This window comes from Mus caroli, unplaced genomic scaffold (assembly GCF_978045245.1).
Source record: "Mus caroli unplaced genomic scaffold, Mus_caroli_1 scaffold_2, whole genome shotgun sequence".
Taxonomy (NCBI): Eukaryota; Metazoa; Chordata; class Mammalia; order Rodentia; family Muridae; genus Mus; species Mus caroli.
This window is the reverse complement of record NW_028227257.1, coordinates 12818727-13107084: the sequence shown is the minus strand read 5'-3', so window position 1 is coordinate 13107084 and position 288358 is coordinate 12818727. Positions and strand designations below refer to the sequence as shown.

Sequence of the window (288358 nt, the reverse complement as noted above, 5' to 3'; positions counted from 1 at the left end):
CTCTAACTGTGCACTGTGATGTATCTGCCATTCTATAACTGTGTGCAGTGTGATGTATACTTTACTGCAGTCCTTTAGACAGTAGGAGGAGACAGGTAAGAAGAGCATCCTACAGTGGAGTGTGGACTGGACACTCATTGCCAACCACGGCTTCAGAGAGGGAGGGAACCTCCCACTGCTTTTGTTGACCCAGCATCATAGTTGGCTTCGGTTTTCAACTGAACACAAACTCGAGACACATGGGAAGAGGAAATCTCAATAGAGGAACACCCAGCACATTGCTCTATGGACATATCTGTAGGACATATTCTTGACTTCGAATTAATATAAAATGGCCCAGCCCACTGTGGGCAGCACCATCCCTAGGCAAGGTGGGCCTAGGCTGTATAAGAAAGGTTCCTGAACATGCCTACCTTGAGTTCCTGCCTTGGCTTCTCTCCATGATGTACTGTGTAGCTGTAAGCCAAATAAGTGATTTCCTCCTCAAGCTTTCGGCCAAGGTATTTTATCACAGCGACAGAGAAGCAAGCTGGGACATGCAATGAGTGAGCTATGAGGAGATGTCAGAGGCTGCAAAGTTATAGAAACAAAGCTGAAATAAAATAAAATTAAAAGCAAACACGCAGCCAAGCTGACAATGCCTTCAACCTTCCATTTTACTCAATATGACAGCGAATAATCTTCCCACCATGTTTTATGGCTCTGGGCTCCATCTACCTGTATCCAAGAACATAGCTTTGACCTTCAGCTCCAGTGTGAGGGTTGGGCTTTGGTCAGAAGCCTACTCCATTTTCCCAGCCTCTGCAACGGGTTCTGAATAACAGGTACAGCCTACAAAGCTCTATGAGAAACAGCCACAGCAAGTGGGAGAGGATGGCTCAGTGAGTAAAGTGCTTGTCACGGGAGCATAAAGACCTATCTCTGAATCACCAGGACACCCACAAGAAGCCGGGCAGAGTGACAGTTGCCTGTCATTCCAGCACTGGGGAGGCAGAGGCAAGAAGACCCTATGGCTGGTTAATCAGCCCGTCTAGCCAAATCAGTGAACTCCAGTTTCAGTGTGTCAAAAAAAAAATTAATAAAATAAAGGCAGAAAGTAATAGAAAAAGAAACTCTGCATCCATGCATGTGTGTGTGTGTGTGTGCATGCGTGCACACACATGCATGAGCACATGTGCACAAGCACACACACACATGCACACACACGCACACACACACACACAGACGCGTCCCAGTACTCAGTGAATTAAGGAAAGACAAACAAACATTGTTTTCTCTTGGGAGTGAGCAGGTCAACCGTGCCCCCTGTTTTAGAGATCAGGCAATCTCCTGATTCAGATCGGGCTTGGAGCATGCTCAAACCCTGCCCTCCTCTTGCTCAGGGTAAAAAGGCAAGAGCCCAGGTGCCCACCAAGCATGTTAGCCACCTCCCGTCATGTCACACCTGCTAGCATCCCATTGACCTAAGGAAGTGATGCCATCAGGGTTCTTCAGAATGAGAACATCGCTCCATCCATCCACTCTTCAGGAAGCTGAGAGCAGTTGTCAGGACTGGGAACAATACCCAGTCTGCTGGACCATAGGGGCACTCTGAGGTCCCCTCACATGGCCAGTGTCCTCTCTTTGTTGTTTGGCTTTCAGATCATTTGCAGTGTTGGGGCACTGGCTGCTACACAGAGAGCTTCCCAGCCCCTGGCCACACTTGCACACCAGCTCCACTCTCTTTGAGAAGCATCTCGAAAGCCTTTAAGCTGTGCTGGCCCTATGAGTCAGTGGGTAGGGGCACTTGTGATATAAGCCTGACAGCTTGAGTTCAACCCCCAGTACCCACATAAAGGTGGAAGAAGAAAACCGACTGGACAAAGTTGTCCTCTGACCTCCATACACACACCATGGCACAATCCCCCAACCCAACCCACCCCCGCCACCCACAACAACAATAAATAAAATCTTTTTTTTTTTTATTATGGGCAAATCACACCAGAAAAGTTCCATCTCGGGTCAAGGCCACTTTGAATTAAAGAAGTGGCTGAACCAACTGCTAATGATTTACAAAATGAGCTTTGGTCCCCTTCAGATGTTGCTGTCCCCAGCATCCAGTCCTGCTGTCCCCTTGCAGCCACTGTGAATCCATTGTCATGTGAATTTATACATCAGACAGCTGAGCCTTGCCTACAAACGGGGGGTGGGGGGTCCTGAACCTGTTACTGCCCATCTCCTTTCACTTAAGGATAGGACTGTTGAGGGGTATCCAGCTGAAGTGAGAGGGAATCTGTGGGTGGCTATGATATACGATCAATGAGTCCATGAATGAACTGTCAAAAAATAAAGAAAAAAATTACTTAAAAATTTTTAATGGAGTTGAATGCTGTTGATACCTGTCACCCAAGCTCCTCCAGGGACAGCACAGGGACTAAGGAGCACTGAGAAGCTGGGCCAGCTGGTCTGGCACCCGGTCTTTGTCTTCCATGTTGTGAGCTCATGGGCAGGTGTCTGCGCCTCTCTGAACCCAAACAAGCCTTAAGAAACCTCACATCTGTCTCCCTTAATGTAAACGTTGTGTGTCTGTCTGTCCTCTTTCCAGCTGTCCCCCTCCCCCCAAGTAGCAGAGGTAACAGATATTTCTGCTCTGTTCTCATTTGCATGGAAGACATCAAGTTCCCACGTTGTCATTTCCATTTCTCCGTGCTAACAGATCCTCCAGGAAGTCGCTAACTAGAGCGCGCTCATCCCAGAAGCCTTCTGGACCATCAAATTTTTGAATAAATATCTTTTTATTTGTTGCTCCCGCTGAGAAGCCTATAAGCATCTGTGTTACACCAGGAAGGTTTCATTATTTTCCTAAGATTGATGCCAGTCAGCCCTGAGATCACCTTGAAGTGCCTGCATTTGTAAGAAGCCCTGCAGCCTCGCACAGTCAGACTCTTAGACTCATTAGAATTGAGATTTGCATCTGCAGTCGGGCAAAGGTGATATGGTGAGACACACGGGAGCCTTGTTCAGTCCTAAAGGGATGTATTCTAGAACACTCTGGGGAGTGGTCTTACGTGCACACACACACGTGTGTCCATGCCTGTGAAGATCGGAGGTCGGCATCTGGTCTTTCCCCAATTGTTTTCACCATATTTGTGAAACAAGGTCTCTCATTTGACACGGAGCTTGCCAGTTTAGCGAGGCTGTTTTGCCAGTGCTCTCCTAGGATTTGCCTGTCTCTGCCCTCCCCCCTCCCCTGTAGCCACGGGCAACCACATCCGGCTTTTTGAGTGGGTGCTGCAGAGCTGAATTCAGTTCCTCGTTCTTGTAAAGCAAGTATTTTATTGAATGAGCCACCTCCTCGGCCATCCTATTGATAAAGGTGCTAGGAGGTCACAAAGAACCTCACAGCATACATCTTCTGCATCACTGACCCACATCTACAGCTTATGCACACATGGACAGTCTATTGCTCAAACTGGGCCACCTGCTTAGCACGTGGGAAAGTTAGGATTCCATCCCTGGAAACACACACACACACACACACACACACACACACACACAAAGGTAAGCCTAGTGGTTAGGGAGGCAAGCTGACACTGACACGCCTAGTCCAGATGAGAGTGCGCCCTCGCCCTGCAGTCTGAGGGCCAAACCGGTGAAGTGTGCTCCAGCATGTTCAGGGAGCTGGGGTCTTAGTACGAAATACAAATACCAAGATGTACGATGGCAGCACAAGATGCTAAAAGACCCAAGGATGGAGCTACCTGCCTCTTTGAATAGAGACCTCGTATTGACCTTGCCCTCACTCAGTAAAAAGACAGTGATGTCCAAACGCTGGGCAGAGGTGTGAGCTTGACCTCCTTGGTCCCCGCAGCAGACCGGAGACTCTCAGGGCTGCGTGTGCTCCTGGCTGTCATTATTCAGTGCTTGTGTTGCTGTCTCTCTCCTATTAGATCAGTTTTCCAGCTCAGAGATGAAAGTGCATCTTCTATGGACCCAGTCACAGAAAGCAGCCGAGGACAGAAAGATGGAGCACAGAGGAGGCTCCCCTCCCCTCTATCCTTCCCACCATCTCCATTCCAGCTCAGATCTGCTGGTGCCGGCTCAGTGGCTGGCTCAGCTCAGCAGCCATCTTTCTGAAACAGAGCCGTGAACCAGCCATTATCTCTGGGGTCTCGGTGAAGCACAGCGGGATCTAAGCCGGCCAGCTCTTGCCTCCCCAAGGCTGCCTGGATAGTGTTCTGAATCCAATCAAGAGGTCAGCAGCAGGCATCACCAGGGGCTAAGGGTGGTCACTGTGTCCTTTGTATCCTGATTGGCAAAACCCCAAGGCCTTCCCCCAGCACTGACCTCCACAGACTTCAAATACTGTTTGACCCTAACATGACTCAACTTGAAAGAGACAGTTGGTTACAAAGTGTTTGCTTGGCAAGCCATTCAGACAGCTTAACGCTCAGCGAGAGCTCAGTTGGTAGAGTGCTTGCGTGCTGAGCAGTGCAGGGCATGAACAAACACTGTGCATGGGACGTCCCAACACTGTACAAACTGTGAGCAGGGACACTCACTTGTAGTTCCTATAGTTGGGAAGTGGAGGCAGGAGGATGAGAGGAATCTGAGGTCATCCTCTATTATGTAGCGAGTTTGCAAACAGTCTGAGCTACACTGGACTGAGGCAAAGCAAAACAAAACAAAAACACAAAGGCAGGGATATAAAAATGAGACGTTTGGTGCTGGAGAGAGCACTCACTGCTCCTGCAGAGGACTAAAGTTCAGTTCCCAGCGCCCACAGCAGGAGACTCACAACCACTGCAACTCCAGCTCCAGGGGTCCCCAGCTCCAGGGGTCCCCAGCTCCAGGGGTCCAATGCTCCTTTCAGGCATGTGCAGGCACCCAAATTCGGGTGTGCATACACACAGATAGAAAACAAATAAATCTTTATTAAAGAGATAGAATAAAAAGACAACTGAACAGGCTACTCTGACCCCAGCACTCTGCTGCCCCCTATAGGTCACTTTCTTAGTTTTCCAGTGTATCCCTCTTTACCTTCTCCTGCGAATACAAACAGAACGGGCAGCATCACTTTCACCTTGCTATAAGCCGTAACTTCACCTACATCCAACGAAAACACGATGAGAGGCTTCCCATCTTGATGTCACGTGGCACTTTGCTTACATGCAACAATAATAGAACCACCTCCTATCTGTACTTTACCCATCTCAGGCTCCCTCAGGATGCCCATACCCCACTGTCTTTATTTGGTTCCGGCTTTATTTTTAATCAGCCACCCGCAGAGGGATGCTCATATTGTTTCTGTCGATGGTTCCCACCAACAAAACTGTGATGTATGAACTCGGTCGTCAGTATCTAGATTCGGGGACCCACAGGAGAAAGACACAGGCGCCGGAGTGCTGGCACAGAGACCAAGAGCGTTTGTCACTTCACAGGGATGGCCGCTGATGGTGTAGCACAATTTGGCTTCCAGAGGCAATTGTCGGGAATGTATAGTCCCTCATGGTCCTATCAGCATAGAATAATCACCCATGTTTTTAATTTTTCCCCTTAACGAAAGTGAAAGCTTTATCTCTTGTATGTTACTGGGGCATACCATAGAGATGGCTCCATGGATAGGCGCTGGCCACACAAGCGTGAAGGCTAGAATTTGGGTCCTAAAAAACCTACCCAAAACCTGAGTAGACGTGGCAGCTGCCTGTTATCCAAACACATACAGGACCAAGAGAGGAGATTCCTGGAATGGGCTGGCAGGCCAGACTAGCAGAATCAGAGAACTCCCAACTCAGTGAGCAGCCCTGCTTATGATTGAGAGTTGTGGAGGATACCTAATGCATGTGCACACATGTGCACATGGACCTGAACATACGTGTGCCCATGCTCATGAGAACATGCATATATACACACATTTACACCACACATGTGCACATGCCAAGAGAAAAAAAAACATATTTTGATCAAAACCATGTATATTTAAAAGATAACTAGGATCCCATATATTAAATGGTCCCACCAGTAACCCTTGATGGAAGAGTGACAGTAATGTGGTTTGAACATGAGATGTCCTCTAAAAGCCATCTTGTTGTCATCTTGGTCCCTAGTATAGTGCTCAGAGATAGGGCTTTGGGCAAGCAATTGGATCATAAGGGCTCTGATCCAATCAGTGGGAGGATGTATTGATGTCGTCCGACCTGATGAACTACTGTGCTAACCCTAACCCTAACCCTAACCCTAACCCTAACCCTAACCCTAAACCCTAAACTCTAAACCATAAACCCTAGACCCTAAACCCTAACCCTAACCCCTAATCCCCTAACCCTAACCCCTAATCCCCTAACCCTAATCCTAACCCTAACCCTAACCGGAAGGTAGGACTGATTGAAGAAAGCAGGCCACTGAGGGAGTCATGGCTGAGAAGGGCATGTCTCTTGTTGTCTGCTGCAGCATAAGCATCCTCCACTACGTCAGACCCGTAACTATGGAACTAGCCATAGACTGAAACAGGCTAGAGAGACCCTTCTCCTTCTGAACCACTCCTCTCAGACTGTGTCACAGGGGTGACAAGTTTGACTAGCACAGGTGCCACGCCCATTCTGCCATGCAGGTGCCTTCAGGCACTCTGGATAAAATATTTCCAACATGATAAGTGTGACCCAACCCTCGGCCAGGGCCATGTAGCTGTAGAGTCAGCATAGCTCTTTAGAACTGTATGAACTGAAGTTCCCAGAAATAAGCCACAGCCACACTGGCCATTCTGCAAGGCTGATTGACAGGTTAGAATGTAGTAACTGTGGTGAGGTTGGAATGTTGCAGATCCAGAAGCCAAGTTATCTTGGACTATCTTAGGCCTCAGTAGCCATTGCTTGTCTGCCTCCGCGTGTGACCTAACACCCTTGTAACTATTAGGTAAGTTATTTTGAAATGTATCACCGGACTCCTAACTAACTCTCACCAACCCAAAATGCTAGGAATGTCAGTAGACAGCGTTTGAGGCCTATTGCAGTGATATTTCTACTTTGTTGGAAACCACCTATCTGATGTTTCTGGGGGCACATCTAAAAGTGTTCTGATCTATGACTTTCTTTGTTCTGATGTTATAAGAACTTCATACAATTGAATTTTATGAGAACTTGGAATTTTGGGGTACTCAAATCCGTGTCCCCAACCCATGGCTACTCAGGTCTGGCTCCAAAATAAGCCACTGTTCATTGCCCTTGAGGTATGAGATGATTTTCCCACTGACAGTCTTGGAGCAGGGAGGGGACACTTTTTGCAAATATAGGTCATTGGGCTGCTCACACATCCTTTACTATATGACACACAGTCTCTAGACCAGAACCCCCGCGCTGCCTCCACAGCCTGCCAAAGTGGAGGTGGCCTCAGGCACATCAGTGGCAGCTTGATGAACTGTGGCATGCCTGGCCAGCTGACAGCTAGTGGTCTCAGATTGGATTCCGCAGCGAGCTCGTCGGCCAGAGAAAGGCTCGTGGCTAACAGCTAATGTCCTCTGAACACGTGTTTGTGCTCACGGTCTGCACCTTTATTGCTCAACCAGACGCCACAATTCTTTCTGCTGGGCAGCAATCTGACGAGGCGCATCTGTCTCACATGTAATTCAAGGCGAGGCCCATTAGGCGAGGCAATTCCTGGCCTGTTTGTGTGCTTTTCAAAAGCCGTTGCAGCCAATTCTCCAGCACTGTGTGGCTTTAAAAGAAAATAACGGAAAGGATTCTGATAATATTTAAGGAGATTTTGTCTTCTCTATTATGCTGTTTCAGTGAACAGTGACAATTTGGAACCCCAGGGACAGGGCATCCATATGGCATAATGGATTGCTTTTTAAAATGTATTTTATTCATGCTTTATATGTATGACTGTGCATGGTGTGTGTGTGTGTGTGTGTGTGTGTGTTTACATGGTCGTGTGTGAGGATACACCCATGCATAGTGAATGTGTAGGGATCAGGGGACAGCCTTGATCCCAGTCCCTGCCTCACGCCCTGTTTAGACAGTATCTCTTGTTTCCGCTGCACCGTGTACACCTCAAGCTCCTGGGACATCCTTTTGTCTCTTCCTCCCATCTCACTGCAGGAATGCTGAGAATACCATTGAGCACCACAGTGCCCACTGCCTACATGGGTTCTGGGGACCTGAACTCAGATGGGCAGGATTGAATGGAGAAATGCTTTTAGCCTGAGCCATATCTGTGCCCACCCCTTTAAGACTGCGAAGCTGAAGATGATGTCTGTCTCTACGTCCTAAAACATAAAACTTATTCTTTTAAAAGTCTGTCTACATCTCTGCCTGAAATCTCAACTTTCGGGAGGTTGAAGCAGGATTGGGAGTTGAAGGCTAGCCTGGGGTACATGTCCCATTTCAACAACAGTAACAAGACCTGTGTCATTCAGGATAAATGTCTGCCAGGCTCTTGGAGATCACGGTCAAGTTACTCAGACCAGCAACCTAAGCACTTTTAAGTGGGTCGTCTGACTGTTTATGCACAATGCCTGGTTGGAAAAGGGATTGGTGCTGCCTTAAAAATACCATGAGCCAGCCGGGCGGTGGTGGCACACGCCTTTAATCCCAGCACTTGGGCGGCAGAGGCAGGAAGATTTCTGAGTTTGAGGCCAGCCTGGTCTACAAAGTGAGTTCCAGGACAGCCAGGGCTATACAGAAAAACCCTGTCTCGAAAAACCAAACCAACCAACCAACCAAACAAACAAACAAAAAACCCATGAGCCTTGCTGGCAATGTGGGTCACCCAGCGGCGGCGTTTATGGGCAAGCATGGGGCCTGCTCACAAGGTGGAAGAGGAGACGCAATTCCTTTGAGTTACTTCCTGACCTCTACATGGGTGGCATGGTGCATGCACACACGAGAAATACATAAATACAAACACTATGAAAAACATTTATATGTAAACCATACATGCATGCATGCACGCATGTGCACACATACATGCATACACACACACACATACATATATACATATATGTTGCTCCCATCACAATGGTCCCAGCTGCTGTTCATCACTGTCTCCACTTGTCTCCTGGGCTCTACATCAGTCTCCAGCTTAGCCCCTCTCCCCAGTCTATCCTTAACAGCATAACATGAGTGGTCCTTTTACAGATAAATTAGATCTCGTCATACCTTCTGCTTCCCACACAGAAAGCTCAGAGCATCTGCAGGGTCTAGCCTTCCCACTTCTCAATCCCTCTCGCTATGGATCTAGCCTTCCTACCTCTCCATCCTCTCCACCCTTGTCTCCCCACTGTGCTATGACTTCCACCAACAGCCCAAAAGACCTACCACAGGGCCTTTGCACTGCTGTTTGCTGTGTACAACATTTCCCAAGAGCCCCCTACCTTCCCATCTCTCAGGGTTCACACCAGTCTCTTCTGAGGAAGCCCCTTTGGCCCAGGTCAGCCATTCCCAGCTTTACTGTCTCGCTCAGCATTCTGTCACTTCCCGACCCCTTTTGTCTGATGATTGCCTGGGGCCAGAATTGGAACCTAGGGGAAAGCCTGCGCAGCGGACACTCTGTACCCCACAGAGTGAATCACTGGGGAGTTTGGTTGTGATAGTAAACACAGCAGCTTTCCTGGAGTCCTCAAGAGCAAAGCAAACACAAACAACAGACCTCTCTCAGTCCAATACAGAAACGCTCAACTGTTTTTTTTTTTTAACGTCCATTTAGGACCTCACAGTTGCCTTGATTTTTTAAGACAGCAATTAAGCCGAGAGAGAGTTCCAGCCTCTGAGTTTTTAATCTGCATTCTTTGCCTGTTCCACAGCCATGCAGCTTTCGGGGGCCCATCCTGTCACTCGTATTTTGGAGAAGACCGGGCTTGACAAGGGAAGCCACTGGCCCTGTCAGTCAGGACTGAGCCCCACAGCACCAAGTGTCAGTAGAGATGAGGTCCTGTGCTGGCTGCTGCTCGGTCAGGACGTTTTGTGTAATTGAAAGGCGAAGTTAACAGCAGTAAAGAAAATTAACTCGGATGCCCAACGGTTGGTGAAGCAGAGCGTGGAAAACAAATGGAGCAGAGGCGACCAGTGAGCTCAGCCTGTCCCTTTATAAAGTAACAGAGGAACCTGCCTGGGGAGGATGCCTGTGTGGTTAAATCAGGGCTGTGGCTGGGACCAGGACACAGGTTGGAATCAGCTGCCCCCTCTCCAGCTGTGCCCTGCACAAGGCTGCGTTAGGAAGAAGCTCTGCAGTCTGAGAGTCCACAGCACACAGGCACCCAGGGACCTGGCGCTACCAGACACACTGGTGGGGCTTTGATCCCTCCATGCTCTGTGGAAGCATCTCGTGGAAGCCGCTCCACAGTCCCAGGGGTGACAGCAGGGTCTGTCACTCTCCTACTTCCTGTATGTCACACTGGGGCAGAAGAGCAAGCACTAAGCTGTGTGTGAGCGCCCTGCCTGTGCTCCTGTAGGAACAGGAAGAAAGCCACTCTCCATCTATGTCCCAGAGTAGGGACAGGGAGAGACCCTCTTCCTATGGAAGCCCCGTTTGTTCCTGCAGCCTGACCCAGCCTGCTCTTTTCTTATTTGCTTTTTGTTCTAACCAGCCCATCCAGGGCTCAGAGAGGAGATGAAGAAGAAGTGTCTTTCTTGGAGACCACTGGGATGTCTGGTGATGGAGCTGTATAGCAGTGGTGTGTTTTCTGTCCCCGTGACTTCCACTTTCCCAGTGAAGTAAACAGCGCCATGATAAATCTCTCTGCTGCCCCTTCATGTGGGCCACACTGGTCAGTGGTAGGTTTTTAAAAAACCTTAGTCAACAAAATTCAACTTTCTGTTTTTAAGTTAAGAAAACGTTTCTGCTCGGAGAGACGTTTACACTCGGTGAGATTACACTGGGTTGTGTGAGCTACCCTGTGTGTCTAATCCACGATCCTTCCTTTGCTATAAGGATCCAGATTAAGTTCCACCTGATAGTGTGAACCGTCCCTTGGGTTCCCGGGCTTGATCACCTAGTGTCCTGACAGTGGCTCTGTTTGGGGGATTTTAGAATCCTTCTGATAGTTGGAGGAAGTGAGTCACTTGTGACTGGGCCTTTCTTAGCTCCACCCCTGGTATAGCAGGCCTGGCTGTTTCCTGAGCCTCTAGTCCAGTGGTTCTCAACCTTCCTAATACAGTGACCCTTTGATACACTTCCTCATGTTGTGGTGACCTCCAACCACAAAATTATTTGTTGCTACTTCATAACTGTAATTTGTTGCTGTCATGAATCATAACGTATGTATCTGATACACAGGATCTGATATGTGATTCCCAAAGGGATCACAACCCATAGACTGAAAACCAGTGCTCTAGGATCTAAGCAAACAGTGGGCGATTCCTGCAGCCACAGCGGGGAGTCACAGGGGACTCTGCCATGAAAGCCTTTCCCACCATGAGAAAGGGCACTTTGTCACCATGTGAACCCAGAGGAAGCCTTGGTCCCTTAAGGTGTATCTTCCGTGAATGTCACTCAGATGTGTAACTACCTGTGATTGCCACCCTTTGCCCTTGTTAAACTAGGTGGTCATGGCCTGTGGCTGGCCTGGCAGCTTTAATCTTTGGGTTCTTTGCCCACAGGAGCCCAGATGCTCTTCATCTGAAGAGTGAAATTCAACCTTATGTCTACTTCTCATCCATATTTATTTGCCCTGAGCTTAAGCACACACCCGCTGCTGCCTAAGGTTTGGAAGACCCCCCCCCAACTTCCAGAACCCCCTTCACTTCCTGTCCTTCCCCATCTTTCCCACAAGAAGAGGGCTACAGGAGAGCCACAGACTCCAGAAGCAACACATGACCATTGGCCTCCCCAGGACTTCCTGGGGTTTGCCTCACACCCTGCTTTCATGCTCTAGACTCCTTTCTTTCTCTGGTGATATTTCCTCCCAATAACCCTGAGCCAGAGCAGCCCCGAGTTGGAGCATCCCTGTGCTGGAGCAGCCCTGTGCTGGAGGGACCCTGAGCTGGAGCAGCCCTGTGCTGGAGGGACCCTGAGCTGGAGCAGCCCTGTGCTGGAGGGACCCTGAGCTGGAGCAGCCCTGTGCTGGAGGGACCCTGAGCTGGAGCAGCCCAGAGCTGGAACAGTCCCGAGCTGGAGGATTCTCCCAGGTGCCTCTCTTGTTAGGAGTGAGCTGGTTTATCTGTGGGTCACGGAGGTGTACTGAGCTCCATCTGCAGATCAGTTAATCGCTAACAAATGTGGGCGAGTTTTCACCCAGCACAGACCACAGGCCGTGTCTCAGACGCTTTGCCAAGCCATTTTGGAGCTGTAAGCAACTGGCCTGCTTCCAAGCTGAATCTGTTCTGGCACATGAGGCCATGAATCTGTGAAGCTCTGACTCTGGCACTGGGAATGGGTTCGTGGGGAATCGTGAGCCGTGAGATGACCTCCAGTCAGTCGGCACGGCAGGAAGGGACTAGGACTCAGGATTAGGGACCGAGTCATCACTGACCTTCACAGCGACCTCTGTACTGCCAGAGGTGGGAAGTGGGGTTTTCAGAACGCCTGCTTCAGTTGCTGGGCACTCTGCTTGGTTAGAGGGATGGTGGTAAGTTTGTCTGCCTCCATTTCCAAGTGGGCTGTCACAGGCATGACGGGGTCGGAGATACCAACAGACCAAATAAGAAAAGCAACAGCTTGGTTATCGCTAAGCCTTTCCATGGCTCACTGATGAGGACGTGAGAAGTTGGTAACCCACGCCCCACAGTGACAGGGACTCCCTTTCGGACACTGCCATGAGTTGTCACAACACCAGCAGTGGTGACTCTGACACCGTGTCGTCACCTCCTGGTGTCCCACACACTGGCTGCCCTCACTCCCCTCCCCCTGCCTGCTCGTGGGATGCAGGCTGAGCCACGTGACCTCAAAGCAAATCAGGTGGGCAGATGGCAGGAGTCGGTTCAAGAGGGTGACCACGACCCTGGAGCTGGAGGGGCAGGAACAATATCCTGGGGCAGGCATGGCTGGATGTCCCTTAGCTGAGGGACAGTTTCCTGTTTCCTGTCCTTTACGGTGAGCTCCTCCCAGGCAGTGGAAGCAGATGAGCTTCTGCTGAGGTGTGAGAAGAAGCTCTGGAAGATGAGAGGTATGCCTAGCCAAAGGCTGCCATGTGCCCTGTGCTCCCGGCATGCTGCCATGTGTCCTGGGATACTGTCATGTGTCCTGTGTTCTCAGATGTCATATTGCCTGTGCTCCCTGGATGTGCCAAGCTCATGAGTGACAGTTATTTTTTATAAGCCAGAAAACCCCTCAGAGTGTGACCTTTAAGTTACTAAATCATTATTCAAGCCTTCAGACTGACTCCCTGTGGATACAGTTTCATAATCGCACTGCTTTTTGACAAGATTTGTTAGCTACACTTAGCCTCATAAACAGAGCCACTGGGAACCTTGCAGCCACCCCACTGAGTGACACTCTCATAGTGACGAGCAGAGCCCAGACAGTGTCCTGGTAGCATTGTGAATGTCCCTAAATCCTCCTGCCCACGAATGCTCATCTCTGGCTTGTTCAGTCCCATTATTTGACAGGAGGTTAACATGGGACAAACCAACCAATAGACACCCCCCCCCAAAAAACAGGTATAGGTAGCAGTGGCCTCTCTAGAAGGGCCAACTGAGAGACCCCCCCAAACCAAGATATAAAGAACAGAGGTGGCGGTGATCAACTCCAGCTGGGTCCAGCTTTGGGGACTTTCCTCCCCAGGGAGCATCCACTGAGAGCTGTTACCTTCCCCCTACTGAAATGTGCAGGTTCAGGGGTTCTTGGTCCCTATACATATTCTTGCATTTGACGTACTTACTTCAACGACTGAATTCTGGGTTAAATGGAGTTCCCTGTCCTGGAAGTGCCCACCCTGAGGGAGGCACAGGCGGGGGACAGAAGGGAGAGGAGAAACGAAAGCCCAGTGTCTGCCAGGATCAGAGTACTGCTGCTGTTGCCGGGCACTCTTTAGAAATGTCTAAGCCGTTCTTGCTTCCTGGCTTGCTCTAATTGGGCTTTTGACTGCTTGCTTTACCTCTGTGTCCCATCTGAATTCTCTTTCAAAAGTAGAAGAATGGAGACAGCTGATGGGGTCGAGACCAGAGGAAACCAGAGACCTCCCCCATAACACACAGCCTGGTATGCCACCTTCCCATGGTCCTGTTGGGGGTGGATTTCTTTCTAACATCAAAACCTCTAACTTCTGCCTGACAGAGGACAACGCCCACGAGGAGAAGGTAGAACTGCCCAGTCCCACCCTAACAAGGGAGGGATGCAATAGTTTGCAAGGCAACAAGAAAAAAGACCTATCCATCGATAGAAAACTGGATAAAGGGTATGAATGGGTAGCCTACAAATAAGAAATGCAAACAACCAATACGCATAAGAAAAGATGAAAATGTGCTTTTTAATTAGACAAGTGAAAATGGCTATTAGACGCGCTTATCAGATTGGCAAGGCAAAGCGCGCCAGGCTGAGAGTAAACAGACATTCCCGGGGGTCCTAGCTAAACAGGTACAGACGTTCTGACAGGCACTTGGCAGGAGCTACCAAACTGTAGCGAGAACGTTCTGCCTTTCTCGTAAACCAGCATCCAGGCAGAAAAAATGAAAACTGTTCTCATACGACAAAGAAAGAGACCAACCAAGTCCACCATGACAGAAGGGCAGGGGCCAAGAGCAGGTATTGAGGTAAGTCATGGCAGAGGGCTGGCCCCAGCGGCTCTGGAGACAACTAAAGAAAGTGAGGAAGGTGTAGGGTTTCTGGGGCTTTAGGTTTGTCTGCCTTTCCTGGGTGACCTCAGCAGTCAAGGAAAAGGACAAAGACAGCATCCCGATGTCCCCATCCAAAAAGATGATGCAGACTCACATTCTCTACCTGTGCTATAAATGCAGAGTGGTCAATTATTCTGAGTGATCCATTATTCTGGTTGTGAGGGATTATTTAGAGTAGGTTAACTGAGATAGGACAACCCACCTTATCTGTGGCAGGGACCATCCCGTCTGCCATCTGCGGTTCCTGACTGAGTAGGCGGCGACATGGAGCTAGGCACCAGCATTCATTGACCTCTGCTCCCTGACCATCTGCCTCACACTCCTGCCACTGTGACTCCCCCATCGTGACAGACGGCACCCTCAGACCATAGGACAATATACTTTTCATTCTTTTGGGGTAGGGGGCAGGTGTCAACTCAAGGTTTCTCTGTGTTGTCCTGGCCGTTCTGGAACTCTCTCTGTAGACCAGGCTAGACTCAGATTCAGAGATCCACCCACCTCTGCCTCCCAGTGCTGGGATTAAGGATGTGTGTCACCACTGCCCGACTGAACCTCTGTTTCTGAGGTTGCTTTTGCCAGGGTACTTGTCACAACAACAAGAATACTAGGTCATACGAGCTAAGCTCCCTGAAAATGGGGCCTTGTGGGCAAGGGCAGAACAAGACTCAGAAAGTGAAGAGAAGAAAGCATAGTGCTGAGCTTTCTGGTAGGAGCCCAGAGACGAGCGAGGCCTGAAGCTTACAGTCAAACGCACAGAGGCCATGGTCTGCCTACCCACTTCAACAGAGCCCAAGGAAGGAACCGGGACTCCCATCTCTACCCTGTGGCATCAAAGATCTGAGACAACACCAGGGTGGTGGCAGGGAGGTCAAATGAGGACCCAGGACAGATGACCCTGGCTGTGCTGTCAGCAGAGGCCAGGAATGGAGTCCCGAGGAGACAGGCCTGATCCTCCAGCCATGAGCTATACGCAGAGACTCAGTAAAAGTTGAGCTTCCAGCCCTGATCCACAGCGCTCAATGACGCCTGCCACTCAGTGGGGCCACAGAGAGACCAGGACTTTAATTTTATCCACACAATGGCTGGAACATACATGACATGGAAGGAGGGCCAATGATACCAAGTCCCTAAGACCCAGTCCCCACCAGACCCCAGCACAACATCCAACACATACAGGATTCCATGAAAAATTGTTCATCTTTCCAAGAAAACAGTAACATGAACAGGAAACAACCACCAAAAGAAGTTGTCACCGAACAACACAGGTGTCACATGGTCTCACAGGCCTCCAGGGAGCAATTGCCACTGGAATCAAATGACAGCAGTCCCAGCGAGGGAATTGGAAATTCAGCAAGAAATAGAAAGCACAGCACTGCGGAGATGGCTTAGAGGATAAGGTACCTGTATCCAAGCATGAGGACTGGGGCAGATCCCATCGCCCACGGAAAAGCCAGATGTGGTGATGAAGACCTGTGACCCCAGCATTGGAGAAGATAGAGACACATGAGTCCCTGAAGCTGGCCAGTCCTGCTCAGCTGGTGAACTCTGGGTTCCGGGCGAGACCCCATGTGGTGGTTTGAATGAAAATGGTCCCCAAAGGATCACAGACAGTGGCATTATTGGCAGTGTGGCCTTGTTGGAGTGGGTGTGGTTTTGTTGGAAGGAGTGTGACACCAGGGGCCGGCTTTGAGGTTTCAGAAGCTCAAGCCAAGTCCAGTGCCATCTCTTTCTTCCTGCTGCCTGCCGATCCAGATGTAGAACTCTTAGCTACCTCTCCAGCACCATGTCTGCCTTCGTGCCACCATCTTTCCCCCCCATGACAAAGGACTAAACCTCTGAACCTGTAGCCATCCCCAATTAAATGCTTTCTACATAAGAGTTGCTGTGGTCGTGGCATCACTTCACAGCAATGGAAGAATGACTAAGACACCCTGCCGCAAAAAGTAAGGTTCTAAGTGACAGAGGAAGATGCTGGATGTTGACCTCTGACCTCCACAGGCACATTCAACCACACACACACACACATGAACACTCATATACACCAAACACATGCATACACACACACACGAAAATAAAATGGAGAATCTAACTAGACATTTTAGAACAACAACCGCAAAAATACAATCACTAAAATTGGACAAATCCTGGGTTGGCTCAAATGTAGAATTGAAGGAACAAAGGAAAGCGCCTTTCATGCCAATGCCTGCTCACAAGACAGGAGAAATGACCTGTTCCAAACAAGGGGCAGATATCACTGTAACAGAAACTACAGAGCCCGGCACCCCCCATCTGAGGCAGCCCTCTTGCATGAGATTGTGCCACTACTACAGTTCTCTGTCCCCCGACTTGTGTGATACCGTGACAATTCTCAAACCAGAAGTGCTCATGCTGCCACTGAATCCTCACCCTGGTAAAACTGCATAGACTCCAGGCTATGCTCATGTAACTTGGTAAACAGTGCTCCCTAGTATCCCAGGAAGGATGGAGAGTGCTCCCAATCGCCCAGGAGGGGTAGAGAATGCTCCCAATGGCCCAGGAGGGGTAGAGAGTGCTCCCAATGGCCCAGGAGGGGTAGAGAGTGCTCCCAATGGCCCAGGAGGGGTAGAGAGTGCTCCCAATGGCCCAGGAGGGGTAGAGAGTGCTCCTGAGCATCCCAGGTGGGGTAGACATCTGCCTTGCTTCTGCAGCTTCCGTATTTCTGCTTGAATGGTTTCCTCTGCTCCCATCCCTGAGTTCTCTCCCTGCCTGCGACCCATTTCTCAACACATCCACTCAGATAAAGCATGGCTTTCTGTCTTCCTTAGCAACACCCTGGTCAAGGAAGAAGGGCTGCTCCCACCTCTGCTTCAGAGCTGGACCTAGAGATCTCCCTCCATGTAGGGGACTCTGTGTCCTGAGTCTGGGTTCCCACAGCGTCCTCTTCTCTGTCCCCCTTGTCCTCCCATGGCTTACTGAGAAAGCCTCTGCCACTCTTCCAGTCTGCAGTGACCTTGCCCCGACCTCACCCTTGACCTCTAGCAGGATCTGCAGGCTCCTGAGAAGTGTGAGCCCTGCTTACTTCCGGCTTCCAGCTTGTGCTCTCAGCCCTGCTCCTGCTCAGCTCCTTCCCTCTGGAGGCGACAGCGTCCCCAGTTCCCCGTCTTCCTGAGATCATGACAGTGTTCCCAGTGCTGTGTCTTTCCATTTTAATTTGTGGAAGGATTGTGGGGGCCTGGAAAGTACATCCCTCTGTGAGTGATGCCATGAAACTTAGCTTCAAATTCCAAAAATGTCAGGCAGAAAAAGCGAGACTCCTGTTATTCGGTTTCTTTTATCAGTCAATTGGAGTAAAGTTACTATGGCAAGTTCGTCTTCCCCAGTGCTGCCCTGGATGGGACTCCAGACCCGAGGCCACTGTGCTGAGCTCTCTATGCTCCTCCAACCCAGGCAGGCTCTCAGGAGGCACTCAGACCCCTGGGCCTGTCACCTGCACAGTGTAAGGCAGGTCAGGCCATCGCTCCCCAGGCAGAAGGCCTTCGCCTAAGGTGACCTCATTAGAGCATCCCTGGGGCTCTAGAAGCAGAGCCAACCACTCAGCTGTGCCCTGGCACCCTTTTCCTTGGAAACCTCCCTGTTTTCCCTTCACTTGAAGGGAGGGAGCCCTCCAGCAGTCTGGAGCCAGGACCAACACACTACTGCCATCTCTGAAACCACAGGCTCCCTTGAACAGACCACCATGTGCCTTCTGTGCCCAGCAAGCATTGGCCTTGGCCCCAGCAGGGCCCCGGGGGCCAGGCATCCAGGGTGAGCTGGAGCCTTCAGATCCACAGGCAGCATTGGCTCCTTCTCCCGCTGCCTCAGCCCTGAGCTTTCTTTGCTTGAGCTGCAGAACTGAATAAACACAGGGTGTGAGGATGGATCCTGCCTGGCTGTGCATCCCTGACTCCAGCTGTTCTGAGTCCCGGTTGCCAAGATCTACAGCGTTAAGATGCAAAAAAGACAACCAGGACCTTTATCAGGATGGCTGGAGAGGGCAGAGGTCACTCACTGAAGACATTTGTTTTTACAGTTTCTTACATTACATTAACCACCTAATTGTTAGCTCTGAGTGCCATAAGAACTAACCCACATCGCTTTTAATTTCTGGTTCACGCCCTTCGCACTCAGTGTGATAGGCTATTGTCTCTCAAAGACAGGTCTGGGGCTTCTTAAAATTCAGATTCTCAGGCTGGTGGACAGCAGCTCTGTGGGGATCAAGCTCCAGCACCTGAGTTTGGTCCCCAACATCCACACAAAAGCCAGGTACAGTGGTCATGCCTATAATCCCACCACCGAGAAGGTGGAAGCAGGAAGACTCAGGGCCTTTCTGCTGAGATGGTCTAGTCAATCAGTGAGCTCTGGTTTTGATAAGAGACCCTGTCTCAAAAACTAAGGATGAGAGAGTTTGGAAAAGATACTAGATGTCAATCGATGGCCTGCCAACACACACACATGCATACACACACATACATGCATACACACTCACATACATGCACTCACACACATGCACACATACACACATGCATGCACATACACACACACACACAATTTCTATTCATTTGTCATGTGTCTTCTCACTGACAGCCATTTTTTTAATTCTGCCAAAAAGCTCCATTTACTGTTTATTTATGCAAATATCCTGGCTATGAATGATCTAGTTTTGCTTATATGAAAGCATTTCTTTTTATTCACTCTCAAATGAGACTGGAGGGGAGCTGTGAGTGTGTAGGCTTTGGAGCCCAGAGGTCAATCATGGGTGTCATTCTTCAGAGCATTTCCAGATGTTTGGAGTCCTGGTCAGCAAGTGCTGGGAGCCTAAGTCACTCTCTACTGCTTTCAAATGAGGTCCCTTCTCCCCTAGTCCCAACATGGATATAACTATTCCATCAGTCTTCCTTGGAGATCTTGCATAGCCAACAAGCACTAAGCCCCTTCTTTGGAGTCTCCTGGATGTACCCAATGGGAACCTCCCGGGAAGCAAAGACTAGACCTCGGTTGAGCTTCCAGGATTTCAGCATGCAAGCTGTATGTTTGCATAAGTGTTTAAAAATTCGAAAGAAGGCAGAGTTTTGGTCAGATGACAGAATGCTTACCTATCACGCACAAGGTCCTGCGTTTGTTCCCCAGTGCCACAAAACAAACAAACAGTTCATGTTAAGCCACATCATAAGTTTGCAGCCAGTCTAGGCTAGAGACTTTGTCTCAAAAAGGGAACGGGGGATGGAAGGAAGGAAAGAAGGGAGAAAAGAGAGAGAACAAAATAAAATGGAATTATTAAGGAACGTAGCATAGAGGTTAAAGCATACATTCTGAATCGGACATGGTGAATTCAAATCTTGCCTTTGCTCCCACCCAGCAGGCAGCCCCTTGTAGGTTATTTAGCACGCCTTGGTCATACTTTCTCCATCCATAAAGCAGAGTTGTCATAAAGATGAGCTGTCTCATGGGATAAGTGGAAAATCTGACAGGTATGTATCATGAAACACATAGATCCTGCTGTCACATGCATAGAAAATCAGTTCTTAAACATAAACCAGCTTGCAACACAGGATCCTTCTTTAACCTGATTCAGCCTACAGTCACCATGTCTGAATGGCCATCTGGTCAACCTGCCTTATGCTACTACATGTGAGGTGCAGAAGCAGGCAGGGTCTGCTCAAACACATAGGCAGACTGGTTGATGGGAAGTGGGTGAACAACTGGACTTCTCTTGTGTGCCCTGTAGCCAAGCAACTTCTCTCTGCTGCAGGTAGAAGATGCAACCTCCCTCCGACCACAGAGAACACTGTAGTTGGCTCCCAGCCCTGCTTCCCTTGCGGTCACATGCTCTGACTGTGACAGGAGAGGGCGGTCCCTACATACCATCGATCATCTAAATGTTTAATAACATCCTCCACTCGCCAGGTAACTGAACCCAAACCATCGGATCTCAAAGCCACAGACTAACAAGGCCATGAAAGGGAAGATGTTTCTGTAATGAAAATTTCATCAATGCAGATTTCACATTGAATATCAAGGTCTCAGTGTGAAGACAGCATCAGAGTGGACACTGCTGTGGCGCTGACCTTCATCCTTGGAGACAAGAGCAGAGTCAGGCAGCTTCAGTCTTCTGTGACAACATAGCTGCAGGGAAGGAGGCTCCGGGGTGGGGGTGGGGGTCAGCAAGGCCCCACCCCATTCCCTCTGATGGGGGTCTCGGCGGGTTGGGTCTTGGCAATTCCCCCTGCCCTTTCTGCTCCTCCTGGGTGTCCTCAGCCTCCATGAAGAGACCAGGTCCTTGCAGCTGTTCAGATCTCTAGGCATTCTCCCTGTTTTGCTCACATTCTTCTTCCTAACTGAATTAATTATTTCTCTCATTGCTGTGACGAAATACCTGAGGAGAAGCAGCTTAAGAACGAAGAAGGGGCCGGGCGTGGTAGCGCATGCCTTTAATCCCAGCACTCGGGAGGCAGAGGCAGGCAGATTTCTGAGTTTGGGGCCAGCCTGGTCTACAGAGTGAGTTCCAGGACAGCTAGGGCTACACAGAGAAACCCTACCTCAAAAAACTGAAAAACAAAAAACAAAACAAAACAGGAAGGTTTTGTTTTGGCAGTTGGAAGGATCTGTTGGGGAAGACACAGCAGGGGAAGTGTGAAGCCGCTGGTCCCATTATGTCTACCCAGTCCCTATGTTGGGGCTTTCCCTTCCACTCTCTTAGAAAGGGTGCCAACCTCTTCTCACACCTAAGGCCCCCGCCCCTTCCCCAGTGAAGAGTGTAATGCTTGTAGCTTGTCCCTTTCCTGTGATCTGCAGGCTCAGGGACTGATCTGTTCCTTCAAGGAGAAAAAAACAAAAAAACAAAACTGGAGACAGGCCTGTCATTTCTATATTTCAAGGTCATTGGGGGAAGGAGAGATGAGCAGTTTTTCTTTTTAAACATACATTTAGTGCCGCTATAACTGTGGAGCAGAAGGAAAGTCGCCGCCTTTATGAAGTATGTAAACAATAAGACCGAGCACGGAGAGTGTGTTTGTGGACTCTGAATCTCGCCAGCTGGAAACAACACTGAAGGAATGTTCTCAAGGGTCTCCGAAACCTTGAAGTGTCTCGTTTCGCCTGACTCGAGATGAGGGACCCCATGGGATTAAAGCCAGTCTTTAAGGAGGGGGCGGGGGAAGCTGGACTATACTTAACTTTGTGTAAGAGAGAAGAGATGTTTCAGAGGATTATTGGCATGTTTGTTTGCTTGCTTGTTTTTAAGATCACAGCTGACCATGGCAGTGGTCATCTGTCTGTCTGCCCAGTCCCGGAGAGCCTGAAGCAGGAGGATCGGGAGATCAAGGCCAGACTGGGTTAGAAATGGAGTCTTTGTCTCAAAAAAAGCCAAACAACAGAGTCTAGACAAAACAATATCCACACTGAAGATACAAACAATGAAGATTTTTGTTCTATGTGTCTTTTGCCAAATATTAATAACTAACACATAATATGTATCACATGCATGTTATATTAATAGCCCTATGCATAATATTTACTTTTTTGTCTTCTAGAACAAGATGAAGGAGAATGAGACTAATAGCTTCCAGGTGTGGCCTGGCTTCTGGGGTCTCCATGTTCATATTGGGGCATTAATAAGCTTCTGCATCGAGAGTGGTCTAGCTCAGCATAGTCCAGACTGTAGTCCACAGATGTGAGAGGCACCAAGACAAGAGGCCTTCAGCTCCAGTTATGGGACTGTGCTTTGTTATGAGCAGAGCAGACGCTGTCTGTGGGGACCCTAGTTCTGGACTCACTCTCATCAGGAAGTTAGCATCAGTGAACACATCTCAGACCTTTCCTGAGGTAGTCACCGTTTTAATCAGTCAGTCGTGATTACAATGGACAGACTCAAAATAAAAATTAAGAAAGTATGATAGGAAAAGCTGATAGCTTGTGCCCTTAAAGGTATCAACTTCAGGCATGGCTGTATCCAGGCACTCGAATGGCAGGATCGGGGAAACAATCCCTCCATCTCTCCCACCCACCATCTTGGTTCTCAATGGTTTCTCCCCTCTCAGGCTAGTTCTGTTCTTGTACTTGTTTCCATTTTCAGGAGCCCTAGGAGAAAGGCATTTGTTTTTTTCTATCCCATAATTTAAACCTAAGTCCAAAATATGAGTCTTACATATCTGTCTCTAACCCAGTCTCTGAAGCCAAGGGCCCGGCATCCACCGATGGCTCAAAGCCTCTACTGTTGTAGACAGAAACCCCAAATTCAAACTTTTGCAACACACAGTCTAGAAGGAGGAAGGAGGAGAGTCAGCTAGTCAGGTTCCATGAGCCCCTTGAGACAAGCTGGAAGGTGACATGGGCCACACAGAATTAAGGGAAGATGACACATGCCCCTTTTGTGGGAGACTGTCTAAAGCCATTCACTAACAGCACAGTCCGTGGTGGTCGGCTCAAAGCAGATCATGAGGGCCCCCTCTATCTGCTCCCTTTCATGCTGGATTTGTTTCGGTCCATGATCCTGGCAGGGAAGGCACAGTGGAACCTGCCTGTGGTGAGACCCATCCTCGAGGCTCCTCACACACAGCTGGTTAGGATGTGGATGAGCGCTGGCCGAGCCTGCTTCTACCGTGTGATTGGAAAAGAAAAGGGGACTCACACAGGGCAAGTTCTGAGACACATACACACATACACACACACGTACACACAAATACACTCGAATGCATGCACACACATACACACACATACACTTTCACACACATGCACACTCATGCACACACACGCATGCATGCATGTACACCCACATACACTCACATGCACACACATGTGCACATACACACACAAATACACTCGTATACACATGCATGCACACACGTACACACACTTACACAAACACACACATACACAAATAAACACACACGCGTGCTCTCGCTCTTCCCAGGGCTGCTTCCTCTCCCATCATAGATTGCTCCCTGCCTTTAGGGGCTGCAGCCTCCTCTGCTTCCTGCACCATTTGGAAGGGCTTTTTAATTACTTTTAATTCTCTCTCAATTTTCTGATCCATCGGCGTGCATGAAAGAGAGATGAAAATGGCTCCCTCCTTTTACTTGGCTTGGTCATCCTCTCATTCTCAGGCGCCGGCTCTGGTTTCACTCAAACCCTCCTGCATCTGAGGCTGCAGGAACAGGAAGTCCCCCGGGAGGCTGGACTGGCTGTCTGGGTTGTAAGTCACTCTATCCTTACCCACCTCAACCATGGGACATTCGCAGCACTGGAGGTCAAATGGCAGGCTGGTTTATTTCAAAGTATTGGCAGGTGACAGGGGTCATTCTGAGGCCCTGGTTTTTCTCTCTCTTCTGAAAGCTTCACTCAGCGATGATTTTTACCCTCAGGGACGTTGAGCACACTTGAAATCTCCGCTGACTTAGAAATGACTTTTAAAAAACACCCTCTGGTGGATTTAGCATGTCTTATTCAGGAAAAACAATTTTTAACTTGAAAGCTATTCTTCATAAGTTAATGATGCTGCTATCACCAGCCCACCCCACCCCTATCACAAAGACCCCAAGTCGACCACTAAGGCACAGACATAAGGTCGCCATGGTAGATAGATTATCACACAGCCTCCTGTCCATGTGAAGGGAAACAAGGGAAATGTCTCTTCTAGGTCCAGAGATGCTCTGGGTGCATCCCACGTCTTTACTCCATTTAGCCCTCCTAATTTCCTCCAAGGAAGGTCCTGTTCTCATCCATTTCCAGCACCAACAGGGAAACTGAGTCCCAGAAACCTCGTGTCACTAGCCAGAGTGTAATTCCACCCTGAGCTCCAGCTAAGCAACTCAGAACAGCCCTGGACTGAAGGAAGTGGAGAACACTGGCCAGTCAACAGCAGCCATCTGTCTACTTCTAGAGTACAGATGCTTTGTGACCAGCCGTCTCACACTCCTGCCGCCCTGTGCTTCCCACCCCCAGCCCACGCCATGTGCTCCCCATCGTGATGGACTGTACCCCCGAACCCTTCCTTCCTCCAGTTGCTTCTGGTGAGATGATTCTTTTCCATAACAATGAGAACATTAACTAACATGATATATGTCTGACATGGTTACCCTGAAACCAAGCACAGCCAAGGACGGAGGCCCAGCTTGGAACGCATAGGAACTTCTGGGAGGACAATGGTGACCATGGTTCTGTGAGGAAGGAGGCTGTGGACACTCAGTCTGTGCCACGTTTCCTCAGAGGTCAGGAGGGAGCATCAGAAGCTACTTCAAAACTTTGGCCTTTTGTCTGCTGGTTTACTTAAAATTTCCTTTGACTTTTTTGTTTAAAACATAAACAAAGGTATTAGAACAGAAAACTTGAATCACATCTGTGTAAGTCAAAGCTAATATGTCACACTGGATGGGCAATGCGCTCCAGAGAATGTTGATTTAAAAAAGATGTTAGGTAAAGGGGCCCATGCTAATGGATATAAAATATGCCTTCTCCATTTTAATGTCATCTGGTTATAATTTTAACTTCTGAGTTATTTTTAAATACAGTCTTGATGCTGGGGATAGCTCCAGGACCTTAGATACTACTAAGCAAGATCCCCTAAGCTATACCCCTACCCTTAAGGGTTTTAGTTTCTTGAGACAAAGACTCACTATGTAGCCCAGGCTGACCCCAAACTCGTGGTTCCTGTGCCCTCTATCTCCCAATCACTGGTAGGGCAAGCATGTACCAACATGTTCATCTGCCTAACATTTTAATTTAAGGAACTTAACTAGATGGAAACAACCAACACAGCAGCCCTGACAAACCAATATGGTGCTTGCATCTCTGTAGAGTTCTCATTGGCAGGTGCCTCAGGCACGGTACCCACAGAATGTCTCAGAGATCATTCTGCTTTCTGGGCTGTCACCACAGGTGTGACTCAATTATGACTGTATTTGGAGAAATCGTGTTCCTGTTGAAGGCACACATGGGACTGGGGATCTGGGGTCTTTCAGGCCATTGATACTGATCTTGCATTCTGGGATACATTTGTAGGCAGACTCCTTTTGCCTATAACCCTCGGGTCCTCCGCAGGGCACAGTGGACATCCTGCCAATTCGCTTTGAGGTTGCTTTAAAGACAGAGCAGAGCATCTATAGCACAATATACCTGTGATCAGGGCTGCATGTATTTGCATCTTGGCTCCTGCAACGCTTCCAGACAGAACCTCAGCACAGCTCACAATGAGAACCACAGTGAGGCCACCCCTTAGCTAGAGCTGAGCCCAGCTGCTCTACACTGAGTCATAGCTGACCAGACAAAGTCAGCCTGGATCTGCTGGCCCATAGCGTACACTGAAGGACCTTGAGGGCGAAAATAAGTGTTTGCTGTTCTAGTCATTTGAGGCTGGTCTGTGAGATCTCACCATAGAGACAAAACCAAATATAAAATCCCTTCTCAGAAACCCACCCTTTTCTTGTCTGTCCTAATGGAAGACTGGCTCCCAGGAACCCATCTCAGGCCATGAGCAGACAAGTGCTGACTGAGCCAGGGGCATGTGGCAATGATTTCCTCTGGCCATCAAAAGGAGAAGGCAGGAGCCAGAGAGATGGCTCACTGGGTGAAAGGGCTTGCAGGTAAATCTGTTGACCCAAGTTCAAGCCCCCAGAACACACACAGTAGGAGAGAACTGACTCCCAAAGCTGTTCTCTAACCTTCACTCACATGCTATGACACTCACACACTAATGCACACACACATATACACATACACAGACATACATATACATACACACATAAATACATGTACATACACACATAAACACACGTACATATACACACATAAACACACATACATATACATTCACACATATATTCACACACACATGCACACATTCACACACACATACATACGCATACATACACATATTACACACATACATATACACATATACACACACATACATACACACACGTATATACATACACACACATACATTAAAAAGTGTGGGAATTAGGAGAAAATAAATACCAAAAATATTAAAAAAAAAAAACACTTCCTCCAGCTATGCTTAGCCTCTTGAAAGTTCCAAGGTCTCCCAAAACAGTGGCCCCAACTGGTGACCAAATGTTCCCAAGTACAAGCCACAGCAACAAGCCTTTCTGGTTTTCTTATTTGGGCCTACACCAAAGCTGGTCACTCGAGTTCACAGATCGCGTCCCTTACAGCAGCTAGTGCCCAGCCGCCTGCTCCTGGGTGGACAGTCCACATCAGAGAGGGTGAATGCAGGCTTCTCCCGCTTGCTCCTTCCATCTTTCTGCTCTTAGATTTCAGAATAAATAACTCATGAACACTTTCATCTGGGTTGCCCGAGACAAGGCAGAGGGGAAGGTGGAAAAGAAAATATTGATCAGACAGCGGTAGTCAGTACTGCGTCTCTTCTACGGGAGGCTGCAATGAGGGCCATGACCATAACATCAGTGGAAGGGTACATGCCGGTGCATCCTCCGGCATCAGAACGATTTCCCAAATAACCCCAAAGGAAGAAATGGATCTTGGAAGACACGGTTTCTAATTGGCAGCTCCTACCTCCAGTTTCCACCTAATTTCCATTCTAGAATTTTCTCTCTCTCTCTTTTCCTTCCCTGTGGCAAGGTGTGCTGTTCACTGTTCTCACACACACACACACACACACACACACACACACACACACACACACACACACTGAACTGTTTCTTTTGCATTCAGCAGTTTAAAGCGGGAATCCATGACTTCTCAATTCTGAGCCATGGCAGTCAGAACAGCCATGTTTTCAGCCTAACAGGGACCGAGATTGGCGGCCTGTAACTGGGAGAAAGGCCTGCTCAGCACACCCCTGAGAGGCTGACAACCCACAGCCTGGCGGTTCCAGTGGGCTTGAGTCATCTTTCTTCTGTAGCTTTTTCTGAGAACAGAGACTGGAGCACTTCTGACCACCTTTCAAAATCCAGAGGAGCCAAGAAACACTTAACACATGTCCTGGAGACATTCCGGGGCTTTTGAAAGAAACACAAGGAGAAATCTCTCTCCTCAGGGCGCTTGTGTGATTTAGACACAGACAAGATTTTGAAACATGGGTGAAGGATGTGGCATCGTGAGCCAGATGAACATGTTGAAGTTTCGGATTCCTCCCTAAGAGCTCCGATCATAAATTATGTGTCTTAACGAAGCATCTTAGCTTCCCCACAGAGGCCATGAATCCACTCTGATCTACGACAGTCTCCACAGCAACTGCTGATTGGGATGAGAGACCTGGGGTATTTCTAATTGACAACTTCATGACTCTAAGAAGCCTGAGAAAAATGGGGGAGAATTGGAGGAAAACGAGGCTGGAGAGATGTCTCAGAGTTAAGAACACTTGTTGGTATTGCAGAGGACCTGGGTTCAGTTCCCAGCATCCATTTAGAATTCCAGTCCCCAGTGCATCTGGAGTTTTCTGACCTCCTCAGACCCCAGGTATGTATGTATGTACATACATACAAACATAGATGCAGGCATACATGCAGGCATGCATACATACACTCACATACATACACTCATCTACATATAAACATACATGCATACATAATACATACACACATACATACACTCACATACATAAAATGATGAGATTAATCTTTGCTCTGTGGAAACCATGACATGCCACCCGCAATGCCACACTGAACAGCATCCAGAAGACCAGTGACTCTTCCTTAAAGTGTTTTCTAAAGTCTGAAAGAGAGTGAGGGCAGGGAGGATGTATTGAAACAAACGGCAACGATCCGCTCCCAGAGAGGGGAGCCTGGCTCTCAAGCTTAAGCCTTCTAATACTCTTTGAAGGGAAAGGACTTTGTCCTGTGGGGATGGTCAAGGGAGAGGATCTGTCTTCCCTCTCTGTAAGGATGTAGTGGAAGCTTATTGGTCTTCACATCAGCCTCACGTGTCGGTCAGCCATAGCACTTGGTGATGAAGCTGAGCTCTGGATGAAATGGAAGCTTGGACCCAGTTGTGTGTTCTTTGTTTTAAGGCTTCCCCCACGCAAAGGCCAGGTTTCCTCAGACACCAATGTTGTGCTCCATGAGCCACCGAGCAAAAATGTGATAAATGTCTGGGGCCAAAACCAAGAGTGGGGTGAATCTAAAGCAGAGTTCAGCTTTCAGTCTGCCCCTGGCCATGTGGAGCTGCCTGGTGATGCCCAGCACCTCATCATCTGAAATGATTTGTGACCCCACAGAGGGAAGCTGTAGGGACACTTTAATGCTGATCTTTGGATGTGCCCACAGGCTCCCGGACATTCTCCACCCTGAATACATTCAAGTAGAAATCTGTATCACAATGTGGAGACAAATAAACAAATCCTCTGAGGCTGGTAACACACTCGCCCCAGGCATTTGGCACCAAATGGAACTGAAAATGAGAGCAGACCCCCATCCCCCCACCCAAATCTAGATTTAAAATTAAGAATATTAAAAAGCGTAGCCTAGGTTCAGTTCACTCACACTGCAGGGGACCAGCGCAATGTCCCTAAGTCACAGCATCCCTCACCCATTTCCCAGCTCACAACCCCCCAAACACCGTGCCTCCTCTCCCCTAGCCCCCTCCCCTGGCACTTTCTCCCCATACTCCTAAAGCTTGGTCCTGACATGGAAGAAAGGCTGTTCTCTCTGTGGGCACAAGGTTGAGGAAGGAGGCACAGGAGCAGTCAGGGGTCATTCTCCATTGCCACCAAGGTTCCATCTCTACTGGTCTCTATTCAGGACTTGGCCCTGATGCCTGACTCCTGGCCTCCAGTCAGGCAGACTCAGCAGGAGGTCAGGGAAGAAAGAGAGAGAGATTGCTGGGATGCCTCTACCCTTACTCTGCTGTGCACTCTGGCCACAGTCCTCAATTTGCACTCTGGAAGCACTGGGCTCTCCCAAAGCTCCCTCCTCACACCTCGCCCTGAGGCTGGCAGCCTCTTCCCACTCTTGCTGGTCCCCACAACGCTGCCATCGTTTTTGTTCCTTACCTTTGAGCCCCTTGGACCTTGCTTCTGCCTCCTGCTAGGGCTGCATCTCGCACACCGTGCTCAGTTCTAAGGACCAGAAACAGTTTACAGATTATGAGGAGCAAAAACCAGGGGATTTTTTTTTTAAAAAACTCACACTTCTGCAAGGAAAGCAACAAAAAATTTTAAAATTATCCCTCCAGGGAGGGTGTGATTGCTAAAGAGATTAGTGTCCTCTAAAAGAAGCCAAGAGCTTTGCACGGGGACAATGGGCAAGAAGGCTCGAAGGCACTTCAGGAATTGGCCAACTCAGTCTTCACAGGCTCGGGGGCATGAAATCATAAATCCCTCTCAAAGACTGATTTGGGACGAGATCCAGGATGCCCTGCTGCCTCAGGGATCATTTCTCTAGTGTTCATTTGACTGTGTTCAACCACCCAGGCACGCAAAGGTCATGTAGTCATCAGCCAAGCACATCTGACTACTGCTGCTCTGTTGGGTACCTCGGCGACACCCATGCACTGCCTGGCTCTGTGGGATGGAGTACGCTAGGAGTCCTGGAGCCATGGAGGCTTCCACCAAAATCCCCAAGGTGGTTAGGCATTTTGTGATGGAGCCAAGATCCCTCTGGGCAGTCCTGGAGAAGGTGATGGGTCAAAGCTGTGAGGGTGGCATCTAAGCTGATGGCAGGAAAGAGAGAGGCAAGGAGAACCATCCAAGGGAGGCCCGTGTGGACCACAGCCATCAGGACACATCCGACACGGCCACCATAAGACCCAGATGCTAAACACGGAGCTGTAAAACTTAATACCTGCCCGTTGGGTCTTGGTCTTGCTTTCTAAACTCTTCTGTTTGAATGAAAACATCTGCCCTGTGTCTGTCTGTCTGTCTAACCAGGAAGGATGATGGAGTGTGGGACTTGGTTCTTTATTCTATCATGGCTAAGGGCTACTTTGGCTCCCCGAGGAGATGTAGAGTTGGACTTTCATAATGCAGAACCATTAAGAGAGGGCTCACAGTGATGGGAGAATGAATGCATTTGTATGATGAGCTGTGCACTGGGGTGGTGGTAGGGGAGAATATTATGACCTGGACATGAACTGTTTCCCCAAAGATATGCACTGAAGCTCAGTCCCCGAAGCAGAATGGGGCGGGGGGGGGGGTATGAGGATCTTCATAGTCACTGGATCTTAGGGGTGATAACCTCATTAAAGGATCAATCCATTGATGAGTTCATAGCTAAATGGGTTATTGGAAAACAGAGAGAGAGAGAGAGAGAGAGGCAGTGTTTCCTGTGGGTTTGTCATGCTATTGAGTTAGGAAAAGTCTTACAAGCATGTAGGCTAGAAGCATTTCCTTTTCAAGATGCAGGCAGCTTCTCGAATGCCCTCTCTTTGACCTCACTAGGAAGAAAGAGGATATTGCTTAGAATACTCAGGGTTGCCAAGAGCAACACAAAAGTCAAGCTGAACTAAACAGTGAAGGGGGTGCATTGGCTTTCGTATCTGGGTAGGAGGACTTCAGGCGTGTTCAGGAAGCAGTGTACTTTATACTCCTTTGTTGCCCTTCTGTCCCGACACTAGACCCTCACATTCGTGTTGACTTTCCTTGTGGTCTCATAATGGTCACTGCTGTCCCAGAATGTTGTCTGCAACCCCCACTCTCCTAAAGAGAGAAGGCATTTCTGCTCCCCAACTGTATTAGTGAAGGTTCTCTAAAGCAACAGAGTTTACAGAATGAAGAGATAGATAGGCAGACTGACAGATGCAGGGAGGAGGGATGCAGGGATGGATGGATGCATGGAGGGATGGAGGGATGGATGGAGGAAGGGATGGATGGATAGATGCATGGAGGGATGGATGGATAGATGCATGGAGGGATAGAGGGATGGTTGGATACAGACATGGATACGAATACAGAGTCAGATAAAGGAGGATTTAATCCAGTAGTTGCTCAGTCCACAAGGCTGGATGTCTCCATTGGTCTTCAGCATGTGCTGAAATCCCAAAGAAGTAGGCTCTAATGCCAGTGAAGGAATGCACTTGCCAGCAAGGTGAGGGCAAGCAGGCAGAAGAGAGAGCATCCTTCCTCCATGCCATATAGGCTTCCAGCAGAAGGTGTGGCCCAGGTTAGAGGTGGGTTTTCCCAGCTCAAATGATCTGGATTAAAAAGTGTGGGTTTTCCCAACTCAATATCCAGATTAAAGGCGTGTCTTCCTACTGCAAGGATCTGGGTGGGAAGGAGAGCTTCCTACTTCAAATTAAGCAACAATTCCTCACAAGTGTGGCCTCCACTTGGGGGTTTTAGTTCATTCCAGATGTGGTCAAGTCAACAACTAATAATAGCCATCCTGCCTACCAAGTGTTTCCTGTGACCAGCACCCTCGGGTCCGATGGAGAGTAAGAAGTAAGCTACAGTCCACCTCAATGGCCCACACCATTGCAGCTTCCTCCCCTGACCCAAGAAGGATGCAAGACTCTGAAGGATGCACTGAGACCCGAGTCTCACTCCCACAGGGGAGACTGAGTCACACTGGAGAGATTCGGAGTTTTGGGCACCTGCAAAGGGCAGACATGCCTGAGCATCCAGCAAGTTATGCATCACCTGGAAAAGGTGGCATCCTATGGGAATGAGCTAGGCACTGCCCCCAAGGACAGGACCCTCGGGACAAAGCCAGCTGTGCCTCTTACTTTCTGGAAATGAACACATTCTATGCCTCTCTTTCCCTGAGTTATATAAATAACAAACACATAATGTCAGACTCTCTTCCTGCCTCTCTGTCTCTCTCCCAGAGATCAAGCCACACACCCCATTGCTCTCTCTCTCTCTCTCTCTCTCTCTCAGTGATAAGAAAGCCTGCCATGCCGTGGCCTTGCGGCTCTCTCCCTCCCCTTGGCAGCTACAGGATAAGTTTGTGGTTCTGCCTAGCACCTACCTCCATGATCCTTGGCATACAGGCTGAGCCATGCTCAGTCACATGCTATGGAACCCACCCACTGAAAGCCTCTAAGACCCTGAACGCCACACTGTCCTACAGAACTGAAGGCTGTGCTCTCTCTTTGGAACCCCATCACACCGCCACCTCTGTAACCAGCAGCCATCAAGCACATGAGGATCTGAACACAACCAAGATCTGTGGAGCAAGCATTCCTGCCGCAGGCCTCCCCGGCAGGGAGGAAAAACTCTGAGCATGCTCCCTGGCAGCACAAACGGCTTAAGCAAGAGCTGTTACCAACCTCGAGCTTGGACCAGGCGAGACATCAAATGGTGCCTGATTAGATGTGCTAGGACTGGCCTCTTTTGGAACTATGTAATGAGGTGGCTGTCAGGGATTGGCTGAAAGTCAGCTCAGTGTTACAAAAACCACACTCCTGAGTTAGGCTTCAGTTTATTTACTGCATTAGGCTGTGGGTTGTTGCTTAGCAGCTATGGGGCAAGACATCTAATCCCATCCTATCCTAGGGATGTTGGCTTGGCAGACAGAGCTACAAAGTCAGAGCCTCACAGCTCAAGTGTGAGGTCTTGTGGCTTCTCTGTTCTGCGAAGGACACTTGACGTGGGATGGAGTCAACACGGCCACTCTTGAAGCTGGTTCCTATCAGTCTGTGACAGGGGAGCAATGTCAAAATAAGCAGGAATGAAAAATCAACAGCTTTTTGATGTGGCTACGTTGCTATGGCAATACACAGTGATGATATCGGTACAAAAGAAGAGGGGCCCTCAACCTGACGCTTTTCTTTTTAACCTAGGGGACACTGGTTATTGTCTTTGGACACTCAGGTTGTCTCAGCCAGAGGTGAGTGTCCCCGATATTAATTGAGGGAAAAAACTGAAAAGGCAGTGAGCATCCAGCAAAGCCTATCTGCTCCTCTCCCAGCATGCACCTCTGAAGCATCTCCCATAACAAAGGAAGAAGTGGCAAGGGCAGGATACTGGTGCTCATAGGAAGGCAGGTGAAAAGTATTTCAGCTCAGTTTGGAAGGAGATTTTAATTTGGGTTGAAGAAACAGGGTAGACACTTTGTGGTATGTAAGCAGCCTGATTCTCAACCTTCAAGGCTCAGAGGTTTCCTTCCGGTGTGTGATGGCTATTTTGGTTGCCAACTTGACTGTATCTGGAATTCACTAAAAGCCCAAGTTAATGATATTATCTGTGAGAAACTTTTGATTCACTAGATCATTTGAGGTAGGAAGACCTATCCTACATCTGGGCCAGGCCTTCTCATGGCAGCCTAAAGGACACGGAAAAGAGATTTTCCTCTTTGCCTGACTGCCCTAGTTCTCAATTCCTTAGCATTACAGCCTACTCCTGGATTCCTACAGATACTGAAGACCAACTGAGACATCCAGCTTCGTAGACCGAACTGGACTCTTAGATTCTCTGTTGGGAAACAGCCATTGTTCGACTAGATGGACCACAGCTTGTAAGCTATTCTAGTAAATCCCATATACATGTGTGTGTAGTGTGTGTGCGCATCTGTGCGTGCGTGTGTGTGTGTGTGTGTGTGTGTGTGTGTGTGTGCGCGCGCGCGCGCGCGCGCACACACACGCGCGCGTGCACGTGCATGTGTGTATAACTGATATATATTGTTGTAGCTTGTCAGAAGACCCTCACTCACACAAAGAGCACAGAGACCACCATCGTTGCAAAACACATGAGGATTTTACTTATCCAACATGTTGGGGAACCCCCTCTCAGCACGCAGGCCGGAGGAGAGACCCAGAACAAAGAAAGAACACACTTTTTATACCTTTGTAAAGGCCAGATATAGGCACCAGGGTAGTTTGGCTTATTGGTGTAGCTAATAACCTTTTTAGACATTGGTTGGTTTGTATAGGGTGACTCTTATTTTGCCTGTCCTTGAGGTTTTTAGTGTGAGGCAGGGCGGGGGGATTTCTCTGGGAGCTGCTATCTTGTTATGGTTATTTCTCTGGGAACAGCTAATATTGTTTTGGCAGCTTGTAGGCTCAGTCATTTTGACCGCTAAAACTATGTTTTTACGTTTGTTTAGTCAGCCAGCTTTCTTATCTGGCTCTGCACTTTGCCTGCTAGGACAGTTTGGAAGTCCTTTTTGAAGGGGGAAGGTGCTGAGTGGTCTTGAATTCATTTTGGATATTACAATATCAGATATATGAGAATGGTGACAATGACAACGGCAATGATAAAATGTTGATGGCAATACATACATATATATATATATATATATATATATATATATATATATATATATATCAGTTCTTTTCCTATAAAGAACCCTAATATACTGCTCTGCCATATTCTTAACCTCCTGATGCAACACTAGACCCCAATGGAAATCTCTCCCAAATGAAAGCTCTTTTGTTGCTCTTTTGTTTTAGTTGACAAGTACAGTAGACCAATCTAGTAACATGATGAGCAGACAAAACTCTGGGCTTCCAGACCCATGCACCCAGCAGCAACAACCAGAGGATGGCTGGGAAGTGATCCCCAAAGCTATCAATGCTTAGGAGTCCCTAAGCTCTCCAGTCTTCAGCTCACTCAAGGTCCAGGAGGCAGCTGAAGAGTTCCAGAGAGTAGCCAAGAGCAAGAACTGTGAAGGACCACAGCAGGCGACTCTCTGGAAGCTGCATCCCCAGCTCTGCTAAGACTTTGAAGATTATCATAGTTTCTTGATGTCCATATCTTCTGCCACTCACTGACAAATGCAGGTTCCTTGACTTCTAATAAACTGGGAAGATTTCTGTTCACCCCCAAAGATGTATGTGATCAATGAGAATGGTGACAATGACAACGTCAATGATAAAATGTTGATGGCAATGATGACAATCATAATGTTAATTGTGATGTTGATGCTGATAATGTTAATTATGCTGCTGTTGCTGCTGCTGCTGCTGATAATGATGGCGATGGAGACTCCCTGGTGATAAACCCCACAGCACAGTCACTGGCAGAGGGCACAGCTGAATGATCTCCAGCAAAGGTGCTGTGAACAAGACCAGATTGCTCCCCTTTTTTGGCTTAATTTGGCAAATAGAAAAAGGAAGACTAGAAAATGGAGAGCAAGCCAAGATGCCAACACCCAATGGGCTTTCTCTATACCAGAGGCCACAGTGGGGTCTAATGACAGAAAAACAAAATTAAACACATAGAAACTCTAGCCATGCACCACAGTGAAGCCCCTGAGTCCAAGCCAGAGGCTCCTGGCCTAAACCCAGGGGAACCCGTGCCCAAGGGAACCGTTGCCAGGGAGAACAAGTGAGGTGTGGGAACAGAGTTCTGATGAGCTAAGCACTTGTTCTCCGGAAGAGAAAACAGGAAACCCTCTCTGGCCCTGCTTAACTAATCTGGAGGCTTTTGTGTGTTGTTTTTGCCTGATTCTACCAAGCAAACTTTGGTGCTAAAATCCCACCCTTGGAGCCAGTGACTCGGCCTCTCTGGTCAGTGCTCCCCAGTCTGGGGGGAGCTGGCTGTGTAGCAGTCTGCTTAGTGATTGGCAACATTGTGTGTGAGGGTAGGTTTGACAGGGGACAGGCACAACAGGGCTGAAATGAACTCTTAACGTCAGCTGCAGCCCGTGTTGTGACTCTGGCCATGTCTTGGCCAATCAGTTGTCAGCACAGCATCTATGAGCATTGTCTCAGGACGTGAGATCACTCAGCTGATGCTGGGTGAGAACAGTTGGAGGAGCAGAGAACCTGGTGACTGCTTAGTCCAGAAGCTAGAACCCGAGGCACCCACAGGCCCGTTGGAGAGTCCGTGGTGTAAGTCTGTGTTCAAGGCAGAAGGAGAAGAAGGAGAGGGAGAGGGAGAGGGAGAGGGAGAGGGAGAGGGAGAGGGAGAGGGAGAGGGAGAGGGAGAGGGAGAAGGTGAAGGTAAAGGAAGGGGAAGAGGAGGAAGAAGAGGAGAGGAAGAGGAAGAGGAAGGAGAAGAGGAAGAGAAGGAGGAACAAGAGGAAGAGGAGGAGGAGGACAAGAGGAAGAAGAAGAGAAAGAAGGAGAGGGGAAGGAAGAGGAGGAGGAGGAGAAGGAGAAGGAGAAGGAGAAGGTGAAGGTAAAGGAAGGGGAAGAGGAGGAAGAAGAGGAGAGGAAGAGGAAGGAGAAGAGGAAGAGAAGGAGGAACAAGAGGAAGAGGAGGAGGACAAGAGGAAGAAGAAGAGAAAGAAGGAGAGGGGAAGGAAGAGGGAGAGGGAGAGGGAGAGGGGGGAGGGGGAGAGGGAGAGGGGGGAGATGGTGACAATGACACAGGAGTCTGATGTCCCCAGGCAGCGAGAGCAGAGGTAGATGCAATGACCCAGGAAGGACAGGAAATACCCATGTGCTCTGAGCAATTTAGTTCTCCCCAGCGTCCAGTCTATCCGGTGGTGCCTGCCCACACCCAGCATGAGCCATTCCCCTCAGTCACTGTCCCACATGTCAGTTTTCCTGGGAAACTCCTCCGCAGACACACTCACTCTAAACATTTCTCAGTCAGGTTGGGTTGATCATCAAGCCCACAAGGTGCTCATTCTTCTCATGTCAACCTTCAGATCTGCCCAGGCCAAAGTTGGCTTTATGCCCACTCCGTGTGACCTCAGAGCCTCCAAGACTTGGCTTCTTCATCTGGAACATGGGGAACGTGACCACAAGGGTCTCTGGTGCCCATCAAAGTCTCATGAGCCATCCGAGGGAGATCGATTAAACACAGAGGAGCCCCAGTCAGAGCTTCGATGACACCACTTCAGTCACTCCAGGGAGGAGACTCTACTAACTCTCAGCAGAGAGGAAAACAGCAGGGCACACTAGTGCAGAAGGAACTAAGACAGGTCCATGGGTAGACAGGGTCTGTCTCTCAACAGAGCCAGGAATGTGACCCCTGCAGCCCTGGACCTTACAAATGCCCTCTTCTCCCTCTCCTATCACACATCACTCCGAGGCTGAGTCCCCAGGACACATGTAGCCTACACACAGACTAACACTAGAAGAGGTCATTATGCATTGAAGCAGAGTCTGTAGGAGAGACCTAACCACTCAGCAGGAAAAAACACCAAATTTAAAACAGACAAATAAAACAATCTAGATTTGGTAACGTGTCAGATGGACACCCGGTTCCTGAGGTTTTAAAGCCAGTTTCTAAGGTGTAGCCACCTGATAAATGTTCCTTCCTTGTCTCTCTCGTAAATGACTGTAGTTGTCCCAAGCCATCTCCCAATTCACACACAGGGCACAGGCATACCCTGGAAGCCCCACATGGTCCTCTGATTATTCCAGTGTCATGAATGAGCTGTGACAGAAACACAGATGGGCATACACCTTTCCATGGTGTCCAAGTTAGATTGAAAACCAGTAAATCCAGAAATTGTGTCAATTCGTTGTCTGCAGTTCACCAAGCCTCCCACCTACACTTGCCAGACCTGGCCTTGCCAGCCTCAGTGACTGTACTAACTCTTAGCTCACCCACTGGCATCTACATGCGTTACCCAATGGCTGCAAGGGGCTTAGCAAGGTCACAGAGTTCAGGATGCTGCCCTGCAGACAGAGGCAGGGAGCTGAAACAGAACAAAACGTCTTCAGTGATACCCTGTGAAGTCCTAGCATGGGTTCAGAGCTCTCAGACTCATAGTTGTCAACTGCAGACATAGACAAGCCATCCCAAGTGTCATTTTGAGGTAGGCTGCATGTCACCAGCATGAAAAACTATACCTGGTCCAGAGCCTGGGGACCAGTGTGAGGTCCTCTCCTGAGACAATTTTCCTGGACTAAGAGTAGCCAAATGATGGGTTGATGTCCATCCTATGTCCCAGGATTGGGGTGTTCCAAGTGTTGAGGGCTTATTTACATCGAATGCTACCGAGCTCAGAGGCCTGGTGTTTCTGATATGGTTTCAGTATGCCCATGTGTTTGTGTGTTCCTGTTGACTTGGTAAGCTCACAGGTGGTAAAAATTTATCTATGTAAATAAATCATGTGTCATTTGGTACTTCGTGGTTTGTACTGAACAGATGGTAGCTGTTGTTTTTAATTTTTTATATTATGTTTTTATTTATTGATTCAGTGGGGGGGCATGCATGTATCAATCAGAGGATAATTTAAGGGATCCCCAGAGTCAGTTCTCTCCCTCAGCACTGAGTCCTGGGGATCAAACTCAGGTCATCAGTGCCTTTACCCAAAGAGCCATTTTTCTGGCCCTGACGCCGGTTGCTGGATTATTATTCTGTCCTAGGACTTGCACTCAGAATGAAGCAACGTGATGCTTTGTAAAATGGATTCACTTGAGGCAGGGCTCAAACTGATCTCCACCAAGGACAATACCAGTTTGTCCTGCTCCTATTGAACGGTGACAGCGCTGTGTCAATATTTCCCATTGGGCACACTCAGAATGCCTGGGTGAGTTTCCTGACCCCTCTCAAACAGCACTCAGGAAGCCCTGGCCTGGCTCTGAAACCCACCCACCTCCACCTCAGTACTCAGCCATTACCTCAGGAACTGGTGGCTAGGATGGTTGCCACGGTTCTCCAGTCTTGAAGGAGTGATCCTGTGATCCAGGGGCCTGAGGCCTGCCTCTGATGGCCCAATGAGATCCTGACGCATCAGATCAGCACCATTAAGGAAGCTCCTGGCTGGACTGTGATGTTTGGTAAAGGGATCGTTAGCTGCTGGCAAACACCATGAGCTAAGGAAGGGCCTCGGGCTCTGACAAATAATAAATGAGAAAATTAAAGGCTTGGAGAAAATGTAAATATCATCCTTTGTAAGTCTGTCCCTCGGCAGGGAGAGAGAAGATGTTCCCTCGGAGCGCTGAGCCATTTCTTCTATTCTCTCCTCCAGCAGGGAAGACGCCACTGCTGTTTAACACTCACACACTGTGATCTGTCTTTCCCAATCCCAGCAACGCCTCCACACTACATGGAGAAAAAGGATGTCATTTCAACCAACTCCCTCCCATTCGGTGTCTCTCAGCCTTTACTTAAAGATCATCTCTAGGGGTCTCACCAGTCTGGACCCAGACTAGCCAGGGTCAAACCACACTGGGGTGCATATTTTAGCCAAGGTCAAGCTGGTCAAAAATTTTCAAAGCAGTCCAAAAGCCTTGCAGGCTACTCTTGTGCAGAGGAGACATGTCCAGGAAGAGAGTGGGTGGTCTCAGCTGCAGAGGCTGCCTTGGCTGAGACCTGGAGGCCAGGCTTGCTGTAGTTACTCCTGGGACCTCATTCTTACCTAGAGATACCCTGGTTCCAGGAGCAATGGTGCCCAGGCTCCAATTCCCTGTACAGGTGTCCTCAGAACTCTCCACAGCTGCCCCACCCTCACCCCCTCCATAGCAACAGGGCCTTAGTCACAGCATAGTGTCTCCTGGCACAGGTTAGAAGAGCAAGTGAGACACAGAGCACGTGGAATAGAACCCCAGACACACAGTGCAGGACTTACCATGTTGGCCCTGACCCCCGCCCCCCAACCCAGCCCCTGTGAAGAAGATGCGTGTCCCTCTATCAGCACACTCAAGACTCACCACTGGGGGCCTAGTGTCCTTCTCAGGGTAAACTTGGCCTAGCCCATCCCTGACAAAAACTGGACCTGATCTGATGTTTGTTAGTTTTGAACACTCCAGAGGAAGCAACCTAAAGTCAAATGTCCCTTTCTGGAGAGAATTTGTCAGCATCCAGGGATGTTTCAAATGTCCACCCCACATCCTCCACCCATGTCTGCAGTGAGGGACCCCTTACAACTGGGAATGCCAGAAAATCGGAATCTACCCAGATAGCCTGAGTCAGGGAGGGGCACAAACCACAGAGGATTCTCCCGAGAAATGCTGGCATGAGGGGAGGAGGCAGTTCCCGGTGCACAGACCTGTACAGAGCCTAGGCTCCACCTACATGTGCTACAAAGCACAGAAGGGTATGGCCATGTGCACACATACATGCACATTCAATGTAAGGCTAACACTCAAGACCATTCTGACACTCCTTAGATGTAGTCAACACACTTGTATACACCTGTAATGGTTTGTATATGCTCCGTCCAGGGAGTGGCACTATTTGCCCTGTTGAAGTAGGCATGGCCTTGTTGGAATGGGTGTGTCCCTGTGGGTGTGGCCTTTAAGACCCTCTTTCTAACTGCCTGGAAGCCAGTATTCTGCTAGCAGCCTTCAGATGAAGATGAAGGCATAGAACTTTCAGCTCCTCCTGCTGCACCATGCCTGCCTGGTTGCTGCCATGCTCTCTCTCACCTTGATGATAATGGACTGAACCTCTGAACCTGTAAGCCAGCCCCAATTAAATGCTGTCCTTTATAAGAGTTGCCTTGGTCATGGTGTCTGTTTACAGCAGTAACACCCTAAGACAACGTGTGACATGTGGTGCCTCTCCAACCTACTTGAACCTAGCGGGTGCTACATGCCAGCTGCTCTCTGACCCTTAGTATTCCTGTATGCCCTCAGCATCCACTGTCACACACATGCTGCCTGTCGACTGTGCCCTGGACATAAAGATTTCATCTCAGTCCTCAGTCCTGCTGTCCCTGCACGATGAGATCTCTTCCAGGTAGCCCCAGGACCACCTCCTCTGGCATGCCTTTCTAATGGATATTCTGCCCATGCACAGCCCCACCCCCACCCCCATGTCTTACCCTGCTCCGGATCACCCAGCCATGCTTCTGCCTCGTGGATGCTGAGCTCAGTACTCAGTAGGTACCTAGTGGACATCTGCTGAGGGAATCGGTGTTCATGTGTCTTGTCTGAGTTGCCACATAGACGACAAACAGCATAGGAAAAGCCCCAAGCGAGGTTGCTAGCTAGACAGCAGGGATGATGGGCTGGGAGCAGGTGACAGCCTCAGGAGGTGACTTGGGGATTTGAGCCCATCCTTTGGGTTCTGGTTTTGCTACAGAGGGATACACTTGTTATAATGAAAATTAATTTTAATTAAAAACTCAATTTCGTGCAATACTGGTTTCACAATATTGCGGGAGAATGTTTTCTTATGTTTAGTTGAGATATGGGACACCAGGTGCTCTGTTATCCTAAAACAATCTACTTTACTTTAATAACTTTTGGATTATTGAACCATCATAGCAATAACTGCACTGTCCCTCTGCCTACAGCTTGTGGCTCTCAGAGCACTGAACCTCCGGTATCCTCTGAACCACAGGACAGCACAGCAGAACTATGGGAAGTATAGCGATTCTTCCCATTTAGCCAGTTGACTTCCCGGCTATGGGCACCTGGTCCTTCTCCACCTCCTTACCCAGCATTCCCTGGGGCTGACCCCACCTCCAGTCCCAGGAGAAGGCTGTGATTGGCCTGATCCAGTGAGCACACCCCTTTTCCTACTGTTATTGGTTCCTAGAGTTGAGACGCCCTGAGATTCACGTCCCTACTCCACAGTAAACATCCAAATGGACAGAAAACCTACTCTGTTTTCTGCCATCGCAGCAGCAAAGCCTGATATGAATCCAACTCCAGTTTCTAATCACCTGGAGTTATTATGGCTTTTCTATGCTGAAGTTGAAATTTTTGAAAACTATTTATTTGGCCCCACCCCCTTCAAAGCCAGTTGTCTCACACACGGATCCGAATCCGTGACAGGAGCAGGCGCGGAGCAGAGCTCATTAACACACTTCTGACCTCTGACCCTCCCTTTGGCTGTCCCAACCCCCAGATTTCTGTTCTGGGTTCTCTCTCGTGATTTCTCTTCCCACCAAGACAAGGAGATGCAGGCTCCAAAGGCCGGCCATGTGAGGCGCATCCACGGTGGAATTTTTCAGTGTAGGGGTCTGTCCAAGGCTGAGCTGGCCTGGCTCAGGGTCCCCACATAGAGAAACAGTCCCATCTTCAGTGGCACCTGGTTGCCTCCCTTCCCAGGTGACAGCAAATACTGCGGGCCTGGGTTACTCTCTGGCAAAGGTTATGCTGGAACCAAGAAAATAGCTGCAGTCTGAGGCTGCTGTAAGTGCTTTCTGGTTTCTGCTGAGCTATTAGCTGTAAGAGCTCTCGTGATGGATGCTTGGCATCGACTCTTTCCACGGCCACAGCGGCAGCGACAGTCTCTCACTTCTGCTCAGTCGGGACAGGCTAACTAACACAAGCTGGGGTCCTTGGAGAAGAATTCATCTAAACCTAATTTTTCTTAATGAGACAGTGATGAAAAACGGCCTCCGAGGGAAACGGCTCAAAGGACCACCAGGCAGCTGTGGGTGCCGCAGAGGCCTTCAGCCTGGGAGCTTTCAAATCCAGAAGTCTCTGTTCAAATGTGGGTTCCTTTCAAGTGACCCCTGCGGGAGGCACTCCACCTGAGGACATCCCAAACTTGACGATGTCACACACCTGAAAGGTCAGTTAGAGGGCATTCACTCCACAGCATCCAGGGAATTCTCTTATCTGAGGGATCCCTTGGGAGGAGCAAAACATTACACAGACCTTACTTACCATTTCCTTCAACGGTGGAAGAACCTGGAACAACCCCTTCTAGAATGATCCCCCAAGGCAGCTGCAGGGGCTCCCAGGACAGCCACAGCCTCTACCTCAGAGGGGAGAGATGTGAATGGCATCAGCAGCCTGGAGCTGGCTGAGGGTGGGAATGACTGACAGCCTCCCCCTCCCCCCACCCCAACTATCGGGGTTCAGTCTCCATCCTGAGCAGACTTCCCTTGGGGTTCAAGAGTAGCTAAGAGAACCATTTCCTCTTGGGGCCATTCTCATGCCTCCTGAGACAGGAGGTTTTTTGAGATGGAAACATTCAGAACCCCCAGAGGTTCAGTAAAGAAAAGCATCGGGGAGTAGGCTCAGAGGTGCGGCAGAATGGCCAGACCACTGGATGGGGCTAAGAGGCATCCAAGGAAGGACAGGAGAGGCCTGACACCGGACCTGTTCCATCTTCCCAAGACGTCGTGAGCAAATCTACCTTTCTCAAGCCTTGTGTGTCCAGTCGTGAAGGAGACTCACGGCAAACTGAGGGGGTTGGAGGCTTTAATGAGCCTCAGCAGGAGTAGTGGGGAGCCAACATTCTGGGCATCATCCTTCTGGAAACAGACCAGTGGCTCTGACCTTCACAGCCCATGCCTGTGGCCCAGGGGGTCAGCAAGGCCACAACCACCACCCCTATATCACCTTACAGTGCCTGCAAAGTCACAGACCCTCCCCTCTACCTCTCTCCCTGCTGGGATGCCTTCACAATCATTACTTAGTGGTCAACTTTAAGCTCCAACTGGCGTCTTACCTAAGTCAGCCTGATGAGCTAACTGAAGAGACACAGCCTGGAATTTCAGTTTGCAGTAGAGGGTGAGGTAGCAGTGCTACTCAGTAGTGGCCCAGGACACCTCACAACATGCCCTGTCACCTGCCAGAGCCAATTTGAGGCACACCAGCATGCAGCTACTTTAATTGAAACTGTCCTTCCTTCCCAGGGTTGCTCAGTGCGCACCTGTCCTTCCAAGTAGAAGCAATTAGAAGGTGACAGACACCATGACGTAGCAGAGGAGTGGCTCCTGAATGTGACACTTTCCCGCAGAGGCATAATGTTGAGCGGCCCTTACCAAACTTCTGGAAAAGCAACCAGTAAAAGGCAGTTGGCAGCTGTCAGGGCATCAGGATCTTGCAGCCATGTCAGAAGACAAGGCCTGAGCTCTGGAATCTGTCTTCAAACAAGTCCTCAGAGACGAGGGAGAGAGCAGGGGAGTCAAGCCCAGTAACTGCTGAATTCAGTTTGTGGTGAATTTGAGTCGCCGTATTCGTCTGGTTGGAATAGCCATGTTGGTGTCTCACTGTGCTCAGCTTATTTTTTTGAGGCTGCATTTTACTTGAGGAAGCATTTCTGGACACTGTAACGCAGCATGGACTTACACAACCCGCCCCCCCCCCAACTGTCTGCATCGTAACCAGCAGGTCAGGGCGTTTCACCCGGACTGAACCCACAACTGTCAAAGGCGACATGCCTTGTGTGTCCAAGACTCTCCTGACACCTGGGCCAAGTCTTCAGGCAGGGCTACATCCATCCAAAGCTACAACTCACTCATTCTGTCATCGCTGGTTGATGTGTGCGTCTGAGCAAAGGTGGTAGGCCTGTCACCAGCCCTACTTCAAGAACCCAGGGCTGTTCTAGAGCAGCTGTGGCTCCTACAGAACAGTGACCTATTCCCAGGATGACTTCTAAACTGTTGGAGATGGTGGTGGGCTCCACAGCCAGCACAGGGCTTGTGGCATCTCAGCAAGTGTGCCTATGGTGGCTGCTGAGGTCCCACAGGTTGGGATGCCTGGAGTTGGGGCAATGGGAATGGGTACCCTAAGTGAGCTAACTTGGGTGTTGCTAGGAGGCTGTGTACAGACGATTTCGATTCTGGGGTTTCTGTTGCACCTGAGGGGTATGATGACTACTTGGGGTAACCTGAGCCCTGGTGGAATCTTCAGGCTGGGAGCTTGGGGTTAATGGCCTCTGTCACTCAGAAGCACAACTGTCTGGGGAGATGGGCACCATGGTCTTCTGTTAGGAACAGCTGTACATAGGCTTGTCAGACAGATCCTTGGACTGTGTCGGATACTGCCATGCTTTCTCATGTGCCCTTGTTCCCTACCAACAGGACCGTGACAGACATGTTCTGTGTGTGATGTCAGGGCTCCTGACCTACCGAGCCATGTGGCACAGTTCTAACCACTGGAGGAAGCCAGTGATCCAACCTCTTGTGATTGCAGATGACCCCTTCCTAGACCAAGGTCATGAACACTCTAGATGCCAAAGCTAGAGGGGGAGATTCAGACCGCAACACAGACTCTCAGGTCACCCAATACATGCTGGTCCCTCACCTGGAGCAGGGGTGGAAGATATAATTCAGAAGTCAAGTGGAATCAGGGAAGATTGGAGTTTTCAAGCAAGGATAGACAAAAGAACTCAGGTCCTATGGGTGAAGGAGACACAGAGGCCAAATCTACAACCATAAGCTGTGTGTCCCACGCCCCTTTGCCCCTTCTACCCATACCTAAAGCTGCAGTTCTGAGACACTGGGGAACAGGCCCTGCCTGTGGCCCCACCCTCCTGGAATGTCGACCTTAACCAACCCCACAGAGTCACTAGCAGAGTCACACTCCCATAGGTAGGAAGAGGACAGACGGAGGAACAGACTCATGTTGAAGGACACAATGTGGAACTCAGACCATCACTTCCCTTTTTACTGACCGGAACGCAGCCTTGTGAACACTTCAAGCCACGGCGCGTGTGAGAGCATCTTTACACTGAGAAATAGGAGGTTGTATTAATATAACAGCAGACCAGGGACACCAAGGGGCATCTAGAAAGTTCTACCCAGAAATATTTAGCAGGATAAGCATTACTGGGCTACCCAGGCCTTGCCAAGTGCAAGAGGACGTTTTAAAAAGTCATCTCTTGGAGGGCCCAGTGTTCCAGGACTGACCCCAGAGTGTTCAGTAGAAGCCTGCCCTTTAAGGCCAGCATCACTCCCGTTTCACAGATAGAGGGGTGCCTGCCTCCCCCAGTGCCAGCAGACAGCCGTGCCAAGGCTTCCTGCTCAGACCCTCTACTGGTCCTGATGTGGAGCCTCCCTTTCTTCGACTATTTGGTTGTTTTCTTCTCCAAGTGTAAGAAGAAAAGTGAAAAGACACCCATGATGCATAATTTGAACCCTGGGGTCTGTGCCTACTGTCTTCAGTCTCCATGTGGCTTCAGAATTCCTTATTTAATGGATCTTCTTCTGGAAAGGGCTGTCTGTGGCTTACAAGAACTAAAGGCGTCCTATCTGATCAATTCCTTATTTGCTGTGGGGTGTGTGTGTGTATGTGTGTGTATTGCCAGCCTGCCTGCCTGCCTGTCTGCCTTTCAGTCTGTCTATCTGTCTGTCTGTCCTGCCTCCATGTCCCATTTCCTGGGCTACCTTGACTTTGCATCCTCCCTGTGATGTCAGAGTAGCCATGAATCACAGTGACAGCTCTCCCAGTATCCAAGAGACCTCTCCTGGCTGCTAAGTCACCGTCCACCCCCCCTCCCCCACGGTCCCCTGTGAGAAGCAGTCAGTGTGCTGAGCATCAGCCGAAGCTTCCAGATTCCATGGGGAATGACCCCCATTGTGTGTGCTGAGGACCAGGCAGCCTCTGGCTAACTTCTTGCTTCTCGGTGTCCTGGGAACCGGTGCTGTTTGCTCCTGTCTGGAGCCTCTGTGGCTGAGCCGAGCACAGGCTGCCCTGGCCAGTGTTTCCATAGCTGCCTCCAGGCTCCAGGCCCCAGGCTCCAGGCTGCTGCAGACTGTGAATTAGGCCTCTCCTCTGCCCTCTGTGCTCTGTACCATCTGCATGACTAAGCTTCCTGCCCTGCTCCTTCGAGTTGATGTCTCTCTATCTCCTATGGAGGGACAAATTATTTGCTCACTGACAGTGGCCTAAATTTGGCAGCAGCCTCAGCAGCATCTGTAACTAACCCCGGAGCCAGGTTGCCACACTTGATGGGAACAATTCCAGGCATGTCTCGACAGCCCGAGGATGTAAGGATAAAAATTACACCAGCCTCCAGCCGTGGCCGTAAGAGGAGTCTTGGCAGTGGAGGACGAGCAACTAAGAAGAAAAGTAAGGCGCTCTTGCCATGAAAACCTGGCTCGATTTAGCAAGCACTCAAAAGCGCCTTCAAATGAGGTCACAGGCTCCCTGGGGAAAGAGCTACATCTAAGGAAGGGCAGCTCTCACCCCTAACAGTCCTGAAGCTACATTGTAGATACAATTTCAAAATTCATTTCCACTGTAGTCGAAACTTAAAATGAAAGTCACAGATAGTATAATCTATATAGTTTTTTTAAGATTTGCTTTATTATTTTATGTGCGTGTGTCTGCCAGTAGGGGGCATCAGATCTTTTCGCCATGCAGTTACAGACCTCTGTGAACCACCCAACATTGGCACTGGGAACCAGATTCCAGCCCCCACCCCTGATAGAGCAGCTAAGCGTTCTGAACCACTGAGTCATCCCTCTGGTCCCACACATGATCCTTTTGGTTTTGTCTTTTTAAATTTGATGTCCAGGCTATAACATAAGAAGAAATATAAGGGAAAATAGGATAGGCGAGGTAATTTCAATGTGACAATGTCTCTCTTCCCATATGCAAATGTCCAGGCACAAGTGCCCATGAAGAACAGGTCAGCTTCCTGACCAAGACCAGTGAGTGACTAGTGTGTTGAGTTGGTCTCTCAAATGCCAAGTGTCATGGCTGCTGTTGGCATTCCTTCTAAGCTCCGCCCAATAGTTACCTAGCAAAAGCCAGTAGGCCTGGCTACCTATAAAAGGGACAGTTGGGCCTCTCTGACTCTCTGAATCCTGATTCCCTTTGCCCTCCTTAACACCTTTCTCTCCCCCACCCCCACATGTTCTTGGCCTGGTCAACCTCTTCTCTTCTCTTCTCTTCTCTTCTCTTCTCTTCTCTTCTCTTCTCTTCTCTTCTCTTCTCTTCTCTTCTCTTCTCTCTCTCTCTCTCTCTCTCTCTCTCTCTCTCTCTCAATCCCCTCAACTCCCCTTCCCATGCCTCCAAATAAACTCTATTCTGTACTAGACCTATCATATGGCTGGTACCTAGGAAGGGAGGGGAGGGATGCCTCAGCATAGGCCGGCTAAGGTAGCCCCTCCCACCTCCCCACCTCACCATTCTGTGCTCCATAAAACATATCCTTTGTATAAAAGGACATCAGCTGCTGAGATCACCTTAGCAAGGTTTGGAGGAAATCCAGATGAAATGTCGCTTGACAGTGTCCATGAGAATTCCTGGGGAGCAGCGATGTCTGCAGAGACTGTGGCTGGTTAGCACTGTGGTGACTTGGAGAGGTTGGAACCAGGCAGGTTCCAGAGCCGATTACCTGACCTTGGGCTAGATCTAGCCATCTGTGACAGCCACTCCTTGCCCATCTCTGTGTGTGGACTAACCACTTGTGGCTAGTCGATAAAAAACTTGGGATCTACTAACTTAGCAGACCACTGGCTTCCACTAATCCAAACGCTAGCAATGCCATCAGACACATCTGAGACCTCTAGGACTGCTCCCCCCATCTCTCTGCAGCCATCTGTCTGATGTACCCACCAGTGCACCCTAGCCTTGATTTATGACTTTCTCTTTTCTGTAAAACCATAAAACCATCATGAAACTGCTTCTATCTTGGACCATGGAATCTGGAGTAGCTCAAATCTGTGTTCCCTAGCCACGCTCACTCAAAATGGCTACAGAATAAACTCTCTCACATTCCCCTTAGGTTCAGAATTGGTTTGTTTTATTTTGTTTTGTTTTGTTTTGTTTTGCATTGACAGTAAACACTAGAGTCACCATGGCCTCCTTCCTGGTCCCACTGTCATGTGAATGACCTCCACTCCACACCCCTGCTGCCACAGTCCAGCTGATCATCCTGCCCCTCCACTCCTGGTGCCTAGTCTGATGCGACAGACTGAACTTCCCTAGGACCGTGGGCCAGAGCAAATCTTTCTTCCCCCATCTTCTGCAGGACTGAGATGTCATCTGCTCACATCTTAGCTTCAGGGCTGGCAAAGGATGGAGATGCCTCGGGCTGTGATGTATCCCAGGAGCTTCATCTGTAGCCAAGAGGGGACCAGGCTGAACACAGAGGTTGACAGCAGTGGCTGCTAGGAGCACACACACACACACACACACACACATGGGCTCACATGACCAGTGGGTGGAGCTAATTGGGAAGGTTCCAGGAACATGAGAAGGTGGGATGCAGCTGGATGAAGTAGCCTACTCTGGGACAGTCCTGGGACAGTCCTTTGCTTCTTAGTCCTTTCCTTCTCTGTGGATGAAGATACCCTCGACTGCACACACCCAGTGCCACATTGCTCCCCTGGGTGTGTGGACCCAAGTGACCCTGGACTGACTTCCCCTAAGCCAGGAGACAAAGTAGCAACGTTTTAGTGGAGAGATGCTTAATGGAGGAACGATTTGTTTCAGCTCATGGCTTAAGACAGCCCAAGATAACTTTAGCTCTCAGTCAGCAAATTCCATCTTTCCACAGTCCGATGTTTTATTTAGCCGAGGTCAAATGGTCTGCAGGCTCCTCAGTATGGTTGTGACTTCTCGGGAGAACTTCAGTTCCAGGGCTCAGATCCTCGCAAGCGAGATTTACTAACAGCTGGAAGCAGCTGGCAGGCCTCTCAGAACTAGAGCAGGATGCAAGTCTGCCTGTGGCACACCTGTCCCGGGCACTGGTGCAAGGTCACCCAGCATCAGCAGACCCTCCCATTGACTGCCTTCGGCTCCCTGCTCCATCATTGCACCTCTGAAGAGGCAATACCCCGCTAGCTCCACACTGCCTACACGTGGCTGCCTAGTTCCACAGGCTGAGGCCTTCTGATGCCTGACTGCTGAGTTCCTCTTGCCCTGTGCCTTTCCCTGGATAGTTCTCCACCCTGACCAGGATGAGGCAGGAAACCTAGAACACAGAGGCTTCCGGGGGCCTCCTGCCCCACTCCCAGGTATAAAGAACAGAATCCTCATTCCCTGAATGAGCCAGACTCCTGAAGTCTGAAGGCTGCATACACACACATGCATATCACATACACATGCATGCATACCACACACCCACACTGATGCACACACACACATGCATACCATATACACACACACACATGCATACCATACACACACACACATGCATACCACACACCCACACTGATGCACACACACACTTCATACCACACACCCACACTGATGCACACACACATGCATACCACACACCCACACTGATGCACACACACATACACACACACATGTATACCACACATCCACACTGATGCACATACACATGTGCACAACAACACACACACATGCACACTGATGCACACACGGTGATGCACACATGCACCCACACTTGCACACATGCACACACACGTGTGTGAATGCACACATTGGGTGCTTCCTAATGGCTAGAAAACCTCCTTTCCCTCTCTATCCCTCTGTTGCAGAAACTCCCTCAGAGCTAACATGTCAGTCTCGAGGGGCTTGAGGCTCCCCACCAGAAGCTGCTTTCTGGGTATTTAACTGTGTCTGTGTGGGTCCCTGTGCACACGCTCACGTTCACAGGTATGTAAATGGCTCGCATGTTATCTGTTACTAAGATACATCAAGACAACAATATTAATCACGATTTTAAAAAGCCTGTCAGTCTAACCTCATCTCACCGGCTTGGTGCATTCTTATGTCCAGTCAAAGACACACACATGCGCCAGGGTGGTCCCTAAGGATAGCATCTCCCAGAGACACCACAGCATCAGCATCCTCCGTGCTAATGATAACACTGCCCCGTGGTGCTGCAGTGCTCCGAGATATTTTCAGATTCTATGATCAACTAGGATCAGCCACAATCAGCACTGGAATAAATATCTTTGAATATTTGTTATCCAAAGCATATGTATGCATACATATGCGCATATAGATGAGCCTCAGTTTCTATGGGACACTTTCCTAAAAATAGGGACTACTTGGGTGGAAGAATATGCATATGTTTAACTTAGAGGTCGGTGGCTTCTGCCTGCAGCAAGATAAGACAGGGTTGGGATGAAGGAGCCATCTAACATTGCATTGAAGGGATGCGGAGAGCCTGCTGGCTGAGGAAGGGTCCTGGGAGTGGCCTGCTGAGGGAACACGCTAGGCAGAGAACCTGCAAAGGTACAGCAGGAATAGGGTACCAACAGGGGACTCCAAGCACAGTAATAGCAGCAAGAGTAACAGCAGCTGAGACTGTGGAGCTGGCTCAGTCAGTAAAGCATTCGCCTTCAGACTGTGAGGACCTGGGTTCAAACCCTGAAACCAGACAAAAGAGTAAGAGCTGGGCACGGTGGTCTGCCTGCACTTGTGTCTCCAGAGCTGAGGAGGCAGAGGCAGGCAGGCCTTGCTTCGAGTCTGTGACAGATGGCAACATGCCAAGCAGCAGGGTGAAGGAAGGCTTGTGAAAGTGAGGCCAGCTGGTTGTTTCATTTTGAGGTTTACAATGGCCCAGCCCATCTGGAGAGCTCCAGACTGCTGTCTCAAAACAGCACAGTGGACAGCCTTTCAGAGGACAACCTCTGAGTTTGTCTCTGGTCCTATGTGTACATGTGTGCACATTTGAGCTTGTGCGCGCACATGCGCGCACGTGTACACACATACAGAGTAACCACCATGGTGCACTGCAACCCTCCCTGGCTCCAACGGGGTCCTAAGTATTTGAGCAAAGCAGAGCTCAGTAGCCTCGTGGGAGAAGCAGATGATTCTCCCTGTTTTCCTGAGGAGGAGGATAGGACATGGAAAGGCAACACACCCAGTGGCGGTCACTTAGTCTGGGCTTCCCCTTTACCCTTGATGAGAAGCCCCGTGGAAAGGAGGCTCACCTCCAAGTCACCCCAGGCCCCCACATGGAGCTGTGCCTGCAGGTCACACAGATCAGTATGTGTAGTATGATGCAGTATGACAGTGCAGTATGACAGTGACATGTCCAGTGCCAGCCCCAAGGCACGTCCCTTCTCAGAGCTTCATACAGACTCTTCCCAGCAGCCCTACAAGAAGCCAACCGATTGTCACCATGGGGCAGAAGAGGACCCAGATACCAAGGAGTTAGGTCATCAGTGAGGCTGTGGGTTAGTGAGCAGCTGAGCCTGACCTGGTCACCTGACCCCAGATCCCTGCTCTTCTGTAACATGCATGTGCTCAGCACTCACAGAGCGTCCCTGCTCATGTACGCCAACAAGTGTGCACACATACTAGCACGCATGTGCATTGGTCACTTACGTGCAGGCACTCGGATAAAGGAGGATATGGACCTAGTTGGCAGCTTTAGGCGGGACCACAGGGTAAGTCCGCTGTCAAGCTTCAAGTGGGAACACTTGGAGCAAGTGAGCACCGTGAGCCAAGTGTTAAAATTACAGAGCTCAGGATCCCGGGCTGCCCACAGCCACCGCTGGGTCTGTCCACAAAACTGTCTATGCCTGTGGGTCCCTCATCTGCAAATCCAGCCACAGCATGACCCTCTGCATGGCTCTGGAGGGCACAGTGAGGGGACACCCATGAAGCCCTGAGATCCACACCAGGCACACAGTGAGTGCTCAATACATACAGAATTAGTAAATTCCCACAAACACGAGGTTCCCCTGACTCCCAGCATCAGGCAGACACTGTGCACCTCGGCAAGCAGCCCTCCCCTGCCCCTTGTTTGAAAGTCTCATTGATCCGGGCATCCAATGAAATGTCACCGTCAGCTAGAAATCGCCTGCCTTTGTTATGTCCCCATGCTGGCTGATTCTATCTGAGCCTCACAATTATTTTCTTTGTCCCTCCTGTTCCTTCTCTGTGGGCATCAACACAGAACAACAGCTGCACCTGGCCCTGTGTTTTAATCACCTCAGGAATGCGCAGGAAACTGTGTGGGTTGGGGACGTGGCCCCAGAGGGGCAAGTGGTTGAGCCAGACGGGCTGAGAGGAAGGCCCAGGAACAGGAGTGAGATGCAACCAAGGCGGAGTGGGGTAGTGGGATCATTGGGAAAGCTCCCACAGTCCGGGAGAAGTTAAATGGGCGGGAGGGGGGGGCAGGCTTTCCAATGGGACATTTCCAGAGAGGGAGTGGGGGATGTCCCTTCCAGCAGCAAGTTGAAGCTGAGATGGAACCCATTGTGTCTAGAGTTAACTCTGCCCACCAGGGCCTTCCAGGCACCAGTCTGCAGCCCCGCCTTCCCTCCCCACGTGACTCCATTTCCCGACTTGTCACCTTGGCCTTAATGCTTCTAAAGCATTCCCACGCACTGGACCTCTTCTTACGAGCTACACACTGGCTGCTCTCTGCCCTGGCCTCCTCATCCTCTCTCCCCACACGCAGGTGTCTGTCCTCAATCTGGGGGGGTCAGACGGCTTTCTCCTGGGCCACTGTGACAGAGGGTCTGTGGCCATCTGTTTTCTCTGTGTGATTGTTAACCTCCCTCCCCAACTATACTGACTACAGTCACAAAACAGGCACGCTCAGTGCCATGTTTCCAGGAAGGTTTACCTGAGGGAAAGCCTTTCTCCGTCTCCTGAATGTGACTGGTCGCCATGCATCTTCCCACAGTGATGGACTACACCTCTTCTTCACTCTTAAATGAAAATAAATCCTTCTTTCCCTGAGTCTCTTCTGTCAGTTTTTTTCTGTCAGCAACAGGAAAAGCACCAGTAGAGAAATTGGTGCTGAGGCCTGGGGTCCTGCAGTCACTGCTGAGGCCTGGGGTCCTGCAGTCACTGCTGAGGCCTGGGCTCCTGTGGTTATTACTCTGGGAAAGGAGCCATCCTGCTTGTAGCCTTTGAGCCTGGTTTGTGATTTTCGAGCTGAAGAAGCCCTGGGGTGCAAGAAGCTAAACTGGGAGGGCATTTCCAGTGCAGCATGGAGGACCAGGGTTCTGAGGGGAATGGACAGTAAGCACTGGCTCACATGGTTTCACGGGGACAGGATGCCATCAGGAACTGGGCTAGGAGCCACACATGGCTTCCTGGAAATGTGAGTGAGGTTGAATTGGAAAGTAGTGGGCTGACCGGACAAGAATTTTCAAGGTGGTACAGTGTGCAGACTGTGGCGTGGTGGCTGCTCACCGCTCCTAGTCAGAATTCCTAGAGCGGCAGACAGCAGTGCAGACACAAGAGGATACGCCTGCAATGAGGAGAGGAAAGCAATGTGGTGGTCAACCAGCCGGTTCATCTTGAGGGATACAGGAGCAAAATGTATGGTTAATGAATGATATTTTAGAAAGGTCAAGGGTCACCAGAGCCTGGGACCCAGCAGTATGGCCGAGTCCCCAGAGAACCTTGCCACAGGCTTTCCACAATAAACCCAGCTCCAAACTTGCCAGCATCTTGCTTTGGGGAGCAGAAGGAGCCTTGTCATTTACAGGCCGCTACCAATGAAATGTGGCGTGTTTGGTTTTCCTTAGAGGGATATAAGGTCAGGGTGGAACCTAGTGAGAGAGAGCTGGTTGCAGCAGGAGCAGGCCAGGCTGGGTGTGGAAAGTGACTGACAGGGGCCTGGCTTTCATTATCTCAGCCTTTGCGTTCATGTACGTTTGAAGTTTTCCAAAAGACTGGACCCCAAGATCTAAGCACAAAATCAGAGCTGACCCCTATAAGCAGTGTCCACCATCCATGGGGCAGTGTCAGCCATGAGGCTGAACTGCTGAACAAGCCTACCTGGGTCCTGACAAAGACTGCTCCTGTGACGTGGAGCTGTGTGGCCTTAGGCAGGTTACTTACCCTCTCTGTGCCTCAGTTTCCTCCTTTGCTAATGGAAAAGTAACAATATCTATACAACTGGGGTGCTCATTTTCTAAGGCTGCCCTAATAGGTTGTTACAAACAATGGCTAAATAACACATGCTCATTATCACAGTCATGAAGAGACTTCAAAGGGTCCAAACTGCTCTCCTAGAGGAGGCAGAGCTCTGCCTTTCCAGGGTCCAGAGGCCAGCAGCTCCTGTTAACTCCACCTCCCCCATCTTCAAAGCCACAGTCTTGCCTGACCTCTGATCTCTGACCTCTGATCTCCTGCCTTCCTCACATGAGGACTCTTGGAATTGCAGTGAGCCCGCCAGGATAATCATGATATCTCCAACCAAGGGTCTTAGTCTAGTCCCCTCGGAGGCATAGCTTTTACCATGACAAGGTACACAGGTTAAAGAAACCAGATGTGGACGTCTTGGGGAACTTTTTTCAGTCCACTGTGAGGGGTCATTGTGGGGACTGACTGTGGGGAACACTCATGATTATACCTGGGTGGTGGCCATTTTCCCATTGCTATGACAAAATACCCAAGGAGAAGCAGTTTAAGGAATGAAGAATCTATTCTGCTCCATTCAAGGTGACAGACTGTGTCATAGGCGTGGTGGCAGAGGCAGGAAGTCTGCTGGTCACATTAGCTCTGCTGCCCGGAAGTGGGACTAAGCGGTGGAACCTCAAAGCCCTCCCCGAGTGGCCCACTTCCTTCAGCAAGGCTCCATCCCCTGAAGGCTCCAAGATCAGCTGGTGACCAAGCTTTGAGCAGTGAGCCTGTGAGAAGCATTTCACACTCAAACAGCAACAACCCGCACATAAGCAATCAGTAGGGACTACCTATTGTAATTATCTTTATCATCAAGAGTTAACCACGGCTTGAAACATTGAATACAGCAAAGCAAGTATGGTTTGAAATGAGAGTCATGGAAAGATAAACAAAAAACAACTGTGGTGCCCCTTTGAGCCAACTGGCTTCTTCTCTCCCTTGTCCTGCTGCTGGAGAGCAGGCGTCATGACAGGAGCTGGCACTACTATCTTGTTCCACAAGGTACCCAGAAAATAGCGGCCTCGAGGAGTCAGCACGAGGAAACGGATGGGCACATGCCCCCCTCAGCACCGGGCTCACAGGACACAGCACAGCTTTAGCTTCTGTCCTCTGAGCCCAGGTCACTCACACCAGGATGTACTCCTGACCCTTGAACTTTAATCTGTTTTTCATAAATCATAAGAGATGCCAAGTATGGAAAGAGGCCACCAGGCGAGAACGCAGCTGTGTCTGCAGTGCTTCGCTGTCTTTCTTCAGCTCCAGTGAGGCGGCCGACGCAGTCACCCAGCTAATCCAGATGGGGGGGGGGGTCCTCAGTTGATTTTTGCCTTTTAGCAAAAATTATCTTTTTAAATGTCACAATCTCTGTTGTGAGAAGATGAAAGTTGAGCTTCGGGGTCGTGTCGGGGAGGAGATAGCCAGTCTGGGTGAGAATGTCCTGTGGCCTCTTTGACCCCCACTCCCCTACCTCTGCCCTTCTTCTGTCCAGATGACAGCTCTCTAGCTGCCTTGCTCCCCTGAGAGGCCAGTCCTTCTCTATCCAAGGTTCCCTATTACGAGGTCAACGGCGGCAACGCCTGGGTGGACGCAGTAGTCTGTGGGGCTCCTCCTTCCACTCGGTCATGAGACAGGAAGTGCGTTCCGCGTGGTCCTTATGCTCCTGGCTGCAGTGATCTCCCACTCGGGCATGAGACAGGAAGTGCGTTCCACGTGGTCCTTATGCTCCTGGCATCAGTGACTGAGCTGGTGGTTGTCACCTGACCCGAGCTGGTCCAATCAAGATGACTTATTTTTCTTCCTTCCCTAAAGGGTTTTATCAACATCTATTAATTAATCACAGTGTTAATGAGTTCCTTCTGGTCTGGTCACGCATTTGCATGATGCGTTTCAGTTGTGTTCACCCCATTACCCTCTCTTGTTCCCTCCCACTCTCATTAATTAATTCCCTTCCTCTTCCCAACTCTCCCCTCCAACGTGTATGTGTGTGTGTGTGTGTACCCCAATGAGTTGTATTAGTGTCACTTACAGGACATAAATGACGGGTTATTTAGACTCTACAGGTGGCTATGCCCATCAACCACTCTCCTCAGGGAGGGTGAGACCCCACGAGCCCCTTCTTGTGCCACCACTTCATGGCTGGCAGCGAGCCTTTCTTGCTGCTCCCATCCGTCCTCTGACTCTTACCTGCTTTCCACCCCTCCTTTCGCAGTGTCCCCTGAGCCTTGGGGGAGGACAACAGGAAAGACTGAACAAGCCATTAAGGCCTGATGCAAGTGCAACGCTGGGATCCAAGTCGGCCTGAGGCCAATCCCTTCTCATTTCCAGACTTAAATATGTTAGAGTCCCTGTTCCTGACAAGCCAAAGGCTTTAACCCAGACCCCACACACACAAGGGTGTGATGAGACAGGGCCACTCGGGAGCTAATGCTAGGAGGCACCAGTGGAAAAATGAGGCACGAAAGGAATGGTGAGCACTTGGTAGGCAGGGCTGGAGCCTTGTGCTGAGCTGTGTCTACATGCACACACACACACACACACACACACACATGTCCTTTGCTGGTTAGTGGATGTATTCTGGTAGAAGTGCCTGGTGTTACCTCCCTGACCAATGCTGGGCAGATGCCAGCAGCCAGACTAAAGTCCTGGTCACCAGTCATGGACCTGGTAGAAGGGACCCAGGCATATAGGACCCAGGTATCTGAGGCCCAGGTCCAGGATGTTGGCCCTGCAGCTGCTTCTCAGAGAGTCTTGAGTTTTCCAAGTTGGTGTCATTTTATCCCTGTGTCCCCAGTATAACAGCTAGAAGATTGTCTGCAAGCACGTACCACAGAGGTCACAGTGGGACACAGTCCCTACGAGGTGCTTGACATCTGAGATGCCACTCATTAAGGGTTCTGGAACCATGAAATTGGCCTGACAGTTTGGGTGAGAAGGGAATTCTTAAAGCAGTTTTAGATTACAGAAAAATGAAAGAAAGAATCTGGGATTCCTCACACACTTCTGAACTGAAGATGGTTTTAGTTAGCCAAACTTTGGAAGTCTCCAAAAGTCTAGACTGTTTCTTTTAAATTCTTTCCTTTGTATATCTGTTAACACATCTAAACAGGAAATCTGTCCCAGCCAACAGGCTCTCACGGCAGAATGGGAACAAGGGGAAGATTATGTCTCCATGGCGACGTGTGCCAGAGGCCGAAGCAGGAGGATATCTTTGTCATGAGACCCTGTCTCAAAAACAATCAATCACAATCAATCAGTCAATCAACCAATGAGCAAACAAGTGTTCAGATTAAAGATATGGTATTGTACACCCTTAATCCCAGCAATTTAGGAAACACAGGCAAGTGGATGGCTGTGATTTTGAGGCTAGCCTGGTCTGCATAGTAAGACCCATGCCAGCCAGGGCTACACAGAGAAACCTATCTCAAAAAATAAAAATAAGAGAATAAGAGTTAGGCCTCAAAGAAAGTAAGAAGGAAGGAGGGAGGGAAAGAAGAAAGGAAGGAAAGATACTCTAAATATCCAATATCTAGCCTCCTAAAAGCCAATAAAAGAGAAAGAATAAGTTCCCAGGATAGCTCATTTCCAACTCTCTTAATCCAACCTCCAATCCATTCAGTTAAATATTTAATGAGCACCTACTGGACGCACAGAGATAGCTCCTTGTCATTAATAGCACAGAGGTGTACACCAGAGGCAATTGGCATGAATGGTACTGAGTCCCATTCCCGATACATCTTCAGAGCAGCCTGTCCACACTGCATGGAGTCCCTGTGGAATTCCGGCAGCTGCTCCACACACTCACCAGGTCATGGTGCTGCCCACTGCCCCACCTACAGCCGCCACCCCCTCCTCATCACAGGCTATCCAGGCTAGCTCAGGATACCCCTACTCCCCTGTATGCTGTTGTTTACTCTGGCAATCTGAGCTGCTCCAGGACAGGGCTGATCAAATGTGAGCCCAACTTCTTGTGATGCAGCCGAAAACAAGCCCTTTCTAAGCAGCATCTGTAGGTAATGTCCTTCCTGGCCAGCTGGAAGGGTCTGAAGGAGGTCCTGTGTCTCCTCCTGGAAGGGGACATAGAAGGTAACGAGGTAGAAGGCCCAGCCTAGAGTGTGAAAGATCTAGGGCCCATCCAGGGTAGCTGCTGCCCACCCATCACCCCAGTGCAGACACACAAGCCAACAAGACACACCACTAATGAAGTCATACGAACATGGCTCCAGAGGATGCAGACAGAGTGACAGGAACCCATCACTCACCATGGCAGGAACTGGGGACCAGGCAGTGGGGAGCAGGGGCCTAGAAGTGTTTCTCACCTCTGGTTCTTGCTCTGTGCTTACTCCTCTGCCAGTGTTCCCACAGCAGGCCATGTGTGTAGGGCTCCCAACACCTCACAATTCTCTGCGTGTCCCAGGAGAGCGATGATTCAATTCCCACGTGGGAGTAGTTTTTAACAGTCAAGATTGAGTTGGATTTTTAAATTTTTTTTATTACATTTGAATTTTTTCTTTTTTTCTGGTTTTGTGTTTTTATTGGATTTTTTTCTTCTTTAGTTTTTATTCATAATCATAAACTTAACTCTGCAATCCAGCTCAACTTGAAGGGGAATGAGGAAAATATGGAACCTAAAGAACTTCAGTGAGAGCAGAGATGACAGACAGGACAATGTGAGCAGATGGGGTAGGGGTGCTCTCCTGAGCTACAGAAGGAATGGCTTGATGGGTAAAATGCCAGCAAGTCAAAAGAAACTAGAGTTGTCCACAGTCAGAAATGGTGATCTTCTTGCTGGTCTTGCCATTCCTGGACCAAAACGCTCAATGGCCTCCACGATGTTCATGCCTTCTTTCCCCTTCCCAAAGACTACATGCTTGCCATCCAGCCATTCAATCTTGGCAGGGCAGATAGGAAATTGGGAACCATTTGTGTTTGGTCCGGCATTTGCCATGGACAAGATGCCAGGACCTGTATGCTTCAAGATGAAGTTCTCATTCCTCAAAATTCTCTCTGTAGATGGACCGGCCGCCAGTGCCATTATGGCGTGTAAAGTCCCCACCCTGGCACATGAATCCTGGAATAATTCTGTGAAAGGAGGAACCCTTACAGCCAAATCCTTTCTCTCCAGGGCTCAGATCACAGAAGTTTTCTGCTGTCTTTGGAACTTTGTCTGCAAACAGCTCGAAGGAGATGCGGCCCAAGGGTTCATCATTGGCCGTGATGTCGAAGAACACAGTGGGGCTGACCATGGCCGCCACAAGTGGCGAAAAGCAACAGTGGCGTCTGCAAAGCCTATATTTGAATTTTTATTTGTGGAACCACACATGCCAGTATGTGTATGTAGAGGTCAGAGGACAACTTCTGAGAGCCTGTTCTGTCCTTTCACCATGTGGCTTCAGGGGATTGAACTCAAGTCATGTGGCTTAGCAGCAAGCTCCTCTGAGCCATCTCATCAGCCCACGAGTTGGATTTTGACGAATAATCTCACTAGAAGTGAACTTTTAAAAGTACCACAGTGGGGCTGGAGAGATGACTCAGTGGTTAAGAGTTCTGACTGCTCTTCCAAAGGTCCTGAGTACAATTCCCAGCTCACAACCATCTGTAATGGGATCTGATGCCCTCTTCTAGTGTCTAAAGACAGCAACAGTGTACTCACATACATAAAATAAATAAATAATTTTTAGAAAGCAACTTGGCAAGGAAAGGGTTTATTTAAAATATATATATATATATCACAGGTGCCTTCCAAGATGAGACCCTCTAGAAGGTTCCAGCTGAGGCCTGTGCTTTTCCCAGCTCTGTGGGCGACCAGTTACGCACAAACTTCTTTCTGCTGAGAACATTTGGGGCTTTGAGTTCATTGAAAACTATGGTTCAGAGTACAAAAATATAGAGCAGAAGGAACAGCACTCCCACGGTCCCCTCTCCACTCCACCAAGAGTGACACGGTAGCCACTTCGGCTTCTCCGGTGACCCTGTCCTCTTCAGCATTGGCAACACCCGTGGCCCTCCAGCGTGAAGCAAAGGAAGCCATGTTCCCTGCAGCTCCCAGCCCCTCTGCTGTCTCTCCACACCTCTCCCTCCCCTGGCATCTCCACAGGCTAGAAGCAGCAGGGGGGTCTTACTGTGTCTTTAGATTTTCCCAGAAGTCTTTTCTGGCTAGCTAGGTTGTCGGTCTGTTTGGTTTTGGTTTTGGTTTTTTGAACCCAAATGGAGTACATGTTCATTGCATGTCTGTCAGTCCTTCTGTAGAGAGAATAGCTTGTGTCTGTGTGGATGTGGCACCTGCCAATCATAAATCTGATGGCCTATGGCTTAGGCAGAAAATGGGAGGTGGGACATCCAGAAGAAGAGAGAATTCTCGGATAGAACCAGGCAGGAGATTCTCCCAGGAAAATGGAAGAAGACACCTGGTACCTGAGCACAGGCACATGGCAGAATGTAGGTTAGAATAAGTGGGGTTTCTTAAGTGGGGGTTCTAGTCAGAGAAGAGCCCTGCTGTATGACCAAGGTATGTGTAAATATATTGTGTGTCTGAGTCTTATTTCTGGGAACATGGGGCCGGGAGGTAGAGCCAGACTTAACTTTTACACCCTTCCTTCTGCTGTCTTGCTCTTGTTCAAAGAGGGTCTGTGTGATTGGTTGGTTGGTTGTTGAATGGTTTGTTCTCTGCCAGGCCAGGGTTCGAACCCAGGGCCTCATGCACTCTAGGCGAGCAGTCTACCAACTGAGTTACAGCCACTATCATATTTTCACATCCCCATGGGTGTCTAGGAAGCTTCTGTGGTGAGTGGGAAGCCCTTCCAGACCCCTGCTGAGGCATGCTTACCAATCTTCCTCCTCCAAGGTCCCTCTGCCCTTCGGAAGGAAAAGTGCTGCAGGGCACAGGCAGGGCCTTTGGGGTGGGGCTAACTGAGCAGGAGAAACTGACAGGTGACTGACGTCACTCCTGAGATGGAAAGGAAATAGAATTTAAGAGTAAGAGTCACATGACTAATTATTTGGGGTGATCAACATCAGGCATGGAGCAGACAAACTGAAGTCATATCTTCAGGGATCCAGTGTTTTGGCGCCACCATCTTTCTCTGCTTGGTGGCTCCGTCTCACCTCTCTACCGTGGCAGGTCCCGCGCCTGATTGGGATCACGTGACTATCAGTGACCCACTGTGCCGTGCCAAGGAGAAGGGGGACCTGAAATACTGTGGGCGTAAGAGCCCGTATCCAGGCTATAATGCTAGATATCATAAGCTATCACGAGCCTAAGCCTAGACATGGGCGTTAGGGAGACAGTTCTTCCATGTGCACAGAATATGAACACAATAGGAAAGGCTCCTAAAAGTAATATCAAGACTGGGCTTCCCTGGAGCCTGTTGGCTACAACATGGCACTGATTAAAGGAGCCAGGAAAGAAGCCCACAGGTGTTTCTCACACCAAAGGGCATCAGGACACAGTCAGGGAGGAAGGCACGTGTGGAAAAACTGCTAATTAAGGTCGAAGTCCACCATTCACCCGCTAGCTTTGGGGGCTTGGCACGTAATGGGGGACTCCTTTCATTAACAGGTTTTCTCCTTCTCTGACCTTGTCCCTCCCACTCGCCTCTCCTTGAGGAATATCACGTAGCCTCAATTAGTTTATAGGACCCATTTCCATTCTCCTGACAAAACCTGTTCAGCCCTCACCTGAGAGCTCCAAAATGCTTCCCCATGCTCATGAGGCAGTCTAGACACCCTCAGACCCCAGCCAATGGCCCTTGCCCATCCTGGGTGTTCCTACCCTCAGCCCCCCAACTTGGTAAGCCTTCAGTCACCCTAAGTCATGCTGACCTGCCTCCTGACAAGCTGTCCCGGTGTGGTGATTCGCCGTTAGTACACACAGGGTTTCCAAATCATCCCGACACTCCATGAGAACAGGGAACCCCACAGACACATTTGTGAGAAAGTCAGCAGTGCTGATATTTCACTAGAAATCGTACCTCAGACTGAAGGCAGCCAGGCTTTACTGCCAAGGATCCTGCGTTCTATAGAGAAAACAGGCTTCATTTACCTGTTTTTAAATATTAAATTTGTAGCTCGATGACTTAATCTCTTAAAACATCATTTTTATTTAATGGGTATGGGTGATTTGCCTGCCTATATGTCTGTGCACCTCCAGAGCGCCTGCCGCCTGAGGGAGCCCGAAGAGGGTGTTGGATCACCTGGAACTGGGGTTACAGACAGTTGGAAGTGGTTATGTGCGTGCTGAAAACCAAAACCTGGTTCTTGGAAGAGCAGCCTTTGCTTTTAACCTCTGAGCTGTGATGGCTTGCCTCTTTATCCCAGAGAGAGAACACATGTTTTGTGTAACACGCATGACCAGCCACATTTCATCTAAAGCTCACACGCTCATTAAACCTTCCCTCCGATTCGGTGCTCGGCTGCTAACACTCCAATTGTCTGAAACTGGCCACTGAGGAAAAGACTCAACAAGAGTGGAGAGTGAAGAGAGGGGCGCCCTCCACTCTCCTGCTACAAATACGGCTTGTGCTGCACATCCATTCCTCACTGTGAACAACAGAGGAAATAAAAACTTCCAAGCACAGTATAAGCGGCTCCGCTGAGAGGCCAGTGTACAATACTGATCCTGTAAAAGCGTGAACACGGGTCTGAAATAGGAACCGACTGTTGTTATAATTTGTGAACTTGAAGCAGCCACACACGCCAATATACCTCAATCTAGCTGCCTTCTACGCCCGCCCCACCCCCCCACCCCCCACCCCCCACCCCCCCGGGAACAGGACAGGACAAGGACGGTAGAGTCTAAAACTCTCAGAGAGAGTTTAGACTCTGGCCTCCGGATTGCAACCAGCCTCCAGCCCTGAGGGGTCCTGCCATATCAGCTGCTGCCAGAAGTGAGCCTCGCCCACCACCACCACCACCACCAGCAGCAGCAAAAGCCTATGACATGGGGTCACCACCTGCATCTCTGCCATCAAAGCAACAGGGAGACTAGAGGGTCCATTAGACTGAAGATCAGATACTATCTAGGATCTGGGGTAGGGGTCTAGAAAAATAAGTCATGCTAGTTCGAGGAATGCAGAAGAACCCAGAGCCTGCCACTTGGTCCAGTTTGGTCACCCCATCACTGGGACTCTTGTGTGACCTCTGGTGTCTCCCCTCTGTATGGACACCAGCCTGACGTCTCCTTGCAAGGCAAAAAGCCAGGCTGATGTAATTCCTCCTGCTAATTCATACAGATCAGCTGCTTGCTCCCCACCCCCAACCCTGTGTGTGTGTGTGTGTCTGTGTCTGTGTGTCTGTGTGTGTGTTAGTATATATGCTTATATGCTTATGAGTGTAAGTATGTAAATGTTGTGTGCATGGATGTGTGTGAGTGTCTGTGTGTGTACACTGTTATGTGCACATATGTGACTGTGTTAGTGTCAGTGTATGTGTGAGTATATGTGAATGTGTCTGTGTGTATATTTACATGTGTGCTTACCACATCCCCCTCTCAACCCCAGACACACACAGCATGAATTAACATGAGAGATCAGGTTAGCTCAGGGCTTTTAAGCTAACAAGCAGGTATCAGACTAGTTGTCAAGGAAAAGTGTGGGACCACTCGGGACACCCATATAGGACCTAGGAGGCTCTGTAAGGAGGCCCAAGAGTAACAGGTATTTCAATGGTGGCTCATATGACTGCCCCTGAGGAAGGGTGAGTGTGTGTGTGTGTGTGTCTGTGTGTGTGTGTGTGTGTGTGTGAGAGAGAGAGAGAGAGAGAGAGGAATCACCCGGAGGACCTGGTGCTGGCCATGCCTTAGGGGGATTATCCTGGGGATTCTTTTAGGGGTGGGAAAGTCCTCCACAGTGGAAGGGCCCAAGGGACCAGACCAATATGGAGGTGGATGGCAGGTTAGGGGGTGAAGGCACATCGGGAGGGCAATGGGGAAACAAGAGAGAATGCTACACTCTTCCTGTAGCTGCAGGAGGCTGAGCAAGGCGTGAGGCTGCATGAGGCAGGGCTGGGGCCAGGGCCTGAATTACACACACGTGACTGGCGTTTATGAAGAATGTCGCCCAGCTTCCATCAGGCCTTTTAAAATACCCGCATCCTGCCTACAGCACGGCCTCATCAAAATGCATCTGAAACCAGTTACTTTAAGGGAAACTTGATGATCTTGTTCTGCAGATGAGAAAAAAAAAAATCAATGTTACTCGCCATAAATAGAAGCCTCTAAAACAAAGAAACCACAGAAGTCTCTTCAGCAGCAGGAGCCGCTGACCACCCAGGCTGAGGCCGTGCCCGCTCAGCCTTGTGAAGGGCAGGAAACCTAAGATGGGGGAAGTCAAGCCAGCCCGAAACAGTCTCTCTGCCCAGAGTTCAAGAGACAGAGACTTGTGAGGATCCATGTGGCTTCCTCCTGGCTCAGGAGCACCTCAAATCATCTCACATGGAGCACCTCACATTATCTCACATGGAACACCTCACATCATCTCACATGGAGCACCTCACATCATCTCACATGGAGCATCTCACATCATCTCACATGGAGCACCTCACATCATCTCACATGGAGCACCTCACATCATCTCACATGGAGCACCTCACATCATCTCACATGGAGCACCTCACATCATCTCACATGGAGCATCTCACATCATCTCACATGGAGCACCTCACATCATCTCACATGGAGCACCTCACATCATCTCACATGGAGCACCTCACATCATCTCACATGGAGCACCTCACATCATCTCACATGGAGCACCTCACATCATCTCACATGGAGCACCTCACATCATCTCACATGGAGCACCTCACATCATCTCACATGGAGCACCTCACATCACCTCACATGGAGCACCTCACATCACCTCACATGGAGCACCTCACATCATCTCACATGGAGCACCTCACATCATCTCACATGGAGCACCTTAAATCATCTCGCACTGCTTAGAAGCGCCCTAGCTACTCTCTTCAGTGCTCTCCACAACACATTTTCCCTTTGCTGTTCAAGGCGCAGAGGTCTCAGCACTGGGCAGTGAATGCTTCGTGTGCCTTGTTGCTTCAGAAGCAGGAGAGACGGTGTACATGAGTCGTTTCTCCACACCTGCTCAACAAATGGCTGTGCAGTAGAAGAAGAGAGGCAGGGCCATCTGTCAGGACCTCAGCACACAGGACGCTGAGGCAGGAGCATCAAAAGTTCTAAGACCAGGCTGGGTACAGACATGGTACATTTAAGTCCAGCCTGGGCTATACAGTGAGTTCCAATCTAACCTGGGTTGTGATACCTTGTCTCTAAAAATAATAACAACAACAATAATAATAACAAAAATTATGAGTGAAAGCACATCATGCCCGGCCTCATGTCCTCTCCTGATTATCTGCCCTCCTTATAATGTCTATTATGATGAGTGTTGCTGCCTGAGGTCACTGTAGAGAGAGGCAAGAGAGGGAGGAAGCTAAGGGACCAGTCACATCTATACTGTGGGCCACAGTAAAGGAAGAAACAGATAACGTGAGACTCAAAGGACCAGACCTGCTACCAGTCGAGAGTTCCCAGGGATGCCTCTTCCTTGATGCTGGAGTATAACTTTAATTTTTTCAAATCCTACTTTTAGTGATGGTTCTTAAATGCTTTAACCTCCCTTGTAGCCCACCACCCACCAGGGATAGTGGAAAAGAAAGGATACAGGGGAAGTGGACCTGTTTAGAAAGGTTCTTTGGAGCAACTCTCATCTCTGTTGTCTGGAAATTGGCAGTTCAGTTCACAAGTTAGCAGTGGCAGCTCCATCCACTAGCAAACACTTCACAGATACCCCAGCAGTCCAGTTCAGCAGAGTCAGGTTAGCAACAGCAGTGACATGACCTAGCAGAGATGGAGAGCATGACTTGAGCACTCCTCAGCCCAGGCTCAAGTCACCAGGAGTTCTCAGCTCCACTGTGCCTATCTCAAAGAAATGAAGATCAGCAAAGAAGTGAGACCCACAAGCGTTGCATAGCTAGCTGTACCAGCAAGCTAAGTTTTCTCTCCTCATCACCCTGTCAAGTCCTATTTACACCCTCCAAACATCCACGTGCCTTGCCTCAGCACAGATCTTGCACATGCGTCCAATCAATCCGAGTCAATGGAGTCCCGACAAATGCAATTCCATGTAAGGCCGACCAATACATACATGACACTAGCATTGAATCCTTTATCACATGTCCTTTCACAAGCTTGTTTTAGCAGAGCATCCTCTCTCCTGTGTCTGCTTCAGCTAAATGTTCCTTCACGAGTCTGCCTTAGTCTTTCACCTGTGTCCACTTCAAGAAAACACTCCTTCACATATCTGCCCCAGCAAAACACCACCCAACACAACTGACTCACCAAAGAACCGTTAAGTTTCCACTTCACTGGAGTCTCAGAACATCACCCACTTCTGTTTAGGACTCCATAAGACAGACATCAGAGGCCCAGCCTTTGGTCTGCTAAAGAGAACTTTAGAATTATTTAGATCCACTTGGTCGGTGTGGTCCAAATTGCTTTGTTCATCTTTCAAGACTCAGACCAGCTCTTTACTCATGCACAGACCCATCCATTCCTCCATACATACATGCACACCCACATACATGCATGTATCCAACCTTCCACCCACTTACCCACCATGCATCCATCATTGGCTCATTCATCCACGCATCCATCTATCTACCCATCCATTCAGTTACTCATGCTCCTGGGCTCCTTGGTAGGTGGGGCAGGTGCCTGTCGAGAGGATAGACGCTTTATTCTTACTGCACTGTACACTACATCACCACAGAGGGCATCCATGCTCACGGCCCAGCCTTCCCTCTACATCCCCATCGACCTTTAGAAAGACACTTCACGAGCCATTTGCTTGGATCTCTTTCTGCACTCCCAGTGTGATGCAATGCCCCGCATGGGTCACACATTTGAACAGCTGACCTCCAACAGCTAATGGTTCCGATTAAAAGGCTGTGGAACCTTTAAAAGGTGGAGCCTTGATGGAGACAATGGACCAATAGGAATCGGGCCTTAAGCTTATAGCCCAGCCCTCCTCTCGCTTCACTCTCTGCTTCCTGAGTATGAATGCAATGTCACCCTCCAGCCTCTGTCATGGTGGACCATCCTCAGGGACCATAAACTGGGACAGACTCTTTGTCCTTTCGCCTGCTTTTGTCACAGTATTTGTGGCCCTGATAGGAAAAGAAAGTAAGATGGAACCCAACCTCTGGGAGAGTCACACCCAAGTCACCTCTTCCCAGAGGAATTGGGAAGGCTATTAAAGCTGAGGGGAGAGAGGGAGTGATCTGGGGAGACAAGGAGGGGGGCAGGTGCTAGGCCATAGCACAGCTCTGGGACCACAGCCTGTAGTTACTCTGCTGGGAAGCTATCTCTCCCTCCTTTGCTAATGAAATTCCCATAGGAGACTTGTCATGACTTGGATATAAACCATTCCCCAGTGTGTTTGAATCCTTGATCCCCAGTTGGTGGCGGTGTTCTGTGACTCTATGGAAACTTTAGGAGTTTGGGGCACAGCTGGAGGCTGCTTGAGGTGGATCTTAAGGGTTCTGATCCTGTGGTGATTTGAATGAGAATGCCCCCCTCCCCCATAAGCTCATATGTTCCCAGTTAGTGGAAATGTTTGGGAAGGATTAGAAACAAGTGTTAGCCTTGCTGGAGACACTGCATCCTGGCTGGATTTCAAAAGCCACTCCATGCCCAGTTTGTTCCAGTCTGTTTTTCTCTACCTGCAACTTGCACATTGCATGAGCTCTCAGCTACTGCTCCAACACCAAGCCTGCCTGCTACCAAACTTCTTCCCTTTGTGATGATCCCAGTCTCACCCTCTGACACTATAAACAAGTCCCCAATTAAATGTTTTCCTTTTAAATTTTCCTTGGCCATGATATCTCCCTCTCCTCCCTCTCCTCCCTCTCCCTCTCTCTCAGGAGAAAGGTTCCTCCAGCATGCAGTCCCTCTAGGGACAGACAGACTACCTTGACAGCTCCTGTGCCCGCATAAATGCCTACCTTCAGCCAGCAGGAAGTGAGAAGGAAGTGGGGTGGGACTAAAAAGCCTCAAGGCTCCACCCTGCATCAAGGCTCCGCCTTTTAAAGGTTCCACGGCCTTCTCAAACAGCGCCACCAGCTGGAGACCTTCACACTCCAGCTACAGTTAGTCCAGGCTCACACTCTCTCTCTCTGCCCTGCTCCGTAAGGGATGAGTGCAGCCTTGGCCATCATACCGTGTCCCTCTGCAGTGATGGACTGCCCCTCTTAAACCGTGAGCCAGAATACAGCTTTCCTCGCCCAGACAAGAAAAACAACTCTACAGGACCCAGAGGACCGATTTCCTTTGAAGGCTTTGCCTTCAAACAGACCAGGGAAGCCCAGTGACAACCCCGTTCCTCGGAGCTGCCGGGTGCTCTCACTCTGAAGTGGCCGCAAAACTGGGTCGCGCGTTCTCACCTGACATTTTCTGAGCGCTCGGTAAACATCCCTTCGGCTCTGTCCTCTGGGGAACATAGGCTCAGGCACCACATGTTGTTTCTATCCTTCCTTAATATTTCTCCAGTAAAGGTTGCTCCAAAGCCCCTCACCTCTGGGTCATACCCAACTCTGTGACAGACTGAATTCATTTCCAGCTGCTGGCATTTCCTGTAGGAAACGGCCATTGACAGACTGAAGCTGTCCTCCAACCCCCATCCCCGCCCAACTCACGCATCTTTCTTTCTCTGATGTTGGTTTATGCTTATTTTAGGAGTCTGGGTAGGAGAAGAAATAAGACTAAGTCAGTATTTAGGCATCAAGAGCAGTTTTCATTTGGGGTGTGTGTGTGTGAGTACGGTGTGTGGTGTTTGTGAGTGTGTGGGGTGTGTGTGTGTGTGATGTGGTGTGTGTGATGTGGTGTGTGTGTATGTGGTGTGTGTGTGTGGTGTGGTGTGTGTGTATGTGGTGTGTGTGTGCATAATTGTGGTGTATGTGTATGTATGTTTGAGTGTGTATGGTGTGGTGTGTGTGTGGTGTATGGTGTATGGTGTGGTGTGTGTGAGTGGTGTGTGTGAGTGTGTGTGGTATGTGTGGTGTGTGTGTGCATATGTGTGATGTGTGTGTGTGTGATGAGTGTGTGGTGTGGGGGGGGGCGGTCCACAGGATACGTCCTGCATCTTTCTCAGCGCCTTATCACTTTAGTTTTTGAGATAGTATCTGTCATTAAGCTTCAGGCTCACTCATAGGCTGGATTGGCAGTTACTGAGCTTCAGGGATCTGCCTGTCTCTGCCACCATCACCCTCAACCACATGTTGTGGTTTCTGATATGGGCCACTGTGGCCAGCTCTGCCACAGGTTCTGACAATCCAAACTCAGGTCTTCCTGCTTCAAAGCGTCTCCTCAACTTCAACATTGTCGTCTGAGAGGGAGAAAGGTTGATTCCTGGCAAAGTTGTGTAGGAAAGGTGGACCAGTGACAGATTCCGAAAGGGGACAATGGTCTGGCTGTGTCTCCTACTAGGACATATCTGTCCTCTTATATCTGGATTCAGCTGCTGCACTGAGTTTCTGAACATGATCTCAGAGGAGCGGTCCTGCTCCTGCCGCCCCCCAGGCCTGGCTGCCGCTCTGTGACTAGGAAGCCTGGGGCTTCTGCTCCTGACCTCTGCCTCTGCTGCCTTTCCCTGCCTTAGGACTGATACTGTTACTGGCCACAATCCAAGCAACAACCCCCGAGACTTGTGACCTAGAAAGTACTGTGCCCTACGAGGGTTCTTATAGAACATGGTGGGATGAAAATGTGGCTCCAGAAACTGCAGGACATTAGGGGCTCCGGAAACATCAAGACTGTCATAAGGAGAACCCCTCAGGGCCCACAGTGTAGAGACCTGCAGGGACATGGAGCAGACTGAGGCTATGTTCAGGCCCTGCCACCTGGGTTCTTGGCTGAGATTCCACCTCGCAATGTCTCCTGCCAACAGTCAGGTCACCAGCTGCCCCCTCTTGTCCTGAGTCTCCTGCCCACTGTGACCTTGAGGGCTCATGGGCTCTGCCCTCCTGGAGCAGGGAGTGTTGGCAGTCGGGTTGATTTGCAAGGCCTCTGGGGCTGACAAATGGGCTGCAGAGAGCATCTCTCCTGGCCTGGGTCACACACACACACACACACATACACACACACACACACACACACACACGCACACACACAGCTCTGTCCCCAGGAAAAGCCATCTCTGAGGAGATTAGATTCCCACATCTGCAGGGTCATGTCACGCATCAGCTCTCTGAAATGAGACAGGGAGACTCAGGCCCCAGCCCACTGAGCAGCCACTAGGATCCCACTGTTGCCGGGGTGGGATGAAGGGGCTGTGATCAAAATGGTAAACTGCAGCTGACACAGGACCCAGCCTGATACCCATAGCTTAAGTCATTTAACACAGAAATGGGAACAGCTCTAATCGGCCTCCTGAGAGCCATGAAATAGGTTTGGGACACTTGGGACAACCATTGGGTAGGGCTGCAGAACCAGGGACGGGATGGAAACAAAGCAGGGTGGCCACAGACACAGTGCTGTTAACACGCCTGGGCTTGCAGCACCCCATACTTGGGAGGCTGCCAGGGTGAGTCTGGGATGCCTGGAAGCCACATGCTAGCCACCTGACACCTCAGACTCCATCCCAGAACTGCTGAGAGCCAAAGACCAATTTCTGAGTCCCAAGAAGGGCCATGCTTGGGTTTGGCCAAAAGCAGCTGCACCCCTGGGGCTGCCTGCCAAACCCTTTATTTTGAGGAGGTGAAGCAAAAGGCTACTCCCTGCAATGGGATGTACAAGGTGCTCACCGGTAGGATCCCAAGACCCAGTGTCTCCAAAAGTCACTTGGCAAATGACATGAATACACTTGCTGCCCAAAGCACAGGCTGAGCAATGTCTCACAATGAGCACAAAGGTGACAGCTTGCTCATTGCAGCGTGAATTGTGATTTGGACCAGCGGACTGTCCCTGGACAGGGTCCTATGAGGGAGGGTCATGAGATAAGAATATAAAAGAAGATAGGAAAGCTGGGATCAAGAGATCTTGCAAGAGCAGATGGTTTGTACCAAGCAAGTTTACTAAGAAGTGCGGTATATTATATACTATATATATGAGGGGGCGGGGATTGGGGAGACAGAGTCAAACTAATCAAACCCAGAATGTCTCCAAGGCATCACAGAGCGAGCACATAGCAGCCTTGAGACTAATAACCACAGACGCTACAGTGAAGACAGTACAGTTTCTCAGGATCCAAAGCCACAGCTCCCTCAAGGTCCTGGCTCCAGGCTTTGCCAAAAGAAGGAGCTGTATTGCTTCTCCATGAATCAGGGCCTCAGGGGAAGCCTCGGGTCAGGCTAGCCCTCAACAAGTTACAATGAAAAGACTTAGACACCTGCAGGCTGCATGTGTCCAGCCATGCAGGACCAAAGCGCCAGGCACAGATGACCCTATACATGACCCTATACATGACCATTGTCAACATCCCAGAAAATGCTGGTATTATAACAAGTGGACGAGTAATAAGGAATAACAGTAGGGGCAATTCACCCTCGCTGTAGATCACATAGTTGGGTGTGCTAGAGCAATATTCCAATAGGGCTGAGCTTAGTGGTGGACACTGGAATGCCACACGGGATGCTGAGGCAGATCAAGATAAGCCTAGCCTACACGGTGAGACTGTCAAAAACATCCAACAGCAGCCATACACAGGAGAGCAATCACAGGCAGTCATCATCTTCTTCCTTATAACTACTGGCATGTCTCCAGGTTTCATAAAAATACAATGGAGTCCTCCCAAGTCGGGAGGAGAGTTGCTCAAAGTTCCCAACAGCCGCCTGGATTGGCTGCCCTCGGTTGTCAACGTGACTTCTCTGGAGCTGACTGAAAGCCAAGCAGCTGGGTACATCTGTGAGGGCATTTGCTCTTGGCCTGCTTGCCCTCACTCTGGCTGGCAAGTCCATCCCTTCACTGGCACGAGAGCCTACTTCTTCCAGATTCCGGTGTATGCTTAAGACCAGATGGGATGTCCTGCTTCATGGACTGAACAACTACAGGATGCGTGGACCGCCCACTGGTGGTAGACAGTCATTGTTAGACCAGCTGGACCACACCTTAGCTGTTCTAATAGATCTTCTTCATATAATATATATACTAATAAATCATCTCCATACAGTATAATATTATACATAATATATATTATATGGAGGGTGTCATTCATTCTATCAGTTCTGTTCCCTCAGAGAACCCTGACTGACACACAGCCCCATGAGAAGCATAGTAGTCTCCAACAGTTTCTGTAAAGAGAAGGACATTCCATAAAAGAGATGGGCCCTTCCTTCAATAACGACTGTTTTATTTTCTTTACTCTGATGTTGGAGCTTATAAGACAATTTAAAGGAAGGAGCGCTTGAAGAACCCATTACCATATGAAATTCAAGCTGCGTGTTCTTAACTCTGCGTCTCCTTGCTTCATGACGCTTGGGAAGTTTCTCTGCTTTCTGTCCACCTTAAAAGTCATCGATTTCACCAATTTGAGAAATAGGTGTATCATTTTAAAAACATATCCTTTTTACAAAACAACACAAAACAAAACATAGCATTGAGAACTTTGCAATTGAAATCATCCTGTCCGTGAGATCCGAACCAAGTTTACTGTGAGTGCCACGGTTTGCCCTAATCTCTGTTACTAACACCCCCTCCCCATGACCTAGGAGGCCGTCACCTCCCCCACCATTGTGTTCTCGTTTGTTGTTATGATGTCAGGAGGTCACTGACCTGCACGAGAACCTCTGAGAGGATTAAAAGCAAACCACTTATCTCGCTGGGTATGGTGGCTCATGCCTGTAATCTGGGTACTTGGGAGATGGAGGTAGGAAGATGAGAAGTTCAAAGGTCATCCTCAGCTACAAAGTAAGTTCAAGGCCAGCCTGGACTACATGAGAACCTCTCTCAAAAATGAAAAAGAAAGATAGGAAGAGAGAAGAAGAAGAAAAGGAAGAGGAAGGGACAAAATATAAAACCAAAGCATTTTGGCGACACACACATCTATATTTCACCTCTTCTGTTTCCCTGACACTGGCACCTGGCACCGGTAAATGGAGATATTTTTCAGAGACACTGACTACTCATGCTAAGGTTTCTGACCTTTGAAAGGGATGTTAATCCTAACCACCAGGGCAGTCAGATGGTGGCGGTGATGGGGACCTCCAGTGAGTATCCCATGCTGTCCATCACGCACGCCAATCCAGCTCATCTCACACACGGCAGTAGTCACAGGACTCACTTCACTTACGAAGACGTTGAGACACGGAGAAGTGAACTGGCCACAGCCCGAGTTGCAAGCGGCAGGGCTGGGACCAGAGCCCACATGCTCTGATCCAGTGTGCACACCTCCGCAACCCAGGACCAACACTCACAGGGATGTTCATAGGTCACAGCTATGTGGGGTCAGCCCACCCCTAGGTGTTCTTTTGGTTTTTCAAAGAGACTAGGGGAGAGTAGCTCCCTAGCATACTTTTAAAATCCTCTCTTTTCTCGCCCATGGTAAGAAAAAAAAAGAGTCTGGGCTCGGAAAGGGGGGTCCGGGGGCTACTCTACTGGAGAAGACTCAAGCTAGCCCATTCTTAAACTCTGGGGAAGAGTTTTCCAGAGCCAGCCCCGCCCCCAGCAGCTGCATTGAGTCCTCCAGCACACAGGGGGCGCCAGAGAGCGATCCATCCTGAAAGTAAGTCAACAAGTCTAAGAGCAGAAACCATAGAGAGATAACTTATCCGCACCCACCTAGTCCCTGGGGGTGTGCAAGCTCCTGGAAGTAGCGATCCCTGAATTCCGATCGCCTTTGGACTCTTCAGTTAGACGAAGCTTTTGTAGTCTTCCCTGCTTGTTTTGTGTGTTCACCCAAGCCTATTGTAACTGGGCTCTTCCTTTAACCACCAAAACTCTGGCTAAGACAGGCAGAGAAACCCGTAGAATTTAACCGTGCAATTTCTCCATTTAAATCATGAATACCATCTCCAAACACTTCTTATGAGCTCAATAATCCACTGGGGGAGGGTGAGTCAGAGGCAGATGGCACCCTGGAGAGTGAGTGAGGGACAAAAAGATAACAGACGCCACTAGCAAATGTCCTCCCCACCCCACCCCCAATTTCCTTCTGAGAATTGACCCAAGGCATCACGTCCCCGCCTAGCCTAATGCAGATATGCGGGTTATCACGTGTCAAGCCACATGCCCGTGAGACAAGATCCAGCTTCCCTTCCTACCTCCCTTTCCTTCCTCTGTGACCCCAGCCTCTGCTGAGTTTGGGGGAGAAGACGGTCTGTTCCCTTCACATTAGTGACAGGTGTGGCTGGAAAGAAATGCTTGGGCCCCACACCCAGGCAGGTCCAGGGTTGGTCATCCCTGTCACCTGCTCCTGATGGAACCTTCTTTCTTTTCTTCTTTCTGTGGGATGGCTTTGTTGCTCTACCACCTGATGTCCTATCTATCCTCTCAGAACCATGAAGATAATGAAAATATAAGCTGCCCTCTCTTTGAGGTAGGATCTCACTCTGTAGACCAGGCTGGTCTGGAACTCACGGAGATCCTCCTGCCTCTGAGTCCCTAGTGCTGAAAGTAACCACACCCTGCAGCCCCCCACACCTCCTTACATGAGACCCAAAGCCACCCATTGAGAGCTTCCCATACCACATCTCATCGACTGGACCTGACTCATTTGCCCACAGGTAAGACACTCCCATGACAAATGAGAAAGCTGGGTTTGGCTTCAACCAGCCACTCTCTGTTTGCTGGTGGGAGACAGTTCTTCCAAAACCAGAACAAAGCTGGGGTCAGTTTGGAAAGCAGACGGCTGGAGTCTGTACCAGCCATTAACCATCTGACTGTGAGCCAGGGGTCCCCGTGAGTCTCAGCATAGATGGCCAATGTACTTGAAGATGACAAGGGAAAAACCAGCAGCCCTGCACCCTTTACCCAGGATTGCTTGCTGCTAACCGGAAGGCTCAGATCTCCCCAGAACCCCAATCAGACATCCTGGAATAAGGGCTTCCTCCAAGGACACCAGGTCTACCCTCCCTCTCCTTTATCTTGTACTAGGTGACACCAAGAGCTGTCACCAGGACTACCTACTTATCAGTGAGGAAACTGAGCCACCGAGAGAGTAGGGGTTAGCCCAGCATTTGGAATACATGGTACCTGGGCTCCAGGTTCTTGGTGATATCTCAGTCACCATTTTCACTGATGCTTATACAACCATTTACTGAGGGCAGAGTGGGTCATAAGGGACAGTCTGTAGGCTCTGCCTGGATGACTTTCATCTTCTGATAGAAGTCTCTGTCTGACCCAAATTCCCAGGTCCTTCACCCAGTTCTATTGGTCATTGCTGGTCTTGTGGGTCCCTGGGCAGCACTCACACTAGCAACACAGAATACGCTGTTGGGGAGGAGAGACCACACCATCTCCATGTTCTCCCTCCGTGGTGCTGATCTGACTACACAGGCTCTGTCACGTCACCCCACAGACTCCACAAAAGCTGAGGCAAGGTCAAAGGCAGGAGGAGGGGCAGGCCCTGATTGCCTGACACTCTTAAGTGGCTTCTTTTTCACAGGGACACAGATCAGGACCTGGCGCCCGCAGACAGGCTCATACATCACCTGGTCCTTTGCAAGCAGCGCCAAGCTCCCACGTTTCTGGTGGGCAATTGGTGCAGGAGGGAGAGGATTCTGTGAATCTGAAACTCTGCTGTTTACCTGTCAGGGACCTGAACCTTGAAAGTGTCCTTCCTCAAAGTGGGGCAGTGGGCCAGCAAGGCAGGAACACTGTCAAGTCACACACATGGGTGTCAAGAGAGCAAGCTGGGGCGGAGCAAGGGGCCATGCCAAGCTGAGAGGCCTTTCAGGGCTTCAGAGGCACCTAGAGAAGAAGTGTCAACAGTACAGCTCCAGAAGTGACAGAAAGAAAGGGCCACACCAGGGACAGAGGTCGTTAGCAGGAGCAACAGGCAAGCTCTAGACTCTGCCACAGGGACGCTCATCCTGTCAGTGAACAGTGTGCTTTATTCTTTCTCAGGAGCCATAATTTTCAGTTGATGCCTCAGGATGGATCCTTCGAGGAGGATGGATGACCTGAGGAGGCTCAGGTGACAGGTCTTCCTGGGGTGGGAGGGGGGGAGGCGGCAGGCGACAATCCAGCTCTTTTGAGCAGAAAAGTGTTGCTTGGAGACAATATCACTGAGTTTGTAAGAAGGGAGGCTGAGGAAAGAGATGCGGCTCGTCTTCTTCACAAATAAAATTTAATTAAGAGACTCTTCAGCAGGTCTTGCCCTGCAGCCCAGGGAAGGTGACAGGCTGAGGAATGAGCCTCCTTGAAATGCAGCCACCATGTGCTGCCCCTTAATTATTCATGGGCATCCTTGTGCAGCTACACTTACTTCTAGTTAACTCGTCACTTTTTTAAAAATATGTTCAACGAATGTGTCTATTTTGCTTTTACATTTTTAATGCTTGTGTGTGTGTGTGTGTGTGTGAGTGTACACACACACACACACTCACACACGTGAGACCATGCACTCATTCACATATAGAAGTCAGAGGACAGTCTTCAGAAGTCAAGTCTCTCTTTCCATCATACAGTCCCAGAATCAAACTCAAGTCACCAGGGTTGACAGTGAACGCCATTCCCCACTGGGCAATCTCCTCAGCCTTAGCGCATCCTCTCGCCTTCATGCGCTGCTTGAGTTACTGAATGATGTAGTTGACTGTGAGTTCTGTAATATACAAAGACCTCTTAGGAACTCACAAGAGAGGAAACTGAGGGCCCGAGATAGAGACCTCTCAGAAGAGCACACCCCAGCTTCCCATGCTGGATATCTCACACACACACACACTAGAAGTAAAAATGCAAAGATTCAGTGTAGAATTATTCCTAGTAGACCAGATCAAGAAGCAAAAGTCATTCCAACTCTTTCTTTCCTGAGACAGGGTACCATGCAGTCCAGGCTGGCCTTGAGCCCCCTACATTCATGCAAACACACACACACACACACACACACGCGTGCACGCGCATGCACAGATGTGCACACACACCCGTATAGACAGGTGTCCCAGATGAGTTACTGTGGTCCTCCAGAAAGGACACATGACTCTTACTGTGCTGCTCTGAACACATGGTGTCTTCGTCAGGGTTCCATGACCATGGCAACTCTTATAAAGGACAACATTTAATTGGAGCTGGCTTACAGTTTCAGAGGTTCAGTCCATTATCATCATGATCAGAAGTATGGCAGCATGCAGGCAGGCATGGCGCTAGAAGAGCCAAGAGTTCTACATCTTGATCCAAAGGCAGCCAGAGGAAACTATCTTCCAAGGGCAGCTAGGGGAGGCTCTCTTCCATGCCATGCCAGGCTGAGTCTAACCATTGGAGGAGACTTACAAGTCCACTCCCACAGTGACAAACTTCCTCCAACAAGGCTACACCTCCTAGTGATGCCACTCCGTACCAGCCAAGCAAGTCCAAACCACCACACATGGACTGGGAACTTGGGAAAACCAAACTGAAAATAGACCTGAACCATGCTGAAGGAAACAGCACTGTAGGCAGACCATGGGCTGACTCTGGGAGCCAGGCCTTTTGCCTAACCTGAGGAAACCCAGCCAGCTACTATAGCTAACAATGACTAAAGGAACTGATCTTTGGTTTATTGAATTTTCAAAACTCCAGGGGATAATATCTAGATGACCACGACGAACTAGGGTCTTGCTCTTACTCAAATAGAAATTATATATGAAAAAAGACGGGCAGGAGAGCTGGTCCTGAATTCTCAGAAACAATTTTGCTGACAAAGGATTTGCTTTGCCTTCTGGTTTCAGGGGTTTGTGCTCATCCATGGGAAGAGCATGATGAAAGACAGCAGCTAGAATCACGGTAGCTGGGGAGGAGAGGGGTGAAGAGAGGCAGAGAAGGGGGAGGGGGAAGGAGGAGGAGAGAAGGGGAGGAGAAAAGAGAAGGGGAAGAGAAAGGGGAAGAGGTAGTATAGATGGGGAGAGGGAGGGGAATGAGGGGGGAGGGGAGGAGGGAGGGAGAGAGGGAGAACAAGCCCCTGTTCACAGATTTCTCCCATCCTTTCTTTTCTTCTAACGGAGACCCCACCCTGGCCTATGAGATACTCCTGTCCACATCAAGTGTAGGTCTTCCTACTCCATTAAAGCTCTCTGGAAACGCCCTCGTAGACGCGCCTTTCTAGTATCCAAGGTTTTTTTTTAACATGATAAAAAACATATCTCTATAGAAATCAACAAAATAAGTTAGTTCAAGAAGAATGAAAGACAGGGTTTGAGAGGTTTCAATGCCAACAATCATGTCTAGAAAAACTGTCGCCTCATGCACACCTGCCGCCTGGCCTCTGCAGGACTTTGAGTCGGGACCTGGCTCCCTCTGACCTGGGGCAGCCTCCAACCCCCAGCCTCCCCCCTCTCCTTGCCCAAGCTCCCTGCAGCCAGAACAGGGCTCCTGTGGCCCCTCCATTCACAGAGCCGGCCAGCTCACATTTTCCAAATGACATCATCCCTGCGGGAGCCAAGTCTCTATTTGAAGCCATTTTCTTTGGTTCTTTGTTTTTCTTCTTCTTAGACCCAGGAAGCGATGTTTGCTTCCCACCATGTTAGCACCAAGCTGCCCCTTTCTGATGAGAGACGCGCGCGCTGCCTTAATTGCGTGGTTGCTATTGAAACACTGAGTGAGAGACAAAGCCCTTCATTTGGGAGGAAAATTAATTGTACACAAACAAGAACACATTTCATCGGGAATTAGATTCTTCAACACTCCCCTGGCGGAGAACTTTATGGCTGCTTCCTTTCTGTCTGACAGTCAGCTTTCTCCCCTTCTTCTCTGGAAGACTTTCTTGGCAAACCAGGAGTGGCAGTTCCCCCATGGTCCCTTTACAGCCCCTTCCCTTACACTGACTGAGGCTGCCATTGCTCCAGTCCACCTCGAGCTGTGACCCTGTCAGCAGACAGTCCCTTCTTCTCAGCCTCTGAGGAGTGACAGCCCCTCAGTCCCCGGGGCCTCTGCTCCTCCCCAGCCCCCAGATTCAAAGGTAAAGGAGAGATTAAGCGTGGTGAATCACAGGACGGGAGGTAACCTGGAGAAAGCGCTCGCCTCCACTGCCACTGCGAGATTTATTGCTGAGCGCCACGAGTAATGAAACCATCCATCTCCCACTGGCTGGAAAAGGAATCTAGCACAAGTCTGCAAAGGGCAGAGAGAAAATCGGACTTGTTAGAGTGGTGGCTAGGATGCTCTGTGATCTCACCACCCTGGGACTGCCCTGGGACTGCCCTGGGACTGCCCTGCAGAGTGGACATCCCTGACCTCTAGGATCTGCTAGAAGAACAAAGGGAGTCCCTGACATCCCAACCTGCTACCTGCAGAGACCCCTGGACTCTGGCCTCCAGCACATGGTGTGTGGGGGGGGTTCAGCTCCAGCTCCCCAGGGACACCCCCACTTACCTGTCACTCATCCCACTGTCCTCACATCTTGAAGACATCTCGGGAAACTCTCTCTAGAAATCACCAATAAGGCATGAAAACTCACCTGAAGATGACCAGGACCTAAAGCACCCTTCCAGAACTTTCCATCGTGGCTGGCAGCATCTCTCCTCACAGCTCCCATTCAGAAGAGCCTGGGAATTATAGGTTTCAGGTTTGGGCAGCCCAGGAAGCAGCAGAAATGAAATGCAGCCCCTCTGCCCACACACACTACCCTACAGTTCTGGGTAGACCCAGCTCATGAGCACACCACAGATCTCAGCCCCTGGTGTGTTCACATCGCTTGGCACCAGCACCTCTTCCATACTGCACTGAAATCCCACACTTCAGCAAAGTTCAAGGATGACAGCCATCCTTGTAGTCTGTCCCATAGACAATGGAATGGTGGCATCATAGGCCCCTGCAGATCCAGACTCTGCCCTCCTCAACCCTGCTTTGGGCCCTGACATTTTGATCTCAGTCGTGACCTCACAGGCTTCCTAGCCTCTTGCCTGCCTTCCCCAGGGAATCTGATTAAGGTTTGGGACGACACCCTGCTGTGGGATGAGGCTGGGATGTCAGTCTCCTGTCCTGTTGGTCCGCAGCTTTCAGAGCGGCTGCATCACCTCTGCCTGTTAAGTGTCCCCTCCGCTCAGGTTTTAGGAATGCCGTAGTGTCCTTGCCCCTCTGGCCACAGCACAGCTCCCAGGCACAGTTGACTCCTGTGATCCTGTCCTTCCTCCACTCATTGTCCCTTCGTTAAACTCTCTCCAGCCCTTCTTCCTGGCTAAGGTGCATGTTCCCTGCCATTTCTTCTGCCTGGTACACCAGACTGTGTTGATCTTCTTGCCCATGGCTTCCCTTTCCAGCTTTTTGTTGCCTACAGAAACCAGAGTCCGAATCTATATCATGGAAAATTCCAGAAAGAACTTGGTATCACTATAAGTGGTGTGAGGAAGCTGCATCCTATCCCTTGCTTAGGGTGTAGTTCGCCCTCTGTGCAGTGTATCCACTCGGTATACACTATCCTCCCCATGGAACCTGGTAGCCGTATGAATTATCAGATCCATCAACTGTCATGGTAACTACAACAGCTAATATCGATTAGAAGTTTGACAGGATTTAAAGCTGCCATGGGAACACACCTCCAGGGATGCCCAGAAGGACATTTTCAGAAATATTTCATTAAGGAGCAAAGGCCCACCCTGAATATGGGCTGAAATCCCAAACTGAACAGAGGAAGAAATCGGGCTGAGCCCCGACATTCACCCCTCTCTGCTTCCCAACAGTGTGTCAATGGGCCCCGCTGCTGCGGGGCCCTGCAGCTATGACACCCCCACTATGATGGACTGAACCCCCACTGTGATGGACTGAAGCCCAGAACTGGGAGCCAAGGTAGACACTTTCTTTAGACACTTTTGCTGAAGAGCTTGTCACAATGGTGGGAAAAGTACCTAACACAGTACCTCAGTGCTTAGGTTTCACGGGACCCTTGCTCTGCCTACTAACAACCCCACAATGATACACTGTCATAATTATTCATTATTGCAGGTCAGATCTGTGAAACAGACTTTTCTGTAGGTTGTCTGTGTGGGCAAAGGCATAGCATATTTAGGATTTGGCCTTAGAACCCATTAGAGATCCTGAAAAATGATCTACGGATGAGGGGAGCTGTATGTTTTTCTCCTCTTGACAACAGGCGTTACCGCCAGAGATGCCAGAGAATTTCATCAACTCCAAGTGCCATTGGCTACGACAAAGCCTCTCTAATTGCAACTGGAAACCTCCCCCTCTTTGGTCACAGATCTGAGCACATAGCCAGTGAGAACCCACGCATGTGTGGAGTCCTGCCAGCCTATGACTGTGCTGGCGGGTGTCTCCTCTTACACTGACTACACACGTGAACTTTGCACAGAGCTCATGCCATAGGACAGGAGCCAACGGTGCCTGAAGCAACTCTGCCCAGATCTGAGGCCACTCTGTGTTACAGATTGTGCTGTTTAACGTACAAAGCTTTGCTCTTACAGTAACATAATCGCTTAATTACCAAAAACCAAGGACTTTGATATTTTCCTACTAGCATTCCTCAGTATATAAGTATCAAATTAGTATATCTTAGGATTGGATTGTGGTAAACAGACAGGCATATCCATCTCCCTGGTATGTAAATTTCCCCACATCTTTATCAAATGAAGAAAACCACATGGATATCAAAGAATTGCCCTAAAATTAATTTCCTTATTATGTTATTAGAAGTAAAGGTTTTATCTGGGTTCCTATGAAAATACACATAAAAATTTGTGTACACATGGAAATCTCTGAAGAAGCCCCCAGCCTTAAGATCGGCTTCTCACCCATGCAAAGAACCGCACCGACATGGGCTCCAGCACATCACCATGGAGATACTTCAGATATTAGACTATGAAAACAAATTGTGGTCTGTTCTGAATCGTCTTTCTAAATCAACAGGCAATGTTATGAAAGTGTTCTCTGTGCCCACCCTGCCCCCGTCAGCTCCCTCCATAGCCTAGATTCTATTCTTCCCTGTTACTTCTAGACACTTGAAGAGCAAGAAGGGGTGACCTGCTGACCTGCAGACCTCCAGCCTCCATCAGCACTCCTGTTTATTGGGGTACATACACCGCCTTCCAAGCAAATCCACTCTCTCCCCAGCCTGAGCCCTAGGCAGGATGGAAGAGTTCTGCCCAATGTGTAATCCTCCTGTCTCTGCAGCCTGGGCCTGCCGCAGCCCAGTGTCCCAGCCAGGTGGCGTTCCTGCAGGGCCAAGAACTCAGGAAAACAGGTGAGGTGAACATCAGCATGTATGGATCTGGGATGAAGCCCAGGTGGCATGTGCTAGCCTAGCACACCTGAAGCCCTGGATTCAGTTCCCAGCACATGTAAACTGGACCTTATGGCACATGCCTACCATCTCAACACTCAAGAAGTGGAAGCAGGAGGTTCAAAAGTTCAAGGTCATCCTTGGTAGTTTGAAACTGCTCTGGGCTTTATGAGACCCTATTAGGCAGAAAGGATAGGAAAACCTGATGCTGGTGAGGGCCGCCCTTGCCATGACCTACTGGTGTGGAAATGTTTAGTTTCTTCCAGCTTGCTGCAAAAGGATTTTAACCCCCCTTCCTGGCATTCTATTTACAGGGAAGCTGAAGGTCTGGAGTAATCCTCATCTCCTGTCACACTTCATCGAGAGCCGGCACTCAAGAGATAACTTCCTCTCTTCCACAGTCACCTCGGTGAATTGAATGGCTGGCTCCATTTCGCCAGCTGTGCAGGAGTCGCCAGTCCTGCCAGCTCCCTGGGCCCCTTGGAAAACTCCAGTACCTGCTTCCAGAGAGCACGGTGACCATTGTCTCTTCTCGGTAGAAAATACAATCCTGGGTAAAAATAAAAGTTTTTCATTAGAATAGGAAAAAATAGGAAATGCCGACCAAGAGGAACAGACAGAATGGGAGCCAGGGCTGGGGATGGGGACTGGGAGTAGCTGATGGGGATTATGGGAATGAGTTTAGAGTACAGGCGAAGATAAGGAAGTCTAAATCTTCCAGCAGAATGAAGATGGAGCCAGAGGCACGCCACACATTTTTTTTTTAAAGAATGTAAGGAGTAAGATCATTAAACCAGTCACCAGGGCTTCCCATAGATAGTGGCAGTCATTTAATGAGAGGCCCAGTGTCGCACAAATCTAAATTAATTCTTTGCTTGGCTGTTCCCGGGAAAGGATGAGGAAATGTTTGCCAAAGTAAAAGAGAACCAAAATATTTTTTTTTTACAGAAGCAAAGCGTGTGTGCGCGCATGTGTGTGTGTGAGTGTGTGTGAGTGTGTGTGTGTGTATGTGTGTGTGTGAGTGTGTGTGAGTGTGTGTGTGCATGTGTGTGTGCGTGTGAGTGTGTGTGTGAGCGTGTGTGTGTGAGTGTGTGTGTGTGCGTGTGAGTATGTGTGTGTGTGTGTAGTATAAGCAGAACCTGAGAGAGTGCAGAGGAGTCATGGAGTGGGAGGAAGGGAAGACCGCTAAGGAAAGTTGACATGATCCACTGCTGTTTGTGGAGCTTGGATGGACTCTCGTGTAACTCAGGCTGGCCTCCAACTCCCTACGCTCCTGGATGGCACTGAACTCCTGGTCCTCCTGCCTCTGCCTCTGCAGTGCTGCGGTTACAGGTGTGTGCTAACTCACCCAGTTTGCTCTGGGAGCTGAGGCTTCTTGCATGCCAGGCAGGCCCCCTGCCCACTGAGCTACATTCCCAGCTGTGAGCCACTTCTTGACATCCTGTGCAGCTTCTCTGACAGACACTTTGTAGCCTCTGCAGCCAGCCTGAGGGTCCTGCTCACTCTCCATAGTCCTTCCTGCACCCCTGCTGGCAGTATGCCCCCCACCACGGATCCACAGTACAGTGTTTTTCCCACACCCCTCCCTGCTTGCTTTTCCCCTCTAAAGCTGAAATACCCGCTGGCTGAGGTGGGACCACAGGATGAACTGCGCTTGTACACTCTCCACTGATCCTTCCCTGCTTCTTTCAATGACATCTAAGAAAACATGCTAATTTAGTGCTAATATGGCTTTAGCAGCTCCTACGCCTAGTAGATCATCACTGTGAACAAAGAAAAGAGCAGGCTGGGCTGGAGGCGGGGTGCAGCCCTGTGTGCAGGCTCATTGGTTCTCAACATGTGGATTAGACCCCTTTGCAGTGGAATGACCCTTTCCCAGGGGTCACCTAAGGCCATCCCATATAGCAAATATTGACATTACTATTCATAACAGTGGCAAAATTACAGTTATAAAGTAGCAATGAGAATAATTTTAGGGTTGAGATCACCACAACACGAGGAACTGTATCAAAAGGCATTGGGAAAGTTGAGAACCACTGCTTTCAGATGACCTTCCTTCACAGCAGGAGATGGGGCTGTCTCCTCCCCTCCCACCTTCCCACATCCCCACCCCCTTCACCTTCCCACTCTCACATCCCCACTCCAGCTTGCTCTGAGAACAGGTTTCCTTTTGAATGAAAGTGGCTTGGTGTATGTTTATTTAAAGTAAATCAGGAGTATCGCTGTCAGCTTCCGCTGTCACCCTGATGGGAACCTAGAGCCACCTGGGAAGAGGGAACCTCAACTGAAAAATCACCCAGATCAGACCGACCTGTGAGTCATTTTCTTAACTGTTCATTGATGTAGGAGGACCCAGCCCGCTGTGGGCGGTGCCATCCCTAGGCAGTGGGGAGGGGGAGCTATATAAGAAGGGTAACTTAGTAAGTCAGTCAGTAGTGTTCCACCATGATCTCTGCTTCAATTCCTGCCTCCAGGTTCCTGCCCTGCTTGAGTTCCTATCCTGACTTCCCTCAGTGACAGTCTGTTACCTCAGCGTGTAAGATGAAGTCAACCCTTTCCTCCCCAAGTTGCTTTCAGTAACGGTGTTTATCACAACAGTAGAATCATCAGGGTTAGCAGTGGAGGGGAGCAGGGCCCAGTCATCTCACTGACCACCAAGTCTTGTCTCCTTGATGGAACTTCAGCAGCCTTGGCTGTAAAATGGGAAGAAACACTCATCACAAACCCCAGGAGCATAATGAGGTGGAGGTCTGGAAGGCTCAGGTCTGGTCACAGCCCAGAGCCACCAGCCAGAAAGCTGTCTCAGGAAGGTGGCAATTCAAATAGAAACCTCACCTTTAAAACCAGATGCAGGCTGCTCAGAGAACGTGGACCTTTGTAGCCCAGAAGGAAGGAAAAAAATTACCTCAAGAAGCCACTGAGCTTAGAACATGTGGCCCAAAATTGAAATAAACCCAGAAGTCATGGCTACCCTGAGGGTTGGGTTGAGAAGGTAAAGTCTGAAAGATACAGGGTGAAGGATAAGGTTGCTAAGCAACACATCCTGATACTAGAGTTAGCAGAAATGACCTGGGAACCAGGGCTTCTGTAAAATCTCACTCCCATGCTGCTTCAAGGTCACCAGAACGCAGACCCACCACAGCCACCTTGGGAGAACAATCTAGGAAAGCAGATACATCTTTGCCCACTGGGAGGACAGACTCAGTATGTCCTGCAGACCAGCCCCCAACTTACTGGATCTTGGGTCCTTTTATGGCAGAACTGTGTGGGGCCTGAATGGTTGTACTGTAAGAACACCAGGCACGACCGAATGACTCTGGTCTCCAGCCATGGATAAACAGACAGGGGATGTTCCCTGCATCCTATGAGTTAGATTCTAGCCAATGACTGACCTCCCCACCATCAGCTGCATGAACCTTGCCAAATTGAAACCTCTATTTCTTAGCTGTTCCCACTGATTGAATGTAACACAAAGCAAGACACAGTTGCGTGGAATCTCGACATGGAGTAAATATTTACCTTGTGTAAAACAGAGTTCTGGGATCTCAAGACATGAACACAAAATCCAAAGTACTTAGAAGGCAAAAAGTTTACCTCCCAGGAGGGTTTTCTAGCTCCAGGGCATCAAGCAAGCAAGCATCCTAACAAAAGAGTCCCGTGCCTCTCTCTGAGTGGTCAAGATCTCAGCTTCCATTCTCACATGATTGGCTAATGCAGAGAGGAGAGGTTTCTAGGGAGAGTTGAACCGAGCATATATTTTGATTTCACAAAGTGCTGACCATGGAGGAATTTGAATTTCTGCCCAGTGGCTTCTTTACAGTTTCTAGGGAGTTGTGTCTTATTTAACCCTTCGATAGAAAAGATAGCATGCTTTGTTACATTTCCCACATTTTAAAATACGCTCCCCTGTAGCCACTGACTTCTACCTGAACCCTGTATGAAACAGCCCTTTGCTGGAACTTTTTAGTTCTTGGGCCAAATCTCCCTTTTCAGACTTGAGTTTTTCTGCAGTTTAGCGAAAGAAAGAGTCCGAAGTTATAAGACCAGCTGAGGCAAACCAGTTACCTCCCAATTCAACAGCTAAGAAAGCTGAGGGTCTTTCCAAGTTATCAGCCTGCCATCCCTTTCCAGCCAATGAACACAATAAAGGGTCAATGCTCATACCTGATTGGACCACGAGGCATTCGGGGGAAATGTAGTCTCTATTCCAGGCTACTGAGCCATCACACTGGGGAAAGAGGCAGCCCCCGAGGAGAGCCCAGGCCCTGGGGCAGCATGAGGATCAGCAAGTAGGGGGTGACCTGTGCTCTATGATGGATGGGTGGTCACAGTTCAAACAAAATGGAGGGGCTTCACAAAATGGTCTGACCCTGGCTAACAGCCTGTAAGCCCCATAACAGTGAGACAGCGCATGCTGACTACACTGGCCTGCCAAGGTCCTCCATGGCAGGTCTAGCGTTTGTAGACAGACATGTGAAGGGGGTTAAGGCCACACCCAAGGCAGCCATGGAGTCAACATCCTGGAACGCAAGGGAACCTGGGGTCTTCCTCTGTCATCCTGGAGCCTCCTACCCGGGTAATACTGCTGAGCTGAAGGTCCTGGGAAGCCGTGCAGAGTAACGAGTCTCCAGCCTCGGCAGGAAGTGCTGACCTAGTCTGCCCTGCTGTCTACCACCTGCTAAAAATACACCTCGCCTCCATACAGGTGCAACCCATCAGGAGGCCGGGCTGTTTTTAGCACTGGGGAAGCAGGAGACAGCTGACTTCTAGATTCATAACATCTCTGGCTGCATGGGAATTTGTTTCCAGGCCGGCCAATGCATGGACCATGTCCGCTTCCCCAAAGCTCCTCCCCTCAGTCTTCTGTCTCAGGACACAGTAACCTCCAATGATGTCTCAGGATACAGGCATTCTGCCATTGGTCACTAGACTATAACACTCGTGACCTTTAACCCACCCTAAAGCCCCATGAGCTGGTCGGTCCTTACTGTCCTCATTTCTCCTTGCACACTCATTCACACACTCCAGCAGAATGGTGTGTTACAATCTGCTTACAGTATTCTGAGCGTTCATTGGCCCATGGCTCTAAACACACATTCTCTCCCCCTCACACACACACACACACACACACACACACACTGAAAACCATGTCCAAAGGCCCACAGACCGTATGTGTATTACATCAATAGCCCCACCTCTTAGTACACAGACGTGTGTGTGGAGCTTAGAGAAGGACCCTTGGGAGTCAGCTGTCTCCTTCCACCACGTGGGTCCCGAGGATTGAATTCAGGTCACCAAGCTTGAGGACAGGCGCCTTTAACCACCGAGTCACCTTGCTGGCCCAGTGGAGATAGTTACTATCTTGATTGCCATGGTCATGGTTTTAGGACTGCACATGCATGAAACAACTTATCAAATTAGGGCCAGTGGGATGGCTCAGTGGGTAAAGGTGCTTGCTGCCAAGCGTAACAACCTGGGTTTAAAACACTGGATCCCACTCGGTGGAGGGAGAGAACCAACTTCTATCAGTTGCCCTCTGTGGTGGTTTGAATATGCTTGGCCCAGGGAGGGGTGCTATGAGGAGGTGTGGCCTTGTTGAAGTAGGTGTGGCCTTGCTGGAGGAAGTGTGTCACTTTGGGGGTGGGCTTTAAGACCCTCCTCCTAGCTGCCTGGAAGCCAGTCTGCTCCTAGCCTCCTTTGGATGAAGACGTAGAACTCTCAGCTCCTCCTCCTGCACCATGCCTGCTAGGACGCTGCTTCCTGCCATGATGATAATGGACTGACCCTTTGAGCCTGTAAGCCAGCCCCAATTATAGGAGTTGCCTTGGTCATAGTGTCTGTTCACAGCAATGGAAGCCCTCACTAAGACACCCTCTGGCTTCCACACGCACACTGTAGCTTGTACTATTGGCTTCTGCACAATAAATAAATGAATCAGTAAGTAAGTAAGTAAGTAAATAAATATGTTTTTAAAAACGTACCAAACTATATGTTTTGAATGCTCATGGCCTGTCAATTTTAGAACCATGAAGGCAGAGCAGAAAAGCCACCTGCTACACAATAGAAACAACGTTTCCGTATTCCACGCCGACTGCCGCGTAGGTGGCTCACACTAGGAAACGAAACTGTCTTTTCTTAGCGTAAGGTATAAGTAAGAAAAAGGAAAGAGATGACTATATATGAACAGAACCAGGTTTGGGCTCTTCCTGATGTAGCTTTCCATTAGTCAGGATGACACCAAAGAAATGTCCTAACTTGAGGAGGTATGGAGGCCCTGGGCTTCTTACCCAGCTATGCCCTCCTCTCCTTTCTCCTTCTGAGCCTTTTACCCAGTCGGGGACCCCAGCCCATGAGACAGTGCCTCCCACCAAACACAGTCAGGATGGGTCTTCCTACCTCCACAGAATCTCTCTGGAAATTTCCTCACAGATTTACACAGAGCTGTGTCTCCTAAGTGAGTCCAAAACCAGTTGGATTGATATTGAAGATTAACCCTTACAGGTCTACCTGTCATCAGCACGACAGCAAAGCCCACGGCCTTTAAGCCTTGTTATCCCACTCCTGGTCCTCAGCGGCTCATGGCCATCTCATGGTGCAACATGCATTTAGGTCATCTGTAAAAATCCCCAGGATCTTAACCGTTCTGACATCATTCAAAAGTCTTAACAGGGAGGGAGTGTACACTCTAAGAGCAAGTTGTCTCACCACAGAACAATGACATTGTACAAGTGGGGGAACAGACAGAAGGGAAGAATGAAAGGACAGCAATGAAAGGTGGGACAGAGCAAGGCAGTAGCCAGCAGGCCAACCCTGCAGCTCCCCTGGGCCTGCTATGGCCTCACTGGGCTCCCCTAGGGAACCCCTGTCCTGCATTCTGCAACACAAGTAAGCTCCCTCTGGCTCCACTGTGCCTGCTGCTTTCTGTCAGCAGCCAGCCACAGTCCCAAGCTCTCCAGTATCCTGGGTCCTCCACGATTCCTTATGCTTCACCCCCACAGGCTTCAAAAACAGCCCCCCGGGGTCTCCTTGTAGGGACTATGCTGCCACAGGTCACCCACCCTCAGCCCCTATAACCAGATACCTTTTCCATTCTACATGCCCATAAGACTAGCCACACACAGACAACACTACTGAGTTCTAATGCCTGTTCAAGGTGTAATCTGTCTACCTTCTACTATGTTGTTATATTCTTTATGAAACCTGGCAATCAAATCTAGGAAATCGCTTCCTCATGGGGTCATTTCCTTCAGGAGAAGCATGGACATATCCTCCAGGGCTGTCTTACTTAGGGTTTACTGCTGTGAGCAGACACCATGACCAAGGCAACTCTTAAAAGGACAACATTTAATTGGGGCTGGCTTACAGGTTCTGAAGTTCAGTCCAGTATCAAGGCAGGAACATGACAGCATCCAGGCGGGCATGGTGCAGGAGGAGCTGAGAGTTCTACATCTTCATCTGAAGGCTGCTACTGGAAGACTGACTTCCAGGCAGCAAGGATGAGAGTCTTAAAGTCCGTGCCGGCCCACAGTGACACACCTACTCCAACAAGGCCGCACCTCCTAATAGTGCCGATCCCTGGGCCAAGCATGTTCAAACTAAGCTGACAATTTCAGCTTAGTTCCTGCCTTTTCAAAAAAAAAAATTTGAATTTTCACAAACCAGAGCCTCCAGCAGGCTGGTTCTTTCCTCTTGTCCCACGGAAGGGGGAGGGGGGTCTCTTTATTGCCGTCAGTCTCTTTAATAGTTAAGGATACTTTTTGCTAACCCCCCTGGTGAACATCTGCAAACTCGACCTCCATCCCTCACCTGTATGCTCACTTCCCTCATGTCTGTCTCATCCTCTCACTATGGAGCTGACAAAGAGCAGAGCGGAGTCACCAGTCACCGCCCAGAAGTTGCACTGGTGTGAAATGCCCTCCCCTCCCCCCACTGCTCCTTAGGAATTCAGCTCCACCCAAGTTTTCAGGAAAGAAGGCAGCCATTGTTCACCACAGGATAGCACTCATGGTAGTCTGTGGTCTGTGGGGTCCTTGCTCCTCTCGGAGGCCTCGTGAGCGTGGTCTTTGCTGCCCTCCTTCCTCTCAACGATACTCGTTTCCTCACCCCCACCAGAATGGTCTATCACGTTCTGCGTAGACATTCTGAAGATAGTCCATGACTCTAAACTCTTCCACATTCCTCCTAAAAACCAGCCCCAGAGGCCCCAAATCCACAGGATCATGTTTATCACAGCAACAACCCCATTCTTGGTTGTCACGCACTCAGTCTGGTGCTGAGGAGGGTGGCCCTAGGTATGTCCCACGTCCACATGTGCCTCAGAAGTCTACAGAAGGGTCCCCCATGTGGATAATATGTGCCTTTCTTTCATGCCCTATACACCCAGACCTTTCCCGGACCAACAGCTTCTAATGATAGGACCCTAGTGTCCATTTTAGTCTCATCTTTGCCTCAAGCACTTGTGCCAGGGTCCCGGGTTACATCTGTCTCAGTATCAGACCTGAACTCAGTAGTTCCCAGCCAAGAATGACTATATCCTTTGGGGACATTTGGTAATGTGTAGAGAAACTTTTCCTCACTCTAGACTCATGGTTCTTGAGCAAAGAGTAGCTCTGTCCCCAGTGCCTAAGAACTGTAGTTGATCCTCTGAAGTGGTCCCGGGTAGCCAGATGTAACTTGCCTTAACTTCAGCCTGGTCTACAGAATGAGTTCCGGGACAGCTTGAGCTATACAGTGAGATCCTGACTTGAAAACAAACAAACTAACTAATTAACTAAGCAAGCAAACAAAAAGATGAAGGACCTAAGACCCAGAGGAGCAGCAGAGCCCAGAGTGCTTCCACACTGCTCCTGTGCCGTCACTAGGGCTCAGCTTCCATGGGGCTCCATTTAGTATCTTGTCTGTTTATTTGAGGATAACCTCAAACTCTGTAGCCAAAGATGGCTTTGAAATTCTGATTCTCCTGCTTCTACCTCTCCAGTCCTGGGATCGCAGGCTTGCACCCCCACGCCCAGTTCTTGGGGTGCTAGGGAATCAATCAGGGTCACATAGGCTTGGCAATCACTTTGTCCCGAGAGCTCTGGGTGGGCTCACATTGTGACTCAATGGACCCCAATTCTCCCCAGAGAAAATGTCCTAGCTCTAAAGATTGGCAGCTCTGCCCCATCCAAAGAGAGACAAAGCTTGTACCCACTCGGTGCCACATGCCTGTCTGTGCCACCACGTGCTGGGCCTCGCCTCTCATGTGTACAAGTGAGAAGGCTGGGCTAAGATCCTCCGTTCTGAGGTGGCAGTGGCCCCTCACCGTCTCAGCTCAGGATGCTAAACACCTCAGCCCTGGGGTTGACCAGTAGGCCTGTCTGTTGTTTCCGCTCCTCCCATCCTTATCCTTTATTCCCCAGCACGCTTTTCTGGGCACGGCACTCTGGTGTAAATCATTCTGTACAATTATTTGTAATTAAGGGAGAAAATGTGTTTTGGGGCCTCAAGATTAGCTATGTTTTGTTGAAATAAATCCGTACCAGTACACTGGCCCAGGAGGCAACACAAAACACAATTAACTTTCTTCTAACTTAACAGGGGTTTATGTAGCTGTTTTCATAATCTTAATATCTCAAGACATATAAACAATTTTTTTCCCTAATGTAATTGTGTCCCACCAACAAGACAGCTTGGGTTTAAACGAAGGCTCCGGCAGTGTTGGCTGCAAGGCTGTGCTATGCAGAGGATCCTGGAATCCTGCTGTCTAGCCTGTGGATAACCACCCCACACAGGCGCCTCCCACCACACCCCCCACTACACCCACGAGGGTAGCTGCAGCAACTGAAGCTAGCCTTGAGAGATACCTGCACCCCAACTTGGCAACCCTGGGCTTCAGAGCGTCCTGACTCCTTGCAGACCGCCCTCATTATTTTCCTTGCCTTTAATGCGTCTCCTTCCCACAGCAATTTGATAGAAACACATTCAAAGCTTGACTTTTACAGCCTCATAAAATCACATCTGCCTCAAGCCCAGCCAGGAAGTGGTCAGGCCAAAACCACTCAGATGAGAAAACGTGGAGAAAAGCTATCAGCGAGCCTCTCGGTGCACAGCTACTGAGAAGAGTACGGAAGAAAGAGAGCAGCTTGTGTGTGTCAAAAGAAAGGTTCCTGTGAGCAAGCATGCACCGTGGGGGGTAGGAGGGGCTTGGGACAGCCTGAGGAGTGCAAGAGGCTCATTGTCCAGCCACAGACAGTCACAGTGCGAAAAGCATGTCACAGGGCATGCAGGACCTGAGACGAGAAAGGCTGTCTAGATGGTGTCATCAGAAGCAGCAGGGCCTGGAGATGAGATGGTCCTAGAGACTGCTGAGCATCAACACCGCCACCAGACCCAAGGAAAGTGACTTCCTAAGCTGAGCACAGCTGAGGACTCTCTTGTCTCCATCAGACACTGAGACTCCAAATGGGGCCACCAGTCCCCAGGTGCCTCGTGCTCTGGTTTCATTTCTGTTCCTGTGATTAAAACACACACACACACACACACACACACACACACACACACACACACACACATACACACACACACACACTCTCTAATAAAAAGCAAATTAAGGGAGAGAGAGGCTTATTTCAACTTAAAATTCCAGGCTACAGGCCACCATTGTAGGAAAGCCAAGTAATGAACATCCAGCTGGTCACATCACAGTCACAATCGAGAGGAGAGAGAATGAATGCGTACATGCTAGCTTGCTTGAGCTCAGTTCGAATTCTCCATTCATCCACAGTTCAGGACCCATGCCTAGGGAATGGCACCACCCACTGTAGGCTCGGTCTTCACACATTAATTAGTTTAATTAAAATATTCGTCCATAGGCCAACCCAATATAGACAATATCCCCGCTGAGACTTTCTCCAGGGTATTCAAGTTGTATTGACAAGCTGACAATTAGAGTTAACCATCTTATCTGGGAACATGATGCCCAAGGGGCTTGCTGGGAATTATGGGAAAACATAGCCAAAAGGCATTCTGCAGATTCCCAGGTCCCTCAAGGGTGATATGCAGGCCTTCATACACACACACACATGCACACACTCGCGCACACATACAATCACACAAGTGCACTGGCGCTCTCAGGCTAGATCTGCCCCTCCTCCCCAGGGAACCATTGGAACAAATGTTGCTGTCACCACATTTGGCCTTCCAACAGCAAGAAGCAAGAGGAAGTCACATGACCAAGTGACAGCAGCCCAACCCTTCTTCACTTGTGAACACAACTGGCTGTGGCCCCATGAGATGGACTGTGTTTTGTTCATGGGGACAGAAGAATGGTCTAGAATCTTGTTTGCAGGGTTCAGTTTGGGGAAGCAGGGCTTCATACAGTTAAGGCCTGAAGGAGTATACCATATGGTAACAGATTCGTTTTCAAATCCTTTTTTCTCCTTAAACATACATAAACCAAAGCTTCCTGGAATTAGAAAAGAAAAAATGAATTTCAGATCAACAAAAAAAAATAAAAATTTTATGTAAATATGTACCAAATATTGCTTGGGACAGAGTTATACTAGAATAAATTAATTTGTTATTTATCTGAAATTCAAATTTAACTGAGGATCTTGAATTTAAATTTATCTATCAACTCTATACACACATGCACATGCAAACACAGACATGTGCACATACATGCACATACATACACATTCCTGCCCACTAGCACATACACACATGCACACACACGCACAGACACAGACACTTGCACACACACACCCATACACACACACTTGTACACACACACTTGTGCCTACACACATTTTTCTCTGGATGAAATCTTACCTAGGAGAAAGAAAAGGGCAGAAAAAGCCCCCAACCTTTTGGCCCCGGGGCCCCTCTATTGACTCTGGAGGTGAAATTAGAAATCATCACTGGTGTCGTGGAGTGAGGGTCTCTATCCCTTTGTGTGAGACACAGTCATGGTTGCTCTAGCCTAGCCCTTCACCTGTTCCAAATCCACCACGCAGTCCGTGACCTTGGACACCTCTCTTTTGCTGTTGGTTGGTTCTCTCCCACAGTTCAGCACATGTTTGAGTCTGGGTTTTGGCTTTCTGTCTGTCAGGATAGCCACCCTCCCCTCCCCCCCCTTTCCATCTGTCCTCCACATTTTCTCCATGGTGTGCCCTCGATGGTGTACTCCCATGGGCTGCTCTAGAGCTCAGTCTCGAGGGTGACAGGACACAGGAGACATGGGCTTTCCACAGACAACACCTGTTATTCTCCCCTGAAATCATTCACCTTGCAGACTGGTGAAGGTGATCTTCCAGGAGTCCAGCTCCCTCCCCCTGGAGCTGTGGGGATAAATAAACTAAATCAAAGCCTTTCGGTGACAGTAGAAAGAGGGGGAACACAGAGGGAGCTCCTGGCAATCTGGCAGCACCAAGGAGGAGAGAGCCAATCACCAGAGCTGTCCTGGCATGGAATTTAGTGCTGTGAGGGATGGGCAAGGTTGGGGGGGGGTGGCATGCTGGATATCTGCAAGTGAGGAGTCCTCCCACCCTCCCCTGGCCAGCCTTGTATTTCCTCCCTGGTGCGGGATGTGGGCATGAGGTTGATACTTGAACAAATTTTGTTTCTTTTGTTTTCTCACAGTAACTTAAGGCTTCAGCAATGCTAACAACACTTTCGTTTCTAAACTCACCCGCTGAGTGATGTGTTCACTATAAAAACTCTGAGTGGGTGGGCAGCCCCAGCCAGTGTGACGACACAAGTGTGTCCGGGCCCAGACTGTGACTCAGAGCCTGCGATCCAGGTGGCCCTGTTCGTGCCCTGCACGGGCAGCAGGTATGGGAGCACCATACATGGGGAGCACTCTCCTCCCATCTGGGATGGGTTCCCCTCTGCTGGTCTGGAACTGGTGAGAAGCTGAGACTTCCTCAGGAGCTGGCTGCCTCCAGTCTCCTGGCCAAGGCTGGATGAGGACATTGGTGGCCCTGTGCAGTGACAGTGTCACTCACTCTTAGAGCATCACTTTGGAAAGCAGAGAGTCCCCTCCCCCCAGGAAACCACCATGTGTTAGATTTATTCTTTGTGCTTTGGATGTTCCATGGCCACCCAGGTCACACAGCTGGGTGCCAAGGTGACCCCAGCCCATAGCATGTGGCAGTGGGAAGGTTTTGTCATGGCCAGAACTGGGTCTGGTTTTCTCTGAACACCTCCAAGCTGATGTTGGAGAAAACAAGTTTTGTTACTGAGTAACAAGGGGCTCCCTCTTTGAAGTTCTTAGTGTCCTTGATAAAAGAAAGCTTACCAGTGTGTTAGGTGGGTAAGCAACATTCCTCCCTGGTTTCTGCTTGAGTTCCTGATCTAACCTCCTTCAATGATGGCTGCATGAACCATAGTAAGCCCCTTTCCTCCTCTAAGTTGCTTTTGGTTGGAATGTTTCATCATAGCAATGGAAAATAAACTTGAATAGTCAACCTTTGGGTAAAGTTGCTTCCGAGACTCAAAAAGACTCAAAGGAGATGGTCATAGCTTTCAAGGAGTTCAAATTAACACATGCACACCCCAGATGAAGCCAACCTAAACTGTTTTCCATGATTTACAAAAACCCCATGCAAGGGAAGGACAAATGTCCCCATTTGGCAGATGAGAAAACTGAGGCTCCCAGAAGGGGAAAAAAAAAACAAGCAGAGCCCGTCTTTATCACCTGCCTCTGTCATTCAGTCTCCATCACTCAACTTTTTGAGTGACTGCACACACACACACACACACACACACACACACACACATGCCAGGCACTGGCGAATGCCTGTGGACATGAGTGTGTCGACACAAGCCATGGGGTTATATGATCATGGCTTGTGTTTGTTCGGTACCTATTGATGCTGGGACTTCTGAGCCCTTCTCGAGTAATTCTCCGGCAGTTTTAGCTGAGACAAGTCCTTGGCTTTGGAAACCAAGGGTCAGATGAGTTCAGCCACTGACCCTCAACCCCATGAAGACCAACCGGCTGAATGAGGAGGAGCCAGGCTGTAGAGACAGCAACAGTTCGGTTGTTGGCATCCCGGGATCCAGCTGAGCCTGAAGCCCTTAGAGCTCAGTTTTAACCACACTGATGGGTTCTTCACCCCACTCTTCCTGTCTCCACGAAGAATGACTTTCTGTCACATCAAGAGCATGCCGACCAACCAAGCTGAGTTCACCCTGGTCATCTAGACAGCCGGTCAGGCAAAGCTATGGAAAGGACAGCTTCCTCGTGCACTGTGTCCTCTGTGAAAGGATAACATAAACCCCTTTGTCTCCAAGTAAGGACCAGGCCTGATTTCAAAAAGAAGGCCATAGGCGCCAGCTCCGGGAACAGACCTTAAAATCCAGAACAAGATCATAAACCCTCCTCCCCCCAAGAGCAGCCTGGGGACAGCCACATAAAAGGGGGACATATCTTATCTCAGAATGGGCCACCTGCGCTGGACAGCCCTAGTTCATCATGTGGTTAAACATGCATGACATGGGAATGCAGACCACTGACCTCCTGTGACCCCCTAGCATCCACCAAAGAAATGTTAGATGACCTAATCCTTCTAGAGAGTTCCCCTGGTTCCCTATAAGAAGGCTTGCATGCCTTTGTCTGGGGTCGCCATTTTGGAAAATGGCTGATCCCCACAGGCTAGATGTGTTCTTTGTCTTGGCACATTCTCTGAATCCGGGATCTTCCTTCAGTGATTTTTCCCACCCTTACACTCTGCCCCATGAAGGACCGAGTCTCCGGGAGACAAAATCATCCTGTTTTCTGTAAGTTGCTTCCTATCAGGGATTTTGTCAGAATAATAATTATATCTACCCTCCCAGGCTAGAGCTTAGCTGTCCAGGGGCGGAGAACTGGCCACTGTCTCCTCTGCATGCAGTGAAACTTTTCTAGTGTGGCAGGTGGCCCATACTCTTCTCTCCGTCTCTCTTCTGGACACCGTGTGCTGATGATCCTTGGAGAGCCCTGACTTCTACATTTGGGTCACGTGCTGTGGGTTGGAGACAGTGGCCCAGTTGGGCTCTGCACTGGAACTGAGCCCCAACTAGAAAGGCTTTCATCGTAGCCTGTAGCTACACCTTCTTCTTCTAAGGCCTCCCAGAACATCCCAAGGGACAGCCCTGACCCGGAGTAAATCCCACCCCCTTGTCTCCTGTGTTTGAGAGGCATACATGAATGGGGGGGGGGGGTCCAATCATGTGAACCACACCTGAGAGCCACAGTAAAGCAATACCACAAAGAGGTCTTGGGTTGGCAGCTCTGGCAAGGACCCTCCCCAACAAGGAAGGAGAGAGAAGGAAGGCTGAGAAAAGCCGGCAGGGTCCTGGGTGCCACCTGACCATGGGACTTTGCCATCTGGCTGGTGTGTTCTCTTTGCTTTCAGACTCTCCAGGTTGGCTCTGCAGACCTTGTGACCAAGGGGTCAGGGAGCAGTGCCTACGCCTGACTGGGGGTCAGGGAGTGATGCCTAAGGGGGCAGCCATGATGGGCATAAAACCATGTGCACAGGAAGGGCTGCCAGGCTGCCTGAGAAGTCTGGTCCCCTCCCTCCGCGGGGGGCCTCTATCCCCTCCCCCCTCCCCTTGGGGGGTTCCGACTGCTCGCCCCCACCCCTCTCTCCATATTCTGTTTCCACATTCCTCATCTTGAACGATGGCAGGCTGAAACACTTAATTTTCCTCCTCCAGCCCAATTAATATGAAAGTGTGCTGAGCTGACGAGACAGTGAGAAGCAGGTCGTTTATATCAATTAGTGAAGCCAGCGCTGAGCAGCCTCCAGGGACCCACAGCAGTGGGAAGGGGAGCCGAGGAACTGAAGCCCTGAGGGAAAAGCAGCAAGGAGCTGGGGTGCCGGCATTCGGGCTCTCCTCTGCTTCTCATTAAGTCTGTCTCTCTGTCTCTTCCTTCTTCCTTTCCTCTTCTTCCCCTCTCTCGTCCTTTCTTCCTCCCTCCCTCCCTGCCTCCTCCATTCCCTCTCTCTTGTCTCTTACCCTCCCTCCATAGTTCCTCTCGTCCTTCCTTCTTCCCTCTCTTCCTTATTAGGCTAAACCCATGGGTGATTGTTTTTTTTTTTTCCTCTGTGTCTTTCACTGGCATACCTGGAAAAGCAGCTCGGTGTGCAGCACTCTGTAAATATTCATGGGGCAGGCGATACCCTGTGCCCTTTGGGTCCTGGTGAGCTGTAGAGGACCTTGTCAGGGTCAGGGTTAGAGGAACCTGGGGCAAAGCTGCAGAAATGCAGGTCACAGTGGAGAGCAGGTTCACCCCACTGGCAGGGAGCACTTGCAAAGTTCATTCCAGTGGCTAAGCCACGGGGACTGGAATTTTAAAGCACCACGTGAAGATGCCTTGCTGCCCTGAGCCTGACATCTAATCAATGTGCTCTAATCTGAGAGCAGGTGCTCATCATCTCAAGTATTGATGGAATGTAGCACAGAGTCTCTGCCTGGGGCCCTGAGGGCAGAGGTGGACAGCTGTATAACCAAACCGCAAAGCAGGCTGATGAATTAATGAGTCCTGAATCAGGCAGGTGAGTGTGGGATGCTGTGGTGCGTTTAATGAGAATAGACCCCGAGCCCCTAGACTCATAGGTTTAAATGCTCGATTCCCAGTGGGTAGAACTGTTTGGGAAGGATCAGGAGGTGTGGCCTTGTTGGAAGTGGTACATCCCTGAACTTGGGTTCTGAGGTTTCGAAAGCCCACTCTGTCAGCCTTCTCTCTGCCTCCTGCTTGTAGAATGAATGTCAGCTGCTGCTCTAACGCCATGCCTGCCTGCCTGCCTGCCTGCCTGCACCTTCCATGGCAGCATAGACTCTAGACCTCTGAATCTGTACGCTCCCAATAAACTCTTCTGTCTGTAAGAGGCCTCATTTGTGATGTCTCTGTAACTCATATGGACCCCGGAATTCTCAGACTCCCCACAGGGTCAAGTCCCATTATTCCCAATATGCAGACAGATAATGGACCTAAAGGGCAGAGAGGTTTCTAATTTTTCCCAAGGCCACACAGCTGACTCAGAACTGAGTGGCCCCCAAGCCAAGATGACTAACCTCACCCCAGTGTGCCCAGGACCACCCCAGTCTACAAGGAAAACCCCACTATAGAAAGCTACAGGGCTGTAGGTCACATGGTCTGGGATGTGCACTGGAAACTGTCCAGGGGACCTGTGACACTTTTAGACCCATAAGAATATTGCAATTGTTTTGAAAACCGGAAGGAATATGGATGGGAAATGGCCCAGATGTGTCGAGTCCTTGAAAATGCTATAGCCGACAGAGAAACAGTCTGCCCGAGGCAAGAAGGAAATCAGGTTCAGCGAAACTTAGCAGGTGTTGGTTCAGACTTCTAGTGTCTGACCCTGAGTAGTGTGTTTTAAAGATACTTCAGTGCAGTACAATTTTGGAGGGAAAAATCCCTGGTAGCAATGATCTCAGTCCCGTGTCCACAATAAAGCTTAGGGTGTGACTGCATCGAAACTCCTTTGCCAAGCACATGTGACCTCTGTCATAAAGATGGATTCTATAGCTTAAGGAACTAGGATCTGGTGTGGTCCTGATCATGCAGATAGTATAGAGGCCAGCACGCTGCAAAGTACCTGTGACATTACCTCTGAAGATGGGTTCTACTGACTGAGAAACAAAGCTAAGATAAAGGTCTGGGGAGGGAGAGTCCAGGGGATTCGGGTGTGGCCTGGTCCTTCAGATAACACAGATCATCACCAGGGTATTATCCACCCTGAGCTTTCAGGGGGTGGGGGAAAACAGGTATACGCATCCCCTTTGTCGGATAGACAAGTTGCATGTTTAATGTCCCTGGTTTCCCTGTGCTTATCTGTGAGCCCAGAGACCTCGGGTCCTTCACATGGAAAGGACTGTTCCCCCAATGCAGTTCCAGGAGCAAGAGGAAACAGACAGAGTGGGACTAGGCATCAGCCTGAGACAGGGGGATTTCAGGGTTTGAGGGTCAGATCTTAGATCTGTGCATCTGGGCAGATGACGGCAGGACACGGTGGTCTCAGCCCTGCCCCACGACTTGTCTCTGCATCTTGAATCTTGTCTGGGTTGCAAGAGAGCATCAGTGAGCTGCTTAGCAAAGCACTCCCTATACAGTAAGTGTGAAATCAATGGGGTCCTGGTCTTAGATTTAAGAAACATATGAGCAGACTGTAAGAACAACACTATGGCAAGAAGTGAGACCATGAACACGGGGGACCTGCCCACAAGATCCAGGGAGCAGAGGGAGCAGGAGACAGAGCCAGGGACACCCAACTTTAAGGCCAATGGGAAAGGAAACAGGAGAATCCAGACAGTGGGGCCTTGACAACCAGGGGGTGAAGGGCAAGGCGAAGCTGGAGGTCAGCACCAGGCTCAGAGCCCTGGAGAACAGCTCGCACATGTAGGGTAGGGGAGTGGGTGGTGTCATGGGAATGGACACAGATGTCTGTGCTTTCCTGAGAGTCTACAGGCTCCTTTCCTAGCCAGGATTCCCATTGCTGTGAAGAGTCACTGCGACCTCGAGATACTGTGATCCCAGCAACTCTTATAAAGGAAAGCCTTTAACTGGGACTGGCTTATAGTTCAGAGGTTCACAGTACTGGATAAGGAGCTGAGAGTTCTACATCCGGATGGAAGGGAGAATGACGCTGGACCCGGCTTGAGCATCTGAGACCTCAGAGCCCATCCCCATGTGACATGCTCCCTCCAAAAGGCCACGCCCCCAACAGTGCACTTCATTCACCTGACCAGTTCTTACTGGGCTTTTTCTATAGGTGAGTATCAAGCCCACCCATGCAGGCAGTCTCTGATGCAGCGCCCCCTAGAGGTTACCCATCCCCATGTCTGTGTCTCAGCCCCATCTGACTAGACTACTCCATCATCCCTTTTGTCTCCACTATGACCCCCTCAGCTTCAGTTACTGTTACTAGACATAACAGAAAGGCCAAGCTTACCCTGTAGGGTAGACAAGTGGCCTAAGTTTTGGCTCTGAGCAATCTTCCCTGAGTTGGCTGAGGTGTGGCTGGAACCTCTACATCGGGTTTGTTCATTGCTGGATGGCAGGCTAGGGTTAATGGGGGAGATAGCTGCTCAGTAACTTCCTGTATTGGATTAAGTCAGTTTGAATCAGTCTTGCATCCTCTGAAACACGATTTGATACAAAGCCTCCAATGTTCTAAAATAAATGGCAGTTTCCACACACCTTCATGGACAGATGGCTTCCCAGACAGGCAACACAGCTAAATGTGAGATTACAGCACAGAGCAGCCTCCTCTTCCTGTGCCCTCCCTCCAGTCCCAGGCTGAGCTACAAGTTAGTGCAACCTGAGATGATGTTTTTGAAATTGTCCTTAGCTCATTAGTGTCATACGCCTTCCTGTCAGCTCCAGACCACAGTCTGGGACACCCCACCACCACCATCCACCCCCTCCTCTCTTTCCCTACCCACTCTCTCCCTTTGACCCCACTCCCCACACTCCCACACCCCTCCACCACCACTGCCCTGCCCCGCCAAATATGCAAAACAGATTCCTAAATCCTGAGACCAACAGAGTTAGACCTAAGAGCCTCCCACAGTGCGTGTGTTAGTTTTAGTTCAGATTTATGGGCCAGGCAGCCATCCCTAATGTCCGATGCATACGTTTTTTACTGCGTTGGACAGCGGACCCTCATCACCATGCAGCCTGAGATTTACTGCCATCTTAAGAGTGTCCGAGTTTAATTTCATTACTTTTAAATATTTACAGAGCTTTAAAATTCTATCTTGGCTTTTATGGTGAGCAGTGACATTGTATGTTCTGTCTGTGACTGTCTGACACCAAGTCCTTGGGAATGGGCTGGGTGTGGGGAATGGGGGGAAGCCCAAAAGGCAGCCCCACCCCTTGGGGGATCTGAGCAGCATACTGCTGGCCATGGAGAGGCTGTGTCCGAGGGAATCCCAGTGACCCAGAGAAACCAGATGGTATAGGACCTAGAGAACAAGCCAGGCCTCCAGGACAAAGACAGGTGGAGCCTTCCAGGGAAGCCCCGTGACATCACTTCCTGGAAGTCAGGGCTCTGCTTCCAAGAGGCTTCATCCTGTGATTTTTCTCCCTGCGTCTCCACAGGCTCAGGGGCAATGAAGAGGTGAGGGCAGAGGCTCAGAGCACAAGGGAAGGGCAAAGATGGAGAGGAGAAGATGGAGCCTCGGAGACGAAGGCCTCTGCAGGGTGGGAGGGAGGAGGACGCCTCTAGACAAGCAGCAGCCTCTGAATCTGCAGAGCTGGCTTGTGGGCCAGGGGTGCCTTTGAAGCTCCCCCCTGGAGCCTGTGCTGGTGCAGTAAAGCCCAATTCCTGCGAGGACATGGTGCCTGCATATTCAGACATGTGGGGGCAGACAGTGTGCGGCCATGCTGCAGGCTGATCTTTTATTGTCTCGTCAGTATCCACTGGACACTCTCCAGCGTTGTGTCTCAGCCTTGGAGTTCAGCAGAGGCTGAGCAAGCCGAGCACTGTGCAGTGGGATCATGGCTTTATGGCCTTGATGGAGGAAGCCAACCACATGATGCTGGGGACTCACTCAGCAGGGAAAGCAGGGCGCCACACAGACAGGAGGGTGTGCAGGGCACTGAGAGGGCTCCCCCAGAGCACATGCACTTGGGGTCTCAGAAGGTGACAGACAGTATGGACAGTTAAATGAAGAGGGAACTTCATCTACTAAGTTACAGAGAAGCTGTGGGGATGCCGCATCCCGGCTGGGGTGAAATTTGATGCTGTGCTGCTTTGGGGTCCCCATAACCCCATAACCTCTCATCTATACTAATAAAAGCCCAACAAACTTGCTGGTTCACAAGTTGGAGTTTGGCTCAAGCATTACTATGGCTCTCTGGCATGAACGGACATTTGTTTGTGTCTCCCAGGAAAAGCTCACATGATGGGAAAACAGAAAAGCCAGAGCATGGTCAATTCCAGGGGACCCCGAAAAGAAGCTTGCACCCCAACAACCATACCTGTGATCCCCTTTCAAGGGCCTTCACTGGGTGCACAAAGCCAGAAACAAGGAGCCCATGGCATGGGTCACCCAGACAACACCGACAGTCCCAGAAGAAGGTAGGTCCAGAGGACCAAGAAAGACATGTGGCTCAAGCTACAGACAAGGCCAGGGATATGGCTTCACCTAAGAGACAGGGTGACGGTGGATAGAAAGGTGACAAGGCCTGACTCTTGTGTTCAGAGTCCTCCTCAGCTATGGGGACAATGGACAGAGCCATGAAAATGCCTGCAGTGGCTCAAGAAGAGGTGACAGTGGTTCTGGCTTTGGTGGCAGGAGATGTGTAGGACATCGAGCCTGGAATCAAACCGCAGGTGCCACTTCAGGCTATCCAGGTGACATAAAGAATAAGGGAGGCTCCTATGTCTGCCTGAAGCCGGCGCTAAGCCAGAGCAGCTATGTGCCTGTGTGTGGAGCAGTAAGGATTCCCAGGTGGCTGGGCTTCTTGCTATAAGCCAATAAGGAGAGGGCTGCATTCCGGGCTCAGGAGACTCCAACGGGCGCCGTAGACCATCTGACAAAACCTTAGCACCAGGCATGAGAAGCCTTCTCTTGTGTTGTTGGTCAGGGTTATCCGAGAGACTTCCAAAATGTTATAGGCTATCGCTCTTGTCCTTGGTTGCCTCCCAGAGGAGGAAGGTAAGTCCCCATTGCTGAAGATAGCATATACTTCAGACTCTACCTGAGGTGTGTTATATTGCCTTAGTTAGATCACAGGATCAATTTCCTTTCTCCTGATTACAACCTGAGATTTCTGAGATGCTTCCCCTATGCTAATGAGGCATCTCGGTACCCTAAGCCCCCAGCCAATGACCTTTGCCCATCCTGGATGTCCCTACCCTCAGTTCCCCAAAACTTTATAAGCCTTGAATCACCCAAAGTAAAGTTGATCTGCCTCCTGACAGCCGGTCCCGGTGTGGTTATTCACCATTCGGACTCACAGAGCTTCCAACCCTTTTGTCCCCTCTGCTCCCACTGCCCTCATGGACCATATAGGCCGATGACCATGAGAACGGGGAGGACCACAGAAACCTAGGCAAGTATGCAGGGCTAGTGACGTCATGGACCTTGGAGAACCTACACCCACCACTTCCCTCAGCCAGCATTACTGACGTTCGCTGACCTGTGCACATCTATGTCTGTGAGACCTGAGCTGTGAGGACCTGAAAGAATGAGGCAGACTACAGCCTAACGCTTTAGACAAGCTTATTTCAGAGTCAGTGGACTTCTATACACGAATGTAACAAAGAAAGCAGTGGCCCAGGGGAGGCTGTTGGAGTTCAGAAGAACATGATGAGACAAACATGTAAATAAACGTCAGTAAGCACATACCAAATATTGACAGAGCAGCGCTTTCCCAGCACTTTCTCAGGACAGAGCCATTGAAACACAATTGCCTGGCACATACTAGAGATTATATCTGGGTAAACATGAAAGCACAGCAGAAGGCCAGATCCAGATTCAGGGCACACTGACCGGATTGGGTTCTACAGCTATGATCCGACATCCAACAAGAATAAACATGCCTTATAAATTGAATGTAAATGTTTAGCACTGGAGGCACAAAAACACATCCAAGGAGCAAAATGCCCTCAAAGTAAAAGGCCCTCTGAGTTTTTTCCTGCCGCCTCTCTCACAGTTCCCCAAGGCATTGTTCCACATGGGTTACATTCCAAGTATTTGTCTTTGTAACCACTGTGGTAGTTTGAATGGCTCCCATAAGCTCATGCGTTTCAATGCTTGGTGCCCAGTTGGTGGAACTGTTTGAGAGGGATTATGAAGTGTGGCCTTGTTGGAGGAGGTGTGGCCTTGTTGGAGGAGGTGTGGCCTTGTTGGAGGAGGTGTGGCCTTGTTGGAGGAGGTGTGGCCTTGTTGGAGGAGGTATGGCCTTGGAGGAGGAGGAGATGTGGCCTTGTTGGAGGAGGTGTGGCCTTGGAGGAGGAGGAGATGTGGCCTTGTTGGAGGAGGTGTGGCCTTGTTGGAGGAGGTGTGGCCTTGTTGGAGGAGGTGTGGCCTTGGAGGAGGAGGAGATGTGGCCTTGTTGGAGGAGGTGTGGCAGGGGCAGTGAGCCACTCGGTTTCCAGTTAGCTTTCTCTGCCTTCTGCCTGTGGATCGGAAGCTCTCAGCTACTGCTCCAGCACCACGCCTGCCTGCTACTATGCTCCCCATTATGATGATAATGAATTCTAACCCTCCAGAGAAGTAAGTCCTTCCCCCCCAACCCCCACAATTCCCCCTCCAAACTACCCCCTCCACACACACACAATGTTTTCTTTTCTAAGTTGCCTTGGTCATGGTATCTCTTCACAGCAACAGAAAAGTAGCTAAGATATCCATGGATAAGTGCAGTCCTCATCCCTCAACAAGGAAACTGTGAGTGTGTGTGTGTGTATGTGTGTGTGTGTGTGTGTGTGTGTATGAACTAAAGTAAAAGAGGCCATCAATTTAGAGAAATAAAGGGCAAGAGAGACAGACAGGCAGACAAATAGAGACAGAAAGAACACTGTAACCACTGTGACCTTGAGCCCCTTTAGGCCTGGCCAGACCCAGAAAAGACCTACCTGGCCCCTGAGGGAGAGACAGCAAGAGAAGCTGGCTTACCCCTTGCCCTCCCATTTCTCACCCTGTGTGTTAGGAAACACTGTGGGCTGCAGAAACCACAGGGACTGCTTCCTCCCTGTGTCCTCTGAAGCTGGTCTGTCTCAGCTGCTCTAGATGGCACACAGCAGGTGACTAACTAGGGGTCCCATCCCCTCCCTCCCAAGGCTGGGCGGAGGGGGGGTGATCCCCATCACTTGTGTCTTGTCAGAAAGTCGGGGCAACGTGCCAGAGTGGAAGCCCCCAGTTGCCAGGCCCATGGTGCACAGGCTGGGGTCTCATCAGGCCCACTGCCACCAATGCAGCAAGATCCTTGGGCAGAGGTTACACGAGAGCATCCCAGCCCCAGCCCCTCCCACGGGCGAGCAGTCAGGACAAGCAGCAGTCTGAAAGCAGTGCACCTCCAACAGCTGAGCACAAAATGGACCATGCCCGCCCTCCAGGATCCTCATGTCACGGCAGGGGCCAGACCAGGGTCAAGGGAAAAACACCTGCTTTCCTGGGTTGTAAATGCCAAAAAGGGAAGGCACGGGGTGGGTAGGGTGGAGGACATGGCCCAGACCCCTATCTCTTCTCTCCATGTACAAATTTACAACAGTTCTAAGAGGCCAGTGTCCACATCTGTCCCCAAAGTTCCTTCTGTGTATCCACTTGGATGCTATCTAGTCCAGGACGCTGAGTGCAAGGTACAGGGTATACAGCCTCTGGGCTACCAGCCAGCACAGCATGGCCGTCTGGCTGTGGAGCAGCTCAGCTGAGGAGGCTGAGCGCCTGCGGTGGACCTCAGGCTTGTACTGAGGTGCAGTGAGCACAGAGCCCCCTGGGAGGGATTACACACAGACGGAGACAGGCACCCCAGCCCACTCTTCGTTCCCCTGCCAGCTGGTCCTGCTCGGTGGCTGTGCCTCCCTAGGGTGGGATGCTTGGCTCACACATAGTTCTCAGCACAAAGCATTCACACAGCAGATGGTACCCCAGCCCCAGTCAGGTCCTGCCTCCCTTTCACAGGAAAATGGGGGGCTGGCCAGGCAGATGCCCATCACGGCGCTTCCCCGGGCACTGTGACCTGAGGTCACGGCCACACCTGGCAGCTGGAGCGGCGATGGGCTCCTGCTCGCGCCTCTGTTCCGAGCCTGCTGTCCTGCACAGCAGAACTGCCACTGTCTTCCTGGGGCCTCGGGAGGAAAGAGCCAGCATGTGGCTGTCCTTTGTGCCTTCCATATGCATGGGACATCCCGGCAACATGGGGAGCAGAGTGTAGGGGGCTTCTGGACCCAGAAGAAACGGCCCCCAGGGAGTGGGCTCCCCAGGGCCTCACAAGCCCAAAGGATCTTCACTCTTCCAATTAGTCAGTCTTTCTGTCTGCAGGCTCCTCCCACTGGGAAGGGAAAGGCATCACTGAGGCTTCCTGGAAATCCCCGAATCTGGGCGTAGACATCTCTGTCCCATAGGGAATGGGCTGTCTCCGAGTGCAAGGGGAGCCCTTGGAAGTTCTGAGCAAGGTGAGTGGAGACAGGACCACAGGTGACCAGGAAAGATCAGGAGCACAGAGGCTCCACAGGTCTAGCCTAGAATCAGCCCAAGCTCATGGAGGGCAGCAGAACCAGAAGATTATGTGGTCCCACCCCTCTGCAGCCTCAGTACCACCCAGTCTACCCTGGCCCAGCCACCTATGAGGCCCCCAGCCTTGAGTTCCAGCAGAGTCAAGACCAGCCCATTGGCCTAGATAAAACCCGCCTCGGGCTCCCAGAGAGCTCTCCAGACCTAACACACAGGGACTGCCACAAGCAGGGGCTGTTTTCCTCCATTCCCAGAGTCTTCCATGTGCAAGATGTGGCCAGCCCAAGACCAGGGCTGTGGTCCCCAGACAGGAAGTGCCAGGAACACTGCGTATCTCAGAACCTCCCACAGCCTCGTACTTGTCTCAGAACAAGAGGTCGTTCATTCTCTTCCCATTCCCCAGACTACAGAAGCCCAAGGAGCAGACGCCAGGATCCCTGTGCCAAGGAGCCTCTGTCTTCTTATCTGTTAAATGGGTGCAAGGGAGAGATAAGCATTGCTCAAGAGCCAAAGGTGAAGAGTCTTCTGAGCTTGCCAGGCCAGAGGCTAGTGGTTCTCATGTCCCTGGCCACCTCGGTCACCACTGCCCTCCTTCTGAGGAGGTCCCGATGTCTGTGTGGCTCCTTCTCCAACACATCGCTGTCTCAAACATCCCACCACACTGGGAAATCTCCTCCCTTCCTGGAATGTTTCTCAGGCACCATGTTCTCAGCAGAGCATGAGTCACAAGGAGCAGAGCTTCACTCCCACCTCCCTACTCAGTCACACTGGCCATCCGAATTGTGGCCATTGTTTCTCTGAAATGGGGATTTTTCCAGCTGTGGTGCTGGCTACCTGCATCATTCTTTCAGAGATGCTTCACATCTGCCCACACCTCCATGAGGGTCCAGTGCATGTCCCCAACCACTCTGTCTAAGGCTACAAGGCACGCACACACACACACACACACACACACCCCGATCCTTTCCACTAATTGCCATGGCGTCTCTCCTCCCCACGCCTAGCACCTCCTGACACACTGATAGCACCTTTCCCTCCCCCGTAGAATGTATCAGTCCCAAGAGATCAAGGGCATCTGCTCCACCCTAAGTGCCTGGCTCACAGAAGATGGCCAGTCAATGCTCACTGCGCCATTAAGTTACCTAAAATCAAAGGAGCTAGGACAGGTCAGCTGGCGTCCACAAGGGGGATGCCTAGAAACAGCCGGGCTCTTGAGTCGGGACCTAGGTCCTGGAGCATCCCAAGCTAAGCGGAAGAGAATTCCAGGTGCATCCAGGACTCCATAAGCAGGGCCCAGGACACACACACCTCAAGTGCTGTCCTGACTTCTGAGCCCAGCAAAGGCCCAGATCTTAGGCCGTTTGACAACAGCCTTTTCAAAATTAACTGGATGTTTTATTCATCCTTAAATTCTTTAAAATTGCAAATCAAACAGTCGCTGGTGCTTGGCTAGCCTCGGCTTCTGGGCTCTTGTGTTGCAAATAACTGTGCTCTCCTGCATACCAAGCGGACCTTTCTGCGTCCCAGGAAAATGAATCTCTTTTGGTGTTCATTGCGCTAATTGCATCCACAGCGGAGGCAGAGCAAACATCTTTCCCTCCTGATTTGCATTATGCAAAACCTTAATCTCCCCAAGTTTCCTAAAGCCTTGTGAATGATTCACAGCCTTCCAATGCCTGGAACAGCTCGGCTTGATCTGCTCGTCCATATAAATTAGATTTACTGAGGAAATAAAGGAGGCTCGATACTATAAACTATTGGGAAGATGACCCCAGAGTGTGGATGCCCCATAAATTTGTGTCTTGGGGGGGACTTCGAGGCTGCTGATCACACACATATTGCTAGATTTATCTCGTTTGGGCTATTATTGACATGAAGAGGAGAATAGATTGCCATTGGGAGCCACTGTGCTGTCTGGGAGAGGGGCTGGCTCTCCCTGAACTGGCAAAAAGTGGCTTACAGAAAGCCTTCTCCAGACAAGGGGGTCACCAGGAGAGGACTCAGGTTGAAGCAAAAGCGTGCAGGAGAGGCTGGATTTGAAGGCAGCTGAGTTCAGCCTGTGACACTGAGGAGGTGACCACCCCTTCCCTTTGTTCCCTCACCTCCTGTTGGGGAAAACAAAACCTTCCAGACTTAGAGGGCTAGAGGAGGTCCCAGATGGAGTCTGTGCTGCACACCTGGGCCTCCTTCTAGGAACTAGTGGGGACCAAGATAGCAGGCCCAGGCTTCCAGGTGCTCAGAGAGCTCACTGGAAGAGCTCCATCCACAATGAGAGCTTACATTGGTGGTGCCGGAGAGGGGGATGGTAACATTATCCAGATTACAGGCTAAGACCCAACGCTGTGAAGGTGTGCAGAGCCAGCCCCGATGCCAGAGCCTGTTAGTGCTGTAAGCCTGCTGCCCTGGCAACCAGAAATGCCAGGCACGACTGTGTCAGGTTCTGATGTTGGGCTTCAGATCATTATTTCTGTTATTATTTACATGGCCATTGCACAGATTTGAAAGCTGAGTCCTACTTTAGAATCTAAGTCTGCAGGGCGCACCCACCAAGCACATCCCGTCTTCCTTCTCTAGTCCCCTGGAGTGGGACTGAGCAGGGGAAAGCTGGAGTTATCAGTGTTTATGCTAATACCTGTCAGCTGGAAGTTCCCCCTCTGTGCTGTCTGATGGTAAAGATCAGGGTCTCTGCGACCACAGTCTCCTTTCTCAGAGACCTCTTGTTGGCCTCTGCCAGGCATTTCCTGCTGGGCTTTACTCATGACTTCCTGTCCTTTGCCAACTTCAGACCTGCAGGAAGATGGTGGAGCTGGAGGAGGCAGGCAGGATTTGTATTTCCTGTTGGGTTTCTTCCTGTTTCTGCCATTCCCACCAACACCACAGCAGTGCCCTTAGACGCCCCACGTCCCCAACCAGCCCCACCTACGAAATGTCTCAGCCCCACCTATGAGGCATCTCAATCCCTCCTACGAGGTTTCTCAGCCCCGCCCTCCACTCAGCAGCATAAGGCCCAGATCTACAGCGTATTCAGGGGTCAATACGTTTTTCCCCTTAAAAGTGTCACTAACATTCCTCAAAGTGTGGCTTGTGAGCCCCCACCCCCTCCCTCTGCATTGTATGAGGACAGTCATAAGCAATTTCCAGACTCAGGAGCATGGCTGTGCTCTATAGAACTCCATGCACAAGCACTTAGCCTAGTCATGAGTAATAGCTGCCTGAGCACATGGATGAGGGTTTGTCTTCGTCTCAGTAAGACAACTCCATGCTGGCATCCTGCATCTTTAGGCTTTAAACAGCCACGTGGCATCGACACCGTGGACCAGAGTGATGCTGACAGAACAGAAAGAGAAAGGCTCTTGAAGTTCATGCCAAGGCTGGAGCGTCAGCACAGGCTGAGGAAGTGTGGGCTCATACCACTGGCACCAACAGGAAGACGCAAAACATTTAGATCTCATAAGCTGGTTCGGATAGGACGATGAAGCAGCTGCCAAGTGAGGTGTCGGTGGGTGTGCTGATTGGTAAAATAACACCTCTGGAGCAGCAGTAGCAAGGGACTTCACCACCTGAATAGATTTAAAGTCAGTCTCCACAGACCAAACATGCACGTTAGCTGGGGTGTGATGAGGTTCGGCACGGCATCTCTGGAGGCACAGAACGGTTGGAAGCAAGTTATCTGAAGGGTCCCGTCTCTGACACCTTTGAATGTCTTCCTTCACATGATTGGAGGAACACTGTGATCCAGACTGACTGAGTGGACCACCAACCAAATAGAGACCGGCTCCCCTTCATGAACTAACCATTAAATTCAGAATATCTGAGCCATCGTTATGATATGGCTGGTAAAGGCCTTTGCTGCCTGGCCTTACAACCTGAGTTTAATGCCCAAGAATCATATGATGGAAGGGAGAGAACTGACTTACACACACACACATACACACGCAATGAGTGCACACACACACACATAATGAGTGCAAACACACACACACACACACACACACACACACACACACACACTTATGTGTTTTTTAGAAAGTAAGACCGGAATCCCTAGCAAGTGCCCCCAGATAAACACATTCCCCGATCCCACAGAACACTCTGTCCTCCTCAAGCTCCCCAGCCACAAACTGTTGCAACCATTTCCAAGAACAGTCTCTGTCCCCTCAAAGCGACACTATACCTGCCCTTGGTGCTTGTGGCTGTGGCCAGTGACAGGTGGGTGGGGCCGGAAGATAGGACAGGGCTCCTTACAAGGAAGCCTTGTAGGGAGACAAGTGGCTGCCGCTACGTCTGCCTGGCTCCTGGTCCCTTTTCTATGCTCACGTGATTTCTAGTGCACATTGTGGAGTGCATGTGGAGTAGGTGCACAGTAAATATTCTTTGTATGCACAAACCTACTGTAAGGTTTGTTCCCTTTTGTTTTTATTTTCAATGTTTTCATTTATTTTTTTATACGTATTGGTGTTTTGCCTGCATGTATGTCTGTGCGCCATCTGCTTGCTTGGTGCACGCTGAGTCCAGAAGAGGGTATTGTATTTCCTGAGGCTGTGAACTGCAGATTCCTGTAAGCTGACATGTTAATGCTGGGATTTGAACTCAGTTCCACTGGAAAAGCAACCATTGCTTAGCCACTGAGCCATCTCTCCTGCACCTGTTTTATTAAGATTTATTCTTTCATTTACTTTATTTATAAGTATGGGCCTTTTTGAATTTTATGAGCACAACATACATGTAATACCTACAGAGGCCAGAAGAGGGCATCCTCTGGAACCCTTAGCAGCTGTGAGCTACTGTGTGGACACAGAGAGCCAAACCTGGACACAAGAATTCGAGCTCTTCCTCACCAGTGCATTTTATTTAATTTGAAATAAAGCCTTTTCATTAGTTAAGCCTCACTGAAGCATAACACTCAGCTACCAGCCCTCACAGCAATGTTTTGGGCCTGTCAGGACCTGCCTAGCTAGAGGCCAGGTGACAGGCTGACATCCCAAACCACCACTCTTGGATACATGATCCCTTGGATGCAGCAGAGGCTGAGTGCAGTGGTTGGATAAGAACGGTCGCCACAGGCTCCTATTTGAATGTTTGGTCCATAGGGAGTGACACTACTTGAGAGGGATTAGGGGGTGTGGCCTTGGTGGAGGAAGTATGTCACAGGAGGTGGGCCTTGAGGTGTCAAAAGCTCAACCCAGGTCCAGTGTCTCTCTCTTCCTGCTGCCTGTGGATCCAGATGTAAAATTCTTACTACTCCAGCACTGTGTCTGCCCGCATGCCACCATGCTTCCTGATACAATGACAATGGACTGAACCTCTGAAACTGTAAGCCAGCCCCAATGAAATGTTTTCCTTTATAAGAGAGGCCATGGTCATGGTGTCTCTTCACAGCAATAAAGGTTGCTAGGTAGCGGAGTGAACTCCAGTAGCCGTTGCTTCTAGAGGTCAGAGGTTGCCCCCTCTCTGTCTTTGTTTTTGTTTTTGTTTTTTTGAGACAGGGTTTCTCTGTATAGCCCTGGCTATCCTGGAACTCACTTTGTAGACCAGGCTGACCTCAAACTCAGAAATCCTCTTGTCTCTGCCCCCCACGTGCTGGGATTAAAGGTGTGCCACCACTGCCCAGCGCCCCCTCTCTGTCTTGATGATCACCTGTACCGGCGGATTTCTGCTGTACATTCAGTGCAGTTCTGGAAAGCAACAGTCAGTACCTATAAGTTTAGGGGTTGCCAACACCCAGTCCAGGCCTGAATACAAGTCTACCCGTGGGGCAGCTTCTTCCACAACACCAACACACAACTGTGTGTGTGCAGTATGATGCACATTAGTGCCAACCCAGTAGCCACACCCACCCTTCAGTCCCAGCTCAGCATCAAAGTGTCCCCACGTGCAGCCCAGAGCCACAATTGAGGGCTCAGGTTCCCTAGCCCCAGGACAGGAATCCTGGTGGATTCAAGCCAGAGACCCTCTACCTTTGTAACCCCACCACATCCAGAGAAGGATGCTTAACAACCTCTTCAGGACCCTGAAATGAAAGCCTTAAGTAGTTAACCTCAGCGTGGTGCACCCACCTAAAAGCTCCTTAAGATGCCCTAAGTGACTGGCTAGGAGGAAATAAAAGGACGATTGTTTGCAATGAAATACATCATCTCTCAATATGCAGATGAGCAGAGACAGACAGAGTCTGAGGCCCTACTGACCCTGGGCAGTAAGTTCCAAAGGAATAGGAGGGAAAATGGAGGTAGCCTTTGAGCACAAAGGTAGCATCTTCAGGGCTAGCAAGATGCCTTAGTGGATAAAGGTGCCTGATACCAACCTTGACAACTGGAGTTTGTGCCTTGGGACCCTTAAATTAGAAGGAGAGAACTAACTCCTCCAAGTTGTCCTCTGAGCTCCACATAGTACATGCATACACGCATTCACACACACACACACACATACACACACACACACACACACACACACACACACACACACACACAGACACACCATACACATATTTCTAACTCATCCGCAAGAGCTGAAAATCGCAATTCTACCTTCTCTGCAAGCAATGGGGAAAAGCACCCATGTGTCTATGGAGGAGGAGGCAGTGGAGGACATCAGTGGGAGGACAGGGCAGTGGAGGACAGCAGTGGGAGGAAGGGGAAGAGGAAGACAGCAGTGGGAGGAGGACAGCAGTGGGAGGTAGGGCAGTGGAAGACATCAGTGGGAGGAAGGGGCAGTGGAGGATGGAGCAGTGGAGGACAGCAGCGGGAGGAGGGGACAGAGGAGGACAGCAGTGGAGGCTCTGAGAGGTGTCCTGGCTTGCTTACAGCAGTTATGGGAGGAGGCCTCGATTTCTCTTTCTGTCTCTGGCATTGCTACTGGAGCAAGGTGGCTGGAAATGGGGAATAATCCCACTGGGGCCTGCAAAGATCTGTGGATCTGAGAATCCGCTGACCCGGACCAGCAGCCAGCTCTCCGGGATGAGTTGAAAGCACTCGTGTGCGTGAAATCTGCAAGCTCTCCTGTGTGTGAAATCGTCACCCTTAATGACTTAGCAACTCATTCTGGAATTCCTTTTTTCTCTAATTCAAGCATATCTCCTCCGTGACACTTCCATAATTCCCACAGTTTGCTGGGTCAAGGCCTGGCACTTAGAAAATAACAGACCTATCCATCATACCCCTGTGAAGCATCCATAGCAAACCCAACCACAGAGATGACTTGCCTCGTAGCAGTCTCAGGGGAGGTAGCTGAACAGATGTCACCACCCCTGTGTTGCTCCCAAGAGTGTTAAAGGGAATGTCTTCTTGAAGGAAAGAATTCAGTCAAGAGACAGAGACAGCTGGAGCAGAAGTTTATGTATCAAAGCAAACACCACAGACGCACTGGAGCGGCTGCCCCAAGGTTCCATGTTACAGAGGCTAAGGATGCTTTCATGAATATTTATGAAGTAGGTAGCATATTCATGGAGTAAGTTATCCCTTGGAAATCCATTTTAGGGCATTTTTTCCCATGATCCTCTGAAGAAGCCCATAGGGCGGTGTCAAACCCATTACCAGAGTGAGAATATAATGACATCAGATCTTTGAGAGGCATGGGTCTTTCTCCATGCACACTGCACACACGTGGGCCAAGGTCTAGAGATTTGTCTTCTCATATAGGAATAACCTAACAGCAGCTTCATGATGTTTAACCACAAAGAGGAGGACCTGTCTAACTCCTTACCAACCCAGTACCAAGGACCCTCCCCCTAGATCTAGGGAGGCCTTAGCCGTTGTGTGATTCAACGCCTCCCAGGGCCCTAAGTATCCCCGCCACCCTCATCATTGCCTTACATTCTCGTTATTGGGGTGATGTCCCTGGATTTAAAAATCGTGTCTCTAGACGCTCCTTATTAAAACATGCATATCTTGTCTGAGAAGAAGTAATACATATTCATCAGAATAAATAAATAAATTCCCCATCAGTTCTCAGATGCGGGAGGCTTTGAGAGAGATGGGATGTGAGGTAGGAGAGTTAGAGCTGAACCTACTCATAGTTGTGGAGTGAGCTTTTCTAGGATGTGTGTGTGTGTGTGTGTGTTGTATGCATCTGTGTGTATGGAGGGTATGTGCACACGTGTGTATGAGTATAGGATATGCATGTGTTTGTGAGTACCTGTTTCTAGGTAAATGCACAGGTACATGTGGGTGCACGAGTGTCTGAGCATGTGGGGGCCAGAAGTTGATGCCAAGTGTCACCTCTATCCATTTCCACCTTGTTTTTTGAGACAGGCTCTGTCACTAAGCCTGGAACTCACCAGCTCAGTCAGACTGGCTGGCCAATGAGCTGAGGGGATTCACCAGTCTCCACCCACTATACCCTGCAATTTTTTAGTTTTTTGTTGTTGTTGTTGTTTTTTGCTTTGTTCTGTTTAACAGCAGTGCTGGGGACCCACACGGGCTCCTTCTGCCTTCGTGGCCAGCATCCCCTGCCCACAGAGCGACCAATCATTCCATCAGTCATCTCCTTCACGGATATTGGCTGTGTCCTGTGGGCTGGACACTGCTTTGATCTGGCCCCGGCGGAGCTGACCTTTGTTCTAGTTTCATGTCTGTTGCTGTGATCAAACATCCTGACCACAAGCAGCCTAGGGCAGAAAGGGTTTACATTAGCCGACAATCCCAGGGGATCCTCTTGGGATCCTCTCAGGCACTGCGGGGATGTCAGAATGGCGGGAGCAGGAGGCAGCCAGTCACACACATCCACAGAAGCATCATCACACCTCTGAGGGCCAGGGGATCCTGAGAATCTGGAGGGAGCCACGAAAGACCGTAAATCTTGTCCTGCAGACAGGACTATGCACCCATACCCAAGATGCAGCCACACGTGTGCACACTCCCATGCACGCACATTCACCACACACTTGCACACGTGTCCCCAGTGAGGCCATGGGTCACTAGCTGCAGTGATGAGCACCGAGACCTGAGAAGACAAAGCTCGGTGGGGCAGCAGTATAGACAGAACACACATGCACACACACTCACACGTATTCACATGTGCCCACGGTAAGGCTGTTATTCACTAACTGCTGTGATGTGTTCAGAGCCCCGCCCCCTGCCCTCAACCCCCGCAGCACAGAATCTTCTGAAGCTGCAGTATAGACAGAACAGGATTCCCTCTAATCAAAAGAAGCCAGTTTTCTCTCCCTTCTGTGATGCAGTCCCTGGTTCAGAAGATCTGGGAGAAGTAGTTGGAATGTGTGGTGCTCCCAGACCTGTCTTGGTGCTCCCATTCGTGCTCCCATGCTCTGGAAGGGGAGCAGAGTGGGCAGCGCACACGGCAGAGCAGAAACCAGCTGTCACAAGCCAATGAGGCTCGTGGGCAACTGCCCAGCTCTCTTCCTAAAGTTCCCAATGTCTATGGGGGCCAGGCCACAGGAGCAACGGTGGCAGGAGAGTGGCCAGATGATGGTTAGAGCAGGAAGGAAGGGGGCAGGGAGGAGAAAACAGGCTCCTCGGCAGCCTCCACAGAGCAAAGAACCTTCCAGAGTTTCTCCAGCCCAGCACCCATGCATTTCATTGGTCAAAAGCGACTTGATGGCTACCAGTCATCCCCAGAGGCAGGGCCCAGTGACTGACTTCTGCCTCTGTCTGAGACCAATGTAGGCTTTTGTGGGTCCCAGAGCAAACTAAAACTGCAGGTATGCAGACAGGCGAGACAGCTCAGCTGGTAAAGGCACTTGCCTCCAAGCCTGACAAGCAGAGCCCAATCTTCCAGGACTCACAAGTAAGAGGAACTGACTCCCACACGTGTGTGTGCACGTGCACGCACATGCATGGGCACGCGAGTGTGCGCGCGCGCGCGCACACACACACACACACAGAGGAATAAATATAAAGAAAATGAAGTCAGAGCAAGAGGCCATATGGGAAGGAGTGTCCCACACTGTCCTTCATGGTTCTTCAGAGAAAAGCCAACAGAACGAATATATGTCACAAAGGGATTTATCTATTGGATTGACTTACACAGGACTGAGTCCAACCGTAGCTGTTGGGAGAGGCTCCGAACCTGCTAGCTGCTGGGTAGTGAGGCTGGATGCCTCAGCCTGGTCCCAAAGACCTGGAGGATTCCCAGAGAGAAGCTGGGCATCGATCTGGAATTGATCGGAAGGCCAAAGGACCTAGGTTCTGATGTCACTGAAGGATGGCGGCGGCGGCGGCAGCAGCAGCAGCTGGGTAGATGCACTCATCAGTGAAGAGTGAGTGAGGACAGACAAAAGCAATGTATGGGCTGGTTTTGTGTGTCAACTCGACAAAAGCAAATCAGAAAGTTAGGAGCCTCGCTTGAGGAAGTGCCTCCTTGAGATCTAGCTGTAAGGCATTTTCTCAATTAGTGATCAATGGGGGGGGGGGCAGCCCATTGTGGGTAGTGCCATCTCTGGGCTGGTGATCCGAAATTCTAAGAAAGCAGACAGAACAAGCCAAGAAAATCAAGCCGGTAAGCAGCACCCCTCCATGGCCCCTGCATCACCTCCTGTCTACAGGTTCTTGCCCTGTTTGAGGTCCTGCCCCAACTTCCTTTGGTGATGAACAGCACTGTGGAAGTGTAAGCCCAATAAGCCCTTTCTTCCCCAACGTGCTTTTTGGTCCTGGTGTTTCATCACCGCACAGAAACCTTAACTAAGATAATTAATGTTGCTTTCCTTCAGAACTCTTCATATCTGGGCCATCCTGGAAGGTGCCATCCATTCTGGGGGATGGCCTCCCGCCTCCCCCATCTGCTAGTCCTTCGGGAAAACACTTTCACTGATCCACCCAAACGAATCTCTTAGCTGATCCCAGATCCAATCAAGATGCTACTAAGATTAGCAGTCACCCTGGGACGTGTAGAAGCAGAGCTCACACTAACAAAGTCACTTTCTCTTCCCAGTGACGAGCTCAGGCCCATTCAGTTCTTTCTTCTCCACTTTCTTCTTTGCTGCTTGGGTTCCCAGAATAAAGCCAGGCCCTCCTGTGGCATATCTGAAGGAGAGTCCATAAAACCCAATGGCGCCGGGCGGTGGTGGCGCAAGCCTTTAATCCCAGCACTTGGGAGGCAGAGGCAGGAGGATTTCTGAGTTCGAGGCCAGCCTGGTCTACAAAGTGAGTTCTAAGACAGCCAGCAGAGCTACACAGAGAAACCCCGATTCGAAAAAACAAAAAACAAAAACAAAACAAAAAACCCAATGGCTTTGATGGCTCCTGTTTGTCATATGTAATGCCCCTGCCTCTGACTAGGAGCTGCACCTGGAACTTCTCAATGTTCCATTCAGGTTTGTATGACCATCTGACCCTTAAGCCAACTGAGCAGTTTTTTTTTTTGTTTGTTTGTTTTTTTTCCTCTGTAGAGTGGTAAGAGTGTCACCAAGTCACTGAGCACTGTGTCAGGTCTGAATGTCACAACTGGCTCTTCAAAGGCGTCGGGACATACACATGTGGGTAGTCTCTACCTTCAAGTGACTCCTGAACACCCCCTGCCCCCCACTACCTCTCTGCCTTGCCTCTTAACTCTGGAGCAGGCAGGGGCTCCCTCTCAAGACAGCCTTGCCCACAGCGCCACCTGGTGGTCATAGTTCTAAATGGTTCCAGTGGTAACTGGGGGAATTGGGGGAGACAGTAAGCATGGTTTAGCGGCCACACCCCCCACAAGCACCTCTGTGGGTGACAAGGGTCTCCTGTTTTCTCCTGGATTCAAATGGAAGAAAGACGAAGGGCAAAGGAGAGAAGGGAACAGAAGAGGAAAGAACAGAAAAAAAAAAAAAAAGAATCACGCCCAGAGACCCAGAACAAGGCAAAGAAAACCAGAAACGCCCCCCCGGGGGGGGGGGGGGCCGGGGGGGGAACAGAAACAAAAATAATGACCAAAAAGAAAGAGAAAGAGAGAGAGACCTAAGAAAAACCGTTGAGAAACTAACGAAAAGATGCTTATGTTGTTCGGCCTTTCAGCCTGGCCGCCTATCCAAACAGCCTCAGCCACCTCTGCAGGCAGGTGCTGTCCTCAACGCGGGCCCCTAGGAAGGACCCTACCAGGCAACCGCCACCTCTGGGCATTCCGCGGTCCCTGGTGCCCCCTGCTGGACAGACTGGGCTCTACATGCCTTCAGAAAGTTACTTCAGAGCCAGGCTGTCCTGAAGGAAAACAGCCTCTGAGAGAGGTAGTGACATCCCTTCGGGCAAGCACAGGGGCTGTAGGATCAGGGGACAGGCAAGAACATTAGCCTCCGAAGTCATAAGGTAAGCCCTTCCCCTCGGCCTGAAAGTCCCACCAGACGGAACACAGACAGCTGCACCCGGTAGGGTCAAGTGTGCAATTTATGTTCCCAGCTCTTCTCACCAGATCCAAGAACAGACAGCACTGGCTCAAAGTCAGACACCCTGCCTCCAGTCTCCCTGAATCATTTCTGGGGGACCTTCTCTCTGCAGACCCCGGGGCAGGATTCTTGTGGACATCTCAGAGACTCCCGGCAACTCCAACTGCGCACATCTGGAATCCACATGACCCAGAAGATTCCCCTCCCTGCCCTGAAACCCTCAAAGAAGCCCCTAAAGAGATCAGTACCGTCGTTTGAAACCAGAATTGACAGGCAAGGCTACCTTTCCACAGAGACCCAGCGGTGTTTCGAATAGACAAGGGACCGGTGGGGTCTACGAGGGACTCGTGAGAAATGGACAGGAGTGTCGGTGTTTTCCTGTATGTGGGAAATGAGGGAAGAGAGAAAGAAGAGGAGGGAGAAAATGAGGAGGAACGGAAGGAGGAGGTCACCCAGGGCTGGCCACGGCCTGCACATAAAAATTAGCCCAAGAAGTGGCTGGCTGGGCTGGACCTACAAATCCCTGCAAACCATGAAGTCCATCTTGGCCCAAACAGATGAACACCCACAAACTGTGTGGGACCCACCTGGGCCCAGGCCTGTGTGCTCAGGATGCTCTGGATGGCTGTATGGCATCCGTTATGATGGGCATGCTTGTGGCCAGCTTGGATTCCAGGCCTCGCTGCACTTTTTAAAGACTTGTCTACTTTTGTGGATGTGAGTGCCTTGCCTACAATGTATACCATGTGTGTGCCTGCTGTCCACAGAGACCACACAAGGGCATCTGTGGCCCTGGAGCAGGAGTTACAGATGGTTGTGAGCTGCCCCATGGGGCCTCTGGAAGAGCAGCCAATGTTCTTACTGCTGAGCCGTCTCTCCAGGCTGTGAGGACTTTGTTTGTTTGTTTGTTTGTTTGTTTGATTTGTTTTGCTTGAGACAGGGTTTCTCTGTGTAGCCCTGTCTGTCCTGGAACTCACTCTGTAGACCAGGCTGGCCTCGAACTCAGAAATCCGCCTGCCTCTGCCTCCTGAGTGCTAGGATTAAAGGCGTGCGCCACCAACACCCGGCTCGTAAGTGAGGATTCTAAGCTGCGAGTTTACTCAGATCCAATGGTCTCAGACACTGGGGCAGACAGTAGTTCTTGGTGTTCTGTGGACTCACCCTGACTCCTGAACACATAGAAAACCTCAGGACAGGGTGGGAAATGTCTAGAAAAAATAACAAACACATTTCTCTACGGTCAACAACAAATTTGAGAGCTTAGAATCCAAAATAAGGTTGGAATTCAATATAAGACCTCTTATGGGAACTGGCCCTCATCCCTCAGGAGGGAATTGAGGCACCAACAGCCAGAATCTAAGCCACATTCATGTAGTTGTCTGAGCTGGAACCCATCCGGTGACACTCACCACCAAACAAGCAGACCACACCTTATTTGTATTATATACCGACTTTTAATAATAATAAAAAAATCTATCATGAATTTAATGAAAAGAATCTGTACATTTAAAATAAACCAGGTCTGCTGCCCTGGCCCTCGGGGCCCTTCCCCGTCCCCCTCAGCAGGGTTAACAGGGGCCCTGGTTCTCTGGATGAACAAAACACATCAACAAAGATGGCCCGATACCAAGAGAAAGGTGGCCCCAAGGGACCGAGGAAACCATACTCCCCGAACCCAGCCTTCTAGCCTTATAGGTGAGAAGGCATGCCCTCCCCGCTCCTCCATGCCGGCAGCTCCCTGTAGATGTTCAGAAGCTGGGGAGCAGGGGTCCCCACGTGCGGCCGCCAACTCAGAAGGTAGGACAACAGGTTCCTATCTCTCTGGTTCTCTGACCCTGTTCTGAGATGATGACATCAAAATAAAGAACACACAGCCCGGCCCTAAGCCACAACCAGAGCACCTCTCAAACTCTGGTCCAGTCGCTGACACAACCAAGTCCAACGTGGGCCAGACTCACGGGTGCTGAGGCAGGGGAAGGAGCAGTGGAGCCTGTGAGGCACATCTCACAGCCTTTAGATTTTAACACGGAAATAATGACCTCTTAAACCTTTTCAATAATTTAGTTCCTTTTGTTTTTTAGTAGAACTGAATAAAGTTGTTGATAACTACTTTATGTTGGTCCCATTAGGCAATATACTCTCCTCTGAAATTTAAAGCGTCAAAGACATAGTCACAAAAACCTTACGGGGAGGGGGAAAACTCTTGACAACACTAACAATGACAGTAAGAAAGAAGAATAGAAAACATAAACCACAGAGATGTTGTGTCATATAAATTAACATCAGGGCCAATCTGGCACCCAGAGCTGACAGCTCAAACTCCAATGGCGGTGGGTGTTGGAAGCCAGCCGGGCACACAGGTGTTCACAGAGTGATGGCGCAGTGTCCTCTCCTGGCAGAGGCCAGGCTGTCCTGAGTCAGCTGAGCCGGTTAGTAAGGGGCAGGAGGCATGTCCGGAAGCTTCAGCCAGCTCAGGAAACAGGTACAGTCCCCTGGAATGTGGCCCCGGGAGGAACCCAGGTTCAAAGTGCAGCTTGGCCATCTGAGGAGCGGGGTCTGCAGGCCTCCACCTGCCGGACCCTGTGACCTTTCCCTGTGTAGGGGACCTGGGTGAGTGCAGGCATCCAGGTCCCAGCTACATTCATGAGCTCTGGGGGGGGGGGGGCGGGGGGCAAGCAGCCCTCAGGCTTTAGGCATAAGTATGGAGAACCTGCCAGCCCAGCAGTGATCAGCCAGTCCAGAGAGAGGATGTGCGCAGAGGCTTGCCCCGGACAGTGGCAGCGGGGTCAGCTGGGTAGGTCTTGACACAGCTATGGCAGAAGCCTCCGGTGCCCTTGGGGACCCTCTGTGTCCTCTCACACCGCAGCTGCTGAGGCAGTGACCAAGCAGGGAACATGTCGGTGTTCAGAGGTCTCCATCCACCGGAGGCTGGCAGAGCTGGTAGAGGCTGTCAGGCAGAGGCGGAGAACGTGAGGAGGGACTGCGTGGCCACCACATGTGGCTAGTTCCCCTTCTATTGGGACAAGCAATTCATACCCAGAATACACAGGGTAGTAAGTCCTGAACCTGCCCTTAGCACCTTGTCCCCTCTCAAAGGCAGATCCTGTTCCTCTAGTGCCGTTGTGCTCAACTATGGGCCATAACCCCTTTGGAGGCCGACTCTGCAGCATATCAGGATATAATTCATAATAGTAGCAAAGTTATAGTTACGAAGTAGCAATACACAAAGAACTGTGATACAAGGTCGCAGCATTAGGAAGGCCAAGAACCAGGGCTCTAGAGGCAGACAGGGTGTTTCCAAGTAGTGTGTGTATTTGGGTGCAGATAGGGTATTGGGAGCCTGTCTGCTTGCAGCCTTGATGTGTCCTTGGATTGGGGCTGCAGAGTGGAAACACGGCAGAATACCATGAACAAAGGAGTGTGTGCTAGGCTTCAAGGAGAGGCAGCCATAAAGAGCCATGATTTTAGGGGTTGGGAGGCCACTGTGGTGAACTGGAGTGACCAAAGCCATACTATGACATGGTACCAAGTTAAATGTCTATGCCTAAACTGTCTGGGGCTAGCTCTGCTATTAGCTGTGTGACCTTGGGCAAGATGCTGAACATCTCTGGGCCTCTATGTGCCCACCTGCCAATGGGAATCTCAGCAGAGCATTGTTCACAGGGCTGCTGCGGGGGGTGGGGGGGTGTCAACTGGGTTTACAAGAGGGTGGATGGCCCCGTTCCTGAACAGGCCAGGCACCACAAAGGCATGAAGATGAGCTGAGAGCAAGAGAACATGGCAGACCAAAGGGTATAGGCAGGATCCGGGGTGGGGCGGGAGGGTGGACTCCTGAGCAGCCATTGGTAGCAGAGTGGGCAGGGACTGAGGAGTCATGACCCCCCAAGGGGCTTCAGGAGCTGATAGCAGATGACAGAAGGCTGGACTGACATGACAGAGTCACCATGGGGGTGGGGAAGGAGCCCAACCGCCACTCAGGGGCTGGGTAGCAGTCAGGTGGCAGGCCAGGTCACAGTGTATCTCCCAGAGTCCTATAGTGAGAGGTGGCCCCACAGAACACTAGGATTCTGTCTGGGGTAGAGACCAGGAGTCTGATACCAAGCAGGCCTGGGCCTCCCTGGAGAGAGCCCCGGGCTGGGAGGGGGTGGGTAGCCACTTACCGTGGTGCACCTTGGGGCATGGGATCCTTGATGCGGAGGTTTTTGGCCAGAATCTCCACTCGGGGGCCCTAGAGGGAAGACTGCTGTCAGGCCTGGGCCTGGAACTCGGGACCCAGGAGGGGTGGGAGCAGGGGTGGGGGCGGGGCGGGGGGAGCAGGAAGCCAGGTAGGGTAGCAGAGACTGGCTGAGCAAGGTGTCTGGGGCTGAGAAGGACTGGGCCTATGATGAACCACATCCCACAGGGCTAAGTTCAGGGCCACGCTGTCCACTGCGGGTGACCTCACCTGCTTGCGCATGATGTCTGTGGCCTGCATGACACACTTGGGCAACAGGCCGTGACTCCGTGCCAAAATGGCTGCTTGTTCCAAGGACACGCTCAGGGTGCTCCTGTGGTAGGTGAAGGAAGAGGTAGGACAAGGGTCACTTCCTGTTCACCATGCCTCCCTTCCTCCCACTATCTCCAGGTGTCCACTGTCTCTCAAGGAAGTTCCTGGAACCCTCCCATTTGGTCCTCCTGACGGCCTTCATACCTCAGAGCGCTACCCACACTCCTAAGGCAGTAACTGAGCCAGGAGCTTCCTGGAGCTTTCTACAAGAACCCACAGCTGCAGGCAGGGGCTGTGGCAAACACTAACGGATGGCCCCAGAGGCTCTCTCAGAGGATGAGAGGGGGGCACAGGCCTTACATCAGTTCCTGAGATGAGACTGCAAGACAGACCAAATCTACAGCTCCATTCAGTCACCCTGAGTCCTGTACCTCAGTTTCCCTAAATGTAGAGCACCAGGCCTCCCCTGACATGGTGTGCCACCCCCGCGCTGTAAGACACTCAGCAGTTTCTCTGGCCTCTACCTGCTGTTTATCCACCCTCCCTCCCACAGTCATGAGGACCACAAATGTATCCAGACATGGCTGGGTATGCCCAGAAGAGGCCACTCTCGCCAGCTGAGAACTCCAGGATAGCATTGCGCTGCCTGACAGCGATCGCCCTGGGTGGACACTGGCCAGACGCTGGCCAGACGGCCTGCTCATGTTGAGTGTGTCCTTTCTGAATTACCTAGAATCGGGACAGTGCACGATGCTCCCAGGCTCACTGACCCTGGCCACGCCATTTCAGGGACAGATAAGCCAAGGCCCAGAACATGGGCACTGCAGCCCCCATATTTGAACCTAGCTGTCCCACCTCTGTGCGTGAGCCCCTGACTTCCCAAAGTCCACCTAGTGCCCCCCCCACCCCGCTAGCTATGTCCCATTTGGCCTTGGCTCAGGCTCACCGCTGCATGCCGGTGCCACACATGGTGATCTGACACGCCCCCAGGCGATAGCAGAGCTCAGAGGAGACGGGGATGAGACCGGCACCCAGGCTCCCAGCAGCGCCTGCTTTGGGGTGCACGAAGGTCTTCATGAGGCGGTAGAGCTCATCCAGGGCATTGATGGGACGAATCAGCTGCAAGGGAGGTGACAGATGTCCATGAAGGCTGCAGCCTGAGACCTCCACTGGCCGCCGCTGACATCCTTCTAATCCAGCTGTTACACAGCTGTCTTCCCAGCACCCTCAAGCACCATGAGCAGCCCCCATGGCCCCGTGAGTTGCCATTTGCTATTTACTGTTACAGTTCTGACCTTCCAAACTGGCTCTGCCACTGCCAAGCGCAGCCCCACCTAAGCCTAAGCGGGTGACCTGTTTTCTCCTCTCTAAACCTGTCACAACTAGTTCAAGCGGCCACTCTCCAAGTGGCAAGTCCAAGGGCTTGACCAAAATGCCAAGACTTTCCTTATCCTGTCTCCCTCAACCATGAACCATTATGATCCTCTGGTCTGTATCCAACAGACTACAGAATCCCCAAAGACAGCACCCACACTCCCCGGAGCTCACAGCCTCTGAGCCCCATGGCCAGTTCCTCACAACCTACTCCAAGTTCAAGGCCTGCTTGGGCCTGGGGAACTAGAAGACCCAGAGAGATGCATTGTGGATGAGAAGCAGGGGGACAGAAACCACTTGGGGCCACCATGACAAAAAAGAACTGAGCCTCAGCTAGATCTCAGAGCATCCATCTCTCGCAAGCAGCTGGAAGGCTCTGTTTTGTTGCTTTCCTCAGGGGACCGGCAGGGCACTAAGCTGGTAAGAACAGACATGACACATGCTCTTAGCCAAAAGACCAAGAAATGGCAACACCTCTAGTTTTGATGGAGAAATTCTGATTTCTAAATGCCTGGCAAGAACCTGAAGCAAAAGGATACCATGCAAAGCCACACCTAGTGTGGCAGTCACCACTCTGATCCTTAGGGGTCTCAGCTCAAGAAATGTGATCAAGAAAGGGTTCATCAGAAAGCCCCAAGCAACAGAGGCCAGCAAGAGCCTGTCACCCAGGAAGTCACAGGAGGAGGAAACAGGCTGACGGGGGTTGCAGGGGCCTCTGGGCCTGATTAGAGTAGACTCAGCCTGTAGTGACCCCACCGGGCCCAAACTTCCAGGAGCAAGTATACCTGGTCAATCTTCACGGCTGTGGCGCCAGCATCCGTGGGCAGGTTGGACCGCTCCAGGTAGAACGCCCTGAAGGAGACAGACAAGGCTGAGGATCCTGCTACTACCCACACACTCACACACAGGCACTGGCCCGGCCCTCCACTGCCCCAGGTCCCAACCCCTACAGTTACGGCCCTGTATCCTCCCCAGACTCTCAGAAGCAGATCACTGAGTCACCTGCTCTTCCAGTGACCCTAGGGAAGCAAGAAGGGTTCTCTGGGCTTCACCGCCACCTCTGCCTTCCTGCCCTGGACAACAGTGCCCTGCTCCTCTAGCCCCATGGCTGCTTTCTCTCCTCTAAACATTGAACAATTGGCACAAAATTGTTCTGGGTTTACCAGCCTGTGGTCTTTCTCACTCTCTAAATTCTTCTATACGGGGCCAACCAGAAAACACTGGCCCTTTTAACCAGGGAGTCCTTGTCTTCCATTGTACACAGAAGGGGGGAAAAAAGCCACAAAGAATTCAGGAAGAAACTGTCTTGGCTGTGTGTGAATAAAACTTTATTTATACATAAGGGGTGAGCCAGAGTTGGAGGCCCAGTCTTGACAGAATAAGCGTTCATGAAGAACAGGACTGCTTCCCGGGTCCCAGGGCAGTGCAGGGCCCATAGAAAGTCTCCATGAGCAAGTGCAATTAGCAGCTAATCAGACAGACAGGGGACAGACAAAGGACAACAACTAAGTCGTAAATTGTGTGCCTAGTAAATGAATGGAAGCTTCGTTTTCCAATTCGCAAATGGTCAGAAGGGACCTGAGAAGAGAGTGCCCCTCTCCATGGAAACCCAGGCCCATGTTCTCTCCCTCTTGGTATTGCAGGGAAAGCAATGAGACAGGACTTGAGAGAGGCTGTGTCTGGGAGCCTGGTCGGGGGATCTGGTAAAGGTGAGCCTGTGGGTGTGTTGGCGGGTGCGGTCAGGGTGTGGCTGCAGGCATGGCTGTAGGTAGCTGTAGTAGGAGTGTCAGACCTTAGCTGTTTTCCTGGGTCCAGCTGTTCTCCCTCTGGACAGCATTCTGTCCACTGCCCTCTGCACCTCTCTCTGGAAGTTCTCCTCAGAGCAGGACCCAGGGCTAGGAGTCCAAAGATCCCAGAAGCAACCCTCCCTGCTCAGTCCTTTGCACAGGGAGGAATGGGCCAAAGAGACTGAGTTCATCTGTCTGTGTGACCTGGTACAGGCTGTGTGGGCCTCAGTATACTCAACTGTACAATGGGTTAGCAGCGGCCTCCATGCACACTTCTGTATGTTCTCCAGAGAGTGTCAGGCTTGCCTGTGGCTCTGAATGATGTGTCCGCTCCCTGTAGGCTCCTGCCCTACCCCCCAGCCCATGGCAGCTACCTGAGCTTTCTATAGTACTGCTGCACCTTCTCCAGGGACTGTGCGTTGATCTCCTGCTGCAGCTCTTCTGCTGCCTGGTTTCCAGGGGGTGGGGGTCCTTCCACGCTCTCCAGAGCTGTGAGGGAAGGCACGGGAGGGTAGGTGCTGGGCCCTAGGGTGCTCAGTGGTCTTGCCTCCACCCCTCTCCACGCCTGGTCCCTCGGCCTGGCTGCTCACCTTTTGTGAAGAGCACGGTGTGCAGCCTGAGGCTGGCCCCACCCTCTAGGCGAGAGGGCAGCCTGGAGAAGTGGAAGCCATCGAGGTAGAAGACTACCTTTAGTGCCTGCCTGCTGCCCTCGATGTGGTAGAAGACATTGGTGTCTGTGGAGGCAAAGCAGGGTGGCTCACTAAGGGGGCCAGAGTGGCACTCCAGAGGGCTAACCTTATACTTCCAGCCCTCCTGACCCACAGGGGTAGCCTCAGACTCTCCTCTTGTCTTCCCAGCCTCCAGGTGACATGCTGGAATTTCTATGTTTGACACATCTGAGGCTTCCCTGCCCTAATATCCCAGAGGGGCAGCGTCAAGCCCCTCCCCCCCCTCCCCTCCGTGCTTAGCTTTGAACCGCCCTACACAGCCTTCAGACCTGCCTGTGATGGCCTCCCCTTTCGCTGGCACCCACAGCCTCTGGCTCCCCACTACTTTAGTCTTGGCCCTAACACTGCCCCTGCCCTGAGAGCTGGCCGTAGTGTCTTCAACCTCCCCGACCTTGTCCTGTGACTCTCTTGCCTGGCAGCTCAGAGCAAAAGCTGTTTTAAAAAAAAAAAAAAAAAAAAAGCCAGGCTCTGTAGCTTATCAGCATCCATAAGGAAGAATTGTGGCCGACAAACATGACTCAGAGCCTACACCTTTTACCAGGCAGGCATCACTAATCAATCACTGCTTCCCCCTGAACCTGCACACAGGTAGCTGCTGTCAGCTGAAGACTTTGCCAAGTAATTTGTTGTAACAGCCAGAGAAGTAGCTGATATACCCCCCTCCCTTTTCCATGTGCTCCCCAAAGACTGACTCTGAGTCTCGGGTTGGGCCATGAGGCTTGAAGCACTGGAGACTGGCCCACTTGGGCTGCTGGCCTGGCAGCGGAGGAGAGCCAGCATGGCTCTGAGCAGCTCTACTCGGGGCAGGATGGGAGGGCTTACTCACTGGCCACAGAATTCTCATCCAGCTGCTTAAAGGAGAAGGTGACATTGTCCAGCTCCGACAGCGTCACCCAGATGTCCTCCAGCATGGTCCGTTCCTCCTTCTGCGGGAAGAGGCGGTGGTAAGGGAGACTCAGGTGCCACCCTGTCCCGGGCTGCCCTGGAGATGCCATGCTTTGCACCTACGAGGCTGGGAGGCCTGTGGGTGTCTTGGGTGTGGCTCTACACCTGACATCATGGTTCATCCCACCACCTGCCCTGTACCCCATAGGGGTCAGAAGTCAGTTCTGCTGTCTTGCTGTGTGGCCCCAGTAAAGCCACACCCAGTACCATCCAAAATGCAGCCAACTCCACGAGCATCCGCACTTCCTCTCTTTAGCCCCCTAGACCTGCTCTGTACCCCTTTCTCAAGGCCATCCACTCCTGGTCCTCTTACCCCATCCAGCAGCTACGACCGGCTGGACACACTCAGTCTGCCTTGTCCAGCCTCCCGGCCAACACCCAACTCTAGTCGCAGCCATTCTCACCAGGACACCTCAGAGGGTTCTTTCTCCATTTAGTCCCCTAACTGCCTCTCTCCAAGGTCACATGCTTCCTTTTAAAATTTAGCCCAGATCACAGGAGTCCCCTGCCCTTCAGCTTCCGAGTCACCTTCTGCCTGCAGACCATCCCACTAACCTTGCTTTCCCTGCCTGTCCCCACTGGCCACACGGGCCTCTGCCCAGGGCCTCTGCACGTGCTGTTCCTCGCATACTCTTCCTCAGACCTTCCTATTGGCTGACAGATATCATAAATCAAAAGTGGCCGCCCCAGAAAGTCTGGCCACTCCCTCCAAAGAGAATCCAAGGCCTTTTGGGCTTTCTCCCCTGTCAGTCTACTTCTCTAGGAAATAAGCTGTAGACCCAGCGGCCAGCTCGGTGCTGGTGACATCAGTGAATGAGCTGGATCTGGTATTCCATCCTGACAGGTTAGAGGGCAGGCTGCCATGGAGTGGAGCCAGAGGCAGATCTCTGAAGGCTGGCAGCAGTGCTCACCAGTGGACAGCAGGGGGCGATCTAAGGCTGTGCTGCCTGTGGGCAGACTGAGATAGCCTCTGGAACCGCACATACTGGAGCTGCTACTGGGTAACGAGCCAGGCCCCCTGCACTAGATGCAAGTAATATTCTCTCCCCTCCCTGGACTCCTCAGCTGCCAGCCCAGACTGCCACGAGACATCCGCTTGCGGCTCAGAACCATTTTTCTGTCTGTCTCTCTTCCCCAGGATGCCACAGAGCACAGGGACTTTGTTCATCCACAAACTCCAAAACCTAAGAGCAAATGCTCAGCAAATCACTGCCACAGGAACCCCTGAGTGACTGGGAGCAGAGAGTACCCACAGCACTGTCTCTCCCGTGCTGCCAATGACCTCAGCCGCTTACCACGGAGGCTGGTGCCAGCAGAGACTGCCAGTGCAGCAGGACACCCGTAGCCGCCACCTGCTCCAGCCACTTGCGGCTGGCATCTCTGCTGCTCTCTTCATACTCTCCGTTGTTGTTGTAGCGGTAGTCGAGGGCGGCCAGCAGCTGCTCCGAGAAGGTGCACACGGCGGCCACCAGCGCCTGACAGAAGACAGCATCCCTGCGCAGCTGCAGCTCCGTGTCTGTGGGAGGTGCAGGGGGCCTCTGGGTAAGTGGTGCTGTACGGACTGGTGGCATCTCCACCCTCAACACTCGAACCCAGGACCTGCCATGCCCACAGGGGCCTGTGGAGAACACTGAAGGGGCGAATCGGTTGCCAAAAGCCAGTTCTGGAAAAATAAATTCTTCAAAAGAAGACAGATCCGCCCCAAGTCTCACTCTCTCGCTGCCCAAGTGCCTGCTTCCTGGAGAATCGAATGTGTGGCTCTTCCCGAGGCCAACACATGTCCAAACCCTGCCCCACTGCCCTATAATGAACCACGGGACCTCTCAGCCTTGGCCACACAAATACTAGCAGTACTAAGCTGCACATTCAAGATGGGTCCCAGGAACACTCTCCCCCTGCCTCACCTCCCCCAAGTCCTGCCCAAACTGGTCAAGCCAGGCAGTTGGTAATCTGTATAAAGAGTAGGCACATCCACATATGCACATATGTATACTCAGATGTACATGTGCACATGCATGTGTGTGTGTGCACACACGCACACACATGAAGGTATCCTGCAGTTCCATCCTCTATTATTTCCAGGCTCCGCTCTACTAGCTCAGAGCCCATGTTCCTCACCTTCTGTCTTCCACCAGTCCCCCTGCCAACACCTACCAGGCCTAACAGGTAGCACTAAACAGGGCTCATGTTCCCCAGGACCTGAGACTAGTCCCCTGCCTGGCCCCAGAGGAAAAGGTGAGCAGTTCTCGGCGAGACTGGGAGAAAAGGCTGCCTCCCCGGTGCAGATGCTGAGGGCCCCGTTGAGATGCTGTTGGCCAGCAGAGGAACATCACCCCAGCCTGTGGCCACAGCACCCACTGTGTCTCCCAGGAACCCCTTCCCAGCCCCGTTCCTACCTGTGCACTTCAGCAGAGCCAGAAGCAGCTGATTCTTTCCATCTGAAAGGAGGAAGGAGAGAGGAGGAGGGTGAGCAGAGCTGGCAGAGCGGGGCAAGCCAGTGCCTACAGCAGCTGGGCTCTGGCACCTCACAGATGCTTGAGCTGTGCTCAATGCATGCTGGGTAAGTTCCAGAGCCCCTGAACATCAGAGATAGAGCCCCTACCACCAGTGTTCCTGTATCCTCATCAGAGAGCTGTGTTGGGGGTAACCTCTTGCACATTGTGTGAAGGTGTGACTCTGTATACTGAACGATTAATTCTGTACCCGCAGAGAGCTCTAGGTTTCCTATTTTGCAAATATTCACCTTCCTCACTTGCTGATTGACTTAATAAAAAACTGACAGCCAATAGCTGGGCAGGAAAGGGAAGGCAGAACTTCAGCGAGAGGGAAGGACTCTGGGAGAAAGAGACCTGAGAGATTCACCCTTGGGACATGGAGAGGAACAGAGGTGCCAGGGCCAAGAGAGAGGTAACGAGCTAGCCCCATGGTGGGACATAGTGCTAGTCAGGATAATTTAGATGAGGTGGCTGAGAGTCTGCCCTGCTATACTCCTAAGCTGTAATAAATATTCATAAAGCTCTGTGCCATTTAACCACTGGCGGGTACGAGAAGTCCCGCTATGCAGCTGAAAGCAGAAAAGAAGGGATTCCTGGTGGCAGTCAGGTCCCAGACTCTTGTTAGTGACCTACTTCTGTTTAGGAACCAGGTGGCTTGGCTTGAGACAGTCATGTCTTTGTAATTCCTCCCTCCTGCTCCAGCCCCTGGCCCCAGGGGCCTGACTCAGGTGCCCAAAGGCTCAACTAGGTAAATGACATATGTGGGGTAGACATGAGTACCTAATGTCCTCACACAAGTGTGGCCACAGGGCAGCTGGCCACTAAGGAATCAGGACTTTCTCATATCACTGACAACTCAGACAAGTGGCTCCAATCTATAACAATCAATGACAAGTGGATGGGGTCCAGTTTTAGAAGCATAGAAGGAATGAAGCCAGAATTCAGCCTCCTGACTACAAGAAGCCTCAGTAGAAATGGCCCCATCTAGCCACACAGATAGCCCAGGGCCTCAGCAGGTCAGGACATTCACTAGGAAATAGCTTCGCTGCTCTGTGCCCCCCCTAGACATGAAGACAGGGCCACATAGCTAGGACTGTTCCAGGCAACACCACAGTCTATACCCACGGACCTTCCACGTATTGCTGGATGTTGTCTACCAGGGTCCTGATGGAGCTGGGCAGGTTCCAAGGGTCCTCCTGGATACTGATCTGGATCAAGTTCCGCCCTCGGACCGTGCATTCCTCTTTCTGTTTGAACTCTGGGGCAGCAAAGTGGCAAAAGGGTGTGAGGTCAGGAGAGGGCCACAGGTGGCTCTGAAGAACGGCGGCACCATCACCAGCTCACGAAGCTCACTACCCTATGTCAAGGAAACTATGGGGCTCACGGGTATTCACAGGCTGTGCACGGCAAGCCTAAGGGAGGTATCACAGCACGGCATCCACAACAGACACCCTCAATCGGCCTCTCACTCCTCCCGGTCTCCCCATAACTACAACCAGCTCAGTACAGACATTACAAATCAATCACAGCTGGTCCTCCTAGAGCTGGAAGCTGAAGCCACAGGCTCCTCGGGTATTACCTCCTCAGAGCCATAACCAACTGAGCCGGCAGATGAGTGGTAGCCCAGTGGCCTTTCCCTATACAGAAGCAGCAGCCCAGGCTTGGAGCAGGAAAGAAATGGGATTTATCTAAGGTTGATCATTGAATCGGCCATAGGGCAGGACCAGTCAAAGGTCAGGCAGGCACCTGACCCTGTCCTTTTTTCCTGTTTGGATTTCTGAGACCCCTGTGGCTGTGCCCTCCATGTCACCTCTGACACTGGGTAGCACCCCTGAGACAGTCCAAGAGTTCCTGATTCTCTGCTATATCTCATCCTATGGGAACCAGGCTGCATATCTGAATCGGGTCTCCTATACACAGTGGGTGATCCCAGAGGTCTGGAGAGCAAGGACTTATCTCAAGGGCACAAGTGTCCAGAGCAGGCCTGGTAAGCTGGAATCAGTCTACTAGAGCCTTGGTACAGAAATGGACAGATGGATGGTAGGTGCATGCGTACAGGTAGATGGATAGGTGGATGTGCAGGTAGGCAGATGGACAGAGGGTGGATGATGAAGGATGCATAGATGGATGGAGGGTTGGTGAATGTACAGACAGATGTCTATGAATAGACAGATGCAGGGCAGATGAATAGGATGTAATGCATGCTGGGTATGCAGATAGACAGACAGACAGTACATGATGGATGGGGGAGTGGTGGAGCATGAGTAGGGAGATGTGTAGACAGAAGGATGGAGGGTGGGTGAGTGGATACCAGGTGACTAGGTCGGGAGGGAGACAGCCACATGCTGTGAGTGTGTGAGTGGGAGGTTCAGAGAGCTCGTCTTCCCCTCCCCGCTCAGTCTGATGCCAGGGAGGCCTTAGCACGTCCTTCCCTCGGAATTCCTCTCAAGGACGCTCTGAGCAGGTACCGGGACCAATATGTGCCAAAGACGCTTTTGGTGTTGTCTCCGTCATATCTGCGGCTTTGATTTATCATTAGTGAGTGTCATGTTCTGCTGGTTTCTCAACTCCATGGAGCTTAATGTGGTACTCATGAAACGAAGTTTCTAATTGGGAGAGTTTAGTTTTTAAGTTACATCAGCCATAAAACTGACCATAAATGAAAATGATTCACGCTGAGATGTGCACGGACTCTGTGCGTCAGGCTCAGGGAGGACAGCGCGAGGACTGAGATCATGGTCCTGGCTGTCCTCCTGCCTCACCCCACAGGCCCAGGAAAAAAAGAAAAAAAAATATTCTAGGCTCAGTCTGAACAAACATAAGAGTGGCCCAGGTCTGGCTCAGGCTGGAACTGTCAGAACCACGACCCTTCCATAGCTGTCCTGCAGAGAAGACCCAGATGTGGCCATGTCTTTCAGAGTCCCCTCACCTTGCCAGCTGTGCTTCATGGGGAAATGCCTGGTCTCCTCAAATGCCCTGCTCATCACAGGCCCCTTGAGCAGGGCATGGATGGAATCGACCTAGGGAGAAGAAGCTCCTGTGAGTGCAAGAAGGGCCTGCCACCCACAGTGTACCCCCGACCCCAGCATGATCAGAGTGATCCAGGGCACAGTGGGGCAAAGGTCCTACCTGGTTAAAGAGATGTTCCAGGCAGCCGTGAAGTTTGTCCTGCTTGTCGGACGGGATGCGCATGTCACAGGGCAGCTCATCCCCTAGCACAAAGAAGGAACCACAGCCGTCAGCCACAGCTGACGAGGAATTGCCATGGCTACAGACTCAGACCCACAGGGGATGTGGATCTGACAAACTCAGGCCCCAGCCAAGGCCCTGGAGAGAGCGCTTTGCCCCTGTGAGCTTCAGTTTTGTTATGGGCATTGAAGCCTTAGGATTAGCAGCAAGTGACAGCCAGGGAGAGGGACTGATGCACTGCCCAGCTAGTCTTCCCTAGATTTTCAAAAAAGTATTTAATGACATCTATTTATTTTGCTGGGGGTGGCTGTGGTGCTCAGGTGGAGGTCGGAGGACAACTTGTGGAGTCTGTTTTCTCTTTCTACCATGTATGTCCAAGAAATCAAACTCAGGTCATCGGACTGGAGAGCGCATAACTTCTCACACTGAGACACAACACTGGCATCTCTTGACTTTCAAGATGATCTCACTCTGTACACCCAGGCTGGCCTCTTAACTCAATATGTAGCCCAGGCTAGCCTCAAATTTCCAGCAGCTTCTACCTCATCCTCCCAAGTGCCAGGATTTTGGGCAAAAGTCAGTAAGCCTGCCTTCCCGGCTCTCTCAGCTGGAGGGAGCACGTAGCTCATGGGCTACACAAGTCTGTAAAACCTATTCTGACCTCCATTCCCCTCCCAGGAAATGGATGTAGAATTAAGATTTCTTTTTTATGCATAGATGCTACTGGACAGACACACGGAAGAACGAGAACAGACACAACAGCTTGAGACCTAGGAGGCTGGGAACTCACAGGGGACAAGATGCCTCAAACCCTTGAGGGAGTTTTCACTAATGTACTGTGTGGTCACAAAATGAATTTTCCTATTCTTGGTGGTGGTGGTGGGGGCAGGGCTAGGGGCGGACCCAGTACCCTGTACTTGCTGAGTAAGCATTCCACCATGAGGTATACCCGTGGTGCACATTATAACTACCACTATTACTATTACTAGTAGTAGTAGTATTTAGTCTGGTGTGTGTGTGTGTGTGTGTGTGTGTGTGTGTATGTGTGTGTTTCTGACACTGATAATGATAATGGCTGGTTCTTCTCTTCATTTCACTGGCTGCTGTGTCCCCAGCACCTGGCTGGTCTTATGTATATAGTAAATATGTTCTGAGAAACTTGCCCCATTCTATGATACTGAGGAGTGTGATAAGATACAGCAGAACACAGACCGATGTGATGGCACACGTCCTTAATCCCAGCACTCAGGAAGCAGAGGCAGGTGGATCTCTGTGAGTTCGAGGACAGCCTGGTCTACAAAGTGACAGCCAGGGCTCTGTTACACAGAGAAACTCTGTCCCAAACAAACAAACAAACAAACACACACACACACACACACACACACACACACACACACACACACATCCAGCAGAATAGCCACCATATTCCCATTACAACTTCTCCATCCCTCCCACATTCCCCAGCAGCCTCTCCCCCGAGGTCACACTCACCTGAGCCCATCTCGTCACTACCCAGGTACGAACTGTTGCTTCTCACGCTGGTGTAGGACAGGACAGAGTCCCGATTGCTGTTACACTCACTGCAACAGGACAAGAGACACCCTGAGTCACCCTCATCCCAGCCCTGGAATCCACCATCTGGGGTGTAGCCAAAACTCCTAGCCTTGGGCGGACACCCAGCCAGCCAGAGGCAGAGGGCAAGGCCAGCCCGGCTTGATGTCTGATGGGGGAAATTCGCTCAGGCCCCGGCTCAGAAGCACAGACGGGGAGTTCTTCACTTGGGTGTCTTAGTGTCTGTCACCAGGTTTCTGGGCACTACACAGCTCTCACGAGCTCAGACACACCTGCCCACGTCGCACTTGGCCAAAAGGAACTCAACAGATGAGGCACAGGAAACCGCCTTGCCAACAGCTTTCTGAACAAGGGAAAATCAGAGAGCCAAAGACGTAAGAAGGAAATCGGAGCAGGTGGGGAGTGGATCTGAGACAACGCTCCACGGACTCAGAGTGAGAAGCGGACAGAAAATCCTGCCGTAAAGACACTGTGGAAGGTGGCCACAGGGATGAGGCAGATCTGGGGAACGCAGGGATGGTGCTGAACGCAGGGATGGTGGCAGCACCCCACCCCCACAATCCTGTGGCTTCAGCCTTTACCCACACTGCAGACTGAAACAGACTCTGAGTCAGACACTGTGATTTTCCACTGGGGACCCCCACTTCTCTGTGGCAATGAGGGTGACCTGCCACAGCATAGAGAGTCCTGGTTTTGCCTGGTTACTAATTAACACCCTACTGGTATTTTCAAAATAAATTTAACAATTGTAGAAATACCACTCCCATCCTCAGAGGCAGGAAAACAAGAAAACGTCTGACTCCTTGGATCTACAGAAGCCCCACACACCACAGAAGCCAGACTCTCGTCCAGCCTGAGAGCGTACAGAGTAACACAGAATGAATGGTGTCCATCTGCCAGGCTCGGGAGCCTCAGCTCAAGGCAAGGGAACCAAGCAGGCAAGTTCTCTGGAACATCCTCTGAGAGGATCAGAAGCCCCTGGCCCTGCATCTCCACACCACCAAACACACATCGTTAGCCCCAGCGACTGATGCCCTTCATCTTGGGAAATGCCACAGTCTTGACTTTCCCGCAGGTCAGAAGCCTCAGTTGTCCGGTGACCTCTTGTGGGCCGCACGCACCTGTAGGAGTCGCGGTAGCTCATGGTGTCGTGGCCCGAGTCTTCCTGCTCGTCCTCCGACACCTTGAAGCACACTTTCTTGATGCTGTGGTCAGTCCTGTCCACTTCACTCTCCTCACTGACCGGTGGGGAACATGAGGTCTCCTCCACCAAGGATGGGTCACAGGGCGCAGGGGCAGCTGATGTGGGCTCTGTGATGGTTGACAGCAGCCTGCCAGAGCAAGAGAAAGGCCTTGAAGGTGAAGACACAGGCTGGCAGGGGACCGCCACACGGGCTCATCAAAGGGCAGGCTTCACCTCATCTCTGACTCCACAGTGAGAGAGAGGGGGAAGCTACCCAGCAGTCTTTCCCCCTTGGAAGTCCCACCAGCGACCCCATGGATGCCCAGTGCTGCCTCCTGCTGGACCCAGCTGTAAGCACTTCACACAGGCTGGGGATGTGATATAGCCCAGAGGATAAAGGCTTACATCATTGTGATCAACCTGTGGGTTGTGACTTCTGTATGCACCAAACTGCCCTTTCACCGGGGTTACACATCAGATAGCCTACATATCAGATATTAACTGTATGATTGGGGTCACCACAAAACGAGGAGCTGTATTTAAAGGCTCCAGAATCATTGCCTTAGACTAACCAGGCATGGAAGCTCGTATCTGTAGTCCCAGCACTCTGGGGTTCAAGGCCAGAACTACTCAGCTACATAGCGAGTTCTAGGCCAGCCTCAGCTACAAGAGACTTTGTCTCAAAATAACAAAACAAAAACAGCAACAAAAAAAGGAAATGTAAACAAGAAACCCAGAGTCTGCAGGAACACCTCTGTTATAAGAACTCTGCCACGGCAACACACCATTAGCAGGGATGTCTACAGTACAACTGTAATTACAAAGTAAAGCAGGTAGTGGACAGACTCCAGCCGCCGGTGGATAGCTACAGTGAACATCCGTTAACAGCACAGGCTTTGCCGCTACGCGGGGCAGTGTCTGGAGACAATCTGGGCTGTCAACTGGAGGAGGACGCCGAGGCCCTGAGCAGAGACTGAGCACGCTACATGCCCAGGAGCCCCACAGTACAGACAACCACCTGAATCGCCAGACCAAAGGAGGAGCCTTTTAAAAACTTGACTGCATGGCTCTCACTGAACCAAATGATGATGATGAAGATGATGATAATTGTTGTTGTTGTTGTTTATTGTTATTATTATTCCCTTTAACATTATCTGGTACCAGACCGTGCACAAGTGGTCCTGACTGACTGGCTCTAAAGTGTTCCTTCCAGACAGCATTCAGAAAGCAGGTCCCTACATTGGTCTAGACACTGTTTCTGGCTAGTGCACTTTCGAAGCCTCTTGATCTACAATGGCTCCTGCCCCTCCTGCTGCCCCTCCTCATCTATGTCCTCCTCCCCCTCCTCCTCCTCCTTCTTTTTCTCCTCCTCTTCTTTCTCCTCCTCTTCTTTCTCCTCCTCTTCCTCTTCCTCCTCCTCCTCCTCTTCCACATCTTCCTCCTCCTCCTCCTCTTCCTCCTCCTCCTCCTCCTCTTCCACATCTTCCTCCTCCTCCTCCTCCTTTTCTTCCCTGCATCCAAAGCCTGGACATTTATTTGTTATGTGCTATAGAGAATGGCCTGTCCCCAGCTTTAGCCAATGTCACCCTAAGGTGCTGTTTAACTAACCTCTGTCTCCCTCTTGAGGCTGAGTAGTGAGTGGAGTTATCTCTGCCCAGAGCTGGCAGCTGCTGTATGCACCACAATGTCCTATGGTCAGCAGTCCATTTTGCTTCAGCGTTAACACAGAGAATGAATCTCACAGGCTTCAGCCTCATAAGGACACTGCCTACCTGCCTCACTTCCTTAGAGCCGGCTCTCCCTAGAGAATTAGGGACTTCCTGTTGTCTGTTGCAGATGCTCTGGGCAGCTGGGAGGGACAGCCCAGGCACGGGGCACAGGACCCGAGGTGCTCAAGATGGCCACTATGACCAGTGATGTCCAGACAGCAGAGAGGGCCCTGGGGCCAGGCCTCACCTGTTAATCTGGGTGACATACTGCTTCATCTCCTTGAGGGCCACATCCAGCTTAGTGAAGAGCTGCAGGTATGCGTCCTGGATCTCACGGTCTTCCTGTTTGAGCAGAAAGCTCAGGCCCCGGTCTTGCTGGCTCGGGGCACCACTGGCTGACCCATAGCTGCTGTCATTGAGACCCTGGCCTTGGGAGTCCTCGTCTACAGCAGGTGAGCACTTCCAGGACGGGGCAGCCATGGTGGTGATACAGTGCTGGGTATAGGCCATGGGGTTCAGGCCTGTAGCAAAGGTGGGGGAGCTTACTCAGAAACAGGCTCAGACCCACACAGAGGGGACCCTGCCTGAACCTCTGGACAGGAAAATGCACGCAGCACGTTTGACCTTCTGACATCTCAGAGCACTAGGTCACCCGAGAAGGCAGCTGCCATTTGTTGAAAACACATTTTAACTACTGAGATATTTTTCCCCCTACCTAGAGTACAGATGTGATGGCAGGTGCTCTGGCAGCCATCTTATACCACAAGAAGCATCATGAAGGTACAAGACTCAAACTAAAGACGGTAATACAGAAAGACGGGAGCCTGGGTCCCTGATGACTACACAGCCACCAACCCCACCCTGGACAGTGGCTTTCGGTCATTTCTCTGTTTCCTCATCTGTAAGGTGAGCTCTAACACAAGTTCTGATAGACACACGCTGGTACCTTGTTCTGGGTCAAGGCCGATGAGGGAGGGTTTGCGTCCAAAGCGGATGCTGAAGGACCTGCCCACCGAAGGTGTGGTCTTGGGGTAGGACACTTCCATGAGGTTGACGTGACAGTTGGTGGGGCAGAAGTCCAGGCCACACAGCGGGTGGGGCTCCAGGGGTGCCTGCTTGAAGGGGGGGCTGACCCTGCTCTTCAGCTGGGCTGCAAACTGAGAGGGGGAGGGGAGCGGACAAGAGAGCATGAGTTGGCTTCAGCAAGGTCCTTGAATACCCTGGAGCCACTCTGTAGTCCTGACACTCCCAAATCGGAGAAAGAACAGTTATGGCTGTGAATGAAGCTGTCACCCTGAGTGTCTCTCACAAGGACAGCCTACCAGAAGCTGTGGGGCTGAGTATGGACATGGAGTCTTTTCTCTCTTTTAGCTGCAGTAATGTCTTAGAAACCACATCTCCTGGCCCTCAGTTATGAGGTTCAGGCACGGTCACCTCCTTATTCTACAATGCTTGGGGCAGGGCAGGGCAAGGGACATGAGCAGAACCAGGAGCACCCAGTGAATCCATCGTGACAGAGATGGTAAAGAGAGATCCACAAGGCCACCTGGTCACCACAGGCGAGGGCCCAGCCTCAGAGGGGAACTGATCCCTCTGGGAGCCAAGCCGGCACCTGGATACCGCTGTACCTGAAGTCCACCTGTGGCCTGCCTGGCAACTGAGCCCATCAGGGTCACCCCTTGCTCAGGGGGAACTTAGCTGAGGCGCTGTAAGCAGAGTGCGGGTACCAAGTACCTACCTCCTGGTAGCAGGCGATCCTCTGGCCGATGCTCTCCAGCTTGGTGTCACAGATGTTATGGAACTCGTAGTGGGACATGGTGACAATGGCACTGCTCATGGCCATGAGCCGCCCACAGTTCTGCACGAAGATGCTGTCGTCTGCAGCAAAGGCCTCAAGGATCTGCGGAAGGGAGGACAACCTCTGAGTGTGTGTCCCGCAGGTTCAGAGAGGTCTTACCTGTGGGGAGCCTTTTTATACCAGAACACCCTAAGAGATTGGGACTGTGACACACCCATTTTGGAGAAAGTTAAATTGAGGCTAAAAGATCAGTAGCTATCTTCCCTGGTCCTGCTGATGAGGAGCACTGGGGTAAGGACCAGAGGCCAGGGCTCCAGGACAAAGGAATCAGCAACCCCTGACCTTGAGGCAGAACAGACCAGGTCAGGGTCTAAGGCGGGACAGAGCTGGGGTGGGACTGGGTATGGAGCAGTGTGAGGTGGGGTGACTGGGGTAGGGCTACAGAGCAAGGTGAGACCTTGGCAGCAAGGCGGAAACAGCCTCGGGGCTCCACGATCTTTTCCAGCACGTGACACTTGGCTCCTGCAGTACTCATGTATTCGTAAACCACGCCGTGCTCCAAGTGAACATTGTCCAGCGTCAGGCTGACCACAGCGCTGTCCTCATGCAGGCTCAGCTGGGGACCCAGGGACAGCAGGGGCAGGGCTAGAAGCCAGAGGGGCAAACCACACTGAGAACAGCACTGTGCCCTAGGAGCTAGGCTGCTGCCAGCACCCCTGAGCGAGCTATGTCGGTCGGGGACACGCCAACAGTCACATTGTACATCCATGGCTTGCTGCTCCACGATCCTACCCACAGGGGAGCCCCTTCTGGGTGGAGCTGACCCAAGACCCACTGGAGGCTGATCCCTCCTGCCCACTTCAGTTCCACAGACAGCAGGACACTGCCAGTCTGGACCCCACTGGGTTCCTAGAAAGGAGGAGACATTCTCTTTCATGGATTCAAAGTTGCCAGAGCCACCACATAAAAAGCCAACCGAGTGGCTGAGAAGTGAGAGGCGCTGGATTGAGCCAGCCCTGAAGCTTGCCTGACCCTACTCAGATCTCAGTTGGCTGAGCCCACACTTTTCTGTGAGCCGGAATCTCTAGGAAGGAGTATGTACGTAGGGCCCTCAGGGTGACTGCTGAGGCGGTGACCTCTGAGGGAAGGGAAGAGAGCAGTGGTCCGGACAGTGCACACAAGTGTAAAGTCAGAGCAGAAACATTCATTCAGCCAGATGCAGAGCAGAGGGCATGGAGCGAGGAGGGAGGTGGTGCTGGGAGCCAGGCTGGCCGGGACCCTGGTTGTTGAAGGTTGTGGCTATGCCTTCTCGTTCTCCCTGAGCAGGGAGGAGGCCACCAGAAGGCTCTGCTCTCATTTTGTAAGAACACTGTGTGGGATTTGGGGTGGGGACCAACCAGGGAGAGGACGGCGAGCACACGGCTACAAGAATCCTGGTAAAAACCAGGTGCAGAACAAACCAGTACCGGTTAAGGTGGTGGGAACTGGTCAGACCCTGGTGGTGGAAAGCAAGTAATGGCCAGCCGAGTGGACAGCATGCATGGTGCAGGAATCACATGGGAGGAAGTAAGGACTAACTAAGAGAGTCCAGGGTAAAGACGGACCAGGGGCGGGCTCAGGTTAAGTTTCTGATGCCAGCAGAGGAAGTGAGCAGTCTGGTAAGAGGCCAAAGGTGACTCTAGAGGGGACCGTGGCAGGTCGTGACAGAACGGTGGCCCGCAGAAGACACGCACTTCTGGTCCCATAAGCCATGAGTCTGTCACACAGTCAGCAGGGGAGAATTTGGGCTGTCACTAAGCAACCAACTCCTGACTGACAAGCCAATGAAAAGTAAAGGGGAGGGGCTGGCGAGGTGGCTCAGTGGGTAAGAGCACCGACTGCTCTTCCAGAGGTCCCGAGTTCAAATCCCAACACCCACATGGCAGCTCACAACCGTCTGTAACTCCAGTATCTGACACCTCCAAAACAACCCCACCACATACACACAGACAAAACACCAATGCAATCACATGAAATAAAAATAAATAAATTGTTTTTAAAAACAATAAAAGCAAAAGAAACTGTGAACATCCCAGGAACCATCCTGGGCAGACGGGGGCAGAGTCACAAGGATAATGAGCTAGGACTTGGGCGAACTGTGCTAGGCCATCAGGCAGCAAGAGAATCAGGAGCCAAGCCATGTGGGGAGCTTCTAGAAGCTGAAACAGCCAAGTCAGTTCCTGCCTAGAGTCCCAGAAAGAACCACGGCCCAGTGGGATTCACTACAGTGTGAGCTGCTAAAGATGGACCCAGCTCTGAGCTGCTCACAGCACTAAGAAGGCCAACTGGGATGGATGGAGACCTGGGGACACAGAAGACCAGACATCACCGTGACCCCAAACTGAAGCTCCTCTCACTCCCTGTCCCTTACCTGAATCAGGCTGGTCATCTTCCGGGGGGTCCTCATCAGGGGCACCCTGGCTGGCTCGTGCCAGCTGGGCATCCTCATGGCTGTGGTAGACCCACTGGTAAAGACCCTGCGAAGAACCACTGTCAGAGGACGAGCCAAGGCAGGTGGTCCCCTGATTCCTGCCTATGAGGCCACCTCTGAAGAGATCTCCAAAATGTCCCTCTGGAACTGAGGGACCACTGGCTGAGGGTGGAACACCAACTCTGAGGTACAAGTAATAAGTAATATCCTCCTCTCCAAAGTCAAGAGAAGGCGTGTGGATGGAAGAGTGACTGTAACCGCTGCCAGAACCCAACCCTGCAAGTGATTTCTATGGTTAATGTGGCTCGTTGCTGAAGTCACAACACTCCCATTTGTAAAAGGGCCTTTCACACTCAGCTCAGCTCAGTGCTCCTAAGCAGTCTAAGGGGCCTCCAAGATGGCAGCCAGCCTCCCACCTTCCGCTCAGTGCTCACCAGGGCCTCTTCCCTGTGGTTGCGGAAAGCCTGGAAGTGCTCGAGAACCTCCAGGGCGCCATCATTCGCCACGCTGGTGCCATTGACTTTCAGGATGCATTGGCCTGCGCAGAGCCCGGCAGTCACAGCCTCAGAGCCTGGGGAACAGGAACACTTGAGGCCAGAGCCAGGCAGAGGAGCCAGGGTCCAGCTGCCCCTGCCAACGGCTCAATCCAGAGCGTGCCTCCTCTCAGCTGCCAACCAGAGAGCTGCCGCTGACACAGCAGAGGCAGCCGGCCCAATGTGGTATCTCAGACCCCTATCTTTTGGAGCCCTGCATGCCCGCATAGCGACGGACTGAAGCCAGGAGGCAGAGAGAGACCAAAGCTACCCTTAGGGCACAGGCTCAGAAAATCCAGGGCACAATATAGCTGCCTAGCACAGTCCATCCCTGTCAATCCTACCACAGGTCCCAAGCAGTGAGTCGTGAGCATCTCTAGGCTAACGGACAGCTCTAGAAATGGAAACAAATGGCCAGCTGCCTCCAGCCTAAGATGCACAGGCCTCGAGGACCTTGGCCCATACAGGTCCCAATCCCAGGGGCCTCCAACTACCTCTTTGCCCTGCGTCTACAACACAACACTTCACCTCTCTGGGACTTAATATTCTCATCTGTGAAGTTGGTAAACAGTGCATCTCTTCAAAGGACTCTGGAGAGACTCTAGAAGCTTGGGCGTGGGGAATGGCTGTCTTTACTAAGTGCTCAGTAGATGTTAGTCACTTTCTCAGTTCTAGCTGGACTGCCTAAGGCTCTAGCCAAGGTCTCACACAGCTGGACCATGGCCTTGCTGCCACTGGGAAGGTATAGATGCTTGCACTGGGCATGCGGCTCTCCACGCCCACGATGCGGCCCCAAGAGGCTCTGCACACCAGACTCCCGCTCACCTCTGCCCACAGCAAAGACACACGGTGGGGCCGTTCCTCGAATCTGGAAGGACAGGGCCTCTGGGTGGTCAGGGACTTTGATGGTCCTAGCAGGCACAGGGGCAGAGACAGGCCATGAGAAAAAGGAGTGTGGGTCCTCAAGGAGTCCCTTCCCGCCAACACCCTGCCCTGTCTCCAAGGCTTCTTGAAAATCAGCCCCGAGAGGAGCAATTATCAACACGGTCAGTCAACCAGGTCCCCAAAGCATGCGGTAAAGAACCAAAGGCCGTCACCCAAGCAGACAGGGGCTGAGACAGTGGCGGATACCAAGGGGAGGCACAGCTTGGGGGCTGTGGGTGCCAAGGGAAGGTACCAGCTGCAGGGATTGGCAGATGTCATTCATTTTGAGCTGCTAGGCAGCTTCTGTCCTCAGCACACAGCATGATCCCTCCTTCCATATCTACCGGGCAAGCAGAGCCACCCTGAGAGCCTGTCCTCGAAGATTAAACCCTGGTGACTTCCGTCTCCGGCATCGAGTAGCTAAGCCCTGCCTGTCACCTTTTCCTTGAATCTCCTGTCCTTACAGAAACAGATCCAAACCAGTGGTTCTCAAACTTGCTAATGCTGGGGGCCTTTAATACAGTTCCTTAGGAACGTGGTGGCGCACACCTTTAATCCCAGCACTTGGGAGGCAGAGGCAGGCGGATTTCTGAGTTCAAGGCCAGCCTAGTCTATGGAGTAAGTTCCAGGATAGCCAGGGTTACACAGAGAAACCCTGTCTCAAAAAAAAAAACAAAAAAAACAAAAAAAAAAAAAACAGTTCCTTATGTTCTTATGACCCCACCAACCATAAAATTATTTTCATAGCTACTTCCTAACTGTAATGTTCCTACTGTTAGGGATCCTAACGTGAATATCTGTGTTTTCCAATGGTGTTAGGCAACCTCTATGAAAGGGTCATTTGACCCCCAAAGGGGTCAACGCCCACAGGTTGGGAATCACTGAAAACTCTCCACAGCTGGCAGCCAACATTTGCCTCAAGTACCTGGGAAGCAGGGCACCAAATAATTAACCTTAAAATATAAGTACATCGGTGCTAGAGAGATGGCTCATCGGTTAAGAGCACTGACTGCTCTTCCAGAGGTCCTGAGTTCAATTCCCAGCAACCACATGGTGGCTCACAACCATCTGTAATGGGATCCAATGTCCTCTTCTGGCATGCAGGTGTACATGCAGACAGAGTACATATACATAATATAAATAAATAATAAGTAAAATAAAAGTATGCCCACCGCACCTCTGTCCAGATGTGGCCCACCCTGACCCTGCAAGCCGGGCAGCCATAGAAGGCACCTGTTTCCACCTGCAGCCCCAGGGAAGTCTTCCTCTCCAGCGGTCATCCACAGGGACTTGCTCATGTCTCCTCTTTCTAACTCTGCTCCACCCCCCTCACTGCCTCTTTCCCTCTGATCTGCCATCAACAATGTAACCTCGGGGGCTTTGCAGTGAATGCTTCATCTTTCTAGAGCCCTGGTCCTCCAGAAGTCGTCTCCAAGAGCCATCCCTCCATCCCCAGTGACATCTCTCTGGCTACTGTCTCTCTGCATACACTGGCTTCCTTCTCTAATCTCAGGTATCTGCTGATAACCACCAACTCGGCACACACCTCATACCTGCCCAGTGTATATCTGCCCCCCTGACTTCACAAGAATCTATGGAAGGTAGGAACTGTATCCACCTTGACGGGACTGTGTTCCCAAGCCTGAGCTGGTCATGTGCACTTGGGACATCAAATTAGACTAACAAAGGTCACAGCCCCACACAGGAGGGCCAGGCCCAGGGAGACCTGCCAAGTCAGCCTGAGGCTCGCACTCACTCTTTGGCCTTGGTGGCCACCAGGAGGCGGAGTGGGCGGCGGGAGCAGAAGGACTGGTTGAGGATGGTCTCCACCTCAGAGAAGGGACGCAGGAACACCAGGTCCTCGTTGATGGAGTAAATCTTCCTCCCCGCCTGCAGGCCAGCCATCTGGAGGGACAAGCACAGGTGTCACTGGTCTCCTCCCTCTTCACCGAGGAAGCTGGAATGTTCTAGAAGCACCAGGAAGCTGGGCTCTGAGCTGTAAATGAAAGCCCAAGGAGGCAAGGGTGGGTGGCAGTTCCCTTGGGAAGAAATGGCCAATGCCAGCCTGTGTTGTGACGGCACAGAAGTCAGTGTGGTGGCCACTTTGTAACCATGGGAATGTGAACAAGACTGTGGAAGGAGATGCCATAAACTAGGGTTTGTTTGGGAGACAGAAGAAACCCTGCAGGGAGCCAGCCATCTGCTTTCCCTGCACGTCTCCATGAGCCCAGCAGGTGGCGCTAGTGGAACGTGCCAGGAAGGCAGTCTCATTCCAGCTACCCTGCATCTCAGAGACATGGGGTCACCCCCAGTTCAGGTACCACCCCACCTGAGTGGCCACCGGTGGGTCTCACCTCAGCCAGAGAGCCCCTCTGCACAGACTTCACTACCACAACCTTGTTCTTCTCCTCAAGATCGAAGCCATAGTCGTCCTCCTGTGGCGGGATCTGAAAGCCCAAGATGCACTTATAGCAACCAGATGGGAGGGACACCACCCTTCTCCCCCAAGAACTAGGATCCTGCAGTGAGGGGCCCCAAGTCTACAAGGCCCCTGAGCTGCCCCACTTTTACTGCTGACTGAAGGAAACCGTCTACAGCGTGACTGGGAATGTACTCAGGCTAAAGTAAAAGAAGAGAGCAGGTGACCTCTGAGAACTTCACAGATGGGCAAAGAGCTCCAGGCAGCAGGTACAGGGGATGGGAAGGCCCAGAGGCAGCCCCAGCGCGAGAGACTAGCCTGGCTCAGACAGTGAGGAAAGCGTTACCCAGGGGACAAAGCTGGAGAGGCAGGAAGAGCTCAGGACAGACACTGACTCTTATCCAGTGTGGTGGGTTACACTGGAGGGCTTTAGAGCACCAGAGGGAACTGCCGTCCCCAGGATTACCACAGACCAGAGAGGTTAGAGCGGCTATAGACAGACCTCTTCCGGACAACTCGCCACAAGCCCAGCCTAAGAAGTCAGGCTAGGTGGGCTGGGATGCCAACCTTGCTGACCTGGTTAGTAAATGTCCCAACTGCAAACACTCAAGGCTCCTGGATGCGAGCAGGACACAAACTCCTGAGAGCTATCTATAGTGCTGGAGGAGGTGACTCAGGAGGCACAGTGAAGCAATGGTTGTGGGCTAGATGAAAGGGTAGGAGCTCCTGCAGCCCCAGCGTTTCATGAGGAATATAGTCCTGGCTAGCACAGTGACTTGGCTTTTCTGTCCCAAGACTCATGCTCAGAGCTGCATGCCCTGCTCTGGCCACTGTCTGAAGCTGCCCAGCTACCAGGCCACAGGAGAGGCAAGGAAGAGAGGCAGAGCAGCCCTACTGTGAGCCTCCTACCAGCAGTCGCTTGGCTAGGATGTTCTCCACCAGCTTGAAGTCGTTGCGAAGCTGTTTGTTCTTGCTGCTGGTCCCCTCCATCTCCTCGTCAGCATGGAAGCGGAAGTACTGGGACTCATCCTTGAATTCGCTCTTCTCCAGAACTGCAAGCCGCAGACACACAGTCGTGGTCAGATGGCAGCGGTTCGGCTGCCTTGGCCAACCGGCAACCACAGGCTAGAAGCAGCTCCCAGACAAGCGTCGCTTGGCAGAGAGAGCATTGTAAGGGAGCAGAATTGCAAGCCAGTGTTAACATGTGTGAACTCCACACAACAGCCTTGGCTCTCTGACTCCTTTAAAAACCTGACATGGCTTGGTGGGTTCGGTGCCTGCCGTACAAGCAGTAAGGCCTGCGTTTGGATCCACAGTGCCGATATGAACGCCCTGTGAAACACATACCTCTAACCCCAGCGCTGGGGAGACAGAGACCAGCACATCTTCAGAGCTTGCTGGTCAGCGATTGACCCAGTTGGGAGGGTTCTGGGTTCAGATAGAGATCCTGTCTCAAAAACCACAGTGGAAAGTGGCTGAGGAAGGTACCCAGTGTCCCCCTCTGGCCTCCACATGAAGGGTGAGTGCAGACACATGTTATACACACACACACACATACACACACGCACCAAGAAATCTTAAAAAACAGGAAAGAAGCTGGGTGTGGTGGCGCACGCCTTTAATCCCAGCACTCAGGAGGCAGAGGCAAGCGAATTTCTGAGTTCGAGGCCAGCCTGGTCTACAAAGTGAGTTCCAGGACAGCCAGGGCTATACAGAGAAACCCTGTCTCAAAAAAAAAAAAAAAGTAAAAAAGAAGAAGAAAAAGAGGAAGAAGAAGAAGAAGAAGAAGAAGAAGAAGAAGAAGAAGAAGAAGAAGAAGAAGAAGAAGAAGAAGAAGAAGAAGAAGGAAGAAGGAAGAAGGAGAACTAGAAGAAAAAAGAAAAAGCAAAGGAAAGAAGGAAAGAGAGAAGGTCCATCAAAGCAAAGAGTTAGCAGCCTGTGAGGGCCTGCGTGCGAGAAGAGAGCCAGTCCAGATTCCTCCAGACCCCAGTTTGCTCACGGGGGGTGGGGGGGGCAGTCTTCCTCCTGCAGGGGAACTACCTGTGTGTGAGTGTGTAACTGGGTAACCCCTCTCCTGCTCTGGAACAAACAGGCACGCAAATTGCTACTTCCCTCAGCGCAGGGCGCGCCAGGCTCCTGAGCATCCTGCTAATTTAGCCTCTGTTGTAAACATGGGGTTAGGAGACTCCAGAGCTGGAGGAAGAGTCACCGTGCTGTCTCTGAGCAGTGATGTCCAAGGAGACACAGAGGGACACTCTCCAGTCACTGGCCAGCCAGGTGAGGCCCCACCTCCCCCTCCCAGCCAAGGCTGCTAGCCCAGCTTTGAGAGGTGCATACAGACTGGAGTTCAAACCCCTCCATTTGACACTTTAACCCTTTGCACTCTGGTTTTCCCTTCTAGGAGAAGACCAAGAGATGGTTCCAAGGCTGCAGTGGCAAGCCTCCTCTGTTTCCCTGTCTTTATAAGTCCCTCCCAGAAGACACTCAGGACGCAGACGTGGCAGAAGGTGCTGTCCCCTCCTCCACTCTGTGCTGGCACTGCCCTTTGCCACAGCCACTCCCCAACGTTTGGTCCTTTCCTATTTTAGCAGATATTTGAGTTTGTGGTGGTGATGGGGGGATGTACAGCCTGCAATTTCCCCCCTCAAGGGCCCTGAGGGCATCAGGCTGCCCAAGTACCCCTCCTTGTGTAGTCTCCCCAGATAGCTGCCTTCCGGGAACAAGGCTGAGTGGACCACAATTACCCTCACCCACAAATGAGAGGCTCCTGCAGAGGACGGGTGGCAGGGCCAGGGCTACTGGAGGGTGCAGGCGGCTTCTGAGAAGGAGGCAGGCCCATGGGTGGCCAAGCCTGGTCCCTTCAGCTGAGGAAATGAGCAGTAGAGGGGACCAGGCAGCAAGGTCTCTGGAGAAAACAGAGAAATTGAAGCCACAGGGGAGCTAAAGCCTACAGGGAGCAGAGAGCTCAGCCATGGACACAGACAGGCAAATCGCCTTCAGAATGCTATGGCCCCCGGCCAGTTTTCCTAAATAAAGTTTTATTGACACCTAGCCACACCCCCTTTTGTTCCAGTTGTGGCAGCTGCTTGGCCCTTTGCAGAGCAAGTTCACTAAATCTAAGTTAGAACAAAGCTCACACTTCTGCAGCCTGTACCTGTATCCAAGCCTCCGCATTAGGACCACAGTACCAGCTTATCAGCATACACAAGATGGGTTGTGTCTGTCCGATATACAAGGGGGATCCACACATGCACATATGCCAGATGCCAAGCCCCAAGCCCCCCCGCTGCGTTTACCACTCTGTGCTACAATATGGCACCATGGTGGGCACACAGTGGCCACCCACAGGGAGGAGTCAGAGACTCAAAGGGAGAACTCAGTTTCTCTGAGAGAGGGACCAACAAAGGTAATGGGGGTGGGGCATAGGAGGACACCAGGCCGCCTGGGAGCAGGGGAGACCAAAGCATACGCCTTCCGATGCTGAGACACCGCCTTCAATGCTGAGACACCGTGTATGCAAAGCCGGCTCTCGGGGGCCCTAAGCAAAGCTCGAGACCCCGCACTTACCATGGTGCATAAAACCGTTGTTGCAAAGGCCCACACCAAGCGCCACGGCCTCCTCCCGTGTCTGGCAGTCCCCCTGAAATGGAACAGAAGAGGCTGCTCTGAGGGGAGCCAGCACTGAATCGTTTAAGACGGGCTACCATCGGGAAACACAAGTTGCAGGAGGGCAGAGATTTGTCATACTATGGACCAAAGTGCCCAGAAATGTTAGGAACCATTCCTGATAAACTCCTAACCAGGGAGTTACTTCTTTAGAGGATGCTGGTTGCCTAGCAACAGCCCTTTCTTGATCCCTCCCCAATAAGGAAACTCCCCCCATTTCACGACCACCCTGGCAGTTAAGGTGGACAATGAGGCACAACAAAACCCTCTAGGAATAAGGGCGCTGTGGCAAACCTGTGCTCACAGGCTGTCCTCTTCTTTCTGACTCCCTGCCTGGAACTAAGATGTGATGCCTGGTGCTTCTGCAATCACAATGTGACCTCAGGGTAAAACACTGTAATGGTGGCAGAGTAGAAAAACAGAGGGGGATCCTCAAAGACCTCATGAGGTGGCCCTGGTTGTTCTGGGCCACCAACCTTGTGCTGCTCTCACGAGAGACATAAATCCCAAATTTCTCTGGCTCTGTATGTCTGTAGACCATGCCCCCTGATGTTAGAAATGAAGTCTACAGTGCTTGAGAAGCCTACAGGGCCTTTAGGGGATACCACTGTCCCTTCCACCAGGGACGAAGCCACATGAGACGAAGCCACGTGAGGAGGTGACAGTGAGGCTGATGATGGCCTGACAGGCCACCAACTGTCCCGAAGCCCACCCTGGTTCCACAGGTCTGGACATGTGGCCTCTGGTCCAGTCATCTTTAACTTAGGTCTTTCTGTCTTGATGACGTGTCAGCAGAACTAGGAACTGGGCTGATCACGAGGGATGGGGACCAGAGCTGACTTCTGATGTCTGCTCTCTTAGTGGCCTGGCTGCAGGGCTCCTGCCTCCTCCCCTGCCAGAGCAGCCTGTTTGTGTTGCTTGCAACCCAAGTCACCTGCAGCTCAGACAAGCTTTACCTTTGAACACCCCCCCCCCAATCAGAAGACAGGTGTATGCCACCACAACCATCCTGGAACCCCAAAATCTCCCTGCTAGCCAGGTAGAGAGGGGCTAGGACCTCAGAGTGGGAGCCGGGCTGGCAGACTCAGTCCCAGCTGCTGACTGGATCGAGGGCTGTGATCAGGGGCACCTCACGACAGCTTGGGACAGGCTTCTGGGCTTCCAGATGCACAGGCAGCCAGCCCTGCACACAACTGTGACAGTCCAGAAGGGAAAAGGCTGCCAGACACCTAGCCAGCCAGACCTGGCCCTCTTTCTGGAGGGTGGAGGAGGGTACTCCCAGCCAAAGAGACATGATTGCTTTTCCAGGGGCTGTGAGGACCAGGTGTAGGGACTCTAGCAGGGGCTGTGGGGTGGGCTGAGAGAGGGGCTAAGGGGTCCTTAGTGTGCAAAGCATTACTAGGTGAGGGTTACAAGGAAAACAAACAACTCCTAAGGGGCCCTAGGCCAGAGGCAGGGGAATGGCAAGATTGGAGCTGGGACAGAAGAGGCAACAGGGCGGAACACTCCACACATACAGAGCAGCTGCCTCTAGCCGCAGAGCTGGGAAGTAGTGACAGCCAGCCCAAGTGGCCTTGGCTGATGATTGGTCTTAGAAGACCAGCCAGTCTCTGGAGTCTACTTGGTTTGCAAAGAGCTCAGAACCGGCCTAGCCTGTCTCTTCTATCCCCAGAGGCAGAGGCCAAGGAGGCTCCTGAGGACACAAGGCAAGCCCAGGTCACGGTGACAGACCTGAGTGCCCCAGGGGAGGACAAGTCGGGGAGGTGGGGGGAGCAGTGTGGACAGTGCTCTCTAACTCCTCTCTGGCTACTTCTGTTTCTCATTCAAAAAGTCATGGTGTCCCTCACAAGTCCCTGGGAGGGAACTGTGCACACCCCCGCCTGACACAAAGAAGCATAGGAAAACTGTCACCATCTTGCTTCCTGACTTCCTGGGGGACCAATGGGAGCACACGGGGAGAGTGTGAGTGACCGAAGGCCACACACAACATGGGATCCCACTGCCCACCATGCCTACCGTGCTCCGTGCTTCCACTGACTGACTCCTTGTCGGCAGGGGAAACTGAGGCACAGGCAGGAGGGCTGACTCAGGCTTCCCGATGACCAAGATCTGAGATCAGACGCCATGATCTGAGATCTCACAACGGGTAAGGCTGGTTGGTTCCTCTAAGCCTAGATACACCTGACCTTTGGAGTCTCAACTCATCACCCAGGCATGTATGCCTGACTCCAAGCTTTCTAAGCTAGCCTTTTCCAGCCACCACGTCACAGACAGGAAAACCGAGATTCCAAGGGGGGCAGTCAGTCACTGGCCCCAGGCTGTGGTTCTGACACAATGACGCAGCCCCTCCCTGCCTGGTTCATTTGGGCCTCCCCCAGTGACTCATGTGCCCAGGCTCTCAGCAGCACCATCTGCTGGGCCCTGGTAGCTGTTGCAAAGGGTTCTCGGGGTACCCCAACCGTCCATCTTCTCTGTCCCAGTTACTGGTGCTGGCCCTAGGGTCCAGGAGGCAGCAAGGAGGAAGGCCAGTGCACGTGTCATCTCTGTTCATCATCATCCCACAGCTGGGTTATTATCAAGGTGGTGCACTCTCGCCCAGCACTCCCTACCTGGCCCTGCACTCTAAACAAGTCACATGACCTAAGCCTCAGGCTTCCATCTGTAACACTGGGATGGCCACCACGCTACCCAAGCTTGTTCCAAGGGTCATATAAGACGACACGCCATGATCTGAGATCTCACAACGGGTAAGGCTGGTTGGTTCCTCTAAGCCTAGATACACCTGACCTTTGGAGTCTCAACTCATCACCCAGGCATGTATGCCTGACTCCAAGCACCCAGGGGTGGATCCTGAGACACTCAGTGTCTCTATCAACACGCCTGGTCTCTTCCATACAGACTGGCTTAAGCATTGACGTGGGGCTCACACAACAGATGACATCTACCGAGAAAACCACTTGGCCAGGAGAGACCATGAGGCAGGCATCCCCTCCCTTGACATTACACGAAATGAAAAGGCTCAGCTCTCCCTGCCTTTGACTGTGGTTACATGCAAGGGCAATGCCCGGAGCTGCGGCTGCCACTTCATGACTGTGAAGCAACCAATCAGAAGATGACACAGCAGAACGGCAGAAAGGGAGAAGGCTCAGTATGAAACTGAGCACCAGGAACACCCAAGGATGCCACACTACGATGTGACAGAAAGCTGCTGCACAGGGGCAGCTACTGCACATGCCCTCTCTGCGGGGCTCCCTGTGTGGTCACACTGTAGACACAGAGAGCAGAAAGGAGCTGGGTCTGTCCCCAGCTATGCCGCTGTCCCCAGCTAGAGTCTGGGCCACGCGTGCTCACCTGTGCCAGTAGCCAGTCTACCAGCTTGCTCCCGGGGACCACGGACTTGTAGGTCTTCAGGTGGTAATCGCGGTCCCTGAGGAAGAGGTGAGCAGTGAGCAGCCCTGGAGGGGGTGGGGAGCATGGCGGTTTCTGCAGCCTGTTCTAGCCAGAAGCACCCCCACGGACATGGGAAAGAAGCTAATCCACTCCCAACTTAGGGGTCAGCTGCCCGCCAGCAGCAGACAGGGAAGCCTCAGGCTTCAGATATTCTCTTGCCCAAGGGACCTCTCTGTGCAGCCATGCCTCCTGAGGCAGCTTTGCCTACATGTAGAGAAGGTTTGTCTTTGAGTAGAGTGCCACACTGGGGACCGTGGGCATCCCACAGAGCCACATGTCCCCACAGCAAGGACCTCTCCCAGCCAGGCGTCCACAGTCCACAACGAAGGAGCCCTGAGTCTCTAAAGAGGGGTGATCATGGCTCCCACCATTCTGCCTTCTTTTGGTGCTGACACACACGTTTCAAAGACACAGAGCTGAACTGCAGGCTAGGCCCTGAGCACAGGGCAAAGTCCAGGGCTGGAGGGTGCAGGGGGGGTCCCCCAGTGAGGTATGCACTCCACCATGCTGGCCGAAGGGGTATGGGGTCTGAACAGCCAAACTGAGTTCTACAGTCCTGGGTGGAGTCGCTGAGGGATGGTCAGGACTGGGCGTGGTCAGTTGTGAGAACCTGTCTCACCTAAGCAAGGACCCTAGGCATATCCCCGCCACCACCTAAAAAAGAAAAAAGTCATACCAGCAGGCTGGAAGGCTCAGGGAAGGCCACTAGGAAACAGGCAGAGGCCATAGGGACCCAGGAGGTGGCTGGGCACAGATAGAGGCCAGAGGGGCCCAGGAGGAGGCTGGGCACAGGTAGAGGCCAGAGGGGCCCAGAAAGAGGCTGGGCCCTTTGTCACTACCTCCTAGAACTGGCACAGAGCAGCAAATGAGGGTGACTGAGGAGGCAGGGCTCTAGATGAAGGGTTCCCAGGGCCTGACTTCACAGACCACAAACAGACTGGATGAAGTCCCCAGAACAAGTCACATTACCCTGTCCCTGTCCCTCCACCCACAACCACAAGGTTCCTAACAGACACTGAGCCACTCATTTGTTGCCTCCAGAAGCCTGTGAGCATACTTTCCGTGACTTTAACCCTCAGCGCACCAGGAGGTACAAGCTGCTGCTAGGCCCATTTGGCTGGAAGAGAACCATTCACTCAACAAACACTGGTTCAGTGTTGCTCCCAAGGTCCTGCGTTAAAGCCATTTGAATTCAGATTCAAACAGCCAATGAAATCAAAATAAAAAGATTGGTTAAAAGCAGACTCTGTAACTTGGAGCATCTGAAAACCTTAGGTCAGATAGTTTCTGCGGGGGGACAATATAGACACAGGGCACAAGAACATACAGCCCTGAGAGGAAGCGCTGAGAGCTTCTGGGTGTTAGGAAGGTGTCAGAGCAAGATGGAACTCGGTGGCAGAACGCTTGTCCCATCCCAGAAAAAATAAGAAAGGAGGAAGTGGGAGCTGGTGTGTAGGAAACCATTCCACAGCAGCAGCAGGTGCAAAGGTCCTGCGGTGCATCCTACTTTATAACCTGCCTCAGAAAGAACTGGTGAGGAACAGAAAGGCTGAGTGACTGTGCAAGGTCACACAGCTGGACACCAGCAGGCAGATCCACTCCTCAGCCTGGCTCTCCTGTCACTTCATACGCTTCAGGACTTCCCACAGATTCACTCACTTCCTCCTGACAGTCTGATGGAAGAGGTCAGTTATTAACCATATCTGATGGAAAAGGGGACAGAGGCTCAGAGAGGTCAGGATAGGGGGTCGGGGGAGGGCGGTCTGTTACTGTCAGGTGGGGAGGCCATGGGGACTTACTTGATCACAGGGGCGTACAGGCTGTGCAGCCGGCAGTAGAGTCTCACGCCCTACAAGCAAGAGCAGGGTCTGAATGAGCCACCCACTCTGGACTGCTGGGAAGAGGAGGGTGGGCAGGGCAGGCTGCAGGGACATAGGCCTGTTCTGCAGGGACCTCCAGCTGGATCGGGGCCACAGGCTGAAAGAAGACGCCCTACCTTGGACATGATATCCTCCAGCTCGCTGCGTGCTTTGTAAGTGCCGTCGTCGTAGCGGAAGCGGTACATCACCTGCTCGTTCTTGAACTGGTGCTTGTCAGAGACTGCAAGGACCCAGGGACTGGTAAGGCTGGGGAAACCCACCCTCCGTCTCTACCCTTTGGTCCCCCAGAACAGCAAGGGATGTGAGGCCTAATTAGACGTCTGTGGGCACCTCTGACTTGGCCTGTCCTTGGAAAGAAGGGGAAGCAAGCACTAGGGTAAGAAGCGCACTGCTGGCATCTGGACAGCCACCTCTCAATGCTGCTGGAAACTTAGACCCCAAAGCAGACTCTGTACAGCCAAATGTCTAAAACTCTAAAAGCAAGGACTCTCCCCTGGACAGTCAGTGGCTCCTGGCTGGCTCAGTGCGCCTACACAGACTCCACAGCCAAGTCCCTTCCCCAGCTCCAAGACTTCACTTCCTGACAAGCCCCGGGTCCACTCAGGAGGTAGCCTCCCCTGGTGCTCCCTGGAAAGCACTCAGCATCCCCCTGGACACTGGGCCTTGGCTGTCCCTGCCCAGAGCCATAGCGCCTAACTGCTATGCTATCCTCCACTTCCAGGGGAGATCTCCCAAACCTCGGTTCAGACCTGACCCCCTATGACACTGACTGCCACGCCTCCTCTCGCCAGCACTGAGCCTGCTGTACCGGCACCGCCTATCATCTTCATCTCCCCTCCAAGCACAGTCAATTCCATGAGGACAGGACTCTTCACCTGCCCCACTCACGACTGTGCAAGCAGTGCCTTACTGCAAGAAATATCCGATAAACATCCTCAAATTAGCTCTTCCTGAAGGGGAAAATGGAAAGTTCCACTCTCTGACCACCTGCTTCACTGAGGAGTCCTCGCTTGCTAGTACCCAAGAGAACTTGTCATGAGGCAGCCATGGTTCTGAGTCTGCGGGAGAGGGACCAGGCCAGCAGCTTGGAAACGCAGGAGCAGCTTTCTGGGGGAAGGGCAGCTTCCCTGACATCCAGCCTACCTCGCCATACCCACTGCCACTCACCATGGTGGATGATACCGTTCTCCAGCAGGGCTTGGCCCAAGTTGACCCCTTCTTCTGTCTTGCTGATCTCACCAATTTCCAGGAGCCAGGCAACAAACTCACTGCCAGAAACAGAAGATGCAGGGAGATGGTTCCCCAACCCCGGAACCAAAACCCAGCTGGCCTGGTCCCACCCACCCCAGGAATGGCAGGCAGATCTCCCCATAGCACATAAAGCCAGCAGCCATAGCCCAAGAAACCATGATAAGGCTTGTCTGTGCTTTTTCAGTTGGCTAGAACAATTCCAGGCCAGCCTCATCCACCCAGGGAAGGGTGGGTGGATGGATGGACAGATGGTAGGCAGATGAACGGATGATGGATGGATGGATGAGGGATGAATGAACAGACGGATGGATAATGGATGGATAGGCAGATGGGTGGCAGATGTTTGGTAGGTAGAGGAATAGGTGTGTGGATGAACGATTGACAGATACACAGATAGGTGGCTAGATATGGGTTAGTAGGTAGGTAGGTAGATGTATAGAGAGAAGAGTGAAAAAATGGTTTATGGTTGGTAGATGAATGAATGGTGGATGGATGGATGGATGGGTGGGTAGAAGGATGAATGGTGTAGCTTATTAGTTGGTGCATGGCTAGATGATAGATGGATGACAAATGAATGGATAGATGGATGATGGGTTGATGGACGGACAGACGGATGGATGGATGGATGGATGGATGGATGGGTGATATATGGATGATAGATGGTGAATGGACAGATGGATGGACAAAGAGATGATGGATGGATGAAAGGATGGATAGACGGATGGATGACGAGTAGGTAGATGGATGAGTAGGTGGGAGATGAAAGATGGACAGAGAGAGATAAGATGGTAGATGGGTGTGGGAAATAACTGAGTGGGGAGTCGCATCCATGTGGGACCTATGGATGGAGGCATAAGCCAATGGATACACATTGGGCCACATGGTACATAGGTAAATAAGAACAGACAGATGCATAAACCATCAGAAAAATCAACACTGGATAGATACGCAGATGTGGAGGCTGAGGAGGGATGCTGGGTAGATGGTGGACGGTAGATGAACACCAAGGGTAGTTGGGGTGAGGTAGCGAGATGGTATGGATACTAAACGCATGTGTCTGTGTGCATGCATGTAGCTATGTACGAGTATAAATGAAACTCACAAAATAAGGAGGAGGCCATACCAGGCCCAGAAAGCTGACTGGAAGTCAGGCCCAGATGTCTCAAATCACATCCTGTCAATTCTCAGACTGGTCCATCACACCTTGTCTGTCCGTCCTCACAGAGCTCTAATCACACCCTCTTAGTCCTCAAAGAGCTCCAATCACACCCTCTCTGTCCTCACAATGCTCCCATCACACCCTCGCTGTCCTCACAATGCTCGCATCACACCCTCTCTGTCCTCACAATGCTCGCATCACACCCTCTCTGTCCTCACAATGCTCGCATCATACCTTCTATGCCCGCACAGTGCTCCAATCAAACCCTCTCTGTCCTCACAGTGCTCCCATCACACCCTCTCTGTCCTCACAATGCTCGCATCATACCTTCTCTGCCCGCACAGTGCTCCAATCAAACCCTCTCTGTCCTCACAGTGCTCCCATCACACCCTCTCTGTCCTTACAGAGCTCCAATCACACCCTCTCTGTCCTCACAGTGCTCCCATCAACCCTCTCTGTCCTTACAGAGCTCCCATCACACCCTCGCTGACCTCACAGAGCTCCAATAACACCTCTGTCCTCACAATGCTCCCATCATACCCTCTCTGTCTTCACAGTGCTCCCATCACACGCTTTCTGTCCTCACAGAGCTCCAATCACACCCTCTCTGTCCTCACAATGCTCCCATCATACCCTCTGTGTCCTCACAGTGCTCCCATCACACCCTCTCTCTCCTCACAGTGCTCCCATCACACCCTTTCTGTCCTTATAGTGCTCCAATCACATCCTCTCTGTCCTCAAGTGCTCACATCACACCCTCTCTGTCCTGACAGAGCTCCAATCACACCCTCTCTGTCCTCACAGTGCTCCCATCACACTCTCTCTGTCCTCACAATGCTCCCATCACACCCTCTCTGTACTCACAGTGCTCCCATCACACCCTCTCTGTCCTCACAGTGCTCCCATCATACCCTCTCTGTCCTCACAGTGCTCCCATGACACCCTCTCTGTCCTTACAAAGCTCCAATCACACCCTCTCTGTCCTCACAGTGCTCCCATCACACCCTCTCTGTACTTACAGAGCTCCCATCACACCCTCTCTATCCTCACAGAGCTCCAATCACACCTCTATCCTCACAATGCTAGCATCATACCCTCTTGGTCTTCACAGTGCTCCCATCACACGCTCTCTGTCCTCACAGAGCTCCAATCACACCTCTGTACTCACTGTGCTCCCACCACACGCTCTCTGTCCTCACAATGCTCCCATCACATCCTCTCTGTCCTCACAGTGCTCCCATCACACCCTCTCTGTCCTCACAGTGCTCCCATCACACCCTCTCTCTCCTCACAATGCTCCCATCACACCCTCTCTGTCCTCACAGTGCTCCCATCATACCCTCTCTGTCCTCACAGAGCTCCAATCACACCCTCTATGTGCTCACAGAGCTCCCATCACACCCTCTCTCTCCTCACAGTGCTCCCATCACACACTCTCTGTCTTCACAATGCTCCCATCATACCCTCTGTGTCCTCACAGTGTTCCCATTACACCCTCTCTGTCCTCACAGAGCTCCAATCACACCCTCTCTGTCCTCACAGAGCTCCAATCACACCCTCTCTGTCCTCACAGTGCTCCCATCACACCCTCTCTGTCTTCACAGAGCTCCAATCACACCTCTGTCCTCACAGTGCTCCCATCACACCCTCTCTGTCCTCAAAATGCTCCCATCACACACTCTCTCTCCTCATAGTGCTCCTATCATACTCTCTCTGTCCTCACAGTGCTCCCATCATACCCTCTCTGTCCTCACAGTGCTCCCATCACACCCTCTCTGTCCTCACAGTGCTCCCATCACACCCTCTCTGTCCTCACAGTGTTCCCATCACACCCTCACTGTCCTCACAGAGTTCTAATCACACCTCTGTCCTCACTGTGCTCCCATCACACCCTGTCTGTTCTCACAATGCTCCCATCACACCCTCTCTATCCTCACAGTGCTCCCATCATACCCTCTGTCCTCACAGTGCTCCCATCACACTTTCTCTGTCCTCACAATGCTCCCACCATACCCTCTCTGACCTCTAGGAGCTCAAATCACACTCTCTCTGTCCTGACAGTGCTCCCATCACACCCTCTCTGTCCTGACAGTGCTCCCATCACACCCTCTCTGTCCTGACAGTGCTCCCATCATACCCTCTCTGTCCTCACAGAGCTCCAATCACACCCTCTCTGTCCTCACAGTGCTCCCATCACATCCTCTCTGTCTTCACAATGCTCCAATCACACCTCTGTCCTCACTGTGCTCCCATCACACCCTCTCTGTCTTCACAGAGCTCCAATCACACCTCTGTCCTCACTGTGCTCCCATCACACCCTCTCTGTCCTCACAGTGCTCCCATCACACCCTCTCTGTCCTCACAATGCTCCCATCATACCCTCTCTGTCCTCACAGTGCTCCCATCACACACTCTCTGTCCTCACAGAGCTCTCATCACACCCTCTCTGTCCTCACAGTGCTCCCATTACACCCTCTCTGTCCTCACAATGCTCCCATCATACCCTCTCTGTACTCACAGTGCTCCCATCACACCCTCTCTGTCCTCACAATGCTCCCATCACACCCTCTCTGTCCTCACAGAGCTCCTATCACATCCTCTCTGTCCTCACAGTGTTCCCATCACACCCTCTCTCTCCTCATAGTGCTCCCATCATACCCTCTCTGTCCTCACAGTGCTCCCATCATACCTTCTCTGTCCTCACAGTGCTCCCATCACACCCTCTCTGTCCTCACAGTGCTCCCATCACACCCTCTCTGTCCTCACAGTGCTCCCATGACACCCTCTCTGTCCTTACAAAGCTCCAATCACACCCTCTCTGTCCTCACAGTGCTCCCATCACACACTCTCTGTCTTCACAATGCTCCCATCATACCCTCTGTGTCCTCACAGTGTTCCCATTACACCCTCTCTGTCCTCACAGTGCTCCCATCACACCCTCTCTGTCCTCACAGTGCTCCCATCACACCCTCTCTCTCCTCACAATGCTCCCATCACACCCTCTCTGTCCTCACAGTGCTCCCATCACACCCTCTCTGTCCTCACAGTGCTCCCATCACACCCTCTCTGTCCTTACAAAGCTCCAATCACACCCTCTCTCTCCTCACAGTGCTCCCATCACACACTCTCTGTCTTCACAATGCTCCCATCATACCCTCTGTGTCCTCACAGTGTTCCCATTACACCCTCTCTGTCCTCACAGAGCTCCAATCACACCCTCTCTGTCCTCACAGAGCTCCAATCACACCCTCTCTGTCCTCACAGTGCTCCCATCACACCCTCTCTGTCTTCACAGAGCTCCAATCACACCTCTGTCCTCACAGTGCTCCCATCACACCCTCTCTGTCCTCAAAATGCTCCCATCACACACTCTCTCTCCTCATAGTGCTCCTATCATACTCTCTCTGTCCTCACAGTGCTCCCATCATACCCTCTCTGTCCTCACAGTGCTCCCATCACACCCTCTCTGTCCTCACAGTGCTCCCATCACACCCTCTCTGTCCTCACAGTGTTCCCATCACACCCTCACTGTCCTCACAGAGTTCTAATCACACCTCTGTCCTCACTGTGCTCCCATCACACCCTGTCTGTTCTCACAATGCTCCCATCACACCCTCTCTATCCTCACAGTGCTCCCATCATACCCTCTGTCCTCACAGTGCTCCCATCACACTTTCTCTGTCCTCACAATGCTCCCACCATACCCTCTCTGACCTCTAGGAGCTCAAATCACACTCTCTCTGTCCTGACAGTGCTCCCATCACACCCTCTCTGTCCTGACAGTGTTCCCATCACACCCTCTCTGTCCTGACAGTGCTCCCATCATACCCTCTCTGTCCTCACAGAGCTCCAATCACACCCTCTCTGTCCTCACAGTGCTCCCATCACATCCTCTCTGTCTTCACAATGCTCCAATCACACCTCTGTCCTCACTGTGCTCCCATCACACCCTCTCTGTCTTCACAGAGCTCCAATCACACCTCTGTCCTCACTGTGCTCCCATCACACCCTCTCTGTCCTCACAGTGCTCCCATCACACCCTCTCTGTCCTCACAATGCTCCCATCATACCCTCTCTGTCCTCACAGTGCTCCCATCACACACTCTCTGTCCTCACAGAGCTCTCATCACACCCTCTCTGTCCTCACAGTGCTCCCATTACACCCTCTCTGTCCTCACAATGCTCCCATCATACCCTCTCTGTACTCACAGTGCTCCCATCACACCCTCTCTGTCCTCACAATGCTCCCATCACACCCTCTCTGTCCTCACAGAGCTCCTATCACATCCTCTCTGTCCTCACAGTGTTCCCATCACACCCTCTCTCTCCTCATAGTGCTCCCATCATACCCTCTCTGTCCTCACAGTGCTCCCATCATACCTTCTCTGTCCTCACAGTGCTCCCATCACACCCTCTCTGTCCTCACAGTGCTCCCATCACACCCTCTCTGTCCTCACAATGCTCCCATCATACCCTCTCTGTCCTCTAAGAGCTGGAATCACACTTTCTCTGTCCTCACAGTGCTCCACCCTCTCTGTCCTCACAGTGCTCCCATCACACCCTCTCTGTCCTCACAATGCTCCCATCACACCCTCTCTGTCCTCACAGTGCTCCAATCACACCCTCTCTGTCCTCAGTGCTCCACCCTCTCTGTCCTCACAGTGCTCCACCCTCTCTGTCCTCACAGTGCTCCACCCTCCCTGTCCTCACAGTGCTCCCATCACACCCTCTCTGTCCTCACAGTGCTCCCATCACACCCTCTCTGTCCTCACAGTGCTCCCATCACACCCTCTCTGTCCTCACAATGCTCCCATCACACCCTCTCTGTCCTCACAGAGCTCCTATCACATCCTCTCTGTCCTCACAGTGTTCCCATCACACCCTCTCTCTCCTCATAGTGCTCCCATCATACCCTCTCTGTCCTCACAGTGCTCCCATCATACCTTCTCTGTCCTCACAGTGCTCCCATCACACCCTCTCTGTCCTCACAGTGCTCCCATCACACCCTCTCTGTCCTCACAATGCTCCCATCATACCCTCTCTGTCCTCTAAGAGCTGGAATCACACTTTCTCTGTCCTCACAGTGCTCCACCCTCTCTGTCCTCACAGTGCTCCCATCACACCCTCTCTGTCCTCACAATGCTCCCATCACACCCTCTCTGTCCTCACAGTGCTCCAATCACACCCTCTCTGTCCTCAGTGCTCCACCCTCTCTGTCCTCACAGTGCTCCACCCTCTCTGTCCTCACAGTGCTCCACCCTCCCTGTCCTCACAGTGCTCCCATCACACCCTCTCTGTCCTCACAGTGCTCCCATCACACCCTCTCTGTCCTCACAATGCTCCCATCACGCCCTCTCTGTCCTCACAGTGCTCCCATCACACCCTCTCTGTCCTCACAATGCTCCCATCACACCCTCTCTGTCCTCACAATGCTCCCATCACACCCTCTCCATCCTCCAATAGGCTTATGGCTTACTCAGAAAGGAGTTCATCTCTGCCTCAACTCTCTCACACATCTGCCCAGAAATATGTGCATCAACATCAGCATCGCCACCAATGTCACACCTAGAGCATGGTTTCTAGATCAGTCTTCTCTCCTGCATCCCCCTCCCCATCCTCTGGGCTTTGGCTTACTTACCTTTGTTCCCTTCTTTTAAAACAAAAACAAAAACAAAAAACAAACCCTAGGCCCATCTACCTCTGGGCCTTGAAGTTGCTGTTCCATTCACCTAAAAATGCCTTTTTCACACTCCCTCCATGCCACCTCTCCCAAGCTGCAACAACCCACACCACTGCCAGGGAAGACTCCACACAGAGGCTGCCCACCTGACTATGTGCTCTGCAGCAATGGGTTCACAGATGTATGTGTGTTTATCAGACCCCTCCCTGAGCACACTGACACCAGGCGTGTGAGCCCTCGCTGATAGCTGCTGACCTTGTTCATTGACCTTTCCCTGACATGCTTTGAGACTTAAGTGTCCTCCACACAACAAATGAGGAATGAGGAAGGTTGGGGACACAGGTGAGACAGGTTCTGGCTCGAGGCCTCTGAGGTCCCAGCCCCTGTGGACTCTTGGGCTTGGCACAGATTTCAGCCCACTGGAGCCAACACAAGAGGGTGATCCCAGAGCAAGCAGCACCCACAAGCGTGGGCAGCAGTGCCCAGCCCCCTTTATGGAAACCAGCTGTCCCACCTCCGGTTACAACAGGGGACCCTATTTTTAGCTTTTCGTGCTGGCAGAGGAAGGACCTGGCCTTATAGAGGTAGCGGTATTACGAGGCATTCAGAAAGCCCAGGAGACGCCCAGGGATGTGGGAAAGAAACAGGTACATTTCTGGTACCCTTGGGTGGGAACTTTCTAAGTTCTGTGTCCTTCTAACCACCCCCTACTCCATTGTTCTCTAAGTCCCAACTCTTGGGACAAGGCACAGACTGCCAGCAACCCCAGAAGGCAAACAGATGTTGGTGTGACCACTCACAGAGGCTGGAGGTCAGAGAGCCAGAGCAAGGCTGCTCAGCAGCTGTCCCATCCAGGGCCATCAATGACCCTGTGGCCACAGTGAGGAACAAGAAGCATACCAAAGTGACTGCAGGGGGCAGAAGACAGACTCAGGAGAGCAACTGAGTGGCAACTATGCCTACACTTGCTACCCTTTGGGAAACCAAGCTGGGTCTTCAGCTTGTTGGGCCAACTAATGCAAAGCTGTCCCTATCTAGGGACCAAGATGCAGCTGGACGCTGCTCAACAGGATGCAGCTGGCAAATGGTTTCCTTGGGGGCATCTGGAATTAGTGGGTGGACTTTTTAATCCTGTGAAACTTTAAGCTGGAGCCCAGGAGGGAAACCAGATAAAGTTAATCTCTTCTTACGCAGGAACCTCAAACTCTGAACAGGGGATACTGGCCAGGTAGAGTCTGTGCCAAGCCAGTCAAAGCTGAAGCCACTGCTCAAAGAACCCACCACAACCCCATGGGTCCAGCTCTTCAAGAGAGAGAGCAGGAGATCTGATATTTCCTACGAAGCTCCCAGTTGTTCAATGCTGTCCCCAGGCTTCCGCGGGTACTGGGCCAGCAGAGAGTGTCCCAAACTGGACATCAGAGTGCACAGAAGCTCTGAGTGACAGGTGGCAGTAGGGAGTTGGGATCTGACAGAAGCTCTGGGTGAGGCTATAAACAACAAGGCCCAGGCTTCCAGATAGATGCCCCCAACAGCAGTGGGAGGTACTGAGACAGGTTGGGAGGCCAAGGTAGGGTGGGATCAAATGGCAGAGTCCACTGACAGCTAGGCTGTGCCAACTTCCCTTCTCCCTCCGCCCTGCCCAATGGACACCATTCAGCCTGTTTCAGGTCAAGGCCAAGGCTGAGCACAGAGGGCATGTGGGCACATCCTTTCATGAGCGCCACCTGATCAGAGGCTTCATGTACCACTCCCCAAAGGGACATCTTCCCACTTGCTTCCTGCCTGGAGCCTGGGGTTGAGATGCCACCTGGAGTCCCATGCACAAAGTCCCTGCCAATGTCCCTGGTGATGTCTGGCAGGCCGTGTGTGTGTGTGTGTGTGTGTGTGTGTGTGTGTGTGTGTGTGTGTGTGTGTGTTTAGGCCAAAGGTGAATCCCAGCACAGGGATTACAGATTTTCACATGGGTGCTGGAATCTGAGCTCAGCCCTTCCTCCTTGCACAGCAAGCATTTACCCGCTGAGCTATCATCTCCTGGTCCCCGACAAGTCTTTAAGGAACCATCTGTGTGTGGATCGGTCAGTTTTTGAGACAGGATCTTGCTATGATGCCCAGGCCTACCTTGAACACTTACTGCTTCATGACTCTCATACCTCAACTTCATGACTGCCGAGAGTGCAGGCCGTGTGCCGCTACACCCAGTTTGATCTCTGTTGCATGCAGCTATGCACACAGTCTTCTACCTCAGCGTTCCCAGTGTGTGGATGTTTAACAAGACATGCCGTCACTATCAAGGGAGGCAACCAATGCCTCTGCCTCAGGAAACCGTCCTGAGTGGTCCTGGGGTTTCACAATTCATCTCTGTCCCCTACTGAGCCTCCCTGAATACCTGGACTAAAGCCTGACCCCTGACCCAGTGCCACGAGATGCAGCCCTGCTGACTCCTGAGCCTCGTGCCAACAGTCGCCAACTCAGCTCCTGCCACCCCAGCGCCAGGGCTCATGAAAGCCACCAGACTCTGCCACGCCCAGGCGTGCTGCTCCTCTGGTCTTCTTGTGGCTGACACTCGCTTGTCACTCAGGTCTTGGTTGAAATGTGATCTCCAGTAGGAGGCCACCTTTCCCACCCTGGCTGAGTCAGCTCTGCAACTCCCCCCTTTACATCACTGCACAACTGCCTTGTGGGGTTCCCTGGCCCAGTGGGTTCCTTTATTGGCCTGTGTACTTGTCCACCGAGTGATTCTTGTAGGAACAGCCATCTCCCTGTGGGCAGGAAGTCTGTCTGTTCAGTTCCCTGCTGCTGGCTGGCAATGGGAGGGACAGAAGGGAGGGAGGAAGAGAGGGAAGGAGGGAGGGAGGAAGGAATTAATTTTTGTCTCTCTAGCTAACCTGAGGCTGCTAGAAGGCAGGTACACACACACACACAGACACACACACAGACACACACACACACACAGTATGTTACCCCACAGTACACAGATTTTACCACTGAAATGTGAAACCTATTCGTTTCTGAGTGGGACACAAACTGGTCACTTCTTCACACCTGTCCATGTAACATGATGTCATGCATGGAGGCCCCAGCCTGCGTTCTCAGTGCTCTGGCCAGCATGGTACTATTGACAATGCATCCCCACTGCATCCCCTCTGTGTTTCCACAGCATCCCTACTGTATCCCTACTGTGTTCCCACTGCATCCTCACTGTGTTGCCACTGCATCCCCACTGTGTTCCCACTGCATTCCCACTGTGTTGCCACTGTGTTCCCACTGCATCCCCACTGTGTTCCCACTGCATCCCCACTGTGTTGCCACTGCATCCCCACTGTGTTGCCACTGCATCACCACTGCATCCTCCAGCCTTTCTTCTTCCTTAATTATCATTCATTGAGAACCAGAGACATTAAACCAGTGCCCAAAGTCATCCAATAAGAAGGTAAGGGGAGTAAGACCAAGTCCCAGTCTGACTCAAAACCCAGCCTTAAAAGGCTATGAAGATAAGCCAGACAGTCCACTGCCAGGGAGTCACCATCCAGTTGCTTACAGAGGAGGAAAAAGCAATGACTGAGGAAAACTGAAGATGCTGAAGAGAGATTAAAATGAATCAAGACTGAGGTGGTGAGAGAGAACAGCAGCTACGGAGTCACCCTGTTCAGAGTTCGAATCCCACCTCGCTACAGCAGTGTAACTCTGCTTTCTTCTCTCTGTGCCACTGCCTTCACCCTTAAAATGGGGACAACAGCAGTGACCTGCTTCATGGTGCTGTGTGAGATTAATAGCCACGGCCAAATCTGAACATCATAGATCAGATTAAGGGCTGGAGGGGTCTATATTGCAGCCACCTATTTATTCTCCTTATGGGGGGACAGGGGCTCCCGGAGCTGCACACTGGCTGGGAAGGGGTGTTGGTTGGAAGCCCAGGCAGATGCAGAGGAAAGCCAAGCCTGAAGGAGCATCCTCTTAATGGGAAGTCAGTTTCTCCGGGCCTGGAGGTTACATGAGCTGTGCTGCTGGCTGGGGTTCAAATGGGCAGCAAGAGAAATCTCTAATCCTTCCTGAGGAGTCAGACCTCAGAAGCCTTAATCACAGACAGGTTATCCCATCCGGCCGGCAGGGCTGGCAGGAAGGCTCTCAGATATCCCCCTGGGCAGAAGCGGGGCGGGGCTGCTGCTAGAGAAACGGCTTAGCAGTGGAAACATCCAGGGCCTTCCCAACCTCTCCAGCTAGCTCCCACAAGGCTCCTGGGCCCAGCTCTCTCCTTTCCACAGAGCCTCAGAGAGGCTGAGCCAAGACTGTCAGCCCCCAAGGACAATGGAAGAGTTCAAACATGCTGGTTCCCCCAACAGCCAGCCCTGGCTTATTTAATGCCAAGTCTCAAGGTCTACCCTGGGCTATCTCCTCACTCCAAAGACTCCAACGGGTGACACCCAGTAGGGCCTTCCATTTTCACACATCTAGACCCAAGTCCGCGACATTCCGGCTTCCACCCTCCATTGGCTCTATCATAACATCTTGCTTCTGGGAATTGTGCCCTACCCAGGGACACCCACCTCTCTGGCCACTGGCCACAGAGGCCTCGGCTTGTCCCTTCCCCAACACTACTGGCCCAGATTCCCGCAGGGCAGTCTCCTGACCACACACACACACACACACACACACACACACACACACACACACACACACGGGTCTCCAATCTCGCCTTTTCCTCCCAGAACAATAGACATTATTCCCAGCTTCCTCCTTAGTGCCCTGGCCAGCAAGCTCTAGTCTGCCTCAGACCCACCCTATCTCATCTCCCTCATCTTCTAAACATAGCCCCGGCAACCTCTGTCTTAGCCATGGCAGAACAGAACAGAAATGGGTACAGTGTGGCTGGCCCACTGAGTCGGGACGATCTCAGCTTCTACCGTGTACTTTGTTACAGGAATTGGATCACACGGCGAGTCGAGAGCAAACACAGTGGACAGACCGATAGCAGAACCCTGCAGCCTCCACCCTCATCCAAGCCTGCTCCACAGGCCTGAGGGGCATTAGGTGGCTGTATAAGGAGGGCCCAGGCAAGAGAAAGGGGGTGTGGGGCAGGGCGGGACCAAGCAGATGCAGGGCAGGAAGGGAAGGTGGCCAGCTGGGATCAGGACGCAGAAGCCACTCACTTGCCAAGGAAGCACTTGGGGACGGTGCTCAGCTTCCGCCGGCGGTCCTTGATCAAGTTCACCTTCTTGCTCATCATCATGTGATATAGCTTCTCCCCCTTCTCCGCAATCATGACGTACGCGTCACGCTCCATGCCCAGCTTCAGGCCTGCGGGGGGACATGATTGCCATGGGGGACACAGGAGGCAGTTGGGGGTTTCTGGCATTCACGCCCCCCCTGCCTTGACCCCTGCATAGCCACGGAGCACTTCCTGACCCCCTGCTCAACGGCACACACACCTGTCAGGAACTGCTCAGAAAGTCTGGGTGAGGACCCATGGAGGTTAAGTCCCAGGTAACTGGTGGTACCGTAATTCAGAACTAAGCTCCGAAGCCTTGTCCTACCCACAGTGCACACACACAGCTCTGCCCCCCCCCCCCCCATGCCATAGGCACTGGTCCCTACCCCATCTAGACAACAACAGCAACAGCAATTAAGTGCTTCCCAGCTCCGGACACATGTCCCATGCTCCTGAGAAAAGAGACACAATCACTCCCATTTTACAAACAAGAAGCTGAGGCCCAGGGACCGCATGCTGTCTGCAGAGAAGACGTGGTACCAAAATTTTGACCCAAGATGTTTTGCTCTGGATTCCAACCTGAAACTCTGCCCACAGACCACAGTGTGAGCCCAGCCCTGTGTGCCCTGCCCTGGTTGAACTTTAGACAGCACTCACTTCTAAGGACACGGCCTCCTTGGACCACACACACCTCTTAATGACATAGACCCTGTGCTAACCACAGCTCAAGATTCTAACCACAAAAGTACAGCTCAGCCCCACCCAGTCAGGCCAACTCCCTGCCCCTACCCCAGGACCGACCCCGCCCCAGGCCTGAGCAGTTTCAGAGGTTCAGCCCTTACCCATCCAAAGGCCAAAGTCAGGAGCCTATCTGGCCTTCCGGCATTTTAATACATTCTGGCTTATATTTAAGTGCTACTACCTAAAGGCCCCACTTTCTCTAGAAAACCAGCAGAGGCACGATGTTGGGAACAGTGACTTGGGAAGTATGGGGCAGGGAGACAGGTGGTTGGCCTGGACCGTGTTAAAGGGCAGGCCTGCAGGACCATGATGACCTCCTGAACAGAGAGCGGCAATGAGGGGTTCAGGGGTGGCACCAAAGATGTGCTTCAGCACTGGCTGGTGGAGAGCCTGCGACACAGGCTCAGAGGGTGATGGAACCATGTAAGGTCTGTGATGCATAGACCAGCTGGGATTTCAGGTCAGCAGGATGTACTAGGGGGAGTCTGAGACCCAGTCTGTTCTGTGTCAATCCGGGAGTGACTGTGGGGTAGAAACATGTTGAGTTTGCAAGGATGGCTATATCCATGGCCTTGGGGACAGAGTCACAATATCTGCAGTAAGAGAATGAGTCCACCTTGGCTCAGGTCACTCTGAGTTCCCAGCCTGGGGCAGGGGGTGGGGGTGGGGTGGGGCTCTGTACAGAAGCTCAGGGAACAGACACAGCTCACAGCCCATCCAACCCTGCGCTGTCTTTCCGTGAACCACCTTGGTAACTGTGTCCTAAGGGGCTCTCCACTGTGTCCAATGGGTACCCCAAGGACCATCCCCCAGACTCCCATTCAGGGAGAGCAAACAAAAGCTCAGACAAGCACCTGAGCAGCAGGGGGAAAGAACAAGCTGTTTCCGCATGTTCGGTGTGAGTGACCAGGAAAGTCACCTGGGGACTGTGGTACAACTGACTGCTAACACCAGGTCCCAGCATAGTCACAGAGGTCCCCACCCAACAAAACACTCTTCTGCAAGGGAACTCGATCCCTACATACACAGTCCTCCCCTTGGAAGAGGAGCTCTTCCCCCCACCCCCACCCCCACCTCCCCGCAGCAGCCCAGGCCAGTCTAGGCACCCACTCTCTCGCTGCTCCCGCTCTCGGATCAGGGCATCCAGCCACTTCTGTTTCTCCTCCGCCGTCTTGGCCATACACACGAACCACTTGTTTTTGGCAGTGTTGTGGATCTTCCAGCCATTGGTGACAGTGTAGCCATTGCTGTGGTAATCGGCTGGTAGGGGCATGAGGCAAACACGGATTAGTACACAGACAAGTATGCAACACTCAGTAACCCACGGAATGAGGGCCACCACCAGGGCCAGGCTTAGGGAGCTAGACAAGTGCTCTCTCCTGCCTTTCCCCCAACAAGTGCTCCCCCCTGGCTTCCCTCTCATGGGCAAAGAAGACCTGCACAGACCCCTTCTGACAGCATAGTGACACAGGTGTCCTGAGCAGAGAGGTGGGAGATTCATGCCCAGAGCTCACTGATTCATGCTGAAGCCCTCACTGAAAGCATGATGTCACACAGTTCCTAGGAATATGGGATCCTCCCACACCCTGAACCTAAGGAGGGGCCTACAGGTGTGTCATGGCCTAAAGCCACATGAGAACCTTCCCCAGACAGGCTCACAGAACATCTGCTGAGATGTCGCTTCTCTGGTCCCAGTAGTGAATGGCGGAAACTACCCTATGCTTGGTGCTTGCCTGTGGGTTGTTCATGCCCTGCATGTGATCCAGTCACAGGAAACAGGATCTACTCACGACTACGTGAGACATGGATGCATCCCAGAGCCAGTACCCTGAGCATGAGAGTCAGGTATAACACGTAAGACCATATAACTACATGTATACAAAAGCATGTACATACAGCCATATGCACCTAAAGCCACTTTAATACACATAAGTTTAAAAACCAAGACATTTAAAGAAAAATATCTGGTAAGGGAAGCTAAGGAGGTAATGGCTTATTTTTAGTCAGTGTCACACTGTATATGGTCCTAGCTGGCCTGGAACTCACTATATAAACCAGACTGGTCTCAAACTCACAGAAACCAACCTGCCTCTGCCTCAAGTGCTGGGGATTAAAGGTGTGCAGCACCATACCAAACGTGGTAAAAATATTTTTAAGCAGGACAAAAAAAAAAAGGACCGCATTACAAAGCACAGACAGTATTAGGGCTAGAGAGGAGGCTCAGCAGTTAAAAGCACTGACTGCCCTTCCAAAGGACTGGAGTTCAATTCCCAGCACCCACATGGCAGCTCACAACCATGTGTAACTCCAGTTCCAGGGATCCGATGCCCTCCTCTGGCCTCCATGGGCACTGCACACATGGTGCATATAGACATAAAGGCAGGCAAAACATCCATCCACATAAAAGAAGAATAAAATGGGGGGGGGGGATCAATGTAGACAGTTGTCACTTGTGGGGCGGTAGGGCCAGGATGCTGAGTTCTCAGCCCCAGGACTGTACTTTGCTAAGTTCCAATGCTCTTCTTCAGTTTAGTTATATTCAACAATACACGAGACACACGTGACAGAGAGTACCAGGGCAGGCAGGGAGGGGATTAGAGGAGAGGGGCAGGGCCCACCTGTCCCATCCTCCACATTCTCCACTTCCATGACCTCAGTGTTGATCCGACCCCTGAAGATGTACAGGGAGCCGTTGATGGACTTGGTCCTTTTGGTAGATTTCTTGCTCCCAGTGACCCTGAAAGACAACAGTAAGTCAGTATCCCCTACAAAGGACAGCGTCACAGTGGGGAGTGCCCAGGGCAGAGGGGAGCTCTGGGTTAGGGTGAAGCACATGGGGTGCCTGCTGCTGGGCAGACGACTTGGGTGAGTCTCTGCTAGTCATCGCTTCTCATCTGGAAATAGGCTAATAGCTCTGTTGACCTCACAGATCAATTTTTCAGTTAATGGGGATCTCGAGGAAGACCAACAGGAAGAACAGAAACCCAGTCTGCTGGGCTGGCAAGCAGGCAAGCAGGGGGGGGGGGGTTGGGGTGGAGACTGATTTCTAACAGACGGTACCTTGCAAACTGAAACCAGAATAGGAGAAGGCAATCGTCCATCCACCCACTCATCCATCCATCTATCCATCTACCTACATCCATTAATCCACTTACCATCCATCCACATGCCATCTTTCTACCGTCCATATATCCACCATCCATATAACCATCACACGTGAGCGCACACACACATACACACTTCATACACACACATGCTCACACACACACACATACACACTCATACACACACATGCTCTCACACACACACATACACACTCACACACACACATGCTCACACACACACACACACACACATACACACACATGCTCACACACACACATGCTCACACACATACACACATATGCTCACACACACACACATACACACTCATACACACACATGCTCACACACACACACATACACACTCATACACACACATGCTCACACACACACACACATGCTCACACACACATACATACACACACATGCTCACACACACATACACACACATGCTCACACACACATACACTCATACACACACATGCTCACACAATACACACACACACATACACACTCATACACACACATGCTCACACACACACACACACACACAGACACACACACACACACACACACCATTTATCCTTAATCTATCATCCATTGACGACTCACCCACCCACCCACCATCTCCAACCATCTACTGATACTATCTGTAACCTACCCACCCATGCAAACACCATTCCTCTACCCATCCACCCACAAACTCATTCATCTACCTTCCCATTTCACTTACCACCTATCCATATACTAACCCCCCATTCATCTATCCACCCATCTATGTTATCCATCCATTCACCTATCCAATCTACCCATTCACCTATCTGTCGCCCACCTACCCCTACTCACGCTTTCACTTGGGGGAACCCTGTTGCCCACTCATTCAGTTACAGCCTGAATGTGGTACCCTTCACATCCATCTGTCGACTTCTAAACTGTGATGTTAAGAGTTAGGGGGGATACGGCCTTGAGAGGAAAGGTGAGTAGACAGTAGAGGTTGGTGGCATCTCATGAATGGGATTAGTGTCTTTTATAAAAAGGCCTCAACCCCTTCCACCATGCCAGGACACAAGGGAAAGCCTTGCTGGGCACTGGTCTGGTGTCTTATACCTTTAGCTTCTCGAGTTGCAGAACTTGAAGAAATGTGCCCTTTAAGATGACCAGTTAATGGAATTTTGTTACGGTCACCCAAACAAATTAAAATATCAAACACAAAACATCTGGCCATGGCTTCCTATGGACAGGGTAACAAGTGAGGGGCCACATATTCAGTGCCCGTAAATGACTTGCAGGTGCCAGGCACCCTGCTCAGTGCTGTCCCGCAGGGAAACACAGGCAATCTTGGGAACTAACTTGTCTTCCGTTGGGAGAGGCGGTATAGAGACACCAGCCAGAGACACCCTCAGAGCAAGAGCCCTCTGTGCCTCCTTGATCCGCTGGGTGGGTGTTCTTTACCCACGCTGGCTAGGACTGTAGCCAGACCTCTCTTCTCTACCTGAGACAAACTCACTGCCGCTGGCTAAATCACACAGGGTGTGCACAGAGTAGGCTGAGGACCCTGGACTGCAATGTGGCCAGACGCCCCTGAGAATGCAGCTGTATTGGGGAGACCTGTGCTCCTGCTGCATGTATAAATCACATGGTGAGGGTCGGAACAATGGGGGATGAGTGTGACTTCCAGACTCAGGGTCCATGGGCCTGTGATGAGTGAGGGACACACGGTAAGAGCTAGAGGGACTGTGTGCTTTCTCAGGCACTGGCTGGCTGAACTCTGTCTTATAAATTTACAAGCATGGGTGTACTTGTATACACACCAAAGTCCACCCTCCTACTTCCATATATGAACAGGTATGTCTGTGTATACATGTATGTGTGTGTGTATCTCTGAGTGCAAACCTGTGTATGCAGGTACACTGATATCGGGGAACACATATGTGTACATATATGTAGGCGCATGTGGATGTTGTATACACCTGCACATGTATGGGAATGTACAGGTGTCCATGTGTATGGATACGCATCAATTTATACATGGCTGGCCACTTGTGTGCACGAGTGTGGGTTTCTGCCTGTGAGCATGCAGGTGCCTGTGTACACACACACATACCTCCTGCTGGTCTGTTCTCAGAGAACCCTAACTGACAGAGACTTTAAAGTCACCCACTGGGAATGAGAAAGAACTGAGGAGATAAAAGTCTGGGGCAGGAGTGTGGACCAGAAGACAGGACGAGCTCAGATGCATGTGAGCTGCGTGCAAACATCCAAGGAAAACGGAACAGGAATGGTGGTCTCAGCCTCACTAATAAGCCTTCACCACCCCAGCCACTCCACAGTGGCGCCCGATGTGTCTTGTTCACTCTGTAAAACGCGCCCTCCAGGACAGCAGTGCTTCAGCCCCACGTAACAGACACAAAACCAGCATCCACCCAGAGTCACACAGCAGCAGGAGGGCCCAGTGCTAACTCTGGCCTCTCAGAACACAGCGGGCAGCAACAGGGTAGGAGACTTAGCTCTTCCAGGCCTCAGTTTCCCCTACTGTAACTGAGATCAACTTTTAGAACACCCCCTTCCTCCTTTGGTGGCCAAAGAGAGGCCTTGGCCTCTAAGTCAACAAGAATACGCTGTGCTACTGTTCATGGAGACTGCTCCACCCACATCCCAGACAGGGACCAGGAGAGCCAGCAGCTGCCTAGCCACATCAGGTACTTCCTGTGGCCACTCCAGTCAGTCAGGCACCATCCACCAGCAGCTGACCCTGCCCACAGGGCACTCAGCCTTCTGGCTGCTAAGCCAGAGGCAGGACCCTGGCCTCATGCCTGGCCCTCTCAGGAGACTAGTGTGCCCTTTCCCTCAGGCCAGCTCCCTGTGTCACTCAGGAGGGAGTGGCCTTCAGAGAGTGTAGCCTGGCCACAGGAAGGCTAGAGACAATCCCCACAGAAGCCAAGATGGTGGAAGATACTGTTATTCCTCCCAGGGCAGGTGACACAGAGAAAGAGGGGCCTGGCAAGGAAGCCAGGGGCTGGGCATGCTCAGCAGGCAGCTGGGAGCTGTCCACAGAGTTCTAAAGGGACATTCTGTTTCCCAAACCCTCATAAGCTCTGGGAAAAGTGTCTGCCTCTAGCAGCCAGGGCAGGGAAGGGCTAGGGAGTAACACTTCATAAGCACTCTTAGGATTGTCACTCTTAGGCCTCTAGGGGTGGCCCCAGCAGGACAGAAGACACAAGACAGCAATGGAGATCTGGACAGAGCAAGCAAGAAAACACCTAGAAAAGAGGCAGACTGAACATGTCTACACGGGGAGATGACACGAAGGGAGACTGAGGCCTGTGGCAAGAAGGATCAACCCCCAGAACAGAGAGGAGAGACAGTAGGAGGGGTTTCTGTGCCCCAGGGCTACCCATAGGAAGCATCAAGGACCCAGGAGTGCCACAGCCCCAGCAGCCAGCCCCAACTTCACACACCAGGCACTTACTACCCTCACCCTCACAATGACCCTGCGAGGTACAGTCAGTAGCGTCCCCTGTTTGACAAGCAAGGAAACTGAGGCACGGGCAGGCAGAGCTATGGAGAAGGGCCAGACTCTGAACCAAACACAGAGGATTGATGTGGCTCTGGTTGCAGAAGGGGAAACTGAGCCTGCGCAGAGCGTGTGGAACGGCCGGCCACCCATCCCTTGCGGCCTGCTTTCTCACACAGCCTTAGAGCCGGGAACAGACAAGGAAAGTGAAACGTGAGGCTCTACGACAACAGTCCTGAAGGCCACGATGCTGTGCGTGCGCAGCCTTGGACAGATCAAGGCATGGAGGAGCCTCTGGGAGGTTACTGTTTCACTCTCAGAACAGGCGCCCTCTGCCCATTACCCCTCTCCCCATCCATGGTGCATCTGGAGAACCAGCCAATGACCTTGGCAGCCACCAACCCAATGCTGCTCAGCTGACCACTATCCACCAAGCCTTGACCTCCCCATACCCTCCCTATTAGCAGACCACCTAGCCATCGGCCCGGCCACCAACACACCTGATACTCAGGCCCCACTCCATCATCTACCAAACAAGCCTGCGGTCGCCTCCATAGCCTGTCTGCCTCTCAACAGCCATACTTGCCCCCAACCCACGCTTCTAGTCAACTCTAGCTGACCACCTCCTAACCTCTAACCATCCCTGCACCCCCTCTCTCTTCTCTTTCCCTTTCCATCTCCAGCCTCTCAACACCCTCATCTACTCTCCGCATCCAAGGCTCAACAAACTCCCCATCATTGCTTCACCCTTTCCCACCTCCCTTGTGTATCCCTCCCACCTTCACTCACACATCACCAGGCTCAAAAGGTCACTCACCCGCTCCCTCACCTCCCCCACCCACCCCCTCCTTTATTCAATGCCCCCTCCCCCCTCTGCTCCTTCATCCCCAGGCTCAAGGGATTCCTCATCACCCGCTTCCTCCTTCTTCCTCCATATCCACACTGTCACATTCTTCCCTCTCCCTTACCCACTATCCATTCACCATCCAAGCCTCTAGCGATCTCTCCATCCCCCTTCCCACTGCCCCACGCCTCACTTGACACTTCCAACCACACACAAGCGTGCCTGCCACCTGTCCCTCACTCCTGGTCCCCACAGAGGGCAAGCAGCTCAGGGAGAGATGTGAAGATGCTGCCCAGCTGGTCTTTTCTCCTCCTGTCCAATGGGGAGAGCCTTCTCCCCTCCCACTCTGCACCCTGGGGACCTTCGGATCTCAGGATGCTGGTGAACTTCCACAACCGTCTAGAGCTGCCCTGTATTGATGCAGTGTTCCCGGGGCACAAGGAGACCGTGACAGGGACCCACGGATGCGTCATGCTAAGATGTGAACCACTTCAAAGGCTGAACATTAAAACATATATGGCAAAATACCCCCTTGCTGCTTTTCAGAACTTGACTTAGAGTATCTCCATGAATACTCAGAAGAAAAAAACAAAGCCCAGAGAGGGGCAGACAAGCCTGAGGTGATACCCGAAGAAAGGGGCATTTAGCATTTTCTATTTCTATCACCATGGTAACCAAGGGGGGGGAGCAGCTCACCTAGATTTCCGCTTGCAGTAGACAAGCAGGTTGTCAAAGAGGAAGAAGGCTCTCTCTTGGATGTTGCCCGCAGAGATCTTCAGCAGGTTGCCCTGAAGGAGGAGCTGGGTACAGATGTCTGTGAGGTTGGAGCCCTGGGGAAGCAATGAAGGGTAGCAATGAGCAGCCAGGGACACACCCATCTTCCCTCTTCCCTCGATGCAGAGGGAAAACACCCTGGCAAAAGTAACTCAAGGGAGAAGGGTTTGCTTCAGCCCCACAGTTCAATGTACAGTCGTTCACAGCTGGGTGGTCACGAGCAGGAGCTTAAAGCAGCTGGCTGGATCACATTCACAATCAGGAAGCCATGAATGCCCCCTGCTGCTCAGCTGGCTCTGCATCTGCACAGTCCAGGATCCCAGCCAGGGGATGGTCCCACCACAACTCAAATGGATCTTTCCACATCAATGGATCTAAGACAGCCCTTAGAGGCATGCCCAGACACTAAATAATCCCTCACCAATATACCTGGAGGCTAGGAGACATACCTGTCTCCAAGGTGATTCTAGACCCTGTCAGCCTGACAACACTGACCATCAAGCACCTTTCCCTCCATACCCCTACATCCCTATCAGCCTCCACACTCAAAGCTCTCAGCAGACAAGAAGCCAAGGCAACGGGATGGAGGGCTGTGTGGGCCAGTGCCATCAGTGGACTGCACGCCCTTTTACAGGAGACACACAGAGGTACAGGGAGCTGCTACACCAACTCACGTGGCTGAAAACAGACCCTAGGGGGCTGCATCCAGTCCTTTAGGGGACTGGGTTTTGTCTAGATGTCCTGCGGTCTGTCTTTCCCTGTGATCTATTTGCAATCTGGCTTGTTGAGCCTTCCCCACAAGATAAGCATTTCAGTAAGGACTGGAGATTTCTAGTACCTAACGACCTTCCCCGGGATGCAGGAGGGACTTGACAGATGCCATGTAGGAATGTTAGGGCAGGATTCTGGGAGCACGTGATCCAGTGAAGGCTGGGGGTAACAGCTCCAGCCATCACCAGGGGCTGTGGGATGAGTGTCACACAGGCTAATACAGCAGGTGTGCTGAGCAGCAATGATAAGATTGGGGCCAAGGACCAGGAGAGGTGTTAAGGATGAGCACAGACAGGGACTAGGAAAGTCCTGCTAGCAGGAGTCCTTAGAGCCAACACATAGTGGGTCTGTGTGGAGTCCTGGGTAGGCTGGGCCAGGTCGTACAGATTCCGAGAGCTGAGGAGAGGGAATTGAGTGGAATCTTGGCCAGCTCAGAACCCCTCATTCAGGTAGCCCAGATCCTTGCTCCCCTTGGTTCATCTTGGGAAATGAGTTTCACAGGCATTGGCTGCCTGACCAATGACCTACATTCCCCAGCTTCTTTGGCGCCAAGCATGGTCCAAATGACCAAATCACACCAAGGAGCCGGTGATATGTCACTACCTTGAAATAGGTCTCTAGCCCCTTTCCCCGCTCCTTTATCTCTTTCCAGAGAGGCAAGATAGCCATCGGGGGTTAAGGAAGGGCGCTGGTGACAGATGTGTGCAAGGCACAGGAAGGAAAGAGCCCTGTTGGTGCAAAGTCACCCACCCAGCCTGGCTGGTCACACATCCTGGTCTAGACTGCATTGTGAGCTCCTCGGAGTCACCCCTCAGTCCCATGGCAACCAGGATGTGCCAGTGTGTGTCTAGAGGCTGCAAGGAGCTGAGGACAGAGGCCTGTGACACAGTAGGAAGGCAGGCCATGTGGCACTTGCTTTGGGTAAAGCCACAAGTGGCCCCTACAGTCAAAGGAGCCAGACGCCAGGTCGGCTGCCTTACTAGCCACCTTGCCTGATGAACACACCATCCTACCTACTCAGGCCAGTTAACAGAAGCTGGAGGGAGGAAGCTAGAAGCTCGGGAAGCTGGATGGAAGGGGGAGGGCTGTACTGCTAAAAAACATAGAACTGCTAAAACCACAGAAAACCAGGCCCTCCTGTGGCAGCCCGTCTCTCACACAAGTGGGAACCTTATCTCTCCCATCTTCCACCTTGATTGAGGCCAAACCTCAATGCCCCTTCCAAAGTCCATCTGCAAGGGACTCTGGGAGCTGGAGGGCTCTCCTCGGGAAAATGGCCAGTGAGGGAGAGTTCAGAGGACATGTCACCCCCTAGACTCTGAACAAAGCCCCAGTCTTCTCTGCAGCTGGGCCTTCCATTGGGGGGGGGGGCGCGGGTACAAGAAAGGAATATTAAATCCAGGAACACCCAGGTCCCGGTGGTGGTGGGGGGGGGTAAGGTTGGGGGCGGGGCTTGGGCTGGGGGTGTCAGTCAGCAATGTCTGTCCCCAGAATCTTTCACCTCAGCTCTTAACCTCTCACTCCAGCGGAGCTGGCCTTTCCTACCGGTTGCATTTCCTGTCTGTTGTCTTTCTAGAGACACACAGGAAACTTCCAATAGTGTAGGAGGCGAGGGTCAGGAAAGTGTGTTGGTTACAGGCTGAGGAGATGGCTCAGTGGGTGAAGGGGCTTGCTGCCAAACCGGATGATGTGAGTTCAATGCCTAGGTCCCACCCAGTGGAAGGAAAGCGCTGACTTACCAGTTGTCCTCTGACTTCTACATACATGCTGTGGCACACTGGGCTCACACACATGCACACACACACACAAGTAAGTGTGATAAAGAAAAGTCAGTTACATACACTGTGTGGTGTGAAAGCTTGATTCTGTCAACCTGTCAGGACCTAGAATCACCTTCTAGACTTCTGGCTGTGAGGAAGTGTCTAGACTGTGTTTACCGAGGAGGGAAGATCACCTTAAACGTGGGCGGTATCATCATCTGAGTACAAAGGAGAAGAGAGCTATCTCGCCTCTGCCGGCTGGCTTCCTGTGGGTGTGCTGGGACCAGCTGTGCGAAGCTAGTGTTCTTCTCCATCACGGTGGGCTGCACCCCCAGCTGCCAGCCACAACAAACTCTTCCTTCCTACCGTGGTTCTCATCTGGCATTTTGTCACAGTGACAGGAAAATAAACTAATACTGATAGATATGTAAATGTTGCCCTCGGTGCTGGCACAAGAAGCGCAAAGGCTTGTAGGTATCAGGAAGGCGAGGCCACGCGCAGTTACTGAGGGGAGTTAGCATGGCCTGCAGTGACAGAGGCTAAGGAAACGGGCATCTCAGTGACAGCTACTGGGAGACACAGCAGTGTTACCAAGTTTTCTACCGAAATGTGAAATCTGGGATTTTATATTTCATTGAGTCAACTAAGTCACTTGTAAGCAACCACACGAGGCAGGCCAAACTGAGGAGCGAGCCCGTGATCTACAGCTCCAACTGGGGGCCCAGCCCCCTCAGCAGAGGACCCTGACCACGCACCTCCCAGCCTTCAATGTGGGACTGCAGCTGCTCCAGGGCCTCCAGCTTCTCCATCTGCCTCTTAGTCTCATTGATGTTGGAGCAGACAGTCTTCATGGCCTGCAGGGCACTCTGTACCGCGGTGTGGTCAGGGTGCTTGCCAGGGGTCCTCTTGGCCAACTCCTAGTGTGGGAAGGGGCAGAACAGAGGGTGATCAGTGCAGGGGCATAGACTCGGGCAGAGGTAGAGTCACGCCAAACCAGTGTGCCAAAGGGCCGAGGAGCAAAGCTAACACTTGCTGGCTCATTCACACGAGTGTCAGTCTTCACAGAGAACTAACTAGATTTGGGGTCACATAGAAGATAAATCCCTGAGTGTCTATGAGGGTGCTTCCAGAGAGGTTTAACAGGGTAGGCTGGCCTTGAACATGGGTGGTAAAATCCCAAAGGCTGGGCTTCCAGACTGAACAAAGAGAGGAAAGGCAGCTGAACACCAGCATCCACTCCTGTCTGCTCCCTGACTACAGACACAGAGACCAGCTACGCCCCTCTCTGTTCCTGATGGACCAGACCTGAAAGAACTGCAATAAACCCACCCTCCCTTATGATGATTTTGTCAGATGTTTCATTCCATCGACAGAAAAGTTAACGAAGACATTCATTTGTTCCCTCCCTCATTCATTAATTCATTCTGTGGGTGCCATCTGACTGTCCTTAAAGGGAGAGTCAATATACGAGAAAACAGACAAAAAAACACTTTGCCTGGTGGGTATCATAGAAGACAGAGGCTAGAAAGCTAAGAAAAATTGGGGGCCAGCAGGAAGAAACACTCAGAGAAGTTAGAATAGAGCATACAAGCATCAATCACGGAGGCTGGGGACATGAGGAGGGAGCAACATGGCGGGCAGCCAGAAGAGCAGGCGCGGAGGGCATGACAAGGGATGGCAAGGGTGACTGGGGAAGGGGGTCACAGAACAGAGAAATGGGCAGGTCACAGAGGTGGCCACAGACACTGGTTACCCCAGCTCTCTTAGTGAACTGGACAGGGGGACATGCCTATTGGGACTCATGCACAGCTCAGTGGTAACCACTCGCCTATGTGTGTGTCCAAGGCTCATCCTGGGTTCAGTCCCCAGGACTGAAAGGTAAATAAACGAACAGGCCTCTCGCTCAGAGGACACAGGGCAGAGTGCGTAAAGCATCCAGCCCAGTTGCCATCAGCTGACCCTTGTCTCAGACATAGGCCAGGACATTATCAAGGCTGGACAGTGGTTTCCAGAGACAAGGTCTCGTGTAGACCAGGCTAGCCTCACGCTTACTATGTAGTTGAAGAACCCTAAACTCCTGATCCCCCGGCCTCTGCATCCCAAGAGCTGGGATTTAAAGCATGTGCCACCACGATCAGTTTATGCAGCACTGAGGGCAGGAGCCAGGGCTTCCTGCATGCTACTCAAGCGCTGTACCAATTCACCTCCCGGCTGATCACAACCACAAGATTCCAGTCACTCGCTAGGTGTGGTAAGTGAGACGTGGAAGAGACCTAAAGGCCAGCAGCAGTGGTGACGATGCTGAGGTGGCAATGCCTGTGCCAGGCCCTCGCCTTCTTCAGTCAGGGCATTAGGACGGCATCAAAGAAGTTTCCTGAACCAGACACCCCACCCACCAGCCTGCCACCAAGCACTTCTCTACTTCCTGTGTTCACGGTCAATGTCCCCTACTTCTGCACTGGGTACCAGGGTGGCTCTGGCTGCTAACTGGATAAGCACAGGCCAGTCCCCCCTCAGCCTCAGCATCACCCTTAGTCCCCTGGCTGGGCTTGAAAGACAGGTCCCAGACTGTCTGACAAAGGAAACTGTGGCTGGGATTCCAACTCAGGGCCACCAGCTTGCTCGGGACAGCAAGAGAACGACCAGGCACCAGCCACACTTTGGTCAGCCCGGCAAGCGTCCCAGGAGGCCATTATGGAGCAGCAACTTGTTCACAGACAGCAGCTGTCTCCTACCCCTGACAGCCTGAGCTAAAAGTCCAGCCACTCCTTGGAGGGGTCCCCACAGGCAGCCAATGCCCAGCACTCAGTCAGTTCCTGTTCCCAGCTGACTGCCCCTGCCTCTATTTCTGCCTGAGGTCAGCAATGAAGGTGGGAACAGAAACTAAGCACAAAGGCCAGGCTGGTAAGTGGCCCAAGCTGCGGGGGGAAGTGCAGACTTTGGTGTCTCGGGCCACAGAGGAGTGTTGGCTTCCCTCCATGAAGTTCTAAGAACTGAGAGTCGCCCCTGCCCCTGCGCCTCTGTGCAGGCTGCTTCCTCCGGGCATGCCACTCAGGCTCTTACAGGGAGAGGAGTTGGGTGGGAGAGAACTGAGCATCAGAGAGAACCCCACAATGCACAGGTTTGTTCACTTTCAACCCTGCAGGGCACTCCTGAGAAAGGGAAGCCTCGGCCGCGCATCCATCCAACCAGGCCACTTCCTCACCAAGAGCTAACTCAGTGGGCTGAATTCCGAATGGAAGAACCAAGACCGTACAACTGAGAGGGGAGAACAGAGAAGGGAGCCCTTGTGACCCAGGTCAGGCAACGTGTTCTCAGGCACACTCACACGTAAAGCAGCCTCAAGATCCTGACACTCTACCTCGTCAAGTCCTCACCATGTCCCCGAGGACACGTCCAAAAGGTGGGAAGAAGAGACTACGGAACCAGTCCAAACTAGACAAAAATCACAACCAAACAGCAAAAAAGACGACCCAGGACTAGAGGTCAAGGGGGCAGCTCAGTTGGTAATGTGCTTGCCTTGTAAGAACCTGAGTCTGGATCCCCAGAGCCCACCTAAAAAGCCAGGTACTTATAAGCCCAGAAATGGTGAGGTAGGAGGTGGAGATGGGTGGATCCCTAGAAGAGGGTAGACCAGCTAGCCTGGCCTACATGGTGAGGACCAATGAGAAACTGTCTCAAATAAAAGACAGAAGGTACCTGATGACAGACAGGGTCTCTATCTGTCTCTCTCTGTCTCTCTCTCTGTCTGTCTCTCTTTCTTATACACACACACACACAAATAAATACATAATAAGAAAATTTTAAAATAAGTGGGGGTGGGGGAGGGGTCCAGATGGGCAGTTAATACTTGCTGCTTTTCCAAAAAAACCAGAGTTCACTTCCCAACACCCACACGAGGTAGCTCAACTACCTCTGACTCCAGCTCCCAGGAATCTGGCCCCTCTGGCAACCATACTCACATGCACACACACACACTCACACACACACACACACACAGAGTGAGATTTAAAAAATAAAATAATTTCTTTAAAAATAAAATTGATGAAGAGAGCCAGGCAGAGGGCTGGCCCATCAACGGAGGCTGCTTCCGCACCCAAACCCCTGTTCGATTCCTGGGACCTACAATCTACGTGGTGAAAGGTAGGATTCACTGTTCAGTTCAGAACTCAGCTAAACTCAGGTTTCTCTGGGTAAAGTCAGAACAGAACCAGGTTCCAAGGAGACAGACTGCCATCCTGAAAATTCCGGGACCCACATCCAAAGTGACATAGCTGCATGAACTTACAGGGACCAAGAGGTATTTCTGAAAGGAACTCCAAGCTATTTGCTAAGCACCTTGGGAGAATGATGACCAAAAAAGCCACTGGGCCCCACTGGAGTTCAGAGGGTCCAGTAGGCAGACGAGGGGGACAGTGGCTGGGTGGAGTTAATTACAGCCTTATGATGGTTAGAGTTTTCCTTGAGGAAGAGGTCTGCCTTATAAAGCAGTGGGCACCCCATCACTAGGGGCATTTATCAGAGGTTCAAGTCTCCTGTGCATCTTTCTGTCAAACAGATTCCCAGACCCAGCTGCCAGGAGACAGAGACAGCCCACGTCCACCCTTTGCTAACAGGTGAACTAACCTCTCTGAGGCAAAATGTGCTCACAGTGAAACCAGGTAGCATCCCCTGACGACCCACCAACAGATGCAGAAGTGAATGAACGGGAACTTCTCAGCAAACAGAGTGAGCACAGGGTTTATCATGGTTGCCCTTGTTTCCATGGTAACGGTAACTCAGTTCTTGCTGTCTCTATACAGTCAGAGTAATGACAAAAGCTGTTCAGGTGGGGATCACACAACAGCATCAGCTAGGGGCACTGACTGCACACCAGCACGGAAACCAACATAGCCAAGCATTGCCACCCCAAAGAGGAAACTGAGGCACAATTAACAGAGCCTCTAGTCCAAGACCACGGACAGGAAATGGGGTATGGTAGATGGTAGTTTCAGGTCTCCTCCTGTTATGTATGCTCTTGTAAAACTGTTTGGAAGAGGTCAGCCCTGGGTGAGGGGAACAGCAGGCCACCACACAAGCCAGGGTGTGAACCTGCACAGCGTCGTTCTACCCCGTGTGGTTTCACAGGTGGCCTGGGGTTCCAGGAAGGAAGGAAACAGGGCAGCGGGCCTGGGCTTCTGCAAGCCACCTCATGCCTCTACCTTCTGCAATCACTTATACCAAGGTGGTGCCCACAGGTATGACTCTGAGCGACTCCATCCTGCCCCCAAAGTAGGGGTGGTCCTGCCACAGTACAGCCACAGAGTACAACCCAGAACACGAGCTTCTGACACCAGATCTAGCCAGGCAACAAGCAAAGATACACAACTGCTTGCTCGCTCGGTCTCCATGGGGCCCAACAAGGGCTTATGGGAAAACAGGAAGAGGAAGACTGGAGGCCAGATGGGACATCTAAACCCACCATTCCTGACGCTCTCCTGGGCTATGGGTCCCAGAAATGCCACTCCACTACAAGCAGGCTTCCAGCATAAGTTCATGTCAAAGCCTGGGCCTTCCCACCTCCACCTCAGGGAGCCCAAGACCCACTCAGCAAGGGCTTCAGCCAGGACTCAGGTTGGGGGGTTCAGAGGGATAAACCCTCTTTTTCCTGAGGATGTAAGCCTGATGCTGCTGGTGACTGATGGGGAAGCCACCTGAGGGAAGGGCCCACTGAGATGGAGACACTGGCCTGGGGGAGGGACCCAGATAACGTTTTTTGTTTGTTTGTTTGTTTGTTTGTTTGTGGTTGGTTTTTGTTTTGTTTGTTTTTTGGCTGAAGCAGGCCCTGCTGGTAGTCCTGGCTGTTTTTCACTCTTTTCTGAAAAGGCTAGACCAAACAAAGCAACAACCCTACTTTCTGGGGCTGAGTATAGATTGGACCTCTCTATGCAAGCTCTGCTCACAAAGGCCCCTGCACTAGGTTCCTCTACCTAGCTCAGAGGGCACAGCCCAAAGGTTCCGGTGCCCCCTCTAGGAATGCTGAGGATAACAGTGGAGAGCATCTAAAGGTGTCCAGTTTGAATAAGAATGGCCCCCACTTGGCTCATAGGTTTGAGTGCTTAAGTCACCAGGGAGCAGAACTGTTTGGGAAGGATTAGGAGGTGTAGCCTTGGGGGAGAGGTGTCAGTGTGGGATCAGCTTTGAGGCTGTAAAAGCCCACTGCAGGCTCTTCCCTGCCCTTCACCCTTCTCTCTCCGCCTGCTACCCTGGATCAGGATATAAAGCTCTCAGCTACTTCTCCATGTTTGCCACCACACTTTCCACCATAACAATGAACTGACCCTCAGAAGCTGAGAGCAACCTCCCCACACACACACACACTCCTCCCCCAGGTAGATGCTTTCTTCTATAATTTGCCTTGGCTATGGTGTCTGTTCACAGCAGCAGAACAGTGACTGAGACAGGGGATTATTCAAAGAAAAGGAGGGGCTGGGGAAGGGCCTCAATTACAAAAGTGAGGACCCAAGTAAGGTTGGGTCCTCAGCACTTGTGTGACAAAAGCAGAGACAGCCTGGTGACGCGAGCCTGTATCCCCAGCACTCGGGAGGCAGAGGCAGGCAAATCTCCTAGTTTGAGGCCAGCCTGGTCTACAAAATAAATATGGAGATCAATAGATGAAGACATTTGATACTGACCTCTGGCCTCTACACAGAGGTATGTGAATACACACACACACACATCACAAGTACATAACACCATGTGCAAACACACACACCCATACACCACACACACACACACACACACACATGCCAAAGAAAGAAAAAAATGAAGCAAGAAAACAGGAAGTGAAAACTTCTAGGAGAACTTGAAAAGATGTCCACCACAGCAGAGAAAGCCTTGACACAGATGCTCTATGCAAACTCCATGCAAATATCTTGAGCAATTCTACCCTGTGGGGATCCAGGGACCCAGGCCTCCAAGAAGAGCAGAGACAGAACCCATAATATGCAATGGACTCGCAGCTCCTGGGCCAGCCAATGCGGGAGCAAGGGGTGCCAGCTATTCAGGTCCAGTGGGGGCCCTCTGCTCAGTGCAGACATGGCTGCTCTTACCCAGCATCGTCCCAATCCACCATCCTGTGCTAGCTGTGGCCTTGCCTGTGCCGGCCTGGGTCTCCACCCACAAATGACCACTTGTGGGGTACAGAGTGGCTACCCCTCAGCAGGACCAGCCATGTCAAGATCCATGCTGCCTTAACTTATTTGGGGGAGCGAAGCTATATATGTGGCCCAGGTCTGCGGCCTATGATCAAATCTCCACAACCCTCAGAGGAGGGCCAGGCCCCCAAGGAAGCCACCCCCAGGCTCTAGAGACATGATGCTCCAGAGACAACGGGAAAACTGCAGATTCTTGGGACTCTCCTTGGACAGCTGCAGCAGGAAAAACAGGGAGACAGGAAACAAGAGTGACTGACCCCCAAAACCACCAAGTAAACCATCCTAGAGAGAAATGGGGAGAAACAGCAGCAGGGGATGGACAGAAGACAGGACAGGACAGCACCCAGCTACTCAGGAGGCTGAGGGAGAAGGAGGGTGGAGAGTTCAAGGCCAACCTAGGCAACTTTACTGGGACCCTGTCTCAAAATAAAAGGAGGTGAGCTGCAGCTCAGTGACCAGGTTACCTAGGATACAGTTACCTAGGATACAGCAGGCTCTGGGTCCCATCCCCAGGAAAGGCAGAGAGGCAGAGAGAGACATATACAGACAGACAGATGGACAGAGTTCACATCAGTATGCACAATAAACAGAAGCAACTGAGCTAGGATAATGCTATCATGTCAGACTGCAGACATGGCCTTTCTGATGCTTCTTGAAGTTTCTTAAGCTGAAGGACAAAGACAGCTCAACTGTAAGAGGGTGAAACATGGACCAAACTAAGTGTGTGGCTAATCAGGGTTGAAGCAGAACTGTGCCAATCAAGATAGCTTGTGTTCACTGAAGGATCTCAGAGGTCCTTCCACTCCTTCTTTATCTGGCCACTTAAAGTAACTATAACACACTACCAACACGAGGACACTGAGGCACAGAGCTTCGGTTGCGTCTCGCGGCACCTCGCGGGAGCTGGGAGGAAATAAAAATCCCACAACAGCATCAGAGAATCCTCCCCTGGCATGCCTGTGACACGCTCGGGTGTCAGCACAACCCCCCCACACCCCCACCCCCCGCTCCACTGTCCAATCCAGGCACTCACAGGTGTCAGTGCAAGTCCCCCCTCCCCCAAAACTGTTCAATCTACGCAAAGAATCAGGGTGGTAAGCACCATCCCCACTGAGGAAGCAAACACAGCCAACTAAAAGAAGTCACGAGGCTAAAAGAAGACAAAAGCAGAATGAAGCCCTGGAAGGGGTGATCTGGGCACACCCCATGGAAGGCACTGTATGAGAACACAGGGAGATGCTTTCAGAGTAGGAGGGCCAGGGGCTGAGGCAGAGGCTGGGGTGAAAGCAAGGAAACCTGATGGAACTTGGGCAAGGCAGCCAGCCCTGGGCAGGCTCCACGGGGAAGTCAACAGGACTTCTTCACCAACTGAAAGTGGAGGGAGAGCAAGTTGGGGGACATAGATAACACAAGGCTTGGCCTGAGAGACCACCAGCATGAAGTGTTGATTCCTGGAATGGAGACAGAGGTAGGATAGGAGGGGAGCCATTCTGGGGAAGATGAGAGCCAGCATGCAGGGGAGCGGGGGTGTTAAGAGCTGTGGATGATCATAGAAGTGTTGCTCCTAAATGTCCACCAGCCAGTGAATGGAGCACAGCCAGCTCACAGGGGAGTACTACTCAGTCATGAAAAGGGAAGGAAGTATAAACCCAGGCCACAGTGTGAAGTACATCACACCAAGTGACTAAAGCCAGACACACAGGGATAAGACCCGTGACACCAAGATCCTTATAGACCCATCAGTGGGAGACTCAGAAGGCTCAGGTTGGAGTCTGTTACTCCAGCTGTGGATCCAAGGCTGTGTCAGCAGCCAGGACAGGAGAGAGCCACAGCAAGGGCCGGGTACCATCGGCAGACAATCAAAAGGTCCAGTGTCAGGCCGGGTTCCCATTAGGGACCAGCTTGCTACATATCAAGGCGTCGTCACCCCGACTCTGAATCATCTCCCTGGAAACATTGACGGAAAACTCAATAAAGCTTGAAAATGCCAACTGTCTATCCTGAGCCCGGGCTGAAGAGCCAAAATAGAACGTTCCGGCTATTCTTAGCCAGTGTTCAAGTTCAGCTTTGGGGGCTGTTCCCAAAAGGCTTTCACTCTTGCCTACTCTTCTCCCACCCCAGGCTCCCCAACCCTGCAGGCTGTACCACCGGGAGTTCAGCGGGAACAAGGGGCCTCACAAAACGGAGGACATCTGTGGGTACATGTTTGCCATCTGAGGGGACAGGCTGGGGTTGGAGTCAGCTGCTGCACTCGCAGGGTCATCTTTTAGAATGCCCTGGAAACTGTGAGCAAAGCAGGCCTCCCAGGAGGGTGTAAAGGGCCCTCAGCCCTGCTGCTTGCTGATGCAAATGTTCCAGTGGCAGGAGCCAAAGCGGGGACACTGAGCAGTTGTCTGTCAGGGAGCATGCATGTCCCCACAGGAATCTCAGGCCCTGCTGGCTGGTCCCCAGCAGTCCCCAGGCTCCCGATACATGCAGAAGAGAGAGCAGCAATGTGCACAGCTGTCAAGAGGACAAGGCCAGACCTCCACCACTTCCTGTGGGTGCTTCCTGCAGAGGCAGCCAGCGGTTTGCCCCAGTTGCCTCCATCTTCCTGGGGCAAGAGCCCTATGGGACTAAACCCCAGGTTCTAGAGAAAAAGGAACAGGCCCCAGGTCCACCAAGCTCTTGAAGCCACACAGGTCTTCCTGCCCGGGTTACTGACATGTATCGCTGAACCTGCTTTTTTGCAAGCTCCTATGACCCCAGACTTGGACAAGACCCAGAAACCAAAGGGTTAGCAGTTCAGCTCAGCTCTGGGGCTGCAAATAAGGGTTCTTTCTCAAGGGTCAGATGATCAAGGCTTATAACCCAGAAACATAGACACACCACCAAGCCATGAAGCCATCGGTGTTCTCAGGCCTCCTTTAGGGAACTGACGAGGCCAACAGACTTCACCCCCAAGCATGGGGACAGCTGAGCTCCCAGGCCCGCTGCTTCTTACCCCTGATTTCAGAGCCAGGGGTAAGACTCTAGAATGGGGCGGGGCTGGCAAGATGGCTCAGCGGGTAAGAGCACTGACTGCTCTTCCAAAGGTCCTGAGTTCAAATCCCAGCAACCACATGGTGGCTCACAACCATCCGTAATGAGATCTGACGCCCTCTTCTGGAATGTCTGAAGACAGCTACAGTGTACTTACATATGATAAATAAATAAATCTTTAAAAAAATAAAAAGACTCTAGAATGGGACTAGGCAGCAGCAGCAGCAGCTCATGTGCTTTAGAGCAGCCATTTATGTCCCTTCTCTGTGTCCCTAAGGCCTCGCCTGCCCTCCTGACTACACTGCAGGGATGTGCCCTCACTGCATAACAAACCGAGAAGCTCTATAGTTACAAGCTCTGCACTACAAAGGAGAAACTGAGGCATAAGGAGTAGCATGACTGACTCAAGAGCTGGCGCTAATAAACTGCACAGCTGCAACTCTCGCTCACACAGGCAGCCGTGGACTACCAAGCCCAGCACTAAGGCAGGACCACTGAGGGGTGGGCAGCCATGGACTACCAAGCCCAGCACCAACACAGGACCACCGAGGTGCTCGACAGGGCCAGAGAGTGGGCAGCCAGGCTTGCCATCAGCAGCACATCCTCCTGCTCGCTTTGGTTTGCCTTGGGGGTGGGAGGTTGAGGGTTTTTTCCCCCCTCTGTTTCAAAGCTTGCAGAAGCACGAGTTCTCAGCTCATGAGTTACAAGAGCAAACTACTTGGAGGATCTGGCCCTGGTCTCCCCATTCTCTCTCTACTAAGGACTAGTATGAATGCAAAACAAAAGGGTAGGGGACAGACCAAGGGGCACCACCTCCAAGGGACAGCTTAGGCTCCATGGCCAGATCCGCCTGCAGCTTCAGAGCCCAGTCTGTCCACTGCCCGGGGCCCTCACTGAAGTCACAGGAGGATGCAGCTGAGCTTCCTGGGGAGTCCTTCAGAGGTCCAAGCAGCCATGGCCAGAGGAAGCACAGGGAGAGCTGAGCCCCACTCCCACAGCTTCATGTGTTAGCACAGCACCCTGCGTGGGCTGGAGAGATGGCTCAGTCCTGCTGTGGAAGTAAAAGGATCTGACCTCGGGATGCAAGCTGGGTCCCCTGCACTCACATAAAGGCCAGGTGTGGTGACACACGGTTGTAAGCACTGTGCTGGGGAAACAGAGACAGGAAGACAGGCTCCTGGAGCTCAACAGCCAGGCAGGCTAAGGTCCAGGTCCCACTAAGGTGTTCTATCTCAAAGACAGATAGATGGCTCTGAAGAATACATACACCCAAGATTGGCCTCCGGTGTCCACACACACACATACCCCAACACACACATACAAGAATCACGCCCCCAGCAGTGCTGACAGCTCCAGGATCCTGTCAGCTTAGATACTCAAGGTCATTCATCTTGAGATTTCCCTCAGCACCATTCTTACCCTCCCTCCAGTTCATGGAACAAAGACAGAAGCAGTCCCTGCGAGCAGGTTCAAGAACAAGGCATGGACAGTCAGCTAGATTAGCCTGCCGGCAGGAAGCCCCACAAGCCAGCCATCAGACAGGCGTCGGGACAGAGTCAGGGTTGGCACTAGCCAACAGCCACCATTCGTAAAGTCTGGGAAAGCAGAACCAAGCAGCAGATGGGGACAGGGCCATCCACGTAGCCTGGGACCTGCCTGCCTGTCGGTTCTGAAGCTGAGGATGAAGCTGTCAAGGGTCAGAGCCGCCCTGGACCGCTCGGGCAAGACCAGGCCAAGGTGGCTAGCAGGGAAGGTGACAGCAGGTGCATGGGTGGCTTTCCAAGTCATCCCATGCCCCGCCAGAAGAGTCCAGGTTTTGGTGCCAGCCTGTCTGTCCCTCCTTGGGGCTGTGGCATATGGGTTTCAGTAACTGGCTTAAGGTTCAAGTCTGAGTAAAAAGTAATAGGTTCAGAAGCAGAGCACCTGACCCAGATCTCAGCCAATATGAACACAGTCCTGCTCTGCACACTGCTATTGGACTAGAGCAGAACGTGGGTCCCATCTCAGCCAATCAGAGCATAGCACTACCCAGTGGCTAATGACCAAGGTAAAAGCAATGGTCTAAGGAGGTTGGAAGAAGATCAAAGGGCTAAGCCAAAGTTTCCCATGATTGGCTAACGTCAAACCACATGACTCAAATCCAAACCATTATGAATACACCGTTCCCTCAGCCGCAGATGGCTGGCCACAGCCCGAGTGACTCTCAGGCTGTCCGTCAGAACTCCAAGAGAGAAACTCACTGTCTTCTGCTGACTTTAAACTTGACAGGGTGTGAGTCCAGATGCCTACAGCCATCTGCTGCCTCGCTAGAGATGAAGTTGGTTGTGGAAGCCCGGAGAACAGCAGAGAAAGAGGCAGAAGCTGGGGCAGCCTGGCCTAGGGCCAGCTCTGCCACCAGACACCACGGATCCTAAAAGCTAACAGCTTCTCTTATCAGTGGCAGGCCGGCAGAGCCCGCCATTTTTGCCTGGGGACAGGTCCACAGGAGTCTCACCTTGAGCAGGAGCGGGTACTTGCAGATTCTCTGGATCGGGGACAGCAGGTAGCCCTCCAGAGGGATGTCAGTGGTCTTCCGGCCCCCCAGAAGCATGCAGCTCTACAAAGGACATGAGACCATCATTAATAGACTTGAAGAACGACACGGGAGTGTGGGAACTCTCGGGACATAGTGCCCAGGCACAGCTATGCGACCCTAGGAGAGGGGCAAATTCTGAAACTCTGCAAAAGCCTTTAGGGTGCCGCATGCTGGGGCCTGGGGCCTGATCTCACCCATGCCATAGCCGGTGTTGCTGCACGGAGTCACCCCACACACAGTGCCTCAGCAGTTAAGATGGACCATAGAACTGCAGATCCAAGACTTTGACAATGAAGGTTTTACAGACAATTTCACCATTCTGGTCGGAGAAATCACACACACACACACACACACACACACACACACACACACACACACACACACACACAGAGACAGAGACACAGAGAGAGACAGAGACAGAAACAGAGAGACAGAGAGAGCAAACAGTCCAACAACCTAACCTTATTTAGGCTGACCAAACCTGAGAAGCCCTGAATAACCTTCAGTAGAGAAGGAAAGCATTTTTGCTTAAATTGGTTTGTAGCAGATTCATACATCTGCACCCCAGACACCAGGGAACACGGGAGAACCAGGGTCACATACAGCAACACAGATAAAACCCCCAAACCTACTGGAACAAGAAAGAAAAACAGAAAGTTATGGACAGGACTACCCCATTCATAAACCTTTTAAAGGCGTCAAGAAAAAGAAACCCAAGTGTTTGGGTTTTGCTATTCTGTTTGTTTATTTTCGTGTGTATCTATGTCTGTCTGCATGATGATACTCATGTGGATGCCACGGAGGCCAGAAAAGAACCTCAGATCCCCTGGACCTAGAATCACAGGCAGTGAGAGTCCCAAGCCCTGGTCCTCTAGAAGACCAATAAGAACTCTCAACTGTGCCTCTATCCCAAAATGGCAATGTACGAAGAAAAAAACGAACATTAAGCAGTCACCCCAGATTCCAACAGGCTAGGAACCGAGAATCTTACTTCTAAAACGAGGGTATGTGGTGACCTGGGGATGCCTAGAAGCCGGCTCTGCAGTGGTTAGCAGAGCCCCCATATACACCCAGCCCAGCTCAGTACTACTGGGTAGACTGAGCTACCTAGTACCAGTACCACCACCAGCAGCAGCAGCCCTGCCTCCCAGCAATGCCCTTGGCCTCTGCTCATCCTGGGCCTGGCCCACAGACAGTGGTTTGGGGAGTTACAGGTGTGCATGCTCCTGCTTGTGGGTATGGAGGCCAGGGGTCAACATCAAGTTGTCCTCTGTTGTATTTACTTATTTATTTCTGAGTCAGAATTTCACTATGTGCCCCTGGCTATTCTGGGCCAGACTGGCCTTGAACTTACAGAGATCCATCTGCTTCTGCCTCTGCCTCTGCCTCCCAAAGTCTAGGATTCAGGGCCCACACCATCACACCTGGCTGAGCCTGGAGCTCACTAATTACGTGAGGCTGGCTGGCCAATGAGCCTCAGGGATCCACCTGCCTCGGCCCTCCAGCACTGAGATTACAGGTGCGTACCACCATGCCTGGCTTTTCACACAGGTTCAGGGGTCAAACTCTGGTCCTGACTTCCTTTACTATCTCGTCAGTCCCTCTCAAGACTCCTCCACCTAGTGCTAACACAGAAGGCAATTTATTCCATGTCGCAGGCAATGCCTTCCCTTTATGAGGGGCTCAGACATGAGAACTCATCTTGTAGATAGAGGAAGCCTGACTTTCACGTCTGAGGTTGGCAGTCTTGGTACCAAGTATAACGTATATACACAGAGACAGCATCACCAGCACCTCAGCCTTCCCCCTCTGCAGAAAGAAATTAGCCTGGCCTCCCAGGAAACAGGACCTCCTCCTATGGTTTACCGTGATTCCAGCATGGTTGAAGATACAGGCATACAGAACACTCAGAAACGAGTGTGCCTGCTCACCCCTACTTCCCATGGGGTAACTACGCACCCAGAGTTGTCCTTAGGACCAGGGATGCCCAACGGCCCTTTGGGCATCATCACAGGCTCCCGTCTCTGAGAGGCACAATTCTGGATCCTGGCTGTAGCTGCCCACACATCCTTAGCCTCTGCATCTGCCCCTGGCACAGGCGAGGGGTCCTGGCTGCGGCAGCTTGGGTGATGCCAGACCCCACACTGCGCACACTTGGGCCTTTGTCCTCACCACAAGCTGCCTGGATGATGTCAGTTCCAGGCGAAGGAGAACAGAGAGCTGAGGATGAGAGGACTTGCCAGAAGCCCTTTAGATTCAAACGGGATGACCACAGCCACCACCGGTCCCAATGCTCCGACACCCACATTGTCTTGCTCTTCCTTTTCTTCTCTGCGACAGGGTCTCATGTACTCCAGGCAAGCTGTGAACTCACTGTCAGGAAGGGATCACTGTGAGCTTTCTGATTCTCCTGTCCCCACCTCCTGAGACCTGGGATTACAGGCACCCAACAATATGCCCAGTTTCTGTGGTGCTAGGTAGGGAACTCGGGGATGAACGCACACTGGGCGAGCGCTCTACCAACTGAGCTACATCCCTGGCTGGCTCTCTTTCATTTGAAAGGAGAGCAAGCAAACACGCAGGCTGTTCACTGCTCTCCTGCCTCTTCCAGGCCTGGAGACAGAAATCCTCAAAACCCCTGTTGACACACGACCCTCAGATGAGTGCCGCCCCATGGCTACCCTAGCCCTGTGATATCCACATTCACTCTCTGGGTATAGATCACACTTAGACCCATGGCTTTACAGAGCACCTTGACTGAAGAGCCTCCAGCTCCCTCCTCCAGCACTGCTCCTTCCTGCAGTCCAGGCTCCAGACTCCTCTGCACGCCTTGCTTTCACCTAAAAGGGCATTCCTGCTTGGCCTGCCTGCTCCCCCACCATCTGAGGACAAACTACTCCAGTCAGTCCATTGGTAGGGTCTCATGACACTTCTAATTGTCAACTTGGCACAGCCTAGAATCACCTGTGGAGACTGTCTAGATCCAAACAGCCCATGGGCATGTCTGTGGGGGATCGTCTTGGCTATGCAAATTGATGTGGAAAGACCCAGCCCGGGGTGGGCAGCACCACTCCCTGGACTGTGCCCCGGAATGTCTAAGAGTGGCCATGAGCTGGGTGGTATGATCCTGCTAACCTCAGCACCATGTCTCATTCAGAGAACTTAAGGCTACATAATACATCTTTAAGGTATACCTGGTCAGCCTCCATGAGGACAGGGACATCTGCTTTGTCCACTACTGTACCTACACAATACTGATCCTCTCACGATGACAGGCTCTCCACACAAAGCCACCAACTGAACTCATGAATCGACCATTTAACAGACACAGAAACACTGAAAGCCAAAGTCTCCGAGGCCTTCCGCAAGTGAACAGCCATCTCCAACAGAGAGCCAGCTTGTCTGTTCCCAGCACAGTCACCTCCCATGGCATCCATGACAGCTCTTTTGCAGGTGGCCAGAAGCTATGAGATGCCAGCCAGGAGGGAGACAGATGGTACAGTACAACACCCCACACGCCGCCCTGTCTACACAGCCCTCGGGCAGCTGCCACTGGAGCGTGGCAGCCCAGCCCACCAGAAAGGCTGCGTGCCTGCATGAGAAGGAAGTGGGGGACTCTTCCTTTATAGTGCCCCCTTCATATCCCTGACTTCTTCCTGCTCCCCCCGCCCCCAGGGTCCCTGCAGAGTCCAGGGGTGGGTCCTAGGCAGCAGGGACTAGAGAAGGACAATGTTGCTCTGAGACCAGGACAGAGGGACCTCCCTGTCTTTGTGTTCTGCCCAGACTGTTTTATGAGCACAAGAACAAAGAGCAAAGTTCAAAGGTCCAGACGGCAGGAGTAAGGGAGAACTGGCCACGAAAGCTTAACAGAGTGGAGACAAAAATGGGATAAGAGCGGGCCAATTCTATTCTCTACCCTGGGATGCTCACTGGCCCTGGAGGCGTATGAACATGCCAGTGAGTGCCAGTGAGGGAATCCTGTGTGATGCTGGCATCAAAGGCCTGGGGATGCTTGGCAGGAGGCTGTGCAGAGTGGAAATGATGGCTCAGAGGGTAGAGGGTAGGGGGAACGCTGTGGTGCAGGTTAGATGCCTGTGAGCCTGGCTAAAGCCTCCCCAGCTACACCACTGAACCATTCGATTCCATGAGCCAGAGCTCTATTCTCATGGGAAAACGGCAGCATGGACCATGGTGTCCCTGAGGTTTCCCTGGCCAAATGTGCAGGGACTCAAAGGTCAGAGTCCAGGACTGGTGCCCTGACAAGCTCCCTTCAAGCACAGATCCTGAGAGACATCTGGCATCACGAAGTCCTCAAATCTACTGTTGACAAAGGATGGGGTGGTACCCTAATGCCTTCTTAGACATTTTAGATGGTCACAGGGCTGACCAGAATAAAGCCTACACTCTACCAAGCATTATGGCACGTATCTGTTACCCCAACACCACAGAGGCTGAAGTGGGAATTATCACAGTGTGGGCTACAGAATAAGATCTGTATCAGTAAGTGGGAGACGAGCAAGCGAGATGGCTCAGCAGGCGAAGGGCGTGTAACCAGCCTGAGGACCTGAGTTCCATCCCCAGAATACACTCTGATCCTTCCCTTCCCTTGACTTCAGGCCAGAAGTTGGAAACTGACTCTAACCTGGCCACTGCCTGTTTCTGTAAATAGCCCAGGGAGAGCCCCAGATAGGAATGGTGGGCTGCTCCGGAGGTCAGAGATGGACAGAGTGGGCAGGGCGGGCACTCACCAGGAGGAAGGCACGCACAGCAGGGACCTTGTTGAGCTCCACCAACAGGCGCAGGGCCTTCTCGTGGTTGCTGCAGTACTCCTCGTACACACAGAACTTGTCCTTCTGCAAGACAAGGGCAGAGCTGTGAGCCGCTGGGCATAGGCAGAGGCAGGCAGAGAAGGCAGATGGGGATCCCTGGGGTCTGTCTTGCAGAGGATCCAGGCTCGGGCCTCGCGCGATCCAGAAGCTCTAACCTGCTTCAGGCCCGGGTCCGTCTGTCTCTGGCAGCCTGTGTGACCTGTGACCTTCTGAGAATAGGGAGAAGCCCGTCCCGGACATGAGCTGAGCAAGGGGACCCAGACCTGGACACCAGCTCTGCATTTCCTGCTGTGAATCTGAGGTCCCCACAGGAAACCCCCATGCCTCAGTGTCCTCAACAGCCAAGGTGGTGCTAATAAATGTTAGGGATTTGCCGCAACAGGAGGCTACCTCTGTTGACCTCTGGGTGACTCTGAGCCCCAAAGTGGACTCCTTCCAGCCCAGGGGTCACCTGAAGGTCACCAGGTCGCTATGCATCTGTCATATTTCAGACTTGGACAAAACAGAGCTCTCTCAGCAGGAAGCTTTCGGCTAAGCATTCCCCACTCCAAAGGGTCCCAGATTTGGTCAAACCCCAAACCAGGATGTCCTGAGGAGGCCTCTCAGGGTCTGGGGCCTTCAGAGCCTAGACCTCAGATGGAGGATGGACCAGAGACCCCAGGAAACTAAGGAAGGAAAAGGTGGGTCTGCAGGGCAAGCGCTCATCCTGTGTCTAAAGCGGCTCCACAGTCCATGCTTCCTACAGAGGGGACAGGAAAGAGGAAGCCAGAGGAGGAAGACGGGGGAGGGAGACAAAAGAAGGAGCAAGAGGGGGACCGTTTCCTCCACAGACGCCTGGGAGGGAAACAGAAAAGGGAAATGAAGGAAGGGACGGGGGTTTCCAATCAACAGGAGCTCCAGCCTGCCACATTCACACTGCGCTCCACAGATCTGAGCACACATCCTGAGGAACAGCACCCATGGCCAGCAAGCGCTAATGGCCACACCAGGCAATGGGCTGAGCACTGGCCAGCGAGGCACACTCAGCACGCACTGCCTGAGCAGTAGGGACCCTGGCCAGGGAGCTCCATTTCCATAAACCTTGGTTTCTATGAATAACAGGTTCCCAACACCTGTGTGGGCAGAGAACAACCTAGCACGTGGGAAATACTGCCGGGCACTCGGGTGCCCTCCAAGGCATGGCCATGATAGCAAGCAATAAATACACACTGTTTGGAAAGTACAAACATAAAAAAAAAAAAAAAAAGGCATGATTACCCAGCATGCATTCGTACATACATCATGGGGTGAACCCGGACCATCTGGGTATTACAACAGTCAAGCTACATACTCAAAGCAGCTACTGTGCACAGAACTACGTGGATTTCAGGAAACCCAACCTCTACCTGCAACGTACGTTGCCCACTGAGAAGCAAGGGTCAGGAAGGTTTAATGGAAAATATCTCCGACAGGATAGTGTGTTTAGATGCTTGGTCTCTGGCTGGTGTTTTTGGAGACTGTGGAACCAAATGCTCACAGCCACCTGTAGTTTCAGCTTTGGGGGATCTGGATGAGTGTGGCTCTCATGTGCTACACAGAGAATGAATCACCACACACACTTAGAAATAAGAAATTTAAAACTGTAAAGAACAGGGCTGGCCAAGAGGTGCCGACTGGGTGCAACCCATCATATTCCAAGAAGAAAATGCAAAGCACAAGGCTCAAATATAGTGAAGTAACACCTCCCTGCCACACCTACACCTACAAGGAGCCAGGCCAGAAGACATGCCAACCCCAGCCAATGGCAACGAAACTAGAGCTTGCTGGCAAGCACTCTGAGGACCCCTAAGGATTCAAGAGATAGAACAACTGTGATTAATTAATAATGTCTGCCACAGGCGCAGAGAGGGAAGGACCGGAGGATATTCTACATCTGATGGTCTACAAGGTCACCCCTGCCTCAGCCTTCCAGAAGAGGAGGCCTCAAACTTGCTGCCTGGAGCTGGTAGGAGTAGCCAGTAGCACTGTGGTGGTTTGACTAAGAATGGCCTCCCACAGGCTCACAAGATTTGAATATTTAATCACCACTGAGTGGCACTACTTGAAAGGGTTAGGAGGTGCGGCCTTGTTGAAGGAAGTGTGTTGCCAGGGATGGGCTCTTAGGTTTCAAGAGCATAAGCCAGCCCCTGTGTTGCTCCCTTCCTGCTGGCTGTGGATCTGGATGTAGAACTCTCAGCTCCTTCTCCAGCCCCACGTCTGCCCGCATGCTTCCATGCTTGCCGCCATAATGGAAATAGATTAAACCTCTGAGACTGTAAGCCAGCCCCAATTGAACACCTTCTTCTGTAAGAGTTGCCGTGGTCATGGGTCTCTTCAGAGCTAGAACACTGACTAAGATAAGACAGCAGCCATGCTCCCCTCCATAAACCCAGCAAGCTCAGTCACCCACTGTCCTCACATCAAGGTGCTCAGGCCCCAGCCCAAGCCTTGGTCTGCAGATTCAGAAACCTTGCTTGAAGGATCAAGTCTCCATGTGTGGCTTGTTTCTTCCCAAGGGGCAGAGGAGCTAAGCCTTCTCTGCCAGGAAAGAATGAACAGACACATGGCAGTACACACAGATGCAGTGGACGGGGACATATAGCAGCGGGCTAAGAGAAAGATCCAGCCACCGGGGGAGCCAGGCACATTGTCACAGCTATGAGAATACCCCAGAGGAGGTACCATCAGCTCCAAACCACAGCCAGGAAGAAGGGCCTGGAGAAGGGCAGGGAGCAGCTGGGTCATAAAGATGGAGAAGGCCAGCGGCACCTGCAAGGGTCCCCAACCTGTCACCTCTTCACACATTCTGTAAGCAGAAAGCCTCCTCAGGACTCAAACTCACCACCCCTGAGCTAACCACAACTCTCAGAACAAAACCCAACGTCCTGGCCTCGGCTAGAAGCCCCACAGGGCCTGGTCCCATGTCATTCCATCTCTCCCCCACAGCTTGCTAAATGGCAGCATTAGGGCCTCCCTCTGCCTTTGGTCAACCAGAACACCTTCCCTCAAGGGTGCCCTACTTCCATCCCGGAAGAGGGCCACTCAGGGTGCCCATATAAACACCAACTTCACATGCACAACTGGCCACTATACAGTGCACATCCCTAATACTGCATGAGTCACTATATGTAGATACTTACCTGAAAAGCCACTCTTACGTCCTGTGTTCCTGTTTATGAGATCCACTGAGGCTGACCCTGAGTGGCCCCCAGAAGGGTCCTAGTCACCTGATGACCCCAACATCTCATATCTACCATCTACACAGCCATCTGAATTGATCTCTGTCGCTCTTCATGCCAATGACCTGATAGGGTGCCAGCAGAAGGAAGTAGGGCTGCCCTGCCTACTGCTGCAAACTCACACCATCGTGCCTGGCACTCAGACTCCTCCTGTACTTCAGGAGTCAGTGTCACTTTCGATGGTGACAGATTCCAGTGTCAGAATGTCTCAGGCCTAATCCCAGTTGTGATATTGACTTGTTACTTAAACTCAAACTATAACTTAGTCTCTCTGAGTCTCAGTTTCCCCATTTGTAAACTAGGTGGTGACATTAACTACCTTTAAAGGCTACTGTCAAGTTTTGAGACATAGGGGCCCACTCTTTAGCCCAGGCTAGCCTTACTCACTTCGAAGACCAGGTTGGCCTTGTACTTGAGGTAATCTACCTCAGCTTTCCCAGTGTTGGGAAGACAGGTGCGTGGTACATCCCTAGCCACCCTGCAGTTTTAGTATATATGGAGTTGGTGTGCGTGGAACACTTAGAACAGCACCCTGAACAGGAAAGAGGACACTTGGAGCTTGATTATGTAAATTCAATAAATAGTGGTTAGCTTGCGGGGTGTGGGTTCTTTCTAAAGACTGAGTAGGTGGCAGGGGATGGGTAGCCTTGTCCATTCCTACTCCCTCAGCCTAGATGCTGCCTGGCGTCTCCAGAGGCATAAGGATGAGGAACAACGCTGGAGTTGGCCTTTGGGCTAGAGTGGACACCGTGTTGATCCTGTGGGACCACCAGTAATGGCACCATTCCTTCACACTGGCAACCGAATCCCTGCTAAGAGCCCCAGGTCTAAGAGACTGGCTGCCTGCACCAAGGTGGGACCTCTTCGCTGCCACTGTGCACAGGCCCCAAGGCCACCCGCATTCTGCCACCCTCCCAGCTGGGACCAGACAGATCAACCTCACCAGCTGCCCCACCCCCATGAAGCCACCTGCACACCTGCCTCCAGCTACTGTAAAACTCCCGAGCCACGGTGACTCACGTCCTCCCTCCCTGAGCACCGGGGGCAGAGAGGGTGATGGAGCTCCATTTTAAATTAAAACATGATTTGAAATTAAAAACACTGACTCATCCCGGGCAGCCTGGAGGCTGCTTTCTCCGATGCTGGCACTGCCTGGAGGAGGGGTTCCGTCAGGTGTGTGGGTAATGCCGGTGTCTCCTCCATCCCACTCCCTCTACTTTCCGAGGCACAGTCTAAGTAGCCCAGGCTGGCCAAGAACTTCCCACTCCCCCTACCTCAGCCTCCTAGACACTGAGATTACAGACCCTGCACCTCACACAGAACCTTCGGGTGGCCTTGGCCTGAGGCAGGTGGTGAGTATCTGGTAGGATGCGTGAACAGGCGCTTCCCAGTACACACAGTGCCGCTGAGCACCTTCTGTCTGCAGGGGCACTGTCCCCTCCAACAAGGACACCACACACCTTGCTAAGTATATTTATTCATGTATTGAGATGAAATAATTTTAAAGGACTTCACAGTAACCCCAGCCAGCAGGCAGATGCAGCAGAGGCCTCAGCCTCAGAGCATGAATCTGAAACCTGAAGAGCTCTGGGTGGCCGTTTCTAGGTCTAGATCTGTTGGCACAATCTTGGGCTTATCCTGCTGCCATTTGCTGGCCCATGGGGTGGGCAGATGATCGTGGGCTAATCTCTTCTTTTCTTTTCTCCTTTTTTTTAAATTTTTATTTTTTTAATAAATTGTATGTATAGCTGGGTGTGGTGGTCCACACCTTCAATCCCAGCACTTAGGAGGCTAAAGTGGACAGATCACTGAGTTCAAAACCAGCCTGAGATACAGAGTGCATTCCAGCCAGGAAGAGCTACACAGTGAGATCCTATCTCAAAAAGGAAAATGAAGGGGGAGGGAATTTTCAGAGGGGAAAGCAGGAAAGGAGATAACATTGGAAATGTAAATAAAGAAAATATCTAATAAAAAAAGAGAAAAAAAGAAAATACAAAAGGAGGAGGAGGAGGAGGAAGAAGAGGAGGAAGAGGAGAATTCTTATGTATTTGTCTGGGCATGAGAGTACCATAGCATGTCTGGGGAGCTCAGAAAACAATTTGCTGGAGTCAGGTCCCTCCTTCCACCACATGGATCCTGGGGACCAACTGACAGTTACCAGGCCCCACAGCAAGTGTTTTAATCTGCTGTGCCATCTCACCTGCCCCATAGGGACAGACCATCAAGCCATAAGGTCTCTACTCCCATGTGACCAGTATTATAAAGGGAGGCCTGCCAAGGGGACAACTTAGAATGTTCTAGGTTCTTAACAGTCCTCATGCTGTGACCCTTTACAGCTCCCCATGTTGTGGTGACTCCCAACCATAAAGTTATCTTTGTTGCGACTTCATACTGTTATTTTGCTCCTGTTATGAATCATAAGTAAATATCTGTGTTTTCCAATAGTCTTAGGTGACCCCTGTGAAAGAGTTATTCTTTGGGTTACCACCCACACGTTGAGAATGGCTTTTCTAGACCAACACAGGGACTGGTGTGGCTGGACGAGGGGTTGTGTTCCAGGAAGTGGCAGGCCTGCAGGGGTGTGGGGACTTTTTCCCCCCCTCTGGTGGAGTGGAGCCATGAGAATTCTAGAAGAAGAGAGAAGCAAACAAGTTTGTGTTTCTAGGGGGTCTCTAGCAGCTCAGAGGAGATGGTTTCCAAACTCTTCCGCCAGGGTGGAAGAACAGGGACTACTGAGGCCCAGGGGCTCAGAGTAAGTCGCCAAGAGCCTAGAATGAGACCTAGCAGGCTGAGGCCAGGGATCTATGTACAAGACCATGCCCCACAGACTCTTGGGAGGTGGTTGGGAGAACCAGACCACAGGAGTGGGCACACAAAGACCACGACAGAGGCAGTGCTGACTGAAGGCTCAAACTCCGGTCCTTATCCTCACCCACGGACCCATCTCTCGGCGGGCCCCATACTTACAAATTTCAAGAAAACATTCCCAAGTTCATGCTGAGACTGAGGTTCGGGGTGTAAGCAGTACTCCAGGGCAGCCAGAAAATCCTTATGGACTTCCAAGATGTCCTCAATGTTGGAGAAGAGGACCTAGAACGGACCAAAAGGCCAGAGTCAGTCAGTAGCACGGAGCAGGGCCATTCCCAGAAGAGCTGCACCCCAGGGAGCATGAGCAGGCATCAAAGGGTGAGGTTCCCCTGGGCCAGGCCACTGCTGTTGGCTGCCGTCCCACCAGCAGCAGGTGTGCAGGCCAGTGGCAGACCGTGGCTGGATTGCCACACTCATTCAATCTCCACAAGCAAGAAGCCATTCCTCGCCCCCGATTTACCCCTGAGAACCGGAGGCTCAAAGGGCAAGAGTTGACATCCCAGCCAGCTCTAATGCAGAGTATCAGAGCATCACCTTGTATGCAAACACAGCCACTCGGAAGCCCCAGGTGGACGCGGCCACAGGGCAAAGTGCACCAATAAGCAAACTCACATGGCCCTGTTCCCACAACAGTGCGAGGTGAAAGGGGAGGGCCAGGGCCCAGAGCCTACTCCTCAGTTCCTGCCGGGCCTAGAGCACCCAGAAGCCCACTCCCTCCTCTTCCCCAGTGGGGCTGCTTGTCACCTCTGTTCGCCTTCCATTCCGCCTACTTCAGCTTGCGAGGTTGAACCTGGTTATACTGAAGGTAACAGTATGGGCTGGGCCTAGCCATTGTACTGACTTTGTGAAAGGGCTCCAATACTGTCTGTCCCTTGAGTGTGCACCCAAAAGCAACAAGCAATGCGCACCAAAAAGGCATACTCAGAAATGAGAACAGGGCCAAAGCAGAAATGGCTCAAATATTCATTCACAGGACAATAGACTGTGGTGTGGCCCCTGTGTGGTATATTACAGAGTCAGGGAGAAGCACGGGCCAGGACTGCGCACTTTAATACAAACAAATCCCACAGATGTAGGATGACAAAAGACACCAGACAGAAGAGAGCTCATTGTCATAAAGTGTAAGGACAGACAGAAACAGGACTGGGCGTGGCAATGTACACTTTTGAACCCTGTGCTTGGGGGGACAGAGGCAGGTGGATCTCTGAGTTTGAGGCCAGCCTGGTCTACAGAGTAAGTTCCAGGATAGCCAGGGCTACACAGAGAAACCCTGTCTCGAAAAACAAACAAACAAAAAAAGACGAAAACAATCAAAGTAGTGAAGTTTCACAACTGGAGGAGATGGGGGCAGACAACGTCAAGCTGGGAGAGGCGGTAGGCAGGCCATGGATGCTCCCTGTCTTCACAGAGAACCCAGGTGTGGTACGACCACACCCTCAGGACTCCAATCCCTTGTTGGATGGAGGTTGAGACCCGACAAAAAGGCAATTTCTTAAAAACTAACAAGGCTTAACTTTAAGTGATAAATAAGGGCTTCTAAGCTCTAACTGTGTAATAAATCAATATAATGAATTATAGGTGCTCAGTAATTATCTGTTGAATGAATGAATGAAGCAAGCACATAGGTTCCAGCAAAGAAGCATATTTTCACCATCCCCGCCATCCCATACCACAGGACCCGCTGTGTAGTGGCGCTGCCTTCCAACAGAGCGAAAGAGTGGGCTTAGAATTACAAACATGCATGTGACTGACACAAGCCAGGACACTGGGTGGGGGGCCATCCTTGACCACATATATGACCACATGTATGGTAAATGTTGAGTACTTCAGATATGCATATCCCCTCACATCCATTTCCCTGGACCAGGCCAATCAGAGCACAAAGTCAAAGGTTTTTAGAAACATGAGGTCAGAGTGCTGGCCAGCATGGGCCTTAGAGGCACACAGACGGTCCATTGATACCGTCCAGACTCCCCAGCGCCAGCCAGAATGAAGCTGGCCCAATGACTCGTGGGCCTGTCTTGATAACCCATGCCCACTGCAGGAGTAGGCAGGCAGCAGGAGACATCAGGCTCCCAGAACAGAGGCACCAAGCTGGGCAGGAGGAAGAGAGAAGGCAGAATGGCCACACTGAGGCTGAACTGGAGAATGGGGCCTGGGGCACAGCCTCCCTTCCCCCCCTCCCGGGGGGAGGCAGGCAGTGCCAGGGCTGCTGAGAGCAGGCTGGGGGCCAGATGCAGGCAGTATTAGGGAGTGAGTTCAGAGCCACCTAGAAGAAGTAGGGCCAGCAGCAGCAGCAACAGCAGCAGCAGGAGAAACAGGAAACAGCAGAAAGCAGCAACAGGAGTACTCACCTTGACATTCTCTTCTGTGAGGCCCTTCTCCACAGAGTCGGCCACATTCTGCCGGATCCGCTGTAGGAAGGCCTACGGAAACAAAAACAAGCAGAGATGAGTGGCCGCATCTCCCATCCTGGTCGCCCCTGCCAGCAGGACAGGGGTTCAAATGCTGGCCAGGACCTGAAAGGTTGCACAGTCAGGTACAGGGGCAAGGACTTAAAAGCTCCCTTGCTGACAGACTATTTTCCTGGGCTGCCTGCCCCCAACTGCTTGCTCAGCCAAAGGCTCACAGAGCATCTACAATGCCTGACCCTGTGTGGAGCTAACCACACGGAGCCCGGGGCCCCCAGGAATCTGCAACCCAAAGAAACACACTCAGACTCCTCACCCAAACACCTCCCAGACCATTGCAACAGCGGCCACCTTTCCCTGGTGTTTTCCTTTTAAGCTTTAAGACATTTATACGACTCAAAAGAGAAATCCACAAACTGTGACGAACAGGACTCATCTCTTCTGTGCCCCAGCTCTGCCCACACCGAGCCAACTTAGCACCCACATGGGTGCAGAGACGCTCACCTGTCCCCTTGCATGTGGGGCCAGGTAAGAAGATGGCCAGCCAATGTCACCAGATAGGATGATAGGTTTTTGGGAGTGCTGGGATGAAATTCCAGGCTCTTGTGCATGCCAGACAGGTACCCTACCACTGGGCTGCATCTCTAGATCACCCCTCCTTTTTGAGGAAAACCAAAATTAGGGGCATTCACCCGCCTCCCAAGTCACTATTCCTTCCTCCCTCCCTTCCATCCTTCCTTATATTTTTTGCCTGGCCTGAAACTCAGTCCTGCCTCCAATCCCTGGGCTGGGATTATAGCTATGTCCTTCGGAGTGCTAGAGAGAGATCCTCATATTAGGAGAGAGTAGATGTCAGGGGTCCAGAGCAAGAGTGGAGGACATACAGCATACAGAGGGGATGTGATGGTGGCTGGAGAGCTTGGGTGGGGCCGAGCGGGCAGAGCGGGCAGAGGGGAAGCTGCAGAGGTGGCCTAAAATGCAAAGGGCACGGAGGGAAAGAGAGAGACCCAAGCCAGTACCTAAGGGAAACTGAAGCCAGTCTCCCACAAAGACTTCCAGCTCAGAATGTGAAGCAAGTCTGGCCCAGGTTAACTGGGCACTGGTCACATAGAGACCCGTGAGAAAATAAGCCCATGGGCCTGTCCCAGCACAGGGGACCAGTCAGCTAGCAACCTGTCTCGCATGTGGTTATAGCAAGGACCCAAGGGGACTGAGTGTGATCTCCCTACCCTGGGTTAATTCAAGTGTTCTATCCTATCACACTCATCTAAGGAGATGTTTCAGGGAGAAGGCAGAGAGTGTGCTGGTGTGGGGGAGGCAGAAGCAGGTGGCAGAGGGGTTGCTGGCCCTTCAAGTCTACTGTCAGATCTTTTTCTGTCACCTGGACTGACACCCACAGTATCCCCAAATATCTCCATGCAACAGCACAGGCTGGTACACTCGGCCAGGCCCCCTTGTCTCCGCCTACAAGCCCCAGGTGACCATGGGTAGTGATGGACTTGAATGCTATCACTTTACTGGTGAGCCTGGTTTACTAGTCCACCTGGCCCAGGGAGTACAGACATCAAGAAACCCCCCATCTACCAGGCCCGTATGCCCCCTAACCACGGTGCTCTCAGTCCTAGCTCCCCATGGTCCCCCAGAGTCCCAGACTGCCTGGTCAATGACACCTCTGCCTCCTGAGAGTTCAGCCTCTTCACCCTTCAAGATCCCTTAAGATGTGCAATCCAGTCAATGTTCCACTTAATTCTCCATGCCTCCCCGTTATGAAGCTTAAGATCTTGACTTAAGGGGCTGGAGAGATGGCTTATTGGTTAACAGCACTGGCTGTTCTTCCAGAGGGCCTGGGGTTCAAATCCTAGCACCCACGAGGAACTCAGAGTCTGTAATTCTGGTGGAGGGGATCTGACACCCTCACACAGACATGCATGGAGGCAAAACACAAATGTAAATACAATATGCTTGAGAGAGAGAGAGAGAGAGAGAGAGAGATTGAGAGATTGAGATTTTAACTTAAAATCACCGTGGGCAACACCATTCATGGGCTGTGGTGCTGGACTGAGTAACAAGCAGAAAGCCAGCTGAGCACCAGCCCCTCTCTCCTCTCTCTCTCCTTCCTCACATCAGGTACAGTGCGACCAGTCCTTACACTCCTCTCACATCCCAACCCCCATCCTACCCCCTCCCCCATGATGGGCTGCACAGACTCCTCCCGCCATCACACACACACACACACACACACACACAGAGACTCCTCCTGCCATCTCTCTCTCTCTCTCTCTCTCTCTCTCACACACACACACACATACACACACACACGCACACACGCACGCACGCAGGCATGTGCGCAGCATGATGACTGCACTGTGAACCGCAGCAAACTCCTCCTGCTTTAAGTAACTCTGGTTGAGTCTTGTGTCTCCAGCAGAAGAAAAGCATCCAATACCCTTGGGTTTTTGTTTGTTTGTTTTAAAATCCAGTCTCCCATGTCACTCCATCCTCCCACACTGGAACCATACTCTCAAGCCTGCCCCAGGACCTTTGCATATGCTCTTCCTGTCGCCATGTTTCCCCTCTGATTCTGCCCTGAGCCAGTCCCATCTTATTTTCAGGCCTTAAGCACTACTCGCCTCTTCCAAGAAGCCTTCCCTGCCCCCTGAGTTTGAATTATTTTTTAAAAATTAGCTCAAACAACATACACCAGCTTTTAAGAGTCAAACCGCTATGATAAAAACAGGAGTGAGGCTAGGAATCTTAATCTCTACAGAGGTCAAGTTTGGAAACCACTGGGTATTGGTTTAAACCACAGCTCTTCCTCTATCCCGCTGTGTGACCTCAGGAAAGCGAACCAGCTTCTCTGAATCTTAGTTTACTTTCCCCAAATATGGGGATCAGAGTGTGTCTGAGTATGTGTGTATCCGTGTGTATGCATGTGAATGTATCAGTGTGTGTGTGTGTGTGTGTGTATGCTGTGTATCAGTATGTATCTATGTGTGAGAGTGTGTGTGCATCAGTATATGTCAGTGTGTGTGTGCACATATCTGTGTATATGTGTTTCTGTGTGTGTGTGTATCAGTGTGTATATGTGTGAGTGTGTGCGTAGTGGGTATTATGTGTGTGGTGTGTATTTATGTGTGTGTGTATATGTGTGTGTATATATATCTGTGTGATGTATATCAGTGTGTATGTCTGTGTGAGCATGTGTATGCGCCTGTGTGTGTGTGTGTGTATCAATGTATATGTGTGTGTTGGTGTATGTGCATGCATGTGTGTACATGTGTGCACATGTGTATATGTGTTTGTGTGTGTGTGTGTCTTGTCAATGTAACAGGATACTGACAGTAAGTCAGTAAGGAGGGACATCACATCTCTTCTTACAGTTGGACCCTCATGGCCAAGAGCAGAATGTGGTCCACCACAGACACTGGAAAGTCAAACATAGCCAAGAGGGCCCTGACACAGGGAAGGAGCCTCAACTCAAGCCCCTGGGACAGTTGAACTTGCTTTTTAAAAGGACGCAGTAGGAATGGCTGGGAGCAAAGTTTCCTAGAGGATAGAGCAGCTAGGCCTGGGGTGCCCGTTTCCAGCCACCCAGACAGGCAGACAAAGGTGGCCCCGCCCAGCACAGGCGCCCGGGCGGTCGGGCAGGAAGCTTGAGTACCACTGGGCTGACCTAGATGCAACTTCCTGTCCTGGTTTCTTCACACGAGCTGGGCTACTGCTATTGTGCAGGGACAATGAGAGGCTCGGGCCACCCACAGAGGACATGCACACAAGCCAACATGACGAGCCATGGGCACCAAGAACAGCTCGTGACCTGGAAAGAATGTGCCAGGAGGGGTTCTGGATGCAGACACAGCAGCCCCACAGCGGCCTCCACCCTGCAGGTGCCAGTATCATCTGTACTGTGGGGCTGCTGAGGGACCCTCTAAGTGACTCTGTCCAGGGCCTGCTGGCAGCAGAACACTTAAGAGACTTCCCTGAAACAAGACACCATCCTGCGATGCTACCTGTGGCTCCCCGGGGCCCTGTTCACTGCTGGACCACCCAGTCCCTCAGCCTCCATCAAGTTCCCTCATCCCAGTAATAAGAGCAATTATGTCATACATCGAGGATGCAGGAAACAGTAAGCCCATCACTCCATGGCTTGGGCAAACAAACTCTAGCCAGGCAAGGACTCTTGAAAGGCCAACCACGGAGCCAGGTGTGGTGGAACAGGCCAACCAACTGTACTTAGGGACCTGGGGCACTGGGAACAATATACATCCTGGTCTGAGCTGCAGTCATGAGTGACTGAGAACATGGGGTCCCAGAGCAGCAAAGCATGGACCTGCTGCAGAAGTGAATGAGTGCCTATAGGTGCTACCAGGCACCTGTCACACAGACACCACGCTCTTCAGTCCCTGCCCATGCACATAGGTGCCATAAGCAATGTCAGGTGACATCTCTGGGCCCAGAGGCCTCCTCGACGTGCAGGGCAGACTGGGAACAGGTGTCAGCCCTAGCTGGCAGGAGCTGGCCCTCAGACAGATGAAGAGCCTGAGCAGGTCACACTCCAGGGCAGCAGGAGGTGCTGGAATCGCTTGCTGGAGACAGTAAGCACACAGTCTATCTATCGCCTGCCTTCCTGTGGCTGTAGCAAACATCACTAATCAATCACCTATTTTTCCTGCTCTGCCATAGCTCTAGGGACCTTGAATACTTGTGTATCAAGAGCCCTGCTTCCTAGAGCCTCCACCTCTTGTCCTATTGCCCAGAAGGTAAGGGTCCACCCCGCCACATGGCACGAGGTGTAGGTGACTCCACAAGGTGACTCGTGCCACAGCTGTCTCTCCCCACACGCCCAAGCGTTCCGGTGTGCCTTCCTAGCCAGCCCACTTCTCTGAATGAGTCATGTGTGCTTACTGGGGCCTCCTGCTGCTCCCTTCCTGGTCTAATCACAAACATGAGTGACTGCCACGCCACCAATACTGTACCAGGGTCAAGTGTCCCCTTGCCAAGAGCACATCCCCAAGGTTCTCAGAGTGGCTCCACCTGCCAGGCTCTGGTGTGTGAGTCCCTTTGGGGACAGAGAGGCTGCCTGACTCAGGTGTGCAACCTGCTCCAGGGGGAACTGGCTAGACAAAGATTAGGGACACAGACTCCTGACTAATGACCATCAGGTAGACCTACTGAGCCAGGATCAAGCAGTGGGAGAGCGCTCTTCTGACTCCACACAAGAGGGGGAGAAGGGGGGAGGAGGAAGAGGAGGAAGGGGGCAAGGAGAGGAGGAGGAGGAAGAGGAGGAAGAGGAGGAAGAGGAGGAGGAAGAAGAAGTTCATAGGCTCTCCATGGTTCACACACCAAGGCCTCCGATTACAAGGGAGGCATTCCTGTCTGTCCATTCTACAGATGAGGTAGACTAAGCCCCAGGGACAAAGAGCCAGCATGACACCCAACCCAAAACCACAGATCACAAACCTGAACAGGGACAGAAGCACCATGGACCACTGGGACACACAGTACACATGTTTTCAGGGTCCCCATAGCTGTACCCAGCAGGAAGATAGATGTCTGCCACTGCTGCAGGGCCCAAAGAGTCTTTCTCAGAGAAGGCACCCATCACAGCCCAGACAGAAGCCTGACCGGTGCACAGGACCCTGGGAAAATGAGACTGCATTGCCCACAGGCCACCCGCACTGCCCACAGGCCACCCACTCAGCCCCAGCTTCACAGCTTCCTTCAAGCCTGTCCTCCCCTGCCTGAGGCTATCACAGAGCACCTGTGCTCCATGTTCCTTCACTTGAGGGAGACACAGGCACAGGCTCATCAGTGGCTGTCTGCCTGCAGTGTGCCTAGCCCCTAGTGTGGCCTGAGGAGGCCTGGGAGGGAGGGTGAGAAACAACTGAGAGAGCTGGGAGCTTTTCGATTTGTTCTGATTTTATTTTTGCTTTTCTTTTGAGAGCAGTTCTTGGGTCTCTCTTTGTTACATGGGTTGACTTCAAACTCCTGGACTCGCTGGGCAGTGGTGGCACATGCCTTTAATCCCAGCACTTGGGAGGCAGAGACAGACGAATTTCTGAGTTCAAGGCCAGCCTGGTCTACAGAGTGAGTTCCAGGATAGCCAGGGCTATACAGAGAAACCCTGTCTTGGAAAAAAACAAACAAATAAACAAAAATAACTCCTGGGCTCAAGCGATCCTCCTGCCTCAGCCTCCTAAGCAGCTGGAACTTCAGGGCTTTGCCATCAAGAGCAACATACCTCTGAACCCTGCAGCTCCAGGAGGGAGGCCCTCTCCTGTGTGCCCATTTTACAGGACAGGGATGCCCCACTCTGAAGTGTTCACTTAGAGCCACAGAACTAGGATGTGGTGGTCTGGCCTGATATGGAGAATCCCAGCCCAAATGTGCATCTCAAGTGAGTAACTGTGGGCCACAGATGGCCCTGGCTTTTTAAGCAGCCGGCAGCTGCCTGGAGACCCAGGCCATCTGTCTGGAACCACAGTCGCAGCTTGGGGAGGATACAGCTCTCCCTGGAGATGCAGAACAGAGCAGAGCGCTGCACTCATTCCTGGAGAGAGACAATGGCAATCTGAGCGGCTCGGGGACAGGGACTGCTGTCCCCAGGGACACCCACACCTCAGCTGGGGTGACCTCACTCGACATATGGTGAAACCTGAGAGGGATGGTGGAGGCACCCCCAGATCACACCAAGTACAAAAAGCAGGATGCCCATGGGACTCAATCCCCACTGTGATCTGCAGAGGATCATGGACCAGCAGCACCCTGGCCACAAAGTCAGAATAAGCCACGCCTTTAACAATAATAAACCAGCCCTATAAGACACCATAGCCTGTTCCCAGCAACCCCCCCACAGCCAGGCATGGGGAGGTCCCCCTAAGCACCCAGAAAGCCCTGCAAAGACCCCAGTCCTATATCCCACCGGCTTACAAACCTGGTTTGGATCCTTCAGGGATCAGGAGCCTCAGGCAGAGCACAAAGATCTTGCTTCCACAAATGACATGCTATCCCATCAGTCATGGGAGAGTGACGCCTCCTTCCCCCACCCCAGCCCAGGACAGCCATGCAATGACAAGTTCATGATACAGAAGTCCATTTAATGACCTGGAGAAGAGCCACTGATGACCCCTTAGCCAGGGCAATGACCAGGGCCGGGGAGGGGGGGAGGAAGGCCTGTCATTGAGTGGGGGGCACACGGGCCACGTCTCAGTTTTAGCTCAATAAATTACCTGGGCCTCACACATGCGTGAAAAGGGCCTGGCAGGGCCAGGAACAAACACTAACAGTGTAGAGCGGGCTGTAAAGGTCTAGCTCTGCCATTGACCAAGAGGGGGTGGGGTGGGGGTGGGGGATGGGATGAGGATGAGCAGTGACTACCCCCACCCAGGCCTCAGTTTCCTCCTCTATGAATCAAAGAGTGAGTGCTCTGCCTGCAGGGAGCACGTCAGAGGCCATCACGTAACGCATGTGATACACAGGAGTGATGCAGGCACATAAAATACTCATACTCGAGACCGTAGGCGAGCATCTAGCCCCATCATAACCCCATCTGCAGACTACAGGGGTCTCTGGGAATGGGAGCTGGATGTCCACAGGCTTCAGGCACCGTGCTTCCTGAGAAAGCTTCGGACACATGTCAGCCACCACTAAGGAGACAGACACCCAGCGTGACCATACCACCAGCATGGCCACACGCACCCCATCCTGTTTGTACTTGTGTGGGCCTGGGCTTGTATGCAGTGTTAAGAGACTGAGCCCAGGACCTCAGCACACCAGACAAGTAAGTGCTCTACCAATGAGCTACATGCCAGGCTCTCAGTTCAGTTCTTGTCTTGTGGCAATGTAAGACTACTATACTATCACTGTCTCCCATCCAAGTACTAACCAGGCCCGACCCTGCTTAGCTTCCGAGATCAGACGAGATCGGGCATGTTCAGGGTGGTATGGCCATAGATATATACTATTATTGTCAACTTGACAAGATCTAGAGTCACCTCAGGAGACAAGTCGCTAAGCACGCCCAGTGAGGGATTATGTTAGGTTAGGGTGAGGTGGGAAGACCCATCCTGAATGTGGGGGACAGGCACCATCCCACAGGCTGGGGGTCTCAGACTGCATAAAAAGGAGAAAGCATGCTGAGGGCAGAGTTCCTCTCCAAGTGTCCTGACAACAGACGCAACGTGAATGGCTGCCTCATGCCTCTGCCGCCACGCCCTCTCCGCCATGACTGACTGTACCCTGGAACTGTGAGCCTGAGTATTTCCCTTCCTTAAGGTTGCTGCTATCATGGTACGTTGCCATAGCAACAGTTAGGTAACTGATACAGCAAGGTTTCATCAGGTTGCCTAGGCTACCCTTGAACTTACCGTGTGTAGAACACACAGGCTTAGAACTTATAATTCTCCTGCCTCAGACTCTCAAATAGCAGGGATAATCGGCCCATACCACCAGGCCTGGATTAGTGGTCCCTTTTGAAGTCTGTGTTTTCTAGCCTGAACTTAAATACCTGTATCTCCCCGAGTCTCCTGAAGGGACAGAGGACAGTGTGGCCTGTCATCAACAACAAAGCCACCTGCCACCCCCTGCCCATGCCGAGCAGACTGTCCCCACCCCCGGCCTTGGGAAACACCCAGCACCTCTGACTCAACGCTGTCGTTTTAGTAAAGGTGACCGCTCACTACCAAGACTTCCTGGAACCAGTGGGCTGGCTGTGGGAGCCGAAGGTTGCTCAGATGAGAGACAGGCTGTCTGAGGGGCTGGTGTTTGAGCAAGGACTGTGACAGATAGGGAGCTCTGCAAGTATCTGGGGGAAAGGGCACTCTGGGGCAGAGGCCCTCGGCTTTCCTAACCCTTCCGGTCTGAAACACCTGCCCCACCACCTCTTTCACACCCATGCTGGCAGGCAGTTACGCCCAGGGACGCTACTTGTGTTTGCCTATCAATTTATCGATTTGTCCATTTAGCATGTTGTGGAGAGCCAGAGTCTAGAATGAAGCCCTCAGTACACACGTGTCAGGCCCACTAGATGCTCATCTAACCCCCATACCCTTTACACCAGCTCCCCTTCCAGACCCTGATGAGGAACACCCACCCTGGGATCACCAAAGAGGAACTTGAAGCAAAACCCAAGTTGCTACCACCTACTGTGAGCCACTCAACAGTGGGGGAGGGGAGGCCACAGAAGGGAAGCAAACCTCTCCCCACAGAGCCCCACCCATTCCTCCCCTGCCAAGGCCCACTCAGTGGATACCCAGCCACCCTGGGCAACTCACACCCTCTTTAGTTGAGCCTGAAAAAGGCTTTGTGTCTCGGTTTGAATATGAATGCCCCAACCCTAGCTTCTTTGGGGATAATGGGCATATAGGCTTGAAGTAGCTGAAGCCCCTGTGGCTACCACCTTCCCCCAGGGCAAGCATCCTGAGTTTTCCCATCTGACACAGCCACTGCTGCCTTCCCTGGTCTGACTGAGGTTATAGATGTGAGTGTGAGACCCTCTCCTACACAAAGACACAGCTAATGGAAATCCAGGTCAGACATCACTAGTGGAGCACAGGGCTATTCTTGCTGAGTCTCCTCATTGGTATCCCGTAGATCTATATATAACCTGCTCTGGAGTCCCTCCCACTCAGACCCCAACTCCTCCCTTTTCCTTTGAGCCCTTTGGTTTCTTTTTCCTGTGAACAATAGGGTCACCGCAGTTAGATTAAGACTGGGGTTCTCCACCACAGGTCTTCAACATGCGATTGCCTGGAGTTTCTGAAGAGACATGGTGGAACCCACATGTGGGGTGTGATATGCAGGCAGACAGATCTCAGCTATGGAGGCTGTCGGGTAACTTCCCTGGCATCCTCCCTCTAGCCAGACAACCAGATCTGCCTCCAGATATTGCCTTGGTCAGCCACAGCCAGCTGACTGAGCTAACAAAACTGCTACTAGAATGGGCATCTGGGGTTCAAGTACTACCTGTGCCCTAGCCTGCTGTGTGTCCCAGTAGCCTTTCTGGGCCTTGCCTTCCTTCTCTGAGGAATTGGAACAAGGAACGATACCCTCTCTCTGTCTCAGGTCCTTCCTCTGGGAAGCAGGGGCATAGGATGGCTCCTGTGACTTCTTTTCTGGTGACGAAATATCCTTGCATCTGGCCGAGGCGATGATGACTAAACCCACGAGCAGCACACTCCCCTCGAGTCCAGGGGGCTGTTACATGCAGAATAGAGCGACACACTGCCGAAGCAAAACCAAGACCCACTTGCTGCCTAGAGGGGACAAAAGCGCCCGGAGAGCCTCCAGCACACACCACAGAAGCCTGTGTGGCAGGTGGCTAGGAGCAAAAGCGTCAAGCCAGCAGTGTCTGGGAACAGGCCTGATTTAGGTGGCATTTCCTGCCGGAATTCGAGGACAAAGCAGAGCCAGCCACTCCAGGGCCCCAGAGCCCAGGGCGGGGCAGGTGGCCTCCTGGGTCCCGCTCCTTCTGCACTTTGGGACAATGGGATTGCTGCTCTCAATGGCGCTGACACTTGACATCTGAGACAATTGCTCTGGGAGCCCCCCACACTCAGGTCCAAGGGTTAGCCTTTTTTTTCCCCATCTCCCCAAACAATTGTCCCTGGACAGGCTTCAGTCCAGCCCCGACTTTTATCTACAGGGGCTGTGGAGAACCAGGAAACAGTGCTCAAGACAGAGGATGACAACAGTGTGGCTCCAAACAGGACGGGAGGGGGTGGCGCCCACGCGGCTGGAGGTTTCCCTGTTTGCTTGTACTGCCGCAGCTGTGACCCTGGGGAAGGGATTCCGAGAGACAGGATTGCACTGCTGCCCTCGGGGTGTGAGCAAAGCTGCCACAGCTTCCTAGCATTGCCTGGCATTGCCTTGTTCCGCCAGCTTCACCCCATTGCACAGATAAGAAGACTGAGGTTTCCATGGGCTGAAGCATCCTGCCAAGTGGACTTAGCTGAGCTCCAACCTCTGGGCTATCCAGCATCCAGGCATCTACTCTGGCCCAGTCTCTCGGTCCCAACTGTCACTCATTTCCCACCCCTGGCTCCTGATGGCAGCGGCATAAAAGCCATCCCCCTAGGCTCTGTAACAGGTTCTTTGTCCTCAGGGTCTACAGCAGTGAAGAGAAGGCCACCTTTCAGGGAAGATCAAGGGGCCCAGAGACTGGCTGCAGCATGGGATAGGTCCACCAGCCTTGGGCCACTAAAGCCATTATGGGATGGAGGAAATGACCTTGAAATGGGAGTGCACCTGGACTGCCAGTGGACCCAAGGTCATTTAAGGACCTGAAGGAATGAGGCAGACATGAGATCAAGGGTCAGATGCTGAGTCAGACTAAAGAGACAAACTGTGGACTGTGAGCAGCTTCTGAAAGCTGGAAAGGCAGGTCAAAGGATCCCGCCTACCCCAGAGGCTCCAGGGGAACCAGCCTACTGACAACCTGCCTTTAGCTCCCAGAGCCCAGTTCAGACTTCTGACCTCTAGAACTGTGTGATACATTCCTGTTGTTTTAAGCCTGAACTTGATGGTGGTGACTTCTTACAGTCCTGGGGAAGGAAAAGCAAGGAGGCTGCCGGGAAACAGTGGCCAGCAGAGCTGGCACAGCAATGTGAGCCTTTAATCCCAGGCAGAGCTCTGTGAGTTCTGCGTCCAGCCTGGTCTACAGAGCGAGTTCCAGGACAGTCAAGGCCATACAGAGAAACTCTGTCTCAAAAAATAAATAAATAAAACACAGTGGCCAGCAAGGCCAAGGAGCCCACTCTTACCACTCCGCTCACCCACAGAGATGCACTGGACACAGCACCGATCTTTCCCTGAGGCCGCAGGCTCAGCTGCTCCTCCAAGGCCTGCAGCACACCCTCTCTACCTGCAGCACCCCTGTTCTCCCTTAGTCGGTCACTCACTCCTCCTAGTACAGCTCTGGACTGGGACGGTCTCCTCCGCTCCCACATCCTGCATACATGCGTAACATGCCACCACAGTTGAAACTGCGCCTTGAGCTCCTTGATCAGTCAAGGGTCGCTCCCCAACCCCAGCCCTTCGGGAGCCACAGGAAGGCCCAGGTTCACTCTCTCCCCATTCACATTTTGATTTACAATTGGCAGTCAGCACTTGGCATAATACATTTTGATGAGGTGATGGGTGGGTGGGTGGGATGGATGGAAGGATGGATGGGTGGATGGATGGATGGATGGATGGATGGATGGATGGATGATGGGATGGATGGATGGATGAGTGGATGTATAGATAAATGGACAAATCAATGGATGGATAGATGAATGGATAGAAGGATGGACAGATGGATGGATAGAAGGATGGACAGATGGATGGATAGAAAGATGGACGGATAAGTGAGTGAATATAAGGATAAGTGGACAAATTGATTGATGGATAGGTAGACATATAGATAAAGGGTGGGTACATAAGTGAGATGAGGGGAGGAAGAAAGGAATGAGGGAGAGAAGGCCAGCGCCCCTTTCCCTGGGCCCACCTCCCCCATACACAGCATCAATTCCAAGACCCATAGAGGGCTAGTGATTTGGAGTGACCCAACCTTTCTCTTTGAGACATGGTTTCCCCATCTGCCCAACATGGACACTACCACAATCATTATTCAAGTCCTGCTGCCCTGATTACTGAACATGGCTTGGCCCCTGCCTCTACATGGGTCTAGGAAGCTGCTCCTGGCCTCTGACTGCTGGAGAGATTCTTGGTCCTCACTGATGTGCATACAAGAACCATGCAGCACTGAGCAACCAGATGTACGCACTCATTCGCATAAAGGGGCTTTAAGAGAAGGGACTGGTTCCTGTGTCACCGGCCTGGAGCTGCCCCCCATGGGGACTCTGACTTAGGGCCCTTTGTTGAGAGACAAGCCACCTTCCTCATGGGTCACCTCTGTGAAGAAGGGGAACAGAGTATGAAGCAAACAAGGAAAAGACTGGGGTGACAGAGAGGTGAAGGCAGAGACAGGGACTCGGCAGAGTGAGACCAGAGTGTTGGTGATAGCTGGGGATTCTCTGGTTATAATATACATCTCCCACTTGCCACAACATTAGCTTTACAGTTGATGGATATAACCAGGATCCTTTGTGACAGCCTTGCAGGAGACAAACCCCACAGAACAAAGACATCGCTAATATGCGTCGTTTGTTTCCCTCCAACAATGGCTACCAACACCTCCGAAGCCTTCATGTTCTTGCTTTCTCTCTCTATCCACCCTATGTGAACATGCCTAAATACATAACCCGGCAGGCACCCATCACAGGCCTTCTGCACAGGCTAGCCCCTCACACCACAGGCCTTCTGCACAGGCTAGCCCCTCACATCACAGGCCTTCTGCACCCACCAGCCCCTCCGACCGATTCTAGGCACCCACAGAACTCAGTGTCAGCTCAGGTACCAGCTCACCATGAGGCCCTGCCTGCTCCATCTTCCCAGCACCCATCACTGCATCCCCACACCCTGCAGGCCAAGGGAGTGACCCCCCAGGGGCTCTGCTTTGCCACTGTTACTGTTTCTTGTTTGTTTGCAGACACAGTCTCCCCATATAGCCCTGGCTGGCCTCCAGCTCACTATGTGAATCAAGTTGGCCTTGAACTCACAGAGATCCCCCTGCATCTTCCATCTGAGACCTGGAATCAATGGCGGGTGCTGCCGTGTAGAACCATAAACCTAACACTTATCATAACACTGGCTCTCACAGTTTCTGGAATCCTTTCAATTTTCTATGAAGGATATATTCTCTTTCCTTCATTCACGCATTCATTCCTTCGTGTGTGTGTGTGGATATATTCTCTTTCCTTCATTCACGCATTCATTCCTTCGTGTGTGTGTGTGTGTGTGTGTGTGTGTGTGTATGTGTGTGTATACAAGTGCTCGTGCACATGTGCCACCGCCACCCACCATTGTCTTTTCCATTTATAAAGTAATTAAAGGCTGGCTTGATAGCTCAGCAGGAAAAGTGTCTGCCATGCAAATGTAAGGACCTGAGTTCAAATCCCCAGGACCTACTTAAAAGGCTGGATTCAACGATGGTCTGTGTAGCCCCAGTGCTGGGGTTATGGAAGACAGACTTGCTGGCCACCCAGTCAAACGGAAGAGGCAAGTTCCAGGTTCAGTGAGAGACTGTGTGTAGAAAGCCACAGAGAGAGAGAGAGAGAGAGACAGACAGACAGACAGACAGACACCCTGGAAGTAACCTTAACAAGTAGGTGTGATGTGGCTAAGCAAGGACAACAGGAGACAAAAACAGGAATATCCAAGCTGATTCCTAAAGGAAGCTGGAGAATCAGCCGTGGGGACCGAGGGAGACTGTTCTCGCCACAGAACAAGCTGCACGTGCAAAGACTCCAGGCGGGAGCAACCCACCCGTGTTCCAAGTACAGTGAGGCTGAATCACAGGAGCAAGAATGACAGGAAGAGGAAATGAACCCAGAGACCCAGCAGGAGCCCAGCGTACAGCACCCTGGGGTCTCTGGTTCTCCTCTGGGTACAGTGGGAGTCATAGAGAAGTTCTAAGCAGGTGAGGGAGCAGGCTGAGTGTAGAGGAGAGACTGAGAGGAAGCAGGAGGCAATGGTAAACTGAAAACTAGGTTCTAGTATCCTGACGGCAGAGTCCCTGTGATTTACTAAGGTGGAGTGGAGAGGAGGAGAAGATGAAGGCTGGCTCTGGTCTCCAACATGGTTAAGGCCAGAGTCACTTTTACAAAAACAGGGCAGGCTGTAGTTTGGCGAGTGTGTGGTATGAGAGTCCAATCTGAGGCATTTTGCAGTCTGGTGGTGGAGACAGGCCCCCTGTCAGCAAATGCTTGCATGAGATGGATTTGGCTGCAAGCGTTTGGAAGAGGTCTGAGCAAGGCCCAGCAGGCACACCTTCAAAGCAGGCTGTGTGAAAAGAGCCAACTGGCAGCTGAAGCCAAGAGACCAAGAGGTAGGCTGGGCACATGGGGAGCGGGAATGACAGATGCTATTTGGGGGTGTCCTATGCCTTCCCCATTGAGCCACTCCCCATGCTCTATCCACTATGGATGAGACCCTCAATTGAGTAAAGGTGCTTCCAGGGTTCACAGCTCTGCACAGCACAGAACCAGGTTCAAATCCCAGAGCTGTCTCTTTTATGCTAAGGGACCCTGAGCTGCTAGCTCTCTGCCTTAGCTCATGCCCAAGACAAAGGGTATTTAAGCCAGTGTCACCTCTTCCCATGCCAGCTTCACATGGAGAGCTAGAGACCCAGGAGTAGGTTAGCCAATGGCTAACACAACAGGCCAGCCCAGGTCCCAGGCCAGGCTGCCCTGTTGTTATTTTCCATGCGATCTGAGTAGGACTCAAGGCAAGTACGCAACCTCCTGCTACTACTCAAAAGGGTGGCACTGTGGTCTCAGCCCTGGGGACAGAACTTGAACAAGACACAAAACCTCCACTCTATAGACTGGTACAGAGCAGAAGAGAGACAAGAGCAGAAGGGGGAGAGGAGGCTGCTTTCAGTGCCGTGGCCAGGAAGGACCTCAGACAAAGAAACCAAAGAAGGGAAGAAACCCCATGGCAGCATTGGGGAGTCCAGGCCAAGCAGTTCCAGAGCGGGTGCAGAAGCTCTGTGGCAAGGGCCTGATCCATGCATGAGCAAGACTGGAAAGCAGAACCAAGGGGCAATAGAGGGCATCAGGGATGCAGTTGAGAGATGAACAGACACGTGATCACTTGGGAAGGAAAGAGAAGTCTATTCTAAGCAGGCCAGGCCAGCCCTAAGGAAGGAGGGCTATGCACCAAGTACCAAGGAAAGGCCCCCAGCAAGGAAAGATGCCCCTAGGCCTTCTCAGAGCCTTCAGCGTGCAAGACAAAGCACCCACACACACCTTGGGCAGGAACCAGGGCCACAGCCCTCCTTCTCTCATATCACGAGACTTCCCTGTCTCCATCTATGAAATGAAGGCTTGAGACCTGTCCAGCCTTGGGTCAGCATATCTAATGAGGGATGCTGGAGCTGACTCATTCAGACCCTAAGCTCAGGGCTGCTCAGACACCACCACTCAAAAGCTTCCCTGGCTACAGCATCTACTAAGAGAACCATGTGGGCCCCACGCCACAGCAGCCCCATACAGGCTTTCTGGCAGTCAAGGGGTCTGAGGAGGTGGCACCTGGCAACCAGACACCTGCCTAGCAACAGTGTGATGGGATGACAGCTGGACTCCATGGCAACTGCAGCTGGGCCCCCAGAGGCCACATGTGGCTTTTGGAGGACGCGGGAAGGGTTCACAGACTCAACTCTAAGGTAAAATGACCCACAGGGGCCTTACAAGCCTAGCGGGTCCCTAACTGCAGGGCACAGAGCATGGGACCTGACTGGGTTGCGTGTCTCATCTCAGAGCTGTGCACCATGGGCCTGCATGGTCCACACCTGACACCTCCTCTCTGGAATGGAGACCAACGCCTCCAACATAGAGACATGTGCAATCTCCCTAGTAGTATATAAAAATAACACTGGCAAGCACAGACTGTGGATTCTGAGAAGCCAGAGCTTATTAAATTCCCCCCAAAACTTCCAGTGGTACCAGCTAAGTCCTGAGACTCTTTGAGTGTCTCTGGCTGTGGGGTCTGGAATGCAGACGGCCAAGAGGAAGAAGAGGAGGAAGAGGGGAAGGACAGGAGGTGCCAGTGCCCACTTGCGCAGACCTCTTCCAAGCACGCTTGCAGCCAAATGGATCTTGTGCAAGCATTCGCTGACAGGAAGTCTGTCTCTACCACCAGACTGCAAAATGCCTCAGACTGGACTCTCATACCACATACCCTCCAAACTACAGACATGGTAACTTTAGTGCTCTCAGAGAGGCCATCTTCCAAGGACTCCACAAGGCCACGGATGAGTCCTGGCTGACACTGACAGCTCCCACCATCCCCTTCTTCTTCCCCTTCTTCTTCCTCTCGGCTGTCTGCATGCCAGACCCCAAAGCCAGGCACCCGAAGAGTTCCATAACTTGGACACCAATGCCTGCGGAAGCCATGTGTTTGGGGATAGAAAGAAGCCAGCCAGGCTAAGGACAAGGAGGAGGACCAGTGGGGACAGCAGACACTAGTCTGAAAGGGTGGTCACCGATTTCCAATCCATCACTGGGCAAAAGTGCAGACAGGCAGCTGGGCTTCCACCGGCGAAATCAAACGTACAGCTTCTTCAGAGAACTTTCCAACTGCAACCCCCACCCCCTTACTGCTTGATATTATAAAAATGCCTAAGAGAAGAAGGCAAAGAAACTAGAAGAGCTGAAACGGTTTGGAGAAAGAACACTGGGACTCCCACGGCCCAATCTTCAGAATGACTGCGAAGTCATAATAATTATGCCGGCGCCCGGTGCGAGGGGAAGGGCGTGGGTCTGTGAACATGAACAGACGTGCAAGCGCCTCTCACGAGGGCAGGATGCAGCTAAAGCAAACGATGCGAAGGGAAGTCAGCAGAGAAAGGCAGTCTTCAGCCGACAGTACCCCAGCAGTCAGACACAAAGTACAGAGTCTCGAGCCTCCTGCAAAGAAAGGCTTCACACAAAACAAAGCTCTAGACAGATCCCCCAGGCGAGGGGTGTGACTCAGCGAGTAAAGCAATTCCTACAGAAGAGTGAGGACCCGAGTTCAGATCCACGGTGCTCAGGTAAAATGCCAGGCCTGGGAGCACACACCCATCACACTAGCACTATGGTGCGTAGACAGGCAGGTCCCAGGGTCTCGATGACCAAGCCAGCTATCCACAATGGCAAGGTTCACATTCAGTGAAGAGATTCTCTCTGAAAAAGTGAGGTGGTGAGAAATAAATTAAGATAATCAAAAATGACCTCTGACCTCCATAGGTAACACACAGGCAGCATGCCCCCATATACATGTACATACAGCACACACGTGTACACATACCCCACAGCCACTACACACATACACATGGCATACAATATATACTCACACCACATACATACACACTCACACATACACACAATACATACACACACATACACACACACACACAATACACACATATACACACAAAATCACACATTTAAATACAAATTTCAAAACTATGAAACTTGAGGGAGAAAACAAGGGGAAGATATCTTTTGGCTTGAGGTTAAGCAAACTGACATCAACATCACTTATAACTGACGCTCAAAACCACAGAGGAAGACAAGCGCTAAATCAGCACAGAAGCCGGTGTTCTGTTCTGCGAAAGGCCCAGTAAGACAATGGACAAACAAGCGAGGGCTTGGGGACAATGCATGAATGACATTCTGGCAAGGGAAGTGTGTCCAGGCTATAACCCTAACCCCAACAAAGAAACCAAGCAAACCAACCTTTAAACTAGTTTCTCATGTGACTCCTGGGGATTCACACAGAAATGTCTATCACTCCAGATAGGCAGCCACAGACCGAAGAAACCCCTCCCATCCCAAGCCCAGCTTGGTGAACCAATGGCCTTATCAGGGTTCCTTCCAAGAGCACGGGTGACCCCTGAGCAGCTAGAGGATACTAAGACCCCACCCAGCAGGCATGGTGACTCACACGAAGGACCACAGGAGTCCCCATCTCAACCACTCTCTCATCTCTGTGCACTGCAGCACCCCAAGATCATGTGCAGCAGCAGAGGGGGAGGGAACCACGGCTAGAATCTTGGAGGTGGGTCTGAGGACCCTCTCTGATCCTATGATGGCCTTACCCAGGGGGTCACACGGCTAGTGTAACTTTTTTATCTTGCTGATTAGTTTCATTTGGAGGGAGCATGCCTGCAATGCCTGCAATGATGCACCTGTGGAGGTCAGGGGACAGCTGGCAGAAGCTCGGGGCTTCAACTCGAGTCACAAGGCTTAGAGACAAGCGCCTCTGCCCAGCTCACCAGCCCCGGCTACTCTGGTCTCAAGACGACACCGGCTGTGCGTATCAGGCCCAGAGGTTCTACTACATAAGCAGAAACGTGAAAATCATAACAAGTCAACCTTGAACACACGGCTGTGCAAAGGAGATATGTGAGTGGGAGGAAGGCACAGGAAAAGCTATCCAGCACCATCAGTGAGGGAGAGGCTGAGGAAAACCACAACCTGCCACTTCCACACGTACGTACGTCTGCCAGAATGGCTTAAAAGGCAAATCGACAATACCAAGTGTTGTCAGGGATGTGAACCACCAATCTCTCAGATCCCACTGGTGAGAAATTTAAGTGACCCGGCGCCTTTGCAAAGCCGCCTGCAACTTCACGTGCTGCTAAGCACGCAGAGCCCACACAGCCTAACAACGCCACTCCTGGTGTTTATTCTGGATACATGAGAACTCATGTTCACAAGCAAACAGTGCATACACTCTTAACAGCGGATGTCCAGGTCAGCCAATGAGGAGGGACTCTGTGCCCTTGGGTGAATGTTGAACCGTGGGATGGCGTAGGCTCTAAAAGGAACACACTTGACACGACACACGGAGACCCCGGCTGAACCCCAAGTGCTTCCTGCTGAGACTCAGAAAGCTGTATACCATGTGAGTCCCCTGTGTGCGGTGTACAGCCTCCTTTATGTCCCCACGACATTGTCTACAGTGAAGCACATATTTTTAATTTTCTAGAAAAGACAACACTATGGGCCATGGGGAAATAGATGAGTGAGTGGCTGTGGAGGAGGAACAGACCCGAAAGCACGGCTCCTCAGAGGCCACAGAAGGTCTGTGGATTGCTCTCTACGTGGGCTGCTGTGGGAAGGAACTCCACACATGTGATGTAATGTGCATACACACCGTACATGTACGTGTACACACACACACACACACACACACATTTAACCCAAAACATCCATCTTTACTATTTGCAAATTCTAAATGTTAAATCTGTTTAACATACTTCACTCTGGGCTTTTCCAAACAGAGATACAGCTTTAAGGGAAGGTGAAGTGAGTGCATGGAGCCCTCTATGCAGGGGCATTCAGTGAGCCACAAGCACACAGGCCACCTTGACCTTGGGTGCTAAGTCCCTTGGGGATGAGCTGGTACTGCACTAGGGCAGGAAAAGCTCAAGGTATGCCTAACAAACACAGAAGGGACATGAGAGGAGAACCCTGAGCAAGCCCAAGAGCCCTGGGGTCAGAGGGCTCGTGGGGGTGGGGAATGCCAAAGACACAGAAGAGCACACAAGGCCAATTCATTCCCCTTAAACAAGGTATAGGGAAGGTTCGAAGGCAGAGGTGTCTGGGACAAGATTGGGGTCTAACTGGGATGCTGGGGAGAAAGCAGCCAGAGTGACCCCAAACCTCTGGTGTGAGCAAGGGCAAGGAAGGAGTTACCTGTGCAGGCAGGAGCAGGCCAGGGAGGAAGGGATGCTGAGCACTGGCTGAAAGGGAAGTCAGAGGCCATCACAGGACCTACCCAACACCTTGTCTCAAAACAAGGTAGAGGGGGAGAGGGGGAGAGGGGGAGACGGGGAGAGGGGGAGAGGGGGAGAGGGGGAGAGGGGGAGTGGGGGAGAGGGGGAGAGGGAGGAGAGGGAGCTAGGGAGGGATGAATCAGACCAGTTAGTAAGTTCTGGACTGTTACAACAAGGCTTCCATGTTCTTCCATAGTCCAGTGCCCCCGCCCCCACCCCTCACGTTGCAAAACACCCTCATCCAAGAATAAAAGAAACCCCAGGAGCTCAGGCACTCTTTGGAGCAAACTCTGGGTGACTCAGACCTTCCTCCAGAGTGACAAACTCCATCCTCGGTGAGCTGTCTGGGGCAGGCATGTGACTGGAAAGACAATGCTTGGCACCCACCACAGAGCCCAACTCACAGGCACCAGCTCGGGCTCTGCAAGGGCCCTGGATGGCACTGTGAAAACTGCCTACACTTTATCAAACACAAGCCATACCTACCCTGGTGGCTCTCAAATTGCAGAACTTATCAGCTTGTTCCTATGTTAATCAGGGTGACGTGACGGGGACGGGAACCTGCTGTAAAAACACTTTAGGAGCCAGTGGCTCTGCACAGACTACAAGTGGCAGCTGAGGATCAAGTTTCTGCAAGGTGCTGCCAATAAAATCGCAGTGGTCCACTTTCCCAGCAGGTCTGTGGAAGACATCAGCACAAACAGGCTGCCCATGAATGTGGTGATGAAAACGCCATGTCGCTGGCCTACACCAGCGCTCCTTCCAGCTGACAGAATTTCAAGAGCAAAGTCACATTTGCTGGGAAAGCTGGCTGAGCCTGGCTACCTTGAAGATACCTCAGCAGGAAAGAGGCGACGTCGCTAGCCACTCCCCCTGCCTTTTGCAAACCCGTGTCCTCCACAAATGAACACAGAATCCAGGCATGTGCTTGACACGGGTGGAAAGAACCCAGGGGAGGCGGTGGCGCGGGACTGAAGAGTGGGTAGCCACGATGTACCCAGCTGAGAATGCCTCCATCCCATGAGTCTGGCTTCCCAACCTTCTCTAGACCGCTTCCAAAAGAAGTTGTGAGGGATGAACAGATGGCTCAGCGGTTAAGAGCATTTGCTGCTCTTGATGAGAAAAAAATAAAGACAAAAAAAAAAGCCCTTGAAGAGGTGACCATCAGAGCTCTCACTAGGGGCCAGTGAGATGGTCCAGAGGGGAAAGACGCTTGCTGCCAAACCCACAACCTGAGTTTGATCCCTCGACCCAGTATTAGAAGCTATTCTTTGACTTCCCCACACACAAGTCAACAATGTGCGAGACACACACACACACACCCCTGGATGGATAGATGGATGGATGGATGGACAGACACATGTGATAAAAAAAAAAAAGAGGACTTATGAAATAACTCTTATCAAGGCCCTGTGAAGGGCAACTCCACTTACGGTGCCTCCAGCACTCCTGCAGTGTTATCAGAGAAATCATGCATTCCTCAAGGGACACTAGTCAGCGCTGAATCTCCTAACCACCGCTGATGACAGCCAGAGAACCAGCTGCTCTCAGGCCCTCAGCTCTCTTCTTCAAGGTGAAGGCCTCACTGGGCCCCCTCCCACCCAGACCTCAAGCCCTCCCTCCCTCCCTAGAAGCCCCTCCCTGAGGACAAAGCCCTGGCTTTTTTGCCGCTACGATGCTGGCAAAGCCATTCGGTGTACGCTTAGATATTAATGACATATAAATCCATCTCAGCGGAGTTCATACTTCTAAAAAGTGGTGACTGCTTTGCCTGTCAATCAACCACTCACCCAGGGCCTCCTGAAACTAGCCAGCTGAAGACAGAAGGCAGGGACATGCTAGCCCTGTCCCTATCTCTGGGTCAGGGTGACGATACCAGGCAAAACTCCACTAGACTCACTCATGAAAACTGCGCTGCTGCCTACTCTGCCCAAGAACCTGGCTTCCAGGTGCCCCATTTGGTGGTGCAAGGCTTGGCTCCAGGCACCAAGCTCACCACCATCACCCAGTCCTTCGGAGAGCACAAGCCAGGTCGTTTGGCTCAGACTTCTGAGCCTCCCTCCCTCCAGCCAAGAAGCACTCATTCCCTTGGCTGGCTGGCTGGCTGGCTTCCCTCAGCTTTTATTGCTGATCTTCAAGTTCACCAACCAACTCCTTCTCATTGGACAATGACCCTCGTGCGTGCGTGCGTGCGGGCGTGCACACAACCTCAGGTGTGAGTCCTCGCTCTCCACTCTATTTGAAGTAGGCCTCTTGGCCGTTTTGCTGTTGCTGATGCCAGGTTTGCTGCCCCTCCCCCCAGCTTCCAGAGCTTCTCCTGCCTCTGCCTCTCATCCCCCAGTAAGAGTGCTGGGTTCGCAGACACTCCTTCATCTGGCTGGCGTTGGGTCCTTGGGCTTTGAACCGAAGGTCCTCATGTTTGCACAGTAAGTGCTTTGACTCATGTGCCATCTCCCTGACCCATCGTCTGACGTTTTAGATCTAGGACATCAGCAGAAAAGGCCGGGGTCGAGGGTTAGGATAGGAAAGATGAAGGTTTCTGAGGATAGACAGAGCTGGAGGGAGGGAGAGAGAGAGAGAGAGAGAGAGAGAGAGAGAGAGAGAGAACAGGTGCTGGTGCAGCTGGGACTAAGGGGCCCTGGGGACAGGGCTGCTCCAAACAGAGGAAGGGGAGGGACCAAGTGGGACCCAGGAACAGAGGCTTGAAAGAAATTCCCCATGGGAGGGGCGTGGGGCCACACTAGAGCTGGCAGGGTCAGAGACCCTTTGCAAGGACCAATGACCACCCAAAACTATACTCTAAGTGCCCTGGAAGCAGAGTCCTCCTGCAAAGCCCTAAGTACCTGGGGCCCAAGGTGTGACAAATGATGAAGGTCTGGCAGAGAGGTGAGAGGGAGGGAAGGAGGGAGGGAGGGAGGGAGGGAGGGAGGGACAAGAGGAAGATGGGGCAGGGAGTTTGACAGGTGAGGGGTAGAAAAGCAGCTCACTGACCCTGCTGAGCCTTCCTAACCCCTCTCCCACACAGACTCATTAAACCTCCATGGTGAACTGAGTCCTGGATGCAGTTGGCCTCTGAGGCCTCACTGGGGTCCAGAAATGCTCAGGAAACGCTGCACAGCGCTGGCAGGAGCCCGTTCCCATGGCCTCCTTCCTCACCATGGTGATGGATGGCAGTGGCACCATGTGAGCGGTCTGAGCACATTCTTCCTTCCCGCTTACCCTGGAGACAGACCCCCGTGTCCCTACCATCCCTACCGACTCCTAAGCCCCGCCCCCTGCTATTCGGAACCCTGTGAACATTATCTGTCTGCCAATCCAGTGACAGCCAGTTCTGTGTGTCCAGGGATCTGGGTCTACACTTGGCAATGGTTTTTATTTCACACGTTTTTGAAGGACCAGTGAGGTGGCTCAGCAGGTAAAGGCACTGACTGCCAAGCCTGACAGCCTGAGTTCAATCCCACCCGAACCCCATCCCACAGAAGGGAAGGAGAGAGAGAACTCAGGATTGAGGGAGAAAACTCTGGCTCCATCCAACATATGAAAGGAAAACACTTGAAGACACCGAGTTCACCCTCTGTCCTCCGCGTGCATGCACACACACGTGTATGTGCACACTCATGTTTGTGCACACACACACACACACACACAATCAAAAAAGCCTGAAAATTAAACAGGAGATGCAAAGTAGGTCCAAGGAAAGTCCTAAAAAAGCAAGGGTGCCTGAGGGCAGCTGGCAGCCATCACTGCCATCCACAGGCCTTGCCCCTTCTAGCCACATCCTCTTCCTGCTGCTCCAGATTACAAATTTATACAAGAGAACAAACTGCAGGCTGGGGGGGGGGGGGGAGCGGGGAGCAGGGAGTGGGGAAGCAGAGAAGGGCTCTCCTTTAACCCCAGCATTTGGGAGGCAGAGGCAGGTGGGTCTGTGAGTTTGAGGCCAGCCTGGTCTACGGAGCAAGTGCGGAGCAAGTGCCGGGCCACCAAGAACTACACAGAGAAACTCAGAGAAAAACTAAACCTTGAAAGGGGATGGGGCTGAGGGATTTGCCTCAGTGAAAAGGGTGCTTGCCCAAAAGCAAGCAGATGCAGCAGAAATGCTGGCTGTTCAAGGTCCACACATATGGCAAGCCTGAAGCCAGCCTGGGCTAGACACTCTACCTCACAGGAAAACAAATTGTAAAATCTGTAATTATAAGGAATCTTACAGGCAGGTCTGGAATCTGGGGGAAGATCTGAAGAGAACCCTGGAGAGAGCTACTTGCAAAATGTTTTAGAAATGAGAAAGGCCCGACAAGGGTATCATCGCCTAATGGTACACGGCTACACTGTTACAGTCCGATTTTGAAGAATGATCAAAACACATCTTTTCCCCAAACATCACAGATGACAAGTGGCCACCAGATGCTGGGGACAGGAAATACGCCTGTGGTTTATTTTCTTTGTTTTCAAAAATTAGTGATGCCATTTAAAAAAAAAAAATCCAGGCCAAATAAAAAAAAAGTAGAAACCGTGGGTTTTCTTTTGTGGGGGTGGGGAGGGATGCCCCTCTCAGACCTCCACAGGCTTGATGGCAGACACACCTGAAGCCAGCAGCACCAGAGGAGAAGAACCCAAACAGAACTTTTGATCAACCTCCTGCATCTGAGTGGTCGTGGGAAAAGTCGCTGGGAGCCAAGAACCCAACACCGGAGCCCAAAGAGCTTGCTTCAGGGCACGGGGCACATGTCAGGCTGTGATGCAAATCCACCCACAGAAACATCATGAAAGCCACCGTCAAGCGTCCTCTGGAATCTCAGCTGCCTGAACCCAAAGAACTCCTAGGTCCCAGAAGCCCCAGCCTGGCTATGACAGAAGCCACCCTACCTTTCATCACCCACTTCTCTCCTTCCTCCAGGTGAGGTACCTAATACTGCCCCCCCCAAACCACCGAGCACCCCCAGATCAAATGCACCTGTGGCTCACGTTCTGGCTTCAGGGATACCAAGTCCTCTCTGTTTTAGCCTGTCTGGTCTGGACGGTCATCAGTCCCTTACACAGAAAGCCACCAGTCAAGGACTAAATGGGGTCTTTAGGGAGTGAGGTCCAGCTGTGCCCACCCCATTCAGCATGGGTAAGGGTCCACACCTACAAATCTCATGGAACTGCTCCTTCACCCACTCCACTCTGGGACAATAAGCTCCAGGCCCACTCTGCTCCACTCAGCTGCGTGAATGATGCTGTGACTTTGGTGGTGGTGGTGGTGGTGGTGGTGGTGGTGGTGGTGGTGACAATGACGGTGATATTGGTGATGGTGATGCTGCTGCTGCTGCTGATGTTGTGGACGGTGATACTGACACCGATGTTGATGATGGCGGTGCTGATGCTGATGATGACAATGATGATTCTGCCTATGTTCACAGGGCCATCGAGAGCTTCCAGGCCATGAAGAAACAGTAAAGTGGTCTGCCCTGGATCACACAACCTCTCCTGGCTAGTCTACCAGTCAGCCCTCCCCAGTCACCCACAGTGCTGGTATCTGTGGGGCCTCAAAGCAGGGCATCCCTGCCTACACCTTCCCTATTCAGCCTGCTTCGACCTCAATAACCCCAACTCTTGCTCACCAGCCGCTTCTCTGCTATCTAGCTGTCGCCAGAATAAGGTCTAAACTTGGGCTCCACAGGTCCTAATGTGCTCAGTCACCTGTTCTTAGAAGATACAAGTAGCCAGGCGTGGTGGCGCATGCCTTTAATCCCAGCACTCGGGAGGCAGAGGCAGGCGGATTTCTGAGTTCAAGGCCAGCCTGGCCTACAAAGTGAGTGCCAGGACAGCCAGGGCTACACAGAGAAACCCTCTCTCGAAAAACCAAAAAATAATAATAATAATTAAAAAAAAAGATAACAAGTAACAGTGAAAAGATGAGAGTTGATTCAGTTTGGGCTTAAAGGACAAGAGGCCTGCAGAATGCAGCCATGCTGGAAGAGGGGTGACCCTGCCCGTCACTGACCATCTTTGTCCTGACTTAGAAATACCCTCCTGAGAGGCAAGTTTCTCCTCTGGCCGGTATCAGTTCTCAGCCTGTCCCTTCTCTCAGTGTGAGAGTCCTGGGGAGACCTTAATTGTTCAGGGTCTGTGTTTAAATATCCTGGTACCAGAAGTGTCTCCCTCTCCACTCCGTCTACTCTAGATGCTTCTATCCCACTGGTGTTCTCACCCTCAGACTTCACAGTCACCCTGGCCATGCCAGCCTCCCCAGCCTCCATACGGTCCTCCATACGGTACTCAGCACAACAAAGCTAATACCAGTCTTTGCTCTTCTGGCTTCCTGTACTGCTCTCCTCCTCCCCAGATGTCAGCCTGGCCCCTGCAGCAGCCCCAGTCTTCCTAAAGACTCCATTCCAACATCGCTCTGTACAGCCACACACCCCTCAGCCAAAAGGGCATGGCTCACTCCGATCTGCTCTCCTGTTCTCTTGCTGTTCGTCTTCTTACTTGTTGGCTGTGTGCCCTCACACAGCACCTTCAGGCTTCTTCACTGTCCTGGCGCCTAGTGACCACAGCCCCTCAAGGCAGGTGTTCAAAACATATTCGTGAATGAATAAGTAAGCAAGTCAGTAAGCAAATTCGTGAATGAATGAATGTGTGAACATGAATGTGAATGAGTAGGTGAATGAATGAGTGAAAAGTAGGTAAGTGAATGAACAAATGCATGAATGAACAGGCAAATTACTGCATAGCTGAATAAATGAATGAATGGGAGAATGCATGACTAAGCAAGTAAGAGTGAGCAAATCTGAGTGGTGAATGAATGAATGAACAAATGAATGAGTGAGTGCTGTGGTCTCTCGATCCACTCAAGGCTATTCTAAACTCAGTCTCCTTCATTCAGGGAACTGTCTCAGTAGCTAACTCTGATCCTCAGGAGAAATAGGACCACGACAAGCTCAGCACTCAGAAGTAGATCTGCTGACCCACCATGACACACCGTGCACAGCACCAGGAAGGCAGGAGGCGGAGCCAGCTGGCAGGGGGCGGGGCCAGTCGGCAGGGGGCGGGGCCGGTTGGGGAAGCCTCCTGCCTGGGGCTGGAGCTGCAAAAGCCTTGGCTCCACCTCAGAGTTGTAGCCCTGGGCTCAGCTCATAAAGCTGTGACCTGGGGGTGAGGACAGGGTGGAAGGGAGAGGGCTCAACCTCAGACTGGGACAAGTGTAACCGGTCGGTCGGTCGTAGGAGACATTCCCTCAACTCCTGTCCCTCCCTGACATTCCAAAGTCACTCAGCTTGGATTCCAGACCCCAGGGAATCTTACCAGGTTTACTTACTGTCCCCTCCCAACCATTACTGTGTCTCCTGCCTGGCTGTGTGCAGTACCTCCTCACAACCTACCTGCCCCCCTCTACACAGTACCGCAAGTCTTTTCAAAATAAACTCCCATCATGCTCCTCCTCTGCTCGCATGGGTAGATGTATAGATGGGTGGGTGGGTGGGTGGGTGAGTGAGTGAGTGGATGGATAGATGGACAAACAAGTGGACAGATGGATGGGTGGGCAGGTATCTGGATAAGTAGCAAAATGAAGAAGGTAGGGCACAGAGGGGAAATGGGCCCAGCATACAAGCATATCGAATGAGCCCAATAGCAAAGGGGGCAGCACAGTACTGCGGTCACAAGCACAGACCCTGGGATCTGAGTGGCTTTCTACCTAGCTCCGTCTCTTCCTCATTGAGAGACCCTGTGAACATGACACAAAGCCTAAAGCTCCTTGCCAGGAAGGCGGTAGGAAAAATACAAGCACAGAAGTACACAATGCTAGGACAGAGTCATAGCTCTCACAACAGACATGGGTCAGAAGGAGCTGACAACCTGATGACCTGACAGCGGCAGAAGCCAGACTGGGACAGGGGAAAGCTCCAGGCTAGACACGCCTCCCAGGCTAGACACGCCTCCTTCAAAGCTACACAAAGCCAAGCCCACTGACTTGGGTCTGTCGCCCCAGCTACACCAAAAACTGAGGCAGGAGGACACTAAGCTAAGACTCCAGAGTGAGTGAGTTCTGGGCCAGTTCTGGGCAGCTTAGTGAGATCCTATCTCAAAATAAAAAGTAAAAGGGAGACTGGGGTGTGGCGAGGTAATGGATTCAACCGCCCATCCCCACCCTGCCCTTCAACCAAAAATGGAGGGGGGTGGGGCAGTGGGAGCAAAGGCCTCTGTGGCCACAGGTGCTCAGGGAAAGAGGGCGAGGGCCAAGGTAATGTAAGATGGAGGATGGGTTGGAGGGTGGAAGAAAGGAACTGGGGAGGTGAGCAGGGAAGACAAGAAGCTGGCCAGGTCTCTGCTACGCTGACTCTGCCCCCTTTGGTTTATATCAATCTCCACGGAGCTTAGGACCAAATGTGTGTGAGCCATATGCTGGGGAGAAGAAACAGGAGGTGTGGGTAGAAGAGAAAAGCTCCGCAGGCCTTTTGGGCAGGACCGGGAGAAACTGATTATCTTCCATCCAAAGGGAGCCCAGGTCAAGACAGTGATGCAGGGCCCAGCACTTTCCTACAGCCACGCTGCAGGCAGGGGTCGCACCAGAGATTCACACCCACACTGTGGGGTCACAGGGACACAGCCCGACTAGCCCAGCTCAGGGCTCCTCACACCACCCGCCCTGTCCCTCCACCATCCGCTGGAACATCCCTGATGCTGCAGCCTCGGCAGCCCAAAGGACCCCAGCGTGCATTTATTTCTGGAGATGTGGGAAAGCAAGCGGGGGGGGGGGGGGGTGGAGGGGAGGAGTGGGTGTGAATAAACCACATGCTCACATACAGCAAACAACTCCAACTGTGCAGCGTCACGTGTACGAGGGATCCCCACTTCTGCAGAAACACGAAGAAGAAGAAGACGACGACGACGACGGTGGTACACGTGGAACGATAGCCACCCTGGCACCCATTCTGCCCGATGGGAGAACATGTGCACACGTGCATGCTAATAACCATGTCTGCATGTCAGGCAACTCCAGTGGGGCGCCAACAACAGACGGGGACACTGAGGCACCATGCAGTCGGTAGCCCAGGGTCATATGGCTGCTGTAAGCCATTCAAGGAGCATTCATGATTTTAGGGCCCAAAAAGGTGATGAGGGACCCCAAAATAACCTCGAACCCCTCCCCGCTCAGTGAGGGCCCCCCTCCCGTTAGAACAGAACAGGAACAAGCCTGACCCAGAACCATGCGGCACAGCCCAAGAGAAGAGTCCCTGGTTCATTCAAGGCCTCGTCCAGCAGGGCACCTCCCTCCTGCCAGCAAATCGCCAGAGGGCAGAGTGTGAGCTGGCAGCCTGTGTGGACCACAGATGTGTTGTGTTTGGCTCCTGGATTGTTTTGTTGCAAATGTGACTGACTTGCCAGCTTTTACAAAGCAAATGATTTCATACCAAAAAGTCCGCATGTCCGGCTGTTGGAAATCTCTCGCAGTGCTAGACTTGTGAACTGTGGCCGGAACCACGGCTGGGAACAGTGGTGGGAGCCATGGCTCTGGCTTAGGAAGCAGCCGCTCATTCCCTTGCATGGAACTCACGCTCGCTGGTTCTACAGACGCCTCAGATGCGCGTCCAACTCAGATGTGAATCCGTCAGGGAAGCGAGCTCTGCAGCAAGGCCTCACTTGGGTCTAATTAACCTCTGTTGCCTCCTGGCCACGTGACCCTGGGCAAGTTACTTCACCCTTCTAAACCTCGGGTTTCTCATCTACAAAACAGTGGCCAGCCCACAGGCCTGGTAGCTGTATCCAGTAAGCAGTCCGTGTTAAAGAGAACCCTGGCTCAATACTTCTGTAATATCAAGAGCTAGGACGTCTCATTTGACAAACACACTGTCTAAACTCAGTCTACCTAATAAACCTCAAACCACACCCAAGCATGTACTCAGAACAATGGAAACACGTGTGTGTAAAACACCACACACAAACACTCTAGCAGCACTCCTCACAACAGCCCAACAGTAGAAACCCAAATATCAATGGGTGAGTGAACTAACAAAATGTGGTACGTCCATTCACTAGAATATGACTGAGCCAGGAAAAAGGAATGAAATTATAACGATTGTGGTAATGACCTCTGAACATTATCACGCTAAGTGAAAGAAGCCAGGCACAAGGGCCACATCTTGTGAGATACCATTAACATGTGATGTTCAAACTGCATAGAGGAAAGGGTGCGTCTGTGGTTTCCATAGTGAGGAGAAAAATGGGAGTGACCACTAACAGGCTTTAGGCGTATATCCAAAGTGATTAAAATGTTCTGGCATTGAGCCAGGTGGTGGTGGTGCACCTTGGCAGACAGAGGCAGTCGGATCTCTGTGAGTTCAAGGCCAGCCTAGTCTACAGAGTGAATTCCAGGGCTTACACAGAGAAACCCTGTGTAAAATCAAAACAACAAAATCTGATTTTCCTTCCTGCAGCTGGCCACCTGAGCTGCCCAGCTGTGGGCATTAGGGTTAGCGACCTTTGCTCAGGCAAGTCACTTTGTCTCAAGCTTGGGTCAAAGGCCACACTAGGGCACCTCTTAACCTCCATCCCACCACGGTCTCCATGGACCCTCCAAGTGTAGCCCCCTGGGTGGAAGGGTTACTTACTGTAGATTCAGAACAGCTGAGGCCACTCATAAATGACCCAAACATCCCACGGAGGGGGCTGCCCTTGTCACAGAGGACGGGAAGAAAGCATGTAGGTTTTCCTAAGAGATTAAGCTTTCCACGTGACCGGGTCAGATGTCAGAACACAGAATCTGCAGCCCACCTTCCCAAGAAGGGTCTGCCCAGGGCTTTCCCAGGAGGTAAGTATCCTTCTAAACTAGAGGACCCTCTCAAAGCTCAGAGTGTCCCTCACTCACCAGAAGGAGTCTCCATGGGGCAAGAAGACTCCCAAGAGACACACCCCTTCCCCTTAAAGACAGCTGGGGATCCCTGCACTGGTGTAGGGCCATAGATGAGCCTCTCTAAAGCAAGGGCCTGCCTCTGAGCCAAGAAAGGGGCCTACATGTCCTGAGGGCAAGTCTCTGAGCCAGCCGGCCCATCCTCAGATGAAGGGGCCATATGTGAAGTACTGGGATCCAGCCAGAGATGGGGAGGCATAGAGAGGGGAGGCAGGTAAGGAAGACCAGTGTGGACTGGCAGAGCCCCAGAACACAGGAGACTGCGCAAGGGAAACGGAAGGGAAACAGACAAGCCAGAGACTGAAACCAAGAAGCAACCTCAGAGGGAAGGAAGAGACCAGAAGGGTGGAAGGCCTGCAGCCGCCTTCCCTGGAGGCTCTACCCGGCAGCCCCCAAACAGTGAGGATGGGAGGAGGCTCCAGGCCAGAGCTACCAGGACAGCTCCCTGAGAGCCTCGAGGAAGCCTCTCCAGACTGGGGGCTGGGGCTGGAAGTGCCAAGCGGCCAGTCAGGTTGCCATGGCCACAGAGACAAAGAGAGGGGCTGAGAAGAGGCTGGGGCAGAGGCCTACTAGGGGCTCCAGCTGCTGGTGGTCCCTGAGGAAGCCCTGGATCTCCCTCCTGGACAGGAGCTCAGCTGTCGATGGACAGGCAGGCAGCCTTTCAGGAGGGCCTGCAGGTTCAGCTCTATCCAGGTGCCAGGACCTCCTATGCTGCTCACCTGCCTGAGCCTCAGCTTCTCCATCTGTTCAGTGGGTGGAGCCCCTCAGCTATCCCAGCTCCTGGGGACAAAAAGCGCAGGGTGGGGATGGGGGAAGGGAACAACCATCCTTCAGATCAACTGAGCCTCTCATTAGGAGGACTTGGCTGCAGTCTGTTGCAGGTACACTCCCCCTCCTGGGACACTCGTGTTCCATCTCCCCCGAGAACAGCTTTCTCTCTTTAATACCGCATCCGTTTGGGACTGGTACTTTTGTAAAAATGCAATAAACATGAATTGCCAGAAGCATACAGTCAAAAGACAGACTTACAAGTCTAATTAATGGTTTCTAAGCCTTGGACACAACTAGCACAAAAGTTTAAGCTCTGGCTCTGACTTCTTGCTGCCAACAATGTGCAGTGGTCACCTGAACAGGGGACGCTCAGAGCGTCCCAGGACAGGCAATGGGCCTAGAGCAATGGTTCTCAACTTTCCCAACGCTGCAACCATTTAACACAGTTCCTCATGTTGAGATGACCCCCAACCACAACGTTATTTCATTGCTCCTTTATAACTGTTCATTGTGCTACTGTTATGAATCATGATGTAAATACCTGATAGGTAGGATATCTGAGATGTGCTCCCCTCCCCCAAAGGGCTCGTGACCACAGGTCGAGAACCACTGGCCTAGAGGCAGCCTGACACAGGACCCTCAAACCTCTGGGCTCTGTGATCTCCTGGCAAATAAATTAACATCTCCGTGCCTCAGTTTCCCTATGAGCAACGAAGGAATCACATGAGCAGCATCTCGTGGGTGCCACCCTACACACTGAAACCCTCCCATACCCACTGTCATTGTAAAACACCATCAAATGTCAGGTGGTACCACAGCTATGACTTTCCCATCCCCTGACCCTCACCCACTGGTCACCATCTGATGCATCATGTGGACGTCTGGTGTCTGGCATCCTGCCTCAACTCCACCTAGAATGTTAGGCCTATGTCAGCAGGGGTGAGGGTCTATCCTACCAACCCAAATACAGCCCAGCTCGCCTACAACTAGGCTCTGGTACAAGATGGGTGCCCAACAAGTAGGAGGGAGTGCAAGCTAGAACCCAGTTCTGCTACATACTTGCTGTGTGACCTCAAGAAAATGACTCAACCTCCCTGAGCCTTCATCTCCTTACCTATAGAATAAGAATACAGTCGTGCCAGCCTTGTCCATGTGTAGAGAGAGGTGGGAAGGAGGGTTCGGGGGAGGGGGGAATCCCTGCAGAGTAGCTCAGTACAGACCAGAGACTTCCACCTGGGCCAGGTGGCATCCCCAGGGGGAACACATGATGTTTTGGACTGTCACAACTGGAGAGGGGGCTGGCCCCAGCTAGTGGATAAAGTCAAGGCCAGAACAGTTCCCGACACAAGGGGTGTCCAGAAAGAGGGGACAAGCTGGTGAACTCCAGCAGCCACGCTGAGTGATGGTAGGCAGAAGACAGAAATGTGCTAGCACTACATAAAGCAATGTAAAACCATCCCACAAGGCGTCCTCGAAGCCAGCACAGATGCTAGGTGCTCACAGCCTTCAGAGACGTCAGATCCAACAAAAGAGCTAGACTCCAGGGCACTCGGAGTCACTGCTGATCTGTGGACTTGACCCAAATGCATGCACACGAAAGTCGTCACTTTAACTGTCAGCGCCATGAACACACTGGAAGGATCTGAGGGCTAGGGAGCTGCTCGTCTGTGGTACATTTTCTATCAGAACACATCCACGTCTGTCAGTGGAAGCAATGAAATGTGGCCAAGAGAGGTGGCGCGCACCTTTAGTTCCAGCACTCTAGAGGCAGAGGCAGGAGGATCTCTGTGAACTCAAGGCCAGCCTGGTCTACATAGTTAAGCTCCAGGATAGCCAGGGCTACTTAATGAGACCCTGTTGTAAAGATAGATAGATGTGTGTGTGTGTGTGTGTGTGTGTGTGTGTGTGTGTGTGTGTGTTTGTGTGTGAAAGAGAGAGCATGAATTACTGCTAAATGGCTCTGATGGGCACGGCCCCAATATCCAACAACAGGGGATTAGTCTAAACAATGCACAGAGCATCACCTGACACCTGATGGAGACCCAGGCAGAGACCACTGTGTGACATCTTCCATAGCAAAGGACAAGGTACGTGTCACCTAAACTCACATACAGGGATACATGGCTACCTCTGCCACATGTGAATCACATATGTAAATTTTACACATAGATGTTTAGTATATATACTACATAGGGGTGATTTTGGTTGTTTTTTTTATATATATACATTTTGTTTGTGAGTGTGTTTGTGTCTGTGTGTGTGTGTGTCCCTTCTAATGAACTAAACTCAGGTCTTCAGCTTTATACACCTTTTATTTTTCTGGGCCATCTCCCAGACAGGCTGGGGGGTGTTGTTGTTGTTGTTGTTGCTGCTGTTGTTGCTGTTGCTGTTGTTTTGAGACAGTTTCACTGTGTATATCAAGCTGGCCTGAAACCCACGGTAATCCTCCTGCTTCAGTCTACGAAGTGCTAGATGCCCAGCTATGCTATCTAGTTTTATATACGCATATCTTATATTTTTGGTTGTGAGCCTAGCCTTTAGTGGCTGAGCCATCTCTCCAGCCCTACATATGCATTATCTTATATAAAAATGGCTATGATGCTTTTTAAGTTAATTTAAAAGACACAAAGGGATGTGTGGCGTTCTGGCAGCGATGTCTGTCACCCCACTGATCACCAGGGTTAATCTGGCTGACAACATCAGTTTGCTAGGCTTCCCTTCCTTTCTTACCTCTCCATGTGCATCCCTCCCAAAGCTATGCACTTATAAGGAAGGACAACCTGCCCAGACAGAGGAGGAGCCTTCAGTCAAGGGTACACAGATAGCTTCGGTCCCCGGCCAGAACCTGCAGACAAGCTCTCAAGAAACAAAAGGCCATATGCAACGGGATTCTAGCCTAAAGTCCAAAACCGGTGACACTAATGTTCAATGACAGAAATCAGGGCTGGGGATGTGTCTCAGTTGGCAGAGCCCCTACCTAACATCCAGGAGGTCCCCAGCACCCCCATCAAGCAGGTGTGGTGTCTTAGGATCTGTAATCCCAGCAGGAGAAGCAAGGGTTCAAGGCCATCCTGGGCTACCCAGTGAACCCAAGGCCAACCTGATGCTGTCTTGAAACAACAAATCAGAATTGTGGGTATGTGGTAGAAACAAAGAGAAGGGCCAGCCTGTGGGTGCTGGTGACCCTCCCTCTGGGAAATGGGAACGAGTTACACAGAAATCATATTACACACAAGTCCACAAGCCTGACTTAACACTGTATGTTTTGCACATAAGACTTTGCTTGAAGGAGCCAAACATTTAAATACTGTGGATGGAAAGAGTGCTAGCGGCGAGGTGATCATAGTGGACCACATATATATGGGTAGTCCCCAAATTCCATCACCTCCCTTTCCCAGAGAGAGTTCTCTGCTGGAGGCAAAGCCCCCTACTGCTCCCCAAGAAAGCAGCAAGTGAGAATCAAGCTGGCCTTTGTGGTTGGATCCAACACAGCAGGACAAAGAGCCAAATGACGGGCAGAGGGGGGACCCCAGCCCCCCAAGACACTGAAGCCCATTCACGTTGGAGGCTGGCCATTTCCCCAGGGAGCTGGGAACAATATTCCCTTTTACCACCCTTCTTGTCTCCTACTTCCGCATTTAATTGCAAGTTCATGGGTATTAAGTAGCTCACAGAGCTGACCTAGCTCCCTCTCCCGGCCCCATCCCCCCAAAAAGAGTGGCACAGCGTGGCCTCTGTTCCCAGCCCCTCTGTGGTCTTCCCAGGGATTTCTGCCTAGAGATGAGAAAACAGCAGTCCCAAAAACCCGCCTAGGTCCCCAGATTGTTTTCTCACCTAGCCAGCCAGGCTGCTCCTGCCCTCCCCACCCCTGCTCAAAGGTGACTCAATGGCAGCCTATGCTCTGACCTCCCTTGCCTTTCTGTTGCTCCACTGACTCCCAGGGAAAACTGCACCGTGCCTGGCAGCAGAACCCAGGCTAAAAGCATCAGCATCTCTTGCCTGCCTGGCTCTGCCTTCCCTAGGCCAGCTTCTAGTTCCCGCCTCAGCAGGTGGCCAAGCCTTGGATCACCTCTTGCTCAACTCAGAGCAGCACTTAGGGCAGTGCCTGGTGGCCTAATAGGGCTGAGATGTTCCTCCACCCCGACTCCCGGGTTTCCCACCTCCAGGAGGTTAAGCCCTCTGCACACGCCCTAGAAGTCTCCATCTTCTTCAGGAAGTCCCCGGGGTGACTCCTCACCACTGAAATGCCTCATCACGCCCCCCTCCTTTCCCTTCCAATCCCAGGAGACCAGTTTTGCTTCACTAGGACACCTCCTGATCCAGGCTGCCACCAGCCGTATACAGCACCTCTTACTGGTTTTCTAGCTCAGCCTCCTCAATTGACCCCCGGGACCCAGAGAAGGACAGGATAGACCCACACACACACACACACACACACACACAAACTTCTGCCCGCTTAAAGCCCTCATAAGCATCTGTCCTCACCCCTACTCCCCACCCCCACCCACCCTGCCAGAAGTCCTGCTCCTCTCAGTAGCCGGCCCTGAGCTGCTGGCCAAGTCACTTGCCTCATCTTAGATTCAAGCCTTTCCGGCCTGACCACATGTCCTCGGAGGCGGAGCCTATGGGGGGCGGAGCATCTGTAGAGAGTGAGGGGTCAAAACAGACTCCTAGGCTGCAATCTCCAGCAAGCACCTGGGAGAGCAGGGGCTCCCAGCAGGTGATCTATAAACATTTGCCAGGATTAGGGAAATGGAAACATCTCTTTGTTTTCGGGGACTGGACAGGAACCTCCTCCGCTCCTTACAGGACACTGACCGGCTTCTGTAGCAAATAGGTGTGTCCCTGTGGCAAGCGATCACTGCCCCATCTATAGTATTTCCCCGTATTTCTCAAGAACCCCAGTTAGGGTCACAGGGGCACAGGCATGGAGCTACCTCATATCACACAGCAATGACAAAGCAGAGAGAGGCGAGCTCCTCTGCCCTGTATGCCTGAGCCCTGTACTCCTGCAGACCACAGGAGATACTCTGGGCTGCAGTTGTCCTGCCTGGGAAGCTTTTTATTCTAAGGACCACACCTTTCCCACATGTACCTAAGTACAGAGGGGGCCCTGACACCCCATACACCCTTGGGTGGAGATACAGAGAAGCAGAGAGGGGTGGGGGAGGTGGGGCTTGTCTAATCCTTCTGGGGAGGTGGGGGCTGGCCCTCGGCTATACTTGCTGAGCCCTCGCTCCTGCCGGTCACCTCCAGTGGTGGACAACGCCTCCCTCTAATCTGCATCTGGGCCAAGTGCCACAAAAAGGGACAGGAGGGAGAGAGCTGCTTTGATGTGGTGGAGGAGGAACCTGCCTGACTCAGGGGTCTAGCCAACAGTGGGATGGAAATAAGGACTAAAGAATGTGACCAGGGCAACTAAAATAGAACTATCCCTCAAACCCTCATGTCATCATCTTATGGAAACCACCCAGTGACCCCTGGAGCTGAGAACACCTGTCTCTCCCCCATTTATGGGTAGAGAAACCAAGGCACAGAGAGGCCTAGTAATCTGCTCTGAGTCACACAGCTTCCTAAGGCTAGACCCAAATCCAAACTTGTCAAGACAGGGTCTCTCACTGAACCTGAAGTTAGGCTGGCAGCCAACAAGTTCCAGCAACCCCATCTCTACCCCTCACAGTACTAGGGTTTCGGAGACATGTACAGCTATGCCTGGCTTTTTATGTGGGTGTGGGGGGACTCAAACGCAGGTCCCCAGGCTAGCATAGCGAGCACTCTTAGCCCCCTGAGTCATCTCTGCCACCCAACGTGTAGAACTCTTGAGTTTTAAAATCAGGACACAGAAACCAAGGTTGCTGCAGTTAAAACACGAATCACCAGGCCTCTCTGTGACAGGGCCCTGAGAGAAGACAGGTAACCTGAGGTGTCACCCAGGCTCTGACAAGCTAAGGAAGGAAGAGAGAGACCAAGTGGGGCTTCCCTGAGAACAGGAGTGTGTCACAGACCAGTGAGTGGCATCTCATCTGGCCTTAGGTGGTCAAGAACCCACACTAGGGGGCTGGCAAGATGGCTCAGTGATTAAGAGCACTGACTGCTCTTCCAGAGGTCCTGAGTTCAATTCCCAGCAACCACATGGTGGCTCACAACCATCTGTAACAGAATCCAATAACTTCTGGTGTATCTGAAGACAGCTACAGTGTACGCATATAAAAATAAATGTCTTTAAAAAGAAGAAGAAGAAGAAGAAGAAGAAGAAGAAGAAGAAGAAGAAGAAGAAGAAGAAGAAGAAGAAGAAGAAGAAGTCACACTAGTACAGACAGTAAAACTGAGGTGTCCCAGTTTGGACCACAAGTTAAGAAGGACAGGCGTGGCTAATTCAGAGCATCCTGGGACCCAAAAGGCTCAGCAAGCCTAAGAGATCACACTTTCACAGAACAGTTCCTTTACCTGGCAGAAAGAGAGAGGATCAGATCAGCCAGTGGCCCCTGAGCATAAGCTCTGAGCCCTGAAACAAGATCCAAGAGGCCCAGAGGCAACATATGCGGAAGGGGAGGGAGAGGGAGACACGCACTGACAGCTACGGAGCGTCAGACAAGCCATCTGGAGCCCCATCATGATAAAGGAAGGGGGCCCAACAAGACTGGGGTGCTTATAAGACACGAGGTAGGTGTGGGGACAGGCAGCGCTGCCTGTCATCAGAGCTCACAGGCAACTCTACCCATTCCAAGCCCCTTCCCTTCCCCCCACCCCCCACGTTCCCACAGTTTCCAATTTCTCAAAGTTGAACCTTAAGTATACTATCCTGGTACAAGCCGTTTGGGAGGCGGTTGGGGAGGAAGTCCATGGCCCAGTCTGGCCAATCAGAGCAGTGCTCCTCCCCACAAGGGTTCTACAATGGAGGAACTCAGGAAGCAGGTAAAGGAACTCCTTGATCCAGCTGTGCCTGAAGCCCAAGCGTGAGTCAAGCAAACACACAAAGCCTTCGTTTATTTAAAGACTGAGTCGGGATTTCTGCAAACAGGCTCAGATACCCAGGTGTTCAAACATTGGGATGTCATCAGACACCCTAAAGTGGCATAACCTACATGTCCACTATCTCTCCTCTGGATGAAACACACACCCCATGGATTGCCTCTGTCTGACCTGGGAAGGGGACAAGTGACAATGGCCAGGAGAATCTTCCCTCAGCCAGGAGACAGAAAAGACAAGACCTCTGAACTTCAAGACCTTTCGTTCCACTGATACAACCACCAGGAGCAACTGAAAGAGCAGAAAGAGAACACAGAGGAGCTGACACGTCAGACAGGCCAGGGTACCCCCAGGTCAGAGAGCGGGGTGCCCACAGGTAAGATGCCTAGAAGAGGCCTGCGGGTGAAGCAAGTGCATATACCTGGGGAGCATTTCAGACCAAGCATGAACTAAGGCCCTGGGGCTGGAGGTGTTTAGATGTGTGCAGATGAGGTCTGAGCAGTAGAAACAGAATGGAGGAAACAACGGGACAGCTGGGGCTTTTATTCAGAGCAGAGAGGAGTAAGCTGACTAACAAGGTCCCTGGGGAGAGCCACATGCTAGAGCCAGGATGGAAGCAGGGGGCCAGGGGAAGGCAACCTTCCTGGTGGGGGACAAAGAAGGCTGAGACCATCACCATGGGGTGTGGCTGAGGCAAGAGGAGAAGAGGCAAGGAGTGGCCAGACTCTGCCTACTGTGGAGATGGGACGGCAGGATATCCTGGTGGCTGGGGCAGGTGGGGAGGAAGATTGAACAGAGGACACCAAGCTATGGCGAGCCCAGAGGGGCTTTAGGAACAGTGGGAAGATGGCGGGTTCTCGGGGGTCTGCTAAGCAGCCCGACAGAGATATCTGGTGTCATTGAGACAGAGCCACCCAGGTCTGCACAGAAGTCAGCGTGGGAATGCAATGTGAGCAAAGGTTACCAAAGGACACCGTCAGCCACAGACTGCCACAGCGAGGAGAACCTGAGGGAACTGTTGTCCCTCCTCCCTCCACTGGACCTTCAGAACTCCCATCCTCCTGTACTGGGGGAGGGCAGTACCAAGGACCCTGCTCCCACAGGACTTTCTACAGACATGGGATTTGCAGCCATCTCTGCTCAGCCCCACAGAGAGAAGCGGGGTGGCTCTCGGCTCTCTCCCAACCCTAGTGCGGGGTGGCTCAGACACCAAACCAAGACAGTGAACAGCTAGCTGGGCTAGCAGAGGCTGCAGACACTATCTACCAGGAGTCACAGAGACCCTTCCCACCACCTTCCAGAGTTACCAAAGACCTGACTCACAGTGCAGGATGGGAAGGTGTCTCAGCAGGAGTGCCATGGTGGCCGGCAGGCAGCTATGCATCCAGATAAAGTGCTGTGACAAACACAGGCCAGGGGTTTCCAAGTCCTCTCAGCTTCAGGCCCTCCCTCCCTCTCAAAGTACTTAGTAAGTGACATCTGTCTGCATCCCATGCACTGCTAAGAGCATGGCGGGGCAGGCCTTTAAATCTAGCGCTCTTACAGGCAGAGGCAGGTAGTTCTCTGCGAGTCAAGGATAGCCTGATCTACAGAAGGAGTCCTAGGCCAACCAAAGCTAAATTGCATGACCTTGTCTCAAACAAACAAAAAGGGCCAGTCTTGCTGACCAGACCCTTCTCTGTGGGGCCATCAGAAGTTTGTCTGATGTATGCGTACTCAGACGTGGGACGAACTTGTATGCATCTACACAAACACACATGGTGTCTTGGTTTGCTTTCTATTGCTGTGACAAAACCATGACCAGAAGTAATTTGAGGAAGAGATTATTTTGCTTACACTTCCCCATCAGAATCCATCACTGAGGGAAGTCAGGGCAGGAACCTGGAGGCAAGAACTGGAGCAGAAGCCATGGAGGGTACTGCTTACTGCCTTGCTCCCCGTGGCTTGCTCAGCCTGCTCTCTTATAGAACCCAGGACCACCAGGAAGGCACCATCTAGAGTGAGCGTGGCCTTCCCATATCTATTGTTAATCTAGAAAATGTCCCACAGAGCAATCTTTTGTAGGTATTTTCTCAATACCTAACTCTCTTTTTTAGGTTGTTTGTTTGTTTGTTTTTTGAGACAGGGTTTCTCTGCGTAGCCCTGGCTGTCCTGGAACTCTGTAGACCAGGCTGGCCTTCTCTCAAACGACTATAGCCTGGGTCAGGCTAACAGAAAACTGGCCAGCACAGAAGGAGAAGCTGATTATCATGGCTCTTCCTCAACTGCTCCACTTCATCCACCAAGGCAAGCTCTCTCTGATCCCAGAGCCCACTGACGGAGCCTAGCTCGCCCACTGGTCTCAGGATCCTGTCTCTGTATGGCAGCTGCCATTGCACCTGTCTGGGTTTTTTGTGGGTTCTGGGGACCTGGATTCTGGATTTCACGCTTGCTTGGCACACACTAAGCCTGCTAAGCCGCCTCCTCAGCCCCAGATACCTCCCAGCACCCGTGTGCTACCCAGTGGAAGTAGTAGCCTTCCTTCCCAGTCCTGACAGCCCAGTGCCGCTGCATTTCTGTAGGTCCCCTGGCCGGCAAAACAGGTCTCCCTCAAGAGCCACAATTGTGGATCCATCACCATGGTTACCAAGGCCCATCAGTGGTTTATGGAACCGGGGGCTATATTCTGGGTGTTCTGTAAAGAGCCCCTCTCTTTTTTCCTGGTTTTTTAACCTTGCTTATCCTGATTATTTTCAACTCACGGCTGGGCCTGTTATCCTTAGTAACACCTATCTTTACTGAGTCACCTGCTACACACCCAGCACTATACTAAGCAGCTGCTACAACCTGCCTTGATTCGGGTGGGGCAAGGATCAGAGCTACTGGGGTTCCTACTTTATGAAGATAAAGCTAAGGCTCAAAGTGAGAAACGGGGGTTGAAGAGATGGCTTGGCCAGCAATTACCATGACAACCTGAAAGAAAGAAGATTGATAGATGGGTACATAGATGACAGATACACAGACAGACAGATGGATAGACAGACAGACAAATAGGCAGGCAGACAGACACACTCCCAAGTCACATAGCCGGGTATGAGGAGAAAGATAAAATCAAGTTTCCATACTTCGAGCCTTCAGTCTGGAAAGTTCTCTGACAAGGGATCACGGACCTCAAGACCCACTCTGAACCAAGCCACGGGCTCTATCTGCGATGCCAAGGCCAAGGTGTATGGCACAAAGGTTCCATAGAAACGAAGTGAAGTGACAGGAGCGAGGAGGGCCACACATGTGCAGGGTGTCAGGACATTCAGAGCCTGTGAGAACCCAATGGACCAACTCCTATCAACACATGGGCAGGATGGTCAGGGAAGGGACCTCCCTAGGCAGCAACATCCCAGCAGAGTGGGGCCAAAAACAGAGCTGCGCTGTGTTGGGATCTGTCAGGACCAGCAGTACAAAGGGCCACACTGGGTACAGGGAAGGGATGAGAGAGAGCAATGGAAAGCCCCAGGCAGAAGCGGCCACGGGGCAAGGACAGCCTTGATCTCCGCATACAACAATTATAATGCAATTGTCTTCTCTGTCCCTGACCCCACAAGACTAGGGGCTAGCAGAGGGCCCAGAGGGCATCCTGCACACTACCTACCAACGCATGTGTACCAAACAGCAGTGCAGAAAATCCCAGCCTGCCTCATTTCAAAGAAGAGCCTGGTACGCGCAGACTACAGTATGCATGATACAGCTTGAGTTATTATTAATGTATTCTGCATTCATTTGCAAATCTGTTAATTATAACTAAGGCAGCAATGCACCAAAATATACAAAGTATCTCTCCCCATTCTCCGCCCGAGGCCCCCTGTGGTGGGCATCCTGGTGCCCTGCAGTAGTTTTCTCTGTGATGAGGGTGTTCTTTTCTAAGAGCTGTCCTTGAGCTCACATGCCTGGTGCCCCAGCTCCAGCTCCAGCTCCTGAATGACCCACCTGTGCCCCCACAGACAGTAGGTTAGATCTCAAGTGTCCCTCCACCCCCCAAAGCCTGGGTCACCATCCTGGATGCTACCCAGAGGTGGCAGAACCGTTAGGAGGCATGGCCTGCGGAAAGGAAGCCAGCTCTCTGGAGAAATATACTTCATGGATACTGGGGACGCGGCCCTGAGGTGAACGGGTCTCATGGACCTGTTCCCACAGCAGTGGCGTACTGCCTTATCACAGGTGACTGGACCAACCCCAAGACTGAGACCTCAAAAATCATGAACTGGCGTTCTCGGATGCTTTGTCACCACCACAGAAAGCCAACTGACATACCCATCCAAAGAGCCTTTTAGTGCCCCCCCCTTTTCCTTCTTCCTCTTCTATTTAAGATAGAATCCAATGTAGCCCAGGCTGGCCTCAAATATGCTATGTAGATGAGGATGACTTTGAAAGCCTGCCTGATCCTCCTGCCTCTGCCTCCTCTGCCAGGATTACATTAAGCCCAGCTTCTGTGCTATTATTGTTTAGTAGTAGTTGTTGTTGTTGTTGTTTTCCCCCTAAACACTGGGATTGCCTTTCTCACTTACTCTAGCTGCCTTCATATCCACAGAGAGGTCAGAGGTCAAGAACATTCTTTGCAAAGCATGCTTGATGGTCTAACAAGTTATTTGCTAATGCCCACCTCTGCGGTTTGCCTGTTGGTTATCATTTTACTGTGTCATTAGAAATGCAGCTGGAAAAAAAAATCTCCACAGCTTTACATCTTTCACATGCACTGTGTGTGTGCATGTGTATATGTGAGTGTGTGTGCATGTGTGCACCAATAAGTGTGCATGCAGAAGACAGATCAGGGCCTCTGGTATCTTCCCTCATTCTCCTCCACCTTGGTGCTCTGAGGCAGGGTCTCTCCTGAACCAGACACTCACCATTTCAGCTAGGCAGGCTGGCCAGCAAGCTCCTGGAATGTGCCTCCCTCTGGCCCCACTTCTAACCCTGTGTAGCTTCTCACATGAGTATAGGGGATTTAAACTCAGGGCCTCTGCTTTCAAAGCAAGCGCTCTTACCCAGTGAGCATCTCCTCTGCGCACCCACAGGCTTTTTTTCTTCCCCCTTGAGAGATTCCCAAGGGAACTGAGCCAAGGGTATTAAAGTCACCGCCAAGCTATTTTAACACTCTGCCGCTCTGCCTGTCCCCTGCCTGTCCCCTGCAGCCATGCCAGCCTGGTTTCACAGCTGCTGTGCACACTGTAGTATAAAGGACAGAAGGTTGACGTTGACATGCGTCTTCTCAGCAGAATGGCAGCCCCGCATCGTTCTCAGCCCACAAGATCTGCGGAGTCTGGAGCATACTGGCTGGGTACTGGGACACAGGCTTGCAAACCTGAGTCTGTTCATTTGAGGCCAGCATGGGCTACCCCAAAAGACTCTCTCAGGAAATAAAGGGTTGGGGCACTGCTAGGAGGGGGTAGTTCAGTGGGTGAGCACTTCTCTAGCCTGTTCAAAGACTTGGGTTCTATCTTCTCCCCTTGCCCTGGGGAAGGGGACAAAAAAGCCCAGATGAAAGTGAGAGTAGGTAGGGGACACGCTACCCCATTACAGGAACGGGCATGGGATGGGGACACCTTAGCCCAGCCCCTCCCTCCCTGGCAAGCTGACTCCAGAGCCTACACTATCCCCCCTGTGGAATGATTTCACACCCGGGACTGGACAAAGATGCCTTTGTCACTTGCTGCGGGAGCCAGCGCTGCCGGAACATTCTGGGTTCTGTTCATTCAGATCTCCCTGTGTGGGGAAGGGAGGGCAGAGCAGAACAGGATGCTTCCCACTGGGGCTGACCTCAGGCCCAGACGCCTCAGCAGACCTGGAGCCGGCTCCAAGCCCCTGCTGGTTTTGCTGGTTCGCTCCGCAAACACTAGCTGTGAGCTCAGGCTGGGCCCGGCACTGGAAGCCGGGCTCCACACTTCATCCTCCGACCCAAGAATGTACCGCCATTCCCACCATTCGCAGATGCAAACACACAGCTGGTGTGAGCCTGGACAGGTTACAAACGAAACATTTCTCTTACAACAAAGTGACACCAGAACACCTTCCCACTTAGTTCCTGGGAAGGCCACTGTGCTCAAAGCACAGCACTTTAGACCTGTAACCACCGGTGCTCTTAGGAGATCTGTGGAAAGAGCTAGAAGAGGCAGCCTGACTATGGCTTTTAAAGCAAGCAGGCGGGTGGCGAGAAGGCAAAGGAGAGGCAAGGGAAGAAGCCCCAGCGGAGAGAAGAAACAGTCCACCCAGCACCGTCCCTTTATGGTCCCAATGCTCTGGGGTCTTCTTTCTAGGAACCACCCCTCCCCCCACCTCCAATGGCTGCAGGGAAGTCCCGCCCTGAGTCTCAGTGAAGGATCAGACATGGGCACCACAGGGCCTGTGATAGCCAATCGGAGCCCACCCAGGACATGATGGACTCTTTTGTAACCCAGGCCTCTCTGTTCCTGGTTTTGTTGCTGTTGCTGTTTATATGTTTGTTGCTTGCTTGTTTGTTTGAGACAGGTTCTATGTAGCCCTGGCTATCCTGGAACTCACTATGTATACCAGGCTAGCCACTATGCCCTGTTTTTAATATTTTTAACTGGATTTAGAGTGTGTGTGTGTGTGTGTGTGTGTGTGTGTGTGTGTGTATACATGTGTACACACACTTGCAGCAATCAGTTCTCTCCTCCCAACACATAGGTCCAAGAAATCAAACTCAAGTCATCAGGCTTGATAGTGATCACCCTTACCTGCTTAGCCATCTTGCTAGCTGCCAGTTCTTGTTCTTACTGGGGCGGGTTTTTCTGTCACTTGTCACAAAGAATCCTGATAGACAGACAGCTCTTGCTGGTGACTACTGTTTCAAAAACACAGACTAGGGCGAGTCAAGGACAACGGCTCTAGATGTAAGGGCAGGAAGACTTGACAGCACCTGACGGTTCATCACACTGGGGGGGGGGGGAACCCCTTGTTTCTTCACTGTAGGAACCTCCCAAAGGGACATGGAGCAGTCTGTAGGACAGATGGACATGAGAGCATCCTGTACCACAGCTGACACTGCAAAAGAGACTGCCCACAGGCTACAGGAAATAGAGGCTGGGCCACAGAATCAGCCCCTCTGGAGACAACCTTCTCCCTCTTCTCCACACAGAGACCGAGAAGGACCACCCAAGAGCTGGCTGGCACCTCCACTTCAAATGCCCATGCCCCAGTAGGAACAGAGGAGACCAAAGGATGGCCCTTCAAAATAACTCCTCTCTCCTGTAAGGAACATGCATTCCTTATGTGTCTGACAAAAAGACAAAAACAAGTTGGAAGAAATATTCCTTTATCCTCTTAACTATTCAATTATAAAACAAAACCAGAGTTAGTGCACTGACAACCAAAATTCAAGTAGCCAGGGCTGCCTGCAGGAACCTCAGCTGGACATGCAAGCCATAAAAATAGATTTTCATGCAAGAAATAATTTTTTAATCAAAAGGTTTTTTCCTTTTTGGGGTTTTTTTAGAAAGGGTTTTCCCATGTAGCCCTGGCTTTCCTGGAACTCACTGTACAGACAAGGCTGGTCTCGAACCCAGAGATCTGACTGCCTCTGCCTCCCAAGTGTTGGGACTAAAGGCCTGTACCACCACTGCCAGGCTCAAAAAATTCCTTCTCAATGTTGACAACTAACAAGAAAAATCTAAAATACTGTGCAGGCCAACAGAACCCACTTAGGGGCCTGATCTGGCCTGAAGAGCCCCAATTTGTGTACCCTGTGTTCTAACCATGAAGGATGGGGAAGGTGCTCTAACTTGATCACAGCTCCCCAGTCACACTGAGACCTGACCCACAGTGTCAACCCAACTGTGACTCCCTACAAGAAACACACAGCCCACCCTCCTCTGTCATGGACACTGAAATAAAAGACACTGTTCCCAGGCACACAGTAGATCCACCACATCCAGAGAGGGCTCAATCCCAGTCTCCTTCTCCATTTCCTTGGTGCTCAAAGGCCCTTGTCAGTAGGGTTAAAGCTGACTGTCACCATGTGATGTCACCATATGGAAAAGTGAGCTCCAGTGCCATCTCAGCAACCAACTGGTAATCCTGGGTCACTGTGGTGATTTCAATAAGAATGGCATCCAGACTCGGGTATTTGACTACTCCTTCTTGGAGTGGGTATGGCCTTGTTGGAGTGGGTGTGGCTTTTATCAGAGTGGGTGTGGCCTTCTTGAAGTAGGTGTGGCCTTGTTCGAGGAAGAATGTCACTATGGGGGCAGACTTTGAGGTTTCTATCCTCAAGCTATGCCCAGTGTGCTGCACAGTCTCCTTCTGCTGCCTTTGGATCCAGATGGAGAGCTCTTGACTCCTCCTCCAGCACCATGTCTGCCAGCACGCTGCCATGCTCCCCCAACATGATGATAATGGACTGAACCTCTGAAACTCTAAGCCAGCCCCAATTAAATGCTTCCCTTTGTAAGAGTTGCCATGGTCATAGTGTCTCTTTGCAGCAATGAAATCCCAAGGCAGACACTGGGCAGCTCTGTGCCTCGGTTTCCCTTCCTGGAAAAATGAGATCACGGATAACGTGCTGTCTCTGCCTTGGCTGGCCCTGACCTCGTTCTAAGATTCTAGTGTTCTAGTGCCAATGTGTTTTATGCCAGAGTGTCCTAACGAAGGGGCAAAGCGCTGGCATGGGCTGGGGAGGTGGCCCAGTTGGTAACAAGCTTGCCTTGCATACACTGGGGCCTGAGTTTAATCCCCAAAAGCTATGCTTTAAAAGCTAAATATGGGACCAGGCAATGGTAGCACAGACCACTAAGCCCAGCACTCAGGAGGCAGAGGCTGGCAGATTCCGAGTCAGAGGCCAGCCTGGTCTACAGAGTGAGTTCCAGGACAGCCAGAGCTACACAGAGAAACCCTGTCTCAAACAAACAAACAAACACATATGCAAACATACATACCTATCTGGGTGTGGTGGGTAGGTGGATAGATGGATGAACAGGTAAGTAAGCAGACAGACAGATAGACAGACAGATACCTAGGTGTGGTGGCCAAATTTGTACCATGAGCCAAAGAGGAGGATCCCTAGAGCTTACTGGATGGATAGTCAGCCTAGCCTACCTGGCAAGTTCCAGGTCGGGGAGATACTCTGTATTAAAAAAAAAAAAAAAGTAGACCTGAGATGTCCTCTGGCCGATGCATACACACATGTGCACAGACATACACGCCTACATACACACTCAAACAAAGATACACATAGCTTCTAACTCTGAATAACTGAAAGGTGCCCATACGCCCAATGTAAGAGTAATGGCTGAATAAACAATAGAAACTTGATTAGCATGGTATCAGATACCTGCATAATTAAGTGTTTTATTAGCAGTCTGATCTTATTGCTATGATAATTTATAGCTCATATGCAGAACGCTCATTATGTGCCAGACACTTTCCTAAGAGACTTGCAGAACCTCCCTGGTCTGCCCCACCCCCATCCGTCCAAGACATCGTTAGAACCCAGTATGGCAGCAACCAACACTGGTCACACAGTCAGTAAATGGCCAGGATCTGAACTGGACTGTGAGGATCCAGAGTCCTCTGTCCTTCACTAGGTGACACCAACGGCCCTGGGGACAAAGAGTGCTTCATAGCAACACACAGGATTTTGCCTAGGACAGAAGAGGCAAGATACACCAACACATACAGACAATTGGACATAGGAAGGGGAAGAAGAGAGCAAGCAAAGGTGCCAGGGTCCTGGCTATGGGAACATGGTGACCTCCTACCCATATCATTCATCAAACACTCTATCTACTACAGGCCTGCCAATCTTGAGTACAGTAATAAGTGCAGGATGCCCATTCAAGTCCTGCTTCAGATCTGGCACTCAGCTACATGCTGCTGTCCCCAACTCTCTAAAGTAGGGCTCAGGGGCAGAGGTGTGAGGACCTGGGTCTCATCCCAGCATTGCAAAGAAAAACCTCACCAAAGGGAGAGAAAGAAACAGCATCCTGAATGGCGGACGGGGATGCAGTGGGGAGGTGTCTTAGCATCGTCTGAACTACTCAAAAAAGCAACTTTGAGGCGAAGGGGTTTATGTGACTTACATTCCAGGTCACAATCTATCACTTAGAGAGGTCAACGGCAGGAAGTTGCATGCAGGCCTGCTTGCTATTCCATTGCCTCTAACCAGGGAGCTCACTTCACAGCCAAAGAAGCAGAGTAGGAACTGCTCTGGGGTTTTCCAGGCAACTTATCCTGCAGTGACCTCCGACTGAATTCTGAAGTGCTCAGAGAACACGCTGGGGACTCTCAACCCTTTGCACTGGCTTGAAACTTGTATTCTGACCCAGCAAAGGCTCTGACTGATTGACCAACCCTCCCAGGTGTATCCGAAAAGAACGTATGTCCCACCATGCTGGGAGGTCATGAGGGTGAAGTGGCATTCTGGGCTACTGTAGCCTTCCTAGAAGGATGTGGTCACAGTTTTCACCATGTATATTTTGTTCTGTGGGATGTGACAGTTCTGTCTTCCCAAGGAAGTGATGACCCTTCTGTCATGGTGGAACACATCTCTGACCCTTTCTCTGCTCCTTGTTTGGAAGCCTCTCTGTCTGTTCCCAGGGGCTGCTAGCTGGCTGGCAGACAGGTTTATCCTCAGTTACCTTTCCTACACAGCTCAGAACCACCTGCCTAGGGCATGGTGCTGCCCACAGTGGGCTATGCCCCCCTATATCAATTAACAATCAACAGAATGCCCACAGACACATCCATAGGTCAATCTATTCTAGGCAATTCCTCAATAGAGAAATCTACTTACTCTAGGTTGTGTCAAGCTGCCATTAAAGCTACCAGAACAGAGGAAATGGGCAAAAAGGACATTTGGGGAACTCAGGGAAATGGGGGAATTTGGGGTACTAACTGCAGAGTGGACAGTTCAGTATCAAGATTAAATTTCCTGACTTTGTGCATCAAGCTGCGGTTACCTGGGAATAATAATTCCTGTTTGTGGGGCTCCGGCTTATATATTTTTCAGTCCACAGTCCCTTGCAAATAGACCCAAGCAATAATGAGGATGGGGTGGGACTGGCTGGAAGAATAAGGAAGAAAATGACCTTAAAGCTTAACCTGAGGCCCTGTGTGCAGGCCCTCGAACACGGCTCAAGTCCTAGTACCTATGCTCATAGATAATGACACATGTGCGCCCACCGAGCTGGGCAGATGTAGGGAGCAGGCCTCTGCCGAGCATTTCTTTGCTGCGGTACTCCTTTGTGATTCCATGAGCCACCCTGACAACAGCAGCCAACCTTAGCCAGAGGCCAGGACCACACAGAGCTCAGACCCTTCTGAAACCCCGGTGTGGTAAAGTGAGGGCCAAGAAGCCCAATGGGTGACTCCTCCTCACCCAGGGTGCACACCCCCAGACATCAGGGGCAGGGTGACTCCTCAACCAGGGTGCACACTCCCACACATCAGAGGCAGGGTGACTCCTCACCCAGGGTGCACACCCCCAGACATCAGGGGCAGGGTGACTCCTCACCCAGGGTGCACACCCCCAGACATCAGGGGCAGGGTGACTCCTCACCCAGGGTGCACACCCCCAGACATCAGGGAAGGGTGACTCCTCACCCAGGGTACACAACCCCACACATCAGGGGCAGGGTGGCTCCTCACCCAGGGTGCACAACCCCACACATCAGGAGCAGGGTGACTCCTCACCCAGGGTACACAACCCCACACATCAGGGGCAGGGTGGCTCTTCACCCAGGGTGCACACCCCCAGACATCAGGGCAGGGTGACTCCTCACCCAGGGTACACAACCCCACACATCAGGGGCAGGGTGGCTCCTCACCCAGGGTGCACAACCCCACACATCAGGAGCAGGGTGACTCCTCACCCAGGGTGCACACCCCCAGACATCAGGGCAGGGTGACTCCTCACCCAGGGTACACAACCCCACACATCAGGGGCAGGGTGGCTCCTCACCCAGGGTGCACACCCCCAGACATCAGGAGCAGGGTGACTCCTCACCCAGGGTGCACACCCCCAGACATCAGGGGCAGGGTGACTCCTCACCCAGGGTGCACACCCCCAGACATCAGGGCAGGGTGACTCCTCACCCAGGGTACACAACCCCACACATCAGGGGCAGGGTGGCTCCTCACCCAGGGTGCACAACCCCACACATCAAGGGCAGGGTGACTCCTCACCCAGGGTGCACACCCCCACACATCAGGGCAGGGTGGCTCTATCACACTGTGTTCCATTTCCAACTATTCCCATGTATCCGCCTTCCTCTAACAGCAACAGGGTGCCTGCTCTATGCCAGACACCAGGAGTATGCCCATGACCTGCTGCAGCAGACAAGGGATTGTTGCAGATTCTGAGGAGCAAGCAGGCAGGTGGCTCCTGGCTATGTGGGTCCCTAGGAGTGCAGTCCTGTGGGGAAAACGACAAGAGGGCATCAAGATGAGACCTGGAGCTGTGTGAGCCAAGGTGGGGGACACTCGAGGCAGAGCAGGTGGCAATGCTCCGTGCAGGAGGAACAGCAAAAAAGACTCAGGCTGGGCCGGGTGGAGAAAGGTCATCGGTAGAAAGTTAATGGGACCAGTGCAGAGTGAAGCTGTGGGGCGAGGGGAGTCAAATAATAATGCCTTAGCCACTCTGAGGAGATAAGATAGACTGACCTCCTCCATGTAACACTCCTTCTACCTCCAGAGGAGTGGGTATGGGAGGGGAAGAGGCCCCTTTTCCAAACCAGAAGGATGCGGCAAGACACTAGATCTAAAACCAACCTTGTCAATCACTGAAATAAATATACGTGAGCTAAACTATAGAATTAAAAAGTAGAGGCTACCGGAATGGATTTGAAAAAGCAGGCTCGAGCCGGGCATGGTGGCGCACGCCTTTAATCCCAGCACTCGGGAGGCAGAGGCAGGCGGATTTCTGAGTTCGAGGCCAGCCTGGTCTACAGAGTGAGTTCCAGGACAGCCAAGGCTACACAGAGAAACCCTGTTTCGAAAAACCAAAAAAAAAAAAAAAAAAAAAAAAGAAAAAGCAGGCTCAACTGTACAGTGCCAGTCAGAGATGTACTGGAGGTAAAAAGACAGGAAGATGCTGGAACAAGGTGTAGAAAACAAAGAAAAATGGGGACAGACAGACAGGCTTCCAAACAAGGAGTAGAGACGGGGGTCAGAGATGTGTTCCACCATGACAGAAGGGTCATCACTTCCTTGGGAAGACAGAACTGTCACATCCCACAGAACAAAATATACATGGCGAAAACTGTGACCACATCCTTCTAGGAAGGCTACAGTAGCCCAGAATGCCACTTCACCCTCATGACCTCCCAGCATGGTGGGACATACGTTCTTTTCGGATACACCTGGGAGGGTTGGTCAATCAGTCAGAGCCTTTGCTGGGTCACAATACAAGTTTCAAGCCAGTGCAAAGGGTTGAGAGTCCCTAGAGCTCTCTCTGAGCACTTTAGAATTCAGTCGGAGGTCACTGCAGGATAAGTTGCCTGGGAAAGTCCCAACATTGAGACACCAATGCAGCCAGAATGGCTTTCTCAGCCCTTATCAATCCACAGAAGAGAACAGATGGCATCTGAGAGGACAGACAGCCATCGTACTACCCTCAAGGCTGATCCTAAAGTCCCCAGTGGAAGGGCACCACAGGCTGGGCTCCAGGCTCATCCTACAACCCAATCAGCCAATAGTTAAGTTACCGAGTATTTTGTACCATGTCAGAGAGGCCATAGAAGAAAGTGCTGCAATGTCCACTGCAGCCAGCAGGGAAAGGGGAAGCTCAGACCTATAAAATAGGAACATGAATTCTGCCCGCAGAAGTCTACCACAGAGCGCAGCCTGGGGCCATGGCATAGCCTGGAGCCCTCCCAGTAATAGCCTAGGGGTATGGCTCAGCAGTACAGTACTTGCCCAAAATCTCTCAGTGAGGATCTGGGGACTGGCTCACTGGTAAAGCACTTGACTAGAATCCACTAGGGTTCCTTCAGGCATTTGCATGGGCATGCATGTGTGCATGCTCCTGACTCAGTGGTAGACCACCTGCCTAGATTCTGCCAATAGAGTTATGGCTGCGTTTGTAGTAGAACACTTGCCTATATATGTTTGTAGTAGAACACTTGCCTATCACGTGCAAACCCTGTGTTCACTGCCATCCCCTCACAAAGTAAAGTAACAAAGTAACAAGGAAGGAGCTAAGCCCCTCCCTCCCCACCCTCAGATGGCATCCCAGCCCTGGCTGGGACCTGTACTGCAGCTTCAATATGCTGCAGGAAACCTCCGATCCACAGGAACCCTAGGAAATACACTGAAGCAGTCTTAAGCCACTTAACTTACTATAACTCATTAACAACGAAGACACAACATCTGTGGGACCTGACAAGTGACCTCAGCTCTCAGCTCAAGAAGCAGCACACCTGCTCCGCCCACAACAGCAGCCCCGCCCACAACAGCAGCCTCCCATTTCTTTGGGTGGCACAGCATGGGAAGGGAGCAGTTTTGCTGCGTGCTTTAGAAAAAGACCCTTCTTTTCAGTCTTGGGGTTCCCTTGCAGCAGCAACTGGGGAATAGCCGCTTCTCGTTCTGTTGGCAGCCATACCTGCCAGGTACCTGCTCTCAGTGTGCAGAGTGCAGAGCCAAACATGAAGGATCAGAGCCCACCTGCTTAGAATGGGTCCTGCCATCCTCAGTCCTCTGTCCTTGTGCAAGGAGAAGGGGTCCAGAAAACAATCAGGAGGAAAGAACCGCCTCGAGGCAGAGAATTAAGCATCCCAAACTATTTCACAGACAAGGAAGCCAAGGACCAGAGGCAGAGATAAACGTTTACCCTGACATCCTGACTATGACGGACCGACCCGAACCCTGGGCTCGTAAGTAGGATGCCATCCAGGAGAACATTCTGCTCAGCCCACACCCACCCACATAACTCCGGCTACATTAGAAAACACTAAACTGTTCTAATCTCAGGTTCCCAAAGTCTACACAAAAACACTAGCAGTTACATAATGCACACCCGTCACATTATGTAACGGCGCAGGCATGTATACGCAGCGGCAAGGCTTTCCATTCAACAAATCTTTAATGAGCATCTACTCTGCGGCCAGGTGGCGTTCTTGAAGGCAGAGAAGGGAGTGAATGAAACAGGAATGAATATTCCTGTCCTAGTCCAGCTGACATCCTGGGGGAAGGTAAAGACATCACTCCTTAAATAAAACACCAGGAGTGTCAGCTACTGGGAAATCACACTGGGGAAAGAAGAGACAGGAAGTAGTGAGGTTGGGTGGCGAGAGGTCAGACAAGACCCAGGGAAGATGAGCAAAGGCCTGAAAGAAGTGAGCTGGAGTTGGGGGTGGAGGGGGACCTAGGAGAAGAACAGTGCACAAGAGAGCAAGGGAAAAGGCTCAGACGGTGGGCAACCCTCGTTGCGTTAGAGAAAGAACAAATGAGACCTGAAGGGGTGACGGGGAATTGCACAATGTCACCAATGAGCTTGAAGCCACGTGCTGCACACTTGGGAAGGGTGAGGGTCACGATAATAAATCACATCTCAATTAAAGAGAACGGCTTGAGAAAGGAGGGAGGCTGAGGCCACACAGAAGCCCGTATTAGTGCAGGATAACACCTCGGTGACGCAACGAGAAGACAGCTGCGGCCCTGGCCCAGCCTCCTGTCCCCAGAGCCCCTCCCCATGAAGTGGTTCTGAACACACCAGCACAGGTGGGTGTGTGAGAGTTCAGAGCACACATAAAGGGCTCGCTCTGACTTTAGGATGGCTGAGCGCAGGGTGGGGCCGAGGTGTCACTAAACCGTTTCTTGGGGTTTTGTTTGGTTTTTTTTTTTTTTTTTTTTTTGGTTTTTTGTTTTTAATCAGGTAACTAACTTCCTGAGCAGAAAACAAGGCTGTCTTCTTCTTTATCTATCACAGGAAAGCCGGGGCGGTCACCCTCAAGTGCATCGTGTCTGGGCTCAGAAGGCAAGCCACCAGGACACCTCATCTACACCTACAACCTGGCTACAAACAGTCCAAACTCCTCCCCTCCCTGCCTCCAAACTACCCCTCCCTGTGACCTGGCCAGACCCACAAGGAAGCTGGGACCTTGCCTGGAGAACCACCCTGGGGCACACAGCAGCAACCTGTAGGTAGCAGGGGTCTGCCTGGAGGTGAGGTGTGTCACCTGTCTCCTAGAGAGACACCTACCTACAAAGGAGGCAAGAGGCTCCAGAGATCTCCAAACAAACCGCCTTCTACCATGTCCCTGCTGAACACTATCACTGGCTCTCCACATCCCCAGTGAACCCGAAGTTCACACATGCACACCACACACACACATACACACCAGGCCCCAGCCAACCACATCCTATCTTCTCCCCTCTAAACATCCTAGCATCTATCTGTTCAACCAGTCAGGTACCATCCTGCCCCAGGGCCTTTGCACACATACTTCTCACTGCCTGTAACGCGTCTTGAAGCTCCCCCACCTCCACAGATGCCTTCCTTGACCACTCTTCATGAGCAGCTGTCACCAAACCTGTTACCTACATTTATTTCATGTGTCATCATCCCCACTGCAGACTTGAGCACATTCCCAAATCACTCTGAGCCTGGTGGTGGCCCATGCCTTTAATCCCAGCACTGGAGAGGCAGAAGCAGGTGGGTCTCTGAGTTCAAGGCCAGCCTGGTTCATGTTGGCCAGGGCTATACAGAGAAACCATGTCATGAGAGTAAAATGATAATAACAATGATGATGATGATGATGATATATGGTGACATCCACAGGAGTCTGTGCAAAGGATCAGAGATAACTGTTTAATGCCCAGCACACAGTAGGGCCTTGTATCATTACTACAACAATTCATCACTTTCAAGGACTCTTTCTGTGGTATCTGAGGACTCTGTGAGACACACCAAATCACAGCATGACACTTAGAACCTAGCACACACTTGTGTCCCCCGACCAAATGGGAAGTGAATTCATGAATAAAAGCACTCTGCTCTGTTCTCCAGGCAGAAGACACCCAGGCCCCAGAGGCTGCCAGCCACCTACCAACACCGGTCTATGACACCCTGGCCTCCTCCACCCAGAGTCAAGGGAGCACTGTCAGCTCCACACTGGGGAAGGAACCAGACCACGGACAAACACAGATTGAGTGCCTGACCACAAGACAAAGGAAGAGCCCTGCTGCCCGAGAAAGTGAAGAAAGCAGATGAAACTTCCCGCGCTCCGGCACAGAGAGGATGAAGGTCCCTTCTCCCCAACTTCCAGGGACACCGTGAACCTGCAGCCACCTGAGAAAACCCAGAGCACTGAGCCCCTCTCCCAGATCAGACCACTACATGCACTGCAGGAAGGGATCCTGGATGGCTCCAGGCAGCCACACTTCACAGGCGGGCAAACAGAGGCAAAGGATCAGATCCAAGGTCCCAGGAACAGAGCCAAAATATGAACGCAGCCAGAGTTGGTGCTCTTACCTGTAAGGGGAGAGAGAACACAGGGGCCACACTGCTGGGTGAAAAGCACAACACACCAGGTCCTCCCCGAAACACACACACACACACACACACAGTGGTTTCCCATGTTGCTACCGGTGCACATGAGCACCCAAAGGTTGGAACCCAAAGCTGGAAGCCAGAGAGAGCCCAGCCCAGTGGTTCTTATCAGAAGGCTCTGCTCACACCGCCCCTCATGGGACATCCAGCGACTTCTGAGACTTTCCTGATAGTCAGTCCCACTGGGCAGAGGCTGATCCTGGCATCTAGCTGGTGACAGATGACACTGAAATTGTTCCACAATGCAGAGAGTAGCCCCACTCTGTAGAACTGCAGCCCAGCATATCCTGACAAGCAGCTGGCTCCTCCAGGACTCACTTCTGGGACACTGGATTATAGGGTGACAGTCCCCAAGGCTCTGGGGACAGGACTCTGTCTAATTGCAGGGCCAGTGTCCCTCACACCAGCTTCTCACCTGGAAACAAAAGACTCAGCCCATGACCCATGGCTTGCTCTGTAGCTGGCAGAGCCATCTGAAGACCAGGGTGACGGCCCGTTCTACCCTGTCTAAGTAGTTAGGTGGGGAGGTCAGGGGACACACATTGGATTAGGGTAAGCCCCCTATGTCAGGATTCTACCCAGAGAGCTATTTTCCAGGAAAGCAAAAAGCAATCAGCAAATGATATTTGACACCGGTGGGAGCTGCCTACTCCAAAGACATCCTCTTGTAGGAAGAACCTGAGAAAGGACCAGCCCAGCAGGACCTGGCTCCTTGACCTAATCAAGGGAGTACTTTCTAGTTAGTACTCCTGCCCTGAGGTCTCCCAGGCCAGGAACTCCTGCACCATCCATCTCTCTTGGAGTGACAGGATCTGTGGCAGTCAGGAGGAGTGTGAGAATAATGGTGAATGGCCTTCCTGTATCTGAGAAAAAGCCATTCATTCACAGGACAAGAGCCTCACGTGCCCTGTTGGCGACTGGATTCCCTGGGCCTGGCTCACAGTCTGGAAGGGGCAGCAGGAGTCCCAAAAATACCTGTGCGCTGAGAGATGTAATCAGTGCCCAAATTTCCATCTGTCTGGGGCTCTGCTCGCCACAAACATGAAAATAGGGCCACCAAACCCAGACATCTGAGATGTTATCATCAAGGGTTCTCACTGGGGCCAGGGATATGGTTTAGCGGTAGAAAGCTTGCTTAGTATGTGCAAGGCCTTGGGTTCCATCCCCAACACCATAAGCTATCCAGTATCTCAGCTGGTAAAACACTCGCCTGACATGCAAGAAGTCCCAAGTTCAATTCCCAGCAATATAGAAATGGGTTGTGGCTGCACGCGTCTGTAATCTCAGCATTTAGAAGAGGAGATGAAGGACCAGAAATTAAGAGAACACTCTTCTCCAAGATTAAAACATTCCATCCTGCAGGGAGGTCAACAACAACAAAAGCAATTCAGGAACTCCCTGAAGCTGAGCAGAGTCACTAGGCCCCGCCCCTCCAGAGTAAGCAGAGACTAACCACAAAGACAGCCCAGACCAGGGCAGCTGCCTGCAAAGAACAACCAGCAGGGCTGTCTGGACGAGGACCAACTGAGGCATCTGGAAAAGACACTCTCCAACCTGTTGAGCTGCCTACAGGCTGTGCAGTGAGCTCCAGGTTTACAGCTCTGTGAGCTGTCACCCATGCTAGGTGGGCTTTGGTGATGCAGCTGTGTTTGAGTCATTTCTGCTCCTGTGAGTCACCCCTCACCCATATTCCTGTCAATAACCCAATAAAACTCATGGCTCACCAAGTTGAACTTTGCTGGTGTCTGTACTTTGGTCTATCTTGGGCCTCCTAGCTGGAAAGAGTGGATGAGTGTATTCTGTCTCCCCAGGAAAAAGTTTTGCCACACAACACGATTGGCACCCAAACAGGGACACGGCAGAAGCAAAGATGAGATGGGGAGGCGTGAGTGCATGGTCCTGGCTGTGGGTATCGAGGGATGTAAGTGAGGCTGAGGAGCCCGAGAAGAGCATCTACAGAGGAAACTGCAACAGAGATGTTCTTTCCTGTATGGAGTGTGCTAGTGTGTTAGTGTGCCCTTGTGCTACAGTGGCAGTTGTGGGCTTCTTGGTAGTAAGACATGCAACGGAGGCTGAGCCGTCAGGATTAGGAGTGTCTGTGGGAAGAACCGCAGGATGGCAGTCTTGATCGCAAGCCCGCTTGATGAATGGGATCCACCGTGTAAACAAGAACTGAACACAGTTGGGAGAAATCTTGCGATCTTTGAAATGGGCACACGGAGGTCAGCAAGCAGTGGCAGAGGTCGCCTGGCCTCTGCTGTGCGTGGTTGGACATGCGTATGCCGAGGCTGACGTGGCAGTGTCGAAGGAGCTGGTTTCGGAGCCACCGCAACAAAAGGGAGATGCAGCTAGCCATGTTAGCCGCTGATTTGGTAACTATGAGGCAAACAAGTGGATGAGAAAGGTGGTAAAAGCAATAAAAGATCTCCCTCAAGTCCAACCTCCAGTAGAAAAGGAGGAAGATCTGCAATACAGCATGCAGATGGGGGATATGCTGGCTGGTTCTGTGTGTCAACTTGACACAGCTGGAGTTATCACAAAGAAAGGAGCTTCAGTTGGGGAAATGCCTCCATGTGATCCAGCTGTGGGGCATTTTCTCAATTAATGAGCAAGGGAGAAAGGCCCCTTGTGGGTGGGGCCATCTCTGGGCTGGGAGTCTTGGGTTCTATAAGAGAGCAGGCTGAGCAAGCCAGGGGGAAGCAAGCCAGTAAAGAACATCCCTCCATGGCCTCTGCATCAGCTTCTGCTCCCTGACCTGCTTGAGTTCCAGTCCTGACTTCCTTGGTGATGAACAGCAATGTGGAAGTGTAAGTCGAATAAACCCTTTCCTCCCCAACTTGCTCCTTGGTCATGATGTTTGTGCAGGAATAGAAACCCTGACTAAGGCAGGGGCATTAACCACGGTCCAATGGAAGAAACTCGTGTGATCGGGCAATATTCAGCATTTAAACTGCTGGAATTAGGGAAGACTTTTAAACCATCAGTGAAAGAGCCTGTTACAGCTCTGGCTTGTGAAGCTGGGGGACATGAAAGCAGATGGGAGACCAAGTCTGGCTGCCGAGGAGGCAGCAAAAAAAACTGAGTGATGTGACTTGCCATCCCTCCTTAAGACAAGCCTGAGACGGTGTGAGGGAAACCAGTCCCTCCCAGACTGGCTTATCAGAGCCATTAGGAACACATGGTTATCTCCATCTGAGGTCCCCACAAACACCAGGAGCTGGCAGACCATAGAGGAGGGGCAGGCACTATTAAAGGAGCTAGGAAAGGAATAAGAGGAGCTATGTTTGACCCAGAGTTCACTGGGCCAGGTAGAACCCTGTTCACCAAAGAGGTTGTTGTTGTTGTTGTTTGTTTGTTTGTTTGTTTAAAGCTGAGCTAACAGGGACCTGGAGGTTGGTTTGGACTTTTAGCGTCTGCTGAGTCGGTTGGTGGGGCAAGATCTTTATAAAGTAGGGAAGGCTTGAGCAGCACGCAGAAAAGTCTGTCAAGTGTGAGAGCATCCGGGAGGAGACAGTAAAAAGGTCTGTCTGGGTTACTGGGTAACTGTGGCAAGATCTGTGTGTATCAAGCTGGAATTCTAAGGAAGAGCTGATAGAAAGCCCAACTGTGTCCGCTAAGGGGTTTCTGGGTGGCCTTAAAACCTGGGAGCAGTTTACAGAAACTGTTACAGAACAATACAAGGGAAGACAGTCAAACCTGCCCCAGGGTGGGTCATTATCCCAAAACTAAGGAGGGTATATTTACCTCCAGCAAAAGGTTATACTAGGGGCAGAGAGAGTTTTCCCAGTCAGGAATTCCCCCAACAGCCAGGTATGGTGGACGGAGTAGCAACAGGTACAGCTACATCCACATTGCCAGCTTGGGGGGTTCTGACCCAGGAAGCCAGCGGGTGCAGCTGGTGAGAGCAGGGCCTCATCCCCCACACCCCCTAGGCCCTGAGTAGGTCTGAGCAAATTCAGCCAGGCCCACTGAGTTCATCAGGTGTGGGGAACTGAAGGGAGGCTCTGTGGGAGAACTGCGGGGGATATGGAAATGGCTTAGAGAGAATGACTAAGGATTACAGGGAGCTAATGAAGTTAGCGCCCCCCTCTCCATGCTTTGTAACCAATCTTGATCTCTGGAGGAGGCGATTGATGCAAATTTGTGGGCTCTTCCCGGGCTATCTTAGACTTTGCTTGTGTTAGGTTTTATTGTCTCAGTTGTGAACCTCTGGGATGACGCCTCCTGAGAAAGGACCACAATAGACTCTCAGGGCTTTGCCTAGGCTATGTAACGCCACGGGTGGCTTGGGATGTCTCCTCATCACCTGCAAGAGGTTCTTGTTCTATAGATGACATAAGGTTGGGTGTTTTGCAAATCTGGAAAGCCGGTGATGCTTCTACCTACCCTGCAACCCTGCTGGGGCTGGGTGAATTGAAAAGGCTGCTAAGTGACAACCCTAGTCCCGGGGTGGGGAGGGGGATGGGCTACCTCCTTGTGAATTGTTAGCCAGGAAAGCCCCAGAGGCTCCACAAACCATAAAGGCTATTGCCACAGCTGCTGGTCACATGCCAATCATACGGCAAGACCCTAATGCTGAAGACACTACACGTGCATGCATGTGTGTGTACATGCTCTGCCTGCAGGACATGGAGAAACTAAGCTAGATTGAACTGGGAAGTGCCAGCCTGACAGCAGACCTTCAGAATCCCAGAGATGGCCTGCAGGGCACTAGTAGAGAACTGTCACCAACATTCCTGCCAGGCTACAGACCCTGGGAGCTGAAACACTGACAGGCAAGGCAGGCTGTGCGGGCTTGCACAATAGTGGTTTGATTGTCATAGGTACAGCCTTCCAATCAGATTTAAGGCCTACACCACAAGAAAGGGTTTACATCTGGTACTGTAAGTCAGAACAAAAACTTGTGGCTGGGGAGGTGCTAAGTCACTAGATGGACGTGTCATGCCTGTCCCATAGATGTGTTTATGCCCATCATTTATCAGCCTCAACTCATAACCCCCTGTGAAGCTTCTGAGAACAAGTGACTGTCACCGTTGCGTGGTGGCCTATTTCTTAGTCATAAGTGGACATCTATGGTCACTCCTTCCAAAGCTTGGGGATCACTGGGGAGGAGGGGGGCAGGATATATGTAAGAGCAGGAGGAAGTGTTAGGGTGTTGTATAACAGTCTCCTTCAAGATTAAAACATTCCATCCTACAGGGAGCTCCTTAAGCAAGGAGGTGAACAACCAAAAGGTAGCTTCCGGAACTCCCTGAAGCTGAGCAGACTCACCAGGCCCCTTCCTGCCAGATGAGCTGCCTGGAAGAAGCAGAAACCAGCCCAGCTGCTGGAAGAGGTGTAGACCAGCTGAGCTACCTGGAAGGGACACTCTCCAGCCCCCTGAGCTGCTGCAGGTGGTGGTGTGTGCTCCAGGTTCCCAGCTTCCTGAGCTGCAACCTGTGCTGGATGGGCTTTGATGAGGCAGCTGTCGTGGAGTCATTTCTGCTCCCGTGAGTAGCCAACCCCTCCCCAATACAAGTGACCCCAATAAAGCTCATTGGTTCACCAAGCTAGACTTTGGTGGTATCTATACTTTGGTCTGTTGTAGGATCCTTAACTGGAGTGAGTAGATTCCTCTTCCCAGGAAAAGTTTTGTCATGTGACACAAGGTCATCCTAGGCTGCACGGCAGGTCCACTGCCAGTTTGGACTACAGGAGATCTAATATCAAAAAACAAATAAATTAAAACTGGGGAGCTGGCAAGATGGTTCAGTGGGCAGGGATGGGCTTCCAGGATTAACGACCTGAGTTTGGTCCCTGGGATTCATCTGGTATGGTCCCCTGACCTGATGCATTGACCTCGTGCACACACACACACACACACACACACACACACACACGCATGAATAGTGTAATAAGGTTTTAAAGGTTTTCATCAGCTCTGGTCCAAGCTCTCTGTGCTGTACATGTTCACGTGTGTAGGTGTTCATGTATGTGTATATGTGCATGCACATGTGTGCACATGAATCGGGAGACCCAACGTTGATGCCAGTTGCCCTCCTTGATCTCTCTCCCCTATCTATACTGAGGCAGGGTCTCTGACTGAGCCCCTAGCTTTCCCACTGGCTGGTCACATTGCCCCAAGGGTCCCATCTCTACATAGCAAGTGCAGAGATTAAAAACGGACAGCCACACCTGCCTAGCTTTTCCCTGGGCTCTAGAGATCTGAACTCTTGTCTTCACACTTGCAAGGCCAGTGCTTTACCCACTGAGCTGTCTCCCCGCCCCCATGATTACTGTTTACGTCCCCAAGGCAGAACTGCTGTGCACACACTTCGCAGCACCCTGCTTTTCCATACACAAGCCCACAAAGATGCCCAAAGCCACTAGGTACTCATTCTGACCAGAAGACTGCAGAACCCAAAGTGTGCCCTGCACACCCAGCCCAGGCCCTTTTCCCTAGGGTAGGGCTAGGAACATAGGGGAAAAAAAAAAAAAGGCAAAAACAAAGCAAAACAAGGAGTGACTCTGCAAACCACAATGTCTTGTTTTGGTGAGCAGGCTCTGGAGAGAACATCTTTATTAGTCTCCTCCCCCAAAAAGCAGAAGCATGAGATGCATTCTGGGAGCTGTGTACCCACGATCCCTTGGGGTGGGCCTGAGAAGACCCTCCGGATGCCTGGAAATGACAAGGTCTCTGTCCTCACCCAAGAGGAGTCCTCAGGGCAAGGCTGGCAGACCCCCTCACCCGAAACCCCAGGGCTTTCTGCCCACCATGCAGTATCTTCTTCCTTGCCAGCACTCACTCTAACCAACCCAACCAAGGAACAGGGAGTGAAGGACTCAGCCAGTCTAACTCTAAAGGGACATCCTATCTACCAACGGTTGCCCCAAAACACCATCATCGGTCTGCAACCGCCTACTTGTGTGTCAGATAGTAGGCATTAACTTCAAGCTCATTCAAGTTCCATGATACCTGTGTCAAAGAGCTGCTCCACTGCACCCACAGATGTGGAAACTGAGGCATGGTACAAGTTGGTCTATGGGGGAAAGCCTGGCCCCACACTCACCACCAATAAACCCAGAGCAAAGAGGACATGGGGCCACCGGGGAGCTCACTTCAACTTGCTGCCTCAGTTTCTTCATCTGTCAGTGGGCTCTCAACAGCACCCTTCTCTCGGAGGGGTTAAGTGGCTGCCACAGGCAGAATGCTGGGCACTAAATGACAAAGGTCAGCTCTTACATAATGGCGCCTGTCATGTTACTATCCCCACTGGCGCTGTCCAAAACAGCCCAAGATCTCAAAGTAGAGACCCAAGGTTCCCAGTCAAACCACACACACACACCACCATCCCCACACCACCCCTGCACGGTCAGTAGCATCTACAGTGGCCTAAGACTGTGCTAACATCGCCATAACGCATCCCACCTTTTCTGCTTCCTCAGCTGAGGTCCTAGGATCCTAGGAGACAAGGAATGGCACAACCCAGTATCTGGATGAAGTCTAAATCCAGTGTGGACACACTGAAGGAGCTCTGAAGCCTCAGGAGGGGAACAGAACAGACTCTTTGGTTTCCGTAGCTGGAATCTAGAGATCAACAGGAAACTCAATGGAAGTCCCCAGGCTTTCTCTTAGTGAAGGCTCAGACCCCATTTCCTCCGGGCAGCTCCCTATGACAGCCTCCTCTGTGGAAGCTCAACCTACTACCCTATTCACCTGTAAGATTAATTATCACATAACGAATAACCCCAGTTGATATTTACATAGCTGACTGCCTGCAGGCACTGCTTAGAGTATTCAAGATAAGTTACACAATCCTATAAAACCAACAGAACAACCTCTAGTCTCCTCTTCCACTTTATAAGGGAATAAGGGCCCAAAGATGTCAAGCCAGCTTGCCTTAAATCACAGAGCCAAAGGCCTCACACCACACAGTCTGGCTCTGAATTTGGAGCTTGGACCTTATATTATATTATTTATCTGTCTGGCTGTTTGTTCGTTTGTTATTTGTTTATTTATTTTCAGGGGTGCACGTATGCTATGGTGTGGCCTTAGGGATCAAACTCAGGTTCTCAGGTTTAGAGGCAAGTGCCTTGAAAGCTCTTATCCATCTCACCAGCTTAAGCTCTGGACTTTTTAAAGAACCCATTTTGCCACTGTAAAACTACACTGGCTCCTCCCAGACAGCCAGGAGCCCAGGGAACCCCCTCGAGCCAGGGTGTACAAAAGCTGACAAGTTGGGGTGGGGAGAATCCCAGAAGAGCTGCCCGCCCTTCTGTGCCCTGCTGCATGCAGGAAAGCCCGGGTGGTCAGAAGAGCATGCAGCTCCCGGCCAAGCTTCCAGGACTAAGTGGCCTCCCTCAGGTTGCCTGAGGGCCATTGCCCAGAGGCCAGAGGTGGCCTCCAGGGCTCACAGGGCAAGACACACTACTCAGGTTACACAATCAGTCCTCCACTTCTGGCACTGGCTTGGGGACCCAAGTAAGGGCAAGGCAGAAAAGCAGCCTGGGGTCCCCTGCTCTTGTACACGTGGGGAAACTGAGGTCAGCACAGGAAGCAAGACACAACAATGTCTGTCTAGCTCATCTCAGAACGCCCCAGTCACACAATGGCTGTCCACAAACGACAGGTGTCCTGGGATGACTTGAAAGTCAAAGAAAACTTCCCCCCCCCCCTGGTTTCTTTAATTCTAAGAATGTGGACTCCAATCAATTTCCATTATCCTAGCAGCCCCAGACTCTCCGTAGGGACGATTTAAAACCGCAGTTACCTAGCACAACAGCCAGGGGCACACATGGGGGAGTGGGTATTGTTTTTTTTTTTTCCTCATTAATATAAAAACTAGTTTACATTTCCTGTTTCTTTTTAAGGCTGAGTAGCTCAGCCACTGCGAGGGGGAAGTGAGGAGTTCCCTAGAATCTGTCATTGCTCAGCAATGCCAAGAGTGGCTGCCTCTTTCATTTAGAAACTGCCAGCTTCAAGCCCTGCCCAATTCTCTCTCTCTCTCTCTCTCTCTCTCTCTCTCTCTCTCTCTCTCTCTCTCTCTCTCTCTCTCTCTCTCTCCCTCCCTCCCTCCTCCCCCCCCCAGCCCCCTTCTCAACTGTGAGAGAGGAAGAGATGGGAAAGAAAGCCAACCCTGTCTTATTCTCACAGGCCTTTCCAGAAGTATCCTTGGGCCAAACGGCTTTCAATGCCTCCACACAGCGTCTCTCCCCCCCCCTTCGTACTCCCTCCTCCCTCAGTGTGAACCCCCCCACACCGACCTCACACAGACTCCCCTACATCCTTAAGCCACTGAGTGTTTCTTTTTCCCAGATGGAGAGAACTCCAGTGTGATTCGGGGGTCTCTTGAAACACACACACAAACGCACGCCTTCCTGAAGCAGGGTTAAGACTTCCTCCAACCCAAGAAGGGAGTTAAAGCGGCCCCAGCAGGAGGCACGGAGATTAAAGCCCTCAGGTCTCTAAGACCAGCCCTTCCCACCCCCTCCAGTTTTCTCACTTCCTAGGAGGGTAGGGAAGTGGCCCCTTCCTCATTCTCACTAGAGACACCGGGGCAACTACGCACCGGAGTTTAAAGCCCCCGCAGGGCTGCCCTGGGTCACCGCCCTGCATCCAACCCTACGACGTAGCCTGCAGAACTATCCAGAGCAAGGGACTCAACCTCTCTGGAGCCGAACTCTTCCCTGGTCTTAAGGATCCGAAAATATAACCTACTGATGAGCCCGGTAACGGCACAGCCTGCCGATACCAGTGTAAGGTGCGTGGTACACAGACGCACTCGGACGCTGTTTTGCAGTCTAAGGCTTTGGCTGTGCAATTCGAGCTGGGGCAAGGTTACGGAGCCCAGGGTCCCCGGTGCAGCTAAGGAGCCCCTGCCCGGGCTTCTCCCTACACTGGCCCCCCAGCGGGGCGGCCCCGGGCAGCGGCCGCGCGGATGTAACCATTTTCAAACTATGCACAAGGCGGGGAGCCACAGACAAAAGCGCAACGCGGGCCGGCCGGCCACAGGTGGCGGGAGCTCACCGACTGCAGGAAACGCAAGGTGCCCACGTAGTCGCGCTCGGTGCCCAGGATCTCGTTGAGTACGCACAGACGGAGGCGCAGCTGGCGCTCCGAGTCGCGGGCGGCCGCGCACGGCCCGGAGACGGGGCCGCGAGCATCGGGATGCGCACCGTCCCCGCCTGGGTCCCCGCCGCCGTCACCACCACCGCTGCCGGGTGCCTCCATAGCCGCGCGGCGCCCGAACTTCCCGCGCCGAGGTCGTGCCGCGGCTTAGGCGTCCGGGCTCCGCATCCCGGACAGGCGCCGCTCAGCGGGCCCGGGGCAGGCGGAGCGGGGGCGGGACCTGGGCGGAGCCATGGGGACGTGGGCGGGGCCTTGGTAGAGAGGGCTGAGCAATGGGTGGGGAAGGAGGCGGGGTCAATCTGCTAGTGGGCGGGGGTCTTTGTAGAAAATGGACCGGGTGAGGCGGCACCTCATGCGGAAACTGGGCGGGGACTAATGGAGAATGGACTGAGCTGGGGCGGAGTCTGGTGGGATTGGGCGGGGATTGGGCGGAGCCCCCTCCCTGCTTCCAGGGAGCGTCGGCCAAGAGCCGGTTCGTGCGCGCGCCGCACAGTCAGAGTTCGGGGCTGGAGATGCGTCGCCCCGGACCCCGGTCAGGTCGTGGTTCTGCTGAGTCTGTAGGCCAAGACCCATTCAGCAGTTCTGCAAGAGCAGCTCGCGCCATCCACGCGTAAGGAGTGCCCCGTGGGTGATCTGCTGGAGCCGGATCAGCGACCACCACGCGCATCTCCTGACGCCCGGAAGAGCAGCTCGACGCCCCCACCGACACGGCCGCTCATGCCCTCGGCTTGCGGTGACCTTGGAAGAACTCTAGCTGCATCTTTGTCCTTACTTCTGTTTCTCTTTCCGTCGGAGCTCTGCGCCTACTGTCCCAGCGCTCCCCATCCCTAAGCAAAGGTGCCCACTTGGACGAGACCATTGCAGGGAGCGACCCTCGTACCCACCCGAGATAAAGCCAAAATGGGAATTTTGCTGCCAGCCGGCAGGCTGTTCTGTGTGACCTTGATCTTTCAAACGTTCAGTTAACGTGCTCACCCCTCTTTACCCTCGAGAGGCACTGGGACCTGAGTCAGCCTCTGGGGTTCAGCCCCTCATTGATGACCTTGGTCGGCACCCCCATCCCATCTAAAGCTCCTCCATTTGCCTCACAGTACAACGGGAAGAACAGTAACACCTAACTCTTAGGGACCAGCATACGGCTGGGCCATAGTCCCTGGAAAGTGATTTTAACACCCTAGAAAGTCTTATCTTCGTTCTTAATTATTCCTGCCTTTGTCAACTGCCCTCTTGACCAGACCTCTGAACTGCTTGTTCAATCCCTACCTGCCCTGCCTCATATCTATTATCTCCTATGGAGTCAGTCCCTGTTTCACAAAATAGCCTCTGTGGAGTGTCATCATCTCTGGGGCAGGAGCACTGTCGCCTATTTACTTCCCTTCAAGATGCCTAGAATAGTTCTCTGGGGCCTTGAAGTAAAACTGTCTTTTGCACAAGGATAGAGGAGAGACTGTGGTAGCTCCTGCTACCCCTGGCCCTGTTCCTTTGGGGCCTAGGGCACCGTGACATTTAATGTGGGCAAGGTATCCTAGATAAATGGATGTAAATGGGGTGAGCCCATCAGGTATTGGTCATGGAGTGAGTGTCTCCGAAAAATCATTAGCTTCTTGTTCCTGAGCTTTCCCGACATTACACTGCTTCTGTCCTTAGATCCAGCACCTTTTTGGGTTTCAGTGGGCCCTGTCTTGAAATCATTACTCGCTAGCTGGTAGCAGTCACGAGCCAGCCAAATCCAGCTGACTGGGTGACCTTGGCCAAGACACTTCACTTTTCTGAAGCTCCAGTTTTTTAATCTGTAAGATCAGAGTCTGAGGGAACAAACCCAGGATTAGTGACATCTAGGGTCAGGTTAGTTCTCCATTGTAAGAGCATAGCAGCACACAGTACCCGGGGCATCCCAGGAGCACCCTGTCCACAGTTGTGAGCTGTCAGTGCCTCCTAAGGTAGCCAGAAAATCTCTGACACACACAACACAGCTAGCTGGGTTAGGTAGTGCTCAGTAAGCACCAGTTCCCTTCTCAGCCTGTGACCAAGGCTGGAGGTTAGCCTCACATTTACACATAGGTTCCACCCTCCAATCAAGAACTGACCTTGTCAGAAAGAATGACCGAGCACTTCCACATATGTGGACGGACCCCTCACATCATCTCTGACCCTGGAACAGTGACACTGCCTAGCACACATGGCTGGATTTCTTGTGGGGCTTTTTGTTGCTGGTTTGTTGGATTTATGTAGCCCAGGACAGCCCTGAACTCCTGATCCTCCCGCCCCAGTCCCCAGAGCGCTAGGGTTACAGGCCTGCATTACCACATCTAGTTCCATCTGGGCTTTTCCTCTGTGAGTAGTAGGACTTTCTTCAACCTGGTGTTGTAAGACTTTGAGCATCCAGTAAGCATCTAATAAGTGCCAGCCTTTACTAATTCCACTCACAGTCTGATGCTAGAGGTGCCTGTGTCTTTTAGGGTTGATTTGCAGTAAAGAGAAAGAAACACGTGCTAACAAGAGCTTAGAAGCTAAGGGCGTCATTGTCTCAGAAGAGGCCCTGAGCTAGGTTCCTGAGGCTGACTCAAAAGGTAGTAACGTAGTCAGAGCACCTCTGACCTTGCTGTCTCTGTCACGGTGTTTGGCCTCCAAGTCACAAGATGGCTGCTGGGAAGAGACATCACCTCCTCTCACACAACTGTCCCGTGGCAGAAAGAGGACAAAGGGGACCCTGTCTCTTCTGTGCCTCTCTTATTGAAAGGATAAAAGTTAAGACCCAGCAGGTCAGAGCTGGGTCGCGTGGCCACTCCCCTAATAGTCCCTGACCAAGACCAAGGATCACAGCATTGACTTAGGAGAGGCCTATTTCATATCCTAGGACACTGCACCCCTAAACACGTGGGGTTCTGTTAACAAGCCTAGGAAGCCCTAAAGGTGCATGCAACAAGCACCTACTAAGCACCTGGCCTTGAAGGACGTGCTGAGCAGGATACAGATTGACAAAAGTGAGCTGTGAGGACAGGAGGGTGAACAGAGGTAATAGCAAGTTCCTGCCCTTTCATTCAACCGGTGGTAGCGAGAGCCTAATATGCAGCTACTGGGGGTTGGCAGAGGTCAGGACAGATGTCCAGAGCAAGGAGAGGTCCCAAACATGATGGCCACAGTGCTTTCTGCTTCCCAGAGGCAAGCAAAGCAAAAGCCAAGAATACACAGCTGAGGGGCCTGCAGGCCTCTGATGACTCCATACCCCCTGACAGAGACAATTTGGTCCACAGTTGGTGGGATCAGTGGGGGCACCCTCTGTACCATGGTGAGACTCTCTGATTAGGTACCACTGGCTGAGAGTGACTTTACTAAGCCAAAGGTTTTATAATGATCTCTTCCAAGATGAAAATGTCCCATCCAGCAGAGAAACTCCTTAAGCAGGGAGGTGAACAACCAAAGAGGCTTCAAGAGCTCCCTGAAGCTTAGCAGACTCACTAGGCCCTGCCCTGCCGCCAGAGTAAGCAAAGTTAAGAGTCCCTCTCAGACAGCAGGAAGTTGAGCAGCAAGAAAGACTCTGAGACCAGACCAGCCACCCAGAAGAAGCAGCAACCAGCCCAGCTGCTGGAAGAGTTTTAAACCAGCTGAGACACCTGGAAGGGACACTCTCCGGCCCGCTGAGCTGCCTGCAGGCTGTGCAAGTGTGCTCCAGGTTCTCAGCTTCATGAGCTGTCACCCGTGCTGGGGTGGACACCTGATGATGTCTTTGAGTCATTTCTGCTTCTGTGAGTAAACCCTCCCCCATATTCCTGTAAGTAAACCCAGTAAAACACATTGGTTTATCATGTTAGATTCGGCGTTATCCATACTTGGGTCTATCTTGGGTTCCCTGTCTGGGGTTATTAGACAAGTCTGTTTCATCTCCCCTGGAAAAGTTTGTCACATGTCACTTGAGTGTTGCCAGTCAGCTGGAGAGACCAACTTCTGCCTGGTTCGGCTGTGACCTCTTGTGCCCTCCCCTCCAGGATTCTTAAAGAGGCAGGATCTGTAGCAGGCTGTAGCTGGGAGCATTCTTAAAGGTAGACCTGGGGGGAGGAGGGTGAAGGTGCTCCTCAGGGAGAGGGGAGTTGATACTCTGACAGGGAAATTCTTCTTTTTCAGGGACAATTTTAGACTCTGTTGCAATGCACCTCCCAAGGGCTGGGGAGTACCAGTGTGTGACTGTCACACGAGCACTGCCTGCGCCAGAGGAGATGCTGACAGCAGGCAGCTTATTCCTTTACCGGGCACCACAAGCTTCTGCAGACCCTCTCCCACAGTTCTGTCTGGAAGAACATTTCAATTTAGAGCAAGCAAAAACAAAAACAAAACAAGAGCTAAGGAGACAGCTCAAGAGGCTCTCGCCACCAAGCCTAGCCACCCGAGTTTGCACCCCCAAGCCCACATGAAGGTAGAAGGAAAAGATCTCACTCACACACACACACACACACACACACACACACACACACTTAATGATGGTGATGGTGATAATGATGATAAGTTTTAAAGAAGAAAGGAAAACCAGGGCTGACTGAGCCTTTTACCCCATCCCAAACGGGCAAGGAGGAAACCACTGGTTTCTGAATTAGGGCTGGTCATTTCCTAAGCCTGACCATGTGCAGAGTAAGTTGGGGCTCTTTCCCATTCATCCCTGACCTGGGAACTGGACAGAGAGTTGTACCACACAGGTGGGTGCTGAACACACACACTCAGCTTCACTACTTCAGACTAAAGCTTGATTCTATCCCAGAGTCCTCACTAGGCTACTCCCACGGTCTCAGTAAAAACTGCTTGGAAGAAGCCTACAAGATGAATACTGTGTCCATGGCAAGGCTCTTTAAAGCTCTGATGGGAGGAGCATCATTGCCGTGTAACAGTCTCCTTGAAATTGAAACATTCTATCCTACAAAGAAGCTCTTCCATATAGCTTCAGGAAGTCCCTAAAACTGACCGGATTCACTGGATTCTCCTGGCCACAGTAAACAGTAAAAGCTGGGAGTCCCTCAGAGAGTAACAGAAGCTGAGCTTCAAAGAAAACTCTCAGAGGAGAAAAGCTACAAAGAATCTTGAGATCAGACCAGCAGCCTGGGAGAAGCAGAAACCAGCAGAGCTGCCTGGAAGAGATTTAGACAGTTAAGACACCAGGCAAGGACACCCTCCAACCTGCTGAGCTGCTCTACAGGCTGTGCAGTGTGCTCCAGGTTCCCAGCTTTTGTGAGCTGTCATTCAGGCTGGGATGAGCTTTGATCATGCAGCTGTCTTTGAGTCATTTCTGCTCCTGTAAGTAACTCCACCACCACCACCATATTCCTGTAAAAAGCCCAATAAAGCTCATTGATTGACCAAACTGGACCTCAGTGGTATCTATATTTTTTTTTCCAGCTGCAGTGAGTAGACCAGTGTGTTGCATCTCACCAGGAAAAGTTTTGCCACACAACAACCATAGATACCAGATTAAGTCTAGGCTCCGTGATCTGTCAAACCCTGCTAGTGCAAACACAGGCTGGGGGAAAAGAGGAGGTACTTAGCACATCCATTCACACCTGCCTTCCTTTCTGGCCTTTGGAGATGCTTGATCTAGAGACCAGCTACCTGGGTTCAAACCCTAGCACTGCCACTCCCCAACTGTTTGACCTTGTGCAGATGTCTTAATGAGCTTCAAGGTTCTTATCTGAACCATTAGGAAAGTCTTACTCCACAGAGCTATTGTGTAGATTAAAATGCTTGGTATATCCAAAGTGTTACATTGCTGCCCAGTCCTCCCTTGACTCTGAAGTGTTCTAATTGGGTGAGGCTGCGATGCCTGGAGGCCTGGCAGCCCTCTGGAGACCATGAGGAAGGTCACTGCTGAATGTGCAATGGTCAGATGCAAAATGACGGATGGGAAAGTACCTCTTATCTTTGATGTCACTGACTTCCTGAGTTAACAAACTACAGAAGTAGAATCTCTGGAGTTCTTGTATTATTATTAAAAAAAAAAAAATTAAATGCCTTCATGACTTAAGCTAATCCAGTGCAGTAGCCTTTACCTCCAGGTACAGTACTTTAGTTGATGACTGTTCCCTCCCCCAATCAGTGCTCCCTTAGAGAAGCTGATTCCTCTATCCCTGGAGGAGCTTGAGCTAGGGTTTACAGGAGTCAACCCCAGGCCAGGTCTGCTGTATCAGCACAGTTATTAGTAACACACCAGTTTGAACCATATGGCCACTGTCATCATCCCCGCCCTCCCCCTCTTTTTGTTTCTGAAACAAGATCTCATATACCCCAGGCTAGCCTCAAACTGGCTATGTACCTAAGTATGACCCTTAAACTTCTGATCCTTCTGCCTCCACTTCCTGGGTGCTAGGATTATAGGTGTGCATCCCCACTCCTCATGTATGCAGTGTTGGGGCTAGAACCTGAGGCTCTGAGCATGCTAAGCAGGCTCTCTGTCTACTGAGCCACACTCCTCCCTCTCTACTTCTCTTAGAGAACACAGACATCCCACAGGGGTGTGGTCCCAGCATACCACTTTCCCCAGTAGCTGGCTGACCTGTGTGCATCTTGAATTCTGCAATGAGCCTGCCAATGGCTTCCGCAGATGTAGGGACACTCGTTTACAAGTCTGGCTCCCCCCCACCCCACCCCCCAGTTTGATTCCTAGATCTAAAGCTTGAAAATTAGGACTGCCAAATCCAAACCCAGATTCCCAGCAGTGCCCCGTGGCAGTTCCGAGGAAGGCCAACAGTTTTCCCCACATAAACAGCCACACCCTCTCCAAATGCCACTTAACACTGCAGCAGCTGCCTCCCAAATTTCAAAGGCAAACCCTATTCCTGGAGCTTTTGTTGTAAAGAGAATGGAGTGGCTTAAGGACATAATTACCTTTTTTCCCCTTCTTTTTGGCTGTGCTAAGATTGTCCCCAGCCTCTTCTTCACACTGGGACCCCGGGCCCAACTCCAGTGTTCCTGCTCTCAGTTATGCAACAGGCATTACTAAGAATGCATCAGATTTGCCTCCCTGCCCCGCGGTTATTGTCACCCTGTTACACAGGTGAGAAAAAAGGCTCTGAAGAAACCTAAACTGGGTCACTGTGTCAGTTGGGATGTATGCTTGCTAATGTGTAAAGTCACAAATACTAATTTTTTTTCTTCAAACAGAAGCTTATGCTGGGCATGATGGCACATGCCTTTCATCCCAGGATTCAGGATGCTGAAGAAAGGAATTGCCCTGAGTTTAAGGCCATCTGGACTAGACAGTAAGATTCTGTCTCAAAAAAAAAAAAATATATATATATATATACACACATACATATATACACATACTATATATACACACATATACATATATAGACATTTTATTTATATATGTGTATATATATACATACACACACACACACACACACACACACATATATTAATTAGAAGGGCATGCTGGTACAGGCCTGTGCTTGGAAGAGGGAGGTTCAGGAGTTATCCCTACTACATAACAAGTGCAACGCAGTGTGAGGCCCTGTCTCAAAAAAAAAAAAAAAAAAAAACCAATAAAGTAAAACTAAGCAGAAACTTATGTTTCTGTTTTCCCACAGATATGAGGACCCAAGCTTCCGGTAGGTAGCCATGGGTATCAAGATGGCTAACAGAATACCTCAAACCAACCAGCAAGAGAAGAAAATTCTGGGAAAGATGATCTGGTCCTCAAAGAAAGAAACCAGAAGCATCTCATGCGTCTTCCTCTATGCCCAGAACACGGCCACCCCAATGTCTGAACCCAAATCCATACCACACCACCTCTCACTTCCTAGATGCTGCCGGTGACTTGTGGAAGCTGTGACCTCTGTGTACAAACATTACCATCAAGTGAATATTAGCCAGATGGGTGTGTGGCTGGGTGGGTGGGTGGATGGATGGATGGATGGGTGGATAGATACATGATTAATTGATTGAATGAATGAATGAGTAAATGAGTCAGTGAATGAATGAATGAATGAATGATTGGATGGATGGGATGGATGATTGGATGGATGGATGGATGGATGGATGGATGGATGGATGATTGAATGAATGAATGAATGAATGAATGAGTGAGTGAATGAATGGAGGGATGGAGGGATGATTGAATGAATGAACGAGTGCATGAGTGAGTGGATGGATGGATGGATGGATGGATGGATGGATGGATGTAGTACCTACTTTGGATTCTAGCTTGAGAGAAACCTCACCCTGGTTATTTGGCATAAAGAACAGTGAACATCAGACGTGAGGTACCAGCTAGCACCAACGTTCTTACCTCTGAAAAGGCCAGTAAAGCTGGAGCAGAAGCTGCCTGTAGCCCAGCTGCAGGAACAGCAGGTATGGAGTCCGGAGGTTGGCTCTTGTATTCAGGGAACTGCAGGAAGGATCACAGTAGGACAAGCTGTGAAAAGGGAGGGGACCAGGTGTGAGCATTGCATGATCTTAAAGACCTGGACACCTGGGGTTGGGAAGATATCTCAGTTGGTGAAGTGCTTGCTAAATAAATATGAGGACCTGAGTTCCATCCCCAGCATCCGTGTAAAAGTCAGGCGTGGCACTGCACACCTGTAACCCAAGGTTGAGAGGTAGAGACAGGCAGATCTCAAAGACTGGCTGGCCCAGCCGACTAGCTGAAATCTCAGCTCCAGGTTCAGTGAAAGACCCCTTCCCAAAAGGTAAAGTGAAAAACAATAAAGACATCCTTCTATCCATCTTTGGCCTCCATGCGTGCCCAAGTGGACACTGTACCTGCAGACACACACTCACAACTGAGGGAACCAGACCCTGACTTCTCCTCTGAGAGAGATGGAAGCACAGAAGATCTCAACAGAGGAAAGTTATGATGTGACTGAAGTTCACAGGGCCCCCCTGTGGCTCCGAGGGTACAGACTTACAGAGGCTGAGACAGAAGAGGGTGACCTGGGAGAAGGGCACGCAATAGTCCAGGCAAGACACAGCGTGGGCCAGAGTGACCACAGAGGGGACAGAATCTCCATTCTGGGAGTGCTCCAAGGATGAAGTGGACAGGATTGGCTGAGAACCTGGGGATGAAAAAGTTAATATGACTCCAAGGTTTGGCACTGGGCCCCTGGAGGATTGAGGTGGGAATAGAGCAGATTACCACAGTCCGGGCAGCTTAGGTAGAGAAGATGCTGGGGAATTCAGCTTTGGACATCTTAGATGTTGTAATAGTTAACTTTCCTTGCCTGGTAATGGTGGCACGTGCTTTCAACCCTAGCTCTCAGGAGGCAGAGGCAAGTAGATCTCTGTGAATCTGAGGCTAACCTGGTCTACAGAGGGGGTTCCAGTACAGTCAGGGGTACACAGAAAGACCCTGTCTCTCTCTCTCTCAAAAACAAAAACAAAAGCAAAAGCTAACTTTCCTCATTGCTGTGGCCAAATGCCTGACCAGAAGCAGCTTAGGGAGGGACAGCTTAATTTTGGCTTAGTTTTAAGGGACACAGTTGGTCATGGTGGAGCTGAGGTGAACAGGTGGCAGGACATGAGGCCGCTTTCTCCCACCTGGGCAGATGAGGAAGGAAGCAGAGAAGAGAGGCTGGGCTCAGCTGGCTCTCTCCCTTTCTCCTTTTCATTTGGTCCATGGTAGCATCTCGTGGGATGCTAAAGCACACCTTGAGCAAGAGAATTCTTTTGTCAAGCAACCCTCGCTGGAAAGACCCTTAAAGGCTCATCCAAAGGCCTACCTCACTGACGCTCATCTGTGACACAGTCAGATTGACAGCGAAGATCAGCCTGCCCAAGTCCATTCCCTGAAAACTCAATACTCAACAGACATCACTTCTGTTCTTATCCTTATTGTTTGTGAGTGTGTGTGTGTGTGTGCATGCACGTGTGTGCTCACACACCTATGTTCATGATCTGTGTGAGCACAAGCTTGCTGTGGTATACATTTGGGAGCCAGACCAAGGCGTCAGTTCTCTATTTCCACTGTAGTTCAGGTAAATCTACTTTAGGTTGGTGAACTTGCATACCAAGTACTTTATCCACTAAGTCATCTTACCAGCCCATCATGTAATCTTTAAACCATAAGTTTCCACTGTAACCCCTCACAGGGCCATGGCCAGAATCTAATCATTCAAAAGAAATTTGGTCTAACTTCAAAAGTCCCATGGTCTTTAACAACCCAAACTTATGAGCCTCCTCTCTCTCTCTCTCTCTCTCTCTCTCTCTCTCTCTCTCTCTCTCTCTCTCTCTCATTTATTATATATATATATATATATATATATATATATATATATATATATATACTGTCTTCAGATGCACCAGAAGAGGTCATCAGATTCCATTACTGATAGTTGTGAGCCACCATGTGGTTGCTGGGAATTGAACTCAAGACCTCTGAAAAAGCAGTCAGTGCTCTTAACCACTGAGCCATCTCTCCAGCTCCTCAAGGCAGACTTTTAACTGTTAGCCCCTGTAAAAGTAAAAATCAAGTAACATATTTCCAGCATGCAATGTCACAGGGTAATCGATGTCACAGGGTAAGCATCCCCATTCCAAAATGAAGTGCTGGGGGCACGCCCAGGAGAGATCAGCACAAGGACTGGAGTCCAGGAGAACAAACCCTAAATATCCTATAGCTCCATGTCTGGCACCTTGGGCTCATGAGGGAATCACTGGGTTCCAATGGCTTGAAGAACTCGCCTTTCCAGCTTTGCCACCTGCAGAACACATAGCCTCTCTCCTGGGCTGGCTCTACTCTTCCTACAGCTTTCCTCCGTGTCTCTAACATCTTTCATCTTCATGGCTTCATGCAAAGGCCACGGGGACATCCCTGCAGGAATTCTGGCCCTGTCATTCACTGCCTGGCCTCAGTAAATTTCTAGAACCTTGATGCCTCCCCGGGCGGGCCTGGAATGCTTGCATTTTGGATCTGTGCACCACAAGCTGCATAAGGAGGCATCTGCAGCCATGGCGACTGTCAGCTGAAGATGCAGCCTGACCCTGTTTATAGAGCTGGAGCTGGGAAAACCCTTCCCCTAAGCATCGCCCCTCCCCTGGATCACCCCAAGGCTTTCCTCTCCAGGACTCCCCTTTCAAATGGATCTGTGTTGTTTTGCCTGGTCTTTCAGATGAGCAAAGTCTCACCTGAAGGTACCTTTCCCATACGCACTTGAGGTCCCCCCCCCCTTTAGATACACCACTCTAACAATTACGGTTGAATTACATGTCCTGTTTCCTCAACTTTGTTACGTTTGTTTGTTTGTTTGTTTGTTTGTTTGTTTGTTTCTTCTCTCCTTTCTTTTTTCCCTCATCTTGACCCTTGTCACATTATAAATCTGACTAAAAGCCTGTAAGCTGTAACCACACCACACCCTGGCTGCTTTGCCCATCTTGACTTTTCCTCTATCAAACGTATTGGTCTGATACTCCCTGCCCCTCCAAACAGGGTTTGTTTAGCCTGTACAGCCCCGGCTGTCCTGGAACTCACTCTGTAGACCAGGCTAGCCTCGAACTCAGAAATCTGCCTGCCTCTGCCTCCCGAGTGCTGGGATTAAAAGCGAGTGCCACCATCGCCCAGCTGGATCTGTTACTCTTTAACTTAAGTTGACTCAGGCTTTAAGGATGTGAGCAGAACATACTCAGACTCTTTGTCAGACTAATATATATATATATATATATATATATATATATATATATGTCAGCCTAATACATGTATGTGTGTGTGTGTGTATATAGTCTCTCTAGACGGGTTTCTACTGAGTGTGCTTCCCTCTGAGGCCTCATTCCTATCCACTGTCAGGACAGAAAGGCAGGCCCATTAAGCTGCTAACAGGGCCCCAGGGTCTCTCTTGCCCACAGTTCCAAATTTTCCCACATTCCAGTTCCAAAGCCCGGGAAGCGATTGGTCAGGACACTCTGCCGCAGCCCTACGACCTCGAGACCAGTTTTCTGTATGAGCTACTTTTGTGCCGTTTTGACAAAATGCCTGATCAGAAAGCATTTAGGTGAGGAAGGACTTACTTGGTTCTGGAGCTGAGAAGAGTTGGTCCCTCATAGCTTCATAGGCACGGGGTATCACGCATGAGGTTGTACGCTCACCCAGGTGGGGATCAGGAAACCAAGACGAGATTGCAGGTGCACAGCAGACTTGCTCCTTTCCCATATTCTCATACCGTTGTACTTGGTCCAGTTTCCTGGTCCCTAAGATAGCAGCACTCACATTGAGGGCAGGTCTCAATCAGCCCTCTGTAGAAACACCCTCACAGACAGATCCAACGTGGCCCTCTCTAGTATGTCGGGATGCTTTGAATCCAATCATGTTGACAGCGAAGTTTGACTGCTATAGATGTCGATTTAAAACTCTACACACAATTCTGAGGCCCAGGGGAGATGCTGACAAGGGTGAGCGATAGCCAAAGCTATTGATTGGGGCAAGGGAGCCCAGACAAAGTGTATATGCACACATGTATACTTAACATTATGGGTGTTAGTTCTCTTTTTCCACCAATCAGTCCCAGGGATCGCTGAGCCATCTTGGTGACCCAAAATGAAGCTTAAAAGAAAAAAAAAAAAATCATGGGACATGTGAATTCATGTACAGAGCTGAAATGGACAGATGGCAAGACTGTAGCAGCCAAGGGCTCACACTTTGATAGTGTTGACATGAACTGTGAACTTGGTGAGCCTCTGAGCATGACTGTGAGGGGTTATTGGGATTGTGGTCAACAGATTTTCAAAGACTCAACCTTGATCTCGGGTGGGACCATTCCTTGGGCAGGGTATCCTGAACTGCATAAAGTGGAGAGAGGCCCTTGATCACCGGCTGGCACTCATCTCCATACGCACATTGCAGACCCAGTGCGACCAGCTGCTTCCTGCTCCCGCCATCTCCACTTCTGCTCCGTGGAGAACTACACACCGAATGGCCAGCCAGAACAAATACTTTTCCCTTAAGTTGCTTTAGTCACCGTATTTTATCACGGCAAGAGATAAGTGACTACGGCAGATGGCAAAGCCATTCATGAGAGGTCCAAGAGCCTGTAGGTTTCCTCTGGGGCTGGGCAGGAGTGAGGAATCAGATGAGCCTCTGAGATGGACTACAGGACAGGAGCGTGTACGCACGCGTCATGTGAGCTCGCTTTAAAATAATCTCTTACATTTACATCATTTTCTTTGTTTACGTTTATTTTGGGGAGGATGACGGTGCAGTATGCATGCAGAGGTCAGAGGACAGCTGTGAAGAGTCACTTCTCTCCTTCCACACATGGATCCATGGATCAAACACAGGTGGGCAGGCTTAGCGACAAGCTCCTTTACCCACTGAGCAATTTCTCCTGCCCCCACATTTACTCTTTAAGTATTTTTCTCTTTTTTTTTTTTTTTTTGGTTTTTTGAGACAGGGTTT

At 51.5% G+C, this 288358-nt stretch overlaps 1 protein-coding gene and 1 pseudogene across 1 annotated transcript; both read right to left on the bottom strand.

Annotated features, from left to right (window-relative positions):
• Window positions 1–59698: 59698 nt before the first annotated feature.
• On the bottom strand, window positions 59699–60193 carry LOC110290309 (peptidyl-prolyl cis-trans isomerase A pseudogene; annotated as a pseudogene).
• A 62041-nt stretch (window positions 60194–122234) lies between these two features.
• Prex1 (phosphatidylinositol-3,4,5-trisphosphate dependent Rac exchange factor 1) lies at window positions 122235–275191 on the bottom strand. The gene is made up of 40 exons (XM_021186170.3): window positions 274894–275191; window positions 208305–208376; window positions 206050–206172; window positions 199745–199849; window positions 194916–195017; window positions 182960–183121; window positions 179596–179729; window positions 174058–174176; window positions 172550–172699; window positions 170640–170787; window positions 158570–158670; window positions 157519–157622; window positions 157322–157371; window positions 155424–155499; window positions 151974–152046; window positions 149316–149458; window positions 148342–148434; window positions 147744–147892; window positions 145889–145974; window positions 144965–145101; window positions 144471–144576; window positions 142518–142705; window positions 142001–142162; window positions 141209–141419; window positions 140510–140783; window positions 138492–138701; window positions 137290–137378; window positions 135739–135821; window positions 135539–135629; window positions 133739–133867; window positions 132511–132552; window positions 131410–131630; window positions 129996–130095; window positions 129032–129175; window positions 128816–128930; window positions 127440–127506; window positions 126227–126399; window positions 125239–125341; window positions 124955–125022; window positions 122235–123741 (listed from the first exon to the last, which is right to left on the bottom strand). The coding sequence occupies exons 1-40, from the start codon at window positions 275095–275097 to the stop codon at window positions 123699–123701; spliced, it is 4950 nt and encodes a 1649-aa protein (XP_021041829.1). The 5' UTR covers window positions 275098–275191; the 3' UTR covers window positions 122235–123698.
• Window positions 275192–288358: the final 13167 nt, after the last annotated feature.

Coding starts and splice junctions, on each gene's coding strand:
- Prex1 (XM_021186170.3), bottom strand. CDS start 275,097: ATGGAGGCACCCGGCAGCGGTGGTGGTGACGGCGGCGGGGACCCAGGC. Junction 174,177..179,595: donor TACTGCAAGCGGAAATCTAG/GTGAGCTGCTCC, acceptor GTTGTCTTTCAG/GGTCACTGGGAGCAAGAAAT. Junction 157,372..157,518: donor TGGAGGATATCATGTCCAAG/GTAGGGCGTCTT, acceptor TCTTGCTTGTAG/GGCGTGAGACTCTACTGCCG.